Source organism: Pelecanus crispus, chromosome 7 (assembly GCF_030463565.1).
Source record: "Pelecanus crispus isolate bPelCri1 chromosome 7, bPelCri1.pri, whole genome shotgun sequence".
In the NCBI taxonomy this organism is placed as follows: domain Eukaryota; kingdom Metazoa; phylum Chordata; class Aves; order Pelecaniformes; family Pelecanidae; genus Pelecanus; species Pelecanus crispus.
This window is the reverse complement of record NC_134649.1, coordinates 37,940,756-38,219,623: the sequence shown is the minus strand read 5'-3', so window position 1 is coordinate 38,219,623 and position 278,868 is coordinate 37,940,756. Positions and strand designations below refer to the sequence as shown.

Sequence of the window (278,868 nt, the reverse complement as noted above, 5' to 3'; positions counted from 1 at the left end):
GTGGCTGAAACAACTGCTGAATCCTAACATAAAAAGCTATGATACCCATTCAATAGGCTTTTCCAGGCTTTCCAGTATGAGGAGGAGGATCACAGGGAGATGTCTTGTAACTAGAGCACAGATTGGAAATTTGAACCTCTGGGGTTTGTTTCCAGTTCAATTATTCTGTTTACTACTCTGGGACATCTGGTCTCTGTGCCTAGGTTCACCCTTGTAAAAAAGTTATAATAATACCTCTCTACTAATTTTGTGGGTCCACTTTGTTGTGTTTTTAGGGGGGTGGCTCACAGATGTCTGTAATGTTATGTTGAGATCCAGAGATCAAAAAGTGTTGTTATACAATGGTAGAATAATAACATTATTGCACCGCTGTCATCTCCCTGATTTTTGGTAACGCGGTTGTCCATAGTATTCAGAAACTAAGCCTTCCTGGGAAAGGAGAGACTGGATGTTTGCAGCTAACAAGGGTATTTTGTTTACTCCTTCACAGAAAAGCAACAAGAGCTATCTAATTGTGTAATATGTTAAGTAGAAGAAGAAATGTAAGGCTTATTGCATGTGCCTTCATAGCTAGTCACAATTCTACACAGGCAGAACTAATCTCAGCAAACTGAGAGGTCACTAATTGAGGCTAAATTTGAACAGTAGTAATTAGAAGAATCAGTGAACTGTATTTTTCTCAAAGCAGATTTGATTTAATAAATTATGCTGCTTAGATAGCCACAGTAGCTACGAAGCAAAAAAAGAGAAGGTGCTTTACAGAAGTGTACTAGATTTACTGGGTAACTGAGACTTGAATTTAGATGATCTACCACAGCTTTGATAGGAAAGCTTCAACTCTCCAGGGATTCCCATAACGAATCTGTGATGCATTTAACTAGCCACTAAAAGGCACTGTTGCATCCAAGGAATCACCTACACAACACACATAAGAGGGTTTTAGGATATTGCTAAAGTGTAAACAATGTGGCATCTACTTGCTGAGTTACTGAATTGATAGTAGGGACTGTGTTGCCTTCCCCACCAGCATGCATGAGTAAATAATCTTAGTTGAACTGACAAATAATTTATAATACTTACTGACAGGTAATTTATAATACATAAGGCCTGAGATTCCAAAACTCTTTTAGGTTAAGACAAGTTTTGCAGGATAGAGAACGTTTGTTACTAAGCAGACAGTGAGATATACTGGCATTTCCCTGCAGTTAAAAAGCCCCACCAAAACAACAAAATAAATAAACGCAGTTATTTTGCAGGACAGCACTGATCAGAAAGCTGCCTAATTGCTTTGTTTCCTTTTAATATGTTAGACTGGAAGCCTGTGTGCAACAGCTAGTTGGCAACCTTTAAAAAAATCAGCTCAGAGAGAGTTACACAATAAAAATTAAAAATAGGACAGATCCTTCTCTCACACTAGTGTAAATCAAGTATAACTATTTTTTAAGTCAGTGATGAAACAGAGGTGTGAAAAGATGCTCAGACCTAAGACCTACCTAAAAATCTCTCTCCACTCAGGGGGAGGCTCACAGTGTTAGGAATTCACCCATCTGGTGAGGATGAAAAGGCAACAAAGTGAAAGATGAGATGTGAGAGACTGGTTATGGAGACCTAGACCTTTCTTCCTAGCCATAAGGTCAGATATAGTGCACGTGAAGAGCTGCTGAAAGTTACTCCCTGTAGATGGCTGTCTTACTGACAACTGCTAAGCATGGCAGAGGAGCTTGCCAAGCCACTCTCCATCATCTATCAACAGTCCTGGTTAACAGGGGAGGTCCCTGATGACTGGAGGCTTGCCAATGTGACGCCCATCTACAAGAAGGGCCGGAAGGAGGACCCAGGGAACTACAGGCCTGTCAGCCTGACCTCGGTGCCGGGGAAGATTATGGAGAGGTTCATCTTGAGCGAACTCCACAGGCAAGTACAGGTCAACCAGGGGATCAGGCCCAGCCAGCATGGGTTCACAAAAGGCAGGTCCTGCTTGACCAACCTGATCTCCTTCTATGACCTGGTGACCCGCCTGGTAGATGATGGAAAGGCTGTGGATGTCATCTACCTCGACTTTAGCAAAGCTTTTGACACCGTCTCGCATAATATCCTCCTCGGGAAGCTGGCAGCTCACGGCTTAGACAGGCATACTCTTCGCTGGGTAAAGAACTGGTTGGGTGGCCGAGCCCAGAGAGTAGTGATAAATGGTGTTAAGTCCAGTTGGCGGCCGGTCACGAGCGGTGTTCCCCAGGGCTCTGTTTTAGGGCCAGTCCTGTTCAATATCTTTATCAATGATCTGGACGAGGGGATCGAGTGCACCCTCAGTAAGTTTGCAGACGACACCAAATTGGGTGGGAGTGTCGATCTGCTCGAGGGTAGGATGGCCCTGCAGAGGGACCTGGACAGACTGGATCGATGGGCCGTGGCCAACTGTATGAGGTTCAACAAGGCCAAGTGCCGGGTCCTGCACTTCGGTCACAACAACCCCATGCAGTGCTACAGGCTTGGGGAGGAGTGGCTGGAAAGCTGCCTGGCCGAAAAGGACCTGGGGGTGTTAGTAGATAGCCGGCTGAACATGAGCCAGCAGTGTGCCCAGGTGGCCAAGAAGGCCAACAGCATCCTGGCTTGTATCAGGAATGCTGTGGCCAGCAGGAGCAGGGAGGTGATTGTCCCCCTGTACTCGGCGCTGGTGAGGCCGCACCTGGAATACTGTGTCCAGTTTTGGGCCCCTCACTACAAGAAAGACATTGAGGTGCTGGAGCGTGTTCAGAGGCGGGCAATGAAGCTGGTGAAGGGTCTGGAGAACAAGTCTTATGAGGAGCGGCTGAGGGAACTGGGGTTGTTTAGCCTGGAAAAGAGGAGGCTGAGGGGAGACCTTATCGCTCTCTACAACTACCTGAAAGGAGGTTGTAGTGAGGTGGGTGTTGTTCTCTTCTCCCAAGTAGCTAGCGATAGGACAAGAGGAAATGGGCTTAAGCTGCGCCAGGGGAGGTTTAGACTGGAAATTAGGAAAAATTTCTTTACGGAAAGGGTGGTCAGGCATTGGAACAGGCTGCCCAGAGAGGTGGTGGAGTCACCATCCCTGGAGGCGTTTAAAAAACGGGTAGATGTGGCACTTCGGGATATGGTTTAGTCTGGTCTACCCTTGATTAGTCTAGAGTGGGCTTGGTAGTGTAGGTTAATGGTTGGACTGGATGATCTTAAAGGTCTTTTCCAACCTAGACGATTCTATTCTATGATTCTATGATTCTATTCTATGTTATTATATGGCAATCCCATATCTAGTGGACAAAGAATCAAACTGCTAAAAAAGCCCCCACCAAACACACGAACAACAACAACAAAACATCATCATGGCTGGCCTCCCTGCTGGGACCCTGAATAGCAAGGTCAAGGTCTAAATAACCTGTAATATTCACCTTCCAGTCTCCAGTTGATTCCTGTTAGCAGTGTTAAAGATACCAGGCAAAGGAATTTTACACTAGTTTTGTCGACACCCATAAGAGGGAGCAATACCATAAAGATTTAAGCGAAGTCAAACCGAGGCAGTGGAGAAGAGAAGGGGAAGAACTCCGAAACCAGCCTTGTCCTTAAAACCATTTCAGATGTGTCTGTTCCATTTATTTTTCATTCTGCCCCTACTCTCAGTTAATTCACTGCAGCAATATCTCGTTAAAAACAAAGGGAGCGTTCTTTATTTAAGGTCAGTTCAAATCCTACAGGAAGAAAGCCCATATTTAATCTAGGTCCCAAATGTCATATCAGACATTTCAGTATCTATCATTTGTGTGTATTTTTCTACATGTGCCCAGAATCACAGGCTAGATGATTAGACTGCTATCTCTGTAAGCCCTCTCTGAGATAAAGTGTTTGAATTCTACTCTTGATTACAATGACAGTCACCCAGAATAGGACAGCATCTACCTAATTGTGTTCCCAAAAAAACCAGACACTCTTTGCATTTCCTAGAAGGCAAACCAATGGAAGGACTGATCTTGCTAAGTATTATATGCAGAGAAGGCTATGACTACTCTAATGCATACAGAAATAATGACATACCTAAATCCATAGTCCTATTAAATAGCCAAGATTGAAATTGCAATGGTGAATATTGTACTCTGTGTCAGCTGGTGGCATGGGCTCTGTCTTCCTTTTTACCTTCAAGAAGGATCAGAGCAAAGGACTCTACATAGATCTTGCCCCACAGAATTGTACGAAGCCATGTGCTATTCATAGGACAGGTCTTTCCAGATAGCAGTGAAGTCTTAAATTCTAGCTTATATTCAGAAGATACAAAGGTTAAAGGGTTCTTAATATGCTTATTCCTTGAGGCATCCTTCAGTAATGATGCCTTTTAAGGTTGTGTTGCCCACGTAACTTCTTAAACAGTATACAACACAAAGTGCACAGGGAAAGGTAAGAAGAGAAAAAAGTAAGAAGAAAAGTGGCCTTTAAAGGTGTCTGATAGATTCCAGCTCCTCTCTTCTGTCAGCTGGGACACACCTGCACTTAGGTGTATGTTGATAGCAAAGCTATAGCCATATTGTAGATGTGAGATGTGATTTGAAGTTGAATAGATGTACCCAAGCCAGATCTAATTATCAGCAATGAAGATTCAATAGTCCAGGTGTCAGCTGCCCTAGCAATTCAGTGTGGTCTCTAGCTAGCTTGGACAGCCCATGCTGAAGCCCAAGCTGTTATGTGCTCACTGCTCTCATTAATTATCTATCTCAACTAAAGCCAGCTAAGGTATTCACTCATGTTGCAGTCAGAACTCCTAAACGAGTATGAAAAAGACTAAATATGTAGTTCAGCTGCAGAACTTGGAAAAGTCTTTTGCAGCCAGATCATTTCGTAGTCCGTGTTGCCATGAAGCTACAAAATTGCCTATACTGGCACAGCACAAAGAGACGCATAGAGACAGGAACAAGTGCCCGCTAATGGGTGTGTGGTATGGCAGCTGCTTGTGCCAGCACTGCCACTTGAATATTCACTCATCAAACTGTGCCTTAATGCACCAGCATTCACCTCAACTCTGAAGCTAGCCCACTGTAAAGCCTTGCTCTTTGGAGTGCTCTAAGGGGACAAATAGTCAAAGACTATACAAAGATTAATAATTGCTGCAAAGCCTTGTCATGACTCATGCATTAATAGCTTACTGCTTGATGGCTTCTCATGCTCTTATACAAAGATGCCAAATAGCATATGAATAAAACCATGGGATAGGAAGTTCACTCTCTTTCCAGTATTCATAGCTGATAAAACCTTCCTAAAGGTTTTCGTTAAGTACTTTTCAAAATGGATTAAGAATCCAACCCTGCTCAGCATTGCAGCATGGAGCAGTCATCTGATGCACAAAATAACAGTTATCTTGCCAGGAAATTTGCTGTACTAATGCTGCTGTCCTAAGCAGCTCAATCTTTAATCTGATTTCTTTGTTTCTTGTTTCAGGCAAGCTGCTGTAACAGAAATGTTCAGTAAAGACTGCTAAGCCACTTGGCATGTCTGTAAAACTCAGGCTTGCTCACTATTCTCTTGCTCTTTCCAGTTGGCCAGGGTCCTGCTCACTTTCATTTAAGGGAGATTTTAATGTGCTTGTACTACTATGATATTGCACAGATCAGCTTGTAGTTACTGTTTTATTTTCCTAGCTGAGCTAGGTAAATATTGATAAAGACTTATACGGGTTACTTTTATAAGGAAAGTAAATCTCTATACACAAAAATTCAAAGTGAAGCGGTAGCTCACTTTTTTTTGGAACTGTCTGTGCACTGTGTATTTAATCATATTTCTGTTGTTATTGTATTTACTGGATACATTTTATAAAGTGCATTAGGAGATCCACAGTGATGTGATCCACCCAGAGGATGTGACCCAGCAGGATTTTTGGCCAATGATTGTAATAGGAGCAGGAGCAAACCAAGCCTGTCATCCTGTTAGCATTTAGAAAAGCCTTCTCTCAGGCCAAGAGATAAATAGGAATCAAAAGTAGATTAAAAAGAAGTAATATGTTGTGAGTAATTTATATCTAGTTTGGATTTAAACTGCAATTTTTAGAAGGAAAGAAAGTTATCAAGAAAACACTTTGTATGCCCAACCTGAACATAAACCTGAAATTAGCTGCTTAAAGTCACTTGTTCCACTGAAAAATATGTGTGGATCAATTCTAGAGAAGGAACCAACTACTGGGAATAATGGTATAGAAATCATAACATAAAACCCACTGTTGAACCATCCATAAAGATCATCTGCTCTATTTAAATTATAGTAGGTTTTTGAGGTGCATTTGTTAAAAAACCTACACCAAATTTCATGTCAATAAGACAGTTGAGACAAAACTGGAGTCAAAGAACAGTGGAAATACAGCTGCCTGGGGACTGCCCACAGTCAGACTGCAGAAGTGCTGGTCACTGGGTTAATGACACAGTGAAACCCTTTTGTAGTACGAGAAAAGAAAATCCATTAGAAAAACCTACAGAGACATCTAGCTCTATTACCTGACATCTGCAGTTGTCTGCCATACAGCGGTACATTATGGAGATAAGCAAGCATGATAAAAATGTTATAATAACCTTTAAAAGTGGGAGACTGGAAATACAGTGCTGTTTTTACTTGCAAAGTGTTTCTCATGCAAGTGTCCCTGGGAGATGTTTTATAATGAATTTTGAATTAAATACAATAAAAATCAAATCAAAGCTCATTCACTGTATACCAAACAAAACAGCTCAGGTTTCAGCTTTGGTTTTAAAGCCAGGAAGAGAATTTACTTGATGAGTTTCTGCTGCTGCTCAGAATTCCAAAAAAGAAAAAGACAATCGCTCAAAAGACAATTTACAAACAGTTTGGTTTTAAAAGCTGATGTTGTCAAGAGATCAAAAGTGAAAGACTCGAAGAATTATTCAGCAAGTTGCAAATATCCATAAAATAAACAGAATTCAGTTCTATTCCAGCATCAAAAGCATAATTTTACATGTACAGCATTTTCTTTTCAAGTATGCATATGATAATTACTGCATGCAAAAATATTAATGTATTACATGTTTCATTTGCATAAAAAAGTTATGCAATTACAAGCAAAGCTCGGTCCCCACTTTGTGTGCACCACAACCGTACACATTCATGTACAAATGAAGAGTGTAACTCTATGTCATTGTGTGCATGAGTTTATTCAGATTCAATATCCAAACATTGATTTGAAAAACAACAGCACGTGCAGATGCAGAAGTCCAATGTCCATGATGTTATTTTTTTGACTACTGTCGGAACATTCCATCTGGACTAAAAGGATCCAGCGTCATTTGAGATTTGATTACTCGAAAACCATACAGCCTCCTCTTACTGGTACTTTTCCATTCCCAGATATAGGTCCAATGTGATTTCTTTATGAAAGGTATTTTTGCTAATGCCTCATAAAATTCTAGATGAAATTAATGCTCTGTGCCAAAAGCTGTCTCTGCAAAGGTGTAAAGGCGCTCTCAGAAGGTTAATAGCGATGATTTCTAGTCTGGGCCAACTTCCACATGGTGACTGTTACAATCAAGCTGGCAGTGATGTTTATGTAAATGAGTCCATTACCAGAATATTTGTATCTGGTTACTAGACTATAGGCACTTAGGGGAAATTGGCATCAATATTTCCAAGACAAGCACTTTTTTCCTTAATGTTCCAAACACTGTTATTTGGGGTTTTTTTCTCTAAACAATGGTTCCAGGTCAATTGATGAGTAAAAAACAGATCATATAAGCAAAAGCTAGTTCTTAATCCCTAGAAATATGAACGTGTTTGGGTTAGCTCTATTATCATTTTTTACAGAATGAAGTTAGATAAGCCACAGTACAACAAGTAGGACATGAAAAATAACCATTCTGTGTGGGGTTTTTTACATTAAAAAAAATGTTGGAGACTTCAAAAACCTTAAAAAAGGCAGGACGAGAACACGTGGGAAGCATTTAGATGTTAAAAAGAGGCTTTAACCTTGTATTAGGTGTAGGCCTTTCAGTCTTGCTGAAACATTCACCTGTTGGTTCACCATGAACTGGTATAATTTGTAGGCTGTCAGCTGAGAACCAGCCATTCTCAATCTAGTCTGGAGTTCCGTGGCCAGCAGTAGCCAACACTGCATCCCTCAGGGAAGGTTGTAAAAACTCTTCATTCTTCTTGCACATGTTTCAACTGCCCATATTGCAGGTACTGACAGTGGCAAGTATCTGCCTGACCTTGTTTGCTGATCTGCATAATTTTACCATAATTTGTCATAATTTGTCCCCCTCATGGCACATTTTATCAAACAGAAGGTAGCTTTATTACAGAGCTTTTTCTGAATCAGTAGCACTGCTATCATTGCAAAACTACATGTTAGATTTTGTTTCTACTTGAAATATTGAGGCTTCACTTGAAGATACGGGATGAAATGCTGGTCCTATTTTTTTTGTTGTTGTTCTTTGACAAGATCAGGGTTTAGCCACGGGCTCTTTGTGTTACACAAGTGCGTGTTATATAGAAGGTCCGTCTTACCAGAGCCAGAAACCAGGACTCTAGTTATTGAGAAAGCACTGCTGTAATACTGCCAGCTAAGAACATGGCTGATTAAAGTTACAGTATTATAAAGTATTTTAGATACCTTATTAAGTATTGCCATAAATGCATGGAATAAAGTGATGTTCTAGGAGTGCCTGCGTGAACAAACTGGAGAAATAGGGGTGTGAGTCATAACAGGAGTTCAGGATTCAAAACATTTCATGCAAAGCAGTACAAAGACATTCAGTTAACCTCTCGCGTCCTGATAATGCTGTTGGAAATTATTTTGTGCATCGTAATATTGGACTTATGCCTGGTGGGGAAGCTAAGCTTACTTCTTTTGATGTATCTAGGGCAATTCTATTTAATGAGTGGTTTGGGTATCTCATTTTAGATATCTAAATTGGAAATTTTTTGCAAATACCCACAGCTATGAAACACCCTATGATAGGATAAAATTTTGCATTTCTTACCCAATCTGGACTTAGGAGAGATGAATTTCATGCCTTATAGAAATTGTAGGTTTCATCTTTTAGAATGTATTTCTTCAACTGGAAATCAGCTAGGCTAGAAGGAATTTACATTTTTAAAGCCCCTTCTGTTAAGGAATCAGAGGGTTTGATTGGCTAGAAAAAAATTCATTCACTCATTTCTTTGTTTCAATTAGACAGAAAGACCTTTTCACATGGCATCTCCCATTTCCCTGTACCTCTCACAGCTCTGTAATAAAGTAAAGTTAAAATCTATGTAAGAAAATGTTATTGCATGATTCTTCAACTAGGAATGTGGCTCTCAACATCTCCCCACTATGGAGATCCACCGTTTGGCATGCTGCTTCAGGTTTCTCAGGCAAGCTGGGAGATTATCTCCTGAGTACAGACTACAAGGGAAATTCTAGCTCTGTTGAAATCAATGGAGTTTGGCTGTTGGCCTTAAGGGAGCTAGCAGTTAAGTCTCTTTCAGGTTAGCAACATAGTGAACAACTTGTTTTAGAAATGTTGTCTACTCAGGGTTCCCTGAAGGTCATCCTTATGTCCATGTTCACCTGCCATTCAGACCATGAGCTTCCACTTGTGACCTGAATTGTTTCATGCATGCTACCGCCTCTAGAGCCCATCTACCTGGGTAGATAAATCGGTAAGGACATCTGATAAGCAACTGTCAACCAGCCTGAGAGACAGCATGGGGGTGGCAGGCAAAGGGGAGGTAAAGCATGTCACGGTTGTGGTTGCTCCCTGGAACGCTCTGTCAGAGCACTGGAGATACAGCTGCTACATGTGAGCACGATTGCACGGAGCTCCCCACGCGCCGATTTCTTCGGGGAGCCTCACTGAAGTGAAAGGATCTCTAACAGTATAGCTGTATTATGCAGAGAAAGAGATCACAGTGATCTCCTGAAGTGCTGCAGACCTGAGCACTGTGTGAGGCACTGGGATCTATCTGCAAGGAAGCTCCTTGCAGGACTGCGGACTGTCTCTATATTACACTTAGCGCAAGAAATTCTGGTCCTGAATGGAACCCTTGGGCATTGATGCACGGTAACAATTAAATAATGATAGTAGTAAAACTTGCCTACACAGTTGTGTACATCTCGTGCAAGCTGAGACGGCATCATAAGTAAAGCAGTTCTTCCACCTTGTGGTTAGACAGACTACTACTGGCAGAGTTTGTACATCAAAAATCACAGACTGCATACGAACAGTGCTATTAAACAGACCCAGTGCACAAAGGATTATTGCTATCACAGGACCCCTCTTGCAGACCATTGCTGCAAATATTAACTAGCCCTATTCTGTAAGGTGAACCTTTGTGTGTGTGCGTGTGTATACTTATACACGTGTGTACAAACAAATAGATTTGTAATGCCCTCTAGCGATCCCAGCCCACAGATGCTACGAGACCTGGTGTAACAACAGCTAGAGTGTCTCCTTTATCCCCCTTAGTCAAAAAAGGCCTTTATTCAATGCAACATGCAAGCTTTGACACGCTGGTGTGGGAACAGGGTGTGAGCGTGTCACAGACATCGAAAATGTGATCTTTTCAAATAGAGATTGTAGCCAGTTTCTGTGAGCAATGCCGCTAGAACTAAAAGGAAACCATTTGGAGGCAGTGAAAAATTCATCTATGCTTCTCTCCCCATTTCTACTCTCCACCCCTATTTTCTGCTTTTTACCTCTGGCTATTAAAGCAATCATATAGCCTTTGTTGTTTGCATCAGGGTACAATTCAGCATAATAGGGTCCAGTGTCTGTAGTCAGTCGCCACAGAGTGAAACCCGATTTCAAAAGCAGTAATTAAATGTCAACTTTGTACTAATGCAATAGAGGTATATTGAGATATATAATTTTGCAGTAAATGCTGAAGAATTGCACTGTGTGAAACAGTGGAACACATTGGCTAACAAACTTCAGAGCCAGTAAGTGAATATTAATGTTTTTAATGGTCCTAAATTACGCTATTTCTGAAGCAGGATTGGCTTGGTTATATAAGAGGGACTGATTTGGTTCAAAGAAGAATAGCAAAACATGAAAAAAACAAGCTGTTTAAAATCTATGTCTGCTTCTCAGATGTTGCCATTCTCTAAAGAGCAGTTTATTAATTACATGCTATCCTGCTCCTCCTCATCATCATCATTCCAGTTGTACCAGCTGGCACCACTCTAAACTGAGTCCTCTTGCAGTAAGTAGTAGGTGCTTCCCAAACACAGTGTAACAATCAGCCCTAGTGTATCAAATTCCCTTTTTGTCACTCAGTCTGCAATTGGCTGCCAAAACAGTTCCCCGAGATAAACTGTCGAAGTCAGGGAGTCACATCAGGCCAAAATTTGACCTAGTGTCTTATATGGCTTTACTGTAATAATTCCCCAATCTTCAGTTTCTTTTGCTCTTCTGTTCTGCAGAGTGACAGCTGGTTATACAAAGGAGCTGAACTTGGCTCCTCTCTATGTATTTTGTTTACTTCAGTTGGCAAAACATTTTTTTTCATTGTAGGGTCCTGAGAAAGCTAGCTTTCATCAATCATTTTTTCTACCTAGAATTGAACTTCAGTGGCAAATTTCAGCTGTAGGACTGTACTCTCTTTGCCCCAAATGTGAAGTTGTTCAGACCCCGAATGGACAAAATAGAGATGTAAGCAAAAATTAATGAGTTTTCAGCTTCCATGTCTAAGTAGACAATTCTATGTAATTATAAGGTTCATTTTTTTTACAGTAGAAAACCAAATTATCTTATTGTCTAAAATTATTTTAAAAAACAACTGGCACCCAAGAAGTCTGACAGGTGCCATGCAAAGAATAACAGTCTATTAAATATTTTTACCTATTCTTATGGAACAGATAAAGGCTACTAGCACAAAAAGCACGTGTGACTGTATCCCACAAAGCCAATTTTTAAGGATAGACTTATCACGGTGGAGGGGAAATAGAATGAGACCCTAGAAGATTGACATTAGCTATTTGTCAAAAGTGCAATTACAGTAGGAACAGTAGATTGACAAGGTTCCCCTCAGACTCTTTCAAAAATGCCTGAGCTTGATTCAGAGATAACACCTTTGAGAAGACACCTTTAGTCTTCATGGGTAGAATTCGTCACTTCTAACATCAGATGTCTAAAATATAGTATCTAGTCTGAAGCGGTCACCTTTGTCCCCTCTATAATCAATAGAAATACCTCTGGTGGATGATTCATCTAGTCTGAAAACATATGTGTAAGATAGGTAGAGTGAATGTTTCTCCAGAGGTGTCTGCTTGTGTCTCCACTGACCGAAGAGAGTCCAGACAACTACCTAGACACCTGACTTCTAAAGGGCTAAAAGTAGATGAGCCATTTAGATAAAGATAAAGCTATGTTATCCTTCCTAACATAGCAATGATCTGGCATAGTGATGTTATCTGCACCTCTCACAATAGTTCGCCTTATTTTAATAAAGTCAGCAAATTCTGGCATTTCACTGCATGCTTCTACCATTGATCCCCTGGATCACTGCTGTTGCTTCCTTGCCCAGACTTCCCAAAAACCACTGCTAGTTCTTCCTTCTTTTCCACCTATGGGCTCTGGTAAACCAGGCATAGTGCCCACGTTAGTAAGTCAAAATGATCTTATCAAATCGACTCTGCAAGACAGCATGCCAGCTGGAAAGCAGTTGCTTTGTCTCTAATTAGAAATGGGTGGGTTAAAACCAGTTTTGATAAATTGGATATTTTGAAATAAGCTGCTCTGGACAAGAACTGTTTTGACATTCTCAGACCCATTGGTAGACGTCTTCCGTAAGTCCTAGAGGAGATCCATGGTTTCAGAAGCCTGGAGAAGGGCAAATACACTGTCCACCAGTAAAAAAAAAACCCAAAAACAAACAAAAAACCCAACCCAAACCAAAACAAACCAAAAACCGGGAAATGGGAACTAGGACTGGTCTTTTAAAACCTCAGTAAAACAGGGATCAAATAATCAAACAAAGCACACCTAAGCACCTAGAAAATAACAGGAAGATTTGTGGAAGCCATTACGGGTTTCATAGAGCCTATACGCTGACTCTAACTGCTTTGTATTAACACCTCTATTTGGATTTCTCGTTCCTCGAACTTCTGTTTACCTTTCATTTTCAGACCGGTGATAACTCCCTCTATAAAGGCCTGGAAAGCACACAGGACATTATGTGACTCTCAGAAAGAAACACCTTCAGCAACAAGTCAGTGTGAGCACATTGCACTTGGTGGTGGTCCTGGGTGATACAGTGACATGTTGATGCACCATGAGTTCTTTTGACACACGGCACAATGTTTCACATTTTCACCAATGTTTCCATATTTTATTAGAAGCCCAGCTCGATCTGGGTGTGTTAAACCCAGCCTCAGGTGTGCATTGGCTGCGTGACACCACCGGCTGCCATTGGGGGGGGACAGGGAGGGGACGGCAGGGAGTTTCTTACTGCAGAGAAAGGTCTAGAACATTCCACTATAAAAACACAAGAGCAGAAAATGAACTTTAAGTGTTTACTTATGAATTCATCTGTCGAAATCTCTTGAACCAACGTTACGATTTCTGGTAGCTAAAACACGCGCTCCTCAAAACAACCTACGCCCTCAGCACCTCGCCACAGCCCTTCCCAGGTGCCAATGCTACACCGCATTAAGATGGCGGCCGGGGGGCCCAACACTACAACTCCCAGCAAGCCGCGCGCCACCTCGTCATCTGATTGGTTGGATGGACCCGCGGGAAGCCAATAAGCATCAGGGGCCCGCCTCCCTCCTTGGAGGTTATAGGTTACTCTGGCAGCAGTGCATGGTGGGAGTTGTAGGCGCTCTGCCGTCGCGCCGGCGGAGGGCGGCGGTTGCTGGGGGCCGGCGCGGGCGACGGCGCCTGCGCAGTGGCGGTGGCGCCCGGCGAACCCGGCGCGTGGCAGGAAGCGGAAGGGGGCGGCCGGGGGCGATTCCTGACGTGTCTCTCCGAGGCAGCTGCCGCCGCCGCCGCTCGCTCTTTGCTCCCGTCCGGCGGCCGCCATGGGCAGTGAGTACCGGGGCGCCTCGGCCGGGCAGGGCGGGAGGGAAGGGAGTGGGGTTTCCGCGGGGTGCGTGACGGCCAAGAGGCCGCGGCTCGGCCACCGGCTCCCCTTTCCCAAGCACCTTGGGACGGGCCCTCCTCACGGGCGGCGCGGCGGTCCGTTCGCCCCGCCGCCTTCAGGCTGCTGGCGGCCAGGGCGGCGGGGAGTCCCTCTGAGGGGCCGTCGCTCTGCCCTCGCCCGCCGGCCCCCAGTCCGGGCCCACGGCTCTCGGGGCTGCCCGCCGGCGGCGGCACTCCCTCCGCGGCCAGCCCTGCGCGGGTTTCCCTTCCTCTGGTTTGGAGGCTCCCTCTGGATTTTTTTTTTTTTTCCCCCTCCTCTCGCGGTGAAAGGTCCCGTTTCCTGGTTATGGCTGATCTTCCTAGGGAAGGGAGCTTGCTCTGTGAACGCCCGGGGACCGGGCATCCCAGGCTCCGGTGTGCCTGGGGCGGCAGGGAGAGACGGGCTGTCACGTTGGCCATAACGCTTTAAGCCAAAAAATCAATTACGTTGTCAGAGTAAACTATAGACAGTGATCTGCAGCCTGGAATTAATCCGAGTGAATGGAAGGCTTTAGAGTCTGCTGCCTCGAGGAGGAGCTGCTTGAAAAGCATCTTAGTCGATATGTATGTTATTGTAGATGTAGGCGAGAGTCACAATTTGGTTTAAGTTTAAAACCACAGTCCAGTGTAATTCAGGCAAATTAATACTTTGAAATTAAGTAAGTGATTTTTATGGGCTGCTCTTAAAAGTGTTACAAAATTGACACTACAGTTGTTGCCTTCCACAAAGAAGTGGAAGGCCACCAGTAGTTTCAGTTCTGCATTGTCGTACGCTTTTTAATTGAAATCAGTCCAAAATATGTGTGCAGTCTTAGATTTGTCTTAAGAAGTTTAGCACTAACTCTATTTAAAATCAGAGCTCTCTGCTCATAGGAGAATTTGTGACTTTGTAGGTACCCTCTTCTTTTGTATGCTTTTTTCTAAGACCGAGACAACTGTTGACTTTTCTAAGCTAAGGATAGGGCCTTTTGACTAGAAAGTGATCATTGCATGAGACGTTCTGTAAAGTAACTTGAATTGTTGCTTATGAACAGTGTGTGGGAATTCTTAAGCTGTATGGCCCAAAAGTAACCTCTGAGTTAAAACTATCTTGGGTATTGTATTTCTCAAATAGCAGGCTAGGGGAGAAGCTATTATGAAGTGAAAGTTCAAGTGTATTGATAAACCTGTGCAAAACAATGGCAAGGTTTTTTTGCGCTGTCAACCTACGTGGTAAAAGGAGAGAACTCCTCTGACATTTTTTTTTTCTCCCTATTTCCAGTCCATACTGTACTTATACAGACTTATACAGAGGTGCAGCTAGTAAGATGTGTTTAGAACAGATAATAATTTAATTTAAAAAAAACAACAAACCTTTGTCCTTAACTGGAACTTTTAACATATAAACTACATGTCCAAATTCAGTTTTATGTGAGCTTTTCCCAGTGTTCTTTGTATCTTCATGTTCACTTTGTCTTTTAACTAATTTCCTTACAGTAAAATTTCTTGAAGTAATCAAGCCCTTCTGTGTTATCTTGCCTGAAATCCAAAAGCCAGAACGGAAGGTAAATTAATAAAATTCTCTTCATAGGTCTATATTTGTGTGGTATAAAATGTTTACAGCTTATTTTGCATTTGTGGGATTTTTTTTTTCCTTGTTGGGAGAATGGCAGTTTTAGGCACATGTGGAGTGCTTGTCTAGTACATCCTGTACTCTGGATGTGGTTGTACAAGAATATATTTGCTGGTAAATGGAATTGTGCAGATATGGTTATGCTGTAGCAGTTAAGTGGTGAGAAGTTGAAAGGAGTACATATTGAAGTGTAAACTAGAGTAATTTAAAATAGCAATTTGAAAAATCTCTGCTTCTTAAGTTCTAATCTAAGATTATTTGCTAAGATAAGCTTTTCTGTAGTTTTTTGGTTTTTTTTTTTTTTTACGCCAGAAGCTCTTTCTTTTGGAAATGTGATACTCATTTCTGTGGAAGTACTAGAATTACCTTCCATTGGTGTAAGCTTGCTTATTTGGATTAAAGTTTCAATAAAGCTTTGTCACTTTCTTTGGCCTTATGTAGTATAAAATGGATGAAGAGTGAGTTATTTTCTTTAGGATGTCCTGTACTTTGTCCCTTCATGAGAAGATCAAGTGTGCTTTAGCTACTGTGAAAGTTTGCCTGATTGACTAGGTCTTATTATCTTGACAGCTTTACCATCATTGTTTGTTTATGGTTTGTTTTTTTCCCTCCTCTAGATTCAGTTTAAGGAAAAGGTACTATGGACAGCTATCACACTCTTCATCTTTTTAGTATGCTGCCAGGTATGTTTCTTTCCTTTGTTTTTAAGGAAGAGCTGAAATGTTCAAAGGATGTTATGAAGTCTCTGATTGAATCCTGTTTTTATCTGTTGGCTGGAAATGCAGATTCCCTTGTTTGGTATCATGTCATCAGACTCGGCAGATCCTTTCTACTGGATGAGAGTGATTTTGGCGTCAAATAGAGGTATGGTCAGTCTTCCAGGCAGAATTTTTTTTTTTGTTTGGGTGAAAACGTTTTTGGACTTGTTCTTACATTGCACTCTATTTTAACAAAGAGAAAAACTGAGGGAGGGAAAAGTCATTTTATGTATTATGTAAAACCATAAACCGGTGTGGTATTGGGAAAGGCACAGCTTTGTGGACAAAATGAGTTTATGCTTGGCTGTGTGCAGTCTGTTATATGCACAAAAATTAAGGAGCATTTTGGAGGGAAAAGGGTTAGGGAAGAGACAGTTCCTAATTACCTGCATCACTGCTGTTGCAATCTTCTGTATGTATTTCAAACTTTTTGATTCACGTTTCAAACCATGTTATGTGTGTGTTGTGGTTTTCTGGGTGACATCTTTTGAGTCTGTCTCACAGAAGATTAAACTTCATGATAGTTTGTATAAATTTCAGTTTCTTGTAGAGACTAATGCAGGTATGAATTGAAGAATGGTGACAGTTTCCTGAATTCACTTTGTCATTATATATCATTTGGGCTATCTATGACTTCATATCATGATGAGGTGTGCATATATGTGTGCATGCAACTTGGTGCACTCCTGAAAAAAGCTTGGGTTTTCCTATTTAAAATTAGGAATAATACAGTGAATGATTGTCAGAGGCAGAAAGCAAATTCCTACCTTGCTTTATGCAGAGTAAATCTGTTCCTGACAGCAAAAGTCTTTTTTGGTGAACATAGTTTTTGAGGTACTGAGAAGTACTACATTACTTACCAGACTGACTTTTAACAAGTTTCTGTTATCATTGAAACCTTCTGTATTTATGGAGATCTGGAGTTTTATATCTTCTCCATCATGAATGTAAGGAGTGGAAAAAACAAACTGAACTTCAAAGGTGCCTGGGTATGGTACACCCCATTATTTTCTTTCATTGTTTTTCCTGTGTCTGGCAGGTACGTTGATGGAGCTGGGTATTTCACCTATTGTCACTTCTGGGCTCATCATGCAGCTCTTGGCAGGTGCCAAGATAATTGAAGTTGGTGACACCCCAAAGGACAGAGCTCTCTTCAACGGAGCACAGAAATGTAAGTACCAGCTGGTATTAAAGGCTGATGTTTTAGAGTATCTAACCCTAACAATAGGAAATGTGAACTTACCACGTGATGAATGGTGGAGTCGGATAATGTGTTTCTGTCGTGCTATGTCTTCGTGTTGTGCTACAGATTTCTGTATTTCATTAGTCTTTCACTGACTGCTCTCTGGTTTGTTAGCTGTTAAGCTTCAGATAGGTTTGTAAAGGAAAAGTATCTGCAATTGGCATTGCTGCTGTAATCTCATTGGATAAACTAAGCAATATGCAGACTGTGGGGACCCAACCTTTGAACTGTGTGTTGGTCAGTGTTAACCTAAAAAAGTTAAGATGTTTGATGTAGTTGTTTTCACCTTGCAGTTTCAAGCATGGTTCTTTCTCAGCAATGAGAGATCTCTGTGCTCACTTGATAAATGGCTTTTAGAAAAATTGAAGTATTCTTTAGCTCTTCTGTGCTGTACTGCACTACTTAACTGATTGTTTTTACTGTAAAAAAAGAATCATAAATTGCTGAGGTACTATCTTAACACCCTTAGAGTTTTCAATATCTAAAGCAATCTTCGATGACCAAACCCACTTGCTTCTAAGTGTATTTGTTTCTGAAGTGTCTGTGTGTATTTTCGGTGCCAGATTTCAGACAACAAAGTTAACTTGCCCTTGAATTTAAACATCCTGTGACTTATTCTTTCCCTACAAAGAAATGATTTATATTTCTCCAATTGCCCACTGACATAAATCTCCAAAACAAATACATACTTTCTTTTTTGTATTCTACAGTGTTTGGAATGATCATTACCATCGGACAGTCTATTGTCTATGTAATGACTGGAATGTATGGAGACCCATCTGAGATGGGTGCTGGTATCTGCTTGCTTATCACAATTCAGGTAATTCCTAGTCCTCTCTACTTATTCTTCCTCTGAAAGAATCAAAAAATCAGCCTTACGGACTGTCTGCCTCACATGCAGAGAAAAAAGATTGAAGTGTGCCTGCTTCCTCATATATATAGTCTTTCCTTATCTTGTAGTACAAGTTAATTTTTTAACAAAAATTAAAAAGGGATGGGACTAATGCTGTATTTCTTTTTTTACTGCAGCTTTTTGTTGCTGGATTGATAGTTCTGCTGTTGGATGAGCTCCTGCAGAAAGGATATGGTCTTGGTTCTGGCATCTCTCTCTTCATTGCTACCAATATCTGTGAGACTATTGTGTGGAAGGCATTCAGCCCCACCACGGTGAACACAGGGCGAGGTAATATGGCATAGTCCATTTTCTTTGCTTGCATTAGGATTGAATTATTTATCAAATGAAACATAAAAAGAACAAGTAGCTTCCACCCGTATTCTTTAAAATTCCAACTCTTTACATTCTTATATAGAATAGTACAATGATCATTTAAAATATAAAAATGTCAGTTGTAGAAGTCAAGGCAAAATCCTTTTTTTGCACTATGTTAACTTAAATGGCAAATGCTGTTACTGTCATCTTAACTATGTAGTTGCCGTGTAGTGAATCTTGTTAATACAGCAAGTGCTCCTATGCAAGGTGCAAGTACAAAGACATTTCTTTTTAATTTTGTAGTATCTCGCACGGATATTTCCTCGACTTGAATTTATTACAGTACCTCTGTTAAAACTCGATAATGGTAGACTGCTGTTGTATTACGGCTGCTGCCCAACTTCCTGGCAAATATCATCTGTTTCTTTCTGCTCCTTGCACGTATTATTCTTTGCCCCAAAGACCTCATCCTCCAAACCTGACAGGAGGTGATCTTGTTTGCTGCTGTATAGTAGAAAACATAAGTGAGGTTATCACATTTTCTGTAATACAAACAATAACTAGTGTCTCACCATGAATGATACTAGAAAGTATGCTGCCTCCCTCCCTCATTTAATTTAATTTTTTTAAATTGAGAAAGAACTTGGTGAATGTCAGTGTTTCTAGAGACCATTAAAGTTATCCCATTTGATTGTTGGGTTGTGATTTAGTTTCTAGGCCACCACAGGGGGATTAAAAAAAAAAAAAAATCTTGGAAATAACATAGCTAATACAAAGGATGACAGTAGTAAAAGTCTGAGAGTATGCTCAAGATGAAAAAGACTTGGAGAAATCCCATCTGAATCCGTAGTTCAGAAGTGTGCCTAATGAGACAAAGCAATGAAGTTTGGAGATAATCACAGCACACCTAACTTGGTTTTTCTTTTCCTTTCCAAGGCATGGAATTTGAGGGAGCCATCATTGCTCTGTTCCATCTTCTGGCTACTCGTACAGACAAAGTCAGAGCTCTTCGTGAGGCCTTTTACCGTCAGAATCTCCCCAACCTTATGAATCTGATTGCCACCATCTTTGTCTTTGCTATTGTAATTTATTTCCAGGTCAGTTGGAATAAAGAGGACTGTAAAATGGTTTGTGTGGAAGTAGATCTGTAATCTGCTTCCTTCTACAGGAAACTATATTTTCACTTTCTAGTGCCTTCAGAAGACTCATTTTCGTACCTGCAACATCTGGATGTTTGTTTAACACTAGCTTCACTTAATCAATTTCCACACTTACTATAGCCACACAAAAGACCTGACACCTACTTTGGTCTCTGGAAAAAAAACAGATGAATGTGTACACGTAATCTTGCCTAACCCAAATGCTATTGCTTTTTGCTGCAAAATACTTTAAAGTCTTTAAGCCTGTATGTCTCTTACTGTTTGTTGCAGCAAAATGCTGAAAAATACAGAAAATGTAATGTTTCTTTTCTTGGATGCTATGTTCAGTCTTCTTGAAACTTCAGATTTCTTCTGATGTCTGTCTTTCATACCTTCTTATATGTGTGAGTTTAGAGAACCCTGCAGGCTTCCAGGCCCTTTGCAGAAGTGTTTGTGTGGATAACCCTCTGGGTAGAGTATATGTACTTGTACAAAATGATAGCAGGTTGGTTTGGTTTTTTTTTTTTTTTGTTGCTGTCAAGGCCTTGCACTTGCAATTTATGACCTGTGGTATGGGTTCATGTCCAGATGTAATGGGGGACTTTCTTTTGAAAACTTTTCAGGGCTTCAGAGTGGATCTTCCTATCAAATCTGCTCGCTACCGTGGCCAGTACAACACCTACCCTATCAAGCTGTTCTACACTTCCAACATTCCCATTATTCTTCAGTCTGCCCTGGTGTCAAACTTGTATGTCATCTCCCAGATGCTTTCTGCTCGCTTCAGTGGCAACTTACTGGTTAGCCTGTTGGGCACTTGGTCTGTGAGTATTCCTTCTAATCTTGCATACAGCTTTATAAGAGCACCATTAAAGTGCATGGTTGAAGAGATGGTCTCTCTAAATATTAAGGCACACTTCTACAGGTGGTCATGTACACTGAAACTCCTAAATTAGTAATTTGTTTAAATTAATGGTAGAGTATGAGACCTGCTGTGATGAGTGTAGATGTTAAGTCTCCATTTACCTTTTGCCTTGGGCTGTTCTTTACTGCCCTAGGTATTTTTGCTGTTCTCTACTGTATTCCATTTCCACTTTAGAAACTGCTTGTAATAGTAAAGCTTCATCTTTGTGTGATGCTGTAGTGGTAATGATACACAGTGGTGTGAAGGTGATATAAACACAGGCTTAGCTTAAAGGCTAAGAAATAGTGGGAAAGTTGGTGACTGGTTGTTTCCTTCTTCTAGGACACGTCATCTGGAGGCCCCGCTCGTGCCTATCCAGTTGGTGGACTTTGTTATTATCTGTCACCTCCAGAGTCCTTTTCTTCAGTGTTAGAAGACCCTGTACATGCAGTTGTTTATATTGTATTTATGTTGGGCTCCTGTGCTTTCTTCTCGAAGACATGGATTGAAGTCTCTGGCTCCTCTGCTAAAGATGTAAGTTTAAAATGATAAATTATGTAAGCTGACATGATGAAATCAGATGGGCTCTTGTCAGAATAAGGGACTTTCTTTTGAAATAGCTATTATGCTGGTAATCTTGTTAGTCGCTATTTATACAAACGATAAATATCACCGTGTCTTTTTGGTAAGTGGGGAGGAGGAGGGCAGAATAAGGGTAATTTTTTTCCCTGTTTTCTTTACTGCTTTTTCAAAAACAACAACAAAAATCAAATAATTGCTTTCATTGGCATTAGGAAACTTTGAACATTGCTGTGTGACATCTGAGCAGTGTGAGGGCAGGCAAGGTAACAGGAAAGGTAGAAACTCTTTCAGTGCCAAATAACAGATGCACCATGCGCAAGGCAGTCGCCACTTAAGAACTTGCAGGTAAAGCTTGAATGCCCATGCCTGGCATAGAGACTTCTTAACTCTTTTTGGGGAAGATTAACTAGAGGTGGTTACTTTTAACTTGAGAATGCTGATAACAGAGAATATAGTGCAGTGCATTAATGTACCTGAACCTAGCTTCTCAGAATTTCCATTTGCTACAGGATATTTGATACTCAGCAACTATATCATTCTGAAATTGGAATTGGAAAACAAGATGGAAAATAGTTGTCATTGTGGTGTGTTTGTATTGTGTGGTTTTGGGTAGGAAATCATGTTTGGCAGCCATATGGAATGGTTTAATCCATTCTTTAACAAATATGTAATAGTTACACAGTTACTGTAACAGCGTGAGCACTCTCTTGTTTTGGACTTGCATCTAGCTGCTTGTTGTCAGGCGTGCAGGGAGGCACTCGCTGCCATGTATAGCCAGATTTTTATTTCAGTATTAACCAACATACAGCTTTTAACACTTTAATATACTTTCCTGATACTGAATAAAATTATTTTAAGTTCATGTAAACAAGGTCAGAAATAAGAATTGATAAATCATTACTTAAATGTTCACTATATAGTGGGAAACTGGTGGCTTAATCATCTGAAAGTGTGTTTTCTCAGTACATTAGATTCAGTGACAAGCACCTTCAGAAGTTCCCCTGCTAGAGTTTCAGTTTCCCTCAGTTGTTAGTAAAATGTTTGCAGGGCTCTATTGTAACCCTGTACAATTGCAGAAATCCTATTTAAGAATAATGTTCCAAGAAGGGATTGTTTCTAAGTCATATAGTTTCTAATATGGCCCCACAAATAAATAGTTAGCTCAACTGAATGTGGGAAACTGGAGTGGACACTTCATAGGATGGTTTTGCTAACATCTACTAAACCCTTACCAGAAGAAGGGTAGGTGGCAAAATGGGGATTAAATTATGTGTATGAGAGCCTACCAATTTCCAGATTTTCCTTTTCTCAGTAGGACTAGGATTATCCAAAAGGCTTTGCATAATTGACAGTGTGGAAAGGTGCCTGTGACTACAATCTATCTGAAGTTAAAATACTGGATGTTTTAAACTTGTATATAAAAAACCAAAACCCAAAACAATAAAAAAGAAACCCAAACCCACCATCATTTACTGAAATGTCTTGCTTCTGTTTTCCCATAGTACTAAGTTCTGTGGCTTTGGCAAATGATACTAAACTTACTTGCTCCATTCCTTGATTCAATACAGGTTGCCAAACAATTGAAAGAACAACAAATGGTAATGCGAGGCCACAGAGAAACTTCAATGGTACATGAACTAAACAGGTGAGCTACACATTTCACAGGCTGTTTATGCAAAGTGTTATGGGGAAACGTGTGGCAGTTTGCTTTGACTGCCATTTTCTAGATCCTAGAACACAGATGTTCTTTCAGCTTCAGTGTTACATGCATGAGACAGACTATTGTCTCATTAATGGAAGACTTGTACAGTACATCATATTCTTGCCTTACAAGTAGAGAAATGTGCCTTAAATTCTGGAGCTTGTATTTTCCTGTTACATTTTTTCATTTTTATACATTTTATAGGATAGATAATAATGAGCATTTGAGTGTACTTTACTACTTCAAACTGATGCACAAGTATTTTTTTTATTGTAATTTTTAATGTGTTGTTATGTCTTGAGCACTGTTTTCATGCAGACCTTGCTTCTAAAACAAGTAGTTACTTAAATCTACTAGGTGCAGAGGTAGACAGGTGTTGGTCTCTAGGTTTTCTAATTGCAGGGTAGGTCCTGTGCAGCCTTCATGTTACAGAAATGTTATCATAACTTCAGATTTCAGTCTACTGCAAATGACTTGAAGAGCTAGTAGCCATAAGCTTAATCTTTGTGCTTAATTGCACAGTAGACTGTAATAGCTTGTTGTCTGAGTTTAGCATTTTTTTCCCCTCCAGTTAGGTTGAGCTTTTTATTTCCTTACCTAGTATATTGGCACTGTTGCATGTTCCTTATCTTGGATTGTAGACCCGTGAGAGAAGAGAGTATTCTGCCATTGACTTTTTTCCATTTGTGTAGTTTCATTCTTGGTTTTTTTAACCACCTGGTTAGATTATCTTCATAGTGTTCTTTCTGTTCTCAGTGGGATTGGTTTTCTAGGAAAACAACCTGCTTCTGATTTAGATACTTTCCATAGATCCCATATACCACCCACCCTAGTGTATTTGTTAATATCCTGAGCAAACTCTAATGGCACATTTCTATTCTCATTTTGTGTTTTACAGGTACATCCCTACAGCTGCTGCATTTGGTGGTCTCTGTATTGGCGCCCTCTCTGTGTTGGCAGACTTCCTTGGGGCAATTGGGTCTGGAACTGGAATTTTGCTCGCTGTCACTATCATTTATCAGTACTTTGAAATTTTTGTAAAGGAACAGAGTGAAGTTGGCAGTATGGGAGCTCTTCTTTTCTAAACCTAGCTCCTCATGGACCTGGGAAAGAGGGGACGAACATTCTCACAATATAGCCAGTCAGGTGAAAAGAAGTAATGTAAACTTGATAATGTCATTCTATAGGAACACGTATTTTAATAATGTTTCCAAAGCGCATTCCCTTATGTTCAAACTTTTCTAGCATACTGTTTGCATTTTATAAATTGATGAGGAAAAATGTGCAAAAAAAATTTTTTTTAAGAAAATTATTTTTTAATTAGGTGTTAGGAAAATCAGCTTTCTGAATTGGATTTAGTTCAATGACTCTTGAAATTTTTTTGAGCCCCTTTCAAATTTAGTATACCTGAAGCCTTTACAGGTTTTAATAAATGTTTGTTAATGAATGTTTGGAAGGGATTTTTTTCCATTTAACTTGTTTTTGCATCTGCTTTGCAGTAGTGTTGAGGAAAAAAATCTCCTTCTAATGCTCAAGTTCCGTAATTATGGTTGTAAGCACAAGCAGTGTTTAATATGTTCCGTTTTGTGTTTGGGGTTTTTTTCAGTATGGCAGATTTGGAAGGCAGTTATTTCTTTTTACTGAATTGTATCTCTAATTCCAAATGTTTTGTCTTGTAATTACTATGCTAGACCTTGTCAGATGTTGAATATTGGCTTGAGATTTGTCAAGTTTCTGTGTAAGACAGGAGTGCGTTCTTTCCCACCACCCCTCCTCCATAAGCAGAAAACTCGGGTCAATCTAGATTCCGCCGAGTCTGTGCCTAAGGAGTTGCAACTTTGAAACCTGATCATACTGGCAGCTTTGTAAAACCTTCTAGTTAGTTTTCATTGCCATTAGTGATAGTATTTCTAGTCCTGATGCTAGCTGAAAGAAATGGATGTTATGGCTGCTTAGATGCAAATCTGCTTGTGCTCTTTGCTAAAGCTAAGTTTCTCTCACTGATAATAAATTCTGGTCTTGCAGCAATCAGGATGTTAGCTGACTACTCATATCTAGTGAACTTTGAGTCTCATTACCACAAAGGAGTGTGAAAAGAATGTATGTTACTTGTCTGTTTCTATAGATCTAGATATGAGACCCTTGTCAGATAACTCCTGTAAGTTGCTTATGTAGAAGGCTTTTCCATCCTGTAATCTAATTGACTTGAATGGTGCATAGAAAAGTACTTCTTCAGAATGTATTGGGATTCCTCCTTTTTTCTGAAGATCACACCTTCAAATTGGAGAAGTTACAGTAAAAGGCTTTAATGGACCAGAATAATAGTTGATTTTCCATTTTAATTTAGATTGTCAGTACTAATCAGGTGCCTAGGACCAAATGCAAATATTTGTGTAGAAGTCTTGTAAATACGCTTTTCCTCAATCAGTATTGGACAACGTGGAAACCAGAATGAGGAGTTATAATGCTGGAATGTTTCTCTACACTGCATCAATGTGCATTCTGTGCATTTCTGCATGTTGGGCTGACAGTATATGAATTACTGTTTCTGCTTGGAGCGATGGGACTCTGTTACGTACCCAAGGAGCACAGATGACATCCAGAAGCCCTTGTTAATGCACTGAGCTCAAATACCAAATGAGTGAGAAATCGGCAAATTTGGAATGAGATACATCTATCAATAAAAGTGAAACTCCTGGGGTGAGAATCACAATTGGAAAAGGAACAAAAGTATTAGGATAAAGTATCCGTGAAATGCTCACTTCACACTACGTTCTAATTTTTCTGTCTTTCATAAAGTACTAGTATGCCACAGCACAATTTTCATGTGAAGTAAGGGACAGTTAAAAAGTGACTTTAAAAGGAGAGGGAAAGAGCGTGGTATGGGTATTCTGCTTTGGGGATTTTTTTTTGTTGTTTTCCAGGAAGCCTAATACAAATTTTCTTTTGAAATAAAAAGGACTCCACTTCTGGACATGCAGCTCTGGCTGGGCTGGAGCTGTACTTGTATTTCTGGTCATATAATCTGTGAACTGGTTGCAGTTTAGACCGTAAGCTCTTCAGTGTCTAAGCAGCACTTGTTCTGTGCATCTGTTGTGGTTTCTTTTTTTTTTTTTTTTGTCTAGTGGTGAAATCTTTGTCTACTATCAAGCAGCTATGTCCTCGAAGCAGGACCTGCTGATCATACAGAGGGTGTTCACAAAAAGAAATAATGCCTAAATAATCTGCTTTATAATGAAATAAAGTACATCTTTGGAGCTAACACTTGGCTTTCGGTGCTTTCAATACTGTTACAATTCTAACACTTGTGGAATAACGTTACCTGCCTACGGGACTGTGATCCCTCTCAAAACAGCTGTTTAGAGTGTCAGTGTAAAATAAAGACAAATTGTATTTGCTCCAAGGTCTTCTCTCAACAGTAGGTTGCCAAAATAACAGAACCTTAACTATTCCTCTGGGCTTTCCTGTTCAGAAGAGTTGCAACTCAAAAGGCGCTGCACAAGTAGATAGTGGGAGAGTGAAGTAATGATGCATCAGTTTAACAAAAACTATCTCCAATACAAAATACAGTGCTGATCTTTCTATAGCATGATAGTAGTAGCAGGAGATTAATTGAAACAACAAAACTTGAAGCTGATGATATTCCCAATATTGTTTTGCCCTCTGAGTTTTTAAACTTAACTTGGAGTAAGGAAAAATCTTATCTTCCTCCTGAATAGAAATATACTAGCACTTAAAAGCAAATTTATTTAAAATACTGGTACTGGATGCAAGAAGTTTGGCTAAGATTTTGGTTGTGTATTAAGTAGTTTTAAGCAACAGCTTGATTTCTCCCTTGCTTTTTTATTTCTCCCCAGGAAACTTGTATTAATAACTGTGGTTGCTGTAGGAATATTATGTGATCACACATATGATCACAGAAGTAATTGAAGTCACTGTAGATATGGTGAGTTATCCGCAAGACGGCTAGGTGACACCAAGGCAAAGTCTGAGACCCTCTTTATGCTGGTAGTTCTTTAACTGCAAAATTCTTTGCATAGCCTTTTCTTCTGCGCTGTAGATACCATGTGAAAGCTTATGCCATATCATTTAAGTGCTGGGTGTTTGATTTTTGTCCCTGTCACTATTGTTCAGGAAGTGTTAAAAATCATCTGATTTATTCTAGTTCACTTATTCCTAGGGCCTATCTCCTTATAATTTTGAGATGGCAAACAAAGGGACTTTTTTTCCTAATTCCTCAAATGTTTTGTTTGTTGTTGGGGTTTTTTGTTTTTAAAAAAAAAATCCTTTTGGCTGCAACTATAAAGGTTGTGGCTTTACTCTGTGAAATGTTCCATGGCTGTGCTCCCTTGATTTCTTCTGGGGATAACCCTGTCCTTGTACTGTAAACAGACTGTGATTTCTGAAATAGATTTCTCAGCCAGCTTTTGGTAAAGGAGGAAACAGAGTGGCCTACTAACTGCTTTTCCTAATTGTTCTCTCTCGCAGCAAGGAATAATAAGCTTTAGGTGGCCTTCAATTTTATCACAGCTTTGGGGAGTTTCACGCAGGGTTTTGTAAGCTGTTGTTTGCTTACCGACATGGTGTGACACAACTGACAGGTCCTCAATCAGCCCTTGCTGCCTGGAATACTAAAACTGCTTCCTGATGTATCGCTGTGTGCTGAATGAGTGCTCAAGTCTTTCCCACGGCGAGTGCACATCTTTACAAATACATGATAGCTGCAGGGTGTTATCACTGGTAGAGAAGAGTGCTTTCAGGAAAAGTGTGCAGGGGAGGGAGACCAGTGACATTTTTGAAACTCTGTTTTACTTGGTATGCGGCTCGGACGGCCTGCCACCTCCCTTTCTCTTGCTGCTCCCTCTGCCAGCTTTCTGACATGAAACCCCAGCCTTCGCCGGCTTCCTGCCTAAAAAGGTCACAGTTTGAACCGCAGCCAGCGGCGAGCGGCACTGCTGGCACCCTCCCAGCTGTGCAGGGAGATGTGCAGGTGTTCAAACAATGCCTGCTTGTTTAGGGGGGCCTGGGCCTGTGAAACACGGGCCCCTCCAGCTTCGCCAAACCTTCCCAAAGGACAGGCGCCAGCACGCCAAAGGGGAGCGTTTGCCCGCCTGGTGGCAATGTTACACTGCAATTCAAGGCATCAGGTTCAAGGCAATTTGGATCGGTGAAACACGTATTAAATCTGTTCCAAATGTGCGTTCGTTCTTTTCCTTTGCTGCTACTCTGATGGGTGTCGTACAATGTAAAAAGTTGGGAACAGAGTTCGCCAATATTTATTTGTACTTGCTAGACTCGGCGCCAGGATTGAGGTTGTTTTAAGCTGAAATGCTGAAAATTATCATCTTCTCCTTTTAGAGAGTTTATAATACTTATAATATTTTCTAATATTTTTCAAGCATGATAGGTGTGAAGGGGCGGTTGCTGTTACAGCCACTTAGTCTGCTGAATATTGCTACACAATTTAAGCCTAGACTGAGACAGTCTATGGGATTGGAAAGAAGACAAAAAAAGAAGCATTTAAAACCAAAATCAATATTCTAAGCTGGGGACCTAATTAGTCAGCTAGACTTTAAGCTGCTGTTTTATAATGTGCTGCTGGATGGATCTGCTAAAATTGAAACTCTTCTGTGGGCCAGGTTCTAGCAATCCTCTGGCTATTGCCAATGTGATGCTAGCCAAGCTGGCAGCGCTTGGCAGAAAGGAAATACCCTGACAATTGGCACCTCCTTTGGCAGCTGTATCAGAGGGGCTAGAGACTGAATGAGCGCAGACATGATACACTTTGTCATCGCAGAGTGGGCTGTCAAGGTCAGAGATGGGATGCCTGCTCTGAGGTATTTCTTGTCAGAGAACAAGATGACTGGGCCAGTCAATTTTCCAGCAATATGAATACCTGAGAACTTGAAATACAGGGAACAAGTAAAACAGAAAAAGAGTAAGGACATAAATTTTTAAAAAGCTGTTTCAGACATTTTTGTATTGCTTTGGAGAAAATCAGGATACATGACACGTACAAAATCCCAGATTCCCCTTCTTACATATTAAGGCTAAAATGGATGGTTCCAAAAATCGCGTGAGCACTGTTGGGGGAATATTAGCTATCTGAAATCTGAGATGAGTATTATCCACTTTAATCTTCAGCATATCTTTAGCCATTTGATGTTCCTACAGCTCTACTGTGTCTCTTCTGTATACCTGTGGTGTGAAGCTTTATAAAAGAAAAAGGCAGCTCCAGACAAACGGGAGCAGGAAACAGTGAGCAGAGCATTTTACATGGTGAACTTCACCATGTAAGTGTGAATTTTCTTTTTGTTTAAATAGCTTTATCTTTTGGCAATGCAAGAACAAGGAATTGTTGCTGCTGCTGGATTCCCAAGGGCTGCAGAACTATGCCTAATGCATCTAGAGCATGGGCTCACCGTGACCACAAGTGTAGTCATTTATACAATGAGTTGGGATTGCAGAGCTCAGCTGCGGAGAGTGACTGGTGGGAGTGTGGTGAGAAGCCATAGCTCCATGAAGGAATTGTGGGGAGAAGTAATGCAGGAGCCAAGGCAGTGAGGAGGATACATCCTTGTGAAGCCAGGATGTGGTGGTGCGATATGCCTATGCTTAAGATGAGTGCATCTAAGAATACCTTGAGCTCCAGGATTTTGATGACTGCTGACAACAAATTGTGAGTGCATCGTGCTGATTGGGTCGGTGATTAAAATTGCAAAGGGGTAGCTGCCTACTAGGTCTCCCTAGTAAGAGAAAGCCCAGAATACCTGTGTACTATAGAAATCGATGTTTTGTTTAACCTTGGTATCCCAGCCTGACATGGTGTTCCCTTTCCACTATACAAACTCTTCTTCGTGTTCTGTGGAAGTAGGAACTTGTAAGATAGGGAAGTATGTAGAAGTGCTTAGAGAAGAAATGAATTTGTCTCAGACATTTGAGGATGGAGCTTGAACTGGTGATCTTTAAGTTATAGGAAGAGCATTTTTTTAACCTGGCCCCTCTTGCTTTGAGTAACTCTTGAAAGGCAGAGAGATTTACAGGGCGGGTTAACTTCTTTAGGTAGTTAGAAAAGAGCTGCCTCTTATCTCCATGCCCCCCATTTCTTAAGCAGTACAGGCTAGTGGAAGCAAGCCAACATTTGGGATAAGGCTTATCTAATTTAATGATGGAACACAGTAACACAAGCCAGGGGGTCTAACACAACTTTCTGCAATTGAGGTACATTGCTGTCATTTTTATTTAGCTTTAAACACTTCTATCCACCTTTTTGTAGTGGATAGCTAGAAGCTTGCATGATCCTCTAAACTGGAATGGTGACAGGGGTATCTCATGTGTGAAAAGAGAAGAGCCCTAGCTGTAGAGCAAACAAACTAGAAGGGTTTCCATTTTTATGAAGTGGATTTTCAGCTGTTATTTGTATTGCAGGAGTTGCTTGTTTTGCATGAGAGCGCCCATTTTGGTGGGTACTGGCTGTAATTAAAACATGAGAGAGATTTTTGGCTCCAAAGATTGTACAGTCTGAATTCTAAAAAACAAAAAAAAACCCCAAACAAACCCCAAACCCCTCTTTTTAAAAAAAAAACAAAGGAAATGCTGTAGAGAAGGACAGGACTTGTCCCCGGTCATACAGCTGGTCACTACAAGAGTCCTCACTCAAATAGAGTGTCTGTACCTTGCCATCTCTGTACTTATCTCTTCCACTGATGTTGCCTGTTTGTGAAGCACCAGAAAGAAATGTTAACTCTGTAGAAACTGAAATGCAGATCTAAATTGCACATGTGTATGTATATAAACTAGATGTCTTTAAAACATAACTGTGAGCAGCTAATTCACAAAGCAGTACACTTTATTCTGTCTTTAGTCCCAAAATCAGGGTGTCAGCAGTGAGCTTGTGCCTGTAGGAGAAAGAGGGTCAGAGAATCGAGTGGTGCATGTGCCAGCATGGTCATGTTTTTCTTTGTTCTTGCAGAATTGCTGAGAGATCACAGCCTTGCTGTTATTTCATCCTTGTAGAATATCTCTACTTCTCCAGAGAGTGTTTCCTTTATGCATAGTCCATTAAGTGATGGTCAGAGCTTTGAGTGCCTGCAATTCATCAAGTTAAACACTTTACGTTTCCTGTAAGAGAAGACAAAACCATTTCTCTATGTTTTTGGTTCTTAAAAATAAATGCTATAAAATCAACTCAAATCTGGATCACCTCCCTGAGCAGAGGTGTCAGATTGATGCTGTCGGGGTTCTAGAAGGTGTTAGTGGAGAAATAATGAAATTGCCTGAAGGCTGTTTCATTGCTACAGCCCAGGGAGCTTTGTGTAAGTATAATGAAGTAGAAGCACGTTCTAGAAATTGGGAGAAAGGATCATTATTTAGCCTGGGCTCCAGCCCACAACTTGAAAGACCCGAGTAAAAGCATCCGTCCTACTTTCTTGTGTTCCATGGGTGGGTCTGTGGTGGGAGGCTCTTGCACAGAACAGGTATTGCTCATGTCAGAGCTTCAGTCCCTCTGTGGAAGTGACCTTTAGACTATCCACACCTCGCCTTTCCCCCAAAAATGTGCTGCAGCAAAGGTAAACACATTGAAGAGCACTCTGTGTCTGCAAGGACAGGGCAGTAGGGGAGGAAGGAGGGATTAAATAGGACTGTGATTGTAGTTTGCCAGGACATCCCTGATGTGAGCTGAGGTGTAGCTGGCACCCTCCACCATTTAAATGTGAGACTGAGGTGGAGGGGAGGTAAGAAGGGAAACCCTCTCATCTGCATGCAGCCTGCTGATGGGTGCCCCTCTCGGCTCCTGAGGAGCTTGGCTGTGTGCTGGTTCCTGCTTGGGTGGGCCCAGCAGGGGAGCTCTGAATGACAGGTACTGACGGACTTTCAGAACCTGGCTGGATATCTGTTTGTGCTTGGGAAATTTCCATCTGCGTCCGATGTTCCCTGATAGCTGGAAAAGGAACTTATTTGGTGTTTCTACAGTAACAGAAAGATGCTGTTATGAGAGGATTGGCATGGGAAAAGCAGGAACAAGGACATGTTGTGTCCCTGCTGTGTTACCTTATGGTTGGGTACCAGGTAATCTCCCTCTGGCTACCTGTTAGATTTAATCTTTCTTATATCAGGACTTGTTAAATGCTCTGCAGCATTTGTATGGGGAAAGACATTCACAGAAGAGCAGTGCAGTCTATAATGAATCACTTCTATGGATTTTGCACCTCCTTCCATTGAGTGTTTCTGTTACTAATAACACTCCTTAAGTTACCTGCTACCTTGAACAGTGGATAGCATCCTGCTGGCCCGTGGGTTTCCTGTGAATCTGTCTCACAAATGCATTGAGAAGACCAAGCCAGATCGAAACCGCCCATGCTAAGCACAGCCCTGAAGCATGTACAGGAGGCTAAGCCAGAGCATGCAGCCTACCACCCTGTTTTCAGAAAGTATGTGGGTATTGTACAGCCTGTAAGTCTGTAGGAGCCGAGCAGGTTAAAAACCTCAAACGTCATCTCTTCTCCCTGCTCACTGGCATTCACCCATGAGGCTGGTCCTTTCCTGCACATGCCAGTGCTCCAAGTCAGCATCCCCCAGCCCAGAGCCCTCTCAGCAGGTACCTCTGTCATCTGGAAAGACGCTGCTTTGTTCCGTTACCCAGCAGAGCTATTACTGCAGCAATAAAGTGCAGATCTGACAGGGTGGCTTTGCCTTTCTCTTGTAAATCCTCTGGCAGGAGCCTGATGTGATTCTTGCCAAATACCTCTGTAAGTGGTAGGAAGACCCAAGGGGTTTCAGGAGCAGGATGAATGCCCAGAGAGGTGGGCAGCGGAGGTCAGAGATGGCCTTTCTTCGCTGTGTATCAGAGCTTTGTGCTCACACAGGTGTCTGCTGGAAGGCACAAGAGCCCGATGCCCTTGGCTCCCAAGTCAGATGGGGCACAGGAGCTTTGAGAGCTTGCCCAACGTGACCTTGTAAAGAGCGTGGGATGAGCTTCACACAATTTGTTTTCATCTTACAACAACAGCAAGAGCATTTGGCTTTACGTAAAACTGTTTTGCTTTATTTCTGTCTAAAAGGCTTAGCAATTCTCGGATCTACATTTTTAATTTTCTCACTTTTCCTATGTATGCGTTCCATGGGTCTTTAATTGCCATTTGATGACTGCTTATATCCTGTCCCAGCCTGGGTGGGATGGGGTTACCCTGCCTGATTCTGGGTGAGGGAGGGTGGCTGGCGTTTCTGAAGACAAGTGATGATATGTGTGGATACTCCTGGCAAAATCCTGCCTTCTGGATTGGACAAAGCAAATTCATCCTCTGAAAAAATCTATCTGGAAGGACAGGACCCTTTAGGAATATATAGTTATCAGTCTCTCTAATCTTAGGTGCCTATCACCTGTATCCAAGTTGTACAATATAGATGTCCAGAGGGGCCAGAGCCATTCAATAAAGCTGCTGCTATAGTTCTTTACATTAATACTGAGCTGGAGCGCATCACTCCTGCGGTCAGTGGTCTGGAAAACTACATGCAGCTCTCAGACCCAGAGAGCATTCGGGATAATAAAAGAAGAGACAGGCTGAAGCAGGACTGGGGCTCCTGACAGTCACTGCTTGGGACCCAGAAAAGATGTTTCTCTGGTGGTGGGGGATTGTCTTTGGCCTCTGTGGCAGCAGTTGGCTTGCTAGTTCCCAGTATTTACCTAAGTATATTTTGGATTGTTGCAGCTCCTATTGTTTGTGATAAAGGGTTGGACATAAGGTCCATTGATCAGGCAGTTCTTGCTATCCATCTCTGTCTGCCTCTCAAGACAGAGAGTTTGTGGTTGCAGAGATGCTGCAGAGCCGCTACGCTACATCAGGCTGGCACAACGAGTTCCGCTCGCTGGGAGGAAAAAAAGTGTGATAGTAGCGAGTACAGACTTGCAGGTCCTTTCTCTTTTCTCGCCGCATGAATATGTGAATTGCTGTGTGAATGTGGTGCGATGTGTGACAGACTCGGCTGACTCGCTCTGTGCCAAATTCAAAGCCGATCGTGAACTTGCTCCCAAGTTCTAGTTTAGCAGGGTACAGTCTGCCAGGTTTGAATGCATGTGGCATTCAAGCCCACGGTGGGAGACCATCGTAGACAAAGATGCTGAATTTTATAAAAATTTTTTTAAGAAATGAAGGCAACTGAAGAGTGGAGAGAATCTTGTTTCTGGAAGAAAGCCCCTGAGTTTCTTAGGAAAAGTGAAATATTTCCGTAGTTGTTGTTTGAGCTAAACTTTGTCTGCTTTTCTAACGATGAAAAATGGTGTTTGGTACAATTAGATAGCATATGGAAAACAGTCACATTTATGAAATGCTTGTTATTTCTTTTACTGTGTCATATTCAAAATACAGCCCCCGTTAGAAGTGAAATTGCATTGCATGCAAAGATTCTTGCACTGACAGAGACATTAACTACTTTTATCCCTAAAATAGGAGGGAATAAGATACTGAAAATAAAAAGCATCAATATTGCTAACGTGCATACAGAAAAGAAGGTTATATCTTGTGGCTCTGAAGTAGAACTTAAATCCAGATGTAATAATGCAGATACACATGAAACTTCTGTTTTAAAGATCTAGGGGGAAAAGGGATGTGAGATTTCAATATAGATTCATTATAATGTGGTTAACAGAGTGCAATATTAAGGACTGACAGTAAAATTGGCCAGCAATAAGTGGGAATTATAGTTACCTACTGGTTTAACTTAAAATAACTCAAATTGAAATACTTACTCATTTTATAGGAAGCTCTTTTTTCAAGTAATGGAATACAGAAGTAACATTATCACTTTAAAAATTAACATGTGTAAAAGGATGTTATGATATTTTCCTAATTATTTTTTTAAAATTTGGCCTTCCCTGTTTCTGACACCTCCCGTTCCCAATCTGGCTGTTGGGGAAGATGGGCATGGGGATCATCTGGCCAGATCCAGGGACTCAGCCCCGCACTTGGCAGTGCGGAAGCTCCAGCTGCGCTGGGTCCAGCAGGCTTTGGAAACGGGGGTGCGAGTGATGCCCACAGAGCATGGGCAGGCAGGAGTTGCCTGAGCTGGGGGCGATGCCGAGGCAGAGCTCCCAACCTGGGCACTGGGAAGAGCTGCCACCTGGGTGCAGCCCCCGTGCCTGGTTACAGTAGGACTGGAGTGGGAATGGGAGCCTGTGCCTCCCCGTGATCTCTGTAGGCTTTGGATGTGTCCACTTAAGCTAGTCTCGACAGCTAGTCCATTAAATGTGGAAGTCATTAACTTCACCCAGATGGAAAAATTGTCTTGTGCTCCCACTCCAAAGGGAGTCTGCGTTGACTTCCTCCACATGACGAACGCACGCGGTGGTGGCCCTACCTGCTGCTGCTCGCCGACCTTCTGGCTCCTTCCTCCCGTCTCCGCTCTGCCCTACTGCGCTGGTCTCTTCTGTCATCTCTCATTTGCGATCCCTCACATCTGCACAGCACAGGGTCGGGCGCGGGCCCCTCTGACGGCTCTTGCCGAGGCGCGCTCGTCGTTGATATGTGCATTGGGAAGATCAAGGAGCGCTCTGACAATGGGGACATTGTACCCAGGTTTCTGCACCCTGGCTGGGGAAATGAGCCTGCCTCCCGGTAGCGAGAGTCCCGTATCCCCACTACCTGGCGGTCTGTTGGCTGCATGATGTGGGTCTGATGCCGCAGACACACGGAGGAGGTGTCGGAGAGAGACTTTGGTGGGAGGGAATTGTGCCGGCTTTTGGCTAGTAAGATAATTGAGGGAAACAAAGCTGTTTGAGCAAACAACGCAATAAAAGGGGGTGCAGGATTTGAGGTCCCCTGTGCACACTGATTTGGAATGCATGTGGCTGTGGAGGTCTCTCTAATACTAATTGAATACATGATTTAATTCATAACTTGAAGTAAAACCTCTGCCTGGGGTTTTGGTGGATTTGCTTCTGTACTCAACACTCTTTTTAAATTCTTTCTTTTCTTTTCCTGGCATCAGCTTCCTGGGAAGAGCGTTGCCAGGGAGCCTGCTGTGTCCTCTCGGGGTCCTTTTCTTTCTTTTGCCTTCTCCATTTCACCTTTCTACTCTTCCTCTCCCTCTTTCCCTTCTCTGTTCTCTTGTAATGCACAGCCTTCTTTCAAACACCCTGTCCCTCTTCTGCTTCTCCTCTTGCTTTCTCTGGGATTGCATCCACTATACAGAGGGTTTATTCCTCCTCTCTGGTTGTGCTTTCTCTTGCCTATTGTTAGCGTATTTCCACCTTTCCCTTTTTCTTCCCCATTCTCTAGATTTTCTTTCTTCTTCCTCACACTTTCTTCTGTTTTGGGGAAAGAAAATTCCCATTCTCTTCTTCCTCTTAACTTCCTGGCTTGCGAGCCTCCCTTGTGATGTCTGCTCCTTGTTTATCAGCCCCTTTCCTTCAGTCCTTTCTGCCATCTCCTTATCCCCCCAGTGCTGTATCTCTGAAGTGAGATGGTCCAGCTTGGGGGACAGCAAGCTGCAAACAGATTTGCCATGTTGCTCCATTGTAGACCTCCTCTGCTTGGGGTCCTCCTCGGCAGCAGCTGAGCAGCAGGCTCTCTGCTCGCTGGCTCAGCGACCCACCCACGCCACAGGAGTGTGGTGGTCCCTTGTGGAGTCGTTACCAGAGACTAGAGAAGTTGGGTGTTGATTTCTCTGTGGGGCAAGTCTCCATTTGCACTACCCCCAGCAGCCAGTGCAGTAGAGTTGGGGCACACAAGAAATCCCCCCTCTATTCATTTAAATAGCATCATCCAGCCGAGGTGTTGCCTTTGTGTAAGATAAGGTTTTGGCTGCTGTTATCCTGTGAGATACTGGGCGATTGGATTGCAGGTATGAATCAAAGGATTCGGATGATACTCAAACAAGTCCATGTGGGTGGCCTCTCAATAGGCAACAGAGGTAAACTGAAGTACCGTGGCCAGGCCAGAGGTGCTGCCCAGTGTGATGGGCAAAAGCCTGGTGCTGGGCTCTGCGAACTGGCTTGGCAACTTCATATGCTCTAAATGGTCAAGTATGCTGTGTTGGTGTTCACACCACCCCTACAAATAAACAGAAGAGTTATCTGTGTGAAGTCACTGGAAATTACATCTACCTTGCCAGCTTTCTCCTCTCGCTGGTAGAGGTAAGATGGTATCTACCAATCAGCTTGACATTCCAGTTTAAAAGAAGCAATGTTGAGACCTTCCCGTGCTGGTGTGGTGAGAGCGGGGACATGGTTTTGTTCTGTTAGGCAGTCTGCACCTTCTCCCATGATCCAGTCAGACCTTGTCACCCAAGAAATGTTGGGATTAATCAACTCGGGTGGGAAACTTGCTGCAGATGCAGAGATGCTGCAGTAGGTGATTTAGCTGAGGGCAATCCTCCTTCTTTTCGAAGTGGACAATACTCCCGTACAGCAGTAAGGGTCCTGCACTGTGAGAGGTGCCATGGGTCAGCTGGGATCCAACATCATGGTGCTCACAGCTCCACACAACCTGGTGTCGCTTGTCATAGGATTGAGCCTGATGAAACCTTATTCCTGACCGTTCAAGCCCGGCCTTGGTGGTTCAGGAATATTCCCTGTTTTCTTTTCTGGGCTATATGTTTTTCCAGACTTTTCCAGAGTGCGTGGCATCGCTCTGCTCCATCGGACTGTTGCATCTCACCCCCGAGATGGCTGCCTCTCGGTGACAGGTGAAGTGGAGTAGTTGAAACACTACTAGGCTGGGCCACCGTAAAATATCCTTATCAAAAATGAGCATTGCAAAGAGTGCTGTAATTCTTTTGACCCCCTCCCCCTATTTTTTTTCCTGTAGGAATATTTCCGCTATTTAATTAATTTTTTTTAAAAAAATATCTCTCTTTCCAGACTTTTTATTCCAGCCCCACTGCCTGTGATCCCTGCGGGGTGAGGGGAGGATGGCTGAGTGACAGGCTAATAACCTGCTCCGGCTCTCGCTCCAAGCCCAGTGGCAGGTGTCCCAGCGCCCCTATTGAATGCCACCATCCAAAAAAAAAAAAAAAAATTATCAACAATCTTCCTTCAACAATGATTTATTATTGCCATAATTTGCCTTGGTACAATGAGCCGCAGAGCGTATTTCTGCACCCGGCTGACAGGGATTTGATGACTTCAGGTTCCTATTTTATTTAGTCTTGAGCCTAATATGATTTGGTTACCCTCACCCCCTCCTTCCCATCCCTCTCCTCCCTCCCCACCCAACCTTTTCTCATTTTGTTTTGTTTTCTATGAGTGTGTGTTTCGCATAACCCTGGGCTGGCTGACAGCGCTTGTAAAAACCAGAAGTCGATCTTGCAGTGGCTTTTCACCATTAATCAAGCTGCCTGGAATTGGAAAGTAACACTGACAGGCTTTTATCTTGGAGAGAAGGAGGATGGCAGATGTATTTTATGGTGGATGAGCCTTCACGGCTTCTATTAGACTGGGACTTCAGTGGTACAAGGTGGTGGTTTGGGGGAGGAGGGGAGCGAGGGGGAGGAGAAGCTGGGGAGCAGCCTATAGATAAATAGATCCGTCAGTCAGGCGATGTGGAGGTCTCCAGGCGGCCAGCCATTGTAGGTGACAGAAAAGGCAATCAAAGACAAAACAAATCAAAAGGTACATCTTATCAGCAGCAGGCCAGCTGGACTTCCACCGCACTCGGAGGCCCCGCCGAGGGCAGGAGAAATTAATCGTGCTGTCGAGGCCAGAGAAATTGTCGCCGCTGAAGGTCCAAGTTCAGGCAAGCGGAGGTGGCCAACGTTAAAGGAGAGGGAGAGCGGGGGGCGGGAGGAGAGCAGCGAGGAAGCGAGTGCCGCCGTCCCACCACCTCTCTCCCTCCCTCTCTCCCCCGGCCGCCACGGGCTCCTGACAAGTTCATTCATCGTGTGATGATAGCTCGGCACCTATGATTGGTACCTTTAATAATATAGCCCTCGCTCAGCTGTCACCCTGAAAGAACAATTTTTCCTCCCGCTTTCCTTGATGCAAAGATACATCTGTAATGAGAAGGGTGACAGAAAGTGGGAGCGCAGGGAGCCAAGGAAAGTTTGGAAGAACATTAATCAAAAAGTGAAGCTGGAGGTGATGCCGGCTGCTCGGTTCACCCGTGCCTCCAGTGGGAAATCAGCATCAGGTTTGAAGCTCCTGTCGTGTTCCCTGGCCTGCAGCGCTTCGGGGCACCCTCGACGGGGGCAGAGGGATCCTTCGCCCACCCTTGGAGAGCAACTTTGAAAGCCACCATCCTCCTGCACGGCAGAGCTGATCGTGGCAGGAGGGACCAGGGAGAAGCCCCATGCGTAGGAAGTCCTTGGTGTAAACCAGCACGACAGTTGTGTGCGATGGGTTTACGTTGGACAGAGATCTCTTTTTGCCCCCCCAGCCTGGAGAAAGAAATACATGGTTACAAGTTCTGTGAGTTTTCCTGCAGCAGGGACCTACTTGTGTCCTGCTCGGGGTAACTGGGACTCCATCCTTTGGATCCAGCCAGACTCGATCCCCAACCTCATTCTTAGCAGCGCTGTGTGGAAACTGTCCCATTTCCCCAAAGGAGGAGTTTTGCTTTCCAGGGCATGATGCCCTTGTCTCCACGCAGCGGTGTGGCTGGCCCCTGGCCCATCATGCTCTTATGGCTCCCCCTGCATGGAAGATGCTTGTGTGTGAGACCAAACCCCAAAGCCCTGAGTTGCAGACTGAGTTGCAGCATTGCGTTGCTCAGAGCCGCTGCCCACGTGTGCGTCAGCACCCAGCCTTGCGTCGCTGTGCCCAGGGCCATTGCAGGAGGGGCCCAAGGGCTCCCGCTGCAGCCGCCTGGCACTGCGCACACCCATCAGCCCCTCCGAGCAATCGCACGTGTTTCCAAATCGCAGCTGGGGAAGGTTGGGGGGGGTATATTCCACCCCTGGTACAGAAGAGACACTGGCAGCCCTGTACAGGTGGTCTGAGGAAAGCAGCAGACACGTACATCTGTGGGAGGCACAGAGGGGGCTTGTGTTTGTTGTATTTAAGGAACATGTCTATTTTAATTTACGGGATAAGCAGCAATGTCCTCGAATGCAGTTATCTCCTGTGGTTTTTAGCAGCTTTCTAGGCTGCCTGGCTCTGCTCTGTGGTTGTCAGTCCCTCCCTGGGATGAAGCCCTTGGGCTTGAATTCTTTAGCATTAGCATTTGGCAGTCGGCTCTCTCATTCTGCATATTCGCTCTCTTGTACCTATAACTGATTTGCTAATCTGCATCTGTTTTTGTTTTTATCCTAATAAAAGTGGGGATTATACACAGAGCTGGATCAAACAGGTTTGTCTGTAAAAGCTGGGGGTGCTGGTCTCTGCGGTCCATCATCTCAAATCCCAGATCAGAAGGAAAGCAGGGAGGGTTAGGCAGCATCTCCGAAAGAAGGCGTTTCTTCTATATGGTTTCCAAAAATTGAGCGGTGATTACTTTCTGCCTTCTCCATGAAAGCAGATAACTTCTGCGGACGGTAGTTGGTGGGTGTGTGAACCGTATGACTGGGATAAATGTTGGTAATAAGTGGTGGTGAAAACAGTCATTGAGGAACATTTCCCTCATCCATACAGAAAAATTGAACCCAGAATGGATAAGCACAGTTCATGCAGGGAAGTGGAGCTCTGGTCTCCATGGAGACTTCCTTATAGCAAGAACACACAGAAGAGGAAATGGGTCCTGGACAGTTGGCTTGGTCTGTCCATCCAGGAGCTTTGGAGGATGATTAAAGGACTAACCCTTCACATATCCTCTATGGAGATGATACAGATGCAGCTTGCTGGTGCTAAAATGGGGAAATAATGGTTTTGCTTGGTAACACTTTCTGCAGTCTGTAGGCTCATGTCTCCATGGTCTGGAGCTGTAAGAACAAGGACCTCTAACTCAAATGCTTGAGATGATTTTAAAAACTAAACAACCAAAGCCTGAGCTTCGTTCAGACTTGGGCTCCTTCTAGATACTGAGGTGCTTTGGAAAACATGAACCCAACATCTGCATTCCAAACATGAACCCAACATCTGCATTCCTGAATTTCTGCTAATGCTATCAACCTTAGCGTGAGAGCATCTGTACATCCGAAGCTTGGGTTTTGCAGAGGTACTGCACATTTTTAACTCTCATGTGCCTATGATCTCTAAAATGTGAGTGCCCAAAGTAATGGATGCTGGGAAACTGTTACCTAAGAGAATGACTCATTGAACACTGCAGTGTGAATCAGGGATAGAGTTGGGGCTTGAGATATCAGGACATGACCCCTAAGTTCATTTTATGTGTTACTTCTCCAGTAGAAGGATGCGCTCTGTGTGCAACTCAGGCTTGGCTTCATGCTTTTGGAGCCTGTCATGAGGGATCAGCTGTACCTCTAGAGTTACTGCATTTACAGGGGCTTGCGACCTGGCAACAAACCTCTGCCAGCTGATTGCATCCAAATCAATGGGAACCTGGGAAGCAAGTCCTTTTCCAGTGCAAACAGTTATCATGCTGGCGTTACTCTTTAAGCTTGGCCTGAATACCAACCTTTTGGGGCTAAAAAACCAGATCTATTTGGGAATCCTGCACAAATATCCTATGTGCTGCCAGGGGAAACAGTGACCCATCCCATTTATGAATGAGCCGCAAAACTACAGTCCTAGGATATACGACAATGCTGACATGCAACGCATGCAGTGCAACCTGCATGCTGAGAAGCTGTAATTTAGTATTTTACCATGCTGCTTGGGCAGGTACAGAGTGTGGGAGGCAGAGCCAGGCCCAATGGCCTCAGCCAAAAATGGCCAAAATGACATTACACAAAGTCCTTCCTCACTGTCTAGATCCTCAGCAGCCTCACTGCAATCAATGCAGGTTTGTAGTGATGTAAGTCAAGCCAGGGCTCCATTAATAATGTAAATCTGGTGAATTATAAAACACAGCAGGTTTCAAAATGCTTTTGTGGCATGTGGTTAATCTCTTGCTAACTCTAGCTCTGAAGTATTGTACCAAAGAACTAGACACTGCATGAAGTCTAACCAGAGAGGTTGTCACCTTGGGCAAGGCATCATATTTATGGTTATGGCAGAGCACAGATACATTGCAGCATTTTGATTGCTTTTGCAGATGGGATCAGATTGTCCTTTAATCACATTAAAGAAATCAGGTTATGAGCTGACTGCTGTAGCACCATTCCACTAAGATGATTATGAACAATTTGGTCCTGTCTGCAAACAACTTAATGAAATGGGGAAACTACTCAGCGTAGTTGAATTTGCAGTGTAGAAAAGACTCAGTCTTTGGTCTCCTGCTCTTACCACTAAACAATACTAATCTTACCGTTCTTATAACTTCTTAAAGCACTGAAGGTCACAGGATAGCAAGCCCCACTCCACCCTCACCATGCGCTGACTAGTGTTCTCCCTCTGCTCCCCGGCAGCAAGTGGAGCCCTTGAACCCTGCCACATATCCTGGACATCGGTAGGGCAGAGACCCCAAAGTGATCATCTCTGCTCCTCTCTGGCTCTTGACATGGCAGGAGCTGAACTGTGCGCAGGTTGTTACTACCACCGCTGTGTTCACAGTTGCCCCATGGAGTGTTCTTGCTCCTGCTCTTGCTCCCTCCCTGCTGGAGAAGGGCTGTAATTCCCTGTGAGACAATGGGAAATAATTTCACTGTGGTTGAATTTTTCCTGGCCCAACCTGAAATGCTTCAGCTGGCTAGAGCTCTCTCCTACTTTCCATCCCCAGCAAAGGTCAGCACAGACCCTTCCAAGCTTTTGCTGGAATTGTCTCAGCAGCACCTCCCACACCTCCCTGCAGTCTGCATGGGATGGTTGGTGGAGGTCAGAACTAGGAGCCTATTGCAAAATTCAGCATGACACCAGATCATGGAAACCACAGGGTTTTTTTAACAAGATACTTCAGCCTACAAAGGACTTATTTGTCTTCCCCCAAAGACTGCGATGTATTTTTTAGTCTCAGAAGGCCCATTTCGGGAGCCGGGATAGCCACTCCCCAGGAATGTCGCCTGATAAGAATTGCATTTGACACCAATATACTGCCCAACTTCACTGTAAAGATTGGAAGCTTTCCAGGATGGAAATCATCCCTTGCTGTGTGGGTACACAGCATCCTGGGCAACGGAGCCATGGCCCCAGCTGGGACCTCCAAACATAACCAGGAAACAAATCAAGGAAATAGCATGTGCTTGGCAGATGTCCTATTCAGGCCAGACACAAGGTTACTAAGCCTTAAAAATCTTTTCTCATAAGCTTCATCTTTGTTGCAATGCTCTGGGGCTCAATTCAGTTGCCTGAACATAAGTCTTGAGGTGAGACATGTGCCACTGGGCCTCTGGCACCTGCAGGGGGTCGGCAGCTGTGACACATGGAGCAGCATCTGCAGTGGCACCGTATGCTTATGTGTGAGCCCCATAATTACATGTTGTGGTTTCACAGTGGCTGCTGCTGTTCTTGGGCAATATCTTTGCGTTTACAAGCAAGCCTGGAGTGCTTTGTGATCTGGCAATGCTGGTCTCGCTGTTCTTGATTGCAGTGGTGGATTCAGTCAGGGTCCCTAGGAAGTTGCGTGTTTCCCTGGAAGTAAAATCCGTTTTGTCATCTGAGATGACAACACGCTCGATACCTGCCAGTTACCACCATTGTTTTTGAGAGGGAATAATAGTCCAGGACAGAAAACGGCAAGCTAGGCATCAAGGAGATGAATTATTGACCCAGAATGCAAGTATTACAGTCACAAGTGTGTTGAGCACCCTGGCAGGCAGAGCTTGTCGTGGCAACAGGGAATTAGCGATTGCAGGGATGGCGCTCCAGGTCCAGGGGATCAGGCACGTGGTGGGAATGCTGCTTTTGTTCTTGCCGACACTTGCTTGACAAAGGTCCTCAACAGGCAAATGGCCTTTGCTACGGAGAGGGCAGAGCCACCCCTCCTCCCTGCTTGCACAGCAGCAGCCCCTGCCAGGAGCTCAGCCCGGGGCTGGACAAGGGCAGACCTCCTGCCTCGCTCCGCACCAGCCCAAAGCGTAGGAGCCCACAGCCGGCCTCGCGGACTGTCTCCTGCGCTGCACGAGCTTGGTCTGTAAGTTGGGGCAGTAACATGTTTTTTACCACAGCTGCCTTCGACAACCCCCATGGCTTCCACCTTCCCATGGGAGACGGGATCGACACAGGGCTGTGGGATCAAGGGCCATGGTGAGCAGGCAGTAAAATCACAGGTTGTGCCGTTTCCCGCTTTTAATTGCAGACTCAGGAATGTGAGTTTTCTTTCTTTGGAAAAGAAAAAGAAAATGTCAGCTGCAGATGTTGAAAGGCAGATGTGAGCGTGCTCTTTGCTTCCTTGCCGTTCCCGCGCCCCTTCCTATGCCTGGCTTCCGATCTGAAACGTGCTCAAGTCTCTCCTCTTTCTCCTCGTTTGCCTGGTTTTACACCAGAAAACCATCACAAGCTCCGCTGGCTGCCAGCAGAGTCACGGGGCTGTTGGCCAGCAGAGAGGGCCAGCAGCAGAGCTGGGGGGCTGGCACCTGGTTTGGAAATCAGGGCTGGGACCCCAGCAGAGCCATTCAGGCTGCACAGTTACAAGGTCAAGTGAGCAGCGTTAGGTCCTCTCCTCTTTGGAAAGCTTTAATTGGCACCCCAAAAAAACCCAAGTTATGGCTGTTGAAAATGTTGTTTGTAACAAAAATAAATTGGTTCTTAATTTTTATTGTTTAAAGGAAAAGAAAGTCTGCTCTTTCCCTGGCCTGCTCGCTTTATCAGAATCTTCCCACTAAATAAATTCTGCCGTTGTAACCTTGCCCACTCCCAGGATATCGGTGCTGTCTCTTTGCCTGGTGTTAATAACTTGCTTGGACGTGCACAATTAAAATATATACAATGACGCACAGGTTCCAAAGCTATTAATCAGCAGAGGAGATAGGGACGGTGATCTGAGAGCCTGAAGTGTATTTATACCCAGCTGCCAGGACTGACAGAGAGATGGGCACTTGCATTTGTTCCTTTTAAAGGTATCGAAATGTTAGGCAGGAAAAGCTTATGTTTGCTTCTGGGCACTCTGAGGCTGGACGAGAACAGTGGAGTTTAAAATAAACTCCTTTTGGTAATGACTCTTGATTACCAGGGTATCCTCTGCCAAAACAAGAAAAAAAGCATCATCATCTTCACCAATCTGGCGTGTTTCCCACCCTGCGGAATGCTGATGTATCTCACGCTCCGAGTGTGTGCGCAGACATCAGCACAGAGGAAGGGTTTCTCAAATGAGCGTTTCGCTGGCCTTGCCGTTGTGCTGAGGATGCAGGGTCTAAACCAGGTCACTGACATAACCCCAGCACGTCCTCCGGCTGTCCTGCATCCCTAAAGCAAGGTTACACGCTTGCCTCGTGCCTGCTGTCCTTCAGCACAGCCACGAGCTGCTGTGCAAACCCCGGTGCTGTTCTTTGTCGGTACCCCAGTTTTAAACAGTAAAGGCCAATGCGAGAGGGGCATCATGGTGTTTTTCCATTGAGGGCATATGGACCAGTTTTTGAGATGGAAAGTTTTTAGGGTGCGGGTGATCTTGTGTTTTCTTGACTTCAGAGGTCTCCTAGCTGGGTCAGTTTTCAGAGTATCTCCCATTTTTCTCATAAAGGTTAATTGCATTTTGGACGCTTTTGGCCATATGAAAACTAAAGACCTGGCAATTTCTGACCTCAGTATGGACAAAGAGAGGGAATCAACTTTCAGTCGCTACCACACTGTGGCATCTGCATAGGAGGCACGTACACTGGATTTATGTGTATCCACTGTCTCAGAGCAGGATCCGAGCGTGGCACCGCTCCACGTCGAAAGGAAATCACAGCTTATAATATTCAACTGGTTACTATAACCCCCACCCACCCCAGGTTTAATATTAGAACTATTTTTCACGTTGAAACCGAAATAGTACAAAATATGGGCTTGCTGTAATTGTTGTTAGATTATGTGTCACCCTGATAAGATGTAACAAATATTTTCCTACGCAGCAGGGCCCGTTTCCCTGCGAGTAATGGATGGAGAAACTTCTCATAGTGTGCAGGCAATCGGTCGTAAAAACTTCGCTTAGAAGATTAATGCATTAAGTTCAACCTTTGTGGAAAATAGGAAGAAAAGAATTAAAATAATAGTTTGTTCTTTCACATTTAATATTAATAACCAAACATATTTGGTGGGAATGTTCCTTGCTGCATGTGCCTTCCCACTTCAAGAGGCAGCTTTGTGTCAAATAAGTATTTCTATTTTTTTTAAAGATCCTTCATCAGTAGCTATTGTACATGGTGCAGTGATTCTTTCAACAGAACTATTTTTATCAGTAATATGAAAGACTATTTTCATGGGCAAAGCTTTGACACCAATAAGTCTGCTGGACGTCACTTAATAGGCTAGATAAACATTCGCTCACCATTTAGCGTAGAAGGATTTTCCCTTTATATCACAGCTTTAGGTCTTTTGTAGACACTTAATGGCCATTAGAGAGATGGCACTCTCGGGAGAGAGCTCTCCAGAACCGGTGCACGGTCAGAGATGAGGCAGGGGCTCATTTGCTGCTGTACGGACATTAACGTGCAGAAGAGAAAAGTGAGGCCCTTCTTGTCATGAGCTGATTTGCACCGAGTCAAGTCCTTCAGTGGCAGAACCGAGGGTTCAGGAGGAGCACGTCGGCAGGTAACAACGACCCCTCCTGTGCACACCCCGCACCTAATTCCGGCATTGCCCATTAGAAGGGTTCTTGCTCCTTTCTGGGGATTGTTTGGTACCAGCCACCGCTCTGCCACAGAGCGGTGGCTGTGGCTAACTTGGCAGATGTGGATGGTCTTACATCATGAAGTAATGACGACTTCGTTTTTAACTGCCCAAGGTTTGGGAAAAAGGCCAATTTAGATTGATTGCTGCTGCTTTCCCCCCATGTGTATTTTGAGATCTTGTTTTCCTCCTAAAGTACACTGCTGTACCTGCAGTCGGGCTCAAGTGACAGGCACCATCAGTCATGAAGTCAGCTATGAAACTAGGGTCAGATGGAACTGCTAATTTCCAGTGTCTGGCACACAGTTCACTTCTTCCTAGGTCTTTGCTTGATATCTGACGTCTGGTAGGCTATCCAGCTTGAGTTTTACAGAGAATCACTTGTTTTGCTACTTATGAGAACAGATATTCCCAGTTTTACAGAGCTTGAATTTTTATAAAGAACATTTTGTAAGCGAAGAAAGAATTGGTTTACCAAAGAAGAAACAAGTTTCTGCTCTCTCGTGCCAATGTAGGCAGTGGGAACGCTGGTCTTAAGAGTTCACTAGGAGGCACCACCCTTCACTGCTTTTGCTGCTGTGTGAACAGAGCTGAATTTCTCAGTAAAAAGCCAATGCCATCAAACATTGACTGGGACTTTGAACAGTTCTGCCATTCAGAATTATTTAGGGCTTATTTAAACTTCTTTCTAAATTGATCAGTTAGATATTTCAGAAAACACAAAGAAAGATGATACTTACATTCTTAAGTAACATTCATCGTTGCCAAGAAGGAGTTTCAAACTGCAACAGAAAAAAAGGTTCAATTTTGACCATGCAGCAGCTTAATTCACTGGGTCTCTTTCCATCGTGCCATAGCACTAAAACAGAACATGCCATCCTGCTGCAGTAAAAAGAGATTTTATAAGCACTGTGAAAATTAGCTGAATGCAATCTTTATTCATTTGGAGTCAGTAATAGATAGGGTTTTTAGGTTTGAAAGCAGGATTGCTCCTTGGCCAAAAATATTCACAGATAAAACAAAAATCATTCATTAAATATCTGTCACTACTGTTTAGTGGCAGATGTAGAGAAAGGAGTAGATAGATTATTTAAAATACAAAAGCTAATTAGGGTTGGCTGACAGAATACTGCATTTTACTTTGAAGAATGGGACAGGTTTTCACATGACTGAGATGGCAGAATGTGATCAAAACATTATTAAATCCAAACCATCCAGCTTCCTTCCAGGTCTGCTTTTTTTCCCCCAGCAGTCTCTGCTGTCCAGTCCACATTTTTTGGAGTGGAAAAATCATTAGCAATTTCCACAAACAGCACTTCAGCGCAAGGAAGAGACAAGCCTCTAGAGCATATGGGGGTGAGGACAGAGGTTTTTAGCAGCTGAATTCCTTCCCCAAAAAGATGATGACTGAGCTTACACATTAGTTTTAGAAGCCAGAATTCTACGATGTAACAAGGAAGCTTTGTTATATTTGATATATATCAATTAGGCCACATAAATGTATTTTATATAAACATACATGCTACGGGTCTGTGATCATTTTAGCTTCTCTAACTACCAGGAACTCTTAAAAGAAAACCTCTTAGGAAAGCAAAATTAATAACAGAGGTGCTTTTTACCTTTTTTAGGAAGAAAAAAAAAAGCAATTGCCAGTGTCTGTGTAATGCAAGTACTACTGAGATTCTCCCAGTGTGAGGAACCAATGACTTTCTGTGAAGGACTCATAGAAGGCTTAGTAGCTGTATGTTTGGTACTTGTCAGAAAGCTTCTCATTTAGGAACGTGGATTAGTATTTTTGATGAGCTAAAAGTATTAATTGAACACTTATCTTCTCCACTTTGCAGCTGCTAAAAAAGAAAAAGGGTATTTAAAACTGGGCTCCTGTGACAAGTTATTATTTCTTCCCTTCCCACCTAACCTAAGAACGACGCTGGTTTAAATAAGTGTACATAAAGTGTTTTAAATCACTAAAGGTTCTAATAAAGCATGTGAGGTTAGTCACTTTATAAAGCTTCTTTTTTTTCCTAGTTCATCTATTTACATTGTTACATAGATTTGTATTTCAGTGTTAACAAGGATCTTAATCTTTAAATCATTTATCCTCAGAGTGCTGTGAAGCAATCAAGTATCCACGCTTTATAAAACAAGGAAGCGCATTTTGTGAGCAAGAGACTAAAGCTAAGTTCATACAAAGTCCATGCAGAGCAGGATTTCAAACCGTAATTATTGGGTTATTCTTTTCACTATTATTCTGCTAACTTTCACTTTTATCTATGAATATTCATACATTTTTAGTTTGCCATTTTTTTCTGATCCTGGGGGATCAAGAAAGTGGTGACAGATCATAGTGAAAACATAGCTAACCATGATGGAAAGCAATTTATTTAACCTGCTTTAAGAAAACACAAACAAAGGATAAGTTACTTTGGAAGAAAGGCTTTAAATAGGGCCAAATAATTACTCTTATGTATTTCTGCATTCTCCAAAGAAGTCTTCAGAAAATAAAAACCAAGACCTACAAAAGAGTAAAAAACTTTAAAAAGGTCACATTACTTTTTTTTTTTCCTTTGCTGTAGATCTATTTTTGTGTTGTCAATCCATTTTACTCATATTTGGCTTTGTTAATTCCAACCTATTTTGACTGTTTCTTTAGGCAGGTCAACACCCAGGGCAAACACACGCAAGCTTCCAATATTCTTGAAATATTTTATTATAAAGCACTTCAGACAAACTCTGATTCAAAAAAAAAAAAGTTCTCATCTGTAAAAGGAAACTATTTTAAAACAACATTCATAAAGAAAATAGACTGTTCTTAAGCATCAACTTCAGTTAGAGCTTTTCTGTAATGAAATCTAAAGACAAAACCCGATAGGTCAAGAGCTATTCGTTTCATAGATATACTCATAAAAGGGAGACTAAGATGTTACACAGACATCATGAAGTTTCTTATTGTTGATAATGAAATAGGAACACTTGATAGCTAATTCTGGCCTGACAAAGCAGTCCAACATTTAAATATTTTTCAGTCCCAAAAGAGACAAGCCATTAACATTTGTCATTCAGTAATTAAGCCAGTCCTGGGCAAGGGTTAAAGCCACTTCAAAGCATCTAACATGATAAGCTCTTCATTTCATGTACTTCTCCTGTTGATCAGCCAAGATTTTTGCTGAGGATTTGGCATCATAGAAAAGTTCATTTATTTCTTCAATATGCTCTTTCTCAATGCTGTCTTTCCCATTAATCTTGGCAAGCAGGTTAGCTGGGGTCAGTAACTGCACAGCATACCTGTGATCAAACAGAGATGGATGAATAATTACAATTCAGTGCATACCAGTGAACTGAATATATGTAGGGGTGGGAGATTTGTTAGGAAACACACAGCTCTATCAGCAGTATAAAAAGTCTGCAAGACCCTCCAGCACATACATTCCTTAAAGGACGAAAGAAGAGGATTACCACCCTTTTTTAATGTTAGCACTGTTCTTAATAGACCCCGTTATTGTATGGGAGAGGGTTGTCTCACTTGCAAGAGTGAGTTATCCTACAGTGTTTTTAGACCCAGCCATACTTAAGAGAAAGCCAACTACACTCAACTTACCTTAAGGTTGTCTTGGTACCAATTTCCCCTAAATGGTTTAGAGCTTCTTCACTAATATTAATTCCTTCTGTCTGAGCACGAAGTTTTATGATCTGTTGGGATGAATGAGTTAAGTGAGGTACCAGCCCAAACAATTAGCATACTACACTACTTAGCTTACTATCTGGAAACTCTGTCAGCTTAGAGATGAGACATGCTATAAAATGAGATGGTATGGAAAGTTATCCTAGTGTAACTTACCTCTAAGCTAGAATTCTAAGTCTTTGAATAGGCAAATATAATGTTGAAAAACTGATTATCACAAAAGGCAGGTAAAGTAACACATCTGGACTACTAGCCCTTCATGATAATTCTGCGTGGTTACCAAAGTACATCGACTAACAAGGAGCAGAATATGAGAACTTATACAAGAAAACAGAAAAAGTATGCAGAAAGTAAGTGACAGCTGGAGTCTTGTGGACAGCTACACCAGTTAGTTACTAAATTTTGCAGTGTATCATTGCTGCTATACAGCAGAGCCCTCCAAAAAGCCCTGCAGAAAGCTACGCCCTTTCCTTACCAGCTCACAACACGCTTTTTATTCAATTGACAAGTAGATAGTAAAATAAATCAAAAAGTTACTTTCTATGATTCACCTATTCCTGCAAGAAGAAAAAAAAAAAAAAAAATCACTAAGAAGAATCTAATCTTTCAAGAACAGTCTCAGGCTCGTACCAGTTGGAAGATCTTTACAAAGTTGGAGAGCAAGATATCACTAATAAGCCTGAGCATATAAAGCTGTAACAAAAGTGGCACAAGTCTCTCGGTAGTCCGTATTGCCAGCTGAGTGATAAGGGGCAGACTGGATAATGATGTTGTGTTGTAGTGCTGAGATAACTCTGGAACTGCAAGCCTTATATAATACAGGTATTTTTCACTTTGGCAGCTTTGTAAACAAGATATCAAGAAGCACTCGTTTAAATTAAAGCCATAAAAGTGCGCTAGGGTAGTCAGGGTAGGGAACAGAGTAAAAGAGAGGGGCTTGAAATGGCAGGAAGTTGTGCTAAGATATTAATACTGAATATTGAAAGTGCTGCTGCAAATTGCGATTTCAAATTGAAGATTTTTTCTATCTTTTAGATCACTCAAACATCACTTTGCATTCATTCACATACTGCTACTTTACTCTTCCTGTTCTAGAAATAAGGTATCTTGAATGCTACATCTTTAACAACTTTTTTTTTAAAATCACTTTTTATCTAGCAACTTAGTAGAACCTTACTGAAGAATTGAGGCCCAAACCATTAACCCAGCAAATACATATATAAATAAGTTGCTATGAAATAGGAAAAGAAGTGTTTATCAGGCAAAATACATTAGGAACAAAAAGTACAGGTTATAACCTCTACTATCTAACAGCAGGCACATATGCAAAAAAGTTAGATTACAACAATACCTGACTCAAATATGCATAAAAGTGGATTTTCTCCCTATTCTGGTTGCACTAAGGTAACTGTGGGTCTTGCTCTCAGAGCAGAGCTACACAATGGGATTTCTACTTTATCAACACAAAGATTTTTAACTGGTTATGAACAAACTTCCAGTAGATAAATGGACAATTCTTGTGCTGATAAACAAATCAATTGTGAAAGGCCAAGGCAAAGAGTGTCACACAAACATCAGCAGTGAAAACCTCTTCCTAGCATGAAAGAAAAGTGGGAGCAAAAATAGGGAAATAAATTTATGGATGTCTTATTTTTAAACCCCCTCAACTGTATTTAGTTAGAAACCAAAGTTAAGTGTAATAGCTCCTCCTCTTCTCCCAAGAGAAGTCATTCACAAGCCTTAATTTAAGGGAAGATGAGATTATCTGACTATGGGAACATGATTTATGGGACATAATGTCTGGACTCCATTTTTAGCTTTAGGAAATGCTACTGTAAACACTTCCTTTCCCTCACCCCTGGGGAGAGTGGAAATCACAGCACTTACCTAGCTCTTCTGAAAATCAACACTTCAGAAATGAGCTCTTTAACGGTATATTATCTGCATGATAATACAGCACACTAAGCAGGTATTATATATAGCAACCTCAACAAAAAGTAACTCAGAGTACATACTCCTACTACCCTAACTACACAAAATTCACATACAGTATAGGGAAGTCCAGACAACAGTCTTTAACATCTCCAGACTGAGTAAAAGTCATGCTTTAAAATTTGTTTTGTATACAGACAAAACATAACCATATTATTAAATCACTGGGCTGCTTCTACTGTAATCTATACCATAATCCTTTAAAGTGTCCTTTTAAGTATAAAAAAAAATCATCCTGAGAATGGCTCACAACAGCCGTATGTGAAAAGCTCCTCAAACCGAGGGAAATGAAGCTTTGCCTCTACGTTTATATTCGATAAATGCCTCGTCTTCACCTTGGCACTTATCCAGCAGCAGGAGACTATTATCTCGTGACAACGCTCTCCTCCATTGACACTATCTCTTACATAATACAAAGAATTGACATGATAAACCGTAATGTCTTCTGCATTGTGTCACTTCACAGCATTGAGACGCTAATGAGGGGGATCTTTGACACGATGCATCATAATGGCACCCAAGCATTATAATCGATACACAATACATTGTGATGGCCCCACAGGAAAAGTTTCAGGCATTCAGAAGCATATCTCTGCAACACTTACTGTGCTTACATTTCCAAACTTGACTAGGAGCATGAAAATCCTCCCAGTTTCAGGAGACAGTCCTAGTAGGTTAAAGCTGTACCACAGGGCATAGAGACAAAAATGCAGTGCATGAAGTTGCATTGCTCAATGCCTCTCATCTCTTATGTGAAGGAACAGCCTGAGGTCTGGGATCAAAGGTCCCAAAACGTGGCCCTTCATCTCATACAAACTGAAAAAGCACTACCTGCTGGAACCTGCCAACTCTATGTTAAGCGCATCTGTGCAAGAGGTAAGGTCAGCTAGCAATCCGTGCTACTTCCTGCAAGTGAGATGGCACTTTCAGCTCTAGATATGCTTACCAGTACAACACATCAGTGGGTGGAAATCAGACAGAGAAATTGCATGCACAATTTTAGCCAGCTTACAGTAAATGGTTACTAAAGCAGCAAGCATTTAGGAAGTGGTAAGCTTTCTGGCACAAGCCCTGGTGACCACAAAGTGTCAAACAGCTCTATAGTAACAGAATATACAGAGACATAGCAGTCATCCCGATAGACTATAACTCCAGGGACTTTTTAGAATTTCTCTTAAAATGCTGTGCATACCTGCTTCATTTCTTGGGGGGTATACAGCATGGTTCGGATAATCATCACTCTATCCAGCAGGTCCAGTGGTATTCCATGAGGAGACACTACATCCTCGGTGCCTCTAAAGGAGAAACCAAACAGAAAGAGATCAGATACTATTCTGAGTTCAGTACATTGATTTTACTAAAATTAGTTGGAAGTGACTACACATCTACTAGTTCACAATTCTTGTGTCTTCCCATAGAGACTCACTTCCCAGATAGAGACAGGAACCATTCCAGTCTGAAGTTCATACTGAACAGCCCAAGGGAAACAAATACCATTTCTGGAGTTCTTAAACATGCCACTCAAAAATACTTACAGGTGGTGCTTTCCTTCATGTTTCCCTGCATTGTATCTTACAACACAGTCTTATCTAATGTTCCAAAGTATCTTCCAGCAAGGAACAAATCATTCTTACTAAGTTGTTTAGCAGTATCAGTAGAAACTATATACACTGGCATCCATTTGGAGAACATCCTCTCTTGCTGAATAAGCCGTTACTCTGTTCAATCCTTCCCCCAGTCCTTCCAGTGAATACTGCAGTGGTTTACATTCCATGCTTGCAATCCAGCAAATTGAGAAGTGGAGGTCTGCACATGAAGGACAGAGCAGGATCTAGACCCCAACCATTTTATTTGTTTGATGTACAACACCCAACAGCAAAGGCTGCAGACACATCTACTTGGTTTTCTGAGACCACCACAATTTGCTGTGAAGTCAAGATTGAAAGATACCCAGATTTCCTGAGATCTATAGAGATTTCAGGTAAAAACAGTGAAGTGCTGGTAGAGAACTACATTTCAAGTTCAGCGCTAATATACAGGCGCAGCAGCTTTGGCCATGGTCCCCCTTGGGAAATGAATCAAAATGCCCTGCAATCATCCGCTGTACTCGAGTAGATGGTGTTCTCCCCTTTGAAGTGATTCCTTCTCTTATGAGGTTACAGAATCAACTATACTATACAATTACATTTTCCTTGACCCTTTTAAGAGCCATCAGCAGACAAATCAGAGCATCGCTAACTACTTGAGACAGTAGTATACAGTTAAGAGCTTGCTTTTAAGGATTAATTTAGGAATATTAGACACAACTATTCTATGGAAATCTTCCTTTCTTAAATCACAGTTTTTCTGTAACAAGATCTGCAGTGAATCCACACTGACAGATATCTATTTGCTCTACTTTTACAAGGCAGCCTTTTTATGCCTTTGCAAAGAGAGCACTGCAATGTCCACCTTAAACATTTTTGAAGGGCTTAGCACCTTAACTTCTAAGGAATGCAAGCAGAGAAAGATTAATACCAGATGAGCCACTAAAAGGGAAAGGAATAGCTGATTACACAGCTGAATTAAATCAATTTAAAGAGTAGCAATCATTGCTAATGACAGCTTGTTTAGACATAATTAGACCTAGACCACAAATGAGCAGTAGAACTTAAGGAAGAATCTGAAAGAGGAGAGGACTTTTACTGAACATGCAAAGAATGCATTGTGTGGGTGCAAAATATTGAAGTGGAGGCACGAACTGGAGTGGAGATGAAAAACAAGTTAGTTGGCAAGACCAAAGAATCACAAGAAGCCAGACCAACACAGTAGGAAATAACGAAGGGTAGGGAGAGGTTGAACTGCGACAGGCTTTAACAATAAGAACAAAGTCTGATGCAATGAGGATAGCAAACAGCAAAATCATCCAGAAGAAGCAGGAAACTACAATATTAGAGGTTTGTAGCCCTGGTGCTTTTGACGTCCCTAATGTGCAAGCAACAGATGTGGTGAGGTATCCAACGAGAAAGGTAATTGTTACATATCATCCAGGAAATTCAGAAGCTGTTAGAGAAAGAGGGATGTGTCAGTGGAAATAAAAGGAGGAATTCCACGCTGCTTTAGCTCAGTCAGCCTGGCATTAAATGCCTGTCCCATCATGAAGCTCACAAGCAGTTCTTGAGCACTGATGCAGCTTGTAACCCAGGGATTATCACAGATGTCATTATCAGAGACAAACGCCTTCAAAGATTGTAACTCTGCTGATACAGCTAATTCCAGGGTTTATGGACCAATGCAAACTGGGGAATTCAACTTTAGACATACCTGATAACGCAGTTTCCTCGATTGGAAGCAAAGATGACAATGGGGGAAATAGAAGACTCCAGTGCTCGGTGCAGGTACGTGAAACATTCAATATCCAGCATGTGAACTTCATCTACGAAGAGTACACCTGGGACTAGCTCTGCGATGCCTTGATCGATGTATTTATTTACCACCTTATTTATCTCTCCTCGAAGTTTGTCTGAGAACAAAAAGAAACAGTTAGTTGTTCTGCTAGTGAACTACAGGTCTGTATGAAAGGCTTAAAGCAAGGAAAATTCTCCTTGAACTTTTTCATGGTTTGGTATCTTACTGCCACGGGGAAAAATCTCTGTAACACTAAAATTCTGTGGCATTCCCTAGTGTATTGGGGAGACATCTGTGCAACGAAGTATTTCTAAAATGAACTTCTAGCACTTAACTGGGGTAGTCTGTCCCCTCACATGGCGTGTGAAAAACTATGGTATTTGTGGGTTTGGGGAGTTTGTGGGGGGAAGTTAGTCAAACCTCAGTTTAAAACACGAAACTTAAAGTTTCCAAGCATGGCTGAAAAGAACATCACTGAAGGAATAAAATATTGCTACTGTATTTCAGCAAAGAAGTTGTGTTTAATAACAAAAAAATAGGGCTATATAAATTTCTGTGAACATATGGATCTCCAAGCTATGCAAGATGTTACATCAATAAATCTGACATTAGAATAAGCAAAGTGACCTCTGGAACAGACGAAATACTTCAAAAGACCGCCATTCAAGTTAGGTATTGAAATAGACTTTGATCTAAATTTAGATAGTCACTTACTGAAACATCATTTCTTTCAAAGCAAAAAGAAGAATAGATCTTTCTGTAGATCTTTTTTTTTTCTTCCAATGATCTGTAGGTAGGAAGAGCAGCAGTGCACTTGGAGCATCAAGTCAACAGACAGCTGCTATAGAGGTGTCTAAACCAAACCAAGGTTAGAGGCTTAAGAAGTCATTTTTCTAGCTCTGCAGAAATTCAGTACGGTTGCTTCACATAAGCATGCATCTTAATGACATTTTTTAGATTTTTTTTTGTTTTGGTTGTTGTTCAGTTTGGCTCTTTGTCAAAGCGTGAACCTCACACTCTCTGGCAGGAGTGTTTTGAGACAGGGGGATGGCACTAGCATTCTAACCTCTTTCTCCCCAGGAAGATAGGTCCAGAGTACAGTATGTATTTTATCACTCTATCTGTGAAACAGTAACATGTTGTATTATTTCCAGCCATTGCAGTTCTAGCAGCTGCATCACTGCTTTTTGAAATCTGAATATTTATGAATAAATACTACGTAGGCATTCATTTAAAGACAGTACATGAATAACCCTGGTTTTAATCCTTTTCTAACCAGAAAACATATAGGTTATATCGGTTTAAAAATACCATGCAGGATTCATACCAGTAATTTCAGTTTTCTTAGGCTTCATCAATTGTCCCATCATAGAAAGGATGTCTTGCCCACCCTAGGAAAAGAAAGTTACACATCAGCTATGAGGTTCTCATTACCTAGTGAGGTGATCTCATACATAGTGAACTCATACCATGAGAATTTTATAAATCAGGAATTGGTTAAAGAATTTGTTTCTTACAGTTAACTTGATACTTTATATCAGCAGTGGTTGATAATCTGTCAAAGGTTAGGTCACTTCAGTGCAGTAGTATTCTAAACATAATCATTTAGCTACCTCCTCACCCCTTCTTTAGCCTTGTTCATTTGAAGAGCATAAAAAACCAAAATGAGATATCCTCTTTTAAGAAAGTTGTCACAGAGAAGCTCATAAGGACTAAAATGTTCAGGGAACACAGAGACTTGGATTGCCTGCGTGCACAGTAGGTGTTCAACCTGTAAACACAGGAACAATTATGCTGAGTTTTAAGAGTTTTGAACACCTTGATTTTTATCATGTAAATGATTTTGTTGGGGAAAAGGATGTTTACTTTGAAATGGAGTAGGTTAAGGGCTTGTAGTATCATACTATAGGGATGCCAGCCTCTAAAGAAAGATATTGTATTGTTAGTGGCTTTTGTTTATGACATAGATGGAATTCCCTCAATACTGCATTTATGTTAAGATACAGCAAGGAGTAATTCACCTGTTTTCAATTTTTTGCAGCAATATGTTCAGAGCTCTACTGAAAGTCACAAGGAAATTTAACAAGAGGTTATGAAACATGTCTGAAGGAAGCACGGACATCAACAGAATCTGCAACAGTCAAAAATACTTAGTGACCTTTTATCAGAGTGCTTGCAGTTTCCATTTCATGGCCACAAAACCATAAACACAGAGCAGAATAAATGAATCTGTTTTCAGAACTTTCGATAAATAAAATGATGCAGATCTGGCTGCTGCTACCTCACATCTGTAGGCGACTTTCCTTCTGGAGAGAAAGTAATAATCTCTTTTCCTGGTCAAGAGGAGCAGCCCACACTGCCCTTTTTCTGCAGGGGATAGGACACAGTGGTGGAGGGGAGAGCTAGGTCTAGAATATGCATTAACTGTGAAGGTAGCAGATTCCAAATACCCATGTGGAAGCTCTGCAATGGCTATAAGACTGTTCTCCTTAGTATTAGGAAATGTACTCTGATAAATATTCCATGTCCAGGTGCATGAATCCTAACCTAGCAACTGCCTCTTTAACCTGTATGGCAGGGCCACTGAGGTAGCCAACTGCAGCATGACCTCCCCCCAGAGAGGAGGCACAGACTGGCCTTCATGGTGTAACACCTACTGCTTTTCCTATAGTGGAATCTTTGGGGGTAATTTAGGACAGCTCAACTTCCTACATCTCCTTGATTATTCTAGTAACCATCACATCTGCCTCAAAAAATTTTTCTGTAATGACTTCATCTGTGGAGTCAGATACCTGAGGTCGAGCATTGGCCACATCCAAGTCATGCAGGGTGACATCCTGAATAATTTCCTTCTTCTTGTGCACATCACCCTTTGGCAAGGGAACATACTCTTCAGCTTCAAGGTCAAATTCCGTAGCATAGATATCACACCTGCCTTGCCTCTGAGAGAAAGCAAAGAAGAGAAGAAACCCAGGTATAGAATTAGTTTTAGTGCCAAAACCTTGAGTGACATGAACTTGATAAAAAGGGCTTGGTTCACAATTCCAGTCCTGAAAAGCTTCAGCTGACAATTCAGACACCCCACTCCCTGCTTAGCAACAGGCATACCCTATCTACTGATCAAAGCTCAAAAACTCTGTTGAAAAACACCTGATATTTTCAGTGGTAAGAATATTCCACTTCTCTCTCCCCTTCTTTTAACCGTATGCAATTCTTGCTAAAGGACAAATCCAGCAGATTAACCAGAGATTGGGAGAACTGTTCGAGACTCCTTTGTAGGTGGGTGATTTATTATATGATACAAAATATTATGCTCATCCATTAAACAGCAAGTATCGCTGTACACTACTTTCTAAATCAGATATGAAAAGAATGCTAACTAATGCAGCATTCCCTTCTACACGTATATATCTTTTGGAGAAAATACCAGAGCGATAAAAGAAAGATTAAATATGCTGCACATGTCAGCCTGAAAATGACTAAAGTTGCTTGGTTCTTCCCCCCTTCCCTTAAAAATGTCTTGATCTCACAGAAAAGAAAACTCATCCAGACAGCATCAGTGATAGCTTCCTTGCCAGATGACCTTAATTGTGAACCAGATGACCATGTTCTTTCAGTGCAAGAGAGAATTTTCTCTCCAGATAAGAAAAACACTGGGCTCTTTTTAAAACTTCCATGTAACCATTTCATGTCAGTTGAGGTTAATAAATTGGAGAACCTTCTGACAAAGGCAGAGAAAGGTCTGCAAGAATACATACACCTGCATGAAAGTGCAGAACTTTTCTTTTACCTTGACGGCTCCGCTGTTTGCTTCAATATAAATAACATCACCAGTTTCCACTCGCTCCTTCTGCAAGCTTTCAAATATGCTTGGGTCCAGCTGGAAACAAGTCAACATCACAGTTGGTCAAAACAGTTCCATATTGTTATGGTAATCAAGGAAAAGAAATTTAGTCTAAAGCTCACTCCCACCAGACAAAATTAAACTGCAACTCCCCCCAACAATACCTCTAGATTTTATAAAGCTGTAATGCTTGGAGTACCAATAGAGAATAAATCTGAAAAAAGATGCACAGAGCTTACTGTCTTACTAAAAAAATCTGCTATCTGAAGGAAGTGATGGTAAGTGCCAGAAACATAATGATACCAGTTACTATCACAAAGTATGCCTTTGTGTAATGTGACAATATATCTATACCTAGGATGCAGCACTTCTCTTGCTTTCTAACAAAGCTTTTGTAAAAAATCTGGCTATAGCACTGGATTATGCTACTTGATTTCTCGAATATGTATCCTCTGCAGAGCTGTGTGAGGGAGAGTGAATGTAGAATACATGTTAGATGCTTTTGTTTTTCTCAGTACATGTTTATTCACTTTTGCTCTGCATTTTCTTGTTTTCAGAGTGAACAAATACAAGATGATACTTAACAACAGAGACAGCTTTCAGTTCTCTCGTACTCTGACAGACAGGGAAACTGAAAAACATGGACAGAGACTTGTACAAGAAAACAAAGGGAAAGTGGGTCTGAGCTGGCAACATACCAGCTCCATTTCCAGTTCAAATCAAGTATTCACTAGAGCATACCTCCCCATGTAGAAAGAAGGGATGTGACAGAAAGAACAATTTATACCGAAGCAGGCAAGATTTCCCAAAACCATCCTCAAAAATTCAGTTGAGAATTGGGAAAACAAAACCAAACAAGACCTTTCTCATATGTTTGTTATCATGAACATGCATTTATAGCCAGGGTCAGTGTGAGCGTATCATGGACTGAGACAGATCATAGTTTGGATTCCCAATGGAGCACATTTTTCTGTGGTACTAGTAATGCTGCAAAACTGCATCAGGATCTCTTCCTGCTTAAACTTTCCTTTAACTTGTTAAAGACATACAAGTGTGTACTGCCAAACAGAAAAATAACAGGGGCTTCTAACTGAGTGATGGGTTTATCCCTGATTTCAGTAAGTAGGAGACGAGACCAACATCTAAATATTCTACACAAAGCAGATTATCGTACTCCTGAGCATGTATGTTTAAGTTGTCTAGCAAAAGAAAACAGCCTCCTGGCATCCCCACTCTACAGAGATAGGGATCAAGAGCTTGAAATGGAAATAAGTAGTGCTAAAAATAGAAGATGCAGACCTGAAATACTTAAGGAAATTTTGGAGACTACCATACATACCTTTAACTGTTTGGTTCCCTTTGCAGTTTTGAGTCCTATAATCACATGACTGATGGTTTTGCCATAACCCCCCATAGGATTTTCAGTCTCACATGGAGTTAGTTCTGTGACTTCTCCTTCATAAACCTCCTTGGTCTCTTTAATCCTCAACCCTGCAAGAAATTGTTTAGAATAGTTTCAGTACACAAATCAATGGCGGTATACACTCATGAGTCTGCTGCATTACTGCCAACAGAATGTAACATATTATTAGGCTCCATTACATTTAATGGTAATTTTTTACTTTCAGAAGTAGAAAGATCAATTATTGTTCTCTTCTTCAATATTAAATGAGAATATTCATCCTGTGTTATCAGAGCGAAAGTTCAGCCCAAGTTCTGACCTGCAAAGCAGTTTACTAAACTCTAAGAAGTTATCTTCTTTCTGTCTTTATTATTAGTTCTCGAAGCAAATGTCAGTATCCTCTCTCTTTTCCGTCCCTCAAAGAGGGGATTTGCTTGATTTGTTCCCCTATGCTAAAGTCAGAGAAACAGTTCATCTTCTCAAACTAAAGATCAGTGACACTAATATAACTGCGAGTTTTACATAGTTTTTGTACCATCAGAAAAGCCCTGCAAAGTAAGGAAAAAGAAGGAAAAAAAGTAACTTCATAAAAACCTTTAAATTTTAGCAACTGAGTTAAAAATAACATAAATTATGCTTAACAGGTATTGTGTTAGAACCTCATAAAATTAAGAAAAGGTTAATGTATATTTTAAAATATTTTTCAAGTTAATAGCAAAAAGGTGAGCTAGATAAAATTTAGCAGAACCTGCTATAATGCAAATTCAAAACTATTTGAAAATAGCTGACAATGACATCCTTACTTTGTTGGTTTTCAGACAGTTGAGCAATCATCATAGTATCTGGGTATCTTCTATTCTGGTTACAACTATTGTAATTAAGTTATTTTAAATTGATGAATAATATAGAGCTGAAGAGCTTTATGGTTAGTCTGTTCCAAAGAAAAACCACTATCATCACCACCACCGCTACAATTATGCAGACGTTCTAACTACATAAAAGTTCAAAGACCCCACATCTGAAGAGACTCTATAAAGTATTTTATGAGACACACATGCCATACCAAAAATAATGAATGGGCTGTAACAAGATATAAGGAAGTCTTCCTGCCCAGTCTGAGGCTATTAGGACTTTATAAAACTTTCCTTGTTCCATAACTTTTCATTTTGCTTTGAAATAGATCAGACGCTTCACCAGTAATCTTGAGTTGCTGATAGGGAAATACAAAGATCTGACAAATATGAGTCTGTCTCCCTCTACTGGACCCAAATTAAGACTAGGATTTGAAATGTGAGAAATAGGTTAATTGTGGATAACATGATAATTTCTTGGTAAGAAATGTTTGCTTTCTCTTATTTAGCACTACATTAAAAGTTCTATATAAAGTTAATTTCAGTATTTTTTTTAAAGTTCTTCAGGTATGCCAAAACATCAGACAAAAAAAATTAATGAACCTTATAAAACTGACCTAGACAAGGCTGCATCACATAGGCTACATATGCAAGGAATGTGAAGCAATATGGGAACTGCTGGTGCTGAGAAGTGGACATTCAAAGGTTTGGTTTTTGTTTTGTTTTTAAACTTTCAGCATGAGCTTTATTCTGCTCTGAAAAACTGAAAGCCCATTTATGTTTGGGGTACATTTTGTATGCTGCTAAAGCACATATTCCAGTTGCATTTCATCTGAAAAGAATCCAATTCACATTCTCAGAGTCTGCTCCACAACGCAAACAGAGCCGAGTCAGCGAGGACAACCTAGAGATTTGCTTCAAAAAACATGCCTCTAATCTAACGTGCTCCTATAGATGTGTCTGTAGAAAATATTTACAGATGAACATTATCTGAACAAAGGTAATTGATGATTTGAACTTGCTGCTGATTATCCTTTGTTTTCAAATGAATCTGCATGTATCAGCTACAAACTTCATTCTCAAAAGAACTCAGAGACATCTCCTACTTACAAATCAGAGGCACAAGTCTAAAGCAGCAATTGTGGGCTATTTCATGTTTTGGTTCAATAGCACTCCATGGAGTTAAATAGTGGTTTTTTGATTTACTGGCAGTTACAATTTGGAGACACAGGGAACAGATAAGCTATTTAAGTGGCTATTCCAGTAATTATTTTTTACTACAACTAAGTTCTAACACTAACTATCATCATCCTTGCTGGCTGCTAATAAGCTCTATACAGGATTAATCTCTCTCAGCTGAGGTTTTTTTTAACCCATACAACAATTCCATCTTCTCATTTCCCACTCTGACCTTTTATGTTTCTTAGGTATTACAAACTCTCTGCTATACCACAAGCAGTACTTGGCCATGAGACTATCTCAAGTCTGTTATTAAAAGACTCCCAACAATAAAAATTCTGTAAACTCTGAGTCATCCCAGTTTCCTTATACAGGGATGGGTCCAAACCAGTCAGATTCTGTTGTTTCCAAGAAAAAAAAAAAAGTAGTAAGAAAACTGATGTTAATATCCCTGATCATTTTTATAAATTGAGGTGGCTAAACCCTCTGGAAGTAAAATGCACAATATGAGCAACAGATGATGTATACAGAACCTGCTAATAAGGAATCATAACCCCCCCCCCAAAAAAACCCTACATGAATACTTTAGGTACTAGTTGATGTGTCAGCTGAAGCTTCTCTTGTACCCAGTCACAGCTGACATTGGATTGTGCATACAAAATACTTTTTTTTAAAAACACACCCTTGTAAATTATTTATGTACCAGGCAGGGAAACTAAAACATAATGGGCATTTAAACATGACTGGAAAATGATCTATTATGAGAAATGGTAGTTACTAGTCCTTTAAAATATTTCAGCGATCTTTTTTGTTTACACTGATAAAAATATTCAATAAAGGTTGTGTTATGAAAATGTGACATGGAATTCAACAGAAAGGAATAAAAGAAGTTCCATCTTTCATTAACACCAATATTTGTTTAGAAGTATCTCTCTATTGACATTCAGGGAATGCAGGGAAGGAACAATGTAGCTGGCTGTTAAACCTTAGAGAGTTAAAATACTGCTATCTCTAGGAATGACAACATGGATGGCATAAGTTTCATCTGTTGGTTCAGGTTTCCAAATCTCTGACAGGGAACTTCATCACATCAAGGAAATATTGCAGACTGCTCAGTCTCTGGCTTCCCTCCCCCAGGCCCTGCCAGATTCATGGTAACTAGAAGACCAGAGACTACTGAGAGTTGCTTTCTTATAAAAGTCAATGGAATACTTTTGTTTCATTGCAGAACTGAGAGACTTCTTCACCTTACTGGCACAAAATACTTAAATGAAGTCCAAGGGGAAACATAGTACAGAAACCAGGAAAATGAACTGTTAAATATGTTCAGTACTAAAATCAGTTAGGCTATCTTTAGCTAGCCCTCGTACAAACAAGGGCCACTTCTAACTGCATTTATCAGCTGTCAGCAGTAATCATATAAGAGATTTTAGACACTCACTGAGATTATGTTGCAAATTTAACCAATTTACATCAAGCTTGTAAAAGCACTCTAGAATCGAGGAAGACATTAAGTTAAAGCATTTATTTTGTTGGCATGGAACTTTCTTTGTGCTCGCTGGAATACTAAGTCAGGCTAACACTGCCATTTGGGAGTCCCTGATTAAGACTGTTTGCTTAGTAGGGTGAAATCACTAAAATAAAAAGGAGAGAACATTTTTCTGTCTACAAGTATTTCTGCTAATGTAAGAAACTAAAAATAATTCTTCTTTCACCTTTATTCAGAGTCACAGGCAATACCAGGAGATGAACCTGGAGGATGAGAGGAGAATCTAGGGCAGCAGAATAAACCATAATACAACAATTAAATTATGGTTTATAAACAGAAAACCTAACTTCACGAAGTGTGGAAAAGATTCACTAAATTAAGATCAGCACTGAAAAAAAGAACATACGATAATCTGAAAACCACCATGACCACTGAAAAGTTTTTCCTTTTTAGATGACTAGGAAAAAGCAGAATAAGTATCATGCAAATACTTAATTTTCTGTTTTTCTGAAACTTACCAATTGCTCGTCGGAAGTTTTCCATTAGAACTTCTGTTTTCTTGATCTCAGTGGAATAGACCTCACTTCCAACCATAGGACAAAAGGGAACTTTACTTCCCAGTTCCTGAGCAATAGCTAAAGCCAAGGCAGTCTTAAAAGAAAAAAAAAACCAAACAAACAAAAAACAAAACAAAACCCCACACATTATTTTTTATGAGAATTAACAAAGGATTCTTTCTGCACAAAGTTAACTTTTCTCATCATATCACCTTCCGTATATCAACTATCAATTAAATATTAAGACTATTCTGTCTGACATATATTTCTCGCATGTAACAACCCTCCTCCCCCCCAAAACAAGTTAGACACATATAAAGTGACTTTATAAAGTGACTTATAAAATACCTTAAAGAAACAATACTGGGCATTTGAATTTGACATCTGATACAAATGCAAAAAGCCTTAAATAGCACAGGGAAAAAAAACCAAACCCAAAGCAAAAACTATTTAGGTTTTTAATATAAAATTAACTTCTAAGACCCTTCTTCAGAAACCATATTACCTATGTGTTTGGTAACCTACAAGAGGTGATTTCATACTAATGATGCCTGAACACACCACTGGATACTGCCAATGTTGATGACAGGGCAAAAATCAAAATATAAAGCAGGAAACCATGTCAATACATTGCTGACAAAAACATGAAAACATTATGTAACCACTACCCTAAAATGGTTTTGACAACAAATTAAAATAAAATAGATTTGGGAATACTTTATTTCATATCAAAAAAGGAAAATAATACCTTGCCAGTTCCAGGAGGTCCTGCCAACAGCACAGCTCTGCCAGCCATTTTCTTACTTTTGATTAGTTCCACTATAACCCCACAAGCCTGTAAGTTAAATAAGTATTTACACTGTTAACACAAGCACTGCTATAATATCTTTTGTTCCAATATTACTAAAAGTGTGTTTAGAAATATTAGTTTTTTGTGAGCCCACTAAAAATAAAGAGGATTTCAATTTCGTGCACGCAAAAAGGGAAACAAAATCAGAAAAACCTACTTCCTACAATCGTTTTATCTGACATAGACATTAGAGAAAAAAAAAAAAATCACAGACAACAAAACTCAACCTAAAAGCACAGGCTGCCTCCCCCCTCCTGGAGTTGCACGCATGTATAAACGCTTAAAAATAAAGCAGGAAATGAAGCTTTGACTTTCAGAACGACAGGCACCCGCCGAGGGCCACACTGGACTGAAAAAGAAGCTCCAGTCCCCACTTGCACCAAATCTCTTGACTTTTGGTAGGTTTCATTACCTTTCATACCCCAATTTCTACGTCTAAAACCCGGGAGACAGTCACCTGCCCTTGCCACCAGCTAATACCAAAAAGTAGCGGCGTAAGGAATAGCCTTGATTGCCCCCGTCGCGTCTCACACAGCAGCAGAATACACGGAGGAGCCCAGGCAAAGACTTTCACCGACTAACGGGACTTACAAAGACAGCCAGCACAGAACGGGCCTGGCCCCCGCGCCGCCCGGGGCCCCTCAGGCTTCCACCTTAGCTGGGCCGGAGGCTGCAGAGCCCTAAGGAAGCCTCGGCCGGGCCCTGCCGCCCCCCTCGCTCACCTCCCGCGCGTTCTCCTGCCCCACGAGCCCGGCCCCCGCCGGCTTGGCGGTGCCGCTCTCGTCCAGCCCCAGCCCCTTGACATGGCTGTGGGCGGCGATGCGCTGCGTCTTCGAGGTGCTTTTCACCTCCTCGATCTTCATGGTAAGACAGAACCGTCCCCAACCACCCGCGCTCGCCACACGCGGCCCGCGCGTTACCAAGGCTCCCGGCGCGCGGCCGCCTCCGCCCGCCCCGCCACGCCATTGGCCCTTGTGGCGGCGCTCTCGACACTTATTGGACGCGGCGCATGCCTGTCACCAACAGGGGGCGCATATTTTTAGGGTCCGTCCACCCGCTTCCGTGTGCGACGCCTCCAGAGGGCTCGGCCGGGTGCGGGCACTGCGGGGAGTTGGGCCGGGAGGACGGAATGAAGGGGCTGGGGCACAGCACAGCACAGCACACAAGCACAGCTCCTCCGGGGTGGGGTGGAAAGCAGCTTGTTCTTGCTCGGCAGGTTTCTTGGCCCTACATCTACGTGAACACCTTCTGCCTTCATTGAATCTGGTTTGGGGTTGCCTCCAGCGCTTCTCCCGGCTCGGTGTGTTCCGGGTGCCCTCTCCCCCTCCCTGGGGGGCTGCCCAGGGCCGGCTGATAGCGGGCCAGGAGCCCTCAGCAATGCTTTCTGAAAATCTCTGCTGGGTTTAGCTTACAAAAGTAAGTTGAAGCTTTCCAATGGTGTCTTCTCCATCTCTGTCAAAGAAAGAGTGAGGATGATCTCCTACCTGTTCGGTGTTGCTCACTAACTTTTAGCTTTCAGTGTTACTGCAAAATAATTCTATTCCATGTGTCCAAAGCCTTTATGTAAGCCTCTGAGGGTTTAACGCACGCTGTTCCTACAGCATATGTTCCTCCCGAGCTTTGACCTACTGAAATGAGGAAAAATGCTCCACCTCTTCAGCAGGTAGTTTCATGGCCTCACAGACCTTAACCCTTGTTTCCTCAGGCCAGTGATGCTACAGCTTTTAGCTCCTAACTGTGGTTCAGCTGTACTGCTGCTGCACCTTTTATGTAGCGTTTAAATGCTTGAGATGGAGATCACTTGGAGTGAAATTTTAGATGGGATCTGGGAACCTGGCAGTTCCAGTGACTTCTTGCTTATACCAAGATTATATTGGGATCTCCCTCCCGAAAAAAAAGGGGACTCTCTTCCCATGAATATAGTGTTTTCTGTGTTTGATTATAAAACTATGGCTATGTCTGTAACATTCAAAGCCAATGGATTAACATGGTATGATGCAGGACTGCTGTCTGTGCCAAGTAATGGTGCCATCTCGGCTTTCCAATGCACTGCCAGGGAGAATTGCAAAAGCAGTCCTGTGATGGTACAAGCTAGGAGAGTGCCTTTTAGGAAGGATGGGAGTTATGGTTCATTTTGCAGAAGCCCAGTGAACAATATACATGCTATTCATTCCCTTTTTGTCTAAGAGCTTCCATTAGTTTTGTTATGTCATTCAGCAAAGACTTTGCTATTTGTTGCTTTCTTTTTCTGTTAATTGTTCTGTCAGTTTATATTTACATAAGCTGGTTTAAAATTGCAATTACAATATAATTGCACACATATGTAGTTCAACACCTTTGTAAGGGTATACTATTATACAATTGTTTAGCTAAGAATTTTTGAATCTAACAAATATAAGCTATCCTTTAAATAATTAAAAAAGCGTGTATACTATTGGACTCTATACATCCTCTCAGGGTCATATTAGTCACAGAATACAAATGCCTAATACATACTGAACTGCAGACTTTTTTCTTTGTAAAAGAGCAAATATACAACTTTGATTTCTCTAGTGCATTAAACTGCCGCAAGTGTTGTGGGTAAGTCTGGTCAGAGTTCAAGTTTCTGCCAGTTCTGGAAGAATAATTAGCAAGTCTTCTAAGAGCTCTGAAGGCAGTGATGCTGTTAACAAGAGGTCCAGGCTAGGTATGGCCCTCCTTTTAAGGACTAGCAGTGGGTGAAATACACAGTCTTTTGTTAACTTAGACTGAAATCTGTCCATAGGCTCCATGTTATCTTGTTTGATGTTGCAGCTAGGCCTATTTTTGAGATTATGGCATTTCAAAGACTATTTAATAATATTTGCTTATTTCTTTTTGGTAACATTCAATATATAGGCATGCAGATGGCAGGAATAGGGAATTGCTGTTAATCTTCATTATAACTTAGAAGAAGGATAAAAATATTCCATGCATGTAAAAATCAGATATGCTACATAAAGTTATTTAACTTTAGAAATACTAATTCAATTAAAGTTTTTTTCCTGATAAAAGTGGGTAACAGAAGTGTTAATTGTTTGTCTACAGCAATATGAAGTCTCAAAACCAGAACTGGAGGAGAACCTAAAACTTCAGTCTGCTAGTGACCATTTGCTGTTCAGTAAATAAAATCTACTGCCATGATGAAGGCACAATTTTAGTACTGACCTGCAGAAATTGTTATGAAAATGGTTTGGGTTTGTATTTGCAGTAGAAGAGGATATTTCAATATAAAAAAGAACCAGTAAACCACTGTTTGCTTGATAGATGAAAAACTGGCTTCTGTCTCTTACTTGCTCAAGTTAGTATCACTTAACAGGGTTTACAATCATCCATAAGCTATGAGTAGTTTGGCAGATCTCATTGTATTGATCGTTTTACTCATTCCATATGTTCTTTGAGCATCGTACTGAAATTGTAGTTAAAGAGGAGGAGAAGAGTACGTTTGGGTGAGGGAAAATAAACAATAATCCTTTAGACCACACAGGATTAATTGTTTATTCCCCAGAAAGAGCAGAGTACAAGTGGAACTACTGGAAAGAAATACCTTAAATGATCTTTTATAATTGATGTCTGTCTTTATATAAATATAAATTTATAATCTGATATGTTATGATGCATCAATGACGAAACATTGAACCTCAACCTTAACATGATTTTTGTGAATTTTTGAATAGCTAACACATTAGAGGGGGAGGGTAAAAGAATTTCGTTGCAAAGCATGAGTCATCTGTCTCCTTTGTCCGTGCCACCGGATGGAACATAAGTAGGTTGCTCGACCATTCTGCCCATCTCATGTTATAGATGCTTTGAGTATAATTTAATATTTCACTAGCCAGTTAACCAGAAAAAAATAACACCTGTCACTAACAGTCTGAACTGTTATTCCCCAGGTTTAATCAACTCATTTTAACAACGTTTCTTTTGCCCCCCTGTTTGAGGTCTCCTATTTGGCACAGACGTCATGTGATACCCGATGTGGGAGCTGGAGACTTGAGAGCTGTTTTCCTAGACTAAATGTTTGAGGTTACAGGACGTGGCCTAGTTTCACATAAGCTTTCAAATTTCAGTGGGACATGCTGAATCCTGAAACTGTCAAATAGTGTATTATTTTTGGAGAGAGAGTACGAGTGTGTGAGTGTGTGAATGACCTTTACATTTTTACCCTATCCCAAAAGTCTGACTTCCTGCCCTTTCTCCCATGAGTCCATAAACTTTAGCAATTAAAGCGAACACTTCTTAAGGAAGAAATTCAGTATAGGAGAGGGCAACTGGGAAGGGGAATTAAGGAGAAAACAAGGAAAACAGCTAAATGCTGTAAACTGCTTGCTTCATGAGGGATATAGAAAAATCTGGAGAAGTTGGGATTTTTTTCATTTTGCCATGTTCCCTTCTCCATCTTAGTAATACCAAGATCTCAGTGTGTGTGTGTTGGGGGGAGAGGTTTGTTCTGGTTTGTTTCCGGCAAAAGAAGCTGAAAGGTTTTTCCTACTCTTCATCAAAGCAAGAGGAGTGATGAATCTTAACAAATGCCATCTCAATTTCCAAATCTGTAATTAATTCTAAAACTTTGTAAGCTAACAGAATGGACCTCTCTAAATATTGAATAAAAGTGCTTATGTCTCTATCTAATTTCTTCTCCTTGATATTGGTGATATAAGTGTATTAATTTCACAGGTACCATGTACATCCTGATCTTGCAAAGAACTGTGCCTTTAAGTAATATGTTGCAAAATCAGATCCACAGACTAAAATCCTGGAGACAGAGGTATGTTCTAAGTGGTAACAACAAAAATGCAAACATTATAGCAAATTTACATGTCGGTTTCCCCCTACCCCCCTTTCCCACTACATAAGGACAACTGCCTTCCCTATCTAGAGAGTTGCAAGTCTTTTCTGTGTCTAAAGGAAGAAAACTAAGAACAAACCCACATTTCTACCTGACACCCCTCCTTCTTGCAGGTCACTCACAAGTATAAGATTATAAAAGAAATGCCACCATTTTTGTGAGCCATGGGATTAAATCCATTTTCCTATGGATTTTTATCTTCCTTACATTTCCTTAGCAAAAAGAATTCTCTTTTTTTTTTTTTTTTTTTTTTTTTTTTTGTCCCATGAGTTCTATCCAGTGTTGCTCTAGTTATTGTCTGAGCAAAATGCAGCTCCTTGTTTCATTGGTAAGTTGGTAGTCCAAGCAAAATGGGTCACACCTGAGCTCTTGCTGTAGCCTCTTACACTGTGGGCCATTGAAATGGGCACCTCCTTTACCTCATTGCCAGTTTTAACAAGAGTTGTAGAAACTTGTAGTAGGTCTTGGTGTAGACCTCTGTACTTCGTCAAAGCTTGCTGAAAATGGCAGCTATTGTAGATGTTTTGGGAGGACTTCTGGATAATGCCTCTACTGGTTAGGAATTGGACCTTTTTCCACCTTTCTGAACTCATCTAATAATGCTAAAAAAAAAAAGAATGAAATGGTACGTAATATGATACAGGGATATCTGTGTGGATTATAACTGTGTAGGGCCTTTTCTTATGGGAATAATGTACACTTTCCCTTCACTTTGCGAGTATGTATTGATATAACAGATTGAAACATTCAGGGCAATGAAGTGTACATGAGACTTATAATTTAGCAGGAAACTATTCAAAGCCTGGGAACTTGAAAAGTGACATTATGCTTAATTTGGCTCCCATGACAGAGCTCCCATCAAGCTGAACTACTCTGCTCAAGAAGCCCATTAACCAGGCTAGCGCAGTGCATTGGCAGTATTCCTTGTGAGTTCATTTCTTTCCTTTAGGGAGATAGTTGTCTCTCAAATAGCACTGAGTGCTAGGAATGACTGCTACCTTTTTTTTTTCCCCCCTGTCACTGAGTCATTGATTCTGTCATCTTGACTTCTGTGTGTTTGGTAAGGAGGGGTAATTTGTACCCAGCTTTAAAGCTCTGCAAACTCTTTCATATTGAAAGTCTTGTTATATGAAGCAACTTTCTTTGTAAGAAAAAGCCTGGAGTTTGGAGTCAGCCTAAAACTAAATCCATGATGCTGGCAATAACCTTAGCCAAGTCATCTTATGCTTCTGGCTCATTCATTAGTTATTCAGATGTGAATGCTAAATACTATTAGCAATGTATATCACTGCATAGAGAGAACAAAAAAGCCACAGCATGGGTCTCAAAGAAAAAAATCTGTAGAATATAGTGCAAGTCTAGTCTACTTAGACACCTATGGGAGGTCCATAACACAGTATTGTTTTCTTGGCTTGTAAACAGCTGTTATCATTTGAAGTGGTACTTAGGAGTACTTAGTAGTCACTATTAAAAATGCAGAGCACATGTGTTAAGCTTTATTGTGTAATGCATTTGGCCCTGTGTGCCTCCTGAGTTATCAGTAAAGCCAAGTGACTTCCACCAGTGGAATGTGCTCCTGCCCTTAGCCTCTCAAATGCTCATCTACCTGTTGTTTTTTGGTTTTTTGTGGGTTTTTTTTGTTGGTTTGCAGGAGGGCTGTTCATTGCTGTTAATAATCTTGATTATTCTTAATCCATTAAAGGTATGATTTTTAGGAAGCATCCTACACAACATAAATATACTTTTACAGGAAAATGAATTATGCAAACCCAGAAATTGGTGATTAAGTGTAAGGAGGGCAAATGATCCAAATGTCAATCTGCTTTTTCACGTGAATTTGCGATGTCCGCGCGGCTTTGAAATGCAATCTCAGCACCGTACTTCCAGCAGCACCAGGGTGGGGGTATCCTTGCAGGCGGAACGAAGGTGCGCCGTGGCAGCGAGCGGGCTGAGCTGAGCAGCCCTCCAGTGACTAACTCGGGTGGGCAAGATGAAGGCAAAGTGCCGGTGCCCCAGGGGCAGTTACGATAGCCCCTGCCCCGGGGGCTCTCTGCAGCCGGTGCCCTTGGCTCCCTCCTCCCGCAATTAGGCCTGGCCCTGACGAGCCCCAGGCACACACCTGGGGAGGGGGCACCAGCTGTTGGGTGTGTGGCCATGGAAGTAAACTGCTTTAATTGCCTCTCCCGGAGGGGGAGGCCTGGCGGAGGCAGCGTGCCAGCAGGTGCCGAGGGGCGAGCCAGGGCTGCTTGTCGGGGGCGCGGAACGGCGGCGGCGGGGCCCGCGTTGCCGCAGGGGCGCTGTTGGGACGGACCGGCCGGGTGCAGCGCCGTCATGGCCGCCGGGGCCGCGGCGCCCCGCGTCCTCAACGTGAATGTGGGCGTCCTGGGCCACATCGACAGCGGGAAGACGGCGCTGGCGCGGGCGCTGAGCACCACCGGCTCCACCGCCGCCTTCGACCGGGCGCCGCAGAGCCGGGCGCGGGGCATCACGCTGGACCTGGGCTTCTCCTGCCTGCGCACCGCCCTGCCGCCGCAGCTGGGCCCGGGGCCCGGCGAGCTCCAGTTCACGCTGGTCGACTGCCCGGGGCACGCCTCCCTCATCCGCACCATCATCGGCGGTAAGGGGGGCAGCGGGGGTGGCCGCCCCTGCCCGCCCCGGTGGCCGAGAGGCCCCTGCCGGGGTGCTGCCGCGCCTCTCGGGGCGCCTGGCGGGGCCGGCCTGGTGCCTCGGAGCGCCCCAGCCCTCGGCAGGATCCCGGCGCCCCGCGGTGAGGCGAGCAGGGCCGCTCCCGCCCGCCGGAGGGTATCTGTGCCGGGAGCTTCGCCCGTGTTAGCGGGGCCCCGGGGTCTCTGGCGGCCTGGCCGTGCCCACTGAGGGGGAGGCGTGGGTGGGGTGTCAGGTTATTCACGGGCCCCCGGACTTTCCTCTGCTTCTTCGCAAGTGCCCCTCAAAATACCAGTACTCGTAGAAAAGCAGTTTGTAAATGTGAATTCTTTGGGTGCTCTTTGGACAGTCAGGCCTGCTCAGTTTTCTTACACTTACTTGAAAAAAAAAAAAAAAAAGTTTTGTTTGTGGTATTTAAATGCAATATTAATTTCTATTTTCTCACTTGTTAAAGGGCAATATTAATTTCTATTGTCTTGTTTGTGAAAGCTGTCAGAGTTTGATACTCTCTGTGGTTGAGACCTGTGGTGTACTTGCTGGACATGCTCATGCCGAACTTTTGTCTTGGAGAGACTAGGGGGTTCTAACATGATAATCTTATGTTTAGAAATAGTTTTGTGGATTTTAGTAACTTTCCATTTCAGTCTTTGTAGATGATACTGGAAAGTTAATCTGGTTTGTATTAGAATGCATTTTAAATTAGTTAACCTTGTTCTGTGAGAACTAACACCCCCCCCCCCATCTGTTCTTATAAAAAGAGTTAAGAGGTGGTTGGTTGGTGCTTGACTAGGGATATCATGGAGTTGCAGCTGCAGGCTGTTAAACGTAGTCACAGGCTGATAAACTGCAACTACAGGGACCTCTGAAAGTTCACTTCCTATGCATTTCCTCTGCTAGTGTCTCTTTAGTGTCAGCTAGGTGGTAGTTTTGTAATGCAGTGTATGTTTCTTCTCAGCTAGACTGAGGTTCAGACCACATTATTTTTCATGATGTACTAATTAACCTGTTTTTCAACAGATGTATTATTTGTAAATGGTGTTATCAGTAATTACATTGTATTGTTTGTATTTCTTTTGGATAGGATAATAAATATTTACTTATTTCTTGATTTCACTTCAGGAGAAGTGCTGTGTACCATTAATGTGTGCTGAATTCCAGAAAACTGTGGTCTTTTAGTCGTCTTCTGTACTTTACAATCAGCTGTCATTCTTAAGTAATTGTAAGCACTTAGTTATCTTCTAAAGAACAAAGCTGACTTTGCAAATGGTAACTTTTCTTGGATATACTGAAGAGTGGCTTGTAGTTAGACATTCCTTTTTGCCTGAAACAACTTATCTGAGTAGGGTAAACTTTCTCATGAAGAGGACTTGGAAAAACAGCTTTTTTTATCACTTTAACACTTATCTGGGGTGCTTGTTTAATACATAGACTTCTTGCTGCTTCCTATCATTTTTATGAAGAACTTCAACACATTTAGTCACAGGTGTCCACAATGGTTGAATAAGTTATTCTGATTTCCTTATTGATAGGCCATGCTGGGAGAAGAAAAGATGTGGAAGTGGAGTAGACTAGATGGCATGATAGTTTTCTTCCCAGCAAACATGGTTCTTTACAGGTAGCAATTCAGGCACATAAGCACGTCAAACTTGCTTAGTTCCAGTTATAGCAGATTATGTACCTTAGTGAAAAGATTTGATTAGTGTGACTTACTGCAATTCTGTGTATTAAGAAAGAGTTGTAGAGAAAATGCAAAAATATTGTCTGCTTGGTAGCATACATGTATCTTGATAGTGGATGCTTTTTTTTTTTTTTTCTTTAACTACCAGGTTTAAAAGGTGAAACCTGAAAAAGATAAAACCTCATCTGTGCCTGTGGGACTACTTAGATGCTTACAGTTTTAGCATGGTTTGGTGAAACTCAAACTGAAGTATAGCATATCTTGTGTAACAGGATACATCTTTCAATGTTTAGATGTCAGTATTTCAATATTGCCAACTTTTCCAACTCTTCAGAAATAGGAAGCCAGGCCTCCCAGATAATGATACTTTAAAAATTAAGGTTGTTTTCATCTGCTTCCTGATCATGAGTGTTCAGGGTTCACCGTTCCAAGCATTTTCTTTGCAACCAGGAATGCTACTACTTTTTTCTTTTTGATGGAATCTGTGATTTCCCTGTTACTACAGATTTTCTATACATAAGGTTTTTAAATAAAATGTAAGTGCAAAGTACTTTATCTTCCTGTGTTTATTCTGCATCTCGGATTTCTTGCACCTCTTTAAAATACTGTTCTTCTGACTTAAGTCCTGTGATAGCTGTAGGTGTGAGTTAACCTACAGAAAAACCAGAGATAGGAGGGCTGTGGGAAAGGGAGCTGGATGTGAGGAATCGGGGGGTGGAAGGACAACAGAGAGCTCTGAAGCAGCCTTCTCATATGTTAGTCGTGTGCATGCAGCTTTTGGAGTAGAAGCTGCAGGTGTGAAAGTACGTTATTGCATGCTCTTACTGTTTGAAGGTCTTTTTTTCTTTTCATTGAAGGTGGTGTAAACTAGTTGACTTCCCCCTTGGTGACCCTGTCTTATGGAGACGCTGTCTGCTGTGGCTGGGTACCACCATTATGTCCCAGGCTATCTTCTAGTCCAATTCAATCCTCTCTAACTGTCATCTTTTCTGTGCTCCCAGAGTGCTCTAAGGATTAATTCCTTTGCTGAGCAAGGCTGATAATTGTGCTTTCAGATGAAATGATACTATTTACCATTCTTTAACATGTTTTTGTATGTAGCTGATTCTTGAAATGTATTTTTTCATGTCTGAATCTAGTATTGCACTTTTGTCATGCTGTGCCAGGTAGTGCTTGACCTTGCAAATACTTCTCACAGTCACTCACAAGATGCTTTTTTTTTTTTTAGAGACATTACCTTAGGATTAGATGAATGCAGAGTATTTGAGCAGTAACCAAATGGAATGGAAAATGGAAGTCGTATTTCATTCTGTGTGGCTACGTTTTTCCTGCAAAGCTTGTCCTTGAAAACCAAACATATCAAGTGTTAAATCAAAACACTTTTTTTTTTTTTTTTTTTTTTTTAACCTGCATACTGGGAATTGGAAATGTTGCAGACAGTCCACCCAAGATGCTTTCTTAAAGTTTTGGCTGGAAGGTGATAGTCAAGGTTGGAATGGAATAAATGATAGCTGCTTGACTTACTGCATCATGGCTTTTGCTTGTATTTAAACCATACTGGTTTATTCTTCAACAGCAGACTCTTGTGTGTCTGATGTGACAGGAAGGTATTAAGTTACTGTGGATAGCTGTATGGCTTGGACTGTCATGTATTTCTTTCTTTTTCTTTTGAAAAGCAAGAATAGAACTCTCTTTATTTTACAGTAACTTCAAGACTTTTCCTGTGCTCTAGAAGGATCTTGTCTGTCATGTATCAAGCAACGCAACAAATACTGTATTTATAGCTGTTTGTAGTTGACTTGCTAACAGAGAAAACAAACCTGAATAACTGAATTTTAACGGTCAATTCTTTAGCTTGTCACAGGCAGTAAGAAGCATCTACATCAGCCTTGTGCTTGCTTTCTGCACTGAAGGAATGACTGCAAAATGCAATACTGCTATTTTTGTCATTACTGCTTTCTTCTGTTGTTGTAGAGATTTAGAGTGGTATTTTGTTAAAATTTGACATCGAGATGGGGTGGTTTCTGTCAGTCCTCTGTGTGTGTGTTGGTTTTTTTTTTTTTTTTTTAAAGCTTCTGTTCTTTTTTTAAATTTCAGCTCTCTGATCTTCCACAAAGCTGATGTTAACGTCCTCAAAGTAAAAGACGAGTTGCTTTTACATTTGTTTGTCATAGACCTATGCATCCAGTAGGGTCTGGAATGGTTTCTCAAATGAGTTCAGCAGTAAGGGATGCCTGCAGAGAGGTTATATGAGTTAATCTGCCAGAAGAAATTCAATCCCCATATTTCATTTTAAGACCACTTTGCGTAGCAAAGTAGTTTAACCAGTAGCAGATTTTTTTACTTGCTGATGGTTAATTTCATGCCCTACAAAGGGTCAGCACACTAATACAGAAGAACATGATTACCTCATCCTAGCTTCCCCCACACACACGCAGTGAAGGGATACCGCAGGGTTTGTTTTAGGTGAGCTGTTGTCAGATGCCCTTTATTCTGTTTGATTTTTGAGATGGGTCCTCAAAAGAACTTCTAAAAAAGAAAGTTGTCTCTTTTTCCCTATGAAGTTCAAAGGACAGAGTAGCTTTATAGGGTTTTAATTGGAAAGCTGCTGCTTGACCCTGGTTGTCTAAACCTGGTCAGGGCGGGGGGTGGTGGAATTCTGACAAACTTGTAGTTTTATAATCCTTATGCCTGTCTGAACCTTTGACCTTTTTACTTTATAACTAGAGCTTCATTGTCACCATTTGTCCCTGCAGTTCCTTTCAAAGAAAACTGTCTTGCAAGTGTCTGTTTCCACTTTGCTGCTGTGTTCTGTTAAGGAAGGATATTAATTCATACCTGATACATTGGAAGGGCCAAGACTTTTGAACTTGCACAAGAGCTTGGGGAGGGGGAAGTGAGCATAGCAAAAACATGTCTTGCTGATGCAAATGAGTACAATGAAAACAGTCTTGGAAGATCAAGGGAAATGTGGTCTTGCTACCAGCATTCAAATTTGGTCAGATGCAGATTATTAGTAAGGTTAACACAGCACCAAAAAAAAAAGTATTTTTGTCATGGATTAGTTGTTTTGCTGATTTTTTTGGTAAGCTTTTAAGAGGATTTGTAAACTCCATGTTACCTTTGTATTACTGTCATGAAAATACACTTCTGTCATTGTCAGCTTTTGCTTGTTGACATCTTTGTGAAGGTATGACAGTTACTGTTTTTTCCATTCCAGGTGAGTGAACAAAAGTAGAGTTTTATAGTTGTAGAGCATATGTATGTATGACTTAAATTTATGTGGAGGCCTCTTGCTGTTGAGTGCACATGTTGAAAAGAAACCTGTTCTTTGGAGGAAAGAGTGCCTTGTGTTGTTCAGTGGTTACTGTTCTGGTCAGAGAGAAGTCACTGGAGAGTCCTGAGGACTTTGGCTGCCAGCTTGAAGTGAGAGTAATAGTAATGAACCAGTAATGAACCTTGTTCTGGTGAAAAAATACAATTCCCATGTAATGTATGAGCCTTTAGGTAGTGGTTGATGTTATAGAAGTACTCATGGGCCAAGAAAGTTGAAGTAGCACTAATGTGAATTTTTTCTAAATGCTATTAAACTTCTTGGGTTCATGGTGCTTGCAAATTGCTGACGTTGCTTTGTACTAAAAATGCAAATAAATAAACTTTATTTCTGTAAAAGAAAACACTTTTGAAATTGAAACTTTTTAAATTCACTTTAAGTAATTTGGCTGGTGCGTGATACTTGTCTGACAAATTAAAGGAGTATTTTTACCGACATTTTAAAATGAAAGCCACTTTTTAAATTAAGGAGCTATGCATAAAGGGAAGGGCTGGTATAAAAATACTGCTGCTCTAAAATCCCCCCTCTCCCTAACCCCCAAAGTGCAACTTTGTCTACTGGATATATTACAGTGCACAAGAGGGCAGCATTTGCTTACAATGTAGGATCTTAATGATAAATACATAGGGTAACAGGTCAGGGTGGATGGAGTGACCTTACTTTGCATTGAAACAGAATTAAGTAGAAGATTTAGAACACAACTGTGGCTTAATTTTCCCATTCCTAAAGAAAATACCCTCTGTGTTTTAAGGAAGGTTAAGCTTGTTTCATCTACAATTTGGATAGTGCTTTTTATACCTTAAGCAATAAAAATGTATGGTATGTTGTCTTACATGTTACATGAGGTGCAAGTAACACAGGTGAGACGAAACAACTGGTTTTCACTGAAGTTGCATATGAGCAGTGTGACTCTTCATCAACATAAAGGGCTGGTGTTTTTTTTAAATTTACGTTTATGGAAAGTTTATCTAGTTTAACCTGTAAAGCAATTGGTGATGTGGGAACCATGGAATTTAGTGCACACAATTATTTTATTTCTTCCCCTATTTCCCCATGTCATTTAATAACTGAGCAAAAGCCGGGTAGTTGTACTAAATCTGTTTTGAACCACCTCTGTGCTATATAGGGTTTGTTGTGTGAGATTAAGAGTAGAATGAACTTGGTTTTGTGTGTGTACAGCAGGGCGCTTTAAAATGGCAGTCTTCATGTGGACTTTTATGTGTCTGTATTATAACTTTAATGGTTCTGACTCCATTTATTATGCATCACTTCTCATTTCTGTATGTTAATACAGAATGGTTTTTTTGAGTGATGTGACAGTGAGACTTGGCTGCTATGATTTCTATTCTATGCCCTCTTCTGCTTTTTTGACTTGAAGCTGATTTCCTTCAATAAGCTCCTAAACTATACATCAATGTTAGGTAATACTAGAGAGCAAGGCAGGAAGAGTCTTCCTTTCCTTTTATGGGTTGAAAAGTTTAAAAGGATCAAGAGAGCTATCATCTTCTGATCTCAAAAGTTATAGTGAACAATCACATTCTCTTTTACTTCTTGTTAGAATCCTGTCAGAATGTACTGTTTCCTATGTTCAGTTACAAATATTGTACAAATTTTGTTCTGATTTATAATTGAATTCTCAATCTTAAACGTAGATTGTAAACAGGAGTGGCTTTATTGAACCTGGTTTGAATGATAAATTGTCTCTTGCTAATATAGGACAATTTTTCTACAAAGCTTTTGAGTGGTTGTGTGCATACTTGCTTGTATACAACAAAATTGTGCTAATTCACACTTCATTATTTGACACAAAAACTTGACAGCTTCTCAGGAAAACATAATAACCAAGTGCTGTAATGGTGCTGACTAAGTCTGTTTGATCACTCTTCCTATTGATTTAAAAACAGAATTTCTTTGTTCATCATACTGTGTGCAAGCATTCATCAAATAACCACACATACCCTTTCATTTCACTTTTGCTTCATGTTTCTCCTCGCTTGAAATTTTGTAAGCTGTTTGGGAGAGTGGCCAATCCTTATTAATCCATTTTTAGATGTTTTTAAATATCAGCTAATGTAGTGAAGTCTTATAAATACCTGTATAATATCTAGAACAACTTACTGTAAAATATGAAGCATGTTTATAGTTAAAATTACCCTTGTCAAAATAAATTTAAAGCACATTTTTCAAAGTAGTATTTTTACTGATGATGGATACATTTGCTTGCTAAATAGTCCAATTTAGCAATTCAGTGGTCTGCTAATCAACCAGCTGGCTTAATAAGGTTCTACTGTATTTGTTCTACAGCTTGATTTAGAAGTTGTCTTCAATTAGTAGATGCTAGATATTGAATGATACGTTGCTTATGTATAGAACCCACTTTTAATAGCTAGTTTAGCTTGATGGAGGCATGAACTTAGCTTCCTTAATATGTTTCTCTGGTTTTTTTGTTTGTACTAGAAGTATAATGTATTTTCCTGGATGACTGTTACAAAGTACTGTTCATCAAAACCCCTGGGAAAACAAAATGCAGATGGAAGAAACTAGGTTATAATTGTAAAGCAGACATGCGACAGATCTTCTAGCTAAGTGAGCAAACCAAATCCCCACGTTGTCATTGTTAAAGTCTGTTAAGTGGAATAAAAAGTTGTTTCTCTGTGTGGCAGCTAGTTTTTTTCTGTCTGGGAACCCTAAAGTTGGCCTGGCAAGCTGAAGAGCAAGGACAGATGTTCTGCGGTGGTAACTTTCAGCTGGATTCTTGAATGCATTGTGTTCTGTGGGTCACAGCTCATAACGGAGCAAAATTGAGTGAGAGCTCCAGCAACGAAAGACTTGAACAGCTCGTGCAATAGCTATGATTGCAAAGATACTGTGCATTCTGTGAGAAAATATTCTCAGTGCTATCTGTAAAATTCAGATTAAATAGCCATTCTGAAGTGCTTCCTTTAAACTGTTTGCTCCCAAAAAGTGTTGCAGGCTAAGTAAATACCAATAATTCTTATTTCCTATCTCCTTATCAGTTATTCTACCAAAATGTTCTTGCACAGCCTATCTAATCTCTTCAAGTGAACATGAAAGTTAGTGTTGGCTTCCAAGTTGAATTATGGTCTCTGTTTCAAACTTAAGCTGATTAATTCTACATTAGATTGTAATTATCAGCATTGCCAGCACTAGCGGTGGTTGCGACCAGACAAACAAATACATATATTTGTTGAATGTAACAGCAGAACGAGTTGGTGAATAGTGGAAGAAAAGGAAATGGAATACAGAGGATAGCTTAAACAAAAATGAATAAATTGTATTTAGGAGCACCATGGGGGTAAAGGATGATAAGGGGGAGTGAAAATCAGAGTTTGAATTTTGAGACTTACAGGAGAAGCTGACCTGGGTAAGAAGCCAGGCTCCTCACCCCAGGTTCCAGAGAAGAGACGAGTCATTTGGGCTTATGGTTTTGTTTAAAAACTTCTTATTTTCTTTTACTTCATGCTGTAGCAGGATCATGAAGGTTGTTTTGTCCACTGCAGATCTGCTTTTTGTGCAGTGCCAAAAAAGTGAATTTAATCTAAACCCCTGTAGCATGCACTTGCCTTCTGTGCCAAAGTTTTCCTTTGTTTTGTGTCTTATTTGGGATGCAACATATGGTTGGCATATAAGAGTAGCTGGTACTCTCAGATCTTGGGCACTCTTTTTAATTGTGGAACTTTGCCTTGATTTGTTCAGCAGAGTTTCACCTGTCTTGTATTTCCATTAAATGTATTGTAGAGCAGGTGAGCATATTTTAGAGATGATTCCTGTATGTGTAAAATTTGAAATTGTTTTTGAGAACCTGTTGGGAAGGGGGAAAAAACCTATAGAAGTGTTTGGGAATTATTGCTAAAACTATCCAATTATATTAACCAGGATAGGCAAGGGAAATACCTTTTGTCATAGATGTTTACTCATGCTTAAATCTACTTTTCTTATATTGAAGACTTCCTTCCCAGCAGTGTTGCTTTGGAGAAGAAAGTTTCCAAAGCATGCAAAAACTGCATTTCAGACAAAGAAACAAAATTATTGTAGTTTTCTTTTTTAGGATCAAGAAGAGGGGGAGGGAAAATGGTTTCCTTGTATTTGACTGTGCTGTTGGATGGAGGACAAAGCTTGGTCTCTCTTGCTGACTAATGTCATCATCGAGGCATTTTTTTTTTCTCCCACAGAGCAATTTTGTGTCCATTGAGACCCCCACAGCCATTGGCAAGACCATGGCCTGAGATTAAATCTCATGCTTGGGTGAAATTCTAATGACTGTAATTGTTTCCTCTTTTTAAGTCTGTGGTCCCTTCATCAAAGAGTGGTGCGGAAATTATGCATTTATGTTGTAAAAAGGGAGGTCATGATTACCTGAACCTGTGGTTGACTTCGGGGGATTCTGTGTCGTGTTCTGGCAGTGGTTATCCACGCTGACATGGTAGTGTGTGAAATGATTTAAAATGTGGCTTAGAATATATATGTAAAGTAATAGTGGCATGCCTCAGTCCTCTTTGGGGTTTGTGCTGCTCTCGTTCGGCTGTCGCCCACTCTCGGATGATTGCTACCACTCAATCGGAGCAGTAGCAGCTCTTGTGTTTTGGTCATCTGTTGGAATAGGAGAGAAGACAAAGTAGTAAATGTGGGTCGAGGTAGGTTTCTGCGAGTGATCTGTTTCAAGGGTAAGCTCTTAACCTAGTGCAGCCATGAAATAGAGCTGGGCTTGCGTCTCCCCCAAATTGCAAAGGGCTTAGGACCTATCAGCAAGTAAGCATTACTGTTAACTCTCACACTTCAGTGTTTATTGAAAGTGTTCAGCATCTTGAAGGTTGATACCAGTATGGTAGTGCTGGTTGTGGAGGAACTGAACATAAATGTGTCTGTGAATGTGGATATGAAAAAAATTACACATGATTTTATAGAGATAGCTTGCCTGATCCTGCAAAATTGGAATATACATGTGCATCCGTGTTGCTGTGTGATGGAAAAATTCAGATAAGTATTTTGTGTTACTTGATTTTATTGTGCAGTTCTGTATTTATGCAACTTTGGAACCATACTTTCCCCTAACTTCTTTGGAGATTTATGGAAAAATCACGTACTGTGTGTTAAGTACAAAATTTTTGGAGCTTGTAGCTCTTAATTTATTATGAAGTATCCCTTAAAGACATCAGAAGAACTGACATTCATCAGAGAATAAGGAAAATGGTTCAAATGGTACTTAAAGTGTCTAGGCTGCACTTAGAGACTAAAGAAACCCCAAAACATTGTCATTCTTAAAAGCACTCGGCATCAGAATCTTTCCCTGATCTTGGTGAGACAATGAGTGTTCAGTATAGAGTATTGAAAAGTACAACAAAAAAAAAATCCCAGGTGTCAACAGTGCTATTCACCTCAGGGACCAGCTTTGGGCATGTAACACTGAAACTTTGGCTGCTGTCTGGCCATACTATAACTTCAAATAATATGGTCATATGCCTCACTTTAAAAATTCCTTAAAGCCTGAAAAGCAAGTTTTTACACCAAAATTATATGCATGTGTTTATGTGTAAATAAAATCCATGATAAAAAAAACCTTGAGATAATTGTTGATAATATTTATCCTTGTGTATGGCATAATAACAGTATTGCTAAACATTCAAAAGTCACAAGTCAGGCATCCCTAAGGAAGTTGTTTAAGGAAATAGTTTTGTTCTTTCCATTTGCTTGCTGTGTGATAGGTTTTCACCCTGTGGTAGGGGCCAACATGTGTATTTTTTTCCCTGAGTAGACTTTTCACCTGACTGACAACTGAGATCCTCCCATTATTTCAAGTGCTGTGATAAAGTTGTGGTGGCTGGTGATGTTTACCCATGTGTTTGTAACTGAGCTCTCCCTTCACTCTCTCTGGTGTGTACTATGATATCCAGTAATGCTAGCTTTTTCTGTCCAAAATTGCTGTATAACTGGAATTTCTCGTGGGAATTGATTTGCTTGTCAGTAGTGCTCTTTAGGGCATCTAGGGGCAATATAAAAAAAAAAAATCACGTATATTTGGTTAAATCAGACTGTACCAAACTTTGCATGGAGAAAATACTCTTTTGATTAAGGGAAAGAAAGAGTTTTGAACTGAAGCTAAATTCTTTTAAAAAAATCCAAAAAAACAGTGGCTGAAAAATCCAGTCTTTACAGAAAGTTCATGTCCAAATGTGTTTTCAGTACTGAACTGTATTCGCTAACAAATTGTGGGTGGGTATTTGGGTGTTTTTTCATTATGTGTCCCTAAACATGTTTTCTTTGTTGTAATTTAAAACCAAACAAATCAAATGTGAACATAAATAACTTTTGATTTTTTTTTTTTTTAAATGTAAGCACTGCTGTCTGTTTCTTTTCCCCACCCTGCACCAAGAAACCAGCGAGTCCTTAACTTATTTTAAAAGAACACTGTTTTTTTAGAAATGTAGTCAAATTGATGTAGTGGTTCAAAGTTATTTTGGTTACTGTACTTGTTTCTTTTCCCTTTGAATTTTAAAGATCTTTATTTTTGTCCCATTAAGAAAATAGTAGACCGTAGCTACGAAAACAGTAGACCACATATAAAGTGATGTCAGGTTTATGGAATTTTTTTTGTGTGTTCTTGTGTATAATTGAGTCAATCCTAGGTAAAACCAGAACTGACTAATGTGAAATTTAAATTAGTTGACAGTATCCTTTCAAAGCTTATGCATACTGTTTTAAACCTTTTTGCAGTAACTTGTGGGCTCATATAAGAACAGTTGGAACAAAATAGTTACAAAAATGTTTCAGGTTAAGCTTTCTAATATTTGTTTTAGCAGCATATGATATTTCAGCAGCATTTTGACTTTGTATTGGAGAGCTAACAATTTCATAGCATCTCAAATGCAACTGTATTTACTGTTTTTATTGCATGCTGAAGATTTTCAGGACACCAGGAGGAAATCATCAAAATGCACACATTTTGGGGATGATGTTGTTCTATTTGGAAGCTGTTATGCTTTCTGTGAAAGATTTGTACTTTTGTCCTAGTCTGTGTAAGTTCCCCTTTATGCACTGTTTGTTCTGAGGTGAAACAAGTTCTGTGAATAAGAAATGTATTTCTGCTAAGAGGATGCTAAAGTGGGGTCTGATGTTTCCTAAAAAAAAAAAAAAATCATTTAGGGGTCAGAAGTATAGTACAGTATAGATGCAATAAAAGCAGCCAAGATCAGCTCAGCTGAAACAGTACAGTTAGGAGAACTTGTCATAAGAAGCAGAGTGTTATGCGGTTAACAGTCGTGATTGAAATACAGGATGCTCCACCACTAGCTTATAGGCGGCAAATGTGACTTTGTAGTAGGTCAGCAAAATAGCCCATCAAACTAGTTTCCCAAAATTAAATATATTCTGGAAAATATGGTTTGCTGCTAAGTGTTAATGATCATTGGAAAATATTTTAAATGCTTGGATTGTAATATCTCTTTCTACTTCTGTTAGTTCTGAGCAAGCAAAAAAATTGAGCTTTAATTACCAAGGCGGTATTCTTTCTTGGTGATTTCAGCGTTTCATTAAGCAGTGATTAGTACTCTTCAGTTATGAGTTCATTTATCTTAGTGATGCATTTACAGTTAGAGATGGTGTTGGTTTATTGAATTTGGTTGATGCCTAGCAATTTCAGCAGGTTTTTTTTTCTTGCCATGTAAGAACATGCATGAAAGCAGTAGAGAGGGGTTTATAGCCTTGGCATTATTTTTAATGATAATCTTACCTGATTTTTTTGAAGAAAAGTGGAAAATATGAGTTGTGTTTTCCCCCCCCCCCCCCCCCCCTTTTAGAAATCCTGAAGTCCGTCTCCAGGCTTTGCCTTTGTCTGCTGGACATCGGTGGTTCACGGTATGCCTCTTTCAGGTGCAGGGGAATAAGCAGTGTAGCAGGCTGATCCTGAAGCTTGTAGTTGGAATGGATTTTTCTGCATGTTCATAAACTGGCAGTTTCACAAATGAATTAAAAGATCTTTTTTCCTTTTCTTAAGGGGGGTGGGGAGAGAAGGAGAAGAGGAGGGACAATGCAGTGTGAAATGGGGTTGAAGAGCAATTTCTTGATACTTTTTATGTTGTCCTTTCCTGTACGAGTAAGAGGGAGGAGAAGAGAAAAAGATTTCAATACTGTCAAAAGTTGCCCGTGTTAGTTTTCTGTCGTAACTGGATAAGGATTAAATTTAGGTGGGCACTGGTGGACTGTGAAGTAGAATGGTTTGTGGCAGGGGGAGTAGGGTTGCTGATAACCCACCTTTGCTTCACTTCTGTTTGTTTCATTTTTTTTGTTTGTATGTTTGAAAATTATGTATTCAGTTCGTTTCCAGATTGGACAGCACACAAGCTTGAGTTCTAGTTTATTAACAGAATTGAAATGAAATAGGCTTCTTTGCTCAGTGCTGCTGCAGAGGGAATAGATTGTTGCTGCTATCTCTTGGTACTGAAAACTTCAAAGCTTTTATGTTGCTGGTAAAGCCCTTCCTAAAACTTGTATACTCTGAGACGTTGTGATTTAATTTTCCTTGGACAGACAGAATGTAGCTCTTTGAGAGAGGCAAATCTTCTCCTTGTGTACTTAACTCTTATTTTTCTGAGTAAGAGAGAACATTGTGTAAGTTTGAAACATGGTGACAACAAACGAGCAGTGGGGTTTTTTTTTTTCACCTTGTGATCTCTTGGGTCTCCCCCCCCCCCCCCCCCAATGTGTACCTTGCTTAACAGGACACTAGAGGAAAAAATCATGTAAATGGATGGTAGTATTACTTTATTAAGGGAGGAGAAATGTTAAATACCCATTTATGTGATTTTTATCTAATTTTTTTACTTCCATGTAGACTAGTCATTAAGGACTGTTTCATTTTCTGTACCTACATTACTTACCTTTTTTCCTTTTTGTACACTTTATTTCAATGTTATATTTTTACAAAATGGCAAGATAATTTTTTCCTCAAAAGTAGATTAACTGTGACATTTTAAACATAATTAATAAAAAATAATGTATTGGAAGTACTTTAAGGAACTCTTCTAACAAAATTTAATTTAAGTCTATAGTAAATTGTCAATAATGATATACTTAATGAAATTCCTTTGTATTTCTTTTCCATTATTATTATATGGTTCTTCAACAGCAGTTGTCTCTGTTGTTTGATGTGAAGACTGAAGTGGCTAGATAACACATTAAGCATATTTACTGAAGTTCATTTGAAATGAAATTCTCATTCTGAGTTTTCCATCCCTTGTTCTGTAATTCTTGTTCTTACGGTTAGAAGTTCAATTTGGAATCTGTTGTTCTCTTTGAGTCTGGAAGATGTGAATGGGAAACAAGACCTAATAAAATGTGAAAAGTAATAGTTAAGAATATTAAAAAAAAAAATCTTGTACAAGGCAAAAGCATCTAAGAATGGGTCTCTGTGACGAGGGAAGTGTGTAACCTTTAAGTATTCTTGATATACTTTTGATACTGTTTTGCATTCTTGCTTAGGAATTTCTTCTCTTGGTCACCTGAGAAATTGTATCACAGAGGTGAGATTAGCAGGTGCAGATGATTTTGCTGGACTTCTGGGCACTTCATTTCTAGAATCCCGTCCAAGCTAGATAATGATGGCTCAGTGCCTGTAGTTGCTGCTCTCTGAATTTTTGCTGTGACTAGTGGTCTCCTGAAATGTGCTAGTTACATTGTTCCATTTTTAAACAGAGAAATGCAAATTTACAGGTGTGAAATACTTTGGAGTAGAAGCATTACTGCTTTGCACTCCATATTATTTTCTTGTTTATCTAGGATTCTTAGTCTGTTTGCATATTTCCATTGAATAACTTGAGCAGTGCTAGCATTCCTGAGAGCTGGTCACATGAGCTTGGCAGAGCAATGTGTATTCTGAGCAGACTTTGTTTTCTGTAGGCGTTCTTCCCACTTCCCTGGGGATGTAGTCAGCCTCTGTTTTAGCTTGAAAATTCAGATTTAGATTTGGGAGAGAAGAAGTGGTTCTTAATTATCAAATGAAATGTAGAGTGAGTGTGGGATGCAGAGCTGGGAGACCTGTTGTACTTTTCCTTCTGATGACCATTCTTGGTCACAGAAGCACAGCTCTGGGCTTGATGAAGGTTTTGATTGTGAGCGATGTTTTACTTAACCAACAGATGTTACTGCTCACAAACTTAGTTTACACAAACTGCCACTACTACTTGTAAAATGCCTGTATCTTTGAGTCAGCACTTGTGTTCAGTTGTTCGTTCATCCTAGAGAAAATGCTGGAGGACTTGCTCTGAATTATTCTGAAATATCTATGATAATCTAAGCATGTTCTGTTTTATATAGTATTTGAGCTGTACTATGAAATTACTGTGCAGGGTTGTTTTGAACAACTTCACCTTTTGAGATTCTTCAAAATACCTAATAGAAAACTTTTTTCTTAACTGTGAGGGTTTTGAGAGATGGAAGGACTGGTTTTGTATGTTGATGGTTTCTGTATGTTTACGTCACAAGCTCTAAGCTTTTCTAAGTATAAAACTCAAAGCAATAAAATAACCTGCCTGTGTCTGAGATTAAAATGTTTTCATTATTCTAGGGAGCAACTGGTCCAAATTCAGCCTGTGAGCTTTCTAAAGCTGGGGCCTTGTTTTGTGTTTATCTGTGAAGTGCCGTGCACGCTTGTGGCTCTGTGGAAGTACCAGTTCAGAGCCCAGTTGGGTGATCTGCATCCATGCAGCCTCATGGGAATTAACTCTGTAAGGGAGCTTGCAGGATTAAGGTCCAAACCAGTACATACTCAATCCAGGTCTGTATTTTGCTCCTTAGTTGGCTGTGAAACTTCATTCGCATGAGTATCTCTTTTTAAATAATTCAAAGCACCTTAATATTTTTTTTCTGTTTAGACTAATACTCTACCAGTGATATTTGGAATATCTTTTTATGGCACTTATTCTGCTGTCAAATTTTTTAAAAAGTCATCTGTTTATAAATCATGATGCCTTAGCTTTTTCACCTTCCCTCTTAGTAGTACTGTTGAAAACATTTACTCAAGCATTGCTACTGTCTCTTATCTCTGTGTGGTTATAGATCATTAAATTCCAGCCCCTCTTAATGCAGTATAAATTCTAATCTTGGCAAGTATTGTGTCTAGCTTTATTTAGTAATTAAACTCTGCACTGCTTTCCTCCTTTACAGTGAGCATCACCTTTTATATTACGGTGGACTTTTATTAATTATATGGAGAATGTATTAATGTGAAACACAAATACCATACAACCTGTGATATCTGGAGTGCTTTGTAGTGTTGGCAATTTAGATAGTGTATCCAGCATGATATAGTTTGTTTTGTCCCAAAGTACTGGGATGTGAGATTTATATGACTGTTGATCCCTTGGGACTACTCTGAAATGAGGTGTGTGTCTTGTGCAGTCCTAGTCAGCAAAAATTTAAATAAAAATAAATACACTGTCAAAAGCTCTTCTGTTGGCCTGGCAGGAAGTATGAAATAGTACCATATGCTCAATAATGGCTTCCTCGGAGAAGATTCCCTGGCACGATGTGGTGTGACTTAGTGGAATGACAAGCTATGCAGAATGCTTATTATCGTCATGATTCGATATTGAATCATTAGACAGGGCTATGAAGTCTGCCATGGACTGAAGGCCAGAGAACTGAGTACAAAATAAATCTCTTTTTTGGAATTTGAGTGGTGAATCAAATTTATCTTTTAAAACAAGCAGAAGTTACAGCCTTTGTGAATGTTGAAAACTGTTAAAGTGAACTGAGAATAAACTAATAGATCACTGCTTTGAGTTTGGTTTCAAGTGTTAAGTTTGCAGTGGTTTTGCATATAAAAACTTTCCTTGGTAGTGCAGTATTAACTCTTAAAACCTTAGCAAGAACAATTTAGTGACAACATTAACTCTTCAACTACTCATCTCTTCATCTAAAGTTTGTAAGTTAAAGCACCTAATATTCAGCATTGCAGCAAGGCAGGTTAACTGACTGCTGGCTAGACTGTCCAGAAAAAATTGTCTTCCAAAATACTGCTGTTTACTTTGGCTCTGATTATCTGTGCAGAGAATGAAAGTATTCTATTTCCCAGAGCTGGCATCCTTAATTTAATTGTTTGGGACTGATTCGTTTTAGAGATTTTTTTTCTTTCCATGTGCCATACTGCTATAGCTGTGTAGTAATGCAGGTGCTTGAAATAAAACTTGGCATAAAAACTGAGATTGTTTGCAGGGTGTCTTTCTTGATGACAACCTCACTTTTTTTATATGGATACATTTTTCATTCTTGATCCAACGCTGCTGTTCTTGTAAGGGTTATAATTCTTGTTGGCTTTTGGAGTTGGTGAAGGTTTGAAAGTTAGAGTGTTAGTGTTAGAAGTCTCATAGAAGTGTGTATTGTGAAGTTGAATGAATGGATGGAGTTGTATGTTGAAGTACGTGACGCAATAATCGTTCTATTATCTTGATTTTTCCATTTGGTTACATGCTACAGCAGGAATAGAAGCATAACGGTTTTCTGTGTTACTGTCACAGAAATCGAGAAACTTGCATCAAAATTGGGGTTCATCATGCTCCAAAGACTCTGAAGGCTAAATGTAATATAGTCCTGGTAACTTGAGGTAGTCTTGTCTTTTCTAACTTCCAGCTTGATATTGGTAGCTCTTTTAGTCATTCTAGATTGAACTGCTTGACAGAGAAGCAAAGCTCTAGTTGAATGTACGAGACAGACAGACATGTAGGAGACTTAAACTGAAATAGGCACGTTTATTACTGTTAGTTGTAGTGGGTCTCTTCTTTGTTCCTTGTTTTTCCCCCTCCATTTGATTCTTAATCGTAGTGAGATTTGCCCTTCCTTGACTGACATAATTTTCAAGCTCTATCCATAGTATTCTGTCAATGCAAGTGGTGACCAAGTGTTACTTAGCTCTAACAGCCTTGGTGTCATTCTGTGGCTGGACACCACATTCATCTTTTGGGCAGGCTGTCATGGCTCCCGGTCAAAGCTGGGGTTCCCTTCGAGAACTTCTTGACCCTTTGTACTTTGTGCAGCATCCGCCTCGCAGGCGGACTCTGGAGCCATTGTCTGGAATGCGTGTCTAATACGTTCCACTCGGACCCTCAGTTCCATTCCATAATGTTAGCTTTAATTGGCTGTTTTTAAACTTTCATGTACAATTTGGTTGTACATGGTAAATTACCACCCTCTTTGCCTTTTCCTAAGAGCAAGAAACTAGAATCCAAACTGTGCTTTCTCTTGCTGCCTTTTGCTATTGCCCTCAAGCAGTTTTAGAGACAGCACTGGTGGGTAGTGTTTCTGTCAGAGGACAGACCTTTTTTTACTAGTGGTTTTTTCCTTTAATCTCACAAAGACTGTACTTTTTAAATGTTGTGTTGTATTTTTGGACTGACTTCTGCATTTGGAAGTTTAAAAAGACGTCATACTTCTTGTCTGAAGAAGTATCTCCAATTTAATAACTGTTGCCTAACTCTTAGTGTGGCTGGATATCCGGGGTGTCCTCCAAGTGAATTTTTTTTTTAAATATTCATATGTTTTAATTTTATTTCTTTGTGCATATGAGAACTTCAAGACAGAATCAGTCGTATAACCAAGGTTTGTCTTTACTGTATAAGAATCCCTTTGTGTGTGCTTCTGAAGTGTCAAAATTTATAGTATAGGCAGAATGATAGTCTCTGCTATGACACAGATTTCATCTAGGTTTAAATACTTGATCGGATCATAAGCAGAAGCTATTTTTGAGAAAGAGGGGTAGTTTAGCTACATGAGGAAAAAAAGTTGGCAGTACTGCATACAAAACAAATTTTGCAGTTCAAGCTCAAAACAGTGATGAGTCTCTTGTTCGTACTTGGTATGAATAAAGTAAAACAAAGCCTGCCTTTATCCTCCATAACAGGCTTATGAGCTCATGTTTCGGCTTTTCCTTTCCCCTCCCTTTCTGACACGGACTCTGTCTTTTTTTTCTCTGCTAAACAGACAGTAACTCTCCACAATATTTTTAATCTCCACAAGACATCCAGTGGCTGATGATGCAAAAGTGTTGCATCAACAAAGAGGGGATGATAGCTGGAGCATTCCAGGTCTGACATTTTTGGCCAAGGAGCCGTGTCTTGTGGCCACTGATTCCTCCCTGCACAGCACGCTTGCTTCGGGCAGGAGACTACATTTCATTGACTCCTGTTGTGTGCCTCCCTGCTCCTTATTTTAGGCTTCCCCGAGAAGTTATGGCTGGTAGTCTCATGGTTTTAGATGAAAGAGCCTGTTGTCTTGTTGAATTATCTCCTTTCTGTCTATATTTGAAGCAAAGCTGGTAGGTAAAAAAAAAAAAAAAAGATATAGTAAAACAAAAGCTCTGTTATAGTAACATCTTAGGGTAGATTAGAATAAAACTAAAAGAATCATCTAACGTTTTTTTATTTTTATGTGTTTGTTTAGACTGCTTGTTTACCTGTAGTCCATTGGCACCTGGCAGTGGAACTGGACTCATTGCAATTGGCTTCAGATGGGTTCCTGGGCACTGGTGGCATCTAACCCACAAAAATCTATTTACTGAAATATTTCCCCTGAAATATACATTCCCCCCCAAAAGTATTTCCCCTTTTAGATTAAAAATTGTCCTTATTTTAAAATTCCATAATACACGATTTGTATAACATACATGTGTAATCACGGATATTGAATAGCCATAAGCATCTTGTATATAGATTTTTGAGAGAAAAATTGTTTTTAAAACATAAACCAAACATTTTCAATTTTTTAATACTCTAGTGCAACATTTTAAGCTAACAACTTTTTTTAGTGACTGAAGTGAATGCAACTCATGAATCTTTTTGTTCACTAGAAGTGTAGCTGATGCTTTTTTAAATGGATTTAAGAACTTCCTCATGACAGCTAAACTTCTTGAATCCATACAAAAATCTGCTTCGATCACATAATTTGGCCTTGCAGCACTGGTTTTATTGGGCAAATAAACTATCAGAAATTGATTTATAAGCTAGTTGTTTCATAGACGTATGTGTTTGTTATGTATGACTGTTACTGTTGTAGTCTGTATTCCTTCACAGCATAAAGCCTTCAGACATCTCTTCAGTCATATCTTTTAGGCTGTTAGAATCAGGTACTTCTACTCATGAAGTTTTCCCCAATTTAATAAAAACAAGGTGGGATAATTTGTTGATTTCTACCTGAATGCATCATTAACTATTAATCATGAACTATTACAAGAGGGGAAATTAGGGCATGGGTTTGGTGTCTTTTTTTTTTTTCTTTTTTGTAAATCTTATTTTTGATGCAAAGGCAGTTCTGTCGCCAGCCAGTCCAGCATGCGTAGACTCTCCCCCCTGCCATAAAACAATGAGCACATTCAGGCACAACTCGTGTTTTCAGTTATTAAAAAACGGAGCCGTCTGTCTCTGCCTGTGACTTTAATCTTTAAGCCTTTATTCCCTGTACCCCACCCCCTCTTTCTTTCCCCAACCTTTTGTTTGTGAAGTGCAGGGCTACAGGATATGTGGGCCTGGAGTTTCTAAATGTATTGTGCATTCCCCTGGCAATTACAGATGTTTATAACTCTGACTGATGTTATTTCAGTATTGTGGAGGGTGAAGAGAAAATTAAAGAATGCTTTTTTTCTTTGCCCCTAGAAGTCTTTAATTTTTTTTTTTTTTTGCGGGGGGGGGGGGGGGGGGGAAGAAAAAGAAAAATGTAAACTCTTAATTTCTTTTCTTGAAAAAAAATCTTGTTGAGCATCATCAGATGGAATGTATCTGAGAGCTGTGCATGAATCTTCCCATAGCCTACCATAACTCTTCTGTTCGGACAATGCATTGCATGCAGTGTTGTAAAAAGCATAGTAGTAGTGGACTGTAGTACAGAACAAGCTTCTTGGTGTGGGGTCCATGACCTTTGGATACCTTATTTCAAAGACAGAGACAAGGTATCTTAGGGCTTGAAATGCTTTAAGAGTAGAATCACATTAATTTATTTCTAGCTCTACATGGTAACCAGGTTTTCTTTTTTGTAGAAGAATGATTTAGAATCTGATGAAATGGAGATTTACTTTTGGACTGGTGATTTGCAGAATTGTTCAAGATTTATTTTTGTTAGTTTCATAGAAACGTGTTCATGATCTGTGCAAGGTTTAAAATCAATTTCTTATTGGTGTTTCTTGAACTATCTAAAGCTGCAGGTGCACTATAAGATTAATGTTCTTGAATTGACAGAGAGGTGGAGAGAAAAGAATCTAGTAGCAAATCTCTGTGACCAAGGTGTTAATTTGCATGTTTCTTGGGGATCCCTGTGCATTTCATGATCTTCAGGGTAGTTGGCCTAAAATGTTGAATTTAAGTAGAGACAAATTTAACCGAGTCATGAATTTCAGGGTGGTTTGGCAGTATCTTTAAGGTACAGCTTTCATACCTGTATCTGTTTTCTAGCTGCATGCAAACTGCTGTTTATAGGTTGTGCAAGTTCAGAGTTGCATGGCTAAATGTATATTCAGGTCTGTCTAGCTACACCTGGTGTGATAGTGGTCCTTATTTCTTATGACTGCTGCATGAAACTTTCTGTTAGACTGATCTTTCAAAGATATGGCAGAAGAATGAACAAGAATTCACAGTGAGATGCCCTTTGGCTAGGCAGAACTTTAAGAAGTTAACACAGAAGACAGCAAAAAAAGGTCTTACTGTCATGTAATATTAAACTGACTAAATATGCTTAAAGAAATTCTAACAGATGTTCTAGGATGTTCATAATTCAGTAATTCTCCTAAGCACCCAGGGGGAGGCAATAGATGTTCTGTAGTAACAATTCTCCAGTCGTTTGGGAGAAAAAAAACCAAAGTAGTTGGTCATTAAGCATAGCACATTCTTTTTATCCTGAGATAATAAAGTACTCAAGTTGTGTATTGCTTGTGTAAGGATTTCTGAAATGTGCTATTTTTTTTTTGTATTACAACACAGGCACGGATGTGATCAAACCCTAGATATGCTAATGTAACGATATCATCTTGTAAGAATTTTAAAAGAACTTGATGAGCTGAGTGTGAGACAGCACTGATATAGAATAGAATTTATAGAAACTTTGTAGTTACTGTTCAGGTGTCTGGTTTTTTTCCCTTCTCTGAGCCCAGTACTGGACCTGTATGTAATAGTGCATTCAAATACATACAGAAATATGAACACATTGGTTAGGAAACATTTCAGTTAGTTGTGCTGTTCTTGGAAAACATTCAAATACATACAGAAATATGAACACATTGGTTAGGAAACATTTCAGTTAGTTGTGCTGTTCTTGGAAAACAGAGTGTTAAATTTTCTGAAAAGCTAATAGAAAAGTTCAGTGCCTGAAGCTGCTAAGTGGTTTGAAGGAAAACGCATGTGTGGACGTACTGTTTGCCTGTTTATGTATTATTCTGTCTGAAACAACGTTGGAAACTGTATCAAGTTATTCCAGTCATCTTTAACATACTGCTTTTCTCTCTCCAGTTCAAATCTAGTTTTGTATGACTGTTGTAATTCATAACAATAAGCATACAGGTATAGCCTACTGTAAGCCGAAGCCTTAGGATCCTGTAGTATCAGGGAGGTAGCAGCAGGAATTTCCATGACTGCAGGTACTGCAGAGGCTTTCACTCGCTATTTGTCTCCACACTCCAGTGTTTTATCATTAGTGGAGAAACCTCAGGTGCAACATTCCTGAAGCTGGGAATAGTCTGTCTGGTGTGAAGTGGGTCTTTGGAGATGGAGCAGAAGACTCCAGATGCATGAAGTCTGGCAGAACTGGGGATGGGCTCGTGTCCTCATTCATGCAGGTTCAATGCCTTTGTAATTATTCCGGATGCTTGAATCCTTTCATACTATTTAGCCACTATTTTCTCTTTCTGGTCTTGGAAATAGCTTCAAAGATGATGTCTGTCTGTACTCTTTGAAAGATGGAGTGGGCAGAACGGTCATATCTTTTAGTCATATTTTTTTGCAACATATTTATCATTAGCATATGCAAATATACTTTTTTTTTCTTTGAAACTTGGTGGGAGATCTTGTAGAGAGCAAATGTAAAGCTGATATGAGTCAGACTATAAAAAGGATATTTTTTTATCTTGTTTCTTCTAACCTGTTTGCTTTTCAGTGTTTACTGTGAAGGCTTTATGGACCTTCAGGGACCATTTATGGTCCTGCTGTAAGGCCCAAACGTAATGTTACGTTTAATTCTTCAGAGCAGTGCAAAAACACGTGTCCTTGATGTCTCTGAATCACAGCAAAATGCCTCTGAATAAGAAGTCTGAAACTTGAACTAATCATTCATCAGGCCACAGGAAAGCTTACTAGGACCTTGAGCACACAATATTGTCTGAGGAGGTCAAAGTGGGATTTTAAAAGTATCCTTTTTTTTTTATTTTGCACCTTTCTTTTTCCTGAAGCATGAATATATAGTGTTGATTTACTGTACAACTTATTGCCACATTGTTTCAGAAACCTTGTTTTATGAACTTAACAACTCTAGACAGAAGGAACAGGGCACTTCATTGCGAACCTCTAAGTTTAAGTCTGATATGAATCAGTGGAATTATAGGTGCCATTTTCACATGTCATTTGGGAACTTATAAATTTGACATGACTTTTTCTTGTTGAGATGTTTTATAGTCTGCATGCCAAATTATGAAACTGAACCTTTTTGTGCTAGGTGTAATACAGGCATGTAGCGCAAGAAGAAAAAAAGGTTACAACCCAAACAGTAACAACCCAGTTGTTTTCACCTGTGCTTTGCTTTGCTTTCAAGTGTATGAAATAACCATTTTTCCTACTATATGCCATGGTTTGTACTCCAAGGATGATGAGCTGTATAATGATGTTCAGTCTAAAATGTTAGGAAGCTTTTACTCTAGTTTTGTGCAGTATCCTAAATATTTAACTTTCCACCTTTACTGGTATCTGTATTTGCATATACATATATATGAATGACACTTTAAAAAGTTAATGTTTGCTAACTAATGCACAATTTATGCACTTTTGACTTCAAGCCAAGAAAGAAATTAATGCAGCTGAAATACCATTGTGTTGTGTAATTCAGCAAATGCTAACTTTTTTGTAGCAGTCATTTGCGTCTACTCAGAATGATTGTTGCTTTTTCAAGATACGTAGGCTTTTTTAAACCCTAACACAGCTAATGTTCTCAGCCTTAAAATAAGTAGAGGTCTCTTTTGGACTCTGTCCAGTTTGTGCCTTGTCACTATAGAAATTCAGATCTAGTAATAGGTAGTATTACAGAAAAGAACTTTGCTACATATGGAAGAAGGATGATGTCTTCTCCCATGTGGTGCTTTACCTCCATTTTTACACGATACGTATTACATGGCATTCTTGCTACAAGACAAGGATTGTTTGCTTTCCTATAGAGAATGAGGGGAGAGCATTCTCATTTGTGGTGATTTTCTGGTTTTCTTCAGAAACATTTTGAAGAACAGGAATTGAAATGCCTGACCCTAGTAGTTACTCACCTAATTAGCTACATTTTCTTTGGAAACAGTCAAAGTGAATGTTTTGGAGAGTCAAAGCAGGAAAGTCAATGATGGAATGAAGTGTCCCTTGCTTTAAGTTTCATCCTAATGCCTCTTACACAGGATAAAAACATAAATGTTTTATAAACAATGAAACTTCATCCAGCTGGATGTAGCTTTAAAAATCTTAATTGCATAAATATCAAATCAATATTTTCATTTGTCTGAAGCCAAATGGTATCTAGCAGCACTGAGTCTGAGGTCGTTGTGCTATTTACTATTATGTAATTGGTTGTGCTCTTTTATTAGAGGTGTTTTATTTCCCTTCTCTTGCTCAGCTTCATGAGTTTTTGTCGTTGCATGTTGTTGACATGGATTTTTCTTTGTAAATGAAGTTGTATGTGAAGAACTTAACTGCATTTGTCCTGTTCCCTTTTTTTGAAGCCACTTTATCTTTCAGATTCCTTTTTCAGAAAATGATTAGATCTAAATGCAGTATTTTATTTCAGTATTAATAATAATAATACCAAGGAAAATAATACCTTGAGATATGTCAAGTCAACAGCTCAGTGCTAAATTTTTCTGTGTCACAGAGTCAGGTGAATCTTTTTTTTTTTTTTTTTCTTCTCACATTTTCAGAGTACCCCACTTGAACTCCTAGGCCTCCTGTGCTTGCCTGTGGGCTGGAATGCCCTGCTGGCTCCCCTCACACTGTAGCTCCTGACCCAGAAGTCTGGCAGTTCAGAGATGTTTCAGAGAGTATGACCAGAAGCATGCAGTGAGAAAACTTACCCAAAATATTATTTAGTTTATAGTAAGAATAAAAATCTTGGAAAGGGGGGGAAAAATGGACTTTAAAATAATTGGTCTACAAGCATAGCTGCTCTCCCTGAGGCTTACCTTTCCATAATAGTGAATTACTTCAGTCTAACATCTACAGGTGTCCCTAGAAAATGTATAAGGGCAAGTCTCTTGTTCTACGCTCTTGTGTTTGTGGGTTTTTTTAAGTGGTTTCCCTCTTATAAGCACTGTCTTCTCTTGAAATAGTTCATGTTGGAAGTGACCTTTGGAGGTCATCTGGTTCCAACCCTTAAAGGTGGGCCAGCCACCTCTAAGTAGGCAACTTTTAAGCTAGATCAGGTTTCCCAAGATCATTTAGGGCTTCATGGATGGCCCAGTGTACAACGCTTCTCCGAAGAGGCTAAAGGCAGCACAGGACTCCTTACATTCTGTAAAGTCTTGCAAAGGATCTCTTGATGACCTTCTTTCTTCCTGTGTTGCAATGCCTTTTTTTTGAGGGAGTTTTCACTTTCAGGTTCCCCCCCCCCGTCCCCAAGTCATCTGTTTAATATAAGCTTATTCATATGCACAATACTGCAATAGCTGGATCAGCATATAATAATAAATTATTGGAAGATATGCTTCAGTCTTTCTTATCGTAACCTTCATTGGAGGCCTTATCAGCTTTGTTTGTGCTACTTCAGCATGGCCAATCAAGCTTATTGATGTACTGTAATCATTATAGGCATTTCCTCCCTCTGAAGAACACGGACTTGTTTCTGACAAGAAACGTATTCAAACAAGAAAGATCCTTGGATGACTTGACAGAGGAGAGGGTAGAGGCCCTCATTGCCTTTACCCTCTTCAGGACAGTCTTGTACACTGGTTCATCTGGGAGATGAAGTATAAAGTATATTACAAGTGGATTCTTGTGTGAAGTCTTTTACAAAATAACCCTTGTATTTTCTCCTATTTATAATAAGAGATTAGCAATTATCTCTTTACATCACTTGCTATTTGTAGTTGAGATGAACTCAGAATTACAAATAAATAACTGTAAAAGGTTATTTGTCATACAAGAAACAAACTTCTTAGAAGTATGCCCTTATGGTCATCCTGCTTTCTCTTTGTAGCTCTCACTTTAGGAAAGACCTTAGTGGCTGGTTTTCATTTAAAGGGAATTTATGCAACCAGTGATGTCTTTATTGTTCAAAAATCAAATGTAATGCGTATAATTCTAAGCTTTACTGTGCATTGAGAAAGATGTCATGCGGGTTGCCAGTCTGACCCTCACTATCAGAGATATTCTAAGCTATCCAGACACGGCTCCCTCTTTGTGCTTACAGCTGCTGAAAACTTTAGGAATGACGTGCCTGGGAAATGGTGGTGGGATGCTTGAACTCCACGAGTTCCTGTTCTTTTCAAAGTGTTTCCTAATGAAAGTTGTGGTATCAGTTTTGATCCATGATTTGCATTGCTTTACAGAGGGCTACTTCATGTGTAATTCATGCGCTCCAGTTGTGTGCACGTCTCTCTCCCCCCTCACACCTCCTCTTTCTGTTTAAATTTTGGGAGATTTCCTATCCTGTAAAACATCTTCCTTATTCATCACAATGCCTCCCCTAAGGTACCTAGCAAAATCCTGTGTGACTTGTAGCATCTCCTAAGGTGTTACTGTATATGAAAGCAGAGAATAATTTAGTTGTTTCTGAATAAAGATTCTTAACAAAAAAGGGGGTGGGGGCTGGGAAGGGGGAAGTTTCATACTCTCTGCATGATATAGACAATATTTCCTGAGACAGGAGATACTAACCTCAAAGAATTTAAAATAGAAGATTGATTTTATTATTTTTTTGAAAGGGGAATAGGGGAAGAAAAAATGGTAGAATAGTCAGTCTTTTTATCCTATGTGCAGATGAAATTGATTAAACCTTAAAAACTCGCCTCAGTCCACCCGGTTTATTAATTGAAGAATTTCCTCTTCCCCAGAATGGGAAGTGCACATTAAAACAGAGCCTTGCCCCTGAGTAGCAATGATACTTGAGAACGGTACATTTTCTACAATCCTATTTTCTCTTCTGCTCTAGAGGAAATCCTAACATGGTAAAAAGCTTTTTTTTTTTTTTTAAATAAAAAAAAAAATGTTTAAGGAAGTCCTGTTTCATTTCCTTGTAAAGCATGAAATCAAATTATAGCCCATGGCCCACAATTATTTTATTTTTACATTTCAAATTCTATTTTCTGCTTCCTTTTGGTGCCTGTGAACAGGAGTTGTACTGTTTGTGCAAAGTCAGCTAAAAAGATTACCGCAGACAGGACAGGACACAGTAGCTTAAAGAAGCCATGAATCGGAATCTGTGCTTGTGTTCCGTGCTGGAGTGGCATGCAAAACCTCCCACTCATTCACACAGGGACTCAACCCCTCTTCCCTCCACTAGCCCAGGTGTTATTGTTTGGAGCCAAGTTAGCTTTATATTGATGGATTATGGGGAATCTAATGCAATACTAAATTTACGCTTGCCAAAATAGTAGCAGTTGTAAATGCTCTAATATTCTTAATCTACTTTTGTTGAACAGAAAACAATTGGGATTCTGCCTATTTATTGAAAATGCCTTTTGCTTCTCCTTTTCAGTAATGCTGAAATTGCTAGCTAGTTTAGTGCCTGGAATTTATAACCTAACCGTTCTGAAAGTGGGCACAATGCATATATATATATATTAACAGAGTAATAAGCTTTTTGAATGGATAAAGTAATATGAGAGGCTGAAATGTGTTGTGGTTGGGTTTTTTCCTTTCTTCACACCCCCCCCCCACCCTAATGATTCCCTCTAACTCACTGTAAACATTGCACTTCGTTGTATGGCTCCATCTACACACAGCTCAATCTGGGAGTTTGGGTATGTAATTTGCAAGTGTGCAACAGGCTGCACAAACAGAAGGGGTTTTGAGTTCATGTGCAGACAGGATTGCAGCAACTTTGATTAAGGTTGAAGGAGATTTGTTATTTAAGATGTAATGTTCTGTTCCAAAATAAACATGACAATTACAGTGCTTTAGAGTTTTTAAAAATACAGCCTGTAGGCTGGGTACTCACATGGTGTTTCCCTGTGAATGCTGGTCTAACAGATCTGGTTTTACTAATTGTATACTTTTACATAAGGATGTGAGACAGTAGCATGTGAACATTGCAGAGTTTGGACTTAAGTGTCTACTTTAGCTTCAGTGAGTAAAATAAAGTGTGCTTTATTTATATAAACTGTGTGGAAATCAAAGGTGAGTGTGACACTAAACACATTTATGAGGAGTGAATCTAACACAGGGGATGAAGGTCTGCAGCCTTGTTGCCTAGATCGCTGGGGTAGGTCTTTCTTGGAGATACAATATACTAAATAACATAAATGGAGAGAATGCAATGAATTTGCTCCTAAAGATTCAAAGTTTATTAATGCATACTTTTTTTAATGCATACTATTCTTCTGGGTCATCTGTCTTTTTGGGTGTCCTCAGACAGCAGCTGGTGAGTTCTTTCAGGATCAAGAGCGAGAGCTGGCTGCGAGTGGTATACTGCAAGTGGTATCGTTTTGCTCTTCTCTTGGAGAAACAGAGCCAATGGCCTGTTTAGGGAAACTAAGTTGCTGCCTTCTGCATTTTTGAAACTTGTCATAATCTATGACATCTCTGATTCAACTAGTCCAATGAGTAGAGAGTAGTAAGTTACTTCCTGATGACTGTTCATAATCAGATACTCCCCAAAATTCAGAAGCAGGAGTGGGTTGAATGTGATTGTGCAAAGCAGGGGCTAGACTTTTTCTTTCTCTTCTTTGTGAAGGTATTTTTGTTAATACCTGTGAGTTCTGTGTTTCTTGTTGCTTTTGTGGTACAATCAAGTGCTACTGGCAGTCTTTTCTCTGTGATGCTGTGGTGCTGGTCTTGTTGCATTTTTCCCATATCTGGCTGTCATCCAGATTCTTTCTGTTCATGTGTTATCTTTCTTGTTTGTTTTTCTTCACTCAGACTTTGTTTTTGTGCTGTGATTTAGCTGCTTATCTTGCAGTATAATTCCCATCTTTCCCCACCCCCTTGTGTTTTTTGATGACAACTAGTTTTGTTTAATTTGCTTTTTACAGGGCTACATCTGAGCTGTATGTCATCACGTGAAGGATACTCCAATAGTTCATTTTTCATTTTCAAGCAAAGTGTGAATCGCACTTCAGGAGGACTCTTTATCTTTCTGAATGTCCTTGGACACCTCATTCATAGATGAAACAGCAAATGAAAGGTTACACCCCTGTTTTTTCTGTAGGGGAAATCGTTTGGATATATTAATTTAAAGTTATCATCAATTCTATATGACCTGCTTTAATGCAGATAAAATATTTTTCTTGACTGCTGTGTTTCCTTATGCAGGCCTGTCCTTTGCATGTGTGTCTGCTTCGTTCAGATTAATTTCAAGCCATTTGCTTGCTTTTTGAGGGCTTGAGGAACACTCATCTTTTCCATATCACTCTTAACTGCATAGGACCATATTCTATCTCCTTCTTTTGAGCGAAAGCAAAGTGTTTTAGTTCCTTTTTGTTCCGTTTCCCAAAAGAGCCCATGGCAGGTGTTCTGTGGTCAGATAGTGCAGGTTTATTAAGTGATAGTGTCACCGCCTTTTATTCTTGTTGGTTTTGGAGTCTCTGCTTGGTTATGGTCGTAATATTTTTATGCCTCAAAAGGTTGTTCTAAGTGAGAATACATATGTGAGAATACTCTTATATAATCCATCCTCACTTCACCTTCCCCAGTTAAATCTTGTTCTGTGGTAAAAAAATTCTTTAGGAACGTTGTTCCTTTTCTCAGGAACATTCAACGTGGTAGTGAGTTGATTGATTAATAGTCTCATAGAGATTATTTAAATTGCAAATATGAAGTTAGACAATAGTAAGTGTGCTATTACTATTTACATGCTACTAGGAAAAAATGAGATGTTCCATCTTCTTTGGAGGGGTTTATAGTTTTGTCACCTTGTTACAAGTGACCTGCGAACTTTCCTGATTGGAAATGTTACATTTGTGAATCCCTGTGCGCTTGTTTTGATTTCTTCAGATTGCTTCATTTTAGTATTTAATGCACTATTATGCATGAAGAAGGGCAACTAAGGAAACGGGTTGTAAAATGTAAAACTGGCTAGAAGAAAATTTGAGGGATTGGGAAGAAGGTGAATCATCAAAGATGGCTTATTAAACAGCTCAGAGGAAAGTTGAACAACTGAATCCCAGCGGGGTTTGTTTTTTTCTTTTTTGTGTTGTTGCCCAAGGGTCCTGTAAACTTGAGCATTCATGTCTTGTTATGTGTGAGTAAACATGTACAAAACATCCTCATCCCTTGGGGAGAATGCAGTTACAGTGTTTCTGTCAGTGCTGTCCTGATCTTTCCCTTGGTTCCATGACTCTGAAGTGCAGCAGCTTCCCACCCTGCTTGGGTGCCAGCTCTCCCCCTGCTGTGCTTTCTGTTCCATCTTGCAACATCTCTTACGAACTGTGGCCAGTTAGCATGTTACGGATTTAGAGGAGGCACAATAGTTGTACTGAGGCACGTATTTGTTAACTTGACTATGCTGCCGTTTCCTTGACTGTAGTATATTTTCACCTGGAGTTATCGTGATACGTTTTCTGGGGTTTCTGGAGTCTTTCCATGGACCGTACAGTTATTTTTCTTTTGTTCATCTTCTTTTTGCTATGAAACGCCCCGCAGTAGACATTCTTGACCTTCTAGCAACTGGGCTGATGATTTTTATGGCTCTTTTAAAGTGTTGCCAATAGATTCATAAATACAGCAATTACAAGTATTTGCTTAATAACAAATGTATTCAAAGCAGTTGACTTAGTATTGTAAGATAAAGTGTCCCTTGTACTGAAACTGTGTGTAACAGTTTCAGTGCAGATTTTGTCTCCTGTTATATGGTATGGTATCTCTTCCCTCTATAATGCATCTTATCAGCCACCCTTCCAAGGCCAGATTTGGATCTGGTTACTTTGGCTTAATTCTGGAGCATAAGGATTGCCATGCTCTAGTAGTCATAACACAATTAGCTAAAATTTAAGCTGTGGTATTGTTATTTTACTAGATGCACTTCTTATATAATCAATTTTTATATAACCATTTTTTAATATAATCAAATTTTATATAATCAATTTGACTTGATGGTTTGGTTTTAATTATTAATTCCCATTCATTTTAAGGATGTCACCTGTGTAGTAAGAATTACTGTGTGGCATATGGGCATTGTATTAAATTAAAAAAAAAAAACCAAACCTGCTGTATGTACTCACAAAAGTGCATGCATTCTGATTGTTCAGCATTTTGTCCCACTTGAACTATTTTTATGCTGTTCATTCCCCTTGCTGCACTTTTGTATGGTGTATAAAGTCTGAGCCGTGGTGATATTTGTGTTATAATTTAAGCAAATTCTAAATTAATACAATTCTTGAAACAATAAAAATGAAAAATACTTTTGAAGATATAAAGTCTGTCTTCAATTTGTCATGGAGAGAGATTTGAAATGATTGGTAAATTCTGCAGGAGCATTGTAAATATAATTATCTGGCTAGTGCTCTGAAGGGTTTAGCATTCATTATTACAGGATGAAAGCTTTGGTAGGTTGAAAATAGTCATTTGTAACCATCATTTTTTTTTCTTGTTGTAGCTCCCACCCACTCATTCACCCATGCACTTCAACCTCAGAATGATTTCCTATCCTGAGTTCATGGGAATTACGAACAAGGGTAGCTGTTGTCACAGCCATTGTCAAAGCATAAAAAAAAGAAGGAAAAAAAAAAAAAAAGCATGGGGGGGGGGAAGGTTGGAGAGGGTGAAGGAACAAGGAACAGTTGTATCAATTTCTTGTGCTTCTGATCAAAAGCTTAAGGCAAATATTAAAAGTACTTAAATTCAGAATGCTGTAACTTTTTGCATGATTTCTAGCTTCTATCATGTTTCAGAATGTGTTTTTTGATGTATGACTTTCTGGTAGTTCAGCTTTAGCTTTTGTTTTAGTTTATGTTTAAACTTTCTCAACGTTAAAGTTTGTTGCACTTTACTTTTTTTATTCAGAGTATTTCAGTTACCTGGAATGAAACAGGAAAATTCTGAATGTAATTAGTGGAAGGCCCAATATTCATCAAAAGCTTCCTTGAAAACTAATTTAAACCCATTAAATTCAGGTTGCTTCAATCAGATGATTAAGGATTCATGACAACAATGCTTTGAAAAATAAAATAAAAATAACCCATAAGCATAATAGGTAACTTCAGCCTAAAATTTAGGAACTTCTTCTTGAAGAGATCTAAGAATCGGATCTGTTTGTGGCTGTGTATGATGTACGTATTGAAGTTATGTAGATCTGACTTGGGAGTGAATGACAATGTATTGTAGGGTTTAAATCACTTCTTCCTCACATTAAGGGATGGTAGGAATTTGTTTAGGCTTGGGGTAAACCTGCCTCTGGTGGTGGTCATCATCTTGTTTTAACTTTTATCAAATTTTGGACTCTGAAAGAAGAAATGGTGGGAAGCAGGTGGGGACTGAGGATATCAGGTATAGTTATGCAGGAAGTAGTTGGCTCTCTTTCTTATTGCTCTTGAGTGTGCAACTGTCTGCAGTGTTGTGTGTTACTTTGGCTGTACCATGTTCTTGCTTAGATTCTTACATTATCTGTTTTAATTGAGGCAAATGGCATGCTTCTGTTGCTACAAGGGTAATTTAATTTTTTTTTTTTTAAATGCAGTGATAACATCCTTAAACTTGAACTGTTAATATGGAGGAACATGTAAGCTATCACATACTTCCATTTTATTTATGATACAATGGTGCATATAATAGCTTCAGTTCCTGAAGTGTTGTTTTCAAAGGCAGCCATGCATCCGATGCTTACTTTGACTTGTGTTTTGTTCATATTTCTGGGCCTTTGGCCATATACTGACAGTTTTTATGGAAACTATTAGAGAAAATGATCCTTAATCTCTTTATGCTGCTGCAATACTGACTGTGAATTCTCTTCCAGGTGCCCAGATTATTGATTTGATGATGCTTGTAATAGATGTGACAAAAGGGATGCAGACGCAGTCAGCAGAGTGCTTGGTAATTGGGCAGATTGCCTGCCAGAAGATGGTGGTAGTTCTGAACAAAATAGATCTCCTTCCAGAGGGGAAGAGACAAAGCGCCATTGAGAAGATGACTAAGAAAATGCAGAAGACCTTGGAAAATACTAAGTAAGTTAACAGTAATATTAACAGCTACCTTGTAACAAAATGTTTAACAAAAATACTTCACCCACATTTCCCTTCCAACATGCTTCTAAACACACTGAGATGTCTAGCAAAGATGAGAAATGAGTGGAGAGATTACCAGAAATGCAAATGCAGTCCTGAATTTGCATCTGCAGGTATCATGTGTAGAGAAATGTTTTCCTATAATGAAGCTTTTCAGTTTAAAGGGCTGCTTGGAGTTCAGATTGGATAAAACAGAGCCAGAATATTCAGGTGAAGAACTGGGTTTTAGGTTGGTGGGGTTTTTTTTTTTGGAGGGGGGGTGGTGTTTGGGTGGTTTGTGTGTTTTGTTTTGTGGGGTTTTTTTTCTTAGTTTATGGGCTTGCAGCTTTTGTTATAATCTGCAAGTCTGTCTCTCTCCAGAGAAAAGAAGGTGTTAGGGCTTTTCTGTAACCAACGGTGGAAAATGTGATTGCCCTAACTAGGGAGAGCAGAATGATGGAAGCTTACATAATGTAATGTGGCTCTGGCTGGGATGATGTTTGTCAGTCCTGTTTAGGTAAATTAATTGAGGTACATGATCAGTGAAGTGCAGTGAGATTCATGAGTGGAAATGTGGCTGTTATGAAGTGGGAAGATACAATACAGACACAGTATTTATTTAGTGGTTACACAAACTGAAGCCCAGCTTGCTTTGCCCAGGGTCATAAGGGGACGTTGACTCCCATGTTTATAGCTATTAGGTCACATTTTGATTTGAAGAATCAAAGGAATAGGATTCAGCATACAGAGGACAGAATTTTACTGGGACCCAAAAAAGCAAAGCTTGGTTGGATATGGTGGTTCCTGTTTAGCTTATTTGTGATGGTAGGGCAATGTCCTCTTTCAACTATGCAACTGCTACAATAGTGCCTACGAAGATCTTTGTGTCTTTCCAGTTCCTCTGTTGTTCTTGGGTCCATTCATTTTGCTGGGAATGGTATAGAGGTCCCAAGAAAGTGAAATTCTGTATTGTGAACTTAGATAGAATCCCACAACTTTCAATTCTCTAGCAGCTGTTGATTTTAAGTGCAAATAAATACAGGGTGGCTTGGTTTTCTCTGTAGATTGCTGCCTCTCAGTTTAGGGGAGATAGAGAAAGGAGACACCTGCAATATCTCAAAGCATTTTGGGTCAACAATTTATAGCTGTGAGTTTGATCAAACTCACAGGTAATCCCAATGGGAGTAGCATTAAGATAAAGTTAGGAAAACTTTAGAGATAACTATCTAATGGCATTCTTATGATTTTATTTGGTTCTTTGAAAGGTTGATACGTAGAATGTGAACTAAGAAGGATTACAAGTAATAGTTATTTTCTATCTGTTTCTCATGTATGCCCAGAAGTTAATGATTTTAAGGAGAGTTTATCTTAATATACTGCTCACTTTTATTTTGTCCTTCTTTTAAAATTTGTTTATTCTTCTTGAATGGCAGTAATTGCTGCTGCAGGTGGTACTTCATTCTTGGTTTAGTCCAAGATTGTCTTGTGAATGACTGGGAAAAAGACTGTTCTAGTTGCATATTCATAAAAGGACAACAAATTTTTGTAAGGAAACTGGTGTTCAGAAATACCTTGTATGTGCACTGTTTGAATTAAATCTTCTCCTTATATCCTGGAGTACAGATGGGTCTTTATAGCATGTCTTGAAAATTAGCAGACTTTGTCAAAACTCAAGGGGAAGTGAGTTTTTGAAACAGCTGACATGCTAACTGTGAGGTCCAACTGTGAGGTCCTTACCCCCTTTTAAAATGAGGATCATAACAGCTGTGATTCCACCTGGAGAGAAATGGTCCTGTCATGTTTTAATTACCCATTTGAACTCTGGTTCCTAGAAATGCTCTTTTATTGGATGTGTCTGTGTATTGTTCTCATAACAAAAATTCAGTTTTTGCATGTGCAGTGTGTACTTTATGGTGCTTTGAAAGCACTGCTGACCTAGGCTTGATTGTAAAGTGCTTGTCCTGTTGTATCTTAGGCATGTGTTGTTTCTTGATAGCCTCTTTCCCACTTGACTTTGAATTTCAAAATGCATGTTTTTGTATTTCTAAACTACTCTTATTAGCAAAGTACATGTTGAGACCATTTGACAGCTGCCCCTGACCCCAGACACTTGGCAATGAGGTTTTTTTTCCAGGAATAGTTTACTTGTTGACTGTTATTTCTCTACACACAGAGGCACGCGTGCACGCTCAATTCCATAGCAGTAAGCAAATGTGAAGTCTGTTGCACCTATAAAGTAGGTGTTGCTATTGATGCTGGGGAAATTATTGTAGTGTTGTCAGGAGATTCCATAGAAGGTGAAAAAAATAGGTGGAGTAAAGTAACTGTCATGTATCTGAATAGTTTGACACTTTTAAATTTAACCTAATCGAAACTTGCTTGTTCCATGGATTGATGCCAAAAGTAAAAGCAAACTGTCCCTATGAATGGAACTTCTGTTTTTTCATAATTTTTTGCGCATGCCAGCTTTTATCTTTGTCCAGCAGGGTCTAAAGTCTGCTGGCAATTAATCGATATAAGTAAATTGGAGTAAGAGTTTTAGTAGGGCTGAATCATGTTTGGAATTGCCTCCAAAGGCAGTATGTGATTACTCCAGTTTGTTCTGGTATATGGGAAAGAAATAAAGTACCTGGTTCAGCATAAATTTGTATTTATTCCAGTACAGTGCTCTAAACTATTTGTAGGAAAATAAATTTCCAAAAGTTTTATGGTTAATCACAGGAATTTTCAGTGCACTTTTTTATTACTCTTTGTCCCTAGATGCCTCAGACTTATGGCATGTAAACACAGAAAATACCTTATACACTTGATTACTGTTTGGTCACTAAATGAGCTCCCTCTATAAAACTTAGCATTTTTTTCTGTATTAAGGCACTGTCTTTTTCTTCCAGTTCACTCCCTTTTTAAGATAAAATCTATGGGGGGTGGGTGTCAAGAGGATGACCACAATAATTACCTGTGGTCTGAATCTGTTGCATAAGAATCAAGTATCTATGAGAACCAATCACTTTCTTGTGTTATTGCTGATTATTATTCTATTGCTTTTATATATATATATAAAATTTTTTTACATGGTTGATCCTGACTTCTGCAAAAATGCAGTAATAATTTGAGTTATAGTCTAACCTCCCTTTCCAAAACGTAGGCAAAAGAAGCTATCAGACAATTCAAATACTAGGTTTCATTTTAGGGAGCAAAAGTTACAAATTCAGTCAGCAGACTTTAAAAAAGCTGCTGAATATTAAGGACTTGAAGAATAAAATTCATTGTAAGAGAAAAGCTAAACTGAGGTCAACTGTGGAAGTACTGCTCTTCTCTGAACCTTTGCATGTTTGAGATTGTGGGTTTCATGAACTTTGATTTCAGTAGATTTAGATCTTTCTGTCGTTTGCAGATCTTGCAGTCTGCCTGCAGACTCAGGTAGACATCATGTGCCATCTTGCATTTGGCTCCTGTTTTGAAGGGTATGACTCCTACAGCTAGGATTATAATTGCTTTAATGAAAGTTGAAAACAGTGCTAGTCTCTGGATAAAATGGCTTGAACGCAAAGCCACTGCAATAAGACTGGATAACAGACCGTTGCTTCTGAAATAAACCTGAAGTCTTACTTTTGACTGCCATAGAATTGAATCAGTAGCCAATACTGAACAGGATTGAAGATTTCATAGTGAAGTCCAGTAGAGCAGATGCTAGTAATTCAAGAAAAAATTGTCAGTTATTCACTATGGGGGAAGAGCAGATAAATCGGAATTTGAGGGAGTTTTCTTGCCTTCGTTGTCAGATGAGCCTGCAACTACTTTACATTGACATTTTTAGGAGATCTGTGGTCTAATGGTGGGAGTCTTTCTCTCTTTCAGGTTCTGTGGGTGTCCTATTGTTGCTGTTGCAGCAAAGCCCGGTGGACCAGAAGCCCCAGAGTCTGAGAATCCACTAGGTGTTTCTGAATTAATTGAGGTACCTGCTGAAGAACATAATGATAACATAAAATGTGCTCGAACTTTTCTTTAAGTCTTTTGGAGTACACTGTATTAGTATCTAGAGCTGAGGAACTCCTGCATTAATGTCGGTTCTAAGGAGCCTGATTCTTTAGGGATTCCTTCCAGTGAACAGAGAAGTTGAGGTTGCATGTCCCAAAAGTGGATCTCCTTTTTCAACTGCTAGGCTTCAATGCCTTTGAATAGCTGTGTCTTGAGAAACAGCTATCACACCTGTGGTGAAATTGGTTTTAAAGTTGTAAAGAGTTACGAGGTGTAGTGCATAAAAATAGCTTTAAAATTCTGCCAAGTCCTTGGTAGGTGTTGTTTTCTTAACTGTGGTACAATTATAAAACAGTAAAGTTGTGAAGTCAGACACTCAAAAGTTACACGTTCTCTCCTTCCTGTGTGTGTGTATTATGATCCAGTGTTTAAGTGCATGATTCTTTATTTTAAACAACCCTTACCTCATTCATTGCACAGGATGGACAGGGCTTAACTAGTGAGCAGGTAGTCTATATTTTGTTTTAATTCTCATTATTCTCTGTGTGGCCTCATGATGCCATTCAAATACTGCTCTGCATTCAGAATGATTAATTTCCTCCTGGACTTTTCTTTGGCATGCATCACTGTGGTCTTGAGCACTTGGCAAACAGTTAATTTACTTCCAAAAGACCTATAGGAAGTGTAGACGTGACTTTAATCCCTATTTAGATTGGGAAGCTGAGGCACAAAGGAGTTAAGTCCACTGAGTTTACTAATTTTGGTTGCCAAATTTAAGGAAACTAGGAACTCTTTTGGGACATGCTTGTGTTCAGATCATAGTATCTGCCAATTTTGTTTGCAATTGTGAGTGCTTAGCACTTCTGTTAAGCTTTGGGGTTTATGTTTGGACAGTCTGAGGTGTATAGTCAGTGATTACCTGTGGAAAGTTTCATTTTTAAGAGAATGACGATACATGGGAATTCTGGCATAAGCAAGCATAGAATCCGTTCTCTAGAGTGGCACCACCTGCCTTCATGATGAAACCATCTTTGTCTGTGATACTCGGCCTTGCTTACTGTGTGCTTTGCATATCTGCAAAAGTTAAAAAGCATGGCCTGGATTTACCCTGTGCCCTGAATGAGGTAGGTCCTGGGAAAAACTGTATGATTGTATAACTAACGTTATATCAGACCCATATGAACAAGAGAAGACTTTAAGCAAACTGATGCTTCACAAGTATCGTTCGTTCCAGCAATGTGGGTTTGGTGGTTTGTTGGGGTTTTTTTTGGGGGGTGGGGGGGGGGAGTGGTGAGGGGGAGAGAATAAATTCTCAGGTTTTCAAAAAACTAGTTATATGATAAGTTATATGCTATGAAGCTTATACTGTGAAGGGCAGGACACTTAAAATAGCTGTTTGAGAGCTGTTTGTAGCTTGTAGTAGAGTTGTCACCCTTTCTGTGAATAGGCTTTAGGGAAAAGTAGCATCTTTGCCCTGGAGGAGTACCACTGTCATTTGCAGACAGTAGTCCTAAAACAAGGGCATCATTCTTTGCAGACTGGTCAAGGTCTGATTTGGATGCTACCAGGTTTAAAATACTTAAAATTGCTGAAGTTAGGGTGCGGCGCCAGTCATCAAAAATCTAGGGATGTTTGGCCCAGGGCAGCCTGGCTTATACAAAGGCAGGATGTTCCACATGGTGCCTGAGCACTAAATGCTGGACCTCGTCCTGGGCATGTGTGGCCTGAGATGGGCATGGGGGATGTGATGTGGTATGGCCTTAGAACAGACTTAGCAAGAACAAGGCTGCCCACAGCAATGTCTATAGAGAGCTGGAGATGAGCAAGTCGTTAGTTGTGCCTTCATCCGGTTCCAGGTAGACTTACTGGGATGTTCCTCAGGGTTAAAACCTTTGAAGGAAATACCCATGTTCCAGCTGTTTCTGTCAACTCTGAGAGCTAGTATTAAAAGAGCTGGCAAATGCTGTGTGAGCCCTGCCATTGAGCTTCAAGGTATTATGCTTGGACTTTCTCCATTGTTCTGCCATTACAACTTGGGCTTAACCTGCAGTTTCTGACCTTAAAAGCAGACATTAAAGGCAGTGCCAAGTTTATATGCTGATGCTATAACAGAGGCAGAGATTAAAAGTGATTTGAGACAGGGGTGAACCAGTTCCCCTGAAGCACTGTTGGGTACATGACTGCATTTCTATAATTAAGGTCTTCTCTCTATGATGATATATTTCAAGAAACATAGTATTTGTCAGCAAAACAGGAATCCTAAACTTGGAGAATTTCTCTAGAAAATGGTACTTACGTAGCTATTTTTCTTAGTGGTTTGATCCTCCAAGAAGTGTTAACAGAAATCTGAAGGGGAAGTTGGCTTTGAAAACTTATCCCAGTATAATAGTTTTTCTGGGAGGGAGGCAGGGATGGGCTTTTTGGGGCACCAATATCTCTATATAAAGTTCATTTTCATGAAATCCAAAAAAGCCGAAGTAGCAAAATGTACTGTAAAATTGTACTTTTGAGAGGGGCAAAAAAAAAAGGTGGGGGGGGAGGGGATGTACAGAGGGGTGTTTTTTTTTTTTCCCCCTCTCTGCTTTGCTGCAGTGTTTATTGAGTTTGGCAGCAACTTTATCACTGGTGCAGTTTTGCTAACCAAGCTAAATGTGCAGCACCAAATCTTTCTAAGGCAGAAAATCGAACTGTTCCCACTGCTAAGAGTGCGTCTCCTCTGTGGCACACAGTTAATGTGACATTGGTAAGTTCTAAGCTCCTTGGGAGATGCCTGAAATCAGTAAAACTGCAAGCTTGTTTAATCAATCATCTGCTTTCCTTCCTTTTGCTGTATGGCTGTCATGACTTTTCACCCAGGCATGGTGCTGCTTTTATCTCTTTTTTTTCAGGTCCTGAAGTCTCAGGCTTACCTGCCATCAAGAGACCCCTCAGGACACTTCCTCATGGCAATCGACCACTGTTTCTCTATCAAGGGTCAAGGCACGGTGATGACAGGGACTATTCTTTCTGGCTGTGTTAGCCTTGGTGACAGTGTGGAGATTCCTGCCCTGAAGGTGAGTCTCTCATTTTCACTCCCCCTAAGTTTTCCTGATAGACACTCAACAAAGAAGAGTGTGTTCTCTTCCAATCTGAAATTATGCAATTATTTTCAATGTCTGTCTGGTGGGGGTGGTTTTTTGGTTCGCGTTTTTTGGTACTCTGCTCTCTGCCAGCTTTATAATAGGAGGAAACATAGAGATTTTTAAATAAGGCAGCCAGTAAAGTTGCCTGCTGAATTTTAGTTGAATGAATAGGAGAGAGGACTGACCTAGATTAGTGTGTTAAACTTTCAAATTCAGAAAAGTAAGGTGGGCATGTTTCCAAGATAGGACGTGCCCAAGGACTGAACATGATCTGAGTGAGGTTACTTTCATTTGGACATTGTGCTGCAGTGAGAAGGCTTGCAAAAGAATCTGACTGGGTAGGCTTCCTGAGATGTCTGGAAGTGAAGGAAAAGACAAGAAGAGGGCATTGAAATGCTTGATGCACATTCTTTCTGTTTGTTGGGGCTTTAATTGATGTCAGCATGTTCTGGGAGAACTACTAAGATGCAGTATGTGGCTTGCTTGCCTTTGGGCATTTTAAAGAGCCTGTAAAAAGTCAAGAGGCCTTTCAATGGCCTTTGAACTGCTTAACTGTTGTTACTGTTTTATTTCTTTAAAATATATTCATCCTTTAAAAGAAAACAAGGTAACTTTATCTTGGAACAAGTGAAGCCTATTTCACAGATGCTGATTTGTACTGCTCTGACTTTCCCTTTGTATTAATTGCCCCAAATGAGTCAAGACTTGAGAGCATTTTTGTAGCTGCCACTTGAAGTGGACCTGGCCAGTTACATTCTGAGAGTAGGCAGCTTTTGGCTGAACAAGCCTGGATAGGACCCTTTTGGTATTGTCAGTGGTATCCTCAAGTCATGTTACTATAAGGACCTTGTTCTTTCATTGAATTAACATGCTGCTTTCTCATTTTTGCCTGTATTTTGTGGGCAAGTGAAGGACTAAGTGAGGCATTCTGACTTCACCTGAAATATTTTGCTGATAGCTGGCAATTAACTTTTGGTCAGCATCTTCTGTGATACCCATGACCATCAAGTTTATATCATGTTGTCATTTGGATAAGTGATTTGCGTGATACACACCTCATCGTGTCTGCTTTCCCAGTGGAGTTCCTCACTGCATTTGGAGCATGCAGCCCATTCTGAGATCTGTGCTTGTAATTTCTGCAGGGAATATGCTTTGCTAGGACTGTAGCTCTGGTTTCAACCTCTCTTGCTTTCCCCTTGCCAGAGTTTTTTCCCTTTTCCGTTGTGTCCTGCTTGTTGTCCTGGGCCTGCCTAGGCAAGGGGTCCAAGGAGGGACAAGTAGGAGTGCAAGGCTGATGAGTGCTGAGTGATGGCTCCTGCCCAACAGGGGCCTTGCATAGCTAAGTTAGCTACTTTGCTTTTGGCATAGTGCTGGCCAAACTTACTGTCGCTTTGTGCTCTGAGATGGGGGTTGAGACAGAGCAGAGTAATTATTTCTTGCAAAGAAAGAATGCATAACTAGATTATATCTCTAAGTGACTGCTTAGCTCTTCATGTATAGTCCAATAATGTTTTTGAGAAATATGTTTAGGAATTACAATCTGTTCTTTGAATCTGTATAGAATATAATATTTCAGTTGGAAGGGACATACAATGATCATCTAGTCCAACTGCCTGGCCACTTCAGGGCTGACCAAAAGTTAAAGCATGTTATTAAGCCAGTTGTCCAAATGGCTTTTAAACACTGACACTCTTGGAGTATTGACCACATCTTTAAGAAGCCTGTTCCAGTGTTTGACCACCCTCCCTGTAAAGAAATGCTTCCTAATGTCAAGTCTGAAAGGGGAAGATGACAAAAATATAATGAATAACTTGCATGTTGCAAACGGGTGTTTAAGAGGACAGTAGGAAAGACTTTAAGTGGGACTTTAAAAGATGCTTTCTTCCCAAGCGACTGAGGGAGCAGTGAAGTGAAAGGCAAGTTAGCAGATAAACAGGTCGTTGACAAAGAGAAGCCAGATCACCTGGCTTTTATGGCATTAATAACTTCCCTCAAAGTTTTTGTTCTTTTCATTTGCTGTTAATGAATTAATCCTTCCACTGCCTTGTGTGAAATAGAAGATGTGTCCATACCTCTGAGCGGTAATAGTAGTGGGCAGAGTTTTGCATTTATTTTTTTGCCACTAGCAGCTTGTGAATATTCATGTTCATATTGTACAGGTATGGAAACCAAGGCACAGTGAAAGGAAGCAACTTTTGTAAGTTTGAGTTGTGTGTTGTACTTACCCCTGCTAGCATCACGCAGAGTTGGGTTAGGATACCTATAAAAGGTCAAACCTTTCTCAGGCCTACAAGGTAACGGAGGAAGCACATTTCACAACACGTTGTGGTTTATGACTCTCTCTGACCTTTTTTTGCCCTGACCCTATGGTAACTGAGATTGACAGCTGGTGCCCACTGGGCATTTAGGGACATTACAGACCAGCTGCTTTTTAAATTTGAGGAACCCTCTCACCAAATGAAGTGGCATCACCTTCCAGTTCTGCTAATGGACTTCGACGTCTTTGACCGCTTGAACCTGCACAAAGGAGGGACACAGCAATTAAAAATAAACAGTGACATTCTCAAACGCCCATGCTTGCTCTGATTGAGGCTGAGAGCACCAACAGTGCATGGATTCCTTTCTGCTGTTGCCTATGTAAATTGCCATCTGGGGTTGATTATCTATATAGCAAAAAGAAGAATTAAATATATGTGTTTGGCAAAAAGCTTTGACACGGCAAACAGTTCACTATCCAATTGAGTTAGTACTGTTTGCTCACTAGCACTTGAAATCCACCTTGAAGAGCATGAACCTAGTACTTCGGCAGCAAAAACGTAGTGTTGGCAGAATTCTGAATGTCCTTTAAGATTATTTCAGTGGTCTTTCAATCTCTACAGTCTTCCAGTTTATAAACTGTAACAACTCATGACATTTTTATTTCTGCTTTATGAAAGTTCCTGGAGTTTGAATAGTAAGGATTTTTTCAATATAGATTAACTTTATTTTACTGATAAGTTTGGTGATAATCACTTCAAAATATTGATCTAAGTATATTTTGTTTAGTGACTTGTCAAATTCTGACTGACTGTCAAATTCTAGTGCTGCTGTCTTTTTGTAGCATACTTTAATTCAAAAAGGAAAATGTTTTTTTTTTTTAGCGGGGGAGAATTATCTTTGTCTTCCTTATCTAGGTGAAAAAAAATCACAGTAGCTTAAGAACAGCAGCAACTTAGAAGGCTGATGCAAAATAGGCGAGAACCAGGACTTTTGTTCTTATCATTCATAGTCTCAAAACAAAAAACAAATCCCTGGGTTAAAAGTAATGCAAAATGTTGTATGGTATATGGTCTTCCTCCTGCCCAGTGTTAGTGATTCTGGCTTTGGATTGCACAGTTGCAAGCACTTTAGAAATACTGGAAGACTGAGAAAAACAAATGATTATATGTTAATATTCCTTTAAAGATGTCTTGCAGCACAGAAAATGTTCCAGGTTGGTTAATAAGAACCACTCTCTCTGTCTTAAGAGTTGTGAAAGATCATAGAAGAGGTCAAGTCTGAATGGAGTGGGGAGGCAGAGATGGATGTACACAGTTAATGGATATAAATCTGGTCATCCTGAAAGTGTTGACTCAGCATTGCCTTACCTGTGATCAAGTGCTGCAGGTATATAGCAGCCACAAAGCATGTACATGGCTGCCGAGTGCAAAGACCACTGTTGGTTTTTTCAGGACTTGTAAGAAGTAGAGACTTTTCTTCTTGCTTTATATTCAAGTTCCTATCTGTTCTGTTTAATGTAATGATTGACAAACATTAGAGCAAGTTGAGGCAAGCTGAATGGCTGGTGGATGTTAATAGCTTCATTGGAGCATATATAAAAGTACAGTATGCTGCCATTTTGTGCTGCATTTTGTCAGAAGTTCATGAGTGCCTTGAAGGCCGAGTAGCTGTGTTATTGGTAAATGGTTACGTTGATGATTATCTGCAGGGGATCACGTGGGGATTTTTGCTGTGTGCTGAAGCTGAATAATGTATCTGGTGTAGTATAGTACAAAGTTATTTCTTACGTAATAAATCATGTGGACACCCAGTCATTGGACTGACCTTAGCAGGTGCCTCTTTAGACATTGTCAGATTTTTGATCTGCTAGGTGTGGTTGAGCTGTTATCATCCAAAGGGATGAGGAGTGTTCATACTGGGTCCAACCTTCACCATCCCTGAGGTTTGCAGTAGACAATTGCCGTTATTAATTTTGAGCATTTGAATCTCAAAAGTTGCAAGCGTGTTTATGAAATGCTTCTCTGTAGTTGGAGAGTAGTCATCCAGGTGTTTTGGTACTCTGATATGCTTTCAAGAGGTCACCTGAGATATCAAATATGAAAAATGTGAGAAACTTGCTTCTGTTTATCTAGTCAAGTCTCCTAGTAAATGAGAGTGTCAGTTTAAACCAGTAGTGGATTCTGTCTTGGCAAAGGCCTATTTGCTGTCAAATTATATTGACTTTGTGAACTTCTAAGCAGCATCATTTTGTAAGTCTGATACTGAGAAGCTTCATGGCTTCATACACTTACACCATATGGAAAGAGATTTTATTTTTTTGTTAAGCTCCTTTGTTGGCTAGATAACCTTGGTCTGTTTTTTGGCAAACATTGTGTAGTTTTTTATGGCTTATACAACAAAAAAATTCTCCAGTGTCTGACAGAATAACCCAAATAGTATTTGCAAGACTATTTCCGTCAAACCGCCGTAGCTATTCAGATCGTAACAGATGTATTTGCTTTTGCCCACGAGTGCCTCAGCCTATCTCATGTTGCAAGACCTCTGATTAGTGAGCTTTAGTATGTAAGCATGGTAAGGACTAATTTCAGTGTATTTAAGGGCTTTTTGCACAGTCATAGAGTTGCACAGTTAAGTCTTGTCAGAGAACTTTTAAATCTCAGAACACAAAGTTGGAGCAAACCCTGCTGAATTGGATCATGAAGATGCTTGTATGTGGACTTTCATGGTGAAATCTTAAATACATTTTTACCACTTTCATTGTACATTCTTTGGTCCTTGTAATATACCCCTTCCAAATTTCAGGATATCTTGACTAGTTTTTGCACTGCAAATAGATAGAACCCTTGCTAAATTTTCTGAGAGTATGTCTGAATGCTGTTTCTACATCTGTTTTTTTCCAATGCTTCTTGGATTTTTCTTGCACAATGCTGATAGAAACAGCATTTAAAATGCTACGGTTCATCTGCTGTGGAAGAACTCTAGCTCACCTTGAACACTTTCTTTTCATTGAAATGCTGTGAAAAAGGGTAATTCAGAAAATCGGGGCAGGGGGGAGAATCAATTAAATGTAACTGGTGAAATTGTGAAAAGGCAGTTCATAATATGTATTAAAATGTGGGTGATAAAATACAAGAATTTTAAATCCTAAATCAAACATATACACATAATGTTATACATGCTGTTTAATTCAGTACAAGTATTGAACTGTTTCTTTAATTGTCTGCCACTTCTAAAGCATGGGTTGTGTGTTTTGGAGATTTTCTCCTTTCCTAGAAAACATCAGTGTGAATCCTACTGGTTTTGCATCTGCTGTGGCACTTACTTAAAAGCAAAACATGCAGGATTTGGCTTACACTGGAAAGTACTCTGCTTTCAACATTTAGGATATTATCAGTTGTTTTGGAAGAATTAAACTCCTCAGCACAGTTCTTTGTGGTTAAGTAAAGGATTAAAGACCTGATCCAGTGCCTGTGGAATGAAATTTAGATCTGGCAATAAAAACTCAAGTCTTTTTGGCTCGATTTCTTGAGAGAATAAGAGTAGCAGATGCTGAGCTCTTTTTAAAGATCAGTTCCCTCATTTTCAGTGTATGGTTTTGTAACTTTTTACTGTGTGGTTTTTTTGGTTTTGTTTTTTTATTTCTGTTTTAGTTCACACTTAAAAAAAAAAAAAAAAAGAAAGAAACAAAAACCCCAAAACCCAACACCATCCCCTCAAAAAAACCCCTAAACCCAAAACCCCAAAGATCTCAAAGAACAGAATCCATTTTAATTTGCTATTTTAAAAAAAAAAAAAAACTCTAGTTAATTTAAACTTTAAAAAGACTCAGGAATAAAAACATTCAAGAAGAGATTTGTATGTGCCATTCTTTCACTACTTGTTACTGAAGTACAGTAGTTCATATTGCTTGCAATTTTTTGTTAAGTATCATGTAGGTACAGTAAAAAGAGGGAGCAAGATCAGGAATTTGTGTGTTATGGTTTGTTTTATTCAGGACCAGGGATAAGATATAATTGAGAGGGAGCTGGATATGTATCATGGGGTTTTAAAAAGCTTTGGGGTTTTTTGGGGTTGTTTTTTTTTTTTTTTTTCCCCTTCCCTACTTGGTCAGAGCAGAAGGGAAAGAAGCCAGGGGGAGAGCAGCCAACCTGAGCAGTGCTAATCCAAACCATACACTGTATTTTTAGAGCTTGTATGTCTAATGTGATCTCTGTAGGCAGAAAAGTGGCCTAGTCAGTGCTGGCCAATTAACTCTTCAAATACTACAATTCATCTGCAGCTTTTCTTGGAGGTCTAGATGTACCCTGTGCTCCCTGTCAGCTAGAGACAGTTGGGATACAGATTGCCTTGTAATGGATTAGAAAAAATACCCAAAGTATACAAGTTTCTTCCTACAGTGCATCTGAAAAGGAAGAGATTTGTGTGTAACTTCTGCATTGCTTCTATCCACTTAAACCATCTTTAAATGACTGTTTGGGACCCAGGCTCCTCATGGAAGTGCAGCATTGCTGGAAACAGTAGTGTTCTCCAAGGTAGGCTTTAACTTCTGCAGTGTTTGTATGATACTGATTGCTTGTTCAGTATCTGCAATGCTGACTGGTTGTGGTTAATGCATGAGGTAACTTGAAGTGTGTATTTTGTGCTATTGCCGCGCAGATAATTTTGCCTTAATAGCTAGAAAGTGCATAGGGTTATTTTTGCCTAAGAACTGGTACACTATTCAGTGGTGTTCAGAATGAAAAAGAAATACAGGATCATCTCGACTCTTGAGTAGATGAAAAAAATTGTGTGAAATTAATGTCATATTTTTATTTGATACAATGACTGATTTTCTTGGATAAATCAAATTAGATTTTTTTTCTGTCCAGATTTCAGTAAATCATTTGTCTCATGAGAACTATTAGAAAAGCTGAAGAACATTGTTACAGAAATACCAGGTGGGAAATAAAAAAAAAAAAAAATATATATACCAGGAGCTGAAGAAGAGGGAACCAATGGACTAACAGGAAAACTATACAGGTAGAGGTTCTGAGGTTGTTTTTGGCACCGAAGTGTAGTAGTTTCACTAGTGACTGCATGCACTCTCCCACATATGTAGGCATTCTCCCCACTAGCATGCCACATTAGTGTGCTTTCCTGACTAGTGTAGACTGCTGGCATAGTTGACTTCTATGCATAGTCTGTGATGCTCAGTATTCTGTAGCTCTTTGGGAATTACCAATGTATTGGGTTGACGGATCTGATGGAAAAGCTCAGAATCCCAGTACAAAAGATACATATTCTTGTATGTTATATTAGTGAGCAGTTCGGCTTCATACATATGGTAACATATTTAAGGATAAACAAGTATGTAGGTTTGCAACTCCAAAACAAAGTTGAAAAGAGAACCAAACATCTAATAAGCTGACATCTTAATAAGATGACACCTGACATTTAGGTTTATCTCTATTGCTTTAACTTCCCTCATCTGCTCATACTACTTTCTCCTGCCTATTTCCATCTTTCTCCATCTCTAGCTTCTTTTCCAGTCTCAAAGTTTGCTCTTCAAAGTGACTGATCTTTTCTAGTTACACCCTGGATTGAAGAAACTTTTTTTCCTCCCTCCTTTTTCTCAGCTGCTGTTGCAGTCTTGAGTAACAGTGCAGTTGTATACTTCCTTCCCCTTCCCCTCGAGTACATCTTGGCTTGAAACCTTTGGTGCTTGAAACCAGTGTCAGTCAGGGTCAGGTGAGAAACCTTGGCATGGTATTTTTGAACTTGTTTCCATAGGCTGAAGCTGGAGTGGGTCTGATGAGAGAAAGACAAGATCTGATCAACATTGAGTGGTGTTATCCTCTCAAGGGCAGATTCTGAAGATGAATAAGCAGGTTCTGATACCTCCTTTACAGGATATGCCAGCTATTGATTTCCTACGGCTAAATGCCTTGCATTTATAGTTTGAAAAGGAGTCCTGGAGCCGTCTAAAGTGGGTACTTTAAGCAGCGGTTCTGTAAGCTGCATACAGGAGGAGAAAGGTCTTAAGACAACTTGAGCCACAATTGGGATGCAACTGAGCAAAAGCATGCATATTATCCTGGGACTTACTAGGTAACATATTTCCTGTTGAATAGTTGCTGCTCCAGTGATCAAGTGTTGCGTTCTTCAGTTTGTGTACTCTGGGGTTCAAGATTAGTTTAAAACGAAGTTATGGACGTAGCTATAGTAATCACAAAGTTTCATCCAAATGCCTTTTTGCTTAAACTTTATGGTAACTTTTTAAAGCAAAGCATGGCTGGTTTGTGTTTGCATAACTTGTTTGCTTAAGAATTGCTGCTGCCAGGTCATTAACTGTATTTTTATTTCTTTTAATTTATCAGGTAGAATTGTTCTCAATCCAGTTCAATTGAAAACAGACCCACATGCACGTATACATACCATTTGAGCAGGAATCTTACTGGAACGCTTGAATAGTAATTGGAAAGGTAACCTCCTATATGGTAAACATAGCTTTCACATTGCATTCCTGCTGTGAATGTAACTTTAGTATGAGTAGGCTTAGGGCAATGAGTAACTATCATGTTTTAAATATTTAAGTTCAAGTGCTGGAGGCTTTGGCAAAATTTCAGTAACCAGAGTTGAAGGAAGGGGATGTCACTTTTTGTTCTTCCTTGGTCATCCATATACAGTACAATTTCTCATTTGGTCAGGCTTTTAAGAAGCAGAACAATTCAGCAAGCACTGCATTAACTAAGCCATAGTCTATACATTATAAAGTTCTGCTCAGACCTGGGTACCAGCAAAAAAAGGATCTGAATGTTGAAAACATTATTTAACCAAGATTGTTGGAGATAAACTTCTCAGTTTGACCAAAAGTCAGAAGAGTGTGGACTAGCGCATAAGTACCCTTATGTAACTTACTTACCCATAAGTAAGGAATATCTAATCAATCTGTTACCAGAGTACTTTCTTGAATTACTACTATAACACAATAGGAAATCTTCTGGATTTCATGCCTTGTACTGTGTGTTCCTGAGATGACCCCATTTATAAAACTCTAAATTTTCTTCTTTGGTACTACTACGAAAATTACATGAAAATTGACTTAGCTTTTTAAATGTTTGTTCAGCTCATCACCTGAATCTGTTGTCATGTGCCATGTACTGTTGAAACTAAATGTAAGATACATCTCTTCACTAGAGTATCCCCATAACTTTATAATATAATAGCTGGTATAGTTTGAAATGAAAGAAAAAGTAATACTAGAGAGAGATGGTATTTACAGTATCAGCTGGAATAATATAATTATGTAAGCTGCCCAGATAGCACTGTGATGAACATGATACAAATGCCTAGATACAGATTTTAATTTGCAACTGTCTGAAACGAAAGCTGCAAACTCCCAGGCTCTTTATGGTTGTAAAGATTATCTGGAAAGCATATGCCATAAAATGCAGTGGGCTTCTCCTTCTTTCTCCTCTAATGAATGAGTAATCAAGAATAAATGTTTCGCACTTTAGAAATTGCAATGAAAAGGTCAAATAGCCTTTTTAAAGAGTCACTGTAGCTAATACATCTTTAAATTCTTAAAGTGTAGACTTAAAAACTATCAGGCCCTTGTGAAAGTTAGATTTAGTAGTTGACCTGTCTTCTGTCGAGGCAACCTGTTTTTAAGGTTTATTCTATATATAGGGTATGTAACAGATTCTGCAAAAGAATGGCAGAGATGGCCTTACTCCTTGTTCAGTTTAGGTGGAAGAAATCAGCCATGAGAACAGATTAACTCATTGGAAGCAATGACCCTGTTATATATGCAGATATCAATTTTTTTTCTTCAGAAGAAGAGAGGGAGAGGCACCGAAAATGATTCGGAAGCTTGTTTGTCATTTAAGTTTTGTGTGAGGCTTCAGAACCTCTTGAAGTTTTTCTGCTCGCTCTTAGTATTCATCTAACCACTTTGGTTTTGTTTTCTTCATTTCATTTACTATGTAGTTGCTTTTTCTTACATAGACTTTTATCCTAACCATCCCTAGAAGAAGTGGTTGTCTGATGTGCAACAGCTAGTACATAGGACTGCAACAAGTTACATGGTGGCTTAGGGAAAAAATGTGTGCTATTATAAATCAGTTCAATTTTGAAATACGGGTGTTATTTATGTGGCATTTTCTTTGCCTGGTTGAATACATTGATCCTGCTTGTGGAGATTAGTCAACAATAATTTGAAGTCTTCAGGGAGTGAGGCATACGCAGGTATACCACAAACAGTCAAAACAAAACCACAGAAAAGAGGATGTAAGGGGAAACTTTGAAATATGTATTTTTAGTAAAGGACTGAAATAAATGCTAGTAAGACTAAAATAAATGCCCAGTTTGGCCTTGAGTCAATACAAAGCAAGACCAGTTAGTTTAGTCTAAATGCAAAGAAGTATACAAATCTTTGTAAAAATAAAATAAAACACAAAATCCCACTGTGGGCTATCTTGCATCAAGTTTTATGTGAGAATTGGAGTCAGGTGGTGATTGAATTAAGAATAACATTTTGTACAACGTGTTTCTATTTCATATGTTCATTTTCTGTTGTTGACGTGATGCCCTCATTTAGGGAGAAACAGTTGTTTGTATAAAATGTATTAAGGTGGCAAGGACCCTCACATTAATCTTCATTCCAGTCTTGTCAAAGGCTACTTGGTTGCTTGAGCTTTAGAGGAGGTTATTAAGTATCTTTGCGTGAGGCTAGATCTTTAATCTCTTAGGGGTGGAGAAAGTTCTCCAATGTGGTGATACAGAGTGGGGTCCTAACTTGCTCTGAGCCCTCCCGTGAGGCTTAATGTGAGCCTGAGATGCTACATAAGATTGAAGTTCAACATAATTTATTCTGATGTGTTAATATTTGTCAGACATGCAGTCCCTAAATAGTGGGAAAATGGTGGAAATCTCTTAAGTTGGTAGAAATGATGATGTATCTGCTTTTCCTTCTTGCAGCAAGTGCTAACAGATTAGTCGCAAGTTCTAAGTTACATTCGTAGTCAAATACTTTTTTGTAGTACAAAAAGTTCAAAATGTTTTCAAGTCTTTCCTTTTACTTGTGTCCTTGCTTTGTTTTCCTCTTCGCTTTTACTGCCCACCCATCCTATCTGTTCAGGTTGTTGAACTTCTATTTTTAAATCCGCTTCCCAGATGTGCGATATGTGCAGACAACACAGAAGTGGGTGTCTTCTCTGAGATCACAGGCTCTATTCCTGCTTTTAGAGAGGCTCTTGAAGATTTTAAAATCAATGGGGGTGGGGGGGAATCTTTGCAAACTTCAGGTTTACTGTTGGGAATAGAACTAATAAGAGGAACAAGAATATATTTAGGGAAGACAGTTGTGGCTTCAGTAGCCTCTGCCTCTTTAAAACATGTATATGCTGAACTGATTTGGTGGATTACCAGAAACACTGAGGATTTTTTTTTTTAAAGGGATGTTTTTGGTAGGAAGCTAAGCAGTGTTTTTTTAAAAAATGACATTAATTTTCTAGTAAAAACACACAAAGGCAAAGGTAAGGGTTCGCTTTTTTTAAATTATTTTCAAGGGCTTGGGGGCTTTTTTGTTGTTTACATAAGCGTCCTGTTTTAATTTTTATTAGAAAAAGCAAAAGCATGATAAATTTTGTTTGGTTTGTGTGAGTGTTGTTTTTTTTTAAATAAGAGTGATTCTAATTCTTGTCTATGAGGATTGCATGAAAATAATTAATATTGGCAAGATGTTTTAAAGATTCATATGTGGGAAGAGAGATGGGCAAAGCATTTTTTGTGTCAGACATAAATGGGGGGAGGCAGAAAAAAAAGTTAAGATTAAGGCATAGTTTTGTGGTTATGGTGTGAGTCACAAGAAAGACTTAGGACATCTGACATGTACATTACAAACAGTTGTAAAAACATACCATTAGATTTCCACAATATGTAGTGGGCTGAGTTAATGTTATTTTGAATCCATAATGTTAAAGTTATCTGGCACAGTGAGTGTAACTCCACAAATCAAACACTGTATTATTGCTTTTTGTTTTACATTACACTGTTGTCCCTGATGGACAAGGTCCTTTCTCATCAGCTTGGCAGTGAGATTTTAATCCTGCCTTTCATTTGTTCAGCATCATCTAGCTATGCTGATACTAGCCAGGGCTTTTTACTTGAGTCAGGATTTAGATAGACTTTGACAGAGAGAATACAGTGATGCGATTAAAATTTTTATAATTACACACAGTGCTTTACAATATGCATGCATGTTTTCTTGCTATTTTCCTGTATACGGAAAATCAAATTTGCAGGTTAGATTTATGTTTAAATGTGATTGTATTTTTAAGTTTTCCTTAATGTCTTCTCAATCTCAAACTGCGGGCTGATAACTTTCCCCGATGTGAACCTTTGCATAAGTAGAGTTTTGAACCTGTGCCTGTATCTGAGCATGACCATGTACAAACAAGTCTTTATCTTCCTGGTGTTTCATACACTGTTAAAATTTCTTGGGAATCTTTGTTCAGAATTTGAATTCATGTGTTTTGTTTTCAGTTTTTAAAAGTAATGGCTTTTGTAATGGATTCCTTAGCTTCAGTCTCAGCTCTGAAGGAGACATCATAAACATTTAATAGCTTCTGCTTTTTGGAAACTACAGTATCTGTGGTAGGTACTATATGTAAGAGGGTTTTTTTATATTTCCATTTCAGAAAAGTGTGGGGTGTGGTGTTTTTTTTTTTTTTCACACCCCCCCCCCCCCCCCCCCCCCCCAAACTATGAAGATGAGCTTTTTCCACACCTTTGTGATAAGGAGTGAGCTTTAGGGTTTGGTTCAGATTCTGTTTAATCTTAGCTTTAACACAGTTAAGACTTCATTCTGTGTTTAAATCCCTTTGCAAAAATAACTGATTCTATCTCTTGTTTTTACCTGTGTTTGTAAATCAAATATTAAGTCTTAAGTAGGTTGATATAGAAGCTATGAATGGCATATTTAAAAAAAAAAAAAATCTTTCCCATACGTAGCAATTGCAACAGGTAGGATTTGGTTTGAGGCTGACCATGTCTCCTATACTGGTAGTAAGAGGAAAGTACTTTTCAGAGTGCACAGAGAGATGGCACAGGAAGTCTTGAAAGCCAGGTGTGTTGGTTTTTTTGTGGGAAAGGTTTTTTTGTTAGATTTTTCTAATACAGGTACTGAAAGTTAGAGTCCTAAAGGCAAACAGGTTGTCAGAGATGCTGATTATCCCAGTTAACACTCAGATAATTTGCAGGTGTGAGAGCTTAGTGTTCATGTAAATCAGGCTGCTTTTATTTGATGATGGATTTACTTGTTTAACTGTAAGAAATGGCAATGAAGTACTGTAACTGTTTCTTATTTTTGGGTCAAAGACTTTCCCCTGCTATATTTAAAGAGCATATTAGATGCATTTCTTATATGCAATTTTTTGTATGGAAACTCTAGTTTGAGTTCATAGTGCTCTGATAATGATCAGAATTCTGCAATAACGAAAATAAATGGGAGCTGGAATGGGCAAATATTGGGGCTTTTGAACCTTCAGAGTAATTTTTTATTGTGTTTTTGTTCATAAGTACAACAAGCTTTAGTTTCTGTGAAGCAGATATCTCGGTGAAAATAGCAGAAGCTGAAACCAGCACAGGCAGGCATTGAGCAAATGCCTCCTGATAAACTTTCACAAGAGTTGTGTTGTAGATCATCTTCAACTATTTTTATTAGTCTGCTCAGAATCTCACTTCTCAGATTTGGATTTAATTGCTGGGTGGTTCTGTGACATAAACATCCAGATGTATACCTGTTGCTTAAATCTCATTCCAGCCAGTCTTCCAAGTAAGATTTGTTTACCCCATGTGCATCCCAGGCTCGCTCAGGTACCTTTTCCTCAGAGCTGGTATATTGTTGCTTCAATATAATTTTAACTGACAAAATTACTAGACCACACACTTGGGGTATTTAGTTATACCTTTTGAACCACACTTAGAAAAATGTAGAGGACTTAGGTGTTCCAAAAGCATGAATGTTTTCAGCTTCATCAGTTATTTTTAATATTAAAAGTCAGCAGATGGAGCCAAAGGCTTGTAGAAAAATTACTTGTGCTGAATGTATATTAAACCACAGAGCCCACTAAGTTTAATAACGTTTCTACTGAAATTTATAACAGCAAAGCTATTTATTTGCTGCTAAACCGCATAGTAGCATCACTTTTTCATTCCCTTGTCTCTGTGCAGGGTGAGAGCTCACCCCTTCATATACCAGGGAGTCTAACTCTAAAGAGTAGGGTTTGAGTGGGAATCTGATTTTCTTTGTAGATTTACATCTGCGGAAGGTTTTCTGCAGCATTGTTCACAACTTTATCAGAAAAAATGGGTTATATTTTGTCAATATTTTTACTTCCTCTATGAGCACAGTAAATGGAATCCGCTATTGAGGGTTAGATTGGAATTCATTATAACCTAATTTTCATTATTGCACAGTCGGTAAGGTACTGGAGTTTCATGTTTTTCTTCTGAAGCAACCGAAATAAGCTTTTGCCTTAGATAACATGTCGGACTTGATATTCTAATAGGCTAACCCTATGCTTTTGTTAAATATTAACATCCTTTTGGGATTTTAAATAATACCTTTAGAAAAATAAGGGGGTGGAATATTTTCCAGTGTTTTATCCCACTTTAATAAAATAAAAATACATAAGGCAATAAGTGGTACCTACCTTTTGCAGGAAAAGGAGGGGGGAAAAAACTGTCACAGTTATAAAATAAGATATCCAAAGGGGATACCAGAAATAATGATGCTGACTGAGCAGAGAATATTCCAGTGGTACAGTATTGTTTTGCCTTTTACTAAAAGACAGAAAAATGAAAATGTTAAGTGACGGCAGCCGTTTTGTCTAATTATTAAAGTTAATTTTAAAAATTATTTCTCTGTTGAATCTAATCTTCTGAAGGATTATGAAATGTGCATATGTTATACACGGAATATAGAGTAAGTGGTGTATAAATGCATGCTTAAGTATTGCATGTATTCCCTGGTGGCCGCCCCCCCCTTATTTTTGTTTTACTGATTCTTGAAGCTGGCTCTCTAGTTTGGAGCAAGCATCTACTTAGAGTGGCTTTGGAAACTTGGCTTACCAGCCAAGTTAAAAGCTTTTTCTTATTTTTCTGGTTATCTTTGGCCTCATCTATGTTTAAATTATCTTTCCCCCACTCCTCCTGTTGAAAGACAGTGATAAAACTTCAAGCAGTTGTACCAGCTCGCTGACTTAATTTCCTCTAATCAACATTGGCTGTAGTAGCAAGAGTTTCTAACATTGACGTTTTTTTTTTGAATGATATGATCAGTTCATGGTTTCAGATTCGCTCCTGACTTACTGTAGGCTTTTCTAGTTAGACATTTTTCTTCCTAAATAAAGGTACCCAGTCACTTCCAATAAAATTGTATTTTCTTTTCAAACCATTTGAACTGTGCCAAAGTTTCATAAAATACAGGACTGGAGGGTGCATCCCGAATTAGATCTTAGTCCAGTCTCCTAAAATTGCAAGTAACTAAATATTGCAGTCCTACTGTGATGAGTATCTTCTGTATTTATGTTTACTATAGAAGAATATTAATGCATCTTTCAGAATAAAGAGAATATAAACTTGTGACATAGGAAGACACAGTGCTTTTTGATATATTTAAGAGACTTCTGGATATATAGTCCAAGTTCAGCATTGATTTGCGCTGAGATAAATGCCAGTGTCCTCTGTGTAGTATTGCCCTTAAAGATGAGAGCAAATGCTGTTTTGGTTTTTGAGAGAAGAATGTTTTGGTTAATGAAGAACAGTTGGTAGATGTGGTGGCCGGTGCAGTGGGGTCTCCTTAGCAGAGACGCTGTGCAAAAAGCACCAGTAACTTTCTGGTGTTACAGTGGTGCGTATTTTCAATTGCAAGTTGTTGCTTTTGTCTCCCTTTAAAATGTTCTTCTGATACTAGGTATCTTGCCTAGATTTTAGTAATGAGCAAACCTAACTGGGTGTTTTTTAGTTTTGTACATTTTTTTTTCAGAGATGTCTACCTCCATAGTGTGTGGGAGTTGTCCTTGCGTATTTCTTAATAATTTTAAATTGAGAAGGTGCATACAATTACAACATATATAATGTATCAACAGAGAAAGTCATGATGCAGTTTTGTGCTGTTGAGGAAGTACGTAATCCCCCAATATTTTAGGGGCATGGGAGCTGTGAGAGCTAGTGACTACAGTGAAAAATCTGCAAATGAGGAAACCTGGTCATGAAGAAGTACTTCTAAAATATCTGATGGTACTTTTAAAACTCCACTGGCAAAAAAAAAAAAAAAAAAAAAATCCTAAATAATATAGTGAATAAGGAAAAATTTTTGCATTCGTGGGTAGGCCTGATAAGCTTCGTTTGGACTGGATCCAGTCATCTCAAAGAATTTCTTGTGGCCTGTGCACTTTGGATTACATGTCATTTCAACTTTAATTTAAAAAGAAAAGGTTCTAGCTTTCAAGACTGTGAGGGAGTGACAGTTGCAGTTTTCCAGTCCTGACTGCAGACAGAGCAGAGACATGCGAAATCTTCTTCCAGTCTTGGAACGTTAATTTTGAAGCCTAATTGTGGTGCTTTGAAATGTCATTGGCCATTTCAGTGAAGGTGGTTTCAGCAGGTGTGACTGGACATGCAACAGCCATGAGACCCAAAGGATAGAAAGTGGAAGATTCTGCAAGGAAACAAATCTAGCAGCAGAAGATAGATACATGCATACATACATACATGGTAGGGAGGAAACAAAAAAAGGCAAGAATGTGTGAAATACCTTTACGTGCCAGCATTAACAGTCCACTCATCTTTCATAGGCTTCAGGTTGCCCTCCTTACTTTACCAAGCTTCTGTCGTTGGTGATCTGCTGTCAGGTATTTTTGTGTGATACCTCTAGTGCTGTCTCATCTGTTATCCGTGCACGTTGCAACCTCAGTGAACCTATTTTTAAGGTCCCTTCATGACCGCGTTTAGCTTCCTTTTAAAGACCCATAATGGATTAAAACGATTTATAAATTGACGGCTGTTTGCCATCTCTTTCTCCTGACTTATGACCATTTCTTTATTGTTGATATATAAACTCCCAGAGCAGATCTTCTTGAGGTTTCTTTTTTTAAAAAATTCTGACAGAGTGAGTCCTAAAACAAATTGATAAATACAAGTACCATCAAAAGCAAAATTGCATTTTTGTTCATAGTTTATCCTGAATACTTTGGTAAACATCACATTAGCCAAGGGGAATCCTCTTGAGCATTCACTGTGCCTCAGTGGTACTTGCACATCTCTGCACAATGGACTTGTTCCCTTCCTGGAGTTGCAGTAGGTGTCCCATGTCACAGGTTTCTGTTACAGATGATACTTGGTACTGTTACCCAGTGATACTTGACACTGGAAAATGAGGCTACTTGTTTTAAGAAAGAAATTAATTTGCACAGATATTCAGAAATACTGAAATATGTTGGTGCTAGTTGAAATCTGTTTGAATCTTGATGAAAGTTTAAAAATCATGTCAGTAGGACTGCCATGAAAAAGAAGGGGGGGGTGTAAAATGTAGAAATATTTATTCATCTAATGACAGCTGAGAGGTTTAGGCAAACAGAAAATGTGTTTAGAAGATAATAGTTTGGAGTTCTATCATTTGAATACAGCTCCTGGCTGTCTTTGTCAGAATATACTAGGTATGCTTGCAGCATGTATCAGGAATTACTTCTTTTATAATCAAGGCTAGGGTTTTTTCAAATTGGACAGCTCTTCCATAGCAAGTTAACAAATCCTTGAGAGGCAAAGAAGTCACAAGTCTATTGTAAATGCTTGTTGTATCAGAGGTGAGGGACCCTTTTCATGAGTTAATCAAAAAGACCTATGCAAACAAGCAAGAGGATTTTTTTTTTTTCTTCAGTCAGTCACTACAGTTACAGAGCCTGACATTGTTAGGTGAACCTTCGTGATCTTACAGGCTACTGCATACTCTTGTGCGCCAGACCCCTCTTAATAAAAATGTGGTGCACTGGATACACAAATTCATAGCAGCTGTCACAGCTGGGCTGTGGTGAAGTTTGGTCAAGACCCTTTGAACTTTTTATTTCACACTAATCCCATTTAGTGTGATCAATATATGGACCTCCAGCTCCTAGGTCTGTTAATTAGGTGTCAAGTGTTGGGTTGGCCGGTGTCAGGCTGTAAAATACAAACACAGAAGAGACTATCAGTAGGGAAGTGAAGTGTTTATTGTCTGAATGTATAAGAGCCATTGGTTCTGAAAAGTTGCCTTCCTAGTCCAAGATGTCCTTGGGGATCTTGAGAGTCTTTTGTTTTCTCTCAGTATAGTTAAATAGTTAACGTATAGTTAAATAAGCATTTTACTTATGCGGTTGGGGGCTGCAGAATAATGTAAAAGACCTAATTCTACTAATAATTTGATGTCGGAGTAGCTCTTTGCTTACCTCCCCCCCCCCCCTTTTTTTTCCCCCCTGTTAATAAAAAAGCTTAATAATTGCTCTGGTAACTACTTTCACTGGGTTGTTAAGATGTGGGAGTCCTTGTTTTGCGTATGTACATCTAAAACGAAGCTTCTAAGACTTTACCAATATTTATTTTAACCTGTGCTTTGTAGCATTTGGGGAATAGATAGGACAACGTAGATCTTCATTTCCCCACCTCAAAGAATCTCTGGTGTTTTTTTGAACTCCCCCATCTTTACTTCTTTATCATTCAGGGAAGGGTAAATATGTAGAATGATATTTCAGCTTTCATACATTTTTGGGTTCCTTTATTTCAGTCTTCCAGTGACAGAAAGGACTGGGGAGTTGTGAGTAGTTTGTTTCATCTCCTTTGAAGAAAACCTTAAATTTATAATCCCAGATCAGACCTTTCCTATAACTCACGCAACTCATCCTGTTAACTGTTTTAATATATGGCACCGCTATTTCATTAAACAACATCCAGGAATAATTAGTTCAGCAACGATGCCTCGGAACAAAAGCCCTTGATTTCGTTTAACTTTATAAGTTGGTCTCTTTTGATCTGCAAGAACACATCTGGGGCCTTTAAGAAAGAAGAAAGAAAAATATTAAATGTTTAGTAAGGCTGTTGGTGAAGGTTTCAAAGCACAGTAACCCTTTGGTACCAGAATGTAGCTCAGAAGCAAAAAAGTGTGAATTTCTTATTTCATAAGATACCACATGGCATCTCTATATGGTAAATGCTGTTGTTGCAAGCTGATGACCACTACATTTTGGTTTTATTTCCAGTTTCAGAAGATGCAGTATCTTCATTCTTTCCTCAATTTTTCTCCTCCATTTTTCTTCCCTTCTGCCCCTTTTCTTCTCCCCAGCTGCATGTGAATGGAGTAATCAGAATCATTACTGTAAATCCCACTTTTTTTTTACTGCGTATCTGTGCATTAGAATTTGGTTTTGCTATATCAAACTTTGCACCATACTGCTTTGTTCCTTCAATAGCTTAGTATTATTTGCCCAGACAGTAGGGATAAATCCATTTGTTCTTTACTCCAGACTCAACTGCTGAGATTTGGAAAATATACAGTGCAGAAGATACAAATTTACTCATCTAATCTTAATCACTGTTACTCACTTATATTAGAAATTGCTTACCAGTCGAACTCTCTAAAATTTGCCGCCCAAAAAAATCCTACCTCAAGGAAAAATCTATAAAGATTTTGTATACCAATTGTTTTTTAGCTCATAAAAAGGATTATTGAAAAAAATACTCGTCTGATAGTAATTAATTCATTTTTCTTTTCTTTTCTCATAGCAGAGGCAGCCTTTGTTTTGATTGTAATTAGTACAAGGAATTCACTAGGAGTAGTACCATATCATTTGATTTGTACTGATGTGCATACTTGTGTTTGCTTGTTTGCTGCATGGCACTAGAGTGCTGTTGTGTTTTATATTCCAAGTATTTCCTAGAAAATGTACAAATCATCACGATTAATGTTAACGTTTGCCACAGCTAATGAAGCCTACCAGATCTCTCAGTAATTATTCATCACCTTTGTTTCATTTTGTATAAATCATGGCTTCTATTAATGAGTTTATTTTAGAGAAGGGACAGGAGAATTTTGTTCACGAGAAAGAAATGAGCAGAAGAACTTTGTTCTTATTTTCTTCCCCTCTACCTGCCAAAATAGAAGTGAAAAGAGCTGAAAATATTATTTTTCATTACAGGTTTTATTTTTAAATGCAGCTTTATGTTCACTCTGTGTTTGTTTTCCTTAGTGAGCCTTTAACTCCAAGGCTATGACCCAATAATGACCTCCTCCTTCCACTCTCAATTGCTTTTGACCTACTCCATTAAGTAAAAAGAAATAACCTAACAGAAGGGTAACCAGATCACTGCTACCACACCAAGGAAACAGGCAGGCTTTGGGATGCTCTTCTTTAATCTCTCTATCCACAGAGCCTTCATTTTAATTTGCAAAATTGAACCCAGATCGAGAGCAGTAAAGCCTGAATACGGTAAATATTCATGCCTCAGTGATCTAGAGTGGCTCCATTACATTTCAGAGATTGGGAGAATTACCTTTTGGATTATGTATATTCATGGGCTGATTTTTATTTGAGATATAATATTACTCACACTGGGCTACATGTCGCACATTCTACCAAAACCAGCCTTCTCACAAAGCTCCAAATGTTCCTTACACGTAAAAGTTTTACTTCTTTACCCTATAGTTTCCTCCCTTTTATGCTTTTCAAAGACTGGTAGTAAACAAATTTCTTCTAAAGAAGAAGAAAAAAATCCTAGTAGAAGTTCTTCTATAAAACTTTCAACCCTGTGTTTACTGTGATATATTCTTTTGCATGTGACTTTGAAGTTTTCAGATAAAAGTATTATTATTGTTCTAAACCTAAATCTATTTGGAAAAAAAAAAATTCAGTTCATTCTGTTGGAAGAAGAAAATTCCAGACAGCCTTTCTTTAACCTATCATTTTGGATTCATTTTGACTACTTTTTGGATTTTTTTCTTTGAAAAATGTTTTATTGAAACATTTTTTTGATAAGTTGCAGAAATTTTAATTGGTATGTAAATGTTACTCTGTGTCATAGTTTTACTATGTTTCTGATGTTCTCTGCCTAAATAGTTGCTGGCTAAACTCATTGGCATTATATTACACTTCTAAAACGCATACTTTGTCATCTGTAGTGATAGATGGCACAAGCAGTACCATTTGAGGATACTTGACATCTTAAGATTCCTTTTTTGGTTACAAAACAACTATGAGATATTTTAGTCATTTGGAGATGAAAGGATATATAGTAGGTGTCTGGCTTCTACTTCCTTCCACACATCCTTGGAGTGTGGGGATCTCTTCCCTACCTACAGATCCAAGCATTCAACGTGTATGGCTGTTATGCTCTTTTGGCCAGAGGAATAAAAGGGAATGTGGTCCTCCCCTATGTGAATAGATTCACCCAAATTTAGAAGAGGCAATGCAGAAAGAAAATAAAGGTGCAGTGGGGCTTGGTGCTCTTGGTGTTCCCCTGGTGAATCCTAGGTAGAGGAGATGTAAGGGGTGGAAGCTGAAGAGTGTATTAAGAACATGTAATTACTGGGAAATACTGCAAGGGTAAATCATGCTTGACAAGCCTGATTACCTTCTGTGGCAAAATGTAGGGACAGGAAGAGTAATGACTTTAGTAAGGCTTGGGAAACGTCTCTCACAGCATTCTTATGTGGAAGCTGGGAAGGTATGGGTTGGATTTGGGGGTTTTGGTGCAAGTTGAAAATTGGCTGAAGTGGCTGAGGCTATTGGAAACTTTGCTCTGAATGAGGAAAATTGCTATGAAATGATGAATGTTCTGAAAAAATCAGTATTTTGCTTTCAAAAACTGGATGTTGAGTTTTTCTTGAGAATTTGGATTGTGACAAATTATGCAGTTGAGTTTCCGATCTGCAGTGAGGCTTAATGCCATGTTGTATCACAAGGGTGACAAGCTTACTGAAGTTTACCAAACAAATACTCCAGTAAGATAGCATATATTCAATACAGTGTGAATTTGATGGTTTACAGTAAGTAATGAATTCAGGGCAGTTCAGTCACGAGAAGAAAATAAATAGAGGATAGTTTTCTTATTCAGTGAGCTTTGTCCAGCCTGTGCATGGGATGGATTAGGTTCTGTTGAAAAAATTTGAGATTATACGCTTAAAGGCTACAGGAGAATGCATACGCACAGAAGGTCACTTAAAGTTATGTGCAAAATCTTAACACTTGCTAATTTTTTATTTTTGATTTGTAATCATGCATGAATATAGCATACATGTAATTTAAATTACAGTATTAAAGCAGAGCAGCATGAGAACAAGATCATTGACCTGCTTCTTTGTTTACTGAGTGTGTAGCCATATTTTAGATCCTGTGGAAGGAAATAAGCTAAAGGGATTTTAGTATCCTCTTTTATATTGCTTTTTTCCAGTGTTGCAGTGCAGGCTCTTCAGGCTATAGTGTTATTTTATCAGGAGGAGGAGTGTATTAAATAAAATCTGATAGCATGTGTGTGGTGTTACATAAGCACCACAGTGGCCATATGGTGAATGCCCTTATAAACTTCACTTAAAAAAAAATTAAGTTAAAAGAATCATTCTATGTGAAATAGTTTTTCCTCCAGATGCTATATTCCTTTCCTATCTGGAGGCAAAGTGAGGCCATGGACAAATAATAGATTCTAGAAATATTCAAGATCTTCCTGAAAATTGTTACTAAGCCATATGATCTTGGTGGCACCTGCAAACTTGGAATTATTTCTGACTCTTTGAGGTTTCTACTCTTTGTAATTGGTCCTAGCTGCCGTTGTGATGTTGACTCAGAAGAGATGGCTTTCCACAATCTGAGCAGTGGGCAAAGTTTACATCATGTGATTGCTGTTCAACAATGTACCATTGACAGGTCCTGTTTTATCTTCATTTTATGCTGTTCTGAAATCCTGGTTGAAGATTTGGAACTAATGTTTCTCAGTGTTCATTGAGGCATGACATGAACCGAAAAGGCATCTCAGAGAAGTAAGAAAATATTCCATATCTTAATTTTTAAAATAAAAGATTCTTTTCATTTGGATGGAGCATGTGGATGGAGTAGGGCAGAGGCTTTGACTCATGATTTCTGAATGCTTGTTGTTGCTGCCTCGTGCCTTCACAGCCTAGGTGTCCTTTTGACACTTTAAAGCAGGAGTGGTTTGCCTTCTTTGCTAAACACATTGCTGCTTACTCATCTATAGGACTCGGCTTTGCTTGTGAATGGTCATCCCTCATCAAGCAAAGAATTCGGCATGCTTCATGTTTGGAAGATAATTTATTAAAAGATCTGCTTACATATAAAAGCAGTCCTGTGTCTGGATTAGAGCTTTGCTTAATTTCAGTATATGTGCTTAGACAAGTGTTGGCTGAAAACTAGAAATTGTGGTAGCCTTTCAGACAAGTGGTCTGCTTGGGTTTTTTGGTGGGTGTTTTGTTGTTTTTTTTTTTTATTTTGACAGTGTAGCTTGATATCCTCTGACCACCGAGAGATGCTACTGGAAGCAGGAAGGTGAGATGCCTTATTCTTTATTTGGATTTGTAGAAGAGCAATAGGGAGGAAGGCAGTCCTTGCTTTCAAAAGCAGCAGATACAGGATGCGTTTTGGTCGTGCAGCTGGGCCTTGGTTTGCTGGGCCTCTTCAACTGTAAGCAGGCACTTCTACTGGATGATGTTAAGATGGTGGTTTTTGCATTTGGCAGTCTGCTGCAATGTATGGTCAGTTTATGCCTCTCAAGTTTCTTTGTGTTTTTTTTCTTGTTTGCTGATTCAGGCAGGTCTGTCAATGTATTTCTAAACCTCAGGGCTGAAACAGTGCTTTCTTCACTTATCAGTTCCTCTCCCTTCTTAGATGTAAGTTTAAAGATGCAGCTCTTAGCAGCTGGGCTCTGAATGTGATCTTTATTTTAAATGGTTGGAGTCCTCTGCATTTCAAGTGGTGTCTTCTTTCGTAATACATATGTAATACTCCTTTTATAAATACTGCATTTATAATTAGTATTTTCTTTAATAGATTATTAAGACTAATTATTTTAACTTCGCAGTTTCTCGTCAGTATTACAGGGAAGTATGATTGCTGTATCTTTCATATCGGAAAGATGCACTCACAGCATTGGGAGGCAGCAGGATGGCTAGGTTCTCTGAAGAAGCTATGAGCAATGGCATATGGTTGATAACTTAATGGAAGTTAGATAAATAAAGGAAAAGAAGCTCTGACTTATCAGGGAAAAAGTCATTAGTGGACTTGTTCTCTATCCTGTTTTCTATTAGTCTGTACTAAACTGCTTTGAAAATCTTAGTGGGCTTTTCCTTTGGTCTTCAAATAATGGGTTCTTTTCTTAGGTTGAGCACATGTGTTTATCTCAAGGACTGACCTGTTTAGGTGCTTTGGATTTCTGTTTTGGATTTTTTTAATCTGCATTTGAACACATACATTTCTTCTTTCTCACCCTTTGTATAGACCTTTACACAATGCTTAGGAACATTAATGTGATCATACAAATAAAATTTAAAAAGTGAAGCAAATCCCTTTGCAAATTATGTAAGATTTCAACACATGGCTCTTGATTTATATGATGAGATATAATTAATTGCCTTGATTAACAAAATGTGAGTGAATTTCTTAGTGAAGTTTGTGGCAAGTTTTATAATGGTATCCAAGTTTTCCACGTTTACCTACGTTGCTTGCATGCAGTAAAATCTGTCACTTTAAAATTGTACTCAATATTGTTCACTTCGTTTCTGTGTCTAAATGTCTAATTCCCCAAAGAGGAGGAAAATGTGTCTAGTGGATTGCGAAAATGGGCCTTGCACTATTTTCGTGGACAAGATGAGATAGAAGTTGTTTTACAGACAGCATTTTGAGTACAAAAATTGGGTGCTCAGAAGAAATGCAAAGAAATGCCAAAGATATTGGTCACAGCTGGCCTCGGTAACGGATTCGTGTTGCTCAGGACAGAATGCTGTGACGTATTTAACGTCATTCTCTTGGTAGGTGGGTGGACTGAGTGATCCAGCCCCAACTCCCTATGTGAAACTTCTGTTGCTCTAAAGCTAAAGAAAATATGTGAAAGTTTAGAACTGTGCTATAACTTGTGGGATCCCTTGCATAGGGAAACTAGATATGCATAAGAGAAACAAATCTAATACTGAGGGCAAGTTGCATCCTTTTCAGTGCTTCCAGGTTTGTATTTTAAAGGCCAGACAAAACATGTTATGTACTTCAGTGTCTTGAAAAAAAACCCAAAAACAAACAACAACAACAACCCCCCCCCCAAAAAACCACAACCCTACATTTGGAGTATTTTAAACCATGGACAAACATCTTTGTCACTTGGGGTCAGAGTGAAATGGAATGAAATACCATACTGATGTTCATGGTCTGCTCAGAAAACAGGAAGTTAGTGATTTAAAGCTACTCTGGCTCTTGTTATTTGATCCAGTGGGTGCAGATCAACTCACTGATTCACTTCTCTCTGCTGATTCCACATCTGACCTTTTGAAGGAGATGCAATTCCAACTTGGTTCTTGTGTGATCTAATCCATCTCCCCTAGTCACCTAAGCGCACTCTAGTGTTGCTCTGCTCAGTTTCTAATTGCTGCATACATTATGCTCTTCCAACAGAGTTTATGGTCAGTTAAGATACTGTGCTGCATACTCCTTTTACAGTTGATTCCCATACCGAGAACATGTAGGAAAAGAAGGAATGGCCTTGAATGTGTTCTTCCCATTTGCTTTTTCTTCTGTCCTCTTATATGTGAATGGGATACAAAAATAGATACCATGAATATAAGGGGGGAAAAATGTTTCCATTTAAAACAAATATAGATGGGCTGATTAAATCATCTGCAAGGTACTGGATAGGTCAGCATGAGGTGCTGATTTTCAGTAGGTTGAGTAATGCAGTATTTTCCCCCTCACGGATCTGAGGACAAGCAGACCTGTCTGAAAGCCAGACCCAGCTACAAAGAAGTCATTCTTAAAGCTCTGGCTGAGTGCAGCCAGGGTGGGGGGCTTGCCACCCATGAGAGAGTTGCAGGCAGCACAGATAATCTGCTTTGGTTGGGGGGAAAAAGCTCTGCTTTACATGATTCTGCAAATTTTCAGTGTTTTTTTTTTTTAACTAGGATAGTGTTTTCTGAAAGAGAATTAGTCAGGATCCAAGACATTTCTTGAACTTGCATTGGAGACTGGGAGGACCATCAGCAAATGTATGAACAGGAGCCATCCTGTTAAAGCCTCATGCAACACAGGAAAATACTCCTGTATCGATACTTCACTGCAAAGTTTCTCCTACGCATAGGAGTTACAGCAAGCTTTTGTCATGGAAAGTGACACTTTACAGTTGTATATTCTTTTTAATGTAGTTTAACACTGAGAAATGTGGAAGAGCACAGCTAGTATTCTGATACAAGGCAGCTCTGTATGCCATGGTTGAGAATGGCAAATCTCACTGAAAAAGTTTAATCACATGAAGTGAATATTTTAAAATTACTTGTTAATTCTCCTTCTGATTGTTATTTATAGGCTGCATGTCAGATGTATCAAGATGAATCATTTGAGTTAATTTAAGGGGAGAGAGTAGGCATAACACTTTTGAGGAATGTTTCATAGATTCCTACTTAAAAGCTAAGATGTATTCTAAGTATATGCATACAAGAATAGGTATTTTTAAACACAATCTTCATTCTTTATTCTGAGTTCTGTGAAACATGTTTCAGATTAATATATGTAGACTGTTTTAGAGACTGGCAAATATTTTCTGTAACAATTTCACTCAACTGTTTAGGTGGGTAGTTTCTAAAAAGTAATATTATAAACTGGAATATTAATAATAAAGAAAAAAAAATCTTTGTATTGTGGCTCTGTTTAAGGTAGAAAACCACATAGATCTTTTGTGCATCTTCCAGTTCTGGTTTTGTGTTGGGGAGCATCAGGGATGAAAGATTCCTTAGTTCTTCTCAGTTTATTCTCCCTGTCCATGGTTGTAGAAGATGCAAGATTTACTGCCAGCATTATCACACACCCCCATGGTTTGGACTGGTACTTTTCATATGGCAATTTCAATCTTATAGTGCTTATTTCTTTGAAACACACATATATTTAGAAAAACCTTCTATTTTTTTTTTTAAAGTCCTCAAACATAACTTGTATCACCAGTGTTGCAACTATCACAATGATTGAAACTGGAGAGGGGAGGAGTAGGTTGTAGTGAATGAAAGAAGGAAGCGTTTGATTCAAGCCACCATACTTCCAGCCTTCAGAAGTACAACCTTGGAAGTGAATGGAGAGGTGGAGGTAAATGCTAAATTGTTTCTCTCCAAACCATCTAGATAGGTTGTACTGTCTAGGAGGTCCGGCTGAAGGGGTAATGGGTATATATTTAAGTATGAAAATGCTTGAAACTGAAATCCTAGTGAGTATTTAGAATGGCCTTTTAAGTCTGTTCTGACATTAGTTAAGATCATACCAAACTGTTTTGGTTCTGGCTTTTTAGTGAGGGGTTTTTCTTTTAGATGAACACACCTCTTGATCTTCTTTCTCATAATATCTGTGGATTTTCCAAGAATTGTGATGCGGCATTTGATTTGAAAAATGTTGTAATAATAACTTACAATCTGAAAAATGATGTTTCTTTTGGTTTTGGCCAGCAGCCAGGGATCCAGGGAACCCAAACAATATTTATAGTGGTGAAGCTTATGGCCACTGTTGTTTGTATAATTATGATTTCAAGAAGGAATACAGGATTTTTGTTGTTTTCTAGAAGCCATGCAGCTGCTAGATTTTTTTTCCCTTTTTTTAATCAGCTTTCTGTATATGGCCTGTGACCATTTTTTGCTTACTTGGAGAGGTCTTTATACTCCAGTTACTGAAGCCAACAGACTTTTCATCTACTCCTCTATTTTGATCTAAGTTTCTGGAATTTGTTCCCCTCTGAATATTTCTTCCTTTTTTTTTTTTTTTTTTTCCTACAGTCTTCTCTTAGTATTGCTTAGGTTGGTGATGTTGGGAATAGACATAAAAAGATTTGGAGCCAAGTACCATGTCCTTCATGTAGGTCAGTAGGCTTTGTAGAAAAGAAAAAGGCAAACCCCATAATTTTGTTTCCACTTAGGCGTTGCCTCCAAGATGCAAGAAAAAAGCTGATACTTTCAGTATTATCCTGTGAGTAAATAATTCTGTGATTAACATTAATAAGGTTAACTTCTCTAGACTGTTCCGAGTTGTCTAACCTAAATGATGTGCTCTACACTGTGTGACGTACTGGGAATGAAGCACAGGTCTGCTGAGTTCAATCCTTTGGTTTGGGATTCTTTTCATCAGTGCTTGTGTATTTTAATTTCTTACTTTCAGGAGTTGGAAGATAAATTGGGTGGGCCAGGATTAGAAGATGGGCTACTAAGGGATATGCAGTGGTCGGAGATTGATTTGGGAACAATTCCGGCTGAGTAAGACAGATACTGTCGGCTTGAATGCTGAGAATTGCACAGTAGCATTTGATGTGAACCTTTTTGATAGCTGTAGAATTGGTACTAAGAAAAGGGAGAGAGAAGAAAGTTATACTCAGAGTTGAGATGTGTTCTAGCAATGTTGTTCTGTATGTATTCACAGTATAATCTATTGTATATTGATAAAGACATACTAAGGAAATGATCTCTGGAATGGAGAATTCTAATGGAGAGTTCAGTTCTTAGATCTGAGTTTTGAGGTTTCAGCCCTGCAAAAACATGTTCTGTATAACCTTTCTATACTAAGGACTATAGTCCAAGTGCTCAATATTTATTTAGGAGATAAATATTTTTTTATTGCCAAAAAAACTATGTCATTATTAAAAGCTTGGAATGTAACGTAGGGACTTCAAGCAGAGTGGCTACCTATCCAAGCATCCAGCATTAGTGTGAATGCAACAGGTGGCAAGATAAAGATATTGTCAGAAAAAACATTTGGTTACATGCAAACTGGGGGGGGGGGGGGTGTTATGAAAGGATGGTTTGCAGAACTGAAAGAAAAGCCAAAATGAAGCCTTGTTAAACTAAACTGGTTTAGTCTGATCAAGCTGAGCCTAGACTGATCTTTAAAAGCTTATTTCATTCTTCTCTTCTCTTTGAGAACTCCTTGAAATAAATAATACAATAGCAAGCTCATTAAGGTCAAACTTTTATAGCATCTAGGAAGAGCTAAATAAATTTTAAGTGGTGGCCAGTGCTGCACTTTTCCTACAATAATCCTGACAGATGGAACCCCACGTTTTAGTGACAGTGATGCTAGCCATATATTTATGAACATTCAAATGTTCATAAGCAAGAAAGCTTTGAGGACTTTTTTTTTTTTCAATACACGGAATGTCATAGGCTAGGAGATGGCAGATTTTTGTATAACTAATTATTTTGTACTGATAGTTTACAAGATTTCATTGTGTTCAGTGTTGTACAAATACAGGGTTTTTGTTCTGAATATTTTACAGTTGAATTCAACCAAGTCAAAGAAGTGTATGAAATTATTTTCATGGGAAGGTTTGGGAAAACAGTCACATAGGTGCATGGATGGGTATTGTAGTGCTACACTTTTGATGGTGCAGGTGCTTAGGGGGAGTACATTATGTAAGCTATTCCATGGTGTGGGTATATCTGTTGATTTGCAGATAGTATGTAGGTATTGCAGCACAGATGATGCAAATATCGAACATAATTGTGGCCATGAACAGAAGTCGAATAAGCTAAGAGGCTCAAACCTGTGGTAATTCTAAATGATGGGGTATGTTCTCAGTCCGTTCAGTTTCTACTTTTTGAATTGTGGACTCTTCTAGAAGGTCAGTTGTCTTGCAAGAGAGCAGGGTGTGATATGTGGCTTTGTGCTTGTATGCACTTGTGTGCCATTAATTGCTTCATTTTTTTTCTTGCTCTTTCATCAATAGGTGACAAAGAAAGTCAAGTCCATGCAGATGTTCCATACTCCTGTGACTTATGCTATGCAGGGCGATAGAGTAGGTATCTGTGTAACCCAGTTTGATCCCAAACTACTAGAACGAGGCCTAATTTGCACCCCAGAATCGCTTCACACCATCCATGCTGCAATAATTTCCCTGAAGAAAATCCAGTATTTTCGAGGAGCTCTTCACACCAAGGCCAAGTTCCATATCACAGTTGGTCATGAAACAGTTATGGGAAGAGTGATGTTTTTCAGTCCAGCCCCTGCTGACTTCAATGAAGAAATTCAAGAAGATGTTTTTGATTTTGAAAAAGATTATCTTTATCAAGAGGAATATTTGTCCAAGGACTCAAATTCTTCAGAGGAAAACAAAGAAAATGACCAGGGAGAAGTCCAGCTCCCAAGACAGCAGTGGGCTTTGCTAGAGTTTGAAAAACCAGTTACTTGTCCTAAACTGTGCCTTGTGATCGGCTCCAAGCTGGATACAGATATTCACGCAAATACCTGCAGGTTGGCGTTCCATGGGGTACTGCTCCAAGGCATGGAAGATAAGAACTACATGGAAACTTTCCTTCCGAAGCTGAAAGTGTACAAACTGAAGCACAAAGAAGGACAAGTGGAAAGGGTAAGCTGTCTCTTTAATGCTATACATGGGAAGGGGAAATATTTGTTCTGCATAAGTACTTATGTCGGTGGGCTACAGAATTTTCACTGTCATGTTCCAGGGTCTTTATACATGTTTTTCTTATGTTTGTATACCTAGTGTATTACATCTTGTCTGCTTGCAGACAATCAGAAATCACTGCTTGAAAGTGACTAGTTTATTCAGTTCAGTGCAGTGTTAAGTAATTTGATGCTGGTTTTTCACTGATTCTTTTCATGTCTAGCCACTCTGTTCTTCCTGCAAACTTGCTTTTTTTTTTTTTTGTACCTTTCCAAACGGCTCATCTGTTCTCTTCCAGCTTTCCATTGACATCTTTTACACACTTATTCTGCAGTACGCTGAAAATGTAAAGACAGTGTAAAACAAATAGAAAGTAGCATTAGATTAAATAACACTAATTATTTTATGCATTTTCACATTTTATTAAACAAGAACCTCAATTATTAACATTTATTTTAGTAGGTAAGAAGAATCTCTTACAAGATGCCTTACAGAGCTATAGCACACTGAAGTTGGGGTCAAGCTCATGAAGGGAGAACTTGGAGCCTTGATTAATGCATGTTGTTTCTGTGTTGCACAGGTGTTAATCTGCTATAGTGTATGTACTTGACCCACCTCATTGTGGCAGAAAATAGAGGTGCTTTCTTGGAGGAGTTAGCATCTATAGCAACAATTAATTGGGATTTTTTTTTTCACTGTCCCTTCAGTATGGATAGATACACTGCCTGTAGTGGTTAGTATTATTACATTGCTGTCATAAGTTTGATCTTGGTGGTGGTTACTTTTCAGTAATCAGTGGAGACCCATTTGTTTATACATCCCAGAATGGAGTTTTTCATGCTGAATGCTTTAGGTGGAGATGTGCAATATATAAATAATTCAGTTGCTTACTCCTAAATGAGCAGAGTTGATGTAAACTTTAGCAAATGTTTATTGGATGTATTAGTGCAGTAGGTATTTTATTAGCTTTTGGGTAAAGAACTATTGATTTTTATTTTCCTAATCCAAAACCTGATTGTTTGAAGAAAACGTTTAGCTTTATGGAATTTTGACAGGAAGAACAGTATGTTGAATACTGCATAATATCTCTCCTTACTTCACTGTAGGAGACTAAACATGTAGCATACCTTACCATGTTTGCAATTTAAAATGCAGACCTCTTGAATACTTTTTTGTTTGTTTTCTTTACTAATTTAATAGTAAAAAATAAAGATCCCTGTGAGGACATGATTTTTAATTAGTGAGGTTCTTTTCTAAGTATCTCATGGTATTAATTGATCAAATGGGCAATTTGTATTTCCTCCTTTTCTGTGAGGTTTCGATGTTGCTGGTTTAGCTTTTTTTTTTTAAAAAAAAAAAAAGTTTCTCCTTTGAATTTCTACTACTGACTTTGGAAGCCATTCTTTTCAAAGGTGTTGGTTGTTTGGATCCCAATTTTGTCACTGGGAAGGAAGGTAGGCAGGAGGAAGGAGATCTGTAGCTTTCTGAAAATTTTGTCTCTATTAATATGGGTTATATAGGACACCCAAAATCAGCAGTCATTCTTCAAAATTTTGGTAGCAGGTGTATTGTTTCCTTTGTTTGAAATGGCCGGCTAGCTTTCGCTTTGGCTGGTGGTGATGTTGAACTAGAACAATGGGTCCAAAGTGTTCTGTCCTCTAAGCTGCGGAGAAGCTGAGACCAAATGTGCATGTCTGGATATTAATTCTTGGGATGCTCTAGAACTATCCGAACGCAAGAAATATTTGCCTTTATCTTTGCTAAAAATTTACTTGCTTGTGTGTGGCCCATGCTGCTTGTATCCAGAGAGAGCTGGCTTACCAACTCCTTTTGTTTCTCTGGCTCTAGGAATATGAATGAGAACAGAAGTTGGTGTGACCTGTGGAGACACATGCTTGCATTTTGTTTAACTGAAATGAACCGGTCTCAGATTCTTTCTTTATTTTTGCTCCTAATGCTTGGCACTAGTCTATGGGAGTTGAAAACTTGCAGAGTACCATGTGTGAGTTATCTGACTGGGTTAACAGAGTTTGCCATTAGCCTCGGTCATTCATTTTTAAATGTTTTTATTTAGTGTTATTTTCAAATCCTTTGCCAGTTTATTCTGCTATTGATTTTACTGTGTAAATAATGGAATAATGTTAATCAAATTATGCATATTTTATTTCCTGGTCCAGAAAATAATCAATGAATGTGGGTTATTGAACATTTGACCAACAGAGTCATTTATTAGGCTGATACATTAGTGAATTGTTTTGATATCTTCCCATGCCTTTTAAAATAGAGCTGGGGGGTTTTATTATTTTGTCCTGTCTTCATCTGTCACGCAGTGTGCCCTGTATATGGGCCTTGATTACTGTCTGTATGAATGCTAATTGACCCTGTAAATGAACAGTTGCCATCAAATAGTCTGTCTGCAGGTTAGGTTTGTTCTTAGATTCTGGCTCCTGTGGTACTGTAGATACTCAGAGTGGGCATTTTCCCTGATGTGTGCCAAAAGGATAGTGGAGCAAGCGTCCTAACAAAAGTTTATGATACAAAGTTACAGGGGCACGCAGGGATTTGGGAGAGTTGGTGGGAAGAGGATTGTGCCAGTTTTAAAGGACCTGCTGGGGAAGTACTTACAGCGTTAGCTGAGGTAGCTACTATTAAGTCTGCTCTTTCGCAGAGCAGAGAACAGCAGGAACAATTGGGTGGTACAGTGACTTATTTTAGTTCACAAAGTCACTAGCTAATAGAAAAACTGAATCAGCTGGTCCCACCCTGCTGCTAATGGATGGCTGGAGATTAGGATCGCTGAATTTAGGGTGTCTATTCTTGGCACTGACACAGGAAAATTTCTTTCTCTGTTGAGCAAGGAAGCTCCCCCTCCTCACCTTCCCTGGGGAGGCATAAAAAATAATAATTAAAAAATACATGTTACCTTCATGAGAAGTGAACTTTTCCTCCAGGGAATACTGCTGGGGAAAATTAGCTTCATAGCTTCCTGAAAGGCTGGGAGAGAGGGAGGCGGGGGCACATAACGTCCGCCTTCCCGGGTTCAGCATGGGGTGGAAACACGCTCTCAGAACCAGGCTGTAGTGGAATTCAATAGTACCCGTCTGTAAAACGCTGCAGCTAATCTGATGTGGGCTCTCCCAAGCCCCCTGCTTGCTGCTAGAATTAAAATAAATTCCCTGCAGTTTAACTACCAGTTTACCCAGGAGAAATCAGGCATTTATGGTTTGGCTTTTTGTTCCTATTCTGATTAATTTCAGAGCACTGATGGAATAGTAAGAATTGTAAATTCATTAAGTTTCAGCATCACAGTACTTTTCTTTTGTGCCCCTTGTGTACAGCACCCCCCTGGATTTTAAGGGTTTTTTTTTTTTAATAAAAGAACAACATTTATTCTCAAAGATTTTTTGGCTCTCTAAAAGCAAGTGTGACATTTTTGCTGTTTCACATAGAAATCAAATCTATGAACTGAGTAAACACCGTATTTTAAAAAGGTAAAAAAATCATACTTAAAGTAGCAAACAGCCTTGAATTAGTACATTCTAGTGAAAAGTCATGCCTAAGCTTCCTGGTTTTTCTCATCTGCTCAGGTGATGGTAAGTGTTCTGCAAATACCCAAGTACCCTTGCACTTCTTTTGTACTGCTCACTGTTTCCTTTTGCTGGCTTGCCTCCTTAATGCTAAGACTTGAGTAGAGCACTGGGAGTGAAAGAATCAAAGCCTTACTACTGTGTTCGCCAGGATCTTTGAATTTACCTGTCTGCAGCATATCCTTGAGCCTCTCTTTTCACATCCTTGCTTATTTATCCGGTGGTGTCTTGGTGTTGTTTTTGTTTGTTTGTATGTGTGTATTAATGTAGTATCTGAGAAATTTGGCTTTATAAGATTTATCATCTGCCTTTTTGGTTAAGTTAGTGTTGTCTGAGATGCTGTATAGTGCAGGAAACTTGCTTCTAACCAGGATGGGGTATTTTGGGATCCGCACCTATGTTGCACCTTGGTTACAAAACAGTTGCCCAATTCAAACTGGAGTTAGGATTTTATCTCATGTTTTTGGACTGTTGTAGCAGTGTGTGGGTGCTCCTGTTTTGCTTTAGGCCAGATTTGTTTTGGGGTTAGAGTAAGTCTTTAGGGGTTAGTTTTAAGGCAAATCAAAATCTGCCATTCCTTCAGAACTAAGAGGGCACTGGCAAAGGTTTATATTTGCTTAACTTGATGATTTAAAAATGATGTGAAATACTAGTCCAGTTTTCTCTTGCAAAGAGGACTTGAGGCAGGGGAGAAGTTCAGTGGAAGGAAGTTTCTGTCAAGCATCTTTCTGGCGTGGTTCTGTGGAGGCAGAGACTGTTGCCCTCTGGACACTATTTTTACAAAACCTTGGCTGCCTGACAAATGTGCTTTCGATAGGAAAAAGAGCTAAGCTGGCAACAAGTGGCTTGTACTGATAAAAAGGTAAAAGCAGGGCTGTGAGTGCTATTGTGAACCACCGGTGTCGCTTTAAGGAGCACGATGTGGGAATCTTGGTGGAAAAAAAGGGCAAATGAGATGCTGTGAAGAAAGTTTATCCCTCTGAATTGGCATACAGTGGTGGCTGTGAATGTGGGCTTGCTGAACTGTAGCAGGTTAGCAGCCCCTGGAGTCGGAGACAAGCAAATTATGAAGATAAACAGCAACTGTTGTCCTTGGTCTTGTGCTTCTGGAGACAGGCTACTCACCAGTCAGCTCTTCGCAGTTCTGTGGGCAGAGAGACTTGTATTAAGCCTAATGCCATCTCTGAAATATCTTCCTCTCTGAATTTTACCTCTGTGCAGCATTGCAGATTAATTCCAGTCCGAGTCCTGAAGCAGTTACTCAGTTCCTGGTATAAATCCTTTATATTTGTCACATTATTTGCTCTTTGGCTTCCCTGGACATGCAGGTTTAGTGCAGTGAGTTTCAGCTGAAAGGTGAACTGTAGAAGTGCATCATGCTTTCCTGCATGAATCAGATATTCTGCCTATTTTGAAAGTGTTTGCACAAGCAGGATTTATCTTAGGATGCTTGCTACAGCGTCCTGTTGTCGAGGATGCTCGTAAATCAGTAGCTCTGTGGCAGAAACAAAAGAAGAAGGAAAACTCTCTGCCTTGCTTGCATAGCGCAAGCTGCACTTTCAAGTTTGTGTAGTGAAAAATATATGCATGTCTCAGCTGCAATTGCTTCCCATTTTAAGCACAGCAGAATGTTTTGCTATGAGAATGGGTTTGTCCTTCCTAAAGATGCTTTCTCTGTGTTCCTCTGACATTAAGAAGAATTAATTCTCTCTGTGTATTTCAAAGTTTTTAATGTATTTTTCTCATTATTTGCCTTGCTCTTAGGCTTTACTTACTTGGCGGTAATCACGTTGCACTTGTTTCTTCAGCACTTTCTTTTATTGTTTCACAGCCATGGGATGTCCTAGTTTTATTCATAGCCACTCTGTTCCCAAGTTTTGTGGGTTGCTGGATAGTGAGTTTTCTTATTGAACTTGTTCTCGTGGGGACTGAGGCCATCATGTAGCTAACGTGCTTAGTTTCTGGAGGATGGAAGAATCACTTATTGCTTAATAGAATGTGTTGCTAATTGTTTGAATATTGGTGTGATCTAAGTGTCCCCAAGGAGAAAAGTATTGTTGCAGGAGCAAGATGTGCAGGGTTAAGTTATCAAGACTTTTATCAGAGCATCTCTTCTGAAGCTTGAATGGAAGAGTAAAAGCTTATCTTTCAGCATCTTTTAAAATTGTTGGGTTTTTTCTCTTTTTACAGTAGGATAACAAGAGCTGTGTCACAGCAAGTGCATTACCTGAGTGGTCAAATGGAAAATCTTTGTCACCATTGCTTAACAGATCTTTCCGGCCTTTCGGAAGAAGGATGAGATATTGTGGAGATGAGTACTAGTAAGCCACTGCAGGAAGTTTGAGAAAATAGTATTTAAATTTGTTGATGACCAGCAATGACCCAGACTATCCTTTAGGGAGCTAGACATTTTGAAAAGCAGTGGTTGTGAAAATGGCATTTTTTAACAGTTATCAGCCATATTTTGTCTTCTAATTCCTTATGGCTTTTTATGAGTGAAAACACGAACGTTTAGTTTACAGAGTACGTGTCCAGTTTATAGTAGCTCAGCCACATGCTTAACCAAACTGCTGAAGGAGAGCACAAAGGAGGAAAAATGAACTTGCCCATGAGTGAATAGGAACATCGAGTGTGGTTCACTTAAGGCATGCGACCAGACTTCTGGGGAGGCAGTAAATTAGTATGGGGGTGCCAGAGTATTCCTGTCCGGAAAGATTCCCAAGTGCAGGATCATGTGTGAGCAACACTGGTACTTTTTTCACTTAATCCTTTCCAGGTATCTTATCAGTAATACCAGAATTTGTTTCACAGAGTTGTGCCTGTGCACTGAATTCAAAATCTTTGCCACAGAAATACTGTTCCTTGAATTTTCTGTTGCATGGTTGCAGTGCCACTAGGAATGAAGAGAAGGAAATTTTACCTGCTCAGATAGTTAAGATTCTTCCATCTGACTGATTTCTAGGTAAAGGATATTTCATTAGCTTACTAGGGCTAATGTTGCATCTGCTGTTTCCTTATAGTGGCACTGTAGTTCCAGCAGGATAGCAAGTAAAACACTGCATCAGCCAGACAATGACGCTTTCTGGGTGACTGGTATGGTGTACAGACTAGTACAGGCACAAAGTGAGTAACAAGACCAAACTGTACAGCAAAAACTGCTTGAGTGCTGCCTTGCAGGCACAGGCAGTGACCTGGGCTGTCTGCAGAACCTTCTGTGACTCTGGCTGGGAGAAGTGGTGGATGTCACTCCATCTACTGTAAACATGCAGACGCCACAATTAATATTTTTCCTGCTTTGAAGTCTGCACATGAGTTTGTTTGGTTCTGCTTGGCTGCTGATGGTATGCTAAATACAGTAATAATACAGAGATGAAGGCAATCAGGTGAATAAAAGTGCACAGCACATTCACTAGTTAAAATGCACTGTAAAATAGGAATATAAAAGATGCATTTATTTATTGGCTCTTGTTTAGTTTTTCAGTAAAAGTGTTTGAGAAGCTTAGGGGGGGAAGGGAGGGCTGTATGCTCATTAAACAGAAATACCATTTCTGTTAAACAGTACTGAGAAAAGAGTGGCAATGTTTACTGACGACACAACATATGGATTAACACAGTAGAATAAATTTGTCATAAAAGTGTACTGGCTAAGTTGCAGAATCTGCTTGTTTACTCATATGAAAAGACTGGTATTTTGTTCACTCACCAAGAAAAGAATGGCTTGCTCCACATGACTGGGTAGTAGAATTTTGCAAGGTTTGAGTAACACCTATGGTTATTATTTATATTATTAAATTTAAAATGCAGACATGCTTTTGGGTCTTACAAGTGTATGGACAGCTGGTCTTGATTTTTCTGAGGTTGTGTAAGAGTCACCTGTGGGGGAATCGGTTTGTCAGCAAGGCAACCAATACACCATTTTATTTATTGGATACAAAAATAAATTAAGAATGTTACTTAGTTTGCAAAATCAAGCACTTGAAAGTTAGGAAATACCAGATTTACAGTTGCCTATGCAACATTAATTCTGTTCCCCTGTGCCTCTACCCTGTGCACTTAATAAGGCAGGGTTCCTGTGAAATTTTTTTGGATGTGGTCATGTAAAGACTCTATCATGGGGCATATCAAAGAGGGACAGGAATAAGATTGTATGGACATCTGGCATTTCTTAACTACTTAAGTGCCCAATTCTGCAACTTTAAATAACTTAGGTTTTATATAAATGTAATTTCCTAAGCATTTTTAAAGTAAAAAGGTAAAGTAAAAGTAAACCTATGTATTATTGAACTGTAACCATCCCTCTACTGTACACCTTCACTAGGATTTGAATTACAGATATTCAGCAGTGTAGCACAGACTTGTATTGCTTGATACCACAAACTTTGTTAAGCAAATGGCAGGAGGAAACTGTTATCCAAGAGAGATGATGGACCATTGGGATTTGGGCAGAGGATCCACACCCTGGAGTTAGAGATCACTGGGGAGGGGACAGACTTTGGATGTTTGCACCCTGTGCATTGTACGTTGTTGTCCATGTGGTGTCTTCAGAAGGGGATGCAAGTCTGTGTCAGGAGTCAGCTCTCTCCTCTCCCTTAGCATCAGTTGTTTCAGGCAGCTCTTTGCAGGCCTGTCCTCATTGCCTGCTTAATATCCCGTGGGGATTTTGTAAGCCTCTGTTCTATTTGTGGGCAGTTCCCTTTAGAAAGAAATTAACTTACTGTCACTATACTTGACCTACTGCTATATGTGCCAGATCTACGCACTGTTCCAAATGAAACTTGCTGGGTCTCACTGTTTCCTTTTGGATGTTTAAGATCTTAGAACCTGAGATAGCCACAGTTAAAACACTTTAAAATAGTTGAAGAAAGTGCCTGAGTGTTAAGTCATGGAGATACCACCAGAGTCCTGGCTGCTCAGAACTGCAGCCTGGGAAGAGCCCTCCTCAGCTTGGCAGTCCTCTCTGTGTCCTTCTTACAAGGCCAGGTCAAGACCTCTGCATCGACAGATCTTCTGCTCTACAGAACAACCTCTTTCTTGGTTTGTGTTTGGATAGTAAGCGTTACAGGGTTTTTAATCTTCATGGCATTTCAAGCCAGGGCTGGCTGGTCTGGAGATGGAGGTCCCGAGCAGTATAGTAGTAACAGTCTGTAGCCTCTTCTTTTCCCCTCTCTGTTGATGTTGCTTTTCTTACATAAAGGGAACACAGCATAGATTGGTGTAAAGATTAGTAAAACCATGACATCAACCAGTTTCTTCTCACTTGGTAAAATGAATGAGTTCTTAACTAGGCTATGTCAGGAATTTAGTGCCTGTGGGTTTTTTGGGATTCAGCCCTTCTAAACTTTAAATCAACATGAAGGAAACTTGCCCTATAAAGGTGTATAATAAAGTTAGTGCCCTGTTTGTACCCTGTCCGTGCCTGGAGAACACCAATTTGTATGTATAGAGCTTTTAAAATCTAAGCCTGTCTGGTTATGCAATTCTTACTCATTTTCCTAAGTTAATACTAAGGGTTCCTTTTCCACTCCTGTGCTCGTTTTTACCAGGTTCTAGTGATGGCAAAATGCTCAGCAAAGGGAAGGGTGATTATGGCTGCTTGTTAGAAATTCTCAAATGCAATTGTGCCTTTAACTGAGAAAGGAGGAGAAAGGCGGAGGAAGGAAGATGTTTCTTGCATCCAAGAAACATAGGCTGGGGAGAGATGGGACAAACATCTGAAAACCATAGTGGATACGTGGAGGTGTCTGTTTGGTGGCTTTTTGCTCTATTAAAACAGCAGTAATGAGACATGAAGTACTGAAGGAAATTAACTTTTCATCTCTGTTCCTTCCTCCTGGATGGATGTTCAAAGGCAGAAGTTTAGATTGTTCGCTTGGAGGATGGTGAGAAGGTGGTCTTTAGAGCCCAGCACACAACCGAAAGCTTCTAGTGCCAGAGGGAATTGCAGAAAGAAAAGCCTTTAATGCTTTTATGCTGATGTAAGCTCTTGAGGAAACAATGCGGCTGACCAAATTGTTCTTTCTCTGTACCAAGTTGTTCACCTAGTTCTTGGTAACAAACTAGAAGCTGGAACAGTCTTTGGAGAACCAAAAAAGCTGCAAACCCAACTGTCAGTGAAAACCTCTCAGTTCCTTTCTCCTTCACCCTTTTTGCGGCCCCATGTACCATCATTTTCTCAATGCATGAAGCCACATTTTAGAAAAGGAGAACAGGAATTTGCAGCATCCAAAACATTCCCATTTCTGACACAGAAATGGAAAGTGCTCGAAACTGTTTTCTAGAAATAAGAGCTGTCACTGATCATGATGAAGATGTCTCAAGTGTACTTTTTCTAAAGTACAAAAAAGTAATAAAAATACTTCTTATTTTCAGTGTTAGTAATAGGTTCTTTTTTTGTTCTTTTTCCCCTCCTGTTTTCTGCTTTGGTTTCAATGGGCCATTTTTGAGGGTAATCCTCAGACCTGTGTTTATAATTTTTTTAAAAATTTGTTTTATTTCTATTTAAAACCATATAATTTTAGATTCAATCAGAAAAGGTTATTCTTTCTGTGTCTCTTTCTAGTATTTAACATTCAGTGCTTTTACTTTCTGTCTCAAACCTTTTCTTATTTCCCATCTCATCTGGCACCGCTTTGTTTCCTCCTGTGTGTTTCTGTTCCGATTTCCTTCCCCCCCCCCCCCCCCCTTTTTTTTTTTCCCTACAGATATGTAAAGACATGGAATTATTTGCTCTCAAAATGTGTGTGATGGATTGTTTGAGAGATGGTTCAGATGACAGTAATTTCTAAGTTATCTTAAAAATGAGAGTGGTTTAAAAGACCGGACAGTATAGCTTGTGCTCCCTGCCCAGAGTTCTTTTTCCTTGGGATTATACTATGGTTTGCACTGAATGCCAGCACATGTGACACTAACTGTGGTTTTGCAAACAATATATGGTAGCCTAAGTACTGCTTAGATGGGGAGTGCGAGGTGGTTAATTTTTTCTGTGTACTTCTTGGTATTAGCAAAAGTGTTATGTGCCAGAGATGCACATACTTCACCTATGGTTATAAAGTGCTGTTTACTTTTCTCCTGCAAATACAAAAGCTAAGTGGGAAGGGATATTTCATAAAGTCAGTGCTATTGTGTCCTCTGGTCTAAGCCATAAAACAAGAGTAACAGAGACGTTCCCTTTGAACTTGAAATCCCTTTCTAAGCTGCTGATCTAACCTAAGTGAGAAGGGGAGACGATACCAGCCAGAAAATTTTTCTCTTCTGGGTATTTCCTGCTCCCCCCCGCCTTCTTTTTTTTTTTTTTTTTTTTTAAAGTCCTTAAGTGAGTTTGATGCTGCACCTCTGCCCATAAATTTAAAAAAATATTATCGTAATGTAGGTCAGTGAACTGAAACGCCACTGTACACCATGGGGGATTAAAGTCAGAGAGGCAGCCCTCTCCCACTCCCACTAGGTCATATGACAATATAAACAAGAAATGCAAGGAGCCTTCAGCTTTTTCTTGCCCTAATCCTTTGTTTATGCAGCACTTAAACTGACTTTTGGGGTCGTCTCTGTCTGGCATTAAAGCCCTAAAGCTTTTTGAAGTTTCCCTGAAGTTAATAAAATTAGTCTGCCCTCATTGCTAGGCCCCTTGCTGCTGCTTCAGAGCAGACTGCGTATCCCTTACTGTCTTTGCGGCATTTGTCTTTTTAAGTTAATAATATTTTATAACAAAAAAAAGAGTGTTTGAGAGAAAAGCAGAAAGATCTCCCTAAAGGCTGTTCAGCTAATAGGCAAAGTGATTGCCATTGTAGATGTTCTGAGAACTCAAAGGGGATTAACTTAAAATCCAGCAATTGGAGGTAAATTGCTGGTAAAGTAATTGGAAGTGTTGAGTTTCAGTTGGAGAGAACAACATGCATTTCTGTGGCCTTTTACACAGCAAGACTAAAACAAAAATTTAATTTTTCTTTTATTGTTATAAAATGGTCTTAAAATTGAGAAAATGAGGTTTCCGTCATAGCAATTATCTTTCCTTCACCTATTTATTTTACTGCAAAGAATGATCACTTATCTTAGTTCTTGTTACACCAGGCATTCTCTCATTATTTAGTTGTCTTCAGGGATAAATTGGTGATTGGCTAACCAGGGGGACGTGGATGACACAGGGTAGGGGTATTTAGTGTACGAGACTGAGACTTTGGGTCATAAAGGTTTTATTCCAAACAGCCTCTCAGGCAATTCACTGATCACTTCTTATCTCAGCCCCACTAAAGCAGTTGTTTTTCTAATGGTCTATAGAGATGTCCAAGGAATAATGGTGATACAGACAGAACATATCAATCAGCTAAAGGAAGGATTTTTTTTTTTAACAAGTTTACCATTGGAGCAAAAGGAACAGTGCAGCTGGAGCCCTTGGTTACTTTGCTAAACTGTGTGCACAAGAGGGAGGCCCTAAAAAGCACATTGACTTTTAAAAGATGAGAAGATGAGGGGTTTTAAAATCAAAAGGTATTAAGTGAGTATGGCATACCTAAAGAGTGATGGATTCTGTTGCTGTTATAATCATCAGTTGTAGGTTATTACTACCAGTTTACTCAAAGGTACATGACGCCTGTAACACTTGTTCACAGAAATCATTCTGAGTTTTTTTTTCCTGACAGCCTTGCTGGGAAGGCTCTAAACTGAACCATGCTAGCCTAGTATGATTGCTCACCCTGTAATTCCATTTTTAATTAAGTTAAAGATAACTTTGAAGTGCTCTTGGAAAAATAAAAGATGTTTATATTGTCTTCAAAGTTGGCTTCCTGTGCCATTTTGGGGGGGATAACTACAAAAATAATAGATATATGGAAGATCCTCACTGGAGTATAAGAGATCGTTTGTATTTCAAACACGGGGTAGGAAGCATATAGCAAGCAGTGCAGGAGAGGGATGTTTGGTTTTGAAATTCTTGTTCTAGGAATAAAAGATTTATAGAAAGAAGTAATATTTTTATTTCACCAGCTAATGCAACTGGAAAAATGAAGAAGGTTTTGAGAATGTAAGTGCTTCTTCAGGTTGGGAATTAACTGCTTCTTTTTCTGCTAGTCTTCTATTTCAGACCCGAAGAAGGCAAATGTGCCTGAAAGCTTATCTTCTTCCTCTACCACCACCTATTATCAGTGGCTCTAGTAAAATACATTATTCAGTTTTAAATTTAAGCCAGAGGTTGCCAAGCAGTGATCCTACCATTAACGGTTCACAAGCTGTTTTGAAGCAGTGCTTGTTGGAGGGGTAGGAGAGGACAGACACACCAAAAAACCAGAAACGTGACCTTTTTGGAAAAGATGAGGCATGGATATTCAGGCAGTGAATGTTGTTGAGACATCTGAATGCTGCTTCTACAGCCTTGACCCTGCACTCAGCTGGGAGTGGAGTTGCCTATACTGTTGTCATCTCCCTGTGAAAGAAGGAAGAGGGGCTGTAGACATTTCTCATCCTGCATGTGGTCCTGCCAGTGCTCTCTAGTGTTGTACAGCCCTTTCAAGGCTGTTTATAGCTAAGCAATTAAACCCCATTTAAAACAAAACAAAGATTAAATTTCTGATGCTAGATTTACTCCCATACTGAGATTGGCATTAAAATAGAGGCATACATATGTAACAAAGTGATAAACAAGAATGCTGGGGATTTGAGTCTATATATGCACTACTCTTAATGGAAGAGGCTTCAGGGAAGGAGAGTAGCTTATTAAACCTGCAATACCTTGAGTCATCATTTAAACTGAATAAAGGGGAATGTTCAAAATTGGTTATAATTCTTTACCATTCGAAGTCGCTTTGGTCTTTGAAACCCTCAGGTTTATCTAAAAATAGCTCCTAAGATATGAAGAAGAGCTGCAGCTTTTGCCACCAAAAAAAAAAAAAATCTTGAAAAGATTTAAGTAATATCCCCTTACTTCTTCTGATAAGTAAATAAATGTTCTTGCTGTGGCTATGAGGTAGAGTAACTCCAGGCGTTAGGTATACAAGGTTATTCACACCTACAGGATTAGGCTCACTTGACTGCACCTTATACTTTGTAATGCCTAAGGGAGGGTTGTTTATCTTGCCTTACCCACCAACCTCACTGCCTCTTGTTCCTGATAGCTTAATTAAGAATTCAGCTTGGAATGGTTCTTCCCACTGGGTTACAAACCTTGAAATTAAAATTGGATACAATGGTCATAAGGCTTTTAGTTTAACAAATCAATGTGTATGTAAAAGGTGAATATTTAAAAGGCTCTGTTTAGAAACTCAGTAATTCTGTCATTTCTTTGGAAGTGGAGCTGTTGGAGTGCAGTTCTGGAGCTAAGAGACAAAGGATGTTTATGTAGCTGATAATGTACTTAGCTGTAGGATAAGTAATGGTATAAACTTTTTGTGAGCATAGCTACTTAAGTGACTTTTATGGAAAGGTTTCAAAGTAGAAAAGAGATTTTAATTAACTGATCTTTAAAGCATGTTCTGATGGCAGGTTTTGTTCTTCCTATATTAGTAGAAAGGAGATGAAAGCAGAAATATATTCATTCACATAGTCTTCCATGGTTTTAGACACAAATTGCCTCAAACTCAGCAGTTTAGATATGACTCATCTAGAGTTTTGTTCATTTGGGGGTAAATGGTTTTCCAAGGGCAGGGTGGTAGAAGTCACCAAACTTTAGTGTATCTCATGGGTATAATTTTTCTTGTCATTTTAGATTGTAGGCTCATGAAGCCCTATTTCTTTTGCAGGTGATGGATGATTACAGTGTGATTGGTCGTTCATTGTTCAAAAAGGAAACAAACATCCAGATTTTCGTGGGTCTAAAAGTCAAACTATCTACAGGAGAAGATGGAATAATAGATGGTGGTTTTGGACAAAGTGGCAAATTTAAAATCCGAATTCCAGGTAGGTGCTTCTCAGCTAAAAAATACTAACCATAGAATCATAGAATAGTTTGGGTTGGAAGGGACCTTTTAAATGTCATTTAGACCAACCCCCCCCCTGCAGTGAGCAGGGACATCTTCAACTAGGTCAGGTTGCTCAGAGCCCTGTCCAGTCAATGTTTCCAGGGATTGGGGCATCTACCACCTCTCTGGGCAACCTGTTCCAGTGTTTCACCACCCTCATTGTAAAAAATTTCTTCTTTATATCTAGTTCCGCCCTCTTTTAGTTATCTATGTCAAGTGTAGGATCTTTCCGTATTGCAAGTCTGAATGTTACCAGTAGTCTCCTGAAGTTCTGAAATTGGCTCATACTCAGTTGGACCACTGATGATTTGGTAGATTGTACCTCTTCTAATTAAGCGATGGCGGCTGTGACTTATATTTGTGCGACTGAATGGCCTGAAGCCACATCTCCTGTGTCAGCAAACTCTGGTCTCAAAATGACTTCTTGTTGAGTGTCAGTAACATCGAAATCATGCTCTGCCCAGAAAGGTTTGCGGAAGTCTCTCCTCTGAATATACATATGATTTGCACCCAGAGCCCTTCTAAACGAATAAAGGAAAATAAAACTGCAATCATTTTTACCTGTAGCTACTTATTAAATATAGTATAGTGGATGCAAGTTCCTTAAATTGACTCTGTTGTGCATGTTATTACCTAACTTGCCTTCAAGCAAAAACTGCTTGATAAATGAGTTTTTGGAGATCTTGAGAGTGGTTTTTCTTTTTATTGCTTGTGTCTCCAGGTTTTATGATATTATATATTACTGTATTTTCATCCTTGGTGAATAACAGCAAGGACTTATGCCTCCTTAGGTTCGAGCATGGGAAATGATGGGTGCTAGAGTTTATAAATGTCATTACTGGTCTTTTTTTTTTTCCTCCTTCTTTTAAGGTAGGAAAGTTGTTCTGAGCCTTTTCAAAAGGCAATAATAGGTGCTGCATTTAACTCAGATGATGGGATAAGATTTTAACCATACTAGGAGTACTTTGTATTTCTGTAGTGTGTTCCGCCCATTTGTTGCTAGTTAATCCTCCGCCCTCTTTAGGGAGATGAGCGAGATTACTTCTGTTGTACAAATGGAGAAAAGAAATCACGATGTTCTATGACAGTAAACAATCACATAGCGATTGATCTACAGAAAAAACGGAAGGTTCCTGATTTCTTGTAGAAGATGGACTATTTTTACATTTAACTTAAGGTTTGATTCAAGTGTACTAATTTTGACCATCAGCAAATTTCCTTTCTTCTTCCTATCACAAGATAAGAATTTCTGACTAGACAAAAAACCTCCTGTATTCTGTCCTAGCTGTAATTCCAGTTTTGTCACCAAATGCTAAACTTTGCAAACAGGTCTGAGAGCCTAATTAGCAAGCACAGTGCATATTTAAAGAAAGAATTTGCACCAGATATATGTGCGTTTTGCATTTTCTATTATGGAAAAGCTTTTAAGCGTTCACTGAGATAGGTACCTTGAAGTGGGTGGTGAAATGCTGTGTAAGTGACCTTAACGCTGAAAAGGATTCAAGCTGAAAATCAAGATGATATCTTTCTTAAAAGCATAGTGCTTTTATCTCCCAGAAGCAAAAATATGATGAAAGAGAACAGCAACAGGAGGATGGCATTTACGTTGCCATTTCCACATTTTGGATGGAGGAAACTGTTCTTTATGGGACACAGAAAAGCCTAATAAGGAGTCTTTGTCGCTGTTGTGAATATAAGCAGGAGCTGTAATTGTGAACCAGCAGTCACATTAAGAAAATCATATACAGCTTTAGAAAATAGCCTTTTGCTCTGTGTATTGAGTTAGTGGGAAGAAATGATACCTTTCACCAAGGTGTTCATTATCTAATCTTGGTTATATTCTTCTGATGTTTAACAGAAGACCATGAAACAGAGGACCCTTTATAGTTTGTTCTTTCAATGAGAAGAATATATAGTAGAACACTAGAATTCAATACCTCTCTAAGGTAGGCATAATAATACAACTTAGTTTTCTTCAGTCTGGGTCAAATTTGGGTACTCTTGCTATCTGGAAAGAAGAGGCAATAAGCTAAATCAGTTCAAACTAAAAGTATCAAACAAAGTGTGGCTAGCGAGGCAAAAACCCACAGAATTTGGAAGGGTCTAAAAACCTGTGTCTTTAAGAGTTGCAGAGATTTGTGTGTAGGGGGAGGGCTATTGCTGTGATGCTGTTTAAGTCAACTGCAGTTCACATTCCTTTGTTAGGTCAATGTTGCTTTTTTAATGTGTCTGCATCCTGTTTGTGGGTTTTTAGATTTTGAATTTTTTTTATTCAATTTAACTGATCAAACTCTTCTCCCCCCCATCCCCCTGCCCCATTCTTTAGCCTTGCCTCCCCTTGTATAGTCTCTCTTACAGATTTCTTTTGAGAAGAGCTCTTTTTAGTTTTTCTGAAGTTATTTCCCTGCGATTCCTTCACAAATGTATCGGGGAGTGGGAGGGAAGGGAAGGAAACGTGCAAGTTGAAAACTGCCTTGGACTGCCTTAGCCTGGCAGTCAGTCAGTCCTCTCATATTTAAAACCAATCTTAACTCTGGAATTGAATAGCTTGTTAGGGTAGTTAACCTGATGATAGCTGAGGGCTGGTTTTAGAAACAAACCTTTACATAGCAATAAAAATCAGGTAGATGTATCGGAGACTTGTGTCCTGACTGCTTAAGGTAATAGTAGACCATGGCATGTTGTAGGGTGTTACATAGAATCACAGAATTGTTTAGGTTGGAAAAGACCTTTAAGATCATTCAGTCCAACCATTAACCTAATACTACCAAGTCCACCACTAAACCAATTAAGGGTAGAGTAGCAATTTCATGTTTCCTGCCTTGGTGGCTGGATTATTTTTTAATGAAAGTCAAAGCTAGGAATCATTAAGGTTGGAAAGGATCTCTAAGATCATCAGTCCAACCATCAACCCAACACCACCGTGTCCACTAAACCATGTCCCAAAGTGCCCACTGGTGCCAACAGCCTCCAGAACCATGCCTGCTCACTTGAGCAAGTGTTGGGCTCCCCAGGTGTTGTTCCGTAGTCACTTGGAAATGGCTTGTGTTTGCCTGGGAATGTTGTCTTACGTCATCTGTGGGCTGAAACTTGGCAGACCTCATGACTGGGAATGGCAGAACATGGATCTGTTTCTTATTCTGGCACTGTTTGTGTGCAGCAATAATTTGGATACTTTGCTCTGTGAAATGGGGATAATTACTATCCGTTCTGGAAAAAAAAAAAAGAAATCTCTAATTTAGATTTATTCCAGAATTGGAGTATTACTATTTCTTGAAAAGGCTTAATTATCTTCCTTTAGAGTACAAAAAACATACCTAGAGTACAACATGCGATTGGAAGCTCCTCAGTCACTGAAAGATGTCAGCAATTTGGAAGAAATTCAGGGAAGAATAGTAAGAAAGCTGGAGAGGCTGAAGGGATTGATTTATGAGGGAAAGAAGATGAAAAGAAATGCATGAAACTTGGCTAAATGATGTCTAAGTGGGAGATATGATTATCTGCAAGTATTTTAAGAACATAATGGAGAAGAATCCCTTAGGGTGGTCCAAGAAGGTAGAAGTAAAGCTAATAACATGAAATAAAGTGAAGTGTAACTTGACTGTTGAGAGATGTTATTTAGCAGAGATTTCTTGCACTGCCAGATCATGTTTGCAGAGGAAGAAGATGTAGTTCTTGAATACTGATGTAGTTTGCCTGGGTGTTTGCTAGTGCTTGTTTTGGGGTAAAATGGACAGGCAGCAGAGTGGTGGAAATTAGAAGGACAATGTATTTTTCATCTCATTTCTGGTTTTGTGTTCAGGCACACTTCTATTGCTTGAATGACAAGGTATAACCTACTTTCTAGAGTGTTTGCAGCAGGTTTTTTTTAAAAAAAAAAAAAGTATTTGCTGGCAGATCTGCTATTCCGTAGGGCTGGATTGTGGAGCTGTTTGTGTTTTAACTGAGGAAAAGGTTTCAAGGAGTGTTAATCGACAGGATGACGCTTACTTTCCAGACTGGTTGTATGATCAAATACATAGAAAGGGGGACATAATCTCTAAACTCACAAGAGAGCTTTGCTTAGTTTAACGAGCTGCTTAAAAAACAAACAGGATTTGAAAGGCAATTTAAACTAGTGCTTTTTAAGTTATGCTAGCTACTGATGAAGTGCTTCTTGCTGAGGTGGGTGATATGTGGCAGCTGTTTTAGTTGTAAATGGGAACACCGCATTATATAGTCAAGGTAAATGAGTGAAAAGTATTGTTCACCTTTGAAATCAAGAACAAGTTTGGGGAGGCAGGAACTGTATGTTTAAGTGTCTTATTCTAAAGAAGACAAAAGCTAACAATGACAGTCTTTGGAAAATGCTTATTTCAACATATGTTGCACCCAGGAATGTCATGCCAGTTGATAAGAAATTCAGAGGAAAGTTCAGTGAATCGTTGAATAACTTAGTGCTAATTGTGGATTTTGTTTAACTGTCTCTCACCCAAGAATTGACCCTGTAAAATTCTGCTTGGTTTGCAAAATCATGATCTGTTGATGTGTCTCATGACATCTTTTAAAAGATTGGCTCTAGATATGCCCGTTTCCTCGGTTTTGGCATGTTGCATTTGTCTTGTGCTTAATTACTGTAAAACTTAGTGACTTTTAAAATCTAATTGGAGCGGAGCATATGTGATATCTCAGGCATAGTTCACTTTCTGTCTGTCTTTACCATCTAGTCGCTCGTGAAGTGTTCGTCCTTTCTGAGGCACTATGGTGTGTTTGAGGGCAATTCTTTTCTCCTCTTTTTGACTTGATACACTAAAAACTGCTATACATGAGATGAGTTAAAAGCTACCTTATTTCTTAATGCGAAAGAAGCAGTGCATATCGAACACTCATAACAGCTGAACACATTTCTGAATTGAGCAAATTTAAATGTAACAAAAGGCACACTTTTCATAAGAAGAGGTACAAATGAGCAAATGAGAATATTAGAATATGAGCTTTTTTACTTTGCTGTTCTTTTTACCTGTACAGGGTTGTAGTAGTCTTAAGTTTTTTGCAATGGGTGAAGACAAACTTGTTTGTGACCTTGTCTTTTGTTGCCAGTAACTTTTTGCCTTGCATTTATAAATGTTATTGCATGTGAGAAAGCAAATCTGTTTTCATTGTTTCCACTGCTTGTCAGTTTGGGGTTGAATGCACCATAAAAGTCTGTTCTGAGGTAATAGCATGGATGTGCTCCCTAGTTCAGGGGACACAATGCCTCTGGAATCCTGTGGTGTTGGTATAAGATGATATAGAGCGGTAAGAGTTAACCAATTTACTTTACTCTTGAGGATCTCTCGTATTCTTATGTGTGAAATTAAGGGTAGAAATGCTGAATATGTGTTTCCCCCTTAGTGTATTGTGGAGCTGATGTGTCTTTGTGGTTTGGTGTTTTTATATTTTGCCACATACTTTTTTTCAATGGATGGGATCCCACACTGGCTTGCAAAGTGGTTAATGACATAGTGGTAAAGCTTGATGTTAGAGTTGTGGGTGAACAGCACTACTCTGCATAATTTCAATTCCACTTAAAAATTGTGGGTTTAAAAGCAGCGTTCAAATTGGTTATTTTTTAGCACTCCACTTAAGCAAGGAAGTTGAATAGAGGTTAAATGCTGTGAGGGAAGTTAGAGTTATGCAAAGATGGAAAAATGCAACAGGAAAATAATTTGTGTATCACATTGTTTTTTATAACTTCCGCCTTCAGAAATATCTTAATTGTGGGGATTTTTTTGGTTGGGTGTGTTTTGGTGGGGTTTTTTTATTATCATTATTATTATTATTTGTGCCTCATTTTCTTCAGGTAGCTCTCAACACACCAGCGTAGCTGGCATTTGTGGAATATTAGTTACAGGGTTTTTTAAACAACTGTAAGAAACAAGCTTTAAATAGTTGACTGTAGATAAATGTCATATTCCCAACTTTGTAATTGGGAGGGCAGTCCTTACTGTCATCAGCAGGAATGGGGCAGTCTAGACCTTTTTGTTGCACTGAGAATAATTAAACATCCTGTCACTGAGCAGCATACTTTTTTGTGGGAGATCTTGACATTTGGAATTCTTTGCTTGTGTTGCATTAAAATAAGATAATCTTCTTCTCTTAGGCCAAATGAAATTTAGGCACATTTAATGTCCATGTTTGCCCAACCTGGCTCCTCTTTTATTAAAAGAAAATAAAAAATTGTTGTTTGCAAGGGTCTGGTGGGTTGCCGTCCCTGTCAGTAGTATCAGGTGAGGCTGAGCAGGATTTCAGACGAGGAAAAAACAAAAGCCCAGGGGCAAAGAAATCTGTGTAGCTGTGGAGATTAGCTCTGCTTGTTCTTTCACAGTCGCTCTTCCCCTACCCTCTAAAACAAACAAAACCTAAAATCCTTAAGGGGTACTTCAAGCATAAATCTCCTTCTCTCCTTTTTGTGAAAGTTGGCTAGTGTAGTATGGGCAGAGGCTGGGAGAGGATTGTTGGCAGGGAAGAATCACTTCCCTGTATGATCCCCTCTTGAGCAGATTAAACTGTAGTGATGTGAAAGTCCTGGTGACCACATAGGAACTAGGAGTTTGTACTGTATTTATGCAAAAAGGTTGGCCTGAAGGAATCAAGCCTACCTTTTATGTGGTGACATCCTGTAAGCCCATATTGACCTTTGGAGCTGAATATCCAGACATACTGACCTTAAGGTGTTCTTTTTGTGGAATCAAAGTCAAGATTTGTGCACATTCCTTCTGAATGAAAACAGAAGTCAAGGGAGTGTTAATTAACTGGCAGTCTGCCTCATTCATTTTAGTATCAGTAGATTCTGGTCTTGACTGTAATGACAGAATTGCAGGGCTAAGTCTCTAAACTTAGAGCTTTGAAGGGTAATGTGTTGATTGTAAGATCAGTTTCAGAGGTCGGTCGTTGCATGCTAGAGTAGGTGGTATGCGCATGGGAGGTTAAGAATCTTCTTTGGATATCAAGTTGCCATTGGGAGTGTCTGTTCAGCAGGTTGCTCTTCTGGGATCAGGCAGACATGGATGATAAATTATCAGATGCCAGGTGACATAGCAGGGTTTGAGTGCTTCTGGGGAAGAAAAAGGTCCAGCTCCTGTGTAAGCCCCTTGTGTTGGGTACGTTATAGGCTACACAGTGGTCTTCTGGGTAATTGAAAAGACTGAGATGGAGCCTTTTCTTTTTTTCCCCTCCCACACACCCTTTTTATGTCTGTGCAAGAGGAGCTGCAGGAAAGCGTCATTAACACAATGGAATGACCATTGGTGATTCTATACCATATGATGTAATCTGTGTTTCTTCCCTACTCATCACATACACCAATGACCATTGCACTCCCCTTGAAGCTAGGGCTATGGGTAGCCTTCAGGTAAAAAGCCCTATTGCTCTCTTGACCAATCGTTAAATGGTGGTAATGAGCAATGTGTACTGAACCCTTTTTCCTACCCTGAAGAGCAAAGCACCTTGTACTTGCAATAGTGTGAGCTTAGCCTTAAAGCAAACCCAGTTTTAACTCTGGGCTTTGCTGGCTTTTGGTTTTGTGCTTAGGTGATTGTTTCTATTACTTCTACTCGGTAAAGTATCTTTTTGTGAGCTTTTTGTTTGTATTTTGAAAGCAGTATGGATGTAGGTGCTGCCTTGATCTAAAGAAAATTACTTTGAAAAGACAAAGAGTATTAAGGTGATGAAGCTAAGCATTTAAAACTTCAGAATATAAAAAAGAATATCTTAATTAGCTCTCCATTGTGCAGATGCATTCTGATACCAGGTCCGGTTACGTGCCAGCAGATGGGATTTGTTTGACCATAGCATGGATATCTTTACTTCTACAGAATCTCTACCACTTGGGAGGAAGAAAGAAATATCCCAAAACCCCACACCTGAAGATCACTTACATTTTCTTCTCTTAATAATGGCTTCCAATCTCCATCAAGCCCTGCTTCACTTTGACTAGTTTCTGCTAACGCTCTTGCCTCTCTCCCATCTGCTTCTGTTCTTTATTCCAGTCTGCTACTGCTGCCTTCCCCCCTGCCCATCTTTCTTGGTCTCCAAAGTCTTATGCCAGTAACAGCTTATTTTGCCCTCCAGTATTTCTGCCAGGAGTTTGAGGCTGCTGTAGGGGTGTGCAGGGTAGAGGGGATTTCTGACCTGTGGATGCTCTAGTGTCATTGTATTGTGAGCTCTTGAAAGGAAGGGCTGAAGGGTAAATCCAGTCTAGCTCTGTGCTTGAGATTGCCCTCTGCAGATGGAGGCTGGAGAGAATTTAACTGCCAAAATAGTCTTTTCCAAGTGCCTGCTAATTAACAGCTTTCTTTTTTTCCTCCAAGAACAGCAATTGCTCTACTAATATCCTAAAGTTGTTTCAGATCCCTCTAGCTAAAACACAAAGTTACGATAGTTAGAATTAGTTTATCATTATTTGAGGATAAAATATGGATCTGATAGTGTGGGGAGAACTTGGGAGATGATTGTGGGTTTTTACAAGTATTTTGAAACTGAACAGTTGTTATTTCAGTTGGCAGTGACATTGGTAGTCAGCTGTCCAAAGTACTCACAATGGTAAGCCCCCAAAGAATGATTTTTCTTTTATTTTTAAAAAAACAAAACCAAACCAAAAACATCACTGTAAAGATTGTTTCTTTTCTTAGATAAACTCAGGTCGTGTATATATAACATTCTTGTAAGCCACAAGAGCTAGATACATAAATTAAACTGAGATTTGCACTCAGTTGCATGTTTTTAGGATCTGGGATTTCAAAAGAAGTGCACTTATCTTGAGATTTGTGGTAAAACTGAGAGCTGGTAGTGCTGCTGCGTATTATAACCTTACTTTTGTGTAGGGTCTCTTGTGGTCATAAGTCTTTCCAGTTATTGCAGGCTTTGTTATTTTGGGGGAATGTAGTTATTGTGGAAAGTTGCATTCCCTGGGAGAAAAGAAGTGTCTTGCGTATTTAGGGCTGCTACTTTGCTGAATTTTGAATAATCACAACAGCAACTGTAAGCTACTTGGACCCTATTGCACAGTCTTGGTCACTGGCAGGACGTGTCTGTAATTGATGTAGCTGAGCAGGCTGCTGTGTTCTGAGCTCATATTTGCCATCACATTGCCACTAACTTATCCAATGACCTTTTCCAAATTATCTAATATCTTTTGGCTTCATATTGCTGTTATGTAAACAGCCCCATTAGGCTGTCACAAGCCTTGCCTAACGTGCTTAGGAAACCCTTTGTTAAATGAGGTTCTTTAACTGTAGGTTACTTTTTTGAAGAAAAAAGGGCGGGGGGGGGAAGAACCATGTTGGTGGGTGGCAAAATTAAATATTCAAAATGAGGAAATTAACAAGCTTATTTCCCCTGTAAAAGTGATCCTACCCTATTTTGCATATGTGATAGTTGCAAAGTTCCATAAACATACAACTGCAGAATAGAACTATATTCAAGTTTTAAAATTTTTGCTGGATTGTCATTTAGGGTATTTTTCAGTTTAAGTGGTGATGCCTTGCTACAGTCACTACAGACCAAATGTCTTGTTCCTTACAGACCAAATTCTGCATTTAATTTTGACTTCACTGGGTTTATGCTGCTGAAATTGCAAACAGTTCTGATTTGAACATGGCATGGAACATCACGATCACTCTTACTTTCATAAAAGATTACAGAAGTTTAGTGTACTATGCATCCTGCACACAAGAGCAGGATGCATGTGCTACCTTCTGTTTATTTTTTTTTGTTGTCCTTTTTAGGTGTTTCATTTTGCAGATTCAATACACTCTTGCTGTAATTTCAAGTGTGAAAACATTTCTTTTTATTTCTTGAGAAAGAATATAGCTAACTGTTTTTTATTATGTGTCTATACAGTTTGGCTGAGCAACCTTAAAGCACGAAAAAAGTAGTAATCCTGTAATACCTTATCTCATAGAACAAATGAGAATATCCTTCTTTTAAAAAAAAAAAAAATTAATTTAATTCTCATTAGTTCAACATAAGAACCCTTATACTTTCCTCTACAGGTTTGGGATGCTTCAGTGTGTACCTTGAAAAAAATACTGAAGGGACCAAGTACAGTTTTTTCTGAAGAGTAACAAATTATATGTGTGTGCTAAAAATTTCTGTCAGTTCACTGCTGCTCAGTCAGGTGCTGCTGTTCTGGGAAGGGAAGGCCATTTTTCTTGCTCAGGACTTAGTTGATGTCAGTAGAGCTACATGTGAGGGATTCAGAGGATCCCTGTGGATTCAGTTACGGGACTGAACTGCCAAAACGTGGTGCTTTTAAAGTGATTGTTAAAGCTCAAGTGTGCTGGGGACTTGCATGTTTTATAATTGCTGCGTCTACTACTTCAGATGTTTAAGGTGGAGTTTATTTTGAAGGGCTACTCGTTTTGGTGAGAGATGAGTGTAAAGTACTCTGTGCACAGATGGAGCATGGGATTTCAGGTCAAGCTGTTCATGGGGAACTCGCTCTGTCCTACTTCTAGTGGGCAGCTTTCTCCAAGACCCCTCTTACTTTTTTACGTAGAGCAAGGAGGTGGAAGCCATGAGATCTAGATTGTGTTCTCAGGTCTGTAGTTTATTTATACAATACCAAAGAAGGAATTATTTCCCTCACCTTTATTTCTGCTTTCTTGAGTGCAAAATGGGATGCTACCACCTTTGAATGTTGCAGGCCTCACTCATGGCTTTGCAGTATTTGGGGGGAAAAAAACATATATTCCAAACCCTTTACGTAATTTAACTTTGATCTTATTAAATGTAGCTCATGCATTCAGATTGCCCTCTTGCAATGAAATTTCTCTCCCTTTCTGTAAACTGTTTGTGCTTATTTACTTGATTTTGATCATTCATCCCTTGGGTTTTTCACCTTCCCTTTCCACCAGTGTTTGTTCTGATATCTTTTTGAAGTCTAAGTAAAAACATACACCATGGGAGCTTCCTGGAGCCACAGAGCTTTGCGGTTTGCAAATTGTAGGCTGTTTGAAGTATTGACCTGCCACAGTGGCCAGTGCTTAGTGGATATGAGAACCGTCGTGTGACAAGGACGTTAACCTTGAGAGGCTGATCGGTGTTTTGAGTTTGGGGACCAAAAAATAGTTGTTCTTAATAGTGTGCATTGATTTCAAGGAAGTGTGTGTAAAGCAGTCTTTGGTTTGTGTTTTCACAAAGGGATTTCAGTGTTTAATAAAGAGTAGGAAATAACTGGAGCTTCAATAGACCTGTTTTGATAGGGATTGGGTCTGTTGTAACATGATTTTGTATAATATTATACATAAGCAACAAAAGCATTTCCTGCCCGTAAGTACAGTACTGTTGCATTAAAAAAAGCTGCAGAAAATACTTTAAAAGTTCTTAATACCTGGAATAAAAGTTACAGGTAGAGAAAACCATCATCCTGCTTAGAAAAGTCTTTTGTCTAATATCTGAGGTTGTAATTTCAATCACAAGAATTCCATGTTGCGTACTTCTTGCTGTGGGTTTTATAATAGTAGTTTTTAAACCTCTGAGCCCTTAATTCCCCCCACGCTTTTCCCCCTCATCACCCCCCAACTATTCCAGATTAGGAAACCAAAACAATTTGGCAATTCAGAGAACCTGTTCTTCCCTGTTACAACTGACGAGCTACCCAGTTTCATTTTTCCCTGATGTCCTACCTAATGTCTCTCTACTCCTCTCCTCACTCAATTCCATCTCTGTTTGTCCTTTTCTTACTCCTACAGCCCCTTCCTCCGCCAGCCATCCTTGCCCACACAACCTGAGCTGCCTCAGCTACTTTTTGTTTTTTTAAAAATCAAATATATTAACAACTACAGAACCCTGAACCAAGAAAATAGACCTGTGCCATCCCTTCAATTACTTTGTTGTTTCGTCCTAAACTGTTTCTTTGTGTATAAATGAAGAACATTGTTTGTATGGTACAGTCTTCTGCTGTGCACCTGAGGATTTTTAATTCGGTACATGGTTTTTCTGCCAGGTACATACTTACTTCTGAATGCATTTGTTTACCTACTCAGTTCTCTGTCTGTGAAAGAAGAATAACATTCCCTCTTTCTAATTTGACCAGTTAATGTATGGATGTGTTAGGTTTGCCTGCATGTTCCTAAAGTATCAGCTCATCAGGATTGGTATTATAACATGAATACAACACGAAGAATATGCATTTGTTTTCTTTATGATTGCAATGAATTATCTTTTCAAGCTAGCACAATGGTAACATGGGCTGTGCCAAGCGGCGTGTGCCAGGTAACAGTATAGGCACGAGAGAAAGAAGACTTTCAAGGACCAAAAACATGCTAAAGAATGCAAGTTCCTGCTGACAGGAGCAGGCTGTATATCATGAACTGAGGATTTTCTTTTCATGGCTCATTACAATCGACTGTTCTCACAAGTGCCTACTCAGAAGATGTACGAAGATTATAGTCCCTCTGGAGTTCATGTGGAAATTGATGCCTGGTTCCCCAGTCCCTGACTTCCCCCCACCCCCCCCCATCCCCCCGTAGTTTTCCTTTGTATTTTCCTTGTTATGCTCCAAGTAGTTTGAGGACATAATGTTATTGGGTTTAGTTGTGGTTTTTATTTTTCTGTCTTGAAATTGTGCACGTACAGAACAAGATTGACTTATTCAGTAAATTATCAACATTTTTATATTTTACTTCAAGTGAAACTTAAGCTTGGGTTTAATGACCCAGGCTCTGTCTTGAGTCACTCTTCCTTTTAAAAGAAGTTGAATATTTTAAGAACCCTTTTCCATTGACTAAGCTAGATGAAGGCCAAATAGAAATGAAAGTTTTTGGAGAAAATCCTAAAATATGTATATTTATATATTATATATATTTTTATATGCCAATTTATTCCTATGAAAAATCAAATTAATTTCTCACACCTGTGAAAATAGAATAACTTGACTGTTTCTGTGCAGCTGATCATCGTGCATTTCACTAGTGTTTACTCAAATATATGATTAGGCTTCAGAGTAAATGTATGCTGGAGCAAAAGCAGGAGTGATTCTCATTTAGAACTTGTTTCCTATAAGCACAGGGGAAAAAAAAAATCAATTTTATTTGGCATTTGGAAAAAATTATAGGTAGATTAACAACAGATTTTAAACATCTTTATTAAAGCTCAAAATCTTGCAGGAAAAATACTGATACTTGTAAGGAGACTGTGCTGTAGATTTTTGCAAATTAGTTTGGTTGAATAACCTTTCGTTCTATAATTTTCATAAAGAAAGGATGGATTTGTAATATACACAAATGGTTGCTTTTAAGATAATTATGGAGAGAGAGAAATCCTGTAAACAGAGGGGAAAGGTTTGTGTTAGAATATGAAGTTTCCTGGTTTTGGTTGCCAATGTTTGGGAATCTCCTGTTAAAGACCTGTTGATTCTCTCTGTACTTAAAGCTTTTACTCTTATATTAGAAGTGGGTTTGATTTCAGGACACATACATAGGGATTACATGTATAATAAGTAGAAGTATGTTATGGATTCCCTGCTACTTTCATTGAACCAGGTACTTAGAATTGGTTTGGGATGAAAAAGGAGGAAAAGACCAGCTGTAAGCAAATTGATGGAGGGTATTTCAGTCCACCCCTGCTGATTATTTCTAATTGAAGCTGTCTGAGCCAGTCTTAATACAATTTAGTTATCGCCAGCCAGAAGGATTTTATTTATGGAATGGGGCCTGTTAGAACTTCCTCCGACCCCGGAGAAGCTGTGAACGGGAGAGAGCTGATCAAGCAGGCATGCCTGGCTAGCGTATGCATTTCTTTAATAAGGCAGGGATTGATGTCTTTTGCAGTTCAGGGGTTAGGTAAACAGCAGTCCCTTGGTTCAAGGCTCTCCATGTTCAGTTGTTTGTTTATATGGATCTCAGAAGGCTAACCTAGCCTTCTTGACAATCCCAGGGGAGCTTTCCTGACCATGGTATAACCTCATCTGCTCCAAAGTTGCTCAGGAGGTGTCGCATCCCCTTTTAGGGAAGGTACCGGCTGAGTGGAGTGTCTGCAGCTTGTACCTAGTCTCTGGGAAAGGTGGATGTAATTGGAGTGGTTGGAACACTGGGTCTGTCTTCAGTAACTCATGCATAATTTGCATGTGGACTGTATGTAACTAATCACTGTGCTTCCATTCTCAGACTTGATATTTGCACACAAAGATGACTAGTACATGTAACTTGGGCTCTTACTGAATTGCAGTTTTGAAAAATCCATGACATTAATGACTAATATCACCAGAACTTTGAGGTTAAGTCTTACTAATTTGTGCTTCTATTGAATGACAGTGGTAGTCCATTAAACTGAATAGGATAAACCCTGAATAAGTAAGTACCCATGTTAATAATTTTTATTTAAAAATTAGTGATGGTTACATGTTGAACAATACTGTGAGTTAGAATGTGTCTCATGAGGTTCATTTCCATGGCTATCATATGCCAGCCTTCCTCCTCCACAGAGGCTGGTGATGGTTGCATGTGAAGTGAGAAAGGAATGGTGCAAGTTCATCTGGGTCGTGTTGTAACGTAGTTCTGATGAGTGGAGTTGTTCTGGAATTTGAGGATGACTTTGCTCAGGGTTAGAAGTGTGCTTTATCACGTGTGTGACTGGCTGCTTTTAAAATGTGACATGTTATGAAGTTGGCTTAAATCCCAGAATTTGTTGAATTAGTTTTTGCTGATTTGATGTCTGGTGATTTGTATTTCATTTTTCTGCAGCACCTCTGGTCTGTGGCCATGCAGACCCAAACAGACATTAAGAAAGTAGCTGCACACCTACATCACAGCTTGTGAAATATCCTTGCGTGCAGATGGGGGAAACTGAGGCACAGATGTGGGCTGTGAATTGCCACCGGACGTTTCTGAGAGCGCTGAGATCTGTACTGACCCTTCCTGTTTTATAACCCCCAGCGTCGTGCTGCTTGACCTGCAATGTCATAGTTTTCTTGTGATAGGTTTGTACTAGTCCTAGAGCTTTTCAGGAAACCTGAGCTTTGTCTGGTGGTCTTAAGTAGGATGGCGCTATTGAAGTATCCTGTACACTCATCCTGTAAAATTCCATATGGGTGGCATCCCAGCTGAAAGGTGAGCTGTTCAGAGTGGGAGAGGGAGGCTTCACAGTGCCAAAATATGAACATCTTGTCACTTTTAAATAGCGTGTGGGGTCTGACTTAAATGTTGGGTTTCGTATTTAATCAGTATTAATATTATAACGGGAATGTGACAACTGAAGCGAACACAAAGAGATTATCTTCTTAGCCAAGTGCATCCATTAGCTAGGAAACATAGGTTTCTATTAAATGAAGCAGACAGATGGGCTATTGGAGGTGACTGAGAACAGGAGGGGGAGGGGGCTAAGAGGTGAAAGTTGAGGTTTAGAAAATCTCTGTAAAAATAAAAACAAACCATCCGTCTTGATGGTTGGCGTTTTACCCTCCCGTTGCACTTTAGGGATGGTGCTCCGATTCCTATCGAGGACATTATGCTGAAACTTAATCTAACAGAGCACTTACTCCTGCCAAACTCTGGCTTAGCAACTGCTCCGCTTCCCCAGAAAGAAGCGGCCAACAAGGCTTCAAATACAGGACAGTGTTGTGCCATCTTCAGGAAACTTGCTGCTTTGAGATCCAGGAGGAAGGCAGATTGGATCTTGTCCCTCTAGTCTTTTTTTCCCTTTTAGTACAAGAGTGTTGGGGAAACAAAATCACGTTACAGCATTTCAGAGCAGTCATAAAGTAAATTGTTCATCTGTATGTATGTGAGTCCCCATCTAATAACTGTTGCAACAATGTTTATAACCAATGTTTGAAACCAAGATTTTAATAGTATAAATAATTTTAGATAATGCAGATAAGAAGAAAATAACATAATTAAAAAAGTTTTACAAGATGGACAGTTCACCAAGGTAGATGGAGTAACACAATACATTAAAAAAAAAAAAAAAAATCAGTAACAACACAAACATGACACTGGTGACAGGAAACATCTGTCTTGCCAGCCATCCCCTGGACTGGGCACAGCCTCACATCTCCACTGCTGGCCGGGGGGAGTCACGTGTGCTCCATTGCAGGAGTGAGTGTCAGACCCCCAGCCCCCTCAGAGCGGGCGGCTCTGTGCTGTCACGAGGTTGGGGTTATTTTTGTTTGGGGATTTTGTGTTGGTTTTAAGTCTATACGTGTTTTACTTGGAAAAAAAACTTAAAGGAGCCACATAGGATGGCGATGCCTAGGAAGAGTGGAATGACTGTGAACAAATTGAAGTTCGTTTTTCTGAAAGTTGTTCCTAATAGACAGACCTGATTATGGTGGAAGCAATTCTGCCTGTGAGCAGTGAGAGTCTGGTTGGGTGCAAACAGTTTTTTCGTTTGTTACTGGGTCTTATCTTCCATATCATTTTGGTTTTGTTGCCTGTGATTATTGCCCCCCTGGATTTTGAGGAAGTTGCCACGCTTCCTTCGGCCAAGCTTTGTGTGGAGTTTTAGATTTGGTGTGATGGTGGGGAGATAGGAAAGGAAGAAACGTGTGGCAGGAGGGAGAAGCAGCATCTCTCTTCTGTCTGGAATTTCCAGGCTTCCCACAGTTTCATAAATGAATTTTCTGTTCTTCTACTTAAATTCACTGCCTTTGCATGACTTCAGCATGATTTTCTTCTTAAGCCTTAAGTGTTAACAAAAATAGAATGCATGGAAGTCCAAAGTGGTCTTTTCTTGTCCCTTTATATTTGGCCTGCTGTCCATCTCTGTAAGCCAGTGCTGAATTAACAGTGACTGGTTTGTTTGAGGAGCACAAATGGTGTGTTCTTACAACCTCTGGATCCAAGAAATACAAACTTTAAAACCAGATTGGTTTTGTATTTCCCCATAGTGTCCTTTATTTATGTATACTGATCTCCCCCTCGCCCCCTTTCCCCAACAGGTGATAGCTAACAGGGAGGAGAAAAAGATCTCGGAGAACAGGGATAGAGGCAGGTGATGCCTTACAGATGCCTGACTCTTGGAGTAGTGGAGGGAAGGCTGTCGCAGGGCCTCGTTCCCCGGCAGTGGTGGAAGAGACGGGGAAGCGTGCGTGCTCTGCTGGCTTCATGAGGGGTGCAGGAGGCGCAGAGCCATTTTTCAGGTTGTCCTGTCATTCCTGCTTGGAAATCTGACACATGGGCCTGCTTTCTTGCATGTGTTGTTTTTTAGGAGGGAGGGAGGTGACTGAGTGGCTAGCCCCTTGACAGGGCAGTCTTAAAACATTCATAAAACTTTTATTGGGCTACCACCCTTCCAGATAAATATTTTCTGAGTTTATGGGCTTATTTTAAGGATTGAAGCTTAATAGCAGCTTTGTAGCCCTGTCCGTCCCCAAAATAGCCTTTTGGCAAACCCCATCTCTGGAGGCTGCCATGCTTTTCTAGGTCTTTGGAATTTCTTCATGGCTAAATTATTACCCTTTTGCCTCCTTCCAGCTTTGTATGACTAAGTGGGACCAACTGTTAAATGAGTCTTTCCCTTTCCCTCAGCTTTGCTGAGAGCTGAAAGCTGATCCAGTGTACCGTGTTTGGTCATCGTGAAAGAAGAAAGGCTGCAGTAGTTATAAATTTATTTCCTTTATTAAATTGGTTTTGTTAGACCTGTTTTCTTTGTGTCTTAATTATCAATCTTTTTGTAATGCTGCATGTGATTTTAAGATGGTACAGGCCGGTGGCATTTCAGACATGTACTGGCACTTTTCAGGCGCTTTCTCAACGTGCTTCCACAGATACAAAAGCTTTACAGCGTGTCTCAACGTTAAGTGGTGAAACCAGTGGGCTTGCAGCCAAGGCTATACAAAGGAATGCTGTATGTAGTGCTCGGAGGAGTATAGAGCTGCAGTTTGAACATTCATGCCTTTTGATTTCACTGTGTTGTGTCCAAAGAGGTTTCATGAGTTTCAGTGCAGACTTTTGCTCAACACTGACCCAAGACAACATATGCATTTTGGCTGCTCTTGGGAATTCTATGTATAATCATAATTTTGTATGATTATGGGTTCCAGGTCCTGAAAAGTGAATGTTTTAGCACCTGGAACACTACTCCATGTTACTAGCTCTTTGTATCCCAGTGCAGTTGCTGATCTCCCCTCTTCTTGTCAGACATAGTTGTAATATTTAGAAGAAAAACGTAGCTTTTTTTTTTCCTCAGCTGTATATTATGACAGTACTCTTGATCACTGATTTCCTGAACAGCAAACTTGTGTCATATGGGATTGTATATGGTATCCTCTGTTTCATCTCAAAGTGTTTCGGGGGGTGGAGGCTTTTTCTGTGCAGTGCACAGAGTGCAGGAACCACTTTTCCAGTGTGTGCGAGTGCTGATCCCTCAGACATACTCAGAAAAGAGAGCATGGGGTAGGAAACAATTTCAAGGCTGGATTCAGAGGTTCTTGTGAAAGACTAGACTGTAGAAGTGACTAAGATAAAATAGGAGCTTCCAGACAACAGAAGAGACTAAAATAAACTCTAACTCCCTTAACAGGGTCACTTGGTCCTAATAGATTTTAAAAACAACCAACCCCACTTGCTTTATTTTGGGTGAAGTTGACAAACCTTATATAGTTGGGGAACTCCCTTTTTCCAGACCAGTCACAGTTCAGCAGTACATTTGCTGGTTTTGTTTTGGTTTTGTCCGTCCCCCCGTCGTCCCCCCCCCGTCCCCCCCCAAAAAAAGAAAGAAATTTCTATTTTGGTTCAAAACAATACCCCAAGACTTCTGTTTCTGTATTTCCATGACTTCTGTTTCTTTATGTCAACACATCTTGGGACTTGTCCTAAAAATGGAGCTTATATAATAATCATGGCTTTCTGGACATCTAGAGCCTCACTCCTCATAACCATCTAATTTGTTGCTTAGATGAGGAAACTCTTTACTTTTGCAGGACTGTTTTTCTGTAAACATTACACTGATAATTAAAGAAAAAAACATTGGAGTGACAAAAGTAATATATTCAATGCAAGAATTAATTGAAACAGCTTAGATCCTTAAATAACTTGCTGCAATGTGTGCCTATCTCGGTACAGGGTAAAGAGGTTAAGACATGGCTTTTTCCAGAAGGCTGAGCTCTGGCAATGTGCTCGTTATATACAGAGTTCTTGTCTGGCATCGTTCTGGGCAAAGCTGGACAGTATGAATTTTTGTACATTCATATGTGAATTTTATTGCTATATTCATTATGTAAGTATGAGTAGAACGGATAGTAACTGTTTCAAGTCCTTTTCCCTGACGTTTTGTAGTGGTAGTCTTCCTGCTAGTGACTGAATGTTTCACAGGCACTTCCTTCTACACCAGTGAAGGAAGGTGTCACCTATGTTCCAAAGATATGAGCTGAGATCTAGAAAAATTAAATAAGTTGCCAGCATGTTTATGGCAGCACAGTGAAGAGGACACTAGAGTTTTTGTTTACGACCAGTATAAGACCATGTCCTGGAGCTTTTGCAGTGTGTTTGATTTTAGGTTAGGTCAGCCAGTGGCCTGTTGTTATGGCCTGTTGATAATATTTTTTTAAAAATTGTTTTTCGTAGCGGTATGTTTTAATACATTGTGTTCATTCTTGGTTGGGGATTAATCTTCAGAAGAAAGTTGGTGGTTACCTAATTTCTAAGACCTGTCAAACAGTCTGGAAAGGTAACTGAAAAGGTACTTTCAGGAAATATCTCAGATTGAGATGTTCCCTGGATGATCTAATAATTCTCATTAATTCCTAGCATTTTATAGTTGTAAGGACACAAAATTTTTAGCAAATACATCATCTTCCTGTGGCAGGAACACTGATGTGTATCACGTGCTTTGAAATGGGGAAAGTCTTGTCACAACATGATGTTCAGAAGGTACCAGAAGGAGAGAGTGAGAAAAGAAAAGATGTAACTGGCAAAGTTTCACAAGCTGTTCTCTGTTGCCCTTAGTGACATTCAATCTTTGGCTGTATAAGGTGAGGGTACCTTATAGAACTGTACTAAGGAAGATGTTCTGTAGACTATGTCCTTTCTTTCTAGTTTTAATGCAATGGGAGTAGCAGCTGTTGGCTTGTGTCACATGTCATTTTATACTAATACTTTTTTCAGTAAAGGTTTAAAGAAAAAGGGAAAGCTAGTGGCAGGATTTTATCCTCTTTGTGAACAGTTTTGGAGAAAAGTATTGGAATAGTGAATGTACATATTCCAGAGGTTCTTACAGACTCTTACCCAAAATAACAGATAAAAGCTAGAAAATTTCTCTCTCAATGTAAATTATGGAAGAAATGGATGCAGACAGCTGTTAATTACTTTATCAAGATACTGTGGGCCAAACCCAGCCATAATAAGAGTGCAGGTACAGAAAATTGGTAGTAGACATTATTCATAATTTTTTAGAAAATATAAAGAGAACTGTTTATGGGGTTTTGGGGTTTTTTTTTTTGTTTGGTTTTGCTTTTGGTTTTTTTACCAGCAACCTTGGAAGACCTACAGCCTAGGCAAGATGAGAGATACTTCTGATTCTTATTTGACTTTTGAACTCTGTATCTACATTTTCTTTTGTTGTGGTTTAAATTTCACATCAATCAAAAGTTAATGCTTCTTAAGGATGTCATTTATCTTCATGATTCTTCTTGATGGTGTATGGATGGATCAAGCACTGTGGTTCTGATGGGAAAATATGAACATCAGGCGTGAATTCATAATCTGGAAGCAGAAATAGTGAAACAATGAACAAATACAGCTTTAGGGGAAAAAAAATACACTTTTCAAGTTTTGTTGTAAAATAATTAGCCTTCTGTGGTAGACATGGAGACCATAGAAAAAGGACAGGAGCTGTTCAGTTGCCTGTGATTTGACTTAAAGTTTATGACCTTGAGTAATGTGCCTGCTCAACAGCACTTAACAAAAGCATATTTGATGAAATGTTAAACTCATGAATTACATCTCCAAGAAAAGCCTTTTTTTAAACTTGTAAAATCAGAAATAAATCAAGATCTTCAGACCTCAGTGGAGTTGTTTAAACATGAAATTAATAGGAACAGGCTGTTTCATCAACAACGACACTTTGTAAACTTAATAAATAATATGTAGCTTTTTTCCAGATTAAAAAAGGACTGTGTATTTCAAGGTATTGTATAAAGAATTGTAGTATTATTAACTCCATTTTGTAATTGGGGAAGCTGAGACAGACGAACTAATGCTGTGAACTGATAGAAGTCAAACAAGCAAAACTCCCTAGATCCATGTTTCTTAATTGCCCATCCAAATGTCTATTCATTAGGGCTTATAATGTCTGGGAAGCAAGTTGTATTACAGTTTTGGGGCTTCTGTAAGGCAGTACTTGTTTCTCTGTTTTCCTTGCTATGGGCAACAGTTATTGGTTCAATTGTATTCTCATTTCAACCATTGAATGTCTAGAGCTACTCCCAATTTATACTTACAAAACAGGTAGAAGCCAGTTAACTTATGAGAGCATAAATGTGCTGTCCCTGCTACACGCAGCAGCAAGTGTTGGTACCCCTTGCGTAGAGCTGTCAGCCCAGGAGCTCACATGGCATCGGTGAGCCTATGCTTCTCCCTTTTATTGCTCAGTGAGTTTTGTTTTATTTGTCTGCTTTAGTTATACATTGGAATTATTACTTATTATTTTGTTCGGGTTTTTTTAAAGTAGTTGGGTACTACTCTGTTGAAACTAAAATGCAAAGCATTTCCTTTGACTGCTGTACTAGATGTTGTGATTACTGTAAAACAATGGAAGTAAAATTTTTGTTTTCTTGGAGGGTTTTTACCTTTATTCTTCACCTGTTAGGGGAAGCGATCCGATTTCCCTGGAAAGCTGGATAGGTTTTTAGGTCACAAGAAAGTCTGAAATGCACAATGGCTCTGAACATTAACTTTTCACTTTAGATCCCTGGAACTTTTGAGGAGAGACTTGCATTTTTTGGCATTGGTCAAGTAGTCATGGTCTTCATAGACTTGCCGTCTGTAGTGTCTTTGTGCTAAGTGTTCCCCCCTGGGGCACCATCTTATGTTTTAACTTGCAGTTTCAGTTGCTGATGTATGGGCTCTTCTGTTAAATAACTTCTATTTTCTATGTCATTATACCTACATGCTTTACTTGATTTGTTCGTATACAAAGTGTTTTCCCCTTGTTGTGTTTGGAACTGGTTTGTAATAGAGTTACTGTTGTGTAATTCTGACTGAAAGTTACAACTTTATCAACAAACACAAAGTGCTCGTTTTGTTTGAAAACTTGTGTTTTCCACTCATCATGAACTATTTATACATTATGCATGCTGGTTTTATTGTTTAAAAAAAACAAACCACTATTTCATACGTGCTGCACGTTAGGAATTATTAAAGATTCACTGGTGTGTAGAGCACTTACTGCTGTGAACACAAGTGAAGAGCTTCTGTAAACAATTGATTCAAGATTTCAAAATAACACAAGTGCTGAGAAAACTATTGCACTCAACTATACTGTCACATTTCTGTGGATTAATGAGTTGCAGGTTGTTATCTTGGTGATAGCGACTGTCTGAATGCTCAAACCCCATCACAAATGTGCTATAAATTCATAACCTTAGATCTCTCTTTAAATCCTAGTGAAGATGTTCTGTCGTGCATATGATGTGCCAAGGAGTATATTTGCAGTTATCAGAGCTCAGCTGATAGGCACTAACTTGCTTCTGTGTCTGAGCTGTAAAATGACAAGTGGTTGAAAAATATATCCTTTGTGCCAAGATCAGGGATTTCTGCCTGCAACTGTAGAGTGGTTTAGAGCAGTTCAAGAAAATATTCAGATGTCGGCAGGAGAATACATTAATTCTTCTGGGTTCTGACTATTCCACCAGTTTGTGACTATACTTCTGACACCAGTACTCATAAACTTACTGTACTCGGTTTCCCAGGCGCCTTGTGCTTTCTAGTCTTCCTGCCTCTCTTACTTCACCTCTGCTTCACTTACATTTTTAGCTTGCAGCATCTGTGATGAAAAACACTAAATGTGAAGATAATTCTTTGGCCATTATATACTTTACTTGGGTGTACCTGTGGTAGGCATGTTAGGGACGTTAATGTGGTCAAGCTTGCAGATTTGGCTGTTGTACTTTCTATGAAGCATGTTGAACCTATTCTATCTAAATAGGTAGTATTGCAATTAACAAATTCTTTCATTAGTGTGTCCTTTTGAAATTATGCAAAGAAAATTCCAGAAGCTTACTGAATTTTGAAACGCAGACAGGCCATGTTTGGCTTGGGAAGGCTGAACACTCATGCAGTGCACATCACTCCGATGTATACTGGATAATGTTATGGTATTTGAAAACATGCAATATGTTCTGCGTGCAAAACCATACGCATAAATGCTCACACGCTGTGTATATCATGGCTGCACATCTTCAGCTTGTGTGGTATGATGTACGCACTCATGTGCACGCCCACACACTAAACCTTTGCAGGTCAAAAAGTGAGGATAAACTTTTGAACCCAGCTGCTTCCAAATTAAGTACATGTGCAAGGACCACCAGAGCTGGGGTTACTGTATTCCAGAAAAGTGCTGGACACTGACACCCGCATATTGTACTGCAGGAGACTTCTTGTTCTTCCCTTGGAGCCTGAAGGATGACGCCTTGAAAACACACTGTCCTCTTTGCCCTTTCCTTGTCACCAGAAAGGACAGGCAGCAGTTTGGTGACTTCTCTCTTAGTTATGGAAATGGGACTGATACAGTAATCAGGATGCTACATATGGAGCTTTTTAAATTACTGCTCTTCAGTCTTTTGTTAGCCTTCATTATTACTGAAGATTTTTTTCAAGTCATAAAAATGACATTTTTAATATGCAGAATTAAAAAAAGGCAATATGAAGAATACATTTTTGTCAATAAGCTTTCACCTTTTAAACCAGTTATCTTGGTTTCTGCTCTAGGTATTTTAATTGAAGATTAACTACTGTTAAAGAGTATACAAATTTAGGTAGTATATACTTGGAGTAGTAAAATAGGACTGAATAAAACGTAGGAATAGAGTGGCCTGTCCATTATAATTTTAGATTGCAGAGCACAAACTAACCTTCATTAGAAGTCAGCACAGCCAACCGAGAAGTTCTTCTAATGTTAAGGCTTTTTTCCCCTTTTTTTTTTTTTTGTTTTTGTTTTTGTTCCAATGAAATTCACTAAAAGTATACTTTGGAGTTGCAAGTTCTCATCTGGGTGTTTGTTGTATTTCTTCTGTCTTTTTTTAATAAAATATTGTTAGGTTGAAGATGATGCATGTAAATATGAAACAAAATCCTAAAAGTAATTTCTGTATACTTCTCACTTCTGATGTACTGCAGAAATGATCTTGATGTGCTTGTTGCTCAGTATCTTTTTGCCCAATACAGGAAATAAGACTGGTTCATTGCTGTTTGCAAACTGATCATTTTTCATGCATCTAGAGCAGAACTCGGGTACTACATGGGTTGTCTTAAGGATGTGCGTTTGAGCCACGGAGGCTGATTTTTTGTTTTGGTGTGGTTTTTTTGTTTTAGAGGGGGTTGAAGATGCTGTTTCATTCTAACCACCCGCATGTCTCTTGGGCAAATTACCTGGTTTCCTTCCAAAAAGTTAGGCTCTTATCTTCCCCATAGTATCCCATATTTCTTCCAAAGGACAAAAGGATAGCTGTCCTGAGGAAAATCTTGTTAAGACTTATTGTTTAAAGCTATTTGGAAGGGAGTGCTTCTGGTACATTTTGTAAAGACTCAGATTTTTCTTTCTCCTCAGAGTTTTTACTAGAGCTTGAATTTTAGCAGTGTAAGTATTAATGTAAGCTTTTTGTAGATCCATAGCCTTGATGAACTGTGTGCAAAACAAACACTTTTATGAACACTTTTATATGAGTTCCCTCATCATCAGTATGCAGGATGAGGGAACGCTGCTGCTGCTCCCATTTTGATCCGTGAAGGCTGAAATAGCTTAACGAAGCTGGGGGGTGGCATTGGTATATTAACATGCAGTGAGATGTGCTTCCTTGCTGGACTGCTTCCTCGTGCGTTACCTGAGATAGCTCTACACTGTGCTGCTGTCTGCAGGGCATGTAGATGTCTAAAAGGAGAATGTGACCTAATATTGTGGTGCGCTGCAGACTTCCTTCTCCTCCGGTGTCTGCTCCTAAGGAAGGAACCTGGATAAGATAGGACCTCAGCCTTGACTTAGCATGGTATCATAGTCTCTATGTTGCTCGCTTTGCACAGGCAAAATGGTTATCGGCTAGGGCTGTGTCCTTTATCCATGACACTTTCCCAGTCCTTCCCTTTTCATGGGTTTTTTTTTGATTGTTCTTGTTGTTTTCTCCCTCCTTGTAAGGAAGGGAGGGTTTGAACCACAGATTTGCCATGATTCTGCTACAAAATCAGTAACAGCTGTTGGAATTGTAAATGGCTTCTTGGTTGCAGTCACAGAACCTGCAGTTGATCAGCTTTGCCCTGAGCAATAAGTGGAGACATCAGGACCACTGAGGCTAACTAGAGAGTAAGGGTGGAGGGAATTCAAACCCTGAGGCAGGGGTCTAAACAGAGAACACAGGCACGGATGGGTATTGGAAGGGACGCTCGGTTTCCTTTTATTGGATGTCTTTTTAGATGCTGTGAAGTGCAAAGTTGACTAGAGCAGTATCATAATGTGAGCAATGGAAGTTAGGAGGAAGATGTAGAAGAGTTTTCAGAGAAAATGTAATTTGAGTGTGAATTTGTCTTGTCTTTTAACACCCACCCCCCAGCCCCCACATCCAGTATTCTAACAAAATTCAGTGGGCAAAAGATATTCTATGCATTGGTAGGGTCACTCACAAGTCTTTTAGGTTGATAGGCTAAACTATATTCTATATTCCTGTGTTGCCTTTGAGTAAGTTAGGATACCATAAACACTGATATGTTAGTACAAGGCAAAGGTTTAACAATTATTTGTCAAGAAAAATAAATCTTAAGATGTGAGAACTCCTGCTCCCGAAATGGACTGTACTAGAACCCAAACTTAATGAAATCAACAGTCGTCACACAAGATGCTGCCTTTGTGGTTTTGGTAATGGGGCTAATTTATTTTTAACTTGTTTGTGTGTTTTGGCTGGACATATTACATCCTCTGTAATCTAATTTTCCTCTCCTTCAGTGCTGCCTTTTACTGCACTCCCTAGAAACACCGAATTTATTTGTGGGGGTTAGATTTTTTTGCAGTGCAAGTCAAAGTGAGTTGGTGTGTTGGAAGCGTGCAGTGACTCTTCAGTCCAGGTCATCAGTCCACCAAGCTGGGTTGACTGTCATAACACCCTGAAATACTAGTTGTGAACCTTTTCCCTATCACTGCTGGATTTGGACCCAGACACTCAGATTGGCATTGGTAGCAGGAATCTTGTAAGTTAGGTTGCTGTAATTCATTCTCTTCCGGCCAGTCTCCTGGCATCGGGACACTTGTTACTAATTTTTGCTTCTGATCCTTGTGAATTGCCTATATCTTATTTCTAAACAATATCAGCACTTGGAAATTTCAGAAAGATGAAGAGTCTTTTTTGGGGATGGTTCAGGAAAGCTTATCTCCTTCAGCCTTAAATATGATCTGCTTTCCATGCACTTGGACAGAGGCTGTACCTGCATTTTCTGATATTTTACTTGACTAGGTTTTAGAACAGTCTGTGCCCCAGGAAGAGTGTAATGAGGAAGGAAACCCAGCCCTTGGGTGCTTGCCTAGAAAAATGGAAGTATCGCTGTGGCACGGATAGAGGTATTAAGTTCTTAGTATGTGCTAGGTCTGTGTCACTGTATCTCTGCAACTTGTGCTGTCTCGTTTAAAGTCCGACTTAGTGTGCCTGCGCCTTTATAAACATATCGCTGTTTGACTGTGTTTGACTTTGTCAGTGTTGCTGTTTATTTGGAGGCCAAGTACTCTAAAGTAATTATTAGAAAATACTAACTTTGGATTTAAAGGTTTATTGCCGGTCTTTGTGATTTACTTAGAAAAAGCATGAAAAGATTGAACTGAAAGTCTTGATATTGAGAAGGGGAATATAAATAAGCTATGCCTTTAAAAATAATGCTTATATTCATTTTAAATTTTTTATTTGGGGGGTAGGCTGATGACTTTGCATTTTTTTAATATTATTGAAGCAGCTTACAGGAAGAGTCCCATTCTGCAAATCTTTCCCCCCTTTCCCAATTTCCAAAATCACAGGCTAATTTATTTCTTTAAGAACATTTTAAAATAGTAGTAGTTAAATAATATAAAGAGAATCAGTTAAGGCTCAATAGTGTTCAACCAGCATGTGCTGAATGGGGAAAAGCATAGTGTCTTAATTAACAGAAATGCAGGAAACTTAGTTATTGCAAAGTATTTTTTCACTACTAGAGGATTTGTGGGTGATTAAGAAATGTATAGACTTGAGTTTGTTATTTTTTAAATAGAAACCAGATACATGTCTTCATCCTTTGCTGGCTTGTTGACTCAATTTACTTGGATGGAATTTTTCAACATTTAAAACAAATTAAAATTCATGAATCATTTCTGCTTAAAGGCACAAGCTTTCATAGATACAACAGTTAAGATTTCTAACTAGTTACATACATAAATACTGTTTTGATATGTAAATTTTGTACTTACTCCCTTAAAAAAATGCAGATGAAAGTTTTAATAGGTGGGATACAGTATGTGTTACCTGTTAGAAGCTAATTATTGTGCTTGAATAACTGTCTGGTTTAGCATTGCTTTGTCTCTCTGTACTGTTTCCTGCAAAAGCAGCAATTAGTTTGTAGGACAGATGTGAAGAAAACATGATACTATGGCAGAGGGTGATGACATGGTTTGTAAAGCTGTTTTGTGCTGCCTTTGACGCACTCTGCAATTTCTTGGTACTTGTTGAGAGAGGTTTTTCAGTTTTGCTGTAGTGATCCATATATGCTCTTAAACTCTTATGTTTTGATGCTTCTGTGCTTGTATGGAGTGACCCTGTTCAGGAGGGGGAGGTGTCATTTCACCCAGAGTGCATGTGTATTAGATTAAGATCAGCATTGTTTTACTCTATGGTAAATGCAGCATGTGAATTTTTTTTAATTGTTTTAATTATTGTGGCCAGTTGATTGCTGGTACAGCTAAGCAAGCTTTTTCACAAATATTTTGTAAATGTGGCAGGCTTTATCATGAGGTTTTAATTAGAGCTTTCCTGGAGTTTGCTTAAAAATGAGACTTGGGGAAGGTAGGTGAGCAGTCAGTGGATGTTGACAGAAAACAACAATCATTCTAGATGAAAATGTATGTTCTTTTTCAAATATGTTATTTCAAGGATATTTCAAAGTATTTGATGTAGTTCAGGATTCATTTAGGAAGCTCATTTCTCTACTGCTGTAATACCCATGCACCCAGTCAGTGTAGCACAGCTCTAGGCACTGTGTTGGTGTTCACAGAAGAAGTGCCAGCCGTGGCTTGCTGGTTTCTTCTCTGGACCTTTGCAGAGGAAAAGGGGGAGCAAGGTGCGGTGTGTGTAGCTGTACATGTGCACATGCATATGTATTGCTGAGAACTAAAGAAGTTGCTTTGGAATGTAAAATTGTTAAGTTTAAAAAAAAAAAGTAGACAAATTGGGAAGCAAAGCAAGAATACGTTCTTTCAGATGTTCCTGGCTAAGGCTGATTTGCACCATAATGGACTTTCACGGAAAGTTGTGTTCATTTTTTGCAGAAGGTATTTTTAAGAACACTGGAATTGTTGAGAATGAGTTTTGTTACATGGGCCAGATAATTAGTGTTTGAAGCTTAACCAGACTGAGCATCCTGTAACTATAACTGGAAAACATACAGTGCCTGCAAAAACAAACACATCCAGTCTTGTCCCTTGGGTGGCCTCTTCTGTACTTTTTATTACGTGACCCTTGCTTTTCCCATGCAGCCTGCCTCCCATTTGACTGAGATCCACCTGTGAATGGTGTTTCAATCTGGGAACCTCACCCAGGAACATATGCCCCATGAAGCTGCTGCATCTGTGGGTGTTTGCATGCTCTGTTACAATCTTCACCAATTTCAGTGTGTGCTGTTGGTCTTGGCAGACTGTGAAAGACATCGGGAGGGAAGCACGCTGTGGAATCGGGAACCTGAAGAGCCATTCTAGGGAAGAAATATATGAATAATAAAGGAGGAAGAACTGGCATACATTTGAATTTGTCTTGGTAAAAAAAAAAAAAAATTATACGGATTTCCAGAGTCCTTTTTTGTGGAAAGCCATAGAGAAGGAATTTATAGGTTATTAAAAGACTGAAAAGTTCATAGTAACCCAACATCCTTATACTGTTTCTTCTCCTCCACCTCCCACAACATTTTATTTCCCTTGTAATAATTAGTTTGAACTTTCATCTATTTCTGTGGATCAAGTAATTTTCACACAACTTCAGGATTTTTTTAATATGCTTTAAATCTTTCTTCTAAATAATGTTTTTTGTAACAAAAAAAAGCCATGAATACATTATAATTTCAATTTTCATAGTGTGTGAAAGATTTCTGCACTAGGTCTTTATTGTTTTTGAAGAATTCATCACCCTAGTTAAGAAGCTTAATATAAATTAAAGAAGGTATTAAGGAACATTAAGACATCAAAATGTGGAGCGTTCTTTTCCTTTCGATTGCTCCAAATACAAACAAGTTGAATAAAATGCAATCAAAGGGCCTGTTTGGAGAACATTGAGTGGCTTTACAGCTGTGCTGTAGAGAACCTCTGGTAAGAGCATAATTCAAATAAAAAGGCCTTTCTTTCCTCCTCCTAATTCTCTTTGTTGTGGTGACAACAGAGTACAAGCCCGATAAAAATTTAATCACCTTATCTTTTTAAAGCAAATTGCATATTTGTTTACACACAATATACATAACATAAAAAAGAAAAAGCTGCTATCCAATCCCCCTCCCCCTTCTAATCGCATTAAAGGCCCTTGCCTAGAAGTTTGAAAAAAAAATTAAATGTTTTATTCTTTATTCTGAAGTCCCATTGTTCAGGATTGCTTTATAAAGGCAGCCCAGGGGAAGATGAATATCGCCAAACTTAAACTCTGGACCAGCACTGAGCAGCAGATGCCTGGGATACATCAGCGGAGTTGGTCCAGCTTAACTGGCTTCTGTGGTGCCTACTCCACATCAAGAGTTGCAGGCAAGATGGGAGGATTACAGACAGGCCTGCGGATCTAGCAGTTTGATTTGAAGCTGCTTTGTAATGAATTGCTTTTGATTCTGTGTCAGATCTGCGAACCTGAACTTTTTCCGCATTGTATGCATTTCTGAAAGGCTGCTGCAGCAGAGATTGTGTATTGGTACTGGTTTTGTTGTTGTCTTTTCACTAGGGGCTGACGAAATTTTAGTCCCTTGTGTTGAGTTCAGAACGTGTTTTCAGTTGTTTCTGCTCACCTTAGTGCACAGAGCATGAGCATTGTTAGTTTTGTTTATTTACTGTTTTATAGGTACTGGGATACTGACAAAAACCTAATCAAAAGTATCTTCTGGCCTGCTGCTGAGTGGCTCTGGCCTGCAAACTCCCTCATTGGATATAAATTTAATGCCAACGTGATATTCTACGGGTTCTAAAATGATGGAAGCTCATAAGCTTAGTGACTCCTTGATCTATTTCTACATATCTAGCCTTTGGGACATTTTCGTGATTTTTGTCCCTCTTGATTTGAGGATTTAATCAGCAAGGGCCACCACCACAGTAAAACGTGTGAAAGTCTGTCCTGTACAACAGTCTTCACAGACTGTCCCAAATTTTACTTATTGTATCAATGTCTGCATGGTTCTTTCTTAAAGGTCCGGTGACAATAATTGTGATTTTAAGACACTGTTCTGTCTTTGTTTTGAATGGTCTTGGATATTTCATGCTGAGCTGCCTGTAAGTTTTCTGTTGTTGAATTGTGACAAGAGGCTATATTCCCAGGCTTCCAACTACATTGCATGTATTTGTATAAATAATTTGACGTCCTTATTAGTTCCATTACTTTTTCACAGTTGCTCCTGTTGTGCACTAGGCATTTTCCATGCAGTCAGTTTTTGCTTCAGGGAGTTTGAACAACGTGCAGACTACAAGCACAGCATCAGAAGGAGAGCTGCCTTTCCCTGTAGGTATGCTGGGAGCATGAGTATAGCACTTAGGCATGATCTCAATGACTGCATGGACCTTGAGTGGCCATCAAGTGAAAACAGTTTACAAATAATTGTTGGTATGATATATCAGATGGCATAATTGCAGCATTGTTAACATACTGAAAGCACATACATAGCCCATGCAGAAATTAATTTGAAAATCCTTTCCTTTAGGCTAATGGGACAGTGCTGGATTTGAGGACAAAATGATTACCTTAGTGGTTGTCTTGTAGCTCTGCAAGCTGGTCCATTGCATTGTATGTACACTTAATTTGTGTAGCCTAGACCTAGTAATCATGGTGCACTGGAGTCTCCCATGTAAGCTATATTAAAGCTAGTCCCTGGCATACAGAAACAAAAAATTCTGTAGAGCATACAAGTCATAGTTATGTTCCAGGAGTGCAAAGTATAAAGTGATCCTCTTTAGGAGAGTTACCATAGGAGGGCTTAGCCAACAAGTGGTTGTGGTACACAACAGCAACTGAAATATTTGTTGGCCTATAAGACAAGGTTAGATTTGGTACTCTCAACCTATTCATACTGCAGTATGGCAAACTAGCCAAGAACTTAAGATCTCAACTATGTCACTTCATTTCAGAGCTGTTCTTTGGGGCTGAAGGGTATGTTGGGTTAGGGTGCATTTTGGAAAACCCACTGTGGGAACTGCAAATATCCTTCTGAAGTGTGTGTGGGCTTGTGTAGACTTAAATAATGTGTAGACTTACTTAAATAATGAGATGGTTGCAGAGCAATGGTATGTTACGTAGTGGGGATTTGTCAAGTGCAGAAATCTATCCTGCTACGTGGCTTCAGATGCCAGCAGTGCATTTGTATCTGGTGTTCGTTTATTACATTTTATTTTTGGAACAAAAAAAAAGTTTAAAATGTGGTTATGTTATGTAAATTTGGGAAATTGGATAATATAGCCTGATCATCTTGCTGGAAATTGAGAAGTATAAAACTGTGAATGAATGGCACACTCTTAATGTGATGTGGTATGCTGTGTGTCCTCAGTGTAGATGACAAGTTTATGACTAAGAGAGGAGAGGAAGGGGCAAGCAAGGCATGTATAGGGAAGTATGGCATTGAGAACCATTCAGCAGCTGATAGATACGGTGTGGTCCTGGAGTCTGTGCTCCATTTAGCAATATGAAAAATATCAGACTGAAAATCAAGACGCTGACTTCATGCAGAGGGTATGGCAAACTAATTAAAGAAAAAAATGTGTACCAATTGAGCCTATAAAACTCTTCCTGACCTTGAGAAAACTCCCAGAGAGCTGTGGGAAACTCCAATCTGTCCCCTCTGAACTTTTTTGTGTTGTTGTTTAAATATAGTAACTGCTTTTTTAATTAAAAAGAAAAATTAGATGGCATTTCAAATTGTGTCCATGGTGCCTTGGGGACCTATTACAGTACAAATTACCCTATACTGTTTAGTGAAGTCTTGTTTACTATTGTGTGAAGCGAGGGTTACCAGTGTAAGGATGTAGGACAAGAAGGGCCCTTCTTTGAAAGTCTGGCTCTGCACATGAAAGTGACGCCAGCAATTGGAAGCAATTTGTGGAATTGTTTGATTATATTAATTATGGCACCAGCAAACAGTGCTTGGGAAACAGTTTTGTTTTCTTGCATTCTTTCTTGATTGCTTGCAGCAAAAGCCAAGATACAAAATGTGCCTTTAAGGGCTGCCGGAGAGCGCGGTTCAAGCCATTGTGTAGAACTGGCACTGAGCTTGAAAGGATTGTGTCCAGCTTGATGTGAGAGTTTTCCGAGTACAGCTTCAGCCTGAACTTCACCTAGGTCAGCCTCTTGAACTAAACCAGCTTCTGTCTTCCTCATCAAGGAAGAGTAGCTCTTTCCTTGCTAAGTAGGAGCCCATAATGAAATCCGTGTTATTTCCAGTAGTACCACCTCTTACAATAATGTCTTTCAGTCCAAAGCCTCTATAAACTTAACAAATTGATACAGAAAACTCAATTCACTTCACCACTGAACTGCAGCCTTCTCTGATGTGGTATGGGGCAGCTGTTCCCCAATTTATGGGAAAATGTTTTAGTAGTTAAGGATTTCTAAGCAGAGTCTACCAAGCTGAGACTGCAGGAATTACTCTGCTGATGCAGGCTGGCTGTCATAACAGCATTTGGTCGGGACATGGGACAGTCTACTTCTGCTCAAAGTGGCTTAAGATGTTTTTTTTCTGGTCTCTCTCATCAAACAATGAGTTATGGATATTTTGTGTAGATCCCAAGTACCACACCAAGGCATTAGTGTAATTCTCATTTGGAAGGAAGGAGTCTACTTTCCGGTCTCCTTGGAGGTTGATTGCTTTCCCTGGCCAACTTCATGCTGTACTCCTATTAATATTCACAAGCCAGGCAAGGTGATAATAGCAGATCTTGTACTAGCCAGAATAGAAAAATGAATGTACTCTGGAGTTTGAAACTGTAGCAGAATATTTGAGAGAGCTGACAAGAGATGTGGGAAAAGGTGGTGTGAATTCAAAATAGAATTACTGGAGGGATTTACATAAGTAAAATTCATTGCCTGATCTGTGAAAGTAATTGAAGCTCAAATCCTGAGCTCCTGAGGGTAGCAAGGAAAGGAGTATCCCTTGTTTCTTGAGTGAATCTCTGGTCAACTATTACACTGAAATTGTCTAGGTAATCATATTATGCTTGTTATCATGGTGATGAACACCTAGGAGCAGAGTAGATTGGCACCTGTAGGAGCACTGTACTTAAATCTTTTGGCTAGAAAGGTTGGTAGGTGTTGACATATTGACCCTGATACCAGGTAGAGAATTCCTACCTGATCCCAGGCTCTAGTTAGCTCAGGACGCAGTTTTCACCCCTGCTCTTTCTGAAGCACCATATATTAATGACAGGCAGATGGGATGCCAAGTTAGGTATGGCCAGCACTCTCTAGATGACCAGTCATCCAGTCTACTAGATGTGGTGTGACACATCTGATGTTCCTATTACAGTGTTTATGGGAAGACTAACATGGTACTTTTGTTCTTGGAAGGCTTACAAAAATGTTCTTTTTCCTGATCAGCTCACGGGTTTTTGCTGGGATATTGAAGGAGAAAAATGACCACCTTAGCTTGAATAAAATCAAAAGGTAGGATGTTGGATATCTTCAGCAGAGGAGAACAGAAGCAGAGTTGCTACCTAGTAGCTTAATGTAAAGAATTCAAGCAACGGGATGTTACATTTTCGGTTATCGTTGTCCTTTCTGTCTGACTGTAGAGATAACTGTAACAGGAGGGGCTGAGCAAATTGATCCTCTGGTTTTGGGATGCTTCTGTTCTTTGTTTGATTCAAAACTCCAGAACGTTACTTCAGGGATAATTGCATGAGCTTTTAATGGGTTTTAGGGCACAGATTAATGATAATTTTTTTTTTTTGTAGAACTACTGATATGTTTTGGGACTAGGAGAACAGGTGTGTGCTTGCTGGTGTATCGTGGGACTCGTGAGAGCCAACACTTGTACCTCTGGCATTTCTCTTAATTTTGCTGGAAACCAGTGATAGATTTATTCTTGTTTTAAAGTTGATCAGAATCTGAAACAGATAAGTGCTCTATTTGAACCTTGTACCCCTCTTTGAACACAGGTAAATACGGTTTTCTTAAGTCTTTGATGAATATACATAGCTGCTGCGAGAAAAAAATCAAATTAGTTTATAATTGTGTTGTGCTGAAGTACTGGATTCTTGAGTCGTGCAGTACTAGTAAAAAGTTTCTATTTCCTTTCAATGGTCTGTCATTGCAGTAAGCAGGGGGGAGACTGGTCTTGGTCCACGCTCAAGCGCAGCCCCTCTGCATCACACTGTGGCAGGGATGTTACCATCCGGGGCTCTAATTATTTCTGATTTTCAGGTGGATCAGCTTTTGTACTCTCTGTGAGCAGGAGGGTTGATGCAGGCACACAGTCCTTAACTGTGTAATGAGGGTTCAGACTGTGAGAGTTCAATTTAAGGAAATCCTGAAACTGTGAAAACCAGCTGTTACGAATAATGCATTGTGAGTGAGGATTATCCCCAACCCTTTGCCTCTTTCAAGTTTTGCTCTTTTTTTCCTTCTCTCAGGAAGAAAGAAAAATGTCTGCCTGTCATATTAAAAGGTTAAAAATTATTTCCAATATCGAATGTGCTATGTTAACTTGTTCTCTGATCTTCAGTCAATTTTTAACATTTGAATGTTGACAGGAAACAAGAAATTGCAGGTAGTTGAGTCTTCTACCTGCAGTGTTCAAAGGAAGCGAATAGGTTATTTTGGTTACAGAAGGGAAGAACAAAGTTCAGTTTCCCACTGAATCTCTGCTCACAAATTCCTGAATGGAATGGGAGGTTTGGGGTAATATCAGCAGGTCAAGAATAGTCTAGGAATTTCTTAATATTGAACGCAAAAAGGAATATTGTCTATTCCAGTGAGAGCTACTGGTGTAGCCTGCATGTGGGTTTTTTCCTAACACAGTGGTAAGAATCCTGAGCCAGCACTTTCCCAGCAAACCATGGCAAGTACCATTGCAGGTAGCTGGTGTAATACATTTGCTGATTTTTCTGCTGCTAGGGTGAACTGTTAATTTTGATCTGAAAGCAAAGTTCTCATGGATCAGGAGACCTGAAATCTTTTAACATGAATTTTTTTTTTTTCCCCATTACAATTTTGAATGCTGTAAGAAAACTGTGTAATCATCCATGCAAATACCTTCATGTTCATTGGTGCTAGCTATCCTAGCTAGTAGTAGGCTTTTTTCACAAGTGTGCATATGAGAAGGGAGTTATTGAAGTTCAGCCAAATAAATTATTCTCCTTGGCTGTGCTGGAGAGCATGCCCTGCACCTATATTATCACACCCGTTTTCAATGATGTGTTTATCAGTTGCTTAAAAATTACTCCTCTCTCTGTCTGGGCTACAAGGAGATACTGTATTATCTTGCTTCTCATCTACAATGTATCTGGCATTCAGTCTTTCAAATCTTCCATTCAAACACAATGTTTCATTAGCTTTCAAGGAGACGGGACTATTCCTAAATATTGAAGAGATCTGTGGAAACAGAATAGAAATACGGAGATGGGAAATCTGAAAAATAAAGTTGGAAAAGGAAAGAGATAAAACTCCTGAAGGGCAGACTAGCAAGTGGAATTGGGAGTCAAGGAAAAAGGAGCTGGACTTTAGGAGAAATAGCAGATACCACCCTTGGAGATCTTTTCAAGGAGCAGGGGAGCAGCAGACTAATAAGCCCCCAGAAAACCCCCAAAACCAACCACAAAAAAACCCAACGGAGATGACAGAGGATGTTGATAAGGAATGACAATATTAAGTGCAGGAGGATGAGAAGTGAGAAAGTTATGTAAAAGGTAAAGTAGGACCCAAGCTTACAGGTAACTGTTGAAATAAAATGTATACGGGGAAAAAGGACAGCAGTGTTCCTTCATCCTGCAGTTGGATTAGCAAAAGGAATTAGAGGAGCGGGTACTGTATCAGCTTTCGTCCTCCTTCCAGCTGAAGTAGTAGTAGTAAAAACAAAGCGAAAGTAAACTCTGGTTATGGACTTTTATATGCTTTACGTGTTTGTTGTGATTTGTCCACTGGCCAGCACTCCCCAGCAGTCTGGTACGGAGACTGTTCACGGAGACTGTTGACGCAGCAATCACCAGGGTCAGCGGGGGGTGTTTATCACAAGGCTTTGCCGAGTCCCTGTTACAGGGAAGCCTGATTAACGTAAGGAGAAGGTGAAGCATTAGAGAAACCTTAAAACTTGTACAGATATGAGTATCATCGGGGGGGGGAGGGCAAAATTTATTTCCCGTATTTATACACAAGAACGGGTCCAGAATTCTACAATGTGGAATTTCTATATGAAGTTATTGAAATGTGCATGTTTCTGTGCAAACTTCTTGCATGAGTAATTGTACAACTCCAGGCTGCAATGCACTTAAGGACAAAAGATACTGTAAATCACTAAGAAGCTAGCTTTTATTTGTGAAAATTGTGTAAAATACTGCATTTATCCTTTATTCTGTGCATGTGAAACTGTTCTTAGACTTGGAAAATATTTTTCCTGATGAGGTATTGCTTTTCATTTGAATTTGAAAATTCACTTTTTTATTTTGCATGTGTAAATGGCTCAGTTTGCATTAAATCCTTGAGACCATGCTGAGGCAAAGGATATTATATTAAGAGTCTGTGTTCTTATTTGTTAATTATTAACAGTAGTTGAAAATAAAAGAATGAAGTGGATTAAACTATTTCACAATTACATTTTCATATCTAACCTGGGTTAGTTGATGCTACAAGTACATTTTACATAAGACCTGTCTGTGCACTTCTTGTTACGGACACGGTTATGATGGGTGGGAATGAATTTGCTAAGCTTTCAGATATCTTATGTGCCTCTGAAGACTGCCCATTAATAGTATTAATACATAGGTATTTCCCACTGTTGTATACAAGGCATTTCTTAGAACTTGGAAGCTAAAGTCTTTTTTTTTAACACACGGACCTTTTCAATTTAATCCATTAGCAACTTGGCAAAATAAACTAATTGTCCAACTAGAGGAAGAAAAAAAAAAAAATCTATTAACTTGCTACGAATCCGAGGAGTACAGGCAGCACTTAATTAATGGAACAGATTTCTCACTATGTATTCAAGCTAACATAGCTATTGTTCAGGAGAGATTAGACCCTTAATGTAAGTAAGTTAAACTAGACCTCCATCTAAAAATATCCGTCATTTCAGCTATTAAAGGTCTGATGTCTTTTTCGGTGACAGATATATTTCTCTTCATTTCCTTGGTTTTGTAAAATGTAAAGTATGCATTGTGTGTAACGCGAGAAATCCACGGAGGTAGATGAAACCCCGATTGTGCCTCCCCGCCTGTCTCTCCCTGCCTGCTCCTTTGTGCTGCTCCCTATCACAGAGCCTCTTCAGTCCTTAGACCTCCTGGCACCAGAGCAGAAAAACAGAAAATGCCATTTGTTAGGGTACGATGCCAGCCACCTAATCTGTTTGCAGAATGAGGGCCATGGGATCTGATTAGGTAATTTAGATACCTTGTGAATTTAATAATACCTGAGCTTTGGCTATCAGCCCAACACTTCGCTGGTAGGAACTACCACGTTCTTCCATTTCTTCTGTAAACTTTTTACCCATATTACTGTATTTGAATCAAATTAGGTGTTAAGAGCTGCAGGTGAGCTATATCTTTACTTTGTATGTGGGAGTTAGCGATAGGGTGGAGCAGGTGAGATTGCTCAATATTAAATACATTTTCCCCAATACAGTTCCATGTGCAGCATAACCTTTTTTCTTGAAAATGAAATTTTTCCAACATGAGATTCCTTGTTTAAACGCCTATGATGATACACTGGGTTTCAGATGTGTCTGGCAGTCCAAGTGCTCACTCATGTCCCTGGCAGTTTTTGAAGCTCGGTTTATCCGAAGTGGTGATTTCATCCTCATGGCTGAGAGTTCCCCACTTGCTGCTGCAGCCGAGTGTGCGCGGCGGGGTGAGAGGCTGACCTGCCCCGGGGGCATCGTCACCCTGCACCCCTGCGGGCTGCAGACAAGGCTGTGCAGTAGCAGCTTCGGCGCCTTGCTTCAGATACCCACAAGGGAAAATTTTGGCTGCAATTTTAATGCCACATCTCCTCCCTTCCTCTCTCCTTTCTGCCAATTAGTGTTTTTTGGAAATTAGATTCTTGCGAAGCCTGCTAACATAAATAGAAGCGTTTTAGGATTTGTTTGCTTTAATTAAAGTGTGTCTTTCTGAAAGGATTTAGTTAAACATCTTTCTTAAACAGTAATGTGCCAGTAACAGCAACGTTAGTAATAGTGATAAGACCCAGAAAGGGAAACCAACTAGAAAGCAAAACGAAATGTTTCTTTGTCCAAAAAATAATTGGTCTTCCCAGGAAAGTGGAGGAAACCCTGTTCAGGGACACTTACAATTAGGTTGATCAAAACAGTAGGAAACATACAATATGAAATAAAGCCTGTAAAGGTACAGAGCAGGACTGTGTGAGGTCACTCTCTTTGCTGTTTTTATTTTGTTTTCCTCTTTTTTTTTTTTTGACTATTGCTTTTTTTTTTCCTAGCGGCACCCAAGATGATGTCAGAGCTTTCCAAATAGGAAATAAGTTGCTTTTCATGTAATGATAAATTATTTTTCGTAATGAAGATGGAGTGATTGTAAGGCTAATGATATTAATGGGATTTTATATGAAAGCATCCAATTAAAAAATTGAAACAGCTGCATCAAACATGACTACACAGTGTAATAAAACCATATAATAAATATGTGGTCAGGCCACACCGTATTATCTAGTTTGATTAATTGAACCTTACACGTGCAAAGATAGTCATTATCAGACGTCTCAACCATCAAGGAAAAACAGTCTCAATTATTTTCACAATGAAATAGTCACTGCTCTTTTTTTGTATTCTGCCATCTGAAAAGAGAAAATGGCTGCTGCCTTGACTGTGAAGATCTCGCAAAACTATGAAAGTTCATTCTGATTGATGCTGGGCTTCTGCAACCTTAGTGTAAATTGTAGTTTATTTAGTTATATATGTAACATGTTGCTTTTCTCTTGCCTTGTGCTCTTGCATTTTTTTTTTTAAAAAAGCAAGACCCCTCTATCTCCAAAAGTCTTCCTGTGGCTGCACTGCGGGACCTTAGGGCAGTTTTGTAACCCTCGGTTGTGAAATGGTAAATCGGCAGTTTCCTGGTTTTGCTTCAACACTTCCTTGTTTCCTCCCTTCCCTTTGCCGTGGGGTCGGGATGCCGCCTGGAACAATTTGCTACCTGACACAGCAAGATGAGAAGGTGGGCTCTGGTGCTGTGTTCCCCTGCAGTCAGCTGTAAGTGCCTCTAGATGTGTCTGTGCTGGAGCAAATCACCTGTGCGTGTAGACCTCCTGTCTCCAGTAAATCATAAGCATCTCAATCTTTTTGTCAGGCTGTGATATGAGAATCCACATCTGAATTTCAATATGAGGGGAGAGAAGCCGATTAAGTGTTTGAGATTAAGGTTATGTGACACCACAGGTTAAAAATACCTGAACTGAATTTGGCCAAATGCCCGAGAACCACGTTGCAGTGTGTTCAGTTGGCGCTGAATAAGCTTCCAAGGAGTTCGCTGTCTTCTGCTTTAAAGCAATTCTTCAGGAGTGGTCTTTTTAGGAGCCGCATCTCTCTTGTTTTACAGTGTTTCTTTGGACTTTGCTATCTTGCATTTCTTATCTCAAATGTCACCAATGTGTCAAGTTAAAAGAAAATATAAAAGTGTAATAAACCCTAGCCATTTTAAGAAGAAAAGGACAAATATTTTTGTTTTGTATAAATGTCTGGAGAAAGGCTTAAGTTGGATCCCCAGAGTCCTATACAGGTTAATTCTAGTTCACCTAAGAAGTGACAGTTGAAACCCTTAACAAATACTGTGTTTTCGCAAAAAAAACAACCAAACAAAACACCCCAAACAAACACAAAACTGTATAATTTGCTAGAACCTAAGCAGTGTGCTCCTGGCAAGTCTGGGAAATAAAGACATTCAAGAACCCTCTGACTCTTTGGACTCTATACAATTGTAGTGTTTTACCAGTTGTTGGTTTTCATTCATGACTTATTTTTATAAATATTCTTAGTGATGAGAAGAAACTTTGGGAGATGTGTGTAAATAATAGGAAAGGTCTGCTGAGTAAAAGGCTTAGACCAGGCAAGTTGGTCTGGCTTGTTTAAATTTTTGCCTGTATTTAATACTTTAAAAGCTGTAGAAGGATACAGCCAGGATACTGCACTGTATTTGGGGTATCACTTTAGTGAACTTCTCTTATTTTTCATATGAGTAACTATATTTCAGAAGTGTGATGCAGAAATGTGACTTTCCTAATGCACCTGATTTACTTTCTTATTTTCTCTGGTTGATTTCAGAAATATACTTGCCTGTTCATTTTTTCCAGTTATACTGAAATATGATATTGAGTGCTTTTGTCATGTGTGTTCTCATTTTTTACAGATGGGCTGAAGCCAGATACCAAGATGCTTCTTACTGTTGCCTCTAAGAAGAAATCTAAAGCAGGGAAGGGGGATACAACCAAAGAGGATGAAAGCAGCAAGAATGATTCAGCCCAACCTGTGACCATCTCTCTTCTCTTTAAAAGATATGTCTTTGATACACAGAAGAAAATGATGCAATCCTGAGAAAGCACAGAGGCCTCTGATCGCACCTGAAAGACCAGGATCTGAAATGAATTCAGGTGGAATGTGTTTCTTGTCTGAACGCATTAGGCCTGTTCCTTCCTCACAGACAGAGCCTGGAAGCTCCTGCTGACTATATGCCCCCTTCCAAAATCTCTGCAATCTGGTTTTGTTCTGTTAGAATCTACTTATTTTGTCATCTTTGTGATGTGAATCTTTATGGCCTCTCGCAGAATGTCACCTGCCAGATGAGCGCATTTGGGGGTGTGTTCCAATAGCGGTGTTTTTCTGGAGAATTGTTTTGAAGTTTCTCTTGATTTAAAAGTTTTCCACCAATATTAATCTAAATCTGGTCAAGATGTGAATTTCATGTGACCCACAAAGTGAAGCTGATTAGGTTTACTTCCCCAAGCAAAGTGGGGGACCAAAAGCACATGATATAATAGGTGAAACCTAAAATGGATGTTTCACATTCCTTCAGCTGCAACTATGTAAGATGCTATCTGAGAGATGGTATGGATCTTTTTTATAAATATGATTTGTATCTAGAAATGTTTTTCACATTAAACATAATGATGCGTGTAACTGAGAGTCTTAATTGTGCCGTTTGCTGTTCTAAAGGTTCAGAACCTATCTTCAGTGACATTTCATATAGCTTTTCTGAATTTCCTGCCTGTTCTGCGGTGGATCCTACTCCATTTTTTGTAACCAAAACATCTTTTGTGTGTGAAAGAAAAAGTTGCCTCTGGAAATAGTCAAGGGCTTTATTTCATTAAAATGATGATAGAAGATTGCAGCATAAGCCTTGCAAAATGAATATCTCCAAGATGCTTTTGAAACTGTTAGTTGTTTAATAGGGATTTCATGGCTGCTTTAGTTCTTCCACTCAATTTCATGTCCTGGGCTTATAAAAAGGAGAGCACTGGTAATATCCTTTCTTTGTTATGTACAAAGCATAGGACACCTTAACATGAAAACTAACAATTCCACAGGTGTGAACGCTGCAGTCTGGAACAGAAATTGGATTCAGGCTTGGCAGCATGGAAAATATTAGTTCCTACCTTCTGAATAAAAGGAGTCCTTCTGCTTGTTGATGTTAAATAGCAGCCTGTGACCCATTCGCTGAAGCCAGCCATAGAAGATGACCACATGTGTAATATAAGTGCATTAGTTGCATGTGGAAGTAAATAACTGTAATAGATTGTTACACTCATTAATCATATAATTATATTATTAATAACACTCAAAGTGTTATTAATCAAATATCCATTCATAGGTGTGAGTCCATCATGCTAACATGATTCTGGTTTTTTCAGTATTTTTCTTTTCCTTTTAATTTCCAGGTAACCAAAGTGGATACAAATAGCAAAAATACCAGCTATTGAGAGGATATTTACAGCTGGACAGTTGTGAGACAGGGCAAGTCTGGTCTCTAAACTAGGTTGATGATGCCCCTTTAAATCAGAACAGAATTAGTGCTTTGTGGAATAATCCCAAACAGTTTCTGCTGAGTGAGTCCCAGTAAAGCTTTAGCACATCCCTTAAGATTATGGGGTATGCTTTCAGTGTGATCCCAGAGGAATTAGGCAGGCAACTTCAGCTATGGCTTAATGTGACTTGTGCTGCCAGCCTTGCTGGAAAATGTATCTTTCTATAATGAAAAAAATGCATTTCACACCCCTGTCACCTCTCCTTCCCCATTTCTCTCCTCTTCCCAGACACCCCCAAAGGCAGTCTTTGGAAAGAATATTTATTGTGTTATCTTTCTTTTTAAGCCTTTATCAAATCCTGTTTTGTACCCTGCACTGTTACCTCCACTTAAGATACTGCAGTGATGGAAGCTAGAGAAACAGATGACATAGGAGGAATGCCATTATTATCATCCCAGGTTAGCCTAAGAATTACTGGTATAAAAAAAACCCTCTCATTAAAAAAAAAAAAAGTGAATTATTAAGGAACTTACATTTTTTTTTTTATCTGTATAGTTCTAATGTCCTTGCCGAATTTTAAACAAGTCACTAAATTCTGCCAGTTCTGCTTGGAGTTCTGGAAAGAAAAGGGCAGTCATCATGAGAGGTGTCCTGCTGGTAAGATATTGTTGGCTGCTCCAGAGCTGTTAACCTTGCACTTACAGGTTTTTGTCTTTCTCATTTGTAAGGCATTTTTTAATAGTTCTGGAGAAGAGGCTGTCAGTGTAAATGGTGGTATGTATTTTTACAAAGCACTATATGATTAATGTTTTCCCCTCTACGCTGTGGATTGCCCATAGCAGGATCAGTGAGTCAGCTGTTATGGAACTTGATCCATTTGAAAACTCCTTAGTCCTGAATACTTAGTTTTGCAGCCCTCTGCCTGGCTGAAAGGTCTTCTAGTGCTGAGAGTCCCATGGTTTGTTTGCTTGGGGTACTCCAAGGGAGGGAGCAGCAACAGGTTCCAGAGTTGGACCTCCATCCCTTTCTTGTCCAGTCTCCTGTAATACACCTTTCAAAATCTTTCCCACTATCTTCTGTCTCATTTCCAGTCTCATGTACTCACTCAGCATCTTTCTTCCATCCTCTCAGTCCAAGACCTAACCTCCTCCTCAGTGCTGTTATTTCCCATCTTTGCTCATTGCTTCTCCTTGTTCTGGCTCTGCTCTTGCCTCTGGAGAAGGAGGTGTAAATCCGAGTGCTGGCACGTCTCCCATGGCAGGTGTTGGGAGCCCAGCATGGTGGGGAAGGCTCTTGCCCTGCAGCTTACAGCAGCTCGTGTGTGCGGTGAGAAACTGTCTGTATTCAGGCACTTAGGCTGTGAGTTGGGCAGAGTCTCATGGACAGCTACTGCTGACCCCGTAGAAGCAGGCTGTGTGGAGGCATGCATGGCGTGCCTCGCCAGTCCCTTCACCTGCCACCGTATCCTGTCCTTGTGCTTTGGAATCCTCTATGTAAAGCCCCTGTTGCAAAGCCCTGTCCTTTCATTTTGCTCCCCTAGCAGGGGTTTTTGTAGGACGGACAGCTGGGGAGGTATCTGCTGAAGTCTGGGGTTTGGTTTTGTGGTTTTTTCGCCATTTTTAATTCCAAAAGGAGAACTTCAGTGTGCTCAAGAACTTTGATTATAATGTGCTATTACTGCAGATCTCTGGCTGCTGTCCTGAGGCTGTTGGATACACATTTGAAAAAGGGTGAAATGGTGGAACAAAATGATTATGGGAAAATCAAAGCTTTTAAAGACATTTGTAGGATGAACAGATGTTCAAACATTCTTTTATTTGGTTTCCAGACAGACGTTGAGACTTTCCTTTCATCCTCGTAATCAGTGCATTATGCTGTAATTTGTAAAAATGGCATTAAAAAAATATTAACAGGGTCATATTGTGATCTACTGACTCTGTGTCATTAAGCCATGAAGTTAAGAACGGCAACTGGGAACAGGGGTTAAATGTTGCAGAATGTACTGTACTAGCATATATTGTCAGACTGTTACAATGAATCCAAACTGGAATGAAGATGTAAGTAGTTTTTTTAAATACTGCTAAGGTTGTCAGTGTTGCAAAACTAGAAATTATTATGGCTGTGCAGATGTTCAGTGAGTAATACATCTTCGGGTTGTGGGGAGAGGAACAGCGAGAAGAAAAGCTTTGTTTTTCCAAGCCTGTTTTCTGCTTTTCCTTGGAATTTATTTTGGGACTGCAGTCTGGCCTGTGATCCTGCCAGAGGTCTTGAGCCGTGAGGGTCAAAGCATGCAATCTTTGGTAGCAAGGATTCAGTAGGTGGCATCCTTTACTTGGAATCAAAACTAAATCTCCCCACCTGAAAGTGGGGTATGCACTGGCATTGGTAATGAAGAGTTTGAATCAGGCTTGCAACCCATCTCTCAAAGAACAGTGTCTGTTTAAAACTACGGTGCATTTAATGACGGGGGCAGAACCATTAACTCTGGTCTGTTGACCAAACCCAGAAGTAGCAGTGCCCTCTCTGGAGCCCTCCGCACTGGCAGGGTTCTTGGCGCATACGAGACGCCTCTCCGGGCAGTGGGCACCGCACGCGCTCGCTGGAGCTGTGCAGTTGAACAGCCACAGGGCGGCAGAGCAAAAGTGAGAGCCCAGCGCGATGGGGAGCTGTAATGATGCAGCCATGTTCCACCCCAGCACTGTCTGTCTCTCGCTGCTGAGAGACCAGGTCTGTATTTACATCTGTAAAGAGCTCTGGGATCTTGTGAAATGAAGGATGAAAGGCAGCAGAGGAATGCTAGTTATTAGCAGTTTCAAAAACTCTTCCTGTTTTCCTTTTAGTTTAATACCCACAGTGAGCTTTTTATTTACAAACACATGAGTTTTAAATGAACTTACCGACGATATAAATAGAATAAATGTAAGATAAAGCCTAGCATAGGGAGCTAACCTGCTGAGCCTGGGAGGAGAGGAACTGTATGACTACACTCTGCGATGAGGCCAGTCTTGTTAGATGATGGGCATCCAGAAGGAATTCAAGGGTTTGCGGAGGTTCTGTTTAAACAAGATATTGGAGAAAGGGGGAATAGTCCTCTGGGATTCCCCACAAATTCCCCTCCTGTTCTGTGCAAAAATAGGTTAAAAGCATCTTTTGATACAGTTGTAGCTCCACCGAGGGCAATATGTAAGAGGAGAAAGAATACAGTGGGTCTGCTTATTTCCTGTGGCCAATGCCAAAATATGGAGTCTCTCCTGCATCTGCTGCTGTACATGCAGCGCTGTCTTTAGTTCCAGTTGTTAGTGGACTTAGAGTTTAGGATAGAATAGGTGTTCCATTTCTTAGTAAGTATTACAGTTCTTTATTTTTATTTGTTTGTGTCATGGTTTAACCCTAGTCAGCAACTAAGCACCACACAGCTGCTCACTCACTCTCCCCCCAGTGAGAAAGGGGGAGAGAATCGGAAGAGTAAAAGTGAGAAAACTCATGGGTTGAGATAAAGGCAGTTTAATAGGTAAAGCAAAAGCCATGCACGCAAGCAAAGCAAAACAAGGAGGTAATTCACTGCTTCCCATCGGCAGGCAGGTGTTCAGCCATCTCCAGGAAAGCAGGGCTCTATCACGCGTAATGGTTACTTGGGAAGACAAACACCATGACTCCGAACATGCCCCCCTTCCTTCTTCTTCCCTCAGCTTTATATGCTGAGCATGATGCCATATGGTGTGGAATATCCCTTTGGTCGGGGGGGTCAGCTGTCCCAGCTGTGTCCCCTCCCAACTTCTTGTGCACCCCCAGCCTACTCACTGGTGGGGTGGGGTGAGAAGCAGAAAAGGCCTTGAGTGTCTGTTAGCACTGCTCAGCAGTAAGGAAGACATCTCTATATGATCAACACTGTTTTCTGCACAAATCCAAAATATAGCTCCACACTAGCTACTGTGAAGAAAATTAACTCTATCCCAGCCAAAACCAACACTGTGCGACTGGTATGAGTGCTTTTCCGGGATGGTATAATCAGTGTGCAAGACTCGTATCTTCTTTCCCCCTGCATCAAGGTGACTGTTGCTTATCAAAGGTGAATGCTCTAAGGGACCTCTTTGTCTCAGAGCCACATGTTTCTGATATACATTTGTTATTTCTTTCCTAATAAATGGTAGGAGAGGAAATCCCATATAATTCTTGGAGCTCATGCTCAGGATCAGCTATGAAAGGAACTGGTCAAACAGAATCGGAAAAACGCTGCAAGATCTTTGGTAAATCTGAGCCCTACCCTGCACTCCAAGGCTCATTCTTAAAAACATGACCATCTTTTTGACTATAAAGTCCTTGCCAGTCCTGCCTGTTCTAGTTTATGTTTCTTAACCAAAAGGTAATTTGAGGTCTGGATCAAGAGCTGCTGAACTAAACAGCCCTGGTAGTGACTGAGGTGCCTGCTAGTGCCATTGTGCTGGCATTTTGGCTACACTGATCTGATTGCTTATGATCCTTTAAGAAAGCTAGACTGTTCATTAGCTCTAGAAGGTTCTGTTTAGATCAGTTGTGTCTCCTTTTCTTTGACTGGAAGTCGTGCAGTCTTTCTGTGTTTTGGTTGCTCATTCTTAGATTTCTCAAGGGCCTTATTTGGGTCAATCAAGCTCTATATTCCTTGGACCACAAAATTGCTTTTATTAGCCTGTATATGGCCCACATTCAGACGTGTTCTTTTATACTACTTGTCTGTGAAAACTGATATTTTTGTACCTATAACTTCAGTCTGACAATTAGGACCCTCATGGTGAATTCATTCCCAAAACAGCATTCCATAAGGACAAGCTGAAACTTAGACCCCACACAGTGGTTTTGCCTAAATTTCTTACTTTTAGCTAAAGCAAGCAATCCAGTGTCTAGTTTTCTTTCTTAAACTTCACATTAACCAAAACTGAGTTGAACTCTGCACCATCTATGAGAATAATGTTTTATTAACCTGGAAAGATCAAGGACTTTCAGAAGCTTTTCTAGACACTGTCAAGTTACTCAAAGATTACCTATGTTGGTGCCTGTCTGCATTAATGTGCATGTGATTTCTTTTCTGCAGAATGTGGATCATACTGTCTATGAGGACATTAGAAGTGGAAACAGGGTATCTAGAAATAATCGTTGGAAGAAAGAGAAGTTGTTTACTTTGCAGGAATCGGAAATAACCAAAATACCCCCACCCCACCCCCAAAATAAGGCATCTGAGATGTTTTCATTGCCTACATGTATTCCCTAACTCCTCATCCTTTCTTGTTACTGCAGAACTTAAAGATACCTATTTTTATATTGTAGCATAGGAATGATTTCTGTCTTGCCAACAATATCCTTTCCGGTGATTGACTTCTTGGTTGTCACTGCACACTGAGTCAATGATTGTAGAGAATCGAGTGAATACTCCAGAACCTCTTTTCTCAATTGTAACTGCCAATTCTAAGCTTAGCATCATGTAATTTTTGCCTAGATGCATTAATTTGTATTTATCTATTCTGAAGGTTGTTTGCCTCTTCGTTACCCACTTACTTGGTTTTGTCTGCTTCTTCTGGAATTCCTCACCATGTAGGAGTGTATTCTGCCTTCTTTGTAGTGAAAGAATCTGAGAGTTGGGCCTTTTAAATTTAAATAAAATTTAAATTTAAATAAATAAAAAAGCCATTTAAACTCTTGGGCTGAGGTATTGAGAAAGGAGGGAGAGGGTGCTTGAGTGACCTGTAATGTATGCATGGCTCAGAAGGACACTTAGCTTCAAAAGTGATTTTTTGCATGGGGTATGCACATGCACCAAAAGCAGAATGCAGCTCATGCAGGAGGGTAAGCAAGCATGCTTTTCTTTTCTGTCACTGGTGGTTTTTTTTTTTCGTACCTTGAGATTTAGACATAGAGTTGATGTTCTGTATATGATGTAGTTTTAATTTGAGTGAGACAACAATTGAGTTCTACCAAGTATTGCTCAGTGCATCAAAACCTGTGTTTCTTAGGTCTCATCCTCAGGTGATTCCTGACAAAGATTATTGTAGACTATTATACCTATGGAAAAATGTCAAATGTTGAACTAATTGGGAAGTCCCACTGGGAAGCTTTTTTTACTTTGCATCTTAAAAAACAAGAAGGGTGAGAGGTGTGAGACTGTCAGCTGATTTCCTTGGCAAATGTAGAATCACAGAATAGTTTAGGTTGGAAAAGACCTTTACCATCACCAAGTCCAACCATTAACCTAACACTACCAAGTCCACCACTAAACCAATTAAGGGTAGAGTAATAATTTCGTGTTTCCTGGCTTGGTGGCTGGATTATTTTTTAATGAAAGTAAAAGCTAGGAATTACTAAGGTTGGAAAGGATCTCTAAGATCATCAGTCCAACCATCAACCCAACACCACCATGCCCACTAAACCATATCCCAAAGTGCCACATCTACCTGTTTTTTGAACACTTCCAGGGATGGTGACTCCACCACCTCTCTGGGCAGCCTGTTCCAATGCTTGACTACCCGTTGCATGAAGAAATTTTTCCTAATATCCAATCTAAACCTCCCCTGGTGCAGCTTGAGGCCATTTCCTATCATCCTATCGCTAACTACGTGGGAGAAGAGACCAACACTACAACCTCCTTTCAGGTAGTTGTAGAGAGTGATAAGGTCCCCTCAGCCTTCTCTTCTCCAGGCTAAACAACCCCAGTTCCCTCAGCCACTCCTCACAAGACTTGTTCTCCAGACCCTTCACCAGCTTTGTTGCCCTTTTCTGGACACACTTCAGCAACTCAATGTCCTTCTTGTAGTGAGGGGCCCAAAACTGGACACAGTATTCCAGGTGTGGCCTCACCAGCGCCGAGTACAGGGGGACAATCACCTCCCTGCTCCTGCTGGCCACGCTATTCCTGATGCAAGCCAGGATGCTGTTGGCCTTCTTGGCCACCTGGGCACACTGCTGGCTCATGTTCAGCTGGCTGTCTACCAACACCCCCAGGTCCCTTTCGGGCAGGCAGCTTTCCAGCCACTCTTCCCCAAGCCTGTAGCGTTGCATGGGGTTATTGTGACCCAAGTGCAGGACCCAGCACTTGGCCTCGTTGAACCTCATACAATTGACCTCAGCCCATCGATCCAGCCTGTCCAATGTACCCTATTGCAGCTTTCTCGGGACAAAAAAGTAAAGGATCAGCTCACCAGATTGATAATTATGTGATGCTCAAGGACTACATTGCTTGTGGTGCAGCCATAAATATAATTTCTTATCTCAAGTTGGAGTTAGTATGCTGGCAGCTCGTAGCAAATGAAGACCTGCTGCAGTCTTACAGAAGGCAGTGGGGGAGTGAAGAACACTTGGGGTTCTGCAGAAATAGGGTTCATGTGAGCTGAAGGCAAGGTGAGATGGCGTAAACAGAGAGGTTTGGCGTGAGGGAGGAAAGTCGCATAGCTTGAGTGTGATAGGGCACGAGATGTGTTTTCTCACGTACATCTTTCTTGTTTCTTTTTTAAATGAACTAAGATAGGTTTCAGTTGTTAATGAGCGTAGAAGGGAAAAGGAAGGGATGATATGTCGTTCTTTCCTTTTTAAACATGTAGTTGGGGAACTCTAGCAAGAGAAGCATTTTGTTTGGAGAGAAATCCAAATCACTTTATACTTCAGTGTCGGGTGTGGGTGGTTTTTGTTTTGTTTTTTTTTTTTAACTCCAAAGATTTGATTTGTGCTTACAACCCTACTGAGTGGGCAGTTTGGTCTCTATCCAGTTCTAAGCTGAGCTGTAAATCTCATTTACTGTCTGGCAAAGCATGGCATGACTGGGCAGTTCTGGGGAGACATCTAGGTTTGGAACAGTGGAAGAGCAAAGAGGTTTGCCGGTTTGGGATGAAAACAGAGCTGTCATGAACATACATGGAAGAGAGGTATGAATTTGGGCTGAAATGTATTTGTAGAGGCCTAGAAACTGCTGGAATAACAACATCTGAGCACACATTTATCTAGTAATTTAATTCTGTTGTTATAACAAAGGTATATAAATGCTTAAGCATTACATTTTTTAAACATAATTTCTTTTACAGTTGAAGTTGCAAAATCAGTATTGAGAAAGCCTCTCTGCAAAGTATTTTGATATATCAATTCGAAGTGCTGACAGCATTTGACAATTTTTGCCCTTGTTACATGATGTATTTCAAAAATGTTATGTGTAATTCACTCTCACTGATATGTTTGTTGTAGTAAATCCATACTCAATTGATGGGTACAGAATTGGAAGAATTATTTTAGTGAGTTGTCCACTGTCACATGTGTGATGCTGCAGAGGTGGAGCTGCATCTTCAGACTGTAGCTCCTGATGCTTCTCTTCCCACATTTCACTTGCCTACCATGTGAAGGCCAGTTCTGAGTCTACTGAGACTTGAGGGTAGTTAGTCCAGACTCCTCAGAACATTTTGTTTCTTTCCTGGACAAAAGTAAGAGAAAGTCTGAGATAACTTCATCTTTCACTGAGGCAATGCAGACAGAATTTGTCTATTTGTTCCTTGGTCCTTTTGATTTGGTCTGCCTTCCAAAGGCAGATGACAAGATGGATTGTCTGCTGTGCCATGCACCCTAATAAAGGAGGCTGGTCCCGCAAATGTTATTTGTCTCCTACTACTAAAATGGGCACAAGCGAGTTCATGGTAACTTTGTCCAGAATTATTTGCTTAAAATACTATCATTTATATGAACGATGAAAGAGCAACAAAGCCCACCTTCAGTTTGTGTATAAGGCTTGCTAATTTGCAACATCAGTTTTGCTGGTTAGTGGGTTCCCCCTCGCCTTAATTAGAAATTTTAATTAGAGCATGCTGTGTATTAAGATGTTAAAGCTTTGACTGGCAGTTCGGAATTGCAGAAGGATCAGCTGTCTCTGTAGGGCTGTAGCACAACAGGGATTATCTTGCACCCTTCTGCCTGCAGGTAGATTTTGCTTCTTGAGTCGGATCATCAGAAAATGTTCTTCAAGGTAGCATTCATCTTCCTGATCAGACTTTGTCTGTTCCAAGGGACCTGAGCTAAGAGATCTACAGTTTCACGGATTATACACAGGGTGAAAAGATAAAGTCTCAAAACTGAATGGCAAATAGGTGAATTGTTGGACTATTTCACCATGGTGTTAGATCAGCCTTGCACCTTTGTCTGATTACTCCGGTTGAAGTGCTGCCAGTGCAGAGAGGATTCCCTGTCCCTATCTTTGGAGATCAGTTACTATGTTGGCACTTCCTGCAGCTCTGGTTTTCAGGCCTGCCTAGTAATGTAGAAGAGAGCTGCCTAAAGAGTTTTCACTGTCTTTGATCTGCTGGTGTCAGCTGTCTGTAACACACCATGCATAACATGTTCCTGGGTGTGAGGGAGCCTTGAAGGCTGATGTGTTTTGAGTTGCTTGAGCTCCCTTACCTCATTTTCCTTCTTTTCCTGCTTTAAAGCAGATCCTTGGGAAGATAGGGATAGATTCTAAAACATTTGCATTTAATGTTTCCAGCATCACACTCTTGGAAAGTACAAAAACTTCTGCCATGGATAATTATGGAATAACCTACTTGTAAGGGAACTGTTTCCCCAGACTCCTCACACTTGGTGGATATCTTGTGTCCTTTGAGCCTGAAGATTAGTATTTACATTCTGTCTAGTGTAAGTGTGGGTTTTTCTGTTATCCAGATGAATACACAATCATTTAAAAAATTGCTGAAATGCATTTTCCAAGATATCTTGTGGCACTCTAACCCACAAGCTAATTATGAAGCTGCAATTTTAATTTGCTATTTTCAGTTGATTTCATGTTCTGCTGGAACAGAAGTCATGTTTTCCCTTCCTTCTTGCTTTTAGTTTGTTTACCTTTATCAGATGTCATCTGTCTTCGGAAGTGCAAATCTTTGCAACCTCTGTTGGAATAGAAAGCTATCCATGCTTCTAATGGTTTTATTAAATCAATATGCTCTTCAAAATGAAGATTGATCAGTGGCATTTTAATAATTTCAGTAGTATCTGTCCCTTTTCTTAAGCTTCTATCCCCCAGAGTCCTGCTGTGCAGGGTCCGTGTTCTATTGAGCTGTTCACAGTCACGCCCAAATCTTTTATCTTGAATGCTTCTGTCGATGTATCAGTGTAGTTCAATTTATATGTTCTTTGTGGTTACCTTTCACTTGTCAATACTCAATTTCAGCCCAGCTTTGGTGGTACTTAAGTTCTTCCTCCTCTTCCTGCCAGCTAAATTAACTTTGGGCTATTTGCAAATCTCACCCAGTTATAGTTCTTCCCTTTCTGGAAGGTCATTAAAGCTAAGCAACACTGAGGTTAGCGTGTAGTTTTTTAGCACTCTTTTAATCTTTCTTTCAGTTAAAGCCAGACTCTTATTTTACTTCTGTCTTTTTCTTTCTTTGCTTTTTTTGCACATGGTCTTTGGTAAGCCAATAGTTTATGGATGTGTGTGGATAATCCCAGTAGACCGGAGATGCCCAGTTTTCCTTTGCTTTTTTGGTGCTTAATGAATCACATTTATCAGGATGATTAGGTAGCCTGGTTTTGATTGTTGCCTTATGGTTTTACCTGACATTGGGAGTAACCTCACACTGGTCTGTAATTCCCAGGAGAATTTTTAACTTCTGTTTTAAAGTAAGTGATGACATTGGTAATTGACTGCAGTTAAGACATGTATTTCTTTCAGTGGGTGAATCATTTAATAATACTGTCAATAATGCAGTGAAGCATTTAACAGTCATTTTCTGCTGATTGTCCACTTACTTAGTGGACTTGGCCATTTTTTATGAGAGTCAATAGAAGTGAGTAAGGGTGTACCCTGCCTACTTCATAAAAAAAAAGCTAAGGAAGAGAAAGAGTCTTAATGTAGTTCAGAGGCATGTTCGTGGTGGTGGGTTTTTTGTCATACAGTAGTAGAATAACCTGAATCAACAGGTGATAATTACTGAATGTTACTGAGCTTCTCTCCTTTTTGCTGAGCAGTTCTAGACCAAAGTTGGTCACAAAATTGGCTCGGGTATCAACACAAGTTCTTGTGTTCTTTGCCTCATTGTGAGAGCAGCTTCGGTTTTAAATTAGTAAAACTGAAGTTTTCGTTACTCATCTGAACTTTGGGCTAGCACTATCAGAAAGCACTGTGAAATGAGTTTTTGCTGGAGGGACTTTTGCAGGTATCGCGCATCTTGAGCCAGGCAACCCTTGAGGAGTGGCTGAGCAACACCCAGCATTACCATTCTGCACTAGGCTACTCCTGGCTTCTGCCTGTTGCAGTAACATCGGAGTCCAGCATTTCAGTGCCTTAAAAAAGGAACATCAGGAGAGGCTTTGCAACAAGCCGAAAATGAGCAGTGATGTAGAAAATATGCCATGATTGAAAAAAGGCTGATTTAATTAAACGTTTATGGCTGGGACGCTCTGGTGTAAACAGCCTGTGGCTCCTGGCTTGCAAATTAGGTGTCTTTCTCTTTGTGGCTAATCTAGCTGTTTGTGCTTGCGGTACCAGAGTTTCTGTCGCTCCGAGCTCAAAACATCAAATCCAGGTAAGTGACTGTGCACTATATGAGGTGGGAGAATCTCTTCACTTAACTACAGGTGTGCAGCCTTTCTTGGAGGGATGGCCAGCAACAGCACAAGTTACAGTGCAGCAGTGCCACATCCATTCCAGCTCGTGGCATCTGTGTGTTAAGAGGAGGAGCTCTGTTACGTGCGTGATTTGGAGGACAATACAGTAGTGTCTGATTCTAAGATTGCACCAGATCAGATGTAAAGTAGTGTCTTTTGAGCTTCCAGTCTATTCCTGACATGTCCATTTTTTCCTTGGAATCCTGTGGCTGGCTTTGTCATGTGAACTTAGCAGCGATGTTCAAAAGAGAAGCAGGTTGTTTTAAAACTTCTCAGTGAGTCTTGGACCGACTGTGTCCAACTTAGGATCAATATAAAGATATTAAGAAAGCAAACCCTCTTTTGTCCTATCTGTTAGCAAGATCTCTTCTGTATCTGTCATTGATAAGCATCTCTGTGCCTTTTCAGTAAGGAGTTGTCATCTGTTAGATGTATATGGAATGACAGGGGCTATCGCTCCTTGAAGGAAATCCTAAGGTCATCTTGTCCCTCTCCCTACCCAAAAGAAGGATCAGCTCTATGTATGTTATTCTTTTCAGGTGTCCAGCTAACTTGTTTTTAGAGATTTTGTCACTAGCTGTCACAGGACTTTACTATCATTAGGATTGTAAGCTTGGGAGGGAGGGAGAGGGAACAGGTTCTTTCCTCCCGGTATCTTACTTGAATCTTTCATCTTTCACATTGCAGTGTAAGCCTATTTATATATATATATTATTTTATTATATTTTTATTTTATTATTATTTTTTTAATCCCTATCCACTGTGGTACAGAGAACAGACAATCCCTTCTCTCTTTGTAATGGTGTCTTATGTACTTGAAGACTGATCACATCTATGCTCAATCTTTTTTCCTCTGGACTAAATGTTCTTAATCTGTACAGACTCTCCCCTTGGGGGCTGTGTTTCTTAGATCTGGAGTAGTTTCTCTCTTCCCGAGTTTCTCCAAATGGTCAATGTCTTTCAACTAGGCCATTCTCTCTAGCTAAGGCCTCAAGAGTACTGACTGAATAAAGCAGGATTTTAACTTTGGGCATGTCTCAGTCCATCTTCCTACTTATGTTTCCCCATCTGTGGGTTTTGCAGAATCAGGAGTTTATTGCCTTAAGTTTAATGCATGAGCCCAGAATCATGATGCTGCTCTATAGGTCTGTTATATGGGCTCTCATTTTCCATTCTGAACTTACACATTTCTACATCCCCTCTTAAATAGCTTCCTATTTTTTCCGATTACTTCCCCAATTTGCCGGGATCACTTAAATTCCAGTCCTTTTCCTCCAGCATACTCATTCCCACCTGATCTATCTAGTCATCAAGATCATTAACGAAAATACTGAATAGAATTAGCTTGAGGACAGACCTCTGTGAACCATGCTTCATATATCCTCACAAACAGTGCACCATTGATAACCATTCTCTTAATGTTCTCCAAATGGTGTCATGCTCAGCCTATAATGAGTTTCTCTAAGTGATTTTTCACTAGCTTGCTTATGTGAATGTCTTGTAGAAAACTGTCAAAAGTTTTTTCTAAACCAAGCTATGTACAGCTATATTCTAGGTGACTTTTTCAGAGTTTTTCACTCTGATTTCATTTGGCTTCAGCTGCAAATTGGACCTATATGGAGCCTGCTGTCCACAAGGCATGTGTTCATTTTTGGTTTTTACTAGAATCCATTTTTCAGAGAAAATTTTTTTTTTTTTTTTTAATGTGTGAGAGGATGCTTAGGAATGTGGACTGCTTTGGTGCAAAATACGCTGTTAGCAGGTGATATGCAAGTTTTCCTGGTTATGTAGGTGCATTTTAATCTTGACCTGCAAGACTCAGTCTTCACAGCCTTGGCTTTCTCTCATTAAAGTATGCTGTAGTCACAGCCCTAAATCAGAGCTGTCAACAAACACTCCAGTGCCAAGCATCCGAACCCAGACTGGATTCCGTTTCAGCGTTGCAGCCTTTCTCTCTCATGGCTCATGTCTAAATCACAGCATGTATGTCCTTTGGGGCTAAGAAGCAGCAAATTTTGCAGCTGAATTGAACAACAGTTTGGTGACAAGGATGAATCCTAAAAAGAGTCTGAGGAGACTTTCAGGCTTATTTTCATCTGTGAAGTAAGTGGGGATTTGAATTACAGGTGACTCTTCTGGTCCATTCCAGTAACATGATGCTTTCAGGTGTGATTAAAATGTTTTTGTTAATATTTAAAAATCAAATAAGACATTTGCTCATAATTCCTTCTCCTTTTTTGGCCTTGTAATAAGCATATAATAAATTCAACAGCTGATGTCATGAGGAGCTATTGGATTTAAGCCCATCTGAACATGTAGATATTAGGACGCCTTCTGCACCTTTGTGTGTAAAGAATAGGTCTTAGTTATTATGAAGTGCTGCACAGCTTCACCTCTGCACAGGGTGTTAGGCAAACAATCCCCAGCAGAAAACGTCTGCTATTGCCTAAGCCATGGGAAATGCTCTCTTACTCCATTAGCCTTGCTGCACTTGCTCATTTTTTCCCCCTACTAACTCAAAAGAGGAGGGAAACATATCTTTGCAACAACGGAAGCAGGAATTAGCCCAACTGTATCTTACAGGTAAACTAACAAATAAGAGGAGAATTTGACCGGCCCTCAGGGACCTGAATTTGTTTGCCACTGGGCCGTTCTATCTGCAGCTGGCATCGGTGGAAACCTGAGTGCTCCATTAAAAGTTGACAACCTCTGTTCGCTGGGGCACGGGGCAAACAGAGCCAGCCTGTTCTGCAGACAGACTGACGGCCTTTATCTCCCCCCACCCAGCTCATGATGGGAAATGATGAGACTCTGAAACAAAAAGCTTGAAACTAGGACTCGGTACTCTTACCCTGCAGCTGTTGTGCCAAGGAGTAGCAGCAACACAAGGTTGCCTTTCAGGGGCCGTGTGGGAAATGCACTGAGTGCAACACATTAAATGAGGATTGAGGCTCATCTGGGGGTGCTACTAGGAACAGGGAGTAATACTACATATGCTGGTGTGGGCCCCAAATAGTGACCAGGGGTGTGCACATCTGAAAATCTTCATTCCAAAACTTCGCGGATTGCCTGGGCAAGTTACTACGTTCAAAGACAATGGGGACAATAATCAATTATAGCGTCCACCCTTTCAACTATGCCCATGGATTAATGCCTTAAGCAACAGCTTACTACCGTCTCACCCACCCCAAGGAGGCTCAAACCTATGCTGTCCTATGGCATTATCTTGCAGTAAATGTGACTGCTAAAAGGATGCCTTGATGCTCTGGCTGCTCACAAAGCACAAAGTAGGGGTATGTGTATCTTTGTCCCCATGGTACAACAGAATTAAAGTGCACTTCAAACATGCGGGGTTAGGGATGATTCATGTGAAAATACATACAACTAGATGTGTTTGTCTCTTCAAAAGACAACACTTCAGCCAAGGGACAGTGTGCCACACAGGAAGTACACTGGCCTTTGATGGTATCAGAGTCTGGAAGGAAATGCATGATACTACTCCGAATGCAAGGGAAGTGGTCTTTCCACTCTGAGTTTGCAGGTATTTGAATGGTAGATTCATCAGTTCTCCTAGGCAGAAGGATATGCCTTTACCCCATCCTTGCTGCTCCACTGTCCCTTTGTTCCACCTACTGTTTTCACCGGTAGAGCTCTCTGGTACAGCCAGTGAATTGCTGTTTCTCGTAGGCTTAAGGGCTGTGTTTTGTTGCTAAATGCTGTTGTTTTGTTACTTGCCATTTTCTTTTGGAGTCTGGGTATGTGAGCCATTCAATAGTAACACTGGAGTTTTGGGGTTGGTGGGGGTTTGTGCATAATCCTGCTATCCTTTTACTTGTTATTTCAGTCAGACAGTGTTATATGTTAATCTCTAGTCAGTGTGAGTGACCTTTCGATAACAATCAAAATAGTAGTTTGTGCTCTAAAAGCTTGAACATAGAAATGAACACTGTAAATATCCTTTCACCCTTAGCTTTCCACCCGGTGTTGGGTACATATGTTGAACCATTTTCTGTTTACCTTTTGAAGGTAAAGGTGGTATCCCATGAATGGGATTTTCAGAAGCAGTAGCCCTAAACAGTCGAAGTGAGTTTTATTGCTCACTTCAGTGGGATGGGCATGTTCTACAGCATGCAGCTGAGGGCCCAAACCAAGTCACTACACTGTATGGCTGCATGAGTGACCTTAGTAATCTCCAGCAGAATTAGGGCATTTTCCCCTGCATTACAGGGATTTAACCTCTCTATTGTAGGACATACTCCGATGTCTGTACTCTAAACCTCTCCTCACATACACAGTAAACTGGCATCCCTGCAGAGGAGGAAAAAGGAAGGGGAAACTTCTGGGGAAGGTAGCACATGAGCACAGACCACTAAATGCATTTGGATATTGTCTTTTGGTTATAACAGTGGGTGAAACGTAAGGATAACTCACTGCAAAAATGGGGCAAGGATAGCTACACAAAAAATAATTCTGGCTTAGAGCTTGTGACCCTGACTTATGTCAATTTGACTGTGGTGTTGCGCTCTGTCAAAGAATAACCTGAAGCAGTTGCATGTTGAATGAAGCAGTACCGAGATCATGCTAGAAGGGATTTGTGGATGTGCTTTACTGCTATGTATCACTTAATGCAGAAGTCTTGAAGATTTCAGTCTTCCCTGGGCTCTCTGGCTAGTCTGAGATAGCAGTAGATGCTGCTTAAGGTCTTACCTTTTCATAGGTGTTTCTTGAATCTGTGTGAGGAATCTAAGTGAAGGTTTGTGGTGAAGAGGGTGGTAGGAGTCGGGTGCAGCAAAACTATACAGCACGTTTGGTTGATTTGATTAACTTTAGCTTTTAAGCCCTTCTCCTTGCACCATGGGTAGGTCCAAGCCTACTGCTTGGCTTTGTGGCTCCTGAGACTTCAGAGGTGTTAAGAGCGGGGAAGAAGCCCAATGATCTGAACAGCAGCAAGGATTTGGCAGGCCTGCAGTCCACTTAGCAAGTCTCTCTGGCATGCAAGTTGATTACTGTCTGCCAGGTAAGTGGTTCGTGTCTTTTTGGTCTTCGTTTCAGCTGCTTTGTGTCTGTTATTTTCAGACTCCAGAAAAATTGCCCTGGGTGTCTCATGGTCTCAAGAGTGTGCCCATCTTTAAGCATTTTGGGACATGCCTTTGGTTTGTGCTGTTCTCTGCCTCCAGGTTTGTGACCAAATCTTTTTTTCCCTTCCCTGTTTTTTCTGACATTCTTCTGGTCAAGAGGCTTTGATTCTTACAGCACCAAGAGCAGAGTTAGAGGCAGAAGCAATGCAAAACTCAGATATGTCCCCATCTCTCTTCAATCTGTTTATCTTCCGCAGAGGCCTGATAGTGAATGACATTCATATAAACAGTGGGTAAAAGACCTGATGTGCACAGTTCAAACATCCTGTCATGATCTAGGCACATGTACTTGATTGAAAAATAAACACCTAACATGCATAAACATCTGATGTGTTTTCCTGGCTAAAATTTTGTGTCCCTGTGCTGTATTTTTTTTAAGGCCTACAGTTCATTCTTCCATTTTTCCGCCTTCCATAAGATGCAACCTGGTTTTAATTCTACTCTGAGCTGCTGGCTGTGACTTGATTCCTGCTGTAGACAAGTTTACCTGAATGCAAGTTTATGTGATAAAACAAACAGTATTTCAGGGAAATACTTAAATGCTTTTCTCTTTCCAGCAGTGACCCGTTAAACCATTTTACACATTTTAATTTAACCTTGTCTCTCCCCCTCAATACACTTGAGGGAAAAGACAGTGTTTCAATCTAGAAAGCCATGTAGGTAGGACCAGGCTATCATTTCGAATTTTGGAATCTCTATTCTTGCAAATTTTCCAAGACCCAACTGGAAAAAGCCCTGAGCAACCTGGTCTGAACTAACTTTGCTTTCGGCAGAGGTTGGTGCTAGATGGTGTCCCAATATCTTCTCCAATCTGAGTGATTCCATGAATCTGTGTTTGATTGTGTGCAGCCATAGTTGAGAACCAGGTGCGTTCATGCTGAAATTCCTGTAGCTTAAAAGAAAAAAAGCAGCAGCTGCCAGTTTGTCCCCTGGGAGCTCTTCAGCTTTGGAGCTGCTCTCTTATTCTGCCAGAGAAAAGCTGAAGCATGAGGACCTTCACAACACATCACATTTCATTTTAGGGGTGTTTGGAAGCTGATTCCTTGTGATGGGAATCCAACTAGACAACTCTCAGGGTCTGGAAAAGAACAAACTTGAAGTCCTTGGGAAAAGATTATATGGGCCTAAATAATAGGGGTGTGCGCATAGGAATGATGCATTGGCCACTGATGTCGAAGGCCAAAAGCGTTCTCCAGCACCATCCTTGGATATGCTTTTCATTGCCAGCTTCTCTGTGGTAGGCTCCTGCAGTAAGACTTTTTTTTTGGTTTTGGTTGGTTTGTTTTTTGGTTTTTTTTGTCCCAAAGACCAGAAGTTTTCAGGAACTGAGGGAAGACTAACAGGTAAGTTGCTGAAAAAGATGTATCCAGAAGGTGCAGTGAAACTCTCTTAGAGGCATCATTTGGAGTAAATGTGGTTTGGTTCCAGGTTCCACCTGTGCTCAGTGCTAGACTGTCCTGAACATCTCTGACAGCGCTCTGGCTGTGGCGACTGGTGGAGTCTCTGTGCTGGGCCTGTGAAGACGAAACTGATCCAGTGTGCGTGGCTGGGAGGTCACTGACCACACATGGTGGTTTCACTGTGCTCATCTTATCTCGGTGGAAGGACATGACAGAGCATCCCAGAGCCTTGTTTTCAGAAAGGAGAACTCCATTTCATGACCGGGGGTATGCGCTCACCCATATTACTCAGGGAACAGGCTTTGTGGCAAAGACCTTCAAACTTTGTGCTTTCTCCCACATCTGGAAAAGCAGATGGCAAACCCAGTTCAGGAGGTGCTGATGTTAGAGATGATCAGGCTTTGAGCCTGAAGGTCTTAAGTGAAAACCATCTTAGCATGTAGAAAGGCTTGGTAAGATCTCTGGTCGAGACTTGCATGTGCAGTTGACAGCTTTGTCCATGAGAAGAAGTTTGGTTTTACTATGAGCCGCGTCGTGCGTGCTGTTCTTCCCTAGCTGTCTCTTTGCCCTCCCGCTATCCTCAGCTCTTTTCAGAAACCTTAGATTTATCACTCTTGGATCGTCTGTCTTGTTCTGGCTTTTAAAAATAAAAGCTTTTCAAAGGGCCTTTGGAACAGGCTGTGTTATTTTTGGCTGGGGCTCTTAGTGACACTCACTGCAGAATTAAAACTTCTAATTAGAAAGCAAAAAAAATGCAAGGGAAGGAAAGCACATTGCTGCAAAATTAAGGTGGATATTTTAATTGCCCAGACACATGGAATTCGGGTCCATTGCGGAGTTTGCTCTGCCCCAGAAGATCACTGTAGAAAATGATCACTGCTTTCCATAAGTAATCTAGAACCTTTTAATTTTAAAACCTCAAACAAGCATCTCTGCCAAGACACTTGGATGCTGCCTCAGTTGATGCAGGCGTCCTAATAAGAACCATTTAAAATTTACACACATGACGTGGGGAGGACTAGATACCAGGAAAAAGTAGTAGTTAAGGATGGCAAGGGAAAAACTGTAATAAAAAAGTAGATGCAATGGAAATAGAAATGCAGATGACCTCTAGGACCTTGGATTTTTCAAGTGTTTTGTTTCCCCTGTGATTTGAGATCATCTGCCGGCAGGGTCTGCACTATAGAGGAAGGAGGTATGTATTTGTAGAAATTTCTGTTGGTTCCTTCCCAGTTTGAGTGGGTGCTGCTTGACGCTGCTCTCTTTCCTTTTCTGTGGGTGCATGCGCAAGCATGCAAAGATCCAAGATCTTTCCATAGTACCTTTCACCGGTGCGGGGGTGGCATTTTTGTGCTTGTTGGTGTTTGTGTGCGTTTGTGTCCACCAGAACCCCTGCGAGGTCTCAGTCGTGCTCTCTGCGAAGCTGCTTTGAGAAAAGGGGAAAAAGAAACAGAGAAAAGGAGATGATTGACAGTAGCCCTTTAGATTTCTGTTGTTAATGCACCCGTAATAAGATAAGGCTTATCTTTAAATGTTCATGGAATCGAGACTTTGATGGAAACAGGCTTTTGGGTTAATATATTTTTGATAGATAAAGCAGAATGAAATGGAAAGACTGGGGGAACATACAGTATATGGAGAAAGACGTATTTTTCTTTTAAATCTCTCTCCTCACATGCTAGCTGTGTGCAAGTGTTTGACGTGCATATATAAATGATGTGTTTGTAAACACGCACTTAGTGCCTGTGTTTTGGGGGGGATGCGGGGGCATAAGAGGGGTGTTACTTGTGTAAGAGGCAGCTGAGTGAGATGAAATCTGCTGCTTGCCTGCCAGTTGAGATGAAGAATCTCACCCTCTCTCCCTCCACTTCCGTTCAAGTCCAGCTATTGTCAGGTGGGTAAATGTGAGCAGATAAGAGGTTGCAATGTAGCATAGATTTTGCCTTCCCTTCCTCTGTCATGGAAAAGGAGTTGCATGCTGGCCTCTTGGAGGAGTTCGGGCAGCAAAGTTCTGTTGGTTGAGCTGCACAGGGGGAGTTTGGGATGTCATAGTCATTGATGCATTTCAGCTCAAGCCTATTGTATGATCTGTTTTGCATATTTGCACATTTGGATGAAATTATCTCGCAACCGTGCGTAGTACAGTGTCTGAGGAGGCCATGCCAAAGGGATACAGTCTCCTTGCAGTGAAGAGCTGCAGCAGCTGTGACTTGGATCACTGACCGTTTGGTTGCTGTTTTTTGGTTTTGTATGTAAATCACAATTGTTGAATTTTATCTACCTGGCCTCCTTCCTCTCTTTTATACCTGGTCAGTGAGGAGTCATCTTTCCTTTCTTTTCTCTCCCTGCCCATGATCTCTCATGCTGCAGCCCCAGCCATCTGAGCTATGCAAGTAGATAGGACAGGGAGGCGGGGGAAGGAAGACCGAAGCCTTGTCATGCTGCAGTGCCAATCTGGGGAAGAAAGCAGAGGCGAAGCCTCTTCTAATCCCACAGTACAGCTCTGTGGTGACATGCAAAGTTCACCTTAGCTTCCAGGTGGGGAGGCAAGTTTGCCATTGTAGCTTTAGGGGAAGGATAAGAGAAAGCCAGGTGGGTTTAGTGGTGGTGTATAGAGTGGGGGTGAGAGGTGAGGGAGCCAGAAGGGCTCTAGAAAGGCAAAGAGAATTCAGCTGTGAATGGATATGCATGGATATGTGTTGAGCCCGATGAACACAGTGTGGGGAACTGCAGGAAGGGTTGGGCTACAGTGGTAGAGGCAATAGCTATTGCACCTGTCTCCCAAACGATCGAAGACACTATGATCAGTAACTTCCACCATAGAGAAAGAAGAAAAGCAAATGGAAAGCTAGGTATTAATCAGGTTCAAATCCACATAGTCTGGAAGATGGATGGGATCTGGTCCTGTACTTGGAGAAATGCAGTCTCTCCGCAAGTGCCCAAGCTGGCTGTTTTGTCTGTAACCTGCCTGGACTCAGAATGATCTCTCCCTCTCAGGATGCACTTGCATACCCCTGGCATCTTACCATATCTTACAAAACATTACTGTAAATTGCTGCTAGAGCATCATGTTTAACTGCTGGTAAATGTTGCCTGCCACGTGAGTGGCTCAACTGGGACAGGAAAGTTCCAGGGTCTTTGAAGACATGCAAAAAGATTAGTGGGCCTAAAATTACTCTAATTCAGATCAACCTGGGAAAACTGAAGACACAAATTTTACTTTGATTTCACCAAATCATTAGTGTGGCAGTGCCAAACTAGGGCTTTGACTTCTCTTATTGTAATTCTCTTATTGTAATAAGATCTCTTCAGCTTGGTTTGTGGTTTTGCTTGGTTTTTAAGAGGTTATAAAGTCAGCTCTGAAAATGAGACTAATGGGGCAAAAGCTTTGGTTCTTTTTAAAATTGGTGGCAGAAGTCCGACTTAATGCAGTTAGGGCTGGCATCAAAGTCAGGCAAATAATTTTTCAAGTAGTTTTTCATGGAACAGACTACAAATGTAGTAGAGTACAAATTCCCCGTGTGTTTATAATTTACATTTATTTCAACCTTTCAGTGAGTGTTAGGCCCTGACTTCCTGAGCTTGCCTATCCCTGGTCATGGTCACACTAATGGTGGTTCTGCTCTTAGCTGGGTGAATGCATCAGTGCTTGTGAGCACCTGTCACAGGTGCCAGTTTTTGCACCACCCTGAAATTAGCTTCCTTTGAACAATTTTCACTGGTAAAGCTCTGCCATTAGGAAACAAATGCATTTTAGAAACCTGCGTGTATGTTGGTTAGAATGTATTTGTGTAACTCATGGACCTCTATATTTAATTAACGTAAAACAACTGTCTCGAATCTAAGAAGCTATCTAGTTGCAATTAGTTCTTGTTTGCTAATTAATTACCAATGGATGATTAAAGACTTGTTTACTGAGGTTTAGCAGCTATCAAGACACGCATCTAGTACTTAGGGGATTTACTATGCAGTAACTGGATTCTTGAATTAAATTCTTATTGGAGACCTTTAAACTGTGACTGAAGAAAGCTGCTCTGCAGCCGGAGTTTCCTCTAACATCTCGTATGTGTCCTCCTGGATCTGCTGCCATGGGTACTGTTGCTCCTAAGGCAGGAGGCTACATGGATCCTCCTGGCTCATTGGGGTTGAGTAACTTGCTTCCTCCTGCAAATTCAAGGTAAGCAAAACCAGAATCTCAGGTCTTGGCTGTGTTGGTAGAGTACGTACACTGCTCACATATGCTCCCCAATACTAGTCTGACAGTCGCATTTTGTCTTTGTCTCTTCACTGATACTCACCACATATCTTACTCCAAATAGACTGCCGTGAGTGGAGTCTTTTTCTATTGAGATTTGTTTGCAAACTGGCTTTTGCATCTGCATGTAGGTTTTTGGTTTTGCTTTTTTTGACAATTTGCTGGTGGTTTTGTTAAATTGTTTTAAGTCTGTGGGTTTGTTTGCAGATTTAGTCCCTGTGTTTATGGTCTCTTTGGTCACCAAAACCCAACTTTCTGCTCGCCACTTGATGAATGAGAACAAGATTTATGGTGGTAATTAGTGGCTTTTTTGGGTAACCAGCTTGAAGAGGCTTGAGAAAGTGGTGTGTTAGCTGCCTTCTCAAAGCCAAGCTCTTGAGGTGTTTGGAGATGTACAACCAATATTGCTCGCTGCTTTTGACAGCCCTGCCCTGCACATTGTGGATAAAACAAGAGACAGGAAAGTTAAACACGGAGGTTCATGCACAGAAGCTCTTGGGTTTACCAGCAGAGCTGTTTCCTATAAAGTGGCATTAACAAAAGCCGTTCATGCAGGTGTTGGTGAATAATAAGGGACAGAAACATGGTTTATGAGAGCAGTAGTTCAGAGTTTGAAGGGATTTTTTTAAAAGCTGACTTGCAGGATCTTTCAGCCTCTGCTTTCTCTGTCAAAGGCTGCTCTGGATTTTGGTTTTTAGCCTGTGAGTCGTGAAGAGAGGTAGGAGTCCAGGAAGGGTGCTGGGAATTTCTACATGGAGAGAAGCCTGGTAGGATTTCATGGAACAATTTCATCCATTCTTTCATTTTCTCTTGTGCTTTCCTTATTTATAAGCCTGAGATTTGGATTGCTTTTCTACTGGCCTCTCTCACTAAGCAGAGCTGGCAGGGAAAGAAAAAAAAAAAGAGAGAGAGAGAGAGAATGAGCAACTGCGGCAGAAAAGTGATTAAAAAGAATAATTAGCATTTGCCCCCGATAAATGAGCAAAGCCATTAATTAGACTGATTTACTCCAGGCTTTTTTTTTTTTCCCTTCTCCCTTTCCTCTCTCTTCCCCCTTCCCCCCCTTTATCAAATGGCAGCACCGTGACTGCCCCTTTGGTACGTTTTCATCAGCTTTTCACCAGTTGTCAGAGCTAACACCCTCCTTTCCTGGAGCCCAAGCAGCCTCTTGTAGCTAATGGATATGGAATGCAGCCAGAGCTGATAGCTGCTAGATCTCCGCTGGCTTACAGGTGTTTCCATCATTACTGGCATATTATCTGCCACGGGGTCCCCTTCCTCCTCCTCCTCCTCCTCTTCCTTCTCTTCTTCTCTTTTTTCTCTGTTTTTGCCCTTCCTTGCAGTGTTCTAGAAGTAATTACAGTTTAAAAAAAAAAAAAAAATCCTGGCAGATTTTTAAGAATTTTATTTCATGCAATACGATGTCCTGGTGATCAAATCAATTTCTTTTTTTGGCACAGTGACAAGCAACGATGCTGCTGCTGTCGCCTGTTTGAATGTAATTACCAGGATGAAAGGGAGAATTTTAATTAAGACAATTTCCCCCTCACACCTTCTTCCCTCCCCCTTATTCAAATCATGAGCTGGGGGCTGTGTTTTTTTAGCGTTTTTTTACATATGCTTTTTTTTATTAAGAAATATTAGTAATCATCAGGCTATTGCATATTATATCATGAGTATGTCCTCCCCCCTGCTCCCACCCTGCTGAGAGCTGGCTGAAGGCGTGGGTCTGTGCAGAGTGGGAGAATGATATGTATGTGGTCTCAAATGGGGGCTTGGCACTTTACAAGCAAATACGAGCATAAAAGTCCTTGTTTCAAATCTAAATGGTGCAAATGCCATCACTAGCATATATATGGTGCTTGGAGCCTTTTGTGATTAATTATTACATGCATTCCTGTAATGCCCAGAGGCCAAATTCTTCATGCAATTTAGGGCATTGGAAGCAGAGACAGGCCCAAATGACTGCCTAGGAGCCAAACACCACAGAAACATTGCAAAACCTGGATTTAACCTTCATTCTTCAGACCCACCTCAAATTTAAGGAAACATTTGAATTGTGTGCTGGGAAATGGGTAAGAGAAGGTGCTTCTAAGGTAGGTGGAGGAAGAAAGTTGCTGTCAAAGGGGAAATGTGAAGTGAAATGGGAGAAGAATATGCTGGGGTTTGTCAGAAGGAGCTGGTGGAAAGCTGAGGAGAAGTAAATGGCAGCTACTGTCATGGAACTTGGAAAACAAGGGAATGAGGCTTTATCTGGAATGAGCTTTACTTTTAAGGTTCAAGCAAATACATATGGATATTTCTTATGAACCTCTGGCATGGGAGGCACATTGGCAATAGGTTTTGAAAGTAAAGACCAGGAATTAGAGTTAGGGCTTCATGGGGAGGATATGAGGTGCTGAGCTAAAGATTTTGGGGGGTAGTTAACCAAATCCTCTAGTCATCCAGTCCAGGTGAGTCTCTTGATTTTGATCTCAGGGAGGTTGTGTGCTGGGGATTATTTTAACTGGCTGTTGTCTTAGAGGGACATGTTACCCTGCAGTTCTGTCACCTCTCTGAATCCCACCACCATTTGCAACAGCTATGCAGAGGTCAAGTGCCCTGGCAGTTCCGCAATGCAAAGGCAGCAGCTAGGGAAGGAGCATGGAGAGGAATTTTTCTCATTCCTTGTGGGGAGGGCAGGGAACACCTTCCCAGTCCTGCCCATATCTGTTTTCATCCCATGCCTGGCATCTCAAAACCCCTGTGCTCCCAGGCATGGGCAGGGCACCCTCTGCAGCCACCTAGGCCTGTTAATCCAGAGAGGCTGGTGCAGGGTCATTCAAATTGCCTCTTCCCCCCAGGGCAGGCCATGCACTGCTTCCAAAATACGCTTTTAAATCTGCAGTCTGGGGACCAGGGCAGAGCCATTACTTGGGATTGAAATTAGGTCTTCAAAGTGTTGGTGTTGGAGGGGGCTACAGAAGAGGAAATTCATTTCCCAGCTGTGTTTTTGAAGCATGTCTCATGTCAGCAGAAGGTAATTTAGACCAATCTGAGTGCTTGATTTCCCAGAACAACTGCAAGTTTATGTTCAAGTACCTTAGCTGTGAAGTGTGTGGCACGTTTCCCGAGCAGGACTGGTCCCCAGGCTCCCTGCACTTCACCCTGCCTCCCTGAGGATCAATTCGGGCATGACTTGAAGATTGCTGGACACACAGGACAACCTGCAGAGCAAGATAGGTAAAAATGAAGGAAGCAAGCTCTATTTGAGTCTCTTCACTTGTTCAGTGGTATTCAGAGGGGTTACACCTCTGTCTCCCACCTTGCCTGTCATGCCAGTTGCCATGGAGCAGGGGAGCTCAGGCATTTGGGCAGAGCTGGTTGAAACAGCTGAACCAGGGCAAACGGTAGAACTTGAACCTTGGCTGAATGGCTGCCCTTGTCCTCCACAAAGAAACCGTTCCCGCTTATAAAATCCATGTGCTTACACCTGTGCTTTCAAGTCCAAAGTGGAAAATTTCCTCCTCTAGCATTCCTAGTGAGTCAGGTTGAAAGGTGTGCTGTGGTGGGGCCTGAGTACCGAGGTTACTGGATAGAGGAGATCAAAGGGGTCTTAGGTGAGGAACAGAACCAAAGACAAGATGCTAGGACAGGGAGGAGGGGTTATATTGTTGTGCTTTCAAAGGTCCTGGGCTCTGCTGGATCTGTCGTAAACCTGGCAGAGCCATTCACAGGCTGGCATAGACCACCACGATGGCCAATTGTGTTGGAAGAGGTGGTTTCTTTTGGATGCCAGCCCTCGAGGGTTTGGCAGAGCTTGGATGTACTGGGTTAACGAGCAAGGATCGGTATGCGTGCCCCAAACCACACACAAACAGATGCAGTAATCTGAATTATTCGTGTGCAACCCAGGTCCCTGGCTTGCTCAATTCCAGAGTGGAAATTGCGCCTGAGGTTAATGCACTGCAAAGAATGTACAGGAAATGTTTTGCATTTTAAACAAATAAAAATCAGTGCGTATTTTTTTAATGCTTGCTGACCAGCTCTTCACATCCTGTTAAGCTAAATATTTGCATGGTAGTAGTGCAAAGAGGGCTGAGCAAGGAACCCCCGTGTTTCATTTGGGTGGCTGTATATTACGATCAGCTGCTCTTTCCTCTTCTGTCTGTTTTTCTTAGCAAGGTCAGGACGAGTTTCACAGTCTGAATGGTTCACTGCAATTCTCTACAGGATATCCTCATTTTACTTTAATGGGGAGGAAATTAATGAAACATACAGGCCCTGGGGCTTCGAATACTATACATTAATATTATCCCAACGCATTGTGGTATGTGCGCTCTCTCAGACTAAACTTTACACTGGACAGAGGAAGTTGTGATCAGATTCAGGTGCCTGTGAAATTTAAGTGGTGGGGGGGAAAGGGAAACAAAAAAAAAAAAAGACAGGAAAAGAGAAGCTTGAAGCGGTTTCCTTCCGTTTCAGCCCCTGATCAGTGTGAGAACAGGGATGTTCAAATGGGATCAGGTCAATAGAAGCCAAACAAACTATCCCAGCTCCTAGGACAGGACTATTTAGCTGTATTTGTGTATCTGGGAGGTTCTTTCTTTTGATTTGTTGGTTACCTTCTTTAGAGAGTGAATTTGTTCCGTCTGTGAGTAGACCAATAGTGATCTGTAAGACAGTGGTGGTCTTTTCAAAATATGGGCTGCAAAAGGATTGCAAATCATCCCACCTCCCTTTCTTCCAAATGAAAAACACGGCAAGTGCTTTCCAGTGCCTGCAAGCAGGCAGACAATAACATGGGAGAATATCAAAGTAGTAAAAGAAAATTAAGTTCAGCTTCAGTTTTCTTTGGTGGTAGCTGGGAACAATGAGAAGACAGGCCTGAGTACGCAGCCGTTACCCCTTGTGCAAACCACCTTATAAGGCAACAATTTTCATGCAGCAATGCATGCCAGCTTCAACACCCAGGACCTGAGGGCTGAAGGTGCCTTGCCCTGACGGTGGACCTGTAGGCTATGAAGCCTCTCAAAAAAACAGTTGGACTTGATGATCTTAAAGGTCTTTTCCAACCTAGATGATTCTATGCTTCTAAGATGACCAAAAAGCTTTGGAACAGCTTAGACCCAGGGCGCTCAGCTGCCATCCCAGTGTTGCTCTCAGCCACTTAAATACAGCCCCTCTCATGGCAGCTGTTCCTGCGGTTGGAAGGGGGTCATTAACGTTGGGCTGTGTCAGGCCCACTACTCAGAAAGCTGCTGACAGTGAATTCTGTTTTTCCTTCTGGGAATTTTGTTTTGTTTTCTTTCCCCTTGTGGTGCAATTTCCTCATATTACAGCAACTGGCACTGTCTTTGCATCAAAAGGAACAGAGTCCTTCACAATTTTGGTGGAAGAATGTGGAGGAGGGGACCTTGTTTGGAGAAATTGGCTGCATCAAGGAAAAATAAGAAGTTAAAAGGTCATCACGGTTTTGGTCTCTCGGGGGATAACAAGGCATTTCTTCTTTTTCTTAGAAATACGCTAAAATACCAGAAATTTTCTATGGGCTGAAGAAGGAAGCGACCCCCTCCTATTCCCAAACTCCACATCCCCAACTCTGTCCATTTGATTTTAAATGTTGCTGAACCGCTTGCCTGGCGGAGAAAACCACAACTTGAATATTACCACATTTTGCAAACTGAAGGCTCTGCCTTGGGATACAGGGACAATTTATTAGTGGAAATATCTTTAATTAATTTGTGCACAAGTTCGTGTTTTTCTTTAATTCTTCTCCCCAGGCACTTGACCCATAGTAATGAAATCCGAGAGCCCTTTTCAGAAAATGACTTTCTCAGCATTTTTGTTCCTTTTAAAGTTAAGTGTATCGCATAATGACCATGAAATGTTATCCTTTATTAGGAACACACTTTTCACTGAGAGTCTTCAAATAGACTTTATTACCAAGAACTCTGTGGTAAGCTGCCATCCACTGCCTTACAGTCAGACAGGCCTGGCTTTGAACTCGGCATGTGAGTATCTTCGAGGACAAGTGCTCTGCTCCAACGGCTCAGTTGGGACTGGCTGTCGCTGGAAGGAGGTGGGTCCTTGCTTTGGTTCCAGCCTCAAAGGCCAGGCTGAGGAGAAAAAGTAGCTTTGACCATGAGTGGCCAAAAGCCAGCTGATGGGCACCTGCAGCCCAGCCACACATGTCTGCAGAAGGGACTTTATGAACCGACACTGGTGTTTGGGAGCCTCATGCGTGACCTGGTCCCTAGGCAGGTTTAGGTGCCTCCAAATGTTGCAGTTGGAAACACAGACCTTTTTGCTAGATCTGGGTGGGGTCCATGGCCAGGATAGCTCTTGCTGGCCCAGTGTCATACTGGGGTAGCAATGTCTCAAAGGTTTCTTCTTCTCCAGGCTGCTCATAGGGTAAGTTTTCAAGCTCAGAAAATCAGGGCATGCCTCTAGAGTTGCTCTGGTGTCTTAGATACACTTTGCCTCACTGCAAACAGTCCTTAAGGACGGAACGGTTTCCTTTTACACAGAGGTGGACCAACAGTCCCCTGTGGTTTGGCATGTGTGAACGTTAGCACTGACACAACAGACACACTGGTGATTGAGGGGTTGTTTGGAGGTAATGCTGCCAAAGCGGAATGGGATTTTTCAGGTTTTTTGCAACAGAGAAAGAGCGGGGGGGGGTGTGTGTAACAACAACAGGCGATGAACAGTTCTGATTTATAACCCATCTGAAATTTGTTATCTCTCCACCCCTATCTCCTGCCCCTTAACTGCCACTCTCAAAGCCTGGCACCTTCTGATGCAACATTTAGGGTGCCGATTCAGAATGGATTCAGAGGACATGGTGTCATTGCGGACTAGGTCAGACTGATGTTTCTTAGAAAATCTCTTATCCAAGTACTAACCAGGCTTTTATCCCCACCCTGAACGTCTGCCAGGGAATTCACCATGCTGTAATGTTACCATGTTGTCCTGGAATGGGCAGTCTTGGCCAGAGCTACAGCGTCCCCTGTGCCCCTCCAACTCCAGGTCTGAATCCTTTTTTTGGACAGTAACACAGGGCACTCACTGTTCCCTTCTGTCTCTGATGCTCAGTCCAAGTAGATTCAAACCCCAGGGGGTCTGGGTCGGCTCCCTGGAACCAATTCACACCATGCCTAAATGATTCGTCTTATCGCAAAGATATTATTAGTGTTTAGAAACCCCCCACCAGCAGCAGAAAGGGCTGTTTCACAAAGGGCCTGTCCCTATTGTTTTGAGGTCATCCATCTCCCTGTCCCGGTCCCGTTTTCTCTCTAATTTGTTTAGACCGCAGAATGGGCTCACGAACAACTCGTTTTGTTTTTGTTTTTGGCGGGCGACCACAAGAACATTGGCTGCATGTGCTTTTCGTTCGGTTGCAGTTTAACAGCTGTTCCCTTTGAAATAACCCCATTTCTGCTGGCTTTATTTCTTAGCTGCTCTTACCCAACTTTTCCGACCAGTAAGGCTTCTCCCTCCTCCCCACCCACCTGGCCCTGTTCCCTGCCCTCCCCACCACTACCCTCGGAACCCTTTTGGTTATTTCAACCTCCGTGATTAAACTGGCCCCCAATTGTTATCAAGAAGATTCAGGAAGGAGGATGAAAAAAGGAAACATAATCTTATCTGAGAATAGAAAATATGATAAGGGCCCCCTATCTGGAGGCTGCAGTGTCCCTCGTGGTGGGGCCGCAGCAGTTCCTTTGAAAATAATCACCGACACCATCTCTGCTAAATCACCTTTCACACAGCTTAGGCCTTTGATACAAAGGCCCCTGGCAAAATTAGAGCAGGATTGTGTAGACCCCAGAGCAAATGCATTAAATGCTCAAGAGATCAGAATTAGGGGGCACCCAGCTATAATTGCATGGGAGGAACTTCTGTTATTGGGGGGAGGGGTGATGGTGTGCCTCTGTGGATAGATGTGTATGTGCATTTGTGTCTCTGGTTGCTACCAGATGATGACTACAAGTTATAAGGTGTGACATGAGGTGCAAATTAAACAGCCTTTGTACCTTTTAATCATCTGTATAGGAGAGGAATTAATGCTGGACCAAATGCAAGGTATAATGATTCTGAGTGCTCAGCTCTTTCAGAAAGTCTTGCATAAAGCACAAGCAGAGCAGTCCTGTGCTGGTTAGGTGTAAACAGCAAGGCCAAGTGAGTCTTTCTTGCTTTTAGTTTCTTTTTTTCTGTCTGTTTTGCTGTCAGAAGCCTCAGGGTTAAACTTTTCTTGTTTAATTTCAGCTAAAGTGAATTTCATGGTCTTGTATGCTAATAGACCCTATTGGGCACATTGCAAAAAAAAAAAAACCCAAAAACCAAACCCAACAAAACCCAGTGTGTTGCTCCCAAGAACTTGGCAGACTTTTGCATGAATATACCTGACCTGAAACGGTCTTGGCGCAGTGAGGGGAGGCTGCTGGGGCTGGGAAAGTGAAATAACCTGCGGGGACAGAACGGAGGTACATTGAGTGAATGTGTAGAATCACAGGAAATACAAATATATGGGCCATGAGTACTATGGTTTAAAAAGGAAAACAAAATCTCCTCTGTAATCGTCCTGAGGTTCTAAGCAGTGCATAGGGATTTTTGGCTACTCAGTCCTTGGGTCCTCAGCCTTTCAGAGGGTGGTATAAAGTAGCCCTTTCTAAGCAACCAGGTTATTTTAAAATGTTTTAAATTAGTAACCTAAAAATGGAGCTTCCCTTTATCCCAGCTCACTTCTGAAAATTGTACATTACTAATTGGCTCCATACATTTGTGATGACCATGGCTTATATGTTTGAGGAACTGATTCAGGTTGAACTGGAAAAATCTCAGAACCACCACCCCATCTTGCAGGTGTTAGCCATCAGCCAGATTATCCATTTCCAAGATACTTCAAGACAAAACTTAAAAATATGCTTAAAAAAACCCACTCCCCACACACACAAAAAAACCCTACTAAAACCTCTAACAGCCAAGCAAGCTCCACTCTTTTGTGAATATCAGGTTAGGAAGTTTTGCTCGGGGCATAGGAAGTGCTGAAATTGTCACATCTTGTGAAATAGTTTAACTAAAGAATCCAAGCTGAATTTGGCAAAGCTCAAACTGTAACGTAGTTCCTTTGCAACATAATCATCTGGAACTAAATCCCTTTTTCTCAGAGAGGAAAAATTACTCTTTTTTTTTTTTTTTTTCTCATATCTTTGGTGGGACACTGCAACAGAGGGGAAGGGCATTATAGTGTTGCCACCTGGTATCTCAAGGCAAGGTGTCGACTCCAGGGCTGCATCGCTATTCCAAGGTTAAAAGTTCGTAAAGTAACAAAATTTTAAGTGCTGGCCTGGAAGCAAATTACAGTGTGGGAAACTGGCACAAGAAGTGACAGATAAGCTCAGAAATCTTTGTCTTTCTGCTGATCTAGCTTTCAGGGGCTGACACTTGTGAATGCAGCCCATTGAATATGAGTGCTGTAGTGTGTTGGTCTGTAACAGAGCCGTGGTCCATGTGGGGATAAGGTTGTGGATGACTGGCAGAACCTTCTGTCCAATTTTTTCTAGATACAAAAAATATGCCCTTTTAGGTCTTTTCCTCCTATTCTTCCCCCTTGACAGCAAGAATTATGGATGGAGGTGCCAGCCTTAATTTTAAATTTCCTGTTGCATGTTGGTTTGTGGGATATTTGTGCAAGTGAAAAACACATTGATTTGTGGAGCATTCACAGAGGGCTAAACAGTGAATTTGAACATAAATCCATTTTACCTTTCATAGAGGGGTAGAATCCTTTCAGTCAGTTCTGTAGCTGGCTATGAAATGCACCTAAACCTAATCCTCAAATTTCCTTGATACTTGTGGGAAGCTTAAATCTGAGATGTCCCACAAGAGGCTAAAGTAAAAACCTAGGTTCATCAAAATGGCTTTGTTTTATAAGCTCTTTAGAACTGAATATAATTGCTGACCCAAAGATGCTACACTCCAGTTGCAGAATAAAGAAGTGAGTCATGAGCCAGCTAAGGCAAGCTGTGGTTTCACCTGCAAAACTCCTCAATGGCATCATGGTCTGGAGACATTCCCACCCTGCAGCAGCCACCCCCTTATGCTGACCATGCAGTTTTGTAAAGTTGTGCAGTGAAACGTCTCAGGGAACTGATCCAGCCACAGAAGAAAAAGAAAAATCCTGCTTTAGTGCCCCACGTGGCTCTTCTTGAAGTGGATCAGTTGCCCTGTCAGGACCACTGCAGCAGCACAGCGAAGGGGATCATAGCGCAGGGCAGAGGCAGTCGGAAGGGAATCCCCAAAGCTGGTATTGCTGCTGAATTTGTAATGTCAAACTGGAACCCCAGCAAAGGAGGAGAGAACAAGTGTGTGAATGGTTTAAAGAACAAAAAAGAAAGAAAGAAAAAAACAACAGGGAAAGCTGTTTTGTTTGGTTTTTTTTAAAGTACTCTCTCCACCAACCAACCAAACAAAACCTCAACCTTCCCCCCCGAAACTAAGTCCTTTTTCATCAGAAACAGCTCAGGAGCAGTGTTCTCCAGCCTGTCCCCCCAGTGGAGAGGGGGGCTGTTTCAGGAAGCTTGCAGTGCAGAAGCGGGAGAGAGGGAAGAAAACAAGCAACATCAACAAGTGCACAGTCAGGGAGGTTTAAAAATCCTCCCTCATCTGGGTTGTAGCAGCAGCAGGAGATGTTAGTGACCGTGAAGGGAGCAGAGCTTTCCCACAGTGTCTGACCCCGGCACCCTCTTTCATGCCGCTAGAAGGGGCTGTGCGCAGGGCCGGCACGCTGCTCCCGGTCACCACCAGCCCTTTTTATGGTTGCACCTTTTAAAGAGGGGTTCCCAGGCATTACTCAATCTGTAACCTTCGTGCGCTTCCTGCGGAGCACGCTCTTAAATTATTTTTTATCAAAAAGGCCCAGAAATTTGATAGGGGAGATGAGAAGATGGGCACGGCCAGGGAGGATAATAAAGAAGAACTGTCACTTCCCTGGCTGTAGCTTTGTTGGCCCTCCTGCTTTCTGAGATAAAGACACAGCGGCTGGTCTGGGTTCTATATCAAAAGGCTGATTTGGCTGCTTGATTATATATAAAATATAGATTTAAAGCTTAACTTATGTTCCCAAAAGCAAATCAGTCGCAGGGTAAAGCCTGACACATTTGTTATGATCACTAAAGGGCTTTGCTAGGCTTGTTGATGCTCGTAGTGGCTGGAGGGGCTTTAAAAAGCTGTTTGGATCCAGTTTAGTGTAATCTTACCTGTTCAGAATACATTATTTATTAATAACAGCTCAGGGTGGGAATATTTTTCTCTCTGCTATCCTTCTACCCCTGAGTTTCAAGAACCGCTTCCAAAGGAGTTAAACCTCCTTTTACCAAGCAGAAAAGGAGAAGCAGAAAAACTTCCAGAGCCACCGTCCAGAAAGGCTGTCATCTAGCCAAGTGCTTAAGTTCTTCTGAAGATGACCTTATTCAACCCATGGTTAAATGCTTTGCTGGTGCTCTGTGCTTTAGGCTTTGTTCCTGGAAAGCAGAGTATACTAGACCTAAAGAAAAGCTGCCCTAAAATGACTAAATGGTTTCTGGTACCCACGCAAGCTCTCATAGAACAACCTGGGGCACCTCAGTGGTACTAAAGGAAGAAACACCTTTCAGGGGCTGTGAATCTTGGCCATATTTACCTCCCTTGCAGCACTGACAAGTGCACAGCCAGAAGGTCAGTGCAACAGCGTGAGTTTGCCAGGAAGCAGCGGTTCGAGCCATCCTGCCTTGGCTGACGGGCCTCTGGGGCTTGTCTTCTCACAAATGACACACACATGCATGCACAAATAAAACCCTGGCAATCTCTTTCTGCAAGAGCCTCGCTGCTTCCAGGGGGAAGGAGTGCGAAGTAATTTGATGCCTTCATTATCTTCATAACATGAACCAATTTGTCAGCAAACTACTGTGCGGCCTGATTCCTGATTGCAGAGAAAACCAGGCTGGGAGAGAGGACTATTATTTGCAACTAGTTTAAGCATTGTTCTTTTTCAGAGGAATATAAATATACTGTGTGGAGCTGGCTCATTAGACACTTATCCGTTTGTATTTATGGTTTAATTAAATAACTGCATGGGAGGACTTTGGTTTCTAATCACAACAACAATAATGGTTTTGCCCTACTTACGGTAGTTTCTTTCTGAGGAAGGCTTTGTAGGCACGACTGCATTTAATCTGTCAGCTCCTATCCTTTGATGGAAAGAAGGAAGTAAAACATTTTAACCCCAGATGAGGGGGGACTGATGGGTAAAGAGTTTCAGTGACCAGCCCCGGGTTACCCTGGTTATTGACTACTTATGAGAACACTTAGTTTTCTGCCTAAACACAGGGCTAGGAAGTTAGTGTGAGTAGCCAATTGCTCTTTGCTTCTAAAGAGACAGTCCCCCATGGAGTCTCTTAAGAGCCACTTGCACCTCCCTTCTTGTTTTGTTACAAATTCCAGGCTTACTCCAGCTTTCCAGTCACTCCAAATCTGTTTTTTTTCCCCAGATATGGGAGAGATTTGCCTGCTGTTTGTCCGATTTTAACCTGGAGCAGGAAGGATACAATGTACTTGGCATGATCCCTCCAAATGAGCCCCTGTGCAGTGTCTTGCGCTGCTCTCCCATCCCAGGGGCTAACCCCTAAGGGCTGGATTCTAGCCCAGGCTATGCGGGACAGGGCAGGAGCTATTTGCTAGGATGAGTGTAATGCAGATGTGTGGTGGGCTACAAACCACCAGAAAAGCTGCAGCCAGGTTAGGTAACCCTCTTTCTGTCTCTGAAGATGGCCCCAATTCTGGTATTAATTTTCTGTTCTGGTATTACTTTCAGACATACCAAATCCTGCAGGGTTTGCCACCCCGTATTTCCCATAAAAATAATTCCACAGAAGATCTGCTTTGAGTTTTTGATGGGAGAGTCAGTGTCATGGCTCTGGAGTGGAGGCCAAGTGAAAGTAAAGCTACTTTTAGGTGTAAAAGTAGGCTTTCTGTGTCTACTCACTCCTTCACTTCTTGCATTAGCTCACCTCTGTGATCTCAAGCTGGGACAGAGGACAAAAGGGTTGTGAGATCTTCTGATCAGGTGTACATCTTCATGCAGTGCTTTGGCTTTACGGCTGAATTTTCTCCCTGAAAAGGCAGGGGAAATCTGAAGGGGTTGCCTGTTGCTTAGAGAATAGAGAGGAAGAGCACTTTGACATTACATTTTGTTATTCCTAATCCCTGTGGTAGCTGATGTTGGTGTTTTGGTGGTTGGGTTTTTTTGTTGTGTGTGTGGTTTGTGTTTTTTTCAAACTCTCTTCCATGTTTAATGTGGTCCCTTACATTTCTTAAGCTTCTTTTTTCTTCTCTTTAACTCAGTTAAATCAGATTCCCCCATACCCTGAAACACAAAATGCATGGAGGTTTTCTCTAAAGCATAGTTTATGCAAATAATTCCCTCTCTGCATTCCTGTGCTAGAGTCAAGCACTGCATATCTGATTGGGCTCTTAATGACTTTTGGGAATCATTTAAATATCTAGCTGACTAGCCCAGTTAATAATCAAAGCTGCAGCTCCTTGAAGCAGGAGTGACTCGTGGAAGAAGAAGAAAGCTTCTGGTTATTTCTAAGCCTTGCTCCTGCCCCTTCACCGATGTGCAGACTCTGAAGGGCATGGCATTATCAGATGTTCCCAGGCAATGTGCATCCTTTCTGCCTTGCTCCCAGTCACATGTTCAGGTGGTGCAAACTGCCAGCTCGGTTTCTAAACATCTGTTGCCTCTGCATCCCATTGCAGGGAGATCGCTGGAGCTTGCAGATTAAGCAGTTCAGGGGCAAATTTAGTGTTTGAATTGCAGATTTTTCTGGGGGGGAAATCCCTTAGATGTTGCAGTGGGGATAGTGCTTGGGAGACAACTGTCTGTACTCCTGCTCCTTTGTGCTTAAGTATGCCTTGATGCTGCTAGTATTATCTGTGAATGAATCGGAGAACAGTGAATATTAGCAATCCCAAAGGCAAATCCCAGTGTAATTCAGGGTGTCCTTTCCCAAATGAGTGTTACTCTATTCTGATGTTTGTCCCAATTTTTAAGGTATTTTCAGATCATCTCACCTAATGACTCCTGAAGTTTCATTTACTGTCTAGAATAAGCTCTTTTTAAAAAATTTCTGTCCTAGAGTGTCAGGGGTTATTGTCACATGCTGTTGCTGCTGGCTGTACTGTAGCCAGACAAAACTCTGCTTTGGTAATGGAAAAATAATAATTACTGTATGTTTCCCTTCTCCTGCCCCCCAGGATTACTCTCCTGAGCACTAACATGATGTTAGGACTACCTTTGGCATCTCTGTATTTTCTTTTGTGTCCTAAATGGCAGTATTCACTGAGACATGCTGCTTCTCTGATATATGAATCGAGATATATTCCACCAGAGAGAATGAATGCCCGGGGGAGGAGAGCAGGGCTTTGATCTCACTGTGCTTTTGAAATATGACTGTAAAATCAGAATTAGATTGTAATCTCTTTGGGGCAGGGACATCTTTGTTTGCCCTGTACAGCATCTGGCATGTTTGGGGTGCCATGTTATCAACAGCAGAGGTTGAGTAATGAGCAATGGTCACAAACTGTATCTATTGACCCTGCAGAGTTGAGGGACTGTTCTCTCCTCATCCTATAATTAATAGTATATTTTGATTTCTTTCCTCTGTTCCTCATCTCTATAGGAGCTGGACTTTGGCTCTCTGATCATAGGTGTGGTAGGATGGATCTTCTGCCTAGCCATTGCCTGGGGTTTGGTACTCTGCTGTGTAATTCTGCTCTTGTACATAAGTGAGGAAGAAAAGAGGGATAGGGAATGACTTGGGCTGAGCACTGCCTCTGTTGTATGCATTGTATGCTATGCTATGAAATGGGCAGCATTGCCATGCTGTGGACAGCTGGCCAGGCCTACCCCTCAGCTCTGCACAGCCCCGCGTGTCCTGCTTCACGATCAATGTCAGCTGCTGTGGCTAACCTGTGATATCCAACTATCCATGGTTGGCCTTGAGCACCCTCCATGGCTTCAGGAAGCCTTAAAATGGCAAAGATAGCAAGGAAAAGCACAGGGAGGGATTTAGTCAATAGGCTGAGTTGCGCTAAGCCCACAAAATGATCCCTTGATGTTTTCTTTCCTTCATGGTCTCCTCCTTCCCCCACCATCTGCGAAATGTGGATATTTTTGCTTTTTAATTGCCTGCCCTAAATCAAGGGTTTTCAATGGGAGACACAGCTGAAGCTATCCTGTCCGCATCCCTCCAGAACTGCTCTTTCCTCAGCTCTAAAACCAGCATGCAACACCATGCGTAATGGTTTCAGCAAGCTTTTGCTGTCACTGCTACTAAAAAACCTGGTCTAATTCACACCCATTGCATTTGAGTGGAAAACTGGCCTTATCACTCTAGAGCAAGTGGGAGAAAAGGATACTCAAGGTGCAATTGCTGTGATTCCTAAATGGGTCATGGGTTTTGATGTTGAAAAAGCTGTCCATGTAATCTTAAACTGTGTATGTGGTTCTGCTTTTTAAGGTGAAAGGTGGGGTTTCTGTCTGTTCTGCAGCTGGTGGTTCAGATTTGAGGATAGTAGCTTCCATAGTCTTGACAGTTGGAGTTGTACAGCTTTGGCATAGAGGGCTGCCCCACTCCAGGACGCCCTGTTGCAGTGGGGAGGTTGTTTACCCTAACAGCAACCATTTTTTGAAGAAGGGAAGCAGGATGGGCTGTCAGATTATTTGAACAGAGCTGGCTGGGAAATACAGTCCTTGTGGAAAGTCTTTCAAAAAGGACTATTTTCCCTCTGTCATGATAAGATGCAGGAGCACTTTTTAAATGATCACACTTTCCTAAGAGTAGATTGTGATTCAGAGAAAGACAGAAAAGATGCCTTTTTTTGAGACCTACCAAACTGTGAGTTAAAGCTGAAGTTCACTTAGGTGATGTCTCTAGCTCAGTTGCCCATAGGTACTTTGCTCTAAAATGGCATGTGTTGTGTCTCATTTCACATGGGCTACTGAGCTATGTTCTCAAACACTCACCTAATTGTCTTGGTTCTCCAGCTACAGAGATTCATTAACAGAAGCAGAATTTTCTTGCCTCCCCAGCCAGGAAGAAAAAGGCAAAAGGACTCGTGAAAGGGAGGGAAGAAAGCTCAAAAGGAGACTTTGCTGGCAGATGACTACAATGAATCTTACAGCCCCATTTAGTGCATCAGTCTCTCCAGAGCAGTTGATGGCTTATGTGAAATGCAGCAAGTCCTTGGGCTATTGTGTAACTTGGGTGATGCCTGCAGCCGCTGTTCATAATTAATCATTTAAGCAACAGTAAAATCAAATGACTTTACTGACAGTATCCAAACTGCTGACCTCAATGCTTTTTAAAAGTTCGCTGGATACTGAACCTCGAATGACCCATGGATGGATCTGGAATAATAATTTTCATAATCCTCAAGTCATTATCTTAAGAGGGAACGTATTGTTCTCCTAATTAAGTCCATCCACACGCTGTGCATCTTCCCATGCAAATGCACTGTGCATAAACTAATTAAAAGAAATATACAGCCACAAGGACTTAAACTGTCTTTTATGCAATCTCTTTAAATTATAAGGAGTCTCCCTCCTCCCCCCTCACGCACACACTCTAACAACGGATTCGGCACCATATTCAGCAGGGAAAACCACTGAGCAGTTTTGGATCGGAATCTGGAATTCCCCAGAATTTATTAGAAAGCCTTTGGTTTATGACACTTTTGTGAGGGCTCTGGATGTGTAGAAGACCCTAATTAAGGGAGAGTTATGATCATTTAATAGGAGACAGTCCCTGCCCTGAAGAGCTTACAGTCTAAACAGACAAGACAGCCAAAAGCTGAAAGAGCCTTGTTTTGCAGTTAAACAGCTCAGCCATTTAAGAGTTGAATGAGTTTTTCAAGGTCGTACAAACAGAGGGGGAAATTGGAGGTAGACCTACTCCAGCACTGCAGGTACCAAGTCTTCCACCTTTAGCAGTAGACCCAAAAGACATAGTATGTAGAAATTTATTTGATGCAACAGCACAAAAGGGCAATTTCCCAGTGAAACTCACTGGTATTTGGTTAGCTGGGAAATGGCTGTGAGACTGTGAGGCTTCTTTCAGTAGTTGTTTCATGTTCTCTGGTGTGGTGAAGGCTGTCCCACTGGAAAGCAATGTGTTAGAGGCATGTGACCATCTTAAAATATTTTCTGCCGTGTGCCCTGCTTAAGCCTCAGCAGCACTGTGCAGATATAGCAAAGCCCCCCATGCAGTGTGTGTATGTTCACGCTGTCTGCGTCCCTTGTGTTGGACCATGATTTTGATGAACCCTGGACTGGCCTCCATTTGTGTTTAGTTGTGGCAAGAACATGAATGAAGCAGGTTGAAGGGTATTGTCAGGGTCAGCCTTTTTGCTGTATTCCCCCTTGGGACTGTTGCTGACGTTGCCTTTGCTCTTTTGCTGAAGAGGAGGGGTGGAAGCTCTGGATGTGTCCTGCTTGCTATTTCCACTCCTCTTGTAGGATGGGTGTCTGGTGTCTGCACATCTGCCCAGAGCACTGTGACATTACTGCTTGCTCTCCTGTAAGAAATCAAGAGCAACTTAAGTTTTTTTTCTAATATATCATCATAGTCTCCACGGCTGCAGGAAGGGATGTCTGTGCATACTAACATGCTAAATGGAGGGGTAGCCTAAACCAGTGGGTATGCCAGCAAAATAACTTGAATTTTTCTCTTGCTCAGACTTTCTCCCACAAACACCTTTCTTGGCTGCTGGTGTTATGAGATACCCCAGGTTAAATCTGGGGTCTCTGAGTTGGAGCAACAATCTTGTAAACTGAGTCTGAGTATAATGATGGAGCATCTCAGTGTTTTCACCAGTCTTGAATGGTCTTCAGTGGGTTTGGTGGTAGAGAGATTGGCATTTTCAAATCTCACATGCATGACTGTGGGCCTGATCTGCACAAAGGCCATGAGTGACAGGTCGTAACAAACAGGACAGTCAGCAAAGGAATGGTTTGTGAGTAGCCTGACCTGAGCAAACTACCCAGACAAAGAAGTTGGTATTAGTAGAGGTGAACAGGGACAATGCGACTGTGCCCACCCAAGAGAGAGGACACATAAGCAATTGTTGTACAACTCAGCTGCTCTGAACCAGGTGGAATAATATCAGCTAGTAGATGAAGATGGGCTGTGTAGCCCACAGCCCTGCAGAAGCCCTTCTAAGTTCTGCCAAATAGCCATTAGTTGGTGCCTGCAGCTTCTGAACAAGTGATATCTGCAATTATTGAGGTAGCAGAAGTGCAAATTTCAGAAACGGTCCATCAGTGTGAGTGAATGCCATCCACAATGGGACTAGCACAGGGGGAAATGGCAACCAAGCCCTCAACATCCCTGGCATGGTTGGATAGGAATTTGCACGTTAATTTTGAGAAAGCACAGGGATTTCCTTGCTTTCTTTTTTAGCGGGTGTTTATATGTGCAAAGTGGAAGAGGAAATTTCCTTTGGCTGGTCTTGATTACTGTCTCATTCTTTGCAGGTGGCAGGTTTCCTGACAGCATCCCTACCAACACAGCAGTCATTGAAAAAGGCGGCTGGAAAAGGAGGGTGAAGAAGAGCCCATCTCTGTGGCTGGGAGGCCCCTGCAGCACAGGATCAGAACTAGAGAAAACAGGCAGTTCTCCTCTTATCTGATGTAGCCTGGAGAGCAGACAGATAGGACAGCAGCAATCAGTATGATGGGAATGTGGTGGGTGGACTCTACCAAGAGAGGAGAAACCCTCCCCTCTATGGATGAACCTTCATCTCTCTGTTTCCCCCCTCTCCAGTCCTCATTCCGGTAAGAGGGAGGATCTTTTCCCCATCCAGCGATGAGATGAAAGAGTGCCCCCCATTTGACACTTCATGAGTTGGCTGAACCCTACAAAATGATCTTCATAAAATCCTGATTCCAAAGCATCAAAGCTTTTTCCTGACTGGTAAAAACCCTAAAAATTCCTGGAAGAACTGCCAAAGGGCAATGGGGCTGATTCTGTCAACTGCCTTTGGTTAGAGCTGGGTTTGGTTATTTATGGGGGCCGGGGGAGGCAAGAACTTTCCAGATGGGCGGCTGAACTGAATATAACAATGATAAAAATCAATGTAGTTATGTGAAGGGAAAAGAATGCCTGCGCTGAAGGGCTGCATGAGGCACATGCTTCTCTGTGCTGAAACATCCCTCAGCACAGTGCTGCTCGTGGCATCCCACCCTGTGCTGTTTCATCCCTGTGCATTGCACAGACACCTCCTCTGTGTCTGCTGAAATGTGGCCTTTGCTGGGGACATCCTGTCTGGATTTCATTGTACCTACCTAACAAGACTACGCACTGACTGGGGAGTAAGTAAGGAGTAAATACCTTATCCTACTAAAAACATGACCAGGAGAGTAATCACCCAAACACAATGAGATGTCATCCCACCCCAGTGAGACTATAGCAGGGCTGGTCTCTCAGCCCATGCCAAAAGCCAACAGCTCATCGGCAGAATGACTTCCATCTCCTCAGAAAGGTTGCAGTGTTCTGGCATCCAGGTCATGCTGGGACTCCAAAGAAGCGGATGTGTCTCTCGTCAAATTATGGCTCAGACAGAACTGGCGCGTGAAGGATCGAGGTTGGGACACAGGGTATCAAACGGGTTGCATGGAAGCCCTTGGATGAAAGATGAGGCGTAAAGATGAACATTTCCTGTCTGAAAAGTCTGAAGAAATTTGCTGTTGCAATGTGATGGTGTAAAGGAACTGAGTGAGCAGCGGTACAACCTTCAAAACCATCTGGGTTCTTAAGTCATCTTGAAATATTAATTGTGATCACTTAGAGCCCTGTTGGTGTGCATGGCACTGCACAGCTATGAGTCAGAGCAAAAAAACTCTGTCCCTTCTCCAAAGACATTGCAGTCTAGGCGTACAAGGGAAGAGAAAGCATAAGAAAGGCAGAACATATGGGATTGGGACTGATTGTTAGATCTTTGTATGCATCCAAGAATAGAGGAGGAGGATTCTGTAATTCCTTCAAGAAGGAAGCTTGCTTGCCATCTACTTTGCGAGGAAGCATGCTGAGTATCTGGTGCAAGTGGGAAGATGGCTAGGAGTCAGGACTGAGTGGGAGAGATGAAATACCTGGTGAGGAAGGAAATTTGCTGGAGAGGGTTGGAGTTGGTGACTGCAAACTGCCTTTTGCTGAGTGGTTTCTTATGTTAGAGAAGTTTTGGATGCCTGCATGGGTTATTAATAGCCATACAATTTGCCAGTTCAGTATTGTCATCTTCCTAGTGTTGATCTTTATTTTTGGAGGTATCCTTTTGTGGAAAACCTCCAGTACTGTCATGGAAAGGATATGCAAAGGATATGCAAAAAATTGTCCCTTGGGCAACTGCTTTTTTCCAGTGAGTCCCCTTGTACTTCTTTCAGTCTGGTATTTGCACTCCTCGGCCTCACCTGTTGACCAATATGTGTTCACACAGTTGAAAAGGTGGTGAGGCTCAGCCTACTGAGGTTGCTGTTCATCACTGAGCAGTGAACTCCAGCTCTCCAGGTAAGTCTAATGAAATTGGGGGAATTACTCTGCCTTACCCAGCAGACAGAGCCTTATTCAGTTGGGTTTCTTTGTCTAGGTCAGGTTCTACATCTGTGTGTGTTGTCCCACCATCAGGTTGCCTTTCGCTAGCCTGCTGCCTTGTGGGAGCCCAGCCCTGGCCACAGTCATCAGTCAGCTAAGGTGCTCACTCCTCTCTCTGCTCCTTACCTACGGATGAACCCTGCTTGCAGCACTTCAGCAATTCGGCAAGAGAAGACCAGGATGAGGTGAGCAATTTGTTTGCTAGTGAGATGGTGGGACCCTTGTTTCTTGTCAAAGGCACATGAGATAAGAGATGCCATTGATGTTTTAAGGTGTTCTTATCATAGACCTTAGTCTGAAATGACACTGTTCATCCACACTTTCTCTCCAGCTTATTGGTGGAAACAGAGAATTTTCTCCTGCTGTCTCCAGTCTCTGGAAAGCCCCTAGACAAAAGAATTTTTCAGACACATCATTTCCTTTTGTGAATCAAACTCTAACCTCTTAATGTTCAGCAAATAATTTTTTCCAAAGGGACTGTGTTGTATGTGATCGTAATTACATTTGGTTTTTAATAATCATAAACACTCTTGTTTTCTAAGAACCAGCAAAACTGATTTCCAAATCATTTAATTTGAATGGCATGTTTTGTGTTTGTGTAGCATCTTCTCCCCCATACACACTTCTAAAGAAAAACAAACAATGTATTAAAAAAAAAAAAAAGGCAAGTGTGGGGGGAAAAAAACCTTGGAAAACTTTAAAAGACTAAACCTGAAAAGGGAGGGTGGGATCAGCTAATTTGTCCCTCTTTTGTGTGGTTTATTAAGCCTTTTGTTCTGGAACGCATGGGTTCAGTGGGAAAGCGGTTTTTGATATATAATGTATTTACTTTTGCTAATTAATTAAAGCAGTATTCATATGAAAATGCTGACTGATAATGGCTTTCACAGCAACAACTGTGTTTTTTAAAGTAGCAACTTTTAATTACAAATTGACTGGCAGAAATATATAAACCCAAATATTGTTCCACTGATTTCCTTTTAACTGTGTTACTCTTGCTTGATTTATCGGATTAGGGCTTTTCACACATAGTGCGTACAAGATATTGTTTTTAATGAGAAATTAAAAGATTACCAACAATACCCATAAACCATTAAAAACACAAACTCTAGATGAATGGTAATTAGACAGAATGATTTGAGGCTGATAAATTGAAAGCAATTAATGTATTTGTTTGGGATTCTGAAGATAGCTCTGGGTGTTCCAGAAAGCACTGAAGTGTTCAGATTTGGTGCTGGATTGCATGTGGAGATACCTGCACCATTTCAAGTGTCCAGGGTACTAGTAGAGCACCAGTGGAGAAGATGCTGACAGGGGTCCACTGGGCTTTGAGAAAGGGGAGAGGTGAGGAGTTATGTGAAGGGGGTTTGTGGGGAGGGCTAACGGGATGTATCAGAGCATCATGATCAGGGATGGATCAAACCCTTTCTGTGTTTCGTTGTTATCTGTGACATAACATAAGAGTGGGGAAAGTGCTGAGGAGAGGTAAAGGATTCTGATCTGTGCTGTGGTTTATCAGCATTGCAACTTCTGCTCAACTCGAGCAGTCTTGAGTCAATAAGTCTGCCTGAGATGCACTCTTTTGGGAGATGGGGAGGTTGCATTTGTTAATGGTGGCTTGTAACCCCAGCAAGAGCATCCTGTTTCTATTCTTTCTCTTATTCTTGGCAAAGCAAATGTTTTGGGATTCTATTTCAGCAAAAGGAAGTAGTCTTGGGTGGTGATGCCTTTTGATATTGTATTCCTTGTACTTGGGTCTAGAACAGAGCTTACCACTATTTCCTATCTCGGGAGAATTTCTTAGGACAAGATAGATAGGCAAAAATCAAGTAATCTCCTAAATCAGGATAGAAATGTCTCTTCTCAAAAATCTTAAAATAAAATAGCCCTCCCCACCCCAAAACCTAAAGCCCCAGGCAACATACGATCTGATCAATTGAAGCATCTCATTTCAATTTTTACTATTTTGATTTTCAAGTCTTGTCCAAGTGTAAATTAAACAGACATTGAAATGAGGAGTCATGGCAAACAAAAACCTGAAGCCTTTTCCCTATTTTCCCCCACGACAGAAATATGCATCAGAATCAGCCCTTTCTCTCGCGCAACGTTTTACCTGTGATAATTTGGCATTTCGGGTGTGAGGGGGGTATTTTTCATTAAAAAAATTCTTGACATGGAATTCTGCAAGTGGAACTCCCTTCTTCTCCACCATCGGCTTATCTCTCTATTCCAATCTCTTCTTTAGATGTATTTCTTCCATGAGGCTTTTCAGTACTTATCCACTGTAGAAAGAAATGCATTATTTAACAAGGCAAGAGCAAGAGAACAGTGTATGACCTTCACATTTAACCATCAGCTGCTGGTATCTTGTTCAGGGAACCAGGGTTTCAAAGGATCTCAAGCTCTTGAAAGCACTTAGCAGAGTGGATGCTAGTGAGTGCTCAGTTCTTTTGAAAACCTGGTCATCACTTTCCTAGTAGAAACTGTTGGTTTGAACCAGAATTTTTTTGAGGTTTTGCCCTGAAAAAAATATGTTCTCTATCGAAACTCTGGCTTGCCAAATTTAGGGCCCAATTCCTTCTGTTGTTGACTATCTTCCAGGCACACTTAAGTCTTGCGGGTGGTCTGAAGCTTACATTTGCAGGAGCCCCGTCTTCTGTCCCTGTTATGTTGTCTGCTATGGCTCAGTCCCTATGCAACACAGGGATGTTCAGTTCACCATGACTCTCATGAGGTGATCTGTTAGGCTCTCCTCCATTCATCCTACTGGAGTCACGGTGGGTTGCAGAGAAAAGTAGGTGTGTTAGCAAAGAGTGTCTTGCTTCCAGGGATGAACTGGACAAGGTACTGCTTTGCCCAGCGGGCTTACTCTGGGGAGCATTTGCTGGGTTGTTGCCGCTGCTGTGAAGTAGCATCTTGGGCATTTCATACAGTATTTTTCATTCCTTGTACACCAGTTCAGCCATCAAATTAACAAATAAGGTTCTTGGAGGAGCCACCTGGGACCTATTGCAAAAGCTGGACGCCAGTAAAATCCAGTTGCATGTTGCAAAAGGGAAAAGACCAATAAGGAAACAATAACAGAAAAGCTCTATTAAAAAGGCATATGGATACAATGTTGCTGGCCCAGTTAATGAACCTGTTATATTCAGTAGTGCAATAAAATCCAAAGTAATTGCAAATGAAACTTAATGCCTTGTAAAAGAGTTCAGCTCCTTTCTTCCATAGCTACAGCTTTTTGAAATAAAGGCCTGATCCAGCAGGAGGTGTATGTGTGCTGCACAGCTTAGTGTTTTAGGAAACATCTGATTAGCTGTGGACAATGTTAAGGTTTTTTGAAGTGTTCTGGCTTTTCTGGCCAGCCCAGCCTTCTGCAGGAGGATGTGGAACAGGGCAGCACATGGAGAATTTGACCTCGACCCTGTGCGTGTGGGATCCTGTGTATTCTGGTCTACCCTGCAGGCACAGGAATCACTTCAGACCAGTGCAACCAGGAAGCTACTGAGGTGATGGTTACTTTTCTCCCCTGTTCTCAAAGCCCTGTGTTTTGCTGTCTTTCTGACTAGAGTGGTGGGCTCAAAAGCCCTGCAAACCCAAGGCAGAGGAGTCCTTCTAACCTTGCCTGTGTGCATATTCCTTCTGGGCTTTGGTCCAGAATTTTTCCCGACTTTTTACAGCATGTGATTCCTGCCTGCTTCAAGCAAACCCCATTTGTTTGGGGAAAATAGGCTCATGATTTTGCTCTCTATTGCAGATTTTGGATAGTAACAGTTTCTCTAAGTTGTAGGACTATATCATGATTGTCTTTACTCAGCTCTCAAGTCAAACTTCCTTTATGTGAATAAAAAATATGTAGGAGGAGGGGATTTGCAGCACCAGCATTTTCTGGTGAGGATAGTGATATTTTTTTGTTGTTTAGTGCCTGGTCTTTGGGAATTAAATAACTGCTTGAGAATTTTAGCTTCGTTTCAAAGGCATGTTTCTAGTCCTTATGTTTGTGTGAACTCCAGCCCCCCATGTAATCTGAAAGTGTTACTTGGTTATGCCTGAAAGACTCAGGATCCAGAAGGCAGAGAAAAATAACCCAAAGCTGATTGTTATTAAAAACAAACACCACCAGCCCCCTCCCCAAAGTGACGGTATTTGAATTCCTGGGTTTGCATTGCTGATTTTGGGCCAAGGGAACTGAAGGCAGGTAGAAGCCTGACTTGCATTAGATCAGAAGTAGGAACCTGGCAGTTTGCTTGAAAATGGCCTGAGCCTGGTGAACAAGCGCCTGCCAAATGGGGTGAGCAAGTACAAAGTGAGTGCTGTAGAGGGAAATACCAGCCCTTAGAGAAAATCCTTTCTGCTTTCACCTATAAAACCTCATTTTTCAGGAGAGAAGTGTCAGTCCTGCACAGGGTGATATTCCCTCCTCCTCCTTTACTAATCAGGTTTTCATTTAATTTGCAATGCTTCGTTTCCCCACATGAATTGGCTATAGTTGGTAGATAAAGCTGTGAATGGCCCTTTTAAGTTCAAATGATGGTTCTAGCTGCACATTCCTCAGTTAAAAATGTGCAGTGTCCTTCTTTCCTGGCATGTGCTAGCAGAAGTCATGGGGTGCACCCTGAGAAATAGGCCCTGCTTTCTTTATTGTTGTTCTTTCCTTCCTCTGATGGCGTGAGTCAGGGGTACTGTCAGTCTCTGAACCGACAGCGTCTCCATTTCAGCAGTTAGTCTGCCCGTTTCATTGTTTGGCTGAGCTGTGGCATGCTATAAGGTTTATCTTGATTCTGTGTAGTTGACAATAAAGGGGCAAATTTCTGAAATTCTACTGGGATTTCTAGAGAAACTTCCTTCCCCCTTTTCCTGCTCAAAAGGAAGCAACCTCCTGCAAACTCAACAGCCCACTTTTCTTACAGGGTTAGGGCTGGCGTCCTTTATTAGCTTCCTGCTTAACCATGGGTTTGACTTGGCTTCTCTCAAGGTTCTTACTGAAATTGGTCCAACACTTTATCCTCACATCCACCCACGCACATGAATTCCTCAGTGTCATAAGTTGGTTAAGATCCATGTAAGTCATGGCATCTCTCCGTCTTTGGCCCTTCGTCCACCCCTGTGAAATATGTGCAGCGTTGTAAATGGAGGCAAACGCAAATATATACAAGGTGGGGAGCCTTAGCGATAAGGAACTAAGATGAGGGCAGCGAAGACATAGTCCGTGGAAGGCTGTTAGGACTTTTCAATAATGAAATGCAAGACTGTCCCTTAAAGCTGGATGTGAAATCTGCTGATGTCAATGGAGAGATTTGTATTGATGTCAGTGAACTCTGGATCAGCCCCTTCAAAAGCAGCAAGGAATATGGTCCTAATCAGATGATACCATTGTGGTGAAAGATAGGGCTTAGCATCTATGCAGGACCCTAAATAAGACCTCAGGTCTTTCAGAAGTGCTCATTAGGAAAGGAACAGATCCTGTACTCAAGGGGTATTACAGCAGAGGCCAGTGGATGTTGCGTGCTTTGGAAACGGCTCCTTTGGTTAAATGAGAACACCACATATTTTCCAATCTGGTTGCAGTTGTAGATGTTGAATGCTTGAAAGTCTATTTCTGTACAAATTTTTAAAGACTGCTTCCCCTTCCATTTCAAAACTGAATTTTGCAAGGTGTTATGTTCCTTAAGCTTTTAGGGCTAGACGTATACCATAGCCAAGGACCTTAGGAGGATCGCTATTGGGAAATTTAAAAAACAAACAAACAAAACCCCCCAAACCACAACAAACCAAAAAAGATGTGGATATTTAGATCAAGGATATGAACATTTGAGATCATTTTAGAAACAGCAGGCCAGCCAGCAATTTCACAACTCGATCTTGTTTTGAACTCTGAAATCCCAGCAAAGTTGGGGTATATGATCCCAAGACTGGGGTTGTCTAAACATGGAAGTCATTCAGAACTCAAGTCAGCAAAAATGCATGTAAAGGCACTGAATAAATGCAGCAGTCATGGGTAAGCTAATCTTCCCACCCAGGAGCTCTGGTGTTCTCAGTACACAACCATTATCATCTAAAATGCTACCTGTCCCATTGCAGCCTGGATTTGGTCTCCTCGCCTGTGGATTAGACGCAAGGAATATAAAGCCAAATACATGCACAAAACCCTTGTGTTTCCTTTGCAAAATCAGGCTGTGCACATAGCTAATTCTTTTCATGTTAATCTACACTTACAACCCGATAACAAGCTAGAGCTTTCTTCTAACCAGGCTTGATTAAATTTGGAAGATTTCTTCCCAACAGGAGAACCCTTTCTGCTTTCATGCAGTAAACATGATTTTGTGCTTTCTGTATTTCCCTTTTTTATTTTTATTTCAGGATTTTTTTTCTTATTATTATTATTATGAATAAGCTAGTTTTAAATCAATTTCAACAGCTGGAATTAATTTTCCTGTTACTGACTCTTCACTTGGGCCTGTCACAGAGCGGGAGGCTTTCTATTAGCATAAACATAACTGAAAGCTCTGGAATTTGCATTAATGTACTTTTAACAAGTTGACAGTCTTTTGGCACATGCTCCTGAGATCTGAGAAGCAAGGGGAAAAAAAGACTGTATTATACCTTACACTGGCTGGATTGTAAGAAGCTGTCAGGTAAAACCTCAGGTTTCTTTTCCTACTACAAAAATATGGGACAAAATATCCACTCATAAGCAGGTGCATATATCTGACAATTTTGCAAAGTCCTTACTGCTTGCCTCCTAGCCTCTGAAAGAGCATGCTCACAACTCAGGAGCAAGCTGGTTTATTGTTATTTAATGGATGTAGAACTTGCACAAGGGCTGGAGGTGCTGAGGTGCAAAATATTTTACAAAGTTTTTAAAGGTCTCAGGAAATGTATATTTTAGTGACAGGGCTATGGGGCCTTTGAAAAGCAATCCAAACCCTCCTAAATAAGTCAAAAGGTGTGTCAAATAAAGAGCTGGTCCTGCAAGCTCCTTATTACCACAAAGTAGGAATTCAAGAGGGCTCAGCATGGCAGTTTTGCCAGTAGATGACAAAATCATAAGTGAAGACCTAAAGACTGAGACAATGGTTTTTTTATGTTTAAACCAAATAATTGAAGTGAAGCTCTTTCCATTTGCTTCCATCTCCTAAGTGGCAAGTGAGTTGTGGTTAAACCTGGCCTTCATTAGCCACAGGACCAAGAACCCAATTTGTGGATAAACAGAAGCTGACGTTGCCACCAAATGACACGGCTGTAGCAACAAGGCCTTAAAGGAGGATGATTATTGGGAAAGCTGGTGCCAGTGACATTTGGCTGAACTCTGCTGGCTTTGCAGTCAGTGTGTGGAAGTAGCCGGGCTATTGCTGGGTCAGTGTGGGCAACCAACGGGCTACTCTGTGCTCCACTGTCTGCTTGCAGGGATGTCTGCGTGAATGGGCTCTGCCATGGCTGGAAGCTAAGAGTTAACTGAGCCCCTGCACTGCAGGCGTCGGCTGTATGGAGAGCAAGCGTTGGGTAGCTCTGGATCCCTCAGCTATGTAGATGTTCTGCCTGCATGTTGGTGGGGATGATGTGTATATTTAAAGAATGCAAAACATTTTCACCAATTACTTAGGATAAAGGTGTTACAGTATTTGCAAAAAATGTACAAGCCAACATCAAATCTGTATGTATGTTTATGTGTATGTGTTTCTAGTTATACTATAAAAGTAGGCAGGAGAAAATACTTGGGCTGCAGATCAGACTCATATCAGTTGCCATGGGAATAAAAGGGAACACAGAGAATTTAGGGAATCCTTTATACTACAGGATTTTTTAAATTGAGTTCTTATTTGACTGTTTATTTAGGCCCTACATTAAGACAAAAATGTGTGTTTAGCCAGCTCCTCCTGCTGGATCCAGAGCAACTATTAAAGCTTATTTCCATAGAGATATTGCTGATCCTGGCCCCAGAACAGAGAAGAAAGAGGCCTGGGAGAGCCGCTGTGCTTAGCGACACTCAGCTCGCTCTGCGGCCGGGGGCTCACGCAGCCCCCTCACAGCTTAGCAAATAGAGGTTGGCTTTATGCTTACATGGTAAAGCTGCTGCCAGTGGTTTGGCAAGGCTGTGGTATTCATCTGCTTCAGGCTTTGTTCCTGGGTTTGCCTCTTGAGTTTGGAGAGACCAAAATGGTACCCCTTTGGTCTGGAAACTATGACTCGATCTGGCCAGCATGGGAGTGATATGACGCTGCTTACAGTCAGTTGTATGGTAATAGTCTCACTGCTGGGAAGAGTCACTGAAAGGTCTGCTAGTTAATTAGCAGCGGGATTGTAAATAGCTAAAACCTGACTGAATTCCTCTGTCAACTCAGGACAGGATCCTCCTGTCACTCCTCTTCCAGCATCTTTGCTCTTTGACCACAATTGGTTATTCTGGAGATAATTTTTCCTTTCACGGCTGCTGTTCCGGTCACTACCTTGAAGCTCACTGTGGCTGTTTGTTGCCTATGGGAAAAGCAGCAGCTCAGTGCTATGGAAGAGCAGTTTCCCCTCAGTCCCCTTCACGTCCTTTGTAGTTTTTCCCTTTCCCGGGGAAAGGCCCCAGGGATGCTGGCTGAGAGCAGAGGCAGCCTGTCCAGCGCTACTTGGCTCGGATGCTGCTGTCCTCTCTTTCTTTGACTGATGGAAGGCACTTGAAGTACATCTGCCTAGCTGTGACTGGATCACATGTAAGTTTGCCTGAGCTAATCTGCCTGTGTACTTCCAGCTGCATGGAGCTCACTGCAGGTTCCTCGCCCAAGCAACAACCATGTGTTTGTGCACAGCCCATGCCAGACTAGATGGTTTAGAGATACCTTGGTGATGTCTTGAGTTGCAGTCACTGGCCAGTGCATGGGACCAGATCAGTGGAGTGGGGAACAGGATGCTTCTTCACTCAGGCCTCCAGACCTTATGATCATGAAGCCAATTAAGCCTTCTAGAAGGTTTATCTCCTCCTTAAGGCACTTCAAAGAGCCCCTGGAAGAAACCAGTTGTGTTGATATAGGCAGTACATAAGGGCTGCAAATGCACGAGAGCTTCACCCATCTGACAACTGTGTGTCCTCCTTTGATAAAAAGGAGACATTTCTCCTCTTTCACAAGATTTTTTTCCGTACCTGCTAGCCCAAACCCTTCCAATTGCATAAGCCCGGAAATTGTCCCAAATGCAGGAGTGGTGAAAGGATAACAGTAATGTTGGAAGCAGGGGTCAGCAACTGTGCTTGTGGTTGAGGGAAGCTATCCAAAGCTGAGGGCCTCGTGCCAACACCAGTATTGACTTCATCAGCATCAACAGAGGGCATTGGGTAAGCCAACATTGACAGCATCAGGCCCCTGGTCAGGGTTCGTGTATGTGAGCAGTGGGCAGAGGAGCTGTGGGCTGGGAGAGCTTTGCAATGATGGGAAGAAGAGTGTGGGAGGGGAAAAGGGAAGAGTAGTTTGGTTTAAAGATACTGTCTGCAGTGCTGATTCACTGGGCTAATCGGATCTTGGTGGCGTTTTTCCTCCAGTATCTGCTCTGGGCGTCTGTCACTGTTTTTGAGAATTTATCTTTCTCATCAGAGCTTGGGTTTTTTGTTGGTTTTTTTTCCTCTCTTCATTCAATGCCTGTAAGAGGAAAACATTTAAAAACAAAATGCCCTTTTCTCAGAGACCTCTTCAGTAGGCCTGAGCTGTGATAAAGTTTCTTCTCATGTGGATTGCCAAGGAATGTGGGTGCCCATGGGCTGTGGCCAGCCAGGACTACCTACAGCCTCTGCTGAATTTTTTGTTTTTTGATAGGAGTTCTCAGTTACCCCCAGTCTCAAAACAGTACTTCAGGGCCGTTTCCTTTTTTTCTGCAGCTAAGGCTGCTGTATAGTCATATTTTGTTGAAGCGTGCCTTATGTCATAGATCCTGTGGGTGAGGGTCTGGGGACTTTCCTTAAGTCACCCAATTTCAGGCAAGCTTGAGAAATGGCAGACTATGATTTAAACTGGCAGTCCTAATGGGCAATGATGGAGAGGATCACTGTCTCGCCTTGTGGGTCCTTGTCCATATCCTCCCACAGAAAAAGCCTAGTGAAAAATAGTTGAGAAACTTTTATTATAGCTCAGGTTCTGGTACTGCTACTGGATGGGTTTGAGCAACTGCTGTGAAGCTCCACCCTGTCCTGTGCAATCTGGCCTGCATGGATTGAGGTGAAGCCATGAGCTAAGTGAAGCTTGTGATGACCAGTGTGCCAAACCTCCAAACTCTGCAGCACGGAAAAAGGGGTTCAAGTATTAGTTATTATCTGGCAGCTGAAAACTCCCCTCCAACCCCTGTTGTATTTGTTAAGTTGAGCACGGCATGATGGGGTTTTTTGGGGGAACGACTGATAAAAGAACTTTAGCTGTGCAAAGCTCCATCAGTGAGACCTCTCTGTAAACATCGTCTGTTTTTAATTCAGCCTTGCATGCTTACAGACAGACATTTGCATTCGTTATTTATGTTTGCTGGAGGAGAGATTTTTAAATATGGAAATGGAGGTATTTGCACAACCGGTTAGCATCCATTTCATATTATTATTTAATATATGTATTACAGAAGTGCCTAGAAACCTTAGATTATACTAGGGCTTCACTGAACAAAGTACAGAATATGCCTAGGGAAGATACACCTTGCTACAAATAGCTTGAGACAGTCCTAGCCAGGGCAGGCACTTGGGCAGAGGGAGGGCAAGCACAGGGGGTGAGGTGATCTGCTCAGGGCTGTGTTCAGGAAGGTGAGAGCGGAGCTGGGCCAGGCTGCAGGTCTTCTGGCTCTGCCCAGTCCTTAAACACTGCTGTGTCCCCAAGCTTATCTGGGCAAATGACAAATAAGAATAGCCATGTAAGCAAGCAATGATATTGCTATAACTCTCTCCGCTGTGTTTTTACCATCCTTCTCATGACATATCTGGCCTTAGACCCTGAGCTTTTGAGGGGAGAGACACTGGTTTTCTTGAGAATAAAGCATGATGCTAAATTTACCCTTTTCTGCATTCGAAGTGCCAGAGACCATAAGAAGGTTCTTGTTATTTAAGTAATATCAAAATTCAAAGAGTGGTCTCAAAAGCATGTGTATTAGTTTATAGGTCTACATAAATCAATATATTTGCTTGTCTAAATTTGAGAACTTGGGATGAGGAAAGGAGACCAAATACAATTGTAATTGTATTTTTTGTGGAGACACAGGCTGTTCTGACCTGTTTTAGAATTCTTTGGTTGAGATTTGTGTGTGAGTGAGTATCCGAATCCTCCTCCACTGGAGCTGATGTTCTGTGTATTTGAATTTCTACCATCTTGAACAAGGGGAACCTCAGGACATCAGCTGAAGGTTATAGCCATCATAACTATCGCAGATGGGGCTGCTGCAGGACCAATCCCAACCTGTTTCTTGCAGACAGGTTCCAACCTAGTGAGTTAAGTCACTATTTCCAGACACCAAAAATGTAGAAATGGCAGTTGGCAGGCGTGTACCACTATCATGGAGTGACACTTGGGATGCCTATGCTCTTGCTGAGTAACACCATAACCCAAAAGGCTCATACTAGTTTCTAGAGGCTATTCTTAGAGTAAAATGTGATTTGTTTGCATGCTTGTCCTGTCTAAACTATTGCTGTCATCCTTCCTACTCACTGGTGCCTTCAGCCTGATCTCTTATGTCCCAGAATCAAGTATCTCTGTGTTCTTTTTGTCCTTTAGTGAAGGATTTCCAGTAGCATTCAGGACTGACCAAACTGCTCCTACTGAAACCAAAAGGTGCTTTTCCGTTGACTTCACTGGGAGTTGTTAGAGCAGGGCTTGGTACTGTTGGAAATCCCATGCCAGCTGACGGAACAGGTGAGGAAGGGCTCAAAGGATCTGGCATGTTTCATGGCAGAAGCAGTATTTTGGAGAGCTATTGAGAAAACAGTCGCGAAAGGCAATTTTTCTGTGATGTGGTAGGTTACCTTGCTTAGGAGTGTTGTGGCAGTCGTAGGACACAAAGCCCAATGCAACTGGAAGAAGTGGAGGAGTCAGTAGGGATATATGGGGGCATTTGTCCTGAAAGGAGCTTACGTGTTTCCTTCTGCCTGGTCGATAGTATGACTTATTCTTCTCACTGACTTTTTTTTAAGCCTTCAGACTATATTGATTTTTCTTTTAATGCTGCAACGTCCCTTTTCTTGAATACTTATTCCCACAAGTCTTAAAGCTGCACCAGCCCTATAGGGACTGGAATAATCATTGCAATGCACAGGACGTGTGCCAAGCCCGCATTTTCTGGAACCAGCAGTAGGCCACAACCAAGAGCCTTCTCCCATCTCAGGGTGAGCACCTTGTGGCTGGCACACTGGCAGCAGGACCCCAAATTGATCTTTAAGTGTATGGGGAGGCTATACAGAGGGAGCCCAGGTTTATGTGGCTTCAAGGAAACCTGTCCACAGCCTCCTTTTGATTGTCATCACCCAAAACTTCAGAACCTTCCTGTGACACTGGGATGGCCATTTGTTATGGTTATCACAACGGTAAAATTGTCATGAGTAAAAACATCCCATTGTCCAGAAATACAAGACAATAGCATCAGCAAAGAGGCCCCATCCTCCACACCCCCCTTCCCCTCACGACTCCTCCACACTCAGGAAGTGGCAAGGCTGTACTGTGTGGCCAAAAACAAGGCAGAAAAACTCTAGTGAAAAAGGGAGTTAGAGCTGATCGGTAAGCCAGGCATGGGCGCTGAACATCTCTCAAGAGATAAGTCTCTGACGCTTGATTCTTTTCAGTCCTTTTGGAGACCGTGATAAGGAGGCGACAGTTGCTTTGTCAGGGTTGCTCACGCTCTTTTGCACAGCGTGTTCAGTCACTGAACTTGTTCAGATAAGACAAACATCTAACTCCATTTCCGGAGACACATACCAGTCTTTGCACTCAAGCAATGGTTATACCAGGGGTGGGCTACTAGACACAGGACTGATGTTGAATGCCTGTGAGAAGGATGCTCCATAGTAGCTGGTGGTTCTGTCTCCCTTTTGCTGCCTTGGAGCTCCAAAACTGTAGTCCAGACTTTCCAAGCAGTGCAAAGCCCTGGACTATTTGGCAAAGGTGGCCACAAGCATCCCAGCAGCAGAGGGGGAAGTACTTCTGAAAAACTGGGTGCTTTGGGCTGAACAAAGCTGGGCCCTGCCAAAGTCCGGTCACATCCAGACTGGTGTGTATCCCCTTTGCAGGATTTGTGAGTCCTCAGCCATCAGGAGAAAACTTGTTGTAGTTAGCAAGTGCTTCAGTCACTGCTGAAAGGCAGCCACAAGGGAATAGAAACGTGACTGATTAAAGTGAACAACTTCTGGACACAACTGTTTAGGACAGCACAGGAAAATAATGTAGGCAACTGGAAATCTGCAGAGAATTTCATAAGGTGTCAGGATGTGGTAAATGCTCAAGGTAGAAATCAGTCCAGGTGTTACTTAGCACCCCTGCTGCAAGAAGTGCTGGGGCAGCTCTCCTAACTGCAGTTGGCTAGTTTCTTTCTAAAATCTCATGCAAAGCAAGAGACTTGTTTTGGGGACCAGTCCTGATCAGGAGGAAGAAGCACTCCCCATTTAGTTGCCCTAATTTTTTCAGCTTTTATGCTTTCTGTAGAGGGGTCTCAAATAACTACTCATCCTGCTTTTACCTGTGAGCTCTGAGAAGTCTCTGCTTGAGTTGGTATGGGCAGACATACATCAAACGCCTAGAGCTGTCCCTGCTTCAGCAGGAGAAGCAGACTCAGAGAGTTCATGCTGTCTGGGCAGCAAGGGTTATGGGAAGCTGTGTCTGTGGGTGTTATATTTTCTATTTTGAGAGTCAACATGAAAAGGCTGAGATACAGTTTGTTTAGAGACCTGTGGGTTTCAGAGGCATTGTAATATGTCTGAATACATTTTGCTTGTATGATTTCTGGCATCTCCCAGTCTACCAAGAAGCAATCAAGGTTTTGCCTTCTCCTGGCCAGCTAGGGAAGTAAATACATCTAACAAACCTTCACACTCCAGAAAAGACTCAATTCCTCAGAAAGGGGATGATTCCTCAAGTTCAACAGTGGCAACCTGAAAAATGCTTGTCTTGTTCTCCTGGCCTGGGATGAAGCATGTCCTTGCTGCATGCTACCCACCATGAGCAACCTTCCGAGGTCCCTTATCTCCATAAAAGCTCCATTTTATAACTCATGGTATTAGTCTGCAGCTCTGTGCTCAGCCTAAATGGGAGGCTGATCCAGTTAGCCTTGGAGGAGATGAGAAAATATGTCAATATTGGAAGAGAGGGACTGCAGGAAGAAAGTGGCATCATTTGACTTTTGTGGGAATGACTTTGTGGTGGTTTTGGTTTTCAGAATTAAAATAATGGGGTTAAATTTAGTTACAGAGTTGTGTGCATCCCTGCCTCCTACCTCAGGATTAGCCTCTTGCAACCTCCTGAGGCCTGGGCTTGGTAGAGCTGAGTGTACAGCCTAAGGAGCAAAAAGAGTTGTGCACCACTTCTGAGGATCCCTCATGAAACTGCTGTCTCACACAGGGTCAGTTTATACACCAGGATACCAGCAGCAGATTGGTGTTGGCTTGTCCTAAACTAGGTGTCTAATTTTGTTGATGTTCTACACTGAAAATGGATGTACTTTAGATGCCTCCTGGGAGTTCTGGAGGGAGAAGGGCTGCTGAAACATTGAGAACTGCTTCATTATTCTGTCTGAACCTCCTCTGAAATCTCTGTGTGAAGGGATTTAACAGAAAAATCTTCTTCTCTCTCCTCAAACAGATTTCAACTAAAAGCAACCAGAGATCTGGGGGTCTTCAGCACTCAAAGGATTTGGTCCCCATTGAAAGTACTGCCACCACTATGTTCCTGGGGGATGTTCCTCCCTGTGACCGTGCACAGTGCTCAGCTTAGCCCTCATGTGAGCAGCAGTTGCATCACTTTAGGCATCTAATCCCATTTATAACCTGAGATACCAGTTATAAGATGCCAATAAATTTTAAAAACCTGACAATGGAAAGGCTTATTATTAGGCCATCTAGGATGCAGTTCTGTCAGCGCAGGGTTATGCAGTTACCTGGGATCCAAGTCACTAGTATGGGGGGGTGGGTAGGTGTTGTTAATTGCTACTACCGGAGCAATGATTTAAAGCATTTCTGAATTTCAGTGACACTTCCGTTCACTGCCAGTTGCTCAGGGTCAAATATTGGGCCTAAGTCATGTGATGGTGTCCTCCTGCTGCAAACAGCAACAGAAAATCCTATCCTGAGAGATGCTCTTTCTGGGAGGAATGGATGCACACAGACCTCTTCTCCTTTCTCATGCTGCGTTGGATTCTCTTTTACAGGTCACTCGGAAGTGTTGTGTAATGGTGTGGATTTCCCAGTTTTTCCCAGGCTGTTTTCTCCAGGGGCTGGGAGCAGTTTTGGCAAGTGGTGACCTAGTCGTGGTGCCAGGGACCAAGTGAATTCATGACCTCATGCTTCTTAGTCTTTTTCCCTGCGTTCTGCTGATGTGCTGTGGAAACTGGAATAACACATTCTGCCTGCGGGCAAAACCACCAAGTCCCACTGTCCTACGGCAGCATTTCCCAGATGGAAATGCTTTTCCTGCTTTATTTGAATGTACCCATCTGTGTCCGAGGTAGGATGCACCTGATGTGTGCACCTATTCCCCCCAGGTGCTAGTCCCTTCTGGTGCCCTCTGCTTTCCCCAAGCTTTCATTTCATTCTTGATTTTCCCATCCCCAGGCTAGCTTCCTGCCCTTTCAGAAAGGCTGCCTGTGCCCTTCTGTGGAAGGCAGCTGTCTGTGTTAGGGAACTTCAAGAGCTGCCCAAGTTCTGAGCAGTGAAACTTTGTTGTTTCAAAGTCACATTGACCTGAGTGCTGCAGCAAACGCGTATAGCGTCTGCTGCCATTGTTTCGCATGAGGGAGCTGCAGTCAAATATTAAAAAGGCAGCAAGAGCATTAAATTATTCGGCAACAGAACATTGTCATTCCTCCATAAAACTATTTTGACCTGTAGTTTTCTATGGAGTCCATTGCTCTTAAATGTGCAGTGAGAAAGGAAATTAAAAATTAATCTTTATTTCCATCTCAGAAGAAAACCTTAATTCTCTGCATTGAAATTATACTCGTAATCCAGGGTAATAAATTATAGTTTTTAATTGCAGCTAGTCACAGCCAATCAAACGGGAACGTCTCTCTCTCGCTTACTTTAACTTTGCTATGCAGAAGAACTCATGGAGTGCTGGAAAAAATTCACGTACATTGACCCAGGCTCTTAACATCGTGTAGAATAAAACCAGGACCTATTACAACACTAAGGCTGTGCTCTTGTCTGGCACCCTTGAGCCAATGACCTGAAAGTACCTCATGGGCACCAATACACACAAGCACAGGGAAATGGGTAACTTTGACCCCATTTCCCCATGGAGACGGTGTGGTGTAGCATCTTGTTCAAGGTTATGTTGTAAGTCAATGTTGAACAAGGAACAAAATCTTGATCCTGGTTCACCTGCTTTTGACTATCAGACAACACTCCTCCTCTGAGCAGGGAATAGGAGCCAGGGTGCCCTGCTCTGGCCCACTGACCAACTTGGCTGACCTTCAAGCATCTGAGCTCTGACGTTGTACCTCTTCTGACAAAAAGGACAGCCAGTTAAAGCAGATACTTGTTTATGCTCAGTGTCTGGTGCAAGTAACCTCTGTGTTCTTTCACATTACAGTATGTTGCAGATGAATGAAATGTTTCTTGGGATTTGACATTGCTGTATTGCGTATGATGAAAGCTGCCTTGGAAATGGGCTGTGTCGTGGTTTAGCCCCAGCCAGCAACTCAGCACCACGCAGCCGCTCGCTCACTCCCCCTACCCCGATGGGATGGGGGAGAGAATCGGAGGAGTAAGAGTGAGAAACACTCCTGGGTTGAGATAAGAAATGGAAATAAAATAAAATAGTAATGATAATAATAACAATATAATAATGATAATAATAATAATATACAAAGCAAGTGATGCACAATGCAATTGCTCACCACCCGCCAACCGATACCCAGACAGTTCCCGAGCAGCAATTGCTGCTCCCTAGCCAACCCCCCCCCCAGTTTATATACTGAGCATGATGTCATATGGTATGGAATAGCCCTTTGGCCAGTTTGGATCAACTGTCCTGGCTGTGCCCCCTCCCAGCTTCTTGTGCCCCTGGCAGAGCATGGGAAGCTGAAAAGTCCTTGACTAGCATAGGCAGTACTTAGCAACAACTAAAAACATGAGCATGTTATCAACATTCTTCTCCTACTAAATCCAAAACACAGCACTATGCCTGCTACTAGGAAGAAAATTAACTCTATCCCAGCCGAAACCAGGACAGGCTTACTAAGGTATGGCATGCTTTAGCACAGCTAAGGAGGTATCTCTGTTCCCATATAACTAATGCTCTGAGTGTGCCAGCTCTTTCCGTTGCTGTCCCACAATGTTTATCTGAGTACTTGCGTACTCGCCATAGTGCTAGATCATCCTGGCTGGCTGTCATCTTGCCACTTGCATAGTGGCACTTAACTAGGGTTTGTTGTCTCTAAGAGCAGCCCATAAGGTGTTCAAATACCTGTGCAGTGCAGGTAGCTGAAATGTTTATGGAGCACCTTTCTCCAAGCAACCCAGCCTTGGCATTTTTTTCTTTTACCCTGTCATATCCCAGACAATGAGATAGACCTGTGCTAACAGGGAGGATTTTAAAGGTGTCTTACACTTCCAAGCTCAGCTAAGAAAAGAGAATTCCTGCCAACAGGAATGCAATCCTTAGTTGGAGGGAGAAATAATGGTGGTTGGAGTCTACTATTCTGATACTACCTCCTCGGTTTTTTCCTTTTTTCTTAATTGTACCAGTATGTGGAAGAGTGGACAAGAGAGAAAAAGGAAGGAGAAGTGGTTAAAACATGAGACACAGCTGTGGGAATGAAATGAGGTCCACCTGACATTAAAAGCCTCCTGTTGTCATTATCAATATAATCACAGTGAAGGTGTTTGTTACTAATCAGGATTAGCCTGGTGTGTCTATAGTCATTGATTTGAAAAAGACTGTAAAATCTCTGCAGTCAGGGTCTTCAGTCTGTGACCATTCCTCCTCATGAGCTCAGTACTATTAGTTGCAATGAGAACAGCATGGTGAAATCCTTACCCCAGGATGCATAAAAAAGTACAGACAAAAAAAATCTAACAATGTTTTTGCCCAAGAGTGCTTATGTTCTTGACAAGCAGTCCCTAGATTCCAGACAGGAGGTTTTGTGGGGTCTTACTCTGCACTTGTTAGTACTGGCTGTTTCTAGAGAGCTTTAGGTGGACAAAAGGAAGCATGAGCATAGGCAGAACATCCCTTTGCCATTGTGACAGATTCACGCCCTCAGAAATTCTGCTGCCCACCCCACACCACTGGAGGCGAGCTGCTGTGCTCATCAGTCAGGGCTGCTGCCTAGAGAGGATCTCTGAACCCTGTGCTTGCAGGGCAAGGGGCCATGTGTGCCCTGCAAAGGGCCCTAGTGCAGTTAGGGAACCCAAATGGTGCGAGCCCTTTACCAGGTGACTGTCTTTCCTGGCTGGATGATCAGCAGCTCCACATTAGCAGGACAAGCGTGTGCTGCAGCAGTTGTGCAAAAGGCTGATTTACCTGTGTGAAATTTCACAAGGGAACATGAGAGGTCTGGGTGGGAATGGCTGTCCTCCTGCGTGCCATGGGGAGCACTCATTCACGTGTTCTGCTGCCTCAGCCCTAGGGCAAGCTTGGAAGTGAATTAGATGGTTACAAGGAGATTAATTTTGACATCCTGGAGGAGTTCTCTGGACATCCCAAGTCTTTCGTGCATTTTGTTACACAGAGCTCTCACAGAAATGTGTGTATCAGCAAGGGCTGCTTCTGTCTGAAGTCATGGAGATGTAGATGAGCAGCTTGCACTGACATATTCTGTCTGTGTCTGCTGCTATCAGTGCGCAAGTTCTAGATAGATTAAAGGTAACTTATGTGCACTCATATATGGTAAGCACACCTCTGATTTGTTTTATCTGAGCTGCTTTTAAATGTGAATTCTATCCCTTTCCTAGGCAGGATTCACCACTGCATAACAAATTGAACTGCTTGGAGGCTTTTCCTGGTGATCTAGTTGAATTTTGCAGTTAACTTCCTTCTTTCTCTTCTGGTTCTACCGATTGGATTTACCTCTAAGAAATTCTTCTTTCTTGGAGCATTTAAACATGAGTCAAAGCTGCATAGCTTTTGCACTCTTTCACTGTTTTCCCTCCTAAATCAGTCCCTCACAGTTCTTGGTAATTTTTCTTCTATCTTTATTTCCAACTTTCTCTCTTAGTTTCCTACAAATAATGCAGTGGTAAAACAATTGTTGGGTCTTCTCCTAGCTGTTGAAACTGTGGAACAGCATACTTGGATTGCTGCTGAGGTAAGTAACAAATACAGTTTCTTATGGCTCATGAAAGTGATTCTTAAATTTTGAATGAGACAACTTTGTGATGCAGAAAGCAGAGACTGCCAGTTACACGCTCACCCAAAACCTCTGCTTCCCAACAGGGAGCAATCGGGGAGAACTGGAGAATACCCAGCGGACTATAACTTGCGTATGTACACAGACAAGGCTCCTTCTGGAAATTAAAAGGTTTATCTAAAGTTATCAGGCTGCTGACTGCTCTTTAAAAGAGGTACTTCAGGGCTGGGGAAATAACTGCAGTTCTATTTGTCAAATCCAAAGGAAGAATGATGCTGGAATTTATTATCCTGTATGTGTAATTTTTGTATTTAGCAAAATACTGAAATGAGGTTTTATGAACTAAACAAACATGTTTCTGGAAGATGATGGCAGCTGTATGCCTTTAGCAGTAGTGGCGGCATGGTGAATATATCTCATCAGAAAATCTTTTATTTTATAGGACAATAAAATTAGTGAATGAAAGCAAAAAGAGAGGTATAATGGATCTGGATTTTAACAAGTATATGAATCACTATCTCGTGAGATCTTGCCTGAAAAAAATGTAATCGTATTTGACTGAGCAAGGACATGCAGAGAATAAGGGAAAGAGAATAAGGGAAAGGAATAGGAGGGGTAATCTTGTGACCACAGTTGGAGATTTGGCTAAGACGGGGTGGTCTGGTTTTCAGGGCCTCAGCCAGCGGGTTTAATTCCTTGTTCTGCCAAGGACGTCACAAGGGCACATCACTTCTTTTCTATGGATCCTGGTTTGCCATCATTAAATGAAGAACAGTACTATTGCCCTTCTTGCTTGAGAGAACGATGACATTTAAAATTGAGACGTTCCATGAACCGTGGGAGTAGAGACCATGTAACAACATCAGATTTTTCCACCCCGCCATATGAGCAATTATAAGAAACTATCCATTTCTCATCATTTCATGCTTCATGCACAGGGGGGGCAGGCTCTGGTTCCTATTAGAATAGTAGTATTTCATACACGTTTTCCATCGGTGCGGTTATTGATGCAAGCTGCAGAAACAAGAAAAATAAGGCAAAAGGTCTTTGTGCCTATGGGACAACCCCTTCCTCACAAGTAACTGTTATACATCTGTTATAGGCAACTGTTTGGTTTGGGTATTTTTTATTTGACTAGGATTTTGCAGGAAGAGGAAGAAGATATATCTGTTGTTTGGAAATCTCCTGTAGTGACAGCAGGAGAGAAAAAATGTCTTTTGCTTTTCCTCCATCCTGGAAATATGTAAGAAGAGCTCTTCAGTGGGGCTACACAGTGATCTTTCAGGCTCACGGTCATGTCATTTAGGTTTGCTTGGCTTCCTGGTGACTGGGAAGGAAGGGGATTGCCTTCTCTGTCCCCCTGCCGCCTAGGAATGCTGCTGTTCCTGGGCCCAGGAGCATTTGCTTTTGCCCACTCCCCTGAACACGTGTGCTAGCCAGAGAGATTGTCTCTAATGTAGGCTGAGCGGCTCTTCCTCACACACTCTTCTGTATCAAACGCTTCCCACCTTGAAAACTTCCTTGGTTAACTGCTCATTTCAAAATCATTATTAATGTATTTGCACAGGGATTTTGGAATTTAATTAGCCTCTTTTGAACTGCTCTTAGTGTGTTTGTCTAGAGAAACAGAAAATCCCTCTATGACTTGTTTGCTTTCTTCTTTCATTGGTTTTCACTGGAAGGGAAAGATACCGATGGGTTTTGCAGGGTTGCATCCACCTGATGCAACTGGTGCTGCATAAGAGGATAAGCCATGGAGCTCTGCAAAGGAAGCTGCTTCTTCTGCCGTGCATCAGGGCCTCTCCTGTCCAGGGGAGGGTGCGTGAGGGTGGGCACAGGTTGGGCTGCTGACCACAGTAGTACTCGGTCAACTGGTGATAAGGATCTGTGCAATGTCCAAGCACACAGCTCGCTCTTACTCCTGACCCAGACGTGTTTGCGCTGTGGCAGCTGTGCTGGCTGAACTGGACTCCCATTTCCCCTCTTCATTAGTTTCCCTTGGGAAATTAAAATCCCTGGCTGTGATTTGAATGTATCACGATTCCAGAGGCCAGTTGGCACAACATTATTTTCATCTCACTTGAAAGTGCGTGTTCATGGCAGCAGTTCTGCTATATCGCATCCAGAGCGTGTTGCAGGCTATGCATGTACATGCGTGCAGATCTGCAGGCACTTGGGGTTTTTTTGAAGGCTGTTTTAAGTTGTTTTTTTTTTCTTTTGTCCGATCCTGCTTTGAAAAACAAGGCTGGGCATAACAGGACAGGTTTTCTGGTGTTCCCTGCCGCCATGGCAGCACGCACATGCGCTCTCTTTCTCTCTCGCAAACCACAGTGGTTATGACCACTGCCTCTGGTACTGTTGTATTGGTCCCAAATTGAGGAAGGATGACTAACTTAATCACTTGATAGTTTTGATTTCTAAAATTAAACAGCCTGCCACATGTGCAACACTGTTACTATATTTATGCCAGCAGTTAGCAGACAGCATCAGCTGAGTTAGAGGGACTTTGCAGCTGCAGCTTGTGCCTGTGCTGCTGTTGTGTGTACACAGATGTTTCTTCACCCTTTTCCTAAACGCAGCCCTGTAGAGATTTCTCTTGTGAAAACAAAAGCACTTGTGCTCATAGAGGTTTCTGGACAAACTGTCAGCCATCGCTTTGTAAACGTGTCCTAATGTTCCTTGGTGTGTCTCTGCTCCAAAGGTTGAAGTGTTGAGGGACTGGACCAAACCCAGGAGACGGTGCAGCAAGCCAGAACTGAAGGCTCTAGCCCCAGTGCTAAAACAGCTGCTCTCTGAAGTACCAGGGAGAGCAAGTGAGCTGCAGAACGGGGCTTCCCTGGGGAAATGGTCCATGGTTTCCCCAACTTCGAGTCGCTTCAAGAGCCGTGCATGGCCCCAGGGGACATGTGGCAGCATGCCATCCTGGGCTGCCTGAGCTCTTTAGTGAATAAGGGGATGAGATGCTTTTCTTCCACCGTTTGCTTTGTAGAAGCTTAGTTAGCACCATGCAGATTTATTTGGATTCTAGGAGAGAGGAAATAAGAGGAATAAGCAGTGGATAAAAGCCAAGGTCAAATGTACTGAAGTGGACGAGTGGAGCTTCGTTCTTTGGAGGAGAACAGACTGAGGGATGAGATGTTAGTTATTATTTCAGTTCAAGCAACATTCCTCTGTGATCTTAGACACGTTACTTAACTTTGTTTTCTAGCAGGAAATCTGCCTTGCCTGGCAGAAGGATTAAGAGATGGAACGAATATTTAGCACTAACTAACTAAGAGTGTCTGGGTGAAACTGAAATATTTTGACATATTGATTTTACCAGCTGCCTTAGTGACTTATGTGTGCTTTTGTTCGGTGTTGAGCAAGTGTTGCTGCAAAGCGTTAGCAGCAGTGTGTTGTGGTAGGGTTGCATGTGCTTGAGTAGGTGGCAGGAGAAGGTTTGGTTTTCATTTGCTTAGGTTTTTTATTTGAAACAATTGGAATCCTTGGGCACTTCTTTCTTGCAGAATAGAGCTATATGGATCTGGCAAGTGTATGTAATAGCAGCAGAGAGTATCTCTGTCCCTTAGGACAATGTCAAGTTGAGAAACCAATATCAATTAGATCAGAAAAAACCAAAGTACAAAGTTTCTGTGCCTGCTGCACATTCTCCTCTAAGGATGCATGAATGATCCTGGTGTACAGGGACACCTCAGAGCACCCAGGAGTGACCCAGGCCCTTCATAACCCTGTGCACTAACCTGTTGCTTGTCCCTGCAACTTTTGGAGATCATCTTCTGTACCTGAACATCATTCCAGTGCCTATAAACTGTCTATAGCTCATTCTTGTTTGACTCTTAAAGTTGCATGAGACTTGCATGCACGGACCAGTTTTCTTTCTGGAATTTCCCCACGACATGCAAAATCTTTCAAATTTCATTGACATATAGGGGCAAAATAAACACTGACAGATCACTTTTTCAAAATCTTCCCTCCAGTATTTTTTTGGGGGGTGGTGGTTGTTTTTTTGATCCACTTCCTTCTGCTCCTTGTTTATTTGGAGCCAAGGAGGAGGCCTGTTGGACTGTTTGCTGTTGTTTATTAAGCTTGCTTCCTTTAGGAAGATTTTCAAGCCCACTGTGGCCAAGGCAGGGAAATGCCTTCCTATGCTCCACCTCTGCTCAGAGGGCAGGAGTCTGGCATACAAAAGCAAACAAGAAAACCTTGGGAATAATCCTTTCTTAAAGAGAGACAGACCAGATTTGCAGCATTTGAAGTTTTCTTCTGAAACCAGGGATCAGCATCTCCAGAACTGCTTTTGTACCTTAAAACAGCATTTACCTTTGCAGGCAAAAGGAGTCTTTATGATTACTGTTTTGCCTAGATAGTTTGCCTGTTTACCTGGATAGTTCCAGGTAAATTACTTACAATTCTCAGGTGTCTGGAAAGCATGGAGCATTTGGAGGGAAGGAGGGATGTTTCTGTGCCAAAGGCAGCATGGGCGGCAGGCAAGTGATGTCGCTCCTCTCTCTGGCTTGTTACCTTGGGTAGCTCAGCCTCCCTGCTCAGTTTCTGCATCTGGACAGTACTGTTTACCAGTGTTTTTAGTAATGATACATGATAAATTATTAACATTTGGAAAAGGTTTGTATTTATTTGCAGAGAGCTGCTCTGGGGATGCAAAGGTGACTAGTTCTTTGGTTGTTTTGGGTTTCCCCACCACCACCACCACCACCATTTAGTTAACTAACTCTGAGTCTGTATTTAGACTCATATTTTGAATGGTAAAACTGCAGTGTCAAGGAACTTGCTGTTTATGCCAGCAAGGTATTTGGCCCTCTCCTTTTTGCTGTGCTCTCTCTGCCTCCAGTCTGAAAGGCAACGCAGGATGTATTGATCCTAGCTTTTAGGACCTGTTCTATTTATGAACCCAGACTGCAGTATAAAGGTATGAACACCATTTGAAAAGGGAAGATCTATATTAGAATGACAAAGAGAATAGCTTAAAGCAGCCTCCCCTTTCTAATGGTCTGCCGGGCTGTCGTTACTGGAGGGAATGCCACAGTGCTGCCTACCTGAATGATGCTTTAAAGTCACCATCATCGGGGGATTTTCTTGAGCACAGTATTGATTTTTGTTACTACATTAAGCTTTTAGCTTTGCAAATGGTTTTCTTTGAAATCATTAATATTGCGATGCATAGCACGAGGGATGAAATAGCTCTGTTGCTGTTGCGTAGGTACTGTCTGTGATCACTTCTTCCCTTCCTCTATCGAAGCCCTGTTCAGCTGATACACCTGGAGCAGAGCAAGGAGAAAAGGAAGTAAAGTTGCAAGCCAGGATGGCCTCTGAACTGGGTGAGGAAGACCAATTTTTCAAGAAATTGAAGGCAATTGTTTAAGATTTCTTCTTGGTTGTGGGTCTGGGGTGGGGGAGTCAGAACACAGCCTAGGGCTGTGGTTGGGGGCCTCTGGGTGGGTACGTGGTTGCGTAGAATGGATGTGGGGAGGCTGTAACAGCTCAGTGGGGGTTGAGAGCTGTCATCAGCATGTTTATTCCTGCTTGAACAAGGAATCTTAGATAAACTCGGTTATCAGGTAAACTCAGACTTTCCCATCTCAAGACTGAAGACAGTTAAGACTAAGCACTGACAGGGCAGGATCGGAGGGCTGTTACTGGCATTGGACTGACGTTTAGACCAGGTCCCAGGTTTGTTACTGTTAGAGAGATTAACATGGCTGAATCAGTAAATCCAGATGGTTATGGTTGTTTCAAATCTATCCAGCTCCCGTTTGGATGGGAACTGCTTGCAGACAGGAGCATGTTACTGCAGACGCAGCTATACTGTTTGAAGCAGCTCATTCCCTCCGACCCCTGTCTCCTCCATCACTTTTCCTTCTCCATGCCCTGCTTCCTAGCCTGGCTTCCTGCTTTCAGGATTGTCCCTCACCCCAGGGGAGTGGGAGGGATACTGCAACATAGGTGGATGCTGTGAAACTGTCATCTTCTGCCAAAGATTGCAGACACCCCCACCGGGATGCCCAGGCAGGGTGGGGATTATCCACAGTGGGAATGGTCTCCTCTAGCAGTTGTGTTGGGGGGTGGGGTGGGAGGAGGAGGATGTTAGTACCAGCTCTTGTGCTCTGGAGGAACGAAGGGGAGGGAGGTTGGCTTGCCTCTTGGTTGTTTCTGTTTGCTGTTGGCTGTTTCTCAACCCCTGTGCAACATCACCGCTGCCTGTAAACAATCTTGTCCCAGGAGCTCAAAGGGCTTTAGAAACTCCTGTGTGCCAGTCTTCCTGCTGCTTCCCAGTGGCAGAACATGGGCCTTCTCCATGGACAAACCGAGGTCTCACATGTGCCAGGCAACCATCTAGCAGTGCACATCTGACCTTCACATAGTTATGCTTGACCCTAGGCGTTATTTAGTGTAATGAGCCACAACCCCCTATCCGACAGTACTGTCCCCTTTGCCAAACCATCTAAAAGCCAGTTTAGGCTTTCAAGTTTCTAGGTGTTTCCCACTGGCTGGGGCAGGACCCAACCCCATGCTATTTCTGCCCGTCCACAGTTGCAGGAAGTCCAAAGGCTGTTAAAGGCGTTCTCTTTCAGATTGCGTGCAACACCCTCCTCCCCTTTGCACACAGCGGTTGATAAAGTCCCCTATGCTTTATTACAAGGGATGAAGCAATGATATAGGACAAAAATAATCTTCCAGGTCCAGAAATAAACCACTGCTTTCCCAGGCTGTGATTAGTCATTCTTGGATCAGTCTGGCTCCCTGGTCCTCAGGGTCTGCGTGCATGAGCCCAAAGACCTGGGTCCTTCAGGTCTAATAATATTCAGGACCGGGCAAAGAGCTTTTTTCCCTTAACAATCCTGACTTCACTGCTGTGGTGAGTTCCTGGGAGACATGGAGGTCTGTCTCTCCTGTTACAGAAAGGAGAGAGATGTTGTGATGTGGTCACAGAAATGACAAGTGCCAAAAGCCCAGTGGCTTCTGTGTCATCTGGCCCTCACAGTTATTTTAATGCCAGTCCTTCATGGGAAGGAGGGCTGGAAGGGACCTGGAGAAATTGTCTAGTCCCTTCCACTGCCCCAAGAGGGAGTCAACTCACTCAAAGATTTGTTTTGGTGCAGCATAGCACAGTATGGGCTCTGCTGCTTTGGCCAGCTCTGCCTGTCCCACTCCCACCAGACCCTGTTGGACAATCCTCTGCAATGCAAGTGGATGCCGCTCAGGTAGGAAGCTGCTGTGCCCTGTTCTCTCTGCGCTGCACAGTCATTCTGAAGAATGGTACAAAGCCAGTGCCCAGTTTATTTGCAGCAGCAGTTAAGGGCAACCCATCCCATTGCTCTGGAGACATGATGTTTAGTCTTCTGTGTTGTCATCCTTCACCTAAAACAGTAATTCATGCACACAAATTGAGTATGTAAAGCTGGAGCATTAGTAACAACTCTATTTGTGCTTTGATTTAGTGTTTAATATTTTGTTGTCTATCATGTCTCCATCCAGACAGCTGAAATAAGAGGCAGTTGCTCTCATCACTAGAAAGAGTTTCCCAGGTTTGCTGACAGCATGTGTGCTTGGGGAAGTGATGAGCCTCGTACCTTAGCAAGCAGCAGAGAAAATTTTTCTTTTCTGTGGTCTTCCCCCCTCCCCCAGTCCACTAGTGTGTCAAAACCTTGAGTTTTGTGTAAAGTTGTTAAATAAGCTTCTAGGCAAAATAAAAGATCAAAAGGGGTCTAATTAGCTGCAGTCTGCTTAGGAATTGTGGATGTTCACCTAGTTTTATAAATTGACACTTTTAACATTAGAACTCAAAGCAAAAAATGATGTAATTATTCCCTTTTTGAAGCTTAGGTTTAATGTCTTTATTGAAAATTGGGTACTTCTATGGCATCTCAAGATGCTTTATTCTATCAAATCTGGAGCAAGTCATTTTTCATTTTGGATTGTAATGTAGTATAAATGATAAGGGCCGGATTCAGAAAGCTTTTTTTTCCCCTCCCCACCACGTCACTGGCAGCCTGACGAGAAAGCTTCATAGTCACATCACAATAACCCTGAAGATAATCTATGGTTGGAGTGAGATTTTGAGCTCTTCATTAGGTTGCCTGAACCTAGTTTGTCATCACAAGATTTTTAGTTCTTTTTATAGCTTTCACCAGACACAGGATGCCGAGGCAAAAGTATAGTTCTCCTGCGACCTTTCTGTGCTGCAATCATGTCTCTGGGAGTACTTCAGGTCTAATTTAAGTCTCAGAGAAGGTAGCAGGTAGTTGAATGGAGAGCATCTGGTGGTTAAAGCAAAGGAGGAATGAGAGATAGATAGATGGGTCCTGTTATAAATTTTTGAATTTTGTTCTGATATGACCTGATCATGTGTCTTGTTTCCCAGTCTCTGATCATTTAGACATACCACGTGTGACATTCTTTCACGTGTTAAACCTCACTAAATGTGACCTCAATAACCTAGAGCAGCATGGATAGATGAGGGGAGGGTCATCATGAAGTCATGTGTTAGAGCTGGAAGGGTTACGAATTTTATTTAAACTCTGGCAGGACACACAGACTCCATTTAGAACCAGAGGCCAATGGTGCTGGCATTTTACTAATGCATAGGAAGTCCTGATGCCTGCCCTAAAGACCTTACCACCCATAAAGACTAATGGCAAATACAGGATTTGTGTGAGGGTGACTGCAGAAAAGGGTCAGTCCCTCAGTGAACTTTAAACTTTTTTTGCATGTTTATCTAAAAGTTCATGCAAATGGAGGTGGTTTCTTTGATCTGAGCTTCTCATGAGAACTGTCTTTTGTAATTTCAACTGCTCCCTGGCTTGTGTCAGGAATACACGCCCGTGGGGTCTCCCCGGGGATTTGGCACAGCCCAGGTTTTAGCTGAGCTGGAAGGGAAGTGGGGCAAGATTTATGCATCAGAACAGGGCTTGCAGTAAAGACATTTTTATTGGCATCTTTTGTATTGTCCTAATTTGAAAGTTTCAATTCTTGATGATCATGCTGGGCATAGGTTCAAGGTTTCATTTGCACTTGGCTCAGCTCAGATGCTGGAGGAAACTTCCGTGATGGGACACAGATCCTTTTCCTTCAAAAACATAATTTCTCAGTAGACAGTAGGATAGGATTAGAGCTTCCTTTAAGAATACAGTAGGGATTTGCTTGAATTTTTCCAACTCTGCTTCTCTGATGCAGTGTGGTGATTAAAGAAGAGCTTTTCAGGTGTCCCTCTGAGAGTCTGAGAGCGGTCTTGCCTCTGTCGGTTTTTCAGTAATTAGAGCTCACTGAATGAAAAGCTTGGTACATCCGTATATTATTAATTCATAAAGGTTTTCCTGAGAGAATGGGTGTTCGTTCTTTATTACTCACAAATTATTTTATTGGCTAACTAGTAAACAGACATTGCTTTCTAACCCTGAGACAGCTGCTTTCTGGAAAAGGTCCAATTATTCTTTCTTTATGCATACTCTATATGGACTTTGCTGGCATACAATGTATGTATGGTCCAAGGCATTTTCCCATTTGTTACTTAGCAAGATGCCCAGGGGCTTCGGTGGGAAGAGGCAGAGCCCAAAAGCAGCTCTGAGAGCCACTGCAGTTTGATGCAATGAGCGGCTGATGAAATTTCATGGCTGATGTAGCATAAGGCCACTTTTGTTAAGGATTTAATGAAGGGGAGTTTCGGTCTCTCTGTCCCACCCGGAGCACAAGGAGATGGATATTCTCTCTGGCTGTACAGTGGGTCGAGGACTCGACCTCCAGTGAACAGACAAACGTTGTGGAGCAACTCTGTGCTGTCGGACTTGTTGCTGGTAGGGTTTATGTCATGCATAGAATCACTCCTGGGAAGCTGAGCTTGGACAGCACAGAGCAGCTTGCATCTGGCTCTCATACTGCCATAATGGTCATTAAATAACACTTTAATGTTTTAAAGCTCAATGTTTTTCTTTAAGTATTAAATAAAGATTTGCTTTTAAGGGAATTTAGCTTAATCATCTGGTTCCGTGGCTGACTTGAGTAGGAGCACTGAAAGTCTGCAAAATTCCCAAAATGCACCAGAGAATGAAAGTCCTTACAATTTCATGAACTATATAAGATAAAGTAGCTGGACTAATAGGTTTGTGATCTGTAACTGAGGGCAATGAATGAGTGCACATGTAAAAGGTAGGAAACCAACACGTCCACCGGAATACACAGCTGCTATCTTATGTGAAGTGAATACACTCTTTGGTTTTTGCTTTGTCTTCCCCAGGTTGCTCATACCAACCTGCCTACTCTAAGTGCCTCATTTAGAAGTATGTGATTTTTTTCCTTTTTCTCATGTCCCAGGAAAATGCAAGTCTTGTAAATTCCAATTATTGTTTAACCCTTTACAAAGTCACCCAGGTTGGCTGATACGCCATACAGCTGCCCCTCAAATCCACTGTGTTGCCTCTAGATAATGTCTGGTGCTTTAGTGCCAATCCGAAAATTCCCAGAGTGTACATCACCAGTTAGGTAATGAAGACAGAAATTCTTATCTGAACACGGGGTTATAACTACACATTAAAGAGTTGGATTAGATGGATTATTGTATGTATTATTACTAGGTTTTGACTACCTACAAACTAGGGCATTAATCATGTAATTATGTGACTTATGATTACCTAAAAATGCTCCCTCTTCAAACGGCTATTGCAAATTTGATCTTTCTTCTGCTGAAGTGACCTGTCAGCTGCTCGTTGTCATTCATTAAATATGTTGCAACTGAGTTACAATCATCACTAGTTTTACAGAATGCATCCAAAATGAAGGATAACGTTTTTTGTTTTCACTGAAGCAAGCTGTTATCGGTGTTGATGTGTGTCTCCCTCACCTAGAGAAGTCTTGGTCCTAAAGCTCACTTCCAATGTTTTTGGTTCTTGAGAGTTTCTTATGAGTTTTCAAGAATAAGAAAGCCTCTTGAGAGCAACATGTCAGCATACAGAAAACAGAAATTTGTAAAATAATACTAACTTCTATAATTTCTTGGGTTTTATAAACTTAATTTCAGATAACTTTCTTTTGACCATTTTGTTTTCAGAAGCATTCATCGGAGCACTGGGTTTTCATTTCCTTTTGACTGACAGATTTTGGAAACAGGCAAGATACATCTCTCCAATTACTGCTGGACAAGGCTTATAGGTAGACATAATGTCTTTTATTAGACAAACTAGTATGGCTGGAGAGCTTAGGCAAACTTTGAGGTATATGAGCCCTTCAAGTCTGAAACAGAAGCTTTCAAAGTTAAGTACATGCTGAAAAAGCAGCTGCTTGGGGTTTAGTTAGATACATGCCAATTAGACCATCTCAGCAGAGGGAGGTGATAGCAAGTACAGGTATCTCTAGGTCACAACAGCGACTACAAAATATTGCTAGATTATTTGTAAGCATCATCTGGGGCACAGATAAAGGGTGGCAGAATTTTACAAGGAAGTCTTTCTGTGTCTTAGGTGTGGGAAAGATGTGTTTCTCTTGAATGACCTAGTAGCAACATATGAATGTGAAAGTTCCTATTTTATGCTTAGGAGTGTGTGTCCTCCAGATATTACTAAAATGTGCTTCAAATTTTCTCCCCCTTTAATCTCTGCAGGCTTTTGCAGGAAGCTTGGGAAATGGCTTTTACATTTACAACCTTTTCTGCTTTAACACAGGCAGAGTAGTCTTCAACATGGAAGCTGAAACCCTGTCCCTGGGGTAGTGAATCCATGGAGAAGGTCACATATGACTGACAACGCTGGGCTAGTGAGATCTGCTGTTCTGGTTTTGTCAATGATTACCCTGGCCTGACAAAGGTTCTACCATGAGCATTGTGGTAACTTCTTAAAGTTGATTGGGAGCTATTAAAGAGTGATAAAAATCAGATATTTCTGACCATGGTGATCAAAGGAGGAATTCAGTGATACTACAATAGGTGCTTGGAGTTCTCTGGGCATTGCCATCAGTATTGTTTAATGACCCAAGTGCTATGGCTATGTTGGGTAAATAGCAGCTTTGGCAGGTATATAGAAAAGAAGTTCTGAGGAGATGGGGGTTTCAGAGTGACACCGTAACTCACTTGCAAACTGTCTCCTTTCCTTGAACACAGGCAGTTGTCATATTGTGACTGTCAGCCAGGAGGTTGACCCCACTTCTAGAATCCTGATTTATTCAGAAACTTGCATATTTCCTCTCTCAGGTTTCACACGTGTTGCATGTGATCTAAAGGCAACAGTTCCACCAGCTGAGCTGTTGAAGGTTTCTTTCTGGCCGAGGTTACGGATGCACGTTAAAAGCTGGTGTCAGGTGAACTTTGCCTAATAGGATTGTGAAATTTTCCTTCTCCTTTAAGAATGAGGGTAATTTAATGCTCCTTGCCATAGCTATAGGAATATGCTGGTTCAGGAGCACAATCATCCACTCTGCCACGCTGAAAGATTTTAGCACCCTGTGCTAAGAAGTTAGGAGGCTCAGTGCATGGGTAGCATTACACCAAGAGCTCAGTGAGGGTAGCCACCAAGTCCCCTGGCAACCCACAACATTTTTTCCCCATGTTGTCTTTCACCCAAAACTTGTGGGCATCCTCACACTGCTTGGTGTGTGGAGCAGTGGCTGGGGGGATGTTGGCTTGCTGCATCTCAGGCCTTTCATGCCTCAATCCCCCAAATTGCCTGAACCTGCCACACATTGGAACTGTGTGAACCTCCTTCTTGTTCCTGCTGACCAACAACCAGCAATTTCACAGGCATCAAGTACATGTGTGTGTAGTATTGAGTCATTTCTTTAGGGCTATTGTTTAAGTCTTCAAACCATGGAAGGAAACCAGGAGCCTGTTTAGATGTCACTAAAGGTCACTGGTTATTTTTATAGATTGCATTAAAGAAAACCAAAAGTGCACAAAAAGAATATTCAGATTGTGAAGTCAGGACTTTGAAAAATATTTTCACTGTCAAACTATCACACATTGCTACAGAGCATGTGCAAACTGATTTTGCAGGGGCTCATAACTTGGCTAAAGGTGCATTAATGTCCCTGTAAAAATATTCCCCGGCACCATTGTGACCTTCGTGCCAAATTTTAAAGCGGTGCTCCAAACTATAGCACTGAAACTGTTCAACCAAACACTTGCAAGAGATATCAGTTGTTTGTTGGTTTGGCTTGGTTTGGTTTTTTAACTTGGGTAAAAAATTTTCCTGTAGTGGATGAGCTGTATTAGCTGAAATGTTCACCCTGAATTGCAGCCAGGGCAGAACAACCAGCATGGAAATCTTTAATTCAAAAGATTAATGTCTGGCAAAATTCTAAGCAACCAGAGTCTTGTAATAGTGAGTTTTGTACAATGTGGTCAGCCTATCAAAGGGAAATAATTTTTTCTGTCTGTGTTGGTTTTGATGTCATTCCATCAAACATTTAATTGGGAGACACAGCATTAGCTTCAAACTCATTTTGAAGCAATGAACATTAGTCAGACATAAACAAATGGGCTGGGGGCAAACTACACGACTGCCAAGTGGTGGGAGAGATTTTAACAAGGGGCTTTGCAAACCGCTTCCCTGAATGAACGAAATTGCTGCAGAGCAGAAAACAGACCTCAGCCTGGACTCTGATGGAAGGAAGCAGGGCTTGTACAGCAAATGGGAGGCACCTACATTGCACAGTCTTGAGCAAGGTATGTGAGTGCTCAGGAAAAGCAGGTCAAGTTGG

At 40.8% G+C, this 278,868-nt stretch overlaps 3 protein-coding genes across 4 annotated transcripts; 2 read left to right on the top strand and 1 right to left on the bottom strand.

Annotated features, from left to right (window-relative positions):
- The first annotated feature begins 13,975 nt into the window (after nucleotides 1–13,975).
- SEC61A1 (SEC61 translocon subunit alpha 1) lies at nucleotides 13,976–26,558 on the top strand. Its single transcript, XM_075714016.1, has 12 exons — nucleotides 13,976–14,006; nucleotides 15,576–15,643; nucleotides 16,329–16,394; nucleotides 16,497–16,575; nucleotides 17,509–17,640; nucleotides 18,423–18,532; nucleotides 18,742–18,895; nucleotides 19,859–20,019; nucleotides 20,685–20,882; nucleotides 21,305–21,496; nucleotides 23,113–23,189; nucleotides 24,145–26,558. The coding sequence occupies exons 1-12, from the start codon at nucleotides 14,000–14,002 to the stop codon at nucleotides 24,329–24,331; spliced, it is 1,431 nt and encodes a 476-aa protein (XP_075570131.1). The 5' UTR covers nucleotides 13,976–13,999; the 3' UTR covers nucleotides 24,332–26,558.
- A 23,155-nt stretch (nucleotides 26,559–49,713) lies between these two features.
- On the bottom strand, nucleotides 49,714–67,076 carry RUVBL1 (RuvB like AAA ATPase 1). Its single transcript, XM_009485021.2, has 11 exons — nucleotides 66,936–67,076; nucleotides 66,112–66,198; nucleotides 65,325–65,457; nucleotides 61,225–61,376; nucleotides 59,832–59,921; nucleotides 58,834–58,983; nucleotides 57,369–57,432; nucleotides 55,958–56,156; nucleotides 53,847–53,949; nucleotides 50,579–50,670; nucleotides 49,714–50,265 (listed from the first exon to the last, which is right to left on the bottom strand). Exons 1-11 carry the CDS (start codon nucleotides 67,074–67,076, stop codon nucleotides 50,106–50,108), a joined length of 1,371 nt encoding a protein of 456 aa, XP_009483296.2. The 3' UTR covers nucleotides 49,714–50,105.
- A 6,335-nt stretch (nucleotides 67,077–73,411) lies between these two features.
- Nucleotides 73,412–202,021, top strand: EEFSEC (eukaryotic elongation factor, selenocysteine-tRNA specific). Of its 2 annotated transcripts, none has more exons than XM_075713752.1 (7): nucleotides 73,412–73,697; nucleotides 107,092–107,299; nucleotides 111,197–111,293; nucleotides 114,205–114,369; nucleotides 144,667–145,305; nucleotides 159,659–159,815; nucleotides 201,002–202,021. In XM_075713752.1, exons 1-7 carry the CDS (start codon nucleotides 73,412–73,414, stop codon nucleotides 201,184–201,186), a joined length of 1,737 nt encoding a protein of 578 aa, XP_075569867.1. In that variant the 3' UTR covers nucleotides 201,187–202,021. The 2 variants fall into 2 exon arrangements, with proteins under 2 accessions (XP_075569867.1, XP_075569868.1); XM_075713753.1 differs by lacking the exon at nucleotides 73,412–73,697 and adding an exon at nucleotides 103,273–103,326.
- The last annotated feature ends 76,847 nt before the right edge of the window (nucleotides 202,022–278,868 follow it).

Coding starts and splice junctions, on each gene's coding strand:
- SEC61A1 (XM_075714016.1), top strand. Junction 15,644..16,328: donor TCCAAAAGCCAGAACGGAAG/GTAAATTAATAA, acceptor TCCCTCCTCTAG/ATTCAGTTTAAGGAAAAGGT. Junction 20,883..21,304: donor GCCTGTTGGGCACTTGGTCT/GTGAGTATTCCT, acceptor TCCTTCTTCTAG/GACACGTCATCTGGAGGCCC.
- EEFSEC (XM_075713752.1), top strand. CDS start 73,412: ATGGCCGCCGGGGCCGCGGCGCCCCGCGTCCTCAACGTGAATGTGGGC. Junction 107,300..111,196: donor AAGACCTTGGAAAATACTAA/GTAAGTTAACAG, acceptor TCTCTCTTTCAG/GTTCTGTGGGTGTCCTATTG. Junction 111,294..114,204: donor GTGTTTCTGAATTAATTGAG/GTACCTGCTGAA, acceptor CTTTTTTTTCAG/GTCCTGAAGTCTCAGGCTTA.
- RUVBL1 (XM_009485021.2), bottom strand. CDS start 67,076: ATGAAGATCGAGGAGGTGAAAAGCACCTCGAAGACGCAGCGCATCGCC. Junction 66,199..66,935: donor GGCAGGAGAACGCGCGGGAG/GTGAGCGAGGGG, acceptor TTTAACTTACAG/GCTTGTGGGGTTATAGTGGA. Junction 50,671..53,846: donor CCCCCCAAGAAATGAAGCAG/GTATGCACAGCA, acceptor TCATCCCAACAG/ATCATAAAACTTCGTGCTCA.